The sequence below is a fragment of the Balaenoptera ricei genome, chromosome 7 (assembly GCF_028023285.1).
Source record: "Balaenoptera ricei isolate mBalRic1 chromosome 7, mBalRic1.hap2, whole genome shotgun sequence".
NCBI lineage: Eukaryota > Metazoa > Chordata > Mammalia > Artiodactyla > Balaenopteridae > Balaenoptera > Balaenoptera ricei.
This window is the reverse complement of record NC_082645.1, coordinates 86,545,371-86,807,793: the sequence shown is the minus strand read 5'-3', so window position 1 is coordinate 86,807,793 and position 262,423 is coordinate 86,545,371. Positions and strand designations below refer to the sequence as shown.

The following is a 262,423-nucleotide window of genomic DNA, read 5'->3' as shown; positions in this document are numbered from 1 at the left end:
TGAATCATACAAAAGCCATGTGAAATCTGTGAAAGGTTCTCTTACTCAGTGACTTAACATTGTTCATATCCCTACCAATTGCTGCATATGAGGTAAAGGAACACATTTTTCCCTGAAAGCCAAATAGATAACTCTACATAACCATACAATACAGTTTTTTTTAAATAAGATTAATTAACGAACTGCAGCACTTTTAAAGTTGCACACATTATAATAGGGCAAATACAATAGTGCTGTTTTAGATTGCAGCTGTTTTTCCAGCTCTCTGTAATAGGTGAACATTGTTAAAACTCCAGTATTAAGCAGAAGGCCTCCTTAAGATTCAGTATCAGAGGAAACCCATGTCGCTGGTACCCACTGAGGCTCCTCCTGAGCCTTCTGAACTGCAGACAACAACTGGGCACATGCATCTTGCAAGCTGTCATTCACAATCACGTGATCAAAAAACTGGCCAAACTGAGTCTCCATTTTTTGGGCTAAATCCTCCATCTCTTGTAGATCTTCATCCTTTAGGAGAAATAGAAAAATATGCATAGCAAACTTAATGAGACAAATAGAAATAATATGCAGTTTGTTATTGCTGTTACATTCAGTTGTGTAGCTGTTTATAAACACAGTTATGTCATATAAATGTCCTCCATTCTAAACCACAAAACTTATGTTTCTATCTTTAGTCTTACTTAATGTCTCCCAGGTCAGGTTTTCACAAAATTGAGTAACAATTTGTAGACAGACCAATCCTCTCAACTTCCTATTTGGACTTAAATTATCTTACTCTATTATCTAAACACTTGAAGCTCTCAAACCATATACAACATAAAAGCAAAGAAGTTTTACCAGTTAAAAATAAATAAAACTTAAAACATAAATTTCAAATGAACATTAATCTGATAAGAATGACATTATTTCGAAGACCTGGTTCTTCGAAATGAGGCATACCTTTATTACTCTTTGCTTCATGATGACTGAATTCACCTATAATATTGTCTATTTCTACTATTGTGAAATGTTCATTTAGTCAAGGTCATTTGGCCTTCACTTGGCACTAATGCATTAAATTCATTGCTACTATTTTCTTATTTGTCCACAATAATTAAAATAGTACAACTTATTGCTAATGCAATCATAAACACAAACATAAATACAGGCACTGAGATCTTGTGGCAGTACTCCTTTATAAGATGACCAGAAGCAATTTTGTTAATTTTTTAGATTGCCATAAAAATGAGAACTGAATTTGAAATGCCCATAAGACTCAGAGAATATATCCACAGACTCCACTGTTTGAAATGCAAACTGGAGAATCAAACTTTCATACGGTAGCCATTGAAAAAATAATGAAGATAAAAATAGAGAGATAAAGGATAATATAATGATACCTCATGCTCCCATCAGTAACACATATACTAAAATTGGAATGATGTAGAGATTAGCATGGCCCCTATTCAAGGATGACATGCAAATTCGTGGAGCAGTCCATATGTTTAATTTGAGCTTTGCAAGATGAAAAAGTTCTGGAGATCTGCTTCACAATATGAATAGACTTAACACTACTTAACTGTACACTTAAAATGGTTACGATGGTAAGTTTTGTGTTTTATGTTATATGTTTTTTACCACACACACTTACATGCACGCACAAACAAGTGGATGTAATATCTTGATCTAGGTGATGGTTACCTGGGTGCATACACATGTAAAAAGTCATTGAGCTGTACACTTAAGATTTACACACCTTGATGAATGTATGTTATGATTTAAAATATTTAAAGTATATTTAACGAAAAAATATATATGTATATCTGGGAAAAAGAATCACTTGATTAATCCCACCTGGCTTGGCCCCTCTATTATTGCTATAATCATTAATAAACATCCTTTGTGTTTTAATATATATTTATAAAGGTATCTCATATTACAGATGAGATAATTGACTAGAGCATTTTAAAGTAAATTCAAATGCTTTTGTAAAATAAATAATCTATTTAAAATACACACACCCAATTTCTGTGTGACTGCAAATTGTGGCTTGAGGGCCTTTTTTTTAAAAGCTAAACCCAAAAAGAGGAGAAAAAAAAATGAGTAGCCTTATAGTAGTTATTAAACTTTATTTTAATATCTATAAATGATGTCCAGTAAAAAGGATAAATGAAACAAAAGTCATAAATTTTTGTTTCATTAGAAACAAAAATTATATTACTTAACATAGGGACACTCTGGAAACAATACAGTAATTTTTTGACTAGGAAAAAACCTCCACAATACACTCATCTATTTCCTCTGTATCTTACCTTGAACTTCATGTCCACAAAGTAGTTTGTAATGATCTTGGCATTTTTCCGAGATTGCTTCATACAACTCATGCTAGATGGCTTTATAAATATGACATAGGGCTTCAGTTCATGGGTTCGAGCCACTTGAATACCCTACACAGAAAAATTAAATGCACATTTAAAAACAGAAGTCCTAGCAACCAAAATATCTCAGTTGGGAGAGCATTAGATTGAAGATCTAAAAACAGAAGGCCTAATTTCCTAGAATCAACATGAATGTTCTCAAAATTTCTAAGAACAGAAATTAGCAGTTATTTTTAACCAGAGTATATTCTCATGTGCTCCCAAGTCCTCAACTCTAAAAAACATTTTAATAATTAAGAGATGGAGTTCTGGAATCAAAATTAAGATCAAATACTGGTTCTTCCTCTTGCTAGCTATGACATCCTTATTGAAATCTGAGAATAGGATTCTATGCATGATCTCGTGGGGAAAAGACAAGGACAGACTCTCAAGACCAATCAGCTCTGTTTCACCCTCACTTCCCTTTCCTCTTGCCATTGTCTCAAACCAGATAAAACTGACATCTTCACACTGACCACCAGTTTGACCACCAAGTGAGAACAAATCTCATATCCCCTGATTTTCTTTAGCACACAAGGTATATTTTTACATGACTACAGAAAAATGCAAAGAAAATACAGGATTATAAAAATTTGGACTACACGTTGTATGTTTTTTATCTTACCTTAACTCGCTTATTCCTGCTCTATTCCACATATGGTCTCAGGGAGACAGCTATCGATATGATAACATAGGAACCTCACCTCCTTGTGTAAAGCAACATGTTATTCCCTCCACAAGAAGTTACCTTGATGCCTTTGTGATCAAGGTCAAAGTAAGATTCTTAGTTTTCTTTATGGCTACCTGCTCAGTTCTTTTTTTTTTTTTTTTTGTCTGAGAAACTAGATTTTTTTCCCCAGCTAAGACAAGATAATGGCAATTGATCCTTCAAGTAAGATCCTGGTCCTTAGATATGGGAAGTGGTCTTATCCTAACAGAATAAAGTGTCTCACTACAACCTAAAGCATGTGCATAAAATGGATGACACGCATTCAGTACTTTGGGGAGATGGGAAATAGTCCACCACAGACCCACCTGAGGCTCTAAGTCCATGACACAAATCTTTCCTTCACCAAGGACTGCTTGAACAGCATCCACACTAGTGCCATACAGGTGGCCTTTGTACTCACCATACTCGAGCATCCTGCAAGGGTGGGACAAAGAAAACAAGAACTGTTTCTACAGGTAAAATATTATTAGTAATAACATAAACTCCAACAGAATAGAATAAAATATGTGGATCTTGATGGCACAAAATGAATTAGTGGATATTTGACAGGAGAAAAAAAATATGTTAGGAGATCTAGGACTTAACTACTTCTTCAAATTCTCTAAAATCTGCAGCTCAGTTCTGCTCCTTCTCCAAACTCAATGATTTGGTGTACTAGTAAATCAATATACATTTCCTTACTCAATTTTCCAGATGCAAAAAAAAATTACCCCAGGAGTTTTGGACAATGCATAAAACTAGGGGTTCTATTTTGAATGTTAAACAACCAGAGGGGAGAATCGGATTCTGGACGTCTAGCTTACCTGTGACTATACATGAGGCTTTCAAATGTTTCCTTTGACACATAGTGATACTCACGGCCATCCATTTCATAATTCTTTTTGGAACGAGTAGTATCTGACAAAAAAGGGAATTTTAAAAAAGATTTTAGAATCTTCAAAATGTTTTGTTACCCATATGCGTTTGGATAAAGATGTCTGATCAAAATAAATAAATTAATACATAAACGGATAGATAAATTTAATGCTAGAACCAAAAAAGGGAGCCAGACTGGTGATAAGAAAGTAGAAGTTCTCATATCAAAATCAGCTAATCATAAGCCTTTGTGAAGTGTTCGTGGTATAAACTAGACCAGAGTGTATTATGTATTAAGCCAAGATAAGAAGGCCCTAAGGGACTCTTGCTGTTACTTCAGAACAGAAACTAGTGAAGTATATGTGAGCCCTTAGGTGGCTAAGGCCCCCCGGGTAGCAAAACCAGCAATATCTTAGGTTTAGATAATGCATTTCCCAAGATCTCATTTCATCCTTCACATTCGTAGCTAGGTAAAAGGTTATTATCCGTAGTTTACTGATAAGTAACTGAAGATTTTAGAGAGTAACTAACTTGCTCACATGAATAAAACAAATGAAAAACAAAGTTGGAAACAAGCACCTAGGTGTCCTGACTCCTCCCAGACTAAAGTCTCCTATTATGCCAGACTGTCTCAGATTTGAAATGGAGAAAGCTCATGACAGTCTGCAGTTTTGCCCAGATGCATTAATATCCAAGTGAGATGGTGATTAGTTTTAGCGATCTCCAGAAAGGAAAGATTGGTGGAGTCTGGATTCAGTCTGATTCTTTGATATCACCACTTTGATTATAGATTCTTCAACCTAAATAGTACCTGGTTGTAGAACATAGGAGTTCATTGAATACCTAAAAGTGATTCATTGTCTGCTCATCCAGTTATTCAACTAACATATACTGAGTGCCTATGTTCCCACTATCATGTTAGGTTCTTAGAACACAAAGATGAATAAGACACGGTTCCAACTCTGTGACCTGTATCTACTGCAAAGCTGCTAGTCCCTTAACCTGTATTACAAAAAATTCTCCTTATTCATAAAAAAATGTGTATTTGTATTTGATAAAGTTTAATGATGAAAAAGATCAACATCTGATGATATCAACACATGGAAACGACCAAGTAGGAATTTGAAACAGGCCCTAGATGATAAAAGGAGTTCCGGACATTTCAAGAAGCTCAGAAAGCAAAGGTCACCTGGGGATCATTTTTGTTTTTTCTTTATTCAAGCCTCTCTTTATATCTTTGTAGTTCCTACAGTTATGCCACTTCTCCTATAGCATTTTTGTTTTTGTCTTTTGGTCGTGCTGCGCAGCACGCGGGATCTTAGTGACCCAGCGAGGGATTGGACCTGCGCCCCCTGCAGTGGAAGCGCAGAGTCTTAACCACTGGACCGCCAGGGAAGTCCCTCTTCTAAAGCTTTGTACTGAAAAAAATTCTAGTTCTCAGGTGATAGTAAATTATGTAAATATAAGCCTAAGAGGACCCTTTCTCCTTGTCTTCTACTGGACTATATTTTATATGGTAGGTTAAAGTCTGTGAATTGGTGCATAATTCATTTTAAGGCATTCATTTTAAGCTTAAAACTGTTCACTCAATTTAAAAAGCAAAATATGGGCGACATATTCCCACTTTGAATGATGGTTATCCAGACAACTTACAATTCTTCTGTGTTCTGTGGGCATTTTATTTTTATCCAGATTATTGAAAATGGTGATTTCTTTATTAATTTTTGTTTTTGAGATTAGTGTCCATACTTACATATGTAAACTGTACTTGGAAAGCACAACCTATGGAATGTGGTCATAAAACAACTTTGTTTTCCCTGGCCCTGGATGAAATTCCCATGACTCTCCTGATTGCTCTTAGGTTTTAAAAAAAAGTTCATTATCATTCATGCCAAGAACTCAGCCTCAATTTAATGATTAAAATTCCATTCCCATGTAATAATCGAAATTATGAACTTCATTTATATTTTAGGCTTCTTCTCCCCACAACTGGCTCAGACTGGCCTCACCCAGGGAAGCCTGCCATCAGAGAAGTCAGAAGTCAGGAAACTGAGTGTGATTCAGTTCTTCTCTTCCCTTTCATTGCATTTCTACTGCTCCTCCCCCAATTTTATAACTATGCAAGGCTAGCGTGCAGAGAGAGAGAGGAGAGGTGAGCAGCGCAGGAAAATTATTACTTAATTGATGCGGATGCTGGTTGCTCTTGGCTCCTTTGAGACCTGGCAGATGTTTAAATCTGGCTCTTTATCTCCCAGAGGATGTAGTGGGTTATTTTGCAGAGGCTACCACCACCACCAGCACTGCTGCATATCTCAAATCCATCTCTATTCCACCTAGCCATCTGTGATTTCTTCCACACCATCGGGTATCTGGGGATTCACTTTTGGCCTCCTTTTACAGAGGCTTCCTCTTGGGCAAGAACCAAGACAACCCCAGGCTGACTTTCTTCCACGTTATCCACCCAGATCTGGTCCTTGGGGAAAATCACAACTCTTTTGCTGTGACAGAGTCTAAAAGGGCAGCTACCTCCCAAAATACAGCCTTTGGCCACTTCGTCTAAGCTCTTATCCTTTAGATTTTTCAGATATAATTCTGACACCAGTCTTCTGTGTCTCCCAAACAGCAGGGAACACATATTAAGCTCTTTAACTGGTTTTCCTAACTTCTTCTCTCTTGCCTTGAGATGAAGCGGAAGCACCCACACCCACATGCTCCTCCAGCTTGGATGGTATAATACTTATAGTTTATATAAAATTATATGTGCATATATTAAAATTAAAAATATGATAAAGCATTTAAAGAGCCAAGCACACCGCCAGGAAGATAGTAAGTACTGAATGAATGTTAGCCATTATTGCTAAATATTTAGTTTTCCTGAAAGGTTATCTATATGATTGCTAAAAAATGAAAAGAAGAGTCACCTTTTAAAAGCCTAGCTAGGCTACATGCTAGTAAATCAATTTCCTCTATTAAAATATATATAGTTAGAAATCTTGAGGACTATCTCTTGTGTCTTATATTCTTACAACAAGGATGGTATAACATAGTTAAGTGAGATGAGTACATCTGCAGAGGCAAAGAAAGTTCTACCAAAACATGAACCCCTATGAAAGAAAAAGTAAACGTACGTGGCACAGCACTTTGAAAACGGTTCGGATCAAGTTCAATGAGTTGTCTCCTCAGTTCATTTACTCCAACACCAGAAGGTCCTAAACACAAAACACCACACATGGAAATTATTAGAGGTGGATAAGTAGAGTTACGTGATGAAATCATCACTTCAGTCTTCCTGTTGAAGACACTTGAGAGCACATGGTATTGGGGAAATAACATAGTTTCCATTCTCACGAATTGAAATAACCCCAGAAAACTCTTGGGAATTTTCTTGGTGACCCATGGTGTAACCCACACTTCTCCAACATTCAGAAATGAGGTAGGGAATTGCAGGAACCTGTCACCCCAGCAAACTTCGTCTAATGTTGGATATTCAGAATTCTCTGGCCTCGAGTCAGATCATTTGAGACAAGCTGCCTTTTCTCTTCCCATGAAGTTCCTATCACATCACAACCAGCTTCCACAATTACAGAATTCAGGGACACATCTCCTGACAGATGGTGGAGTCAGCACCCCCATGTGCAACTGGAGATAGGGCTGGCTTCATGAGCAGAGAACTGCGTGGTCCACAAGCCCATGCTTAGGCTACTGCGCTTGGCTTAATGCTTTCTGCTCCCACATTGAAATTCTTAATCATTTTTGAATAAAGGGCTTTTGCATTTTTATTTTGCCCAGCATCTTAAAAATTCTGTAGCTGGTCCTGGCTGTAAGGTATGTTGTTCTGCTCCAAAGGGGCCTGCCTTGATCACAACTGGAATACACAGAGAAGATGGCAGTAAGAGGTAAGTTCCTACTGCAGCAGTGGCCAGCTTTGCAGAGATCTTGGTCACAAAGCAGATCATCTCAGGGCTCCCCAGCTCCCCTGGTGGCGCAATGGTTAAGAATCCGCCTGCCAATGCAGGGGACACAGGTTCGAGCCCTGGTCCGGGAAGATCCCACATGCCGTAGAGCAACTAAGCCCATGCACCACAACTACTGAGCCTGCGCTCTAGAGCCCAGAAGCCACAACTACTGAGCCTACGTGCCACAGCTACTGAAGCCTGTGCGCCTAGAGTCCATGCTCTGCAACAAGAGAAGCCACTGCAATGAGAAGCCTGTGCACCGCAAGGAAGAGTAGCTCCAGCTCTCTGCAACTAGAGAAAGACAGCGTGCAGCAAGGAAGACCCAATGCAGCCAAAAAATAAATAAAATAAATTTTTTAAAAAAGTAGATCATCCCAGCACTATATTTGCCCTGTTCTTCAGCACCAAAGATACAGTCCAGAAGACTTTTAGGCACTCTTCTAAAGGAGGTGGTTACAAATTTCTTAAGGGAATGAATCTTAAGCATTTTAATTTCTAATAGAGACTAATGATCCAGTCTGGGGGGAAACATTCATCTATGCTTATAGAACAAATTCTAAACCAGATATTAAAAAAAATCTCGCTTATAACCTAATCATACTACATCTTGTTATTACACAGGTTCATATACACCATGGCATACCGCATTCAATTGTAGACAATAAAAGCACGATCCATAACGTTTTATTTATAAACACACATAAAAAGCAGGCTTTATTTGTTTTTAAGGTGTTTATATGCAGGTCCATAAAGACTCTTACTTTTACCACTACTCCCAATGCAAGACTACTGAATCCAGGAGAGCCTCGCCATGGATGAGGAGACACTGCCTTCGGGGACATACCCACGAGCACGACGAGGCGGTGCTTGTCTGCAGGGCGTCGCTGGTACCGCACCACCTCCTCGTACGGGGCGCCCGCTGCGCCCGAGCAGGTGCTGGCGCCGCACACCTTGGCTCGCAGCTGGCTGAGGTGGGACCAGCGGCGGCAGAGGCGCATGCTGCGACGGAAACCGGCTGCGAGGGAAGAAACGCACAGGACGTGAGACCCAGGGCGGGAGAGATCGCTTCGTGCCTCACACCTGACGGAGCATGCGGTGACTGTGATCCGGAAGAGTTAATTCACACACATCTGTCTGAAGGTAGAAGATAGGAAGTAATACAAAGGAAAACAGCAAAATGCCCCCACGTGACCTCTAAGCTGCATCCAGCGCCTGCTATGTGCCGGGCATCGGTGCTGGGGATACAGTGGTCAACTAAACCAAGCCCATTTCCTCATGGAATTTACATTTTATGCAGGAGGAGAGAGAAAAATAAACTGCAACAAAAATAAGTGCTTAGAAGAAGGGTAAGTGGATGGTGACCGGGACGCTTTTTCAGGTTGGCGGTTCATTTAAGCGTCTCTGAAGAGTCGGCATTGAGCAGGGCTCTGAATGATGTAACGCAGCCAGGTGAGGAGGCGTCTGTGGGGAAGAGCAGTCCAGGCTGAGGGAACAGCATTGCAAAGGTGCAGAGAAAGGATCTTGCTTGGAGTGCTTGCGGAAGATAAGGAGGCCTGTGTAGCTGAGGGGCAGTGAGCAGTAGGGAGAGGGTAGGAAATGGGGTTGCAAAGGAAGCCAGGAGGCCACACAGAGACTTGGTCAAGTGTTGGATTGTGGTCAAAGTGGGATGGGAAGCCGCTGGACGGTGGAGAGTTGGGTGTGACATGATTTGATTTACGTTTCAGGTGGATACACTTAGACACAGGCAGGTTAGGTGGTTGCCCACCACTGTGTACTCAGTGGCAGAGTTGGACATCTTAGTGGTGATTTCCGAACTCCTAGAATCCCACATAATCTGCCTACTGAATGACAGGGCTTTCTGGTATTTTCAGAGCCATTCCCAGGTCCTGTCAGAAGATAGAGCTAGGGACTATATGTGAATATATAAATACACACACATTTACATTACTTGTATCTATATGTGTTGAACACCATGAGTTCACACCAATGCCTACAATGCCAATTCGACACTACAGTTTTCATTCTAGCCTTCCTCCTTTCCATATGGGTAACTCCTTTCTCTAAGAGTGGGAAATCTAGCTCTTATTAGCCTCAATACATTTACTTATTGTATCAATTAACAGCACCTGGGCAGGATGGGGGACGCATAGTATCCAGCAGCCTGGCAGGAAGTGCCAAGCCCAAACTAGGTAAGGGGGGCATACTTATAGAGGCTGTGAGGTGTCGGGGCCCAAGTGATGGCAGCTGCCCCACTCACTTTGGCTCCAACGACCTGCTCCAGGCCGCCATCATCCCTGCAGTGATGCCCTCCCCACCCTGCTCAAGCTCTGATGCCCCACTCTAGGCTGCTTCTTCTCCACATGTGTGTAGATGCCTACCCTACTCAGCCTGCCTAATGGTTTTTGGGCTGAATTATTCTGGAAGGGATGCAGAAAAGTGGCCCCATGTTTTTTAAAGCTCCCCAATGATTCCAATGTGCATCCAGACCTGGGGACCAACATTCTGCTTTACAGACCCTGCAGCCCTGCTGTTTTCCCACTGTCTCACATAAGGAGGAAGCCCAGCATGGTTTTAAATGAATAGTGAAGGTGCCTGGTCTTTCAGAAAGCTCTGCTCAGTTCATGGAAACGTGAACATAAAAAATAAGTTTAGTGGTCAGAGAATTGGTCTCTTTAGAATAAGGTGAATACATTATGGAACAGACTGGAAGAAAACAAAAGATTTGTGTTTGATGATTAATTAGGAGATATCCAGTATGAATCAGATGAATTACGATAAATGATCAACACATCAGAATACTGATTATTTTTTTAAAAAAGGATAGAGAGAAACCAGAACAAGGAACAAGTTTGGGAACATCCATCAGCAAAAGAAGCTTTCAGAAGAGTCAGGCTCATTCATAATTCATATACTAAGTTATATTCATATGAATATAACTCAGCAAGTGACAAAGACCCACCTTTTATTAATCATTACCTACCAATATAGAACTTCTGACCATGGCCAACGAATTCCTCCTTGTCTGTAACACAGCAAATGGCAGGAACAGAATATGGCAGAGGAGAACGAGAACTTTACTTAGAATGGATGCATGAAATTATCTTCAAATCTTCAAGAGACACTATTTCAGTAGATGGCAGCACAGCTGACTTTATCCTTGAGTGCCTTATTGAAAAATGTCCTAAGCACTTTCCATCCTATCACATGCACCAAACTATATAGAGACACTATCCAGAAATTTAGCAATACACTGAATATATTCTGTCTAATATGGTTGGAACAAAAACCTATCATAGTCTTCTTTAAAGTTATAAGAAAGATATTGAGTCATAGTAAAAACATAAATTTGGGTATACATTTTTAAATGTACCCAAAGAAAACTGATTTTAAAAAAAGGAAACATATAAACTGGTCTTGGCTTTAACTCATAGATATGGTGTTCTGTAGGTCCTATAATTAATCTCTTTGTTAGAAATGGGTTTTTATTTTTTTCCCTTATGAAGTGGTTCATTCTGTATGAAATTAGTATTTGTTTTATGGCTGCAAATTGTTTCTGACTGTCCAGGACTCTGAGAGACAAAAGTTAGGAAAACTGTGCCCAGCAGTAACATCTAGAGCTTGTTTAAACTTCTGTCTCTGCTTCCACTGGGGTCTCAGAAAAATTGTCCAAAACTCTGGGAAAAAATATTATAAAAGTATCATTTTCAAATTACTTTTTACTAACATGTATTCTTTTTCACTTATACAACTCTGTTCTGATCATTGAAATAATATAGAAAGAGCTTTTGTTCATAGAATGAACGGACATATACCTTTCTTTCTTAACCTTCGTGTTTAAACACCCATTTTAAACTATAAAGAAAACACACCAATATCAATTCCATCTTCTGGTAAGTAAGCATATTTTTCTAACTGAAAATTGGAAATAAGTTTAAAAGGAAATGTTTACTTAGGGTTACAGTGATACAGCTTAATTACTTTCATTGTTCATTTAAAAATATTTTCTATGACATTGTATATCTCATCACTGATTTCACCCTTAAAATATCATGTCTTATCTTAAAATATATCCAGTCAAGTATTCATGTTGAGGCACTGAAAGATCTCAAACATAGCTCTATTTGGCTTATCAAGGACATAAAAATGAATAGTCACCTTCTGAAAGTTCCTCTGGATATTTGGATAAGTGAAGAAACAGACATGAAAAAGTTAAGCCTTTGAGAAGATCAAGTTGGCAAAATAAAGACAAATAGCAATAAAGACAAATGACACAAGTGAGGCATTCATGTCACCCTTAGAGAAAGTTGTAACCTGGGCAAGACCTGCCAAGGCAAATGAACAACACACAACTGGAAACTCAGAAACTCGCTGGACCTGCTTCTGCTGCCCAGCAGACAGTAACCTTTCCTGCAAGTTGCTTATCTAGACTCTCCTTGAAGGCTTTCTATCCATGCAGACTCCTCTCTACTTGGTTGGCAAAGAATGGGGCTTGAAAGAGAAATTTTCAAGGCAATCGATTTGAGCCTCTTCTTCCCTTCTCTCCCAGAGGCCATCTAGCTGCAGCCCTGTGAAGGCGAGGAAGTGGTGGAAGGGCCACTGGGGAAACTCTGCAACAGCCTCTGGCCCGAGTGTCCTCATTCCTTACCTGTTTGGGTCCAGTCACACATTTCCATCTCCAGCTGGTCCCTTGAAGACAGGTGCAACTGAACACAGAGTGTACTGTTTTCTTTTTCTAGACATCTTGAGACATCCATCACCCCTGTTTTTGTTTGTTTGGTTTTTGTTGGGGGGTGTGTGTTTTTATGTCTTTTAAAATGGCATTCCTAATTAGACTATACCATCCAGAGAAATTCAAAGAGGTCACATGATACTTCATTCAGAGAAGAGTTGGGACCCAAACTTAAGAAACTTAACTGCCCATTAAATGCTCTAAGTAACAGAATTAAGCATCATGAATGACTGTCGTTATTTCTTTAGAAAAAATGCCAGCTGGGTGCCAATTGTTCCTTAACTGAGCTCCCAAGTGAGCTGGGTTCAGAATAAGGTACTTGAGAGTTCTCACTCTTTCGACTAAAAGGAGTCCAGAAGGAGTGCTTTGCAGTAACTAAGGGCAGCTGCACACTTTCCTCTGCAGTGCTGTTATTAAAGAACTAGCTGCTGATTGCCCCTATTACTTCTTCATTAAAATGCTGGCTAACACTCATGCACTTACATTCTAAGCACTTTACTTATATAAATTATTTTTCCCACTTTAGACATGGGCACCTGAAGGGCAGAGAGGTTAAGTGACAGAGGACCCCCAGCTAGCTGGACCAGGATTCATGCTTGGACAATCCGGCTCCAGTCCATGGCATTGACCACTGCAACACTGCCTCTCCTTTCACAGACATCACAATACCTCTAAGCCTCAGCCACAAGTTTGGCATGTAGAGTGTCTCCCAACAAAATGATGCGTTGAACAGAGCAAAGAAGAATGACTATAATCCAGAGGAATTAAAAATTAAACCAATCCCAAACATTGAACCAAGTGTAGATCATTAAATTACCCCTAACAGGAAATTCCCTGGCGGTCCAGTGGTTAGGACTTGGCGCTTTCACTGCCGTGGCTCGGGTTCAGTCCCTGGTCTGGGAAGTAAGAAACTAAAATCCCACAAGCTGGGCAGCAGTGTGGAGGGGGAGAAAAAAAAGGTTGCCCCTAACAAGCCAACTATCTAATTGAAAACAGGAAATTTAGAAGCAACATAAATGGTATATAAATAATTTAGGTGAGTAGTTCCCAACTCCATGTGTCTCAATACATTTTTTTTAAGATTTTTTTTTTTTGATGTGGACCATTTTTAAAGTCTTTATTGAATTTGTTACAATATTGCTTCTGTTTCATGTTTTTGGTTTTTTGGTCGTGAGGCATGTGGGATCTTAGCTTCCCGACCAGGGATTGAACCCACACCCCCTGCATTGGAAGGCGAAGTCTTAACCACTGGACCGCTAGGGATGTCCCAATGCTATCTTCTTTTATAACTAATATTTATAACAATCTCTCTAAGTTTAAAAAATGAAATTCATAAATATATTCTAACACATCATTTAAAAACAGCAACGTAATGCTCTAACTGTAATGTAAAGGAAAATTAAAAGGAAGTAATTTATGTTTTAAAAGTACGTGTTTCAAAAAGTATATATTTCAAAATATAAATCTTTGGGCATGGCTTCTCTAGAAGACATAAACTATTAGATGCTTATACCTACTTATACTGAAGAAGCATGGATTTAAAGGAAGTGAGAAAATCAGAAAATGGTCCTTATATGAAGTATAGAAAAATAGAAGAGCAAAGTAACAAGTGGACACTAGAACAAAGAGTGTTCTGATAACAGACCAGATATATTGGCATATATGGGAAAGAGGGAAATTGCCTTAACTGAGGTAGGTGTAATATGCCATAGCACTGACAAAATGGAGAAAATGAGGAAACATCATATACTTGGAAGCAAGTTAGTAATGTTAACATGCTCCAAAATGTTGCCAGTTTTTCAAAATACTCCATGGGGCTTATTTTGTTACTAATAACGTCAACATTACTTTGAGGAACAGACACTTGATGATACCATGTGTCATCAATAATGGCAATAACATATTAAAGAAAAAGAAAATAATTGGTTTGGTATAGGTACCTCACTTTCCAGTTGATTTAATATCAGTATGGATTAGAATGTGTGGAATAAATTATTCAGTAATTTCAAGGCAATGTCTTTATTCTGTTTAAATGTCTCTCTCCATAATGACTGTCTTCTAAACCAATGAGCTTTTCATGTTACATCTTGTGAAAACTTACATCACTGTTGTGTACTAAAGAACTACTTACTCAGATTCCTAATGAGTTTTGCCCAGCAGGACATTCAGGAGATCATGCAGGATGGTCTCACACACAGCAGGTCATCTAGCATCCCTGATTCCCACCAATTAAAGGCCAGTAGTGTCCCCAATCAATGTGACAACCAAAAAATGCCCCCATAGGGTTCCAAAATGTCCCGAATGAGAAGCACTGCTTATGGTGAAGTTTACAATATCTCATGACGATACTGTTTATGTCTTTAAGCAATTATTGTATCATTAAAAGTGTTTGTTATACCAAAATTTGGAATATACATTTAAAAATCAGTATCAAATATTCATGTTTTATTTACCAGATTCAAATGTTTCTTCATCTATGGTTTTCCATGGAGGCAAAAAACCAAAAGTATAGTTACATTACTATCCATACTGAGTCTATAGTTCAACAGTCTAATTCCCTGACCCTACGATTCTGCACACACAGCACTTTTAAAATGTTTTTCCTAAATCAAGGCCAACTCAGTGGTGTGTCTGTGGCATACAAAGCCTTAAATGAGTATATATAAGCAGTTGGGCTGTGATGACAAGAAGGGGTACAGCAGGAGCTTAAAATAAATAAATAAAATCATAAAATAGAAGAGAATAAATAAAATTAAATTAAAAAGAGGCTCAGAGGGAAGGAAAAGGAGGAATGTCATGGTAAACACCAATAGATGGTTGGATACTATATGGTTTTGCTGCTAGAGGTTTGCTTGAAGCTTTGGGGGGTCCATAAGCAAGGGGAGTGTGGCTAGGAGAAGGAGCATATGAATGGCTTGGTTGGGTTAAGGTTGTTTAGGTGACTGAGAAATACCTGAGATAAACCAAGTCCCTCATCAGTTAAAACGATTCTCGTTAGTGTTTTAAAGAGACATTAAGCATAAAAAAACTAGAATGTATATGGAGAGCAATTAGAAATATATAGCAATGTTACCAACACACACATCCCTACATCAGGCAATGCTGCATCTAAGGTATACACACATTTGTGAAACGATATATTTATCATTGTTTATAATAGAAAAGATTGGACATAATTCAAATGTCTACCAATAAGTGATTATATAAATGCACAATTACTTATTTAACCAATAAGCCGTTTAAAATATATGAGGAGGCTCTTTATGTACTACGATGGAATCATCTCCAAGATATGTAATGTTAAGTAAAAAAGCCAGGAACAGAACAGCGTATATAGCATACCATCAAAGAGTACATGCATTTGTGTTTTAAAAAGAGGTGAGAATGAGGGTGTGGGAGAGGAGAAAAAAACATACATCGTTGCACAGAATGCGTCTGGAGGGATGCCCAAGAAACTGAGAGCATTTGCTGCCTCAAGAAAGAAAACTGAGCAGGGGAACAGAAAGAGAGAGGGAATCTTACTGAATATACTTTTGTATATTTTAAACCAATATGTGAATTTTAAATATGTGAATGTGTTACCTAATAAAAAGTTTTAATTAAAATTACAGAAAGGAAATGAATAGTACTACAAGTTAAAAAAAAAAACAAGAAAAAAAAAAAACCCAGGATGTGTACTTGGTAAAATAAATATAATGTCAGCATTATTCTGTAGTTGTTCTGGGAAATATATGTAAATCTTTTAAATACTCAGTGTTTAAACATTTCATATCATTACTTAATGTCTAAAAACTAGATTAACCCATAAAGCCAAGACAAAATCACCTATCCGACTAAAGACTCTCCAACTAGTCTTCCAATAAAATCCTAGTGATTCTTGAACCAATCTTAGTTCTGCCACTAAATTTGAAAAATCTTTTCCCAATTTCCGAAAAAAATCTAAGAATAGAAATGTGAAGTATTTATATATTTCTCAGAAATTTGGAACCCATGACTATTGATCTATACTAGAATCTACCAGAAAATGGTATCAAACAATAATCAAATAGATATTTTGCTTTTAAAAAATCTGATATCTCATAGGGAGGGTGGGAGGGAGACACAAGAAGGAGGAGATATGGGGATGTATGTATATGTATAGATGATTTACTTTGTTATACAGCAGAAACTAACACACCATTGTAAAGCAATTATACTCCAATAAAGATGTTTTAAAAATAAATAAATAAAAATTTAAAAAATTTAAAAATTAAAAAATAAAAATCTGATATCTCAATATTTTATAGTATTTCACCAAGAGCACGTGGTTTCCAGGAGTTCCTCCTGAATGTTACTGAATGTAACACCTGAGTGTTACTGTGTGTTCCTGTGATCATTTCCAGAATACTGCTTTCTAGAACACTTTCTAAAAGGTTGGTCTGAAGCACGGAGACATTCCTGCAGCCGTGCTTCCCTTCCAAGTGTCAGAACCACAGAAAAAGGCTGCGGTGGGGGATTTATTTTACACATTTCTTCCAGAAAGTAAGCCTGTGGCCCCTTTGACTGACTGCTTCAGGAAATCTATAGCTGAGCTGCTTCATATTTCTCCTGGTGGTAAATCTATCAAGAGGAAATGCTACCTGCTTCCACACATTTCTCGTCAATCTTCATGTCATCTTCTATAAAAGAGCATAGAAAGGGAAAAATTGAAGTTAAAATGTTAGTATCACAAATGAAATTCCCTATGTATAGGCTTATGGCAATGAAACTCAGACCACCCTATAATCATGTTATTCTTACAACTATCGCTCACTCTGAGAGATAAAAAGGGCTCTACTGTACTAAATGAAAATGTAGGCTATGGGAGGCCACAGGACATCGAATGGTTAAAATTCTAAAAGCACAGGCTTTTGAATGCTGGACAAATTAGTTTACCTCTAAGCTTCAGTCTTCTGTCTATAAATGGGGGTAGTAATAATACCTACCACATAGGATAGGATTGAGATAATGCAGGAAAAACTCAGACTCATGGTAAGTGCTCAATAATGTTAATTATTTTTACCTTTAGCTGGGATATATGTATGAGAATAAAAGAATATAACTTTTAAAACTGTTCATCCTAATACTCAAAGCTCTTTACAGTGTGACCCAAACCCAGCTTTGAAAACTGCTGTCTCTTTCTTGTATCTTACACTCCTGTTAGAGAAGACTCCATTGATTCTTCCTCTGTGCCTTTGCTTAGGCTGTTCCCTTAGCCTGTAATACTTCAAAGTCCATCTCAACACTAATCAAAATGAATATCCTTGCCATGAACTGCACAGCGTTTTCTTCCTACTACCTTGAGTTCTCTGCTATTGCACATCTACTCTGCCTCGTAATATAATCATTTGGGTGTTTGCCTTATTCGCCCTCCTAGACAGCTCCTTGAAAAGTGGAAATCATCTTAACTAATTTTTACGTATTTTATAGAGCTTAGTGTCTTCCACATAGTAGGCACATGACTAATTATCTATTAAATTGAATTTTACTTTTACTATCAGAATAGTTGATTTGAACATATGTTCTGAAAAAGAATTTTTTGTTCTTTCAGCACTGTATATCTTGAGCCTAGCACAATACCCACAATTCCCAAGTGATCAATAAATACTATTTTAATAAATGTCTTATATATTCTAAAAGTGCAAATTATAGTTTGTATAATAAGCTATACTATTATAAAGTAATACAATAAATTTATCATCACTTCCTTAAAGATCATATCATTGATTGTTTTTAAGTAAAATATGCAATATGAAAATGTTATGAAATAATACTCTTTTATAGAGATAGGAGCACAGATGAACAAGTCACATAGCTGAGATTTTTAACACTGTTGTTCAATTCCTTATATTCATTTAGAAATTATTTTCCAGATCAGTAATTTATAATGGTGAATTCATTAGTTCCTAGCACATAACTAGAGGGTTTTGATTTAAAGGCAAACAAAAACTACAGTTGTCATTCCTGTTTTACAGAGGCCAGGAGAGAATCTCTAATAACAGCACAAGTAGTCCTGGTTTTTCTAATATGTAACTCTGGGGTCTAAAAGAGCCACGGATTTTGCGCTCTCAAAATTAACAATTCCAGGGACTTCCCTGGTGGTCCAGTGGTAAAGAATCCACCTTACAATGCAGGGGATGCGGGTTCAATCCTTGGTGGGGGACCTAAGATCCCACATGCTGCGGGGCAACAAAGCCTGCGTGCCACATCTACTGAGTTCGGGCAACTCAATGAGAGAACCCATGTGCTGCAAACTGCAGAGCCCACGTGCTCTGGAGCCCGCGCGCCACAGCTAGAGAGAATTCCGCGTGCTGCAGCGAAAGATCCCGCATGCCTCAACAAAGATCCCACGCGCCACAACTAAGACCCAACGCAGCCTAAAATAAATAAATAAATAATAAATAAATCTTTTTAAAAAAATGAACAATTCCACACTATGGGCTAGAGTGAGTGTTATGGACTGATTTGTACCCTCCCAAAATGCATACATATGTTGAAATCCTAGCCTCCAGTTGACTGTATTTGGAGATGGGGCCTTTAAGGAGATAATGAAGATTAAATGAGGTCATAAAGTTGGGGCCCTAATCCAAAAGGACTGGTGGCCTTATAAGAAGAGGAAAAGAAACCATACTGATCTCTCTCTCTCTCTCTCTTTCTCTCTCTTCTCCCTGTCTCCCCACACACTTCTCCCACCCCGCATTCACAGAGGAAAGGCCATGTGAGCACACAGAGAGAAGGCAGCCATCTGCGAGCCAGGAAGAAAAGTCTCCTCAGAAACCAACCCTGTCAGAACCTTGATCTTGGACTTAGAGTCCCCAGAACTGTGAGAAATAAATGTCTGTGGTTAAAGTCACCCAGTCTGTGTGATCTTGCTATGGCAGCCTGAGCTGACAAAGACAGTGGGCTTGTCACCCACCAAGACCACAGAGACCCAAAGGCCCGTCCATGCTCCTCCCCCTCCCCTTTCCAATTTCAGAGATGAAATGTGGATGGTGGCAAAGGGGACTGCTCTTCTCTCTTCTTTTCCCTTCTCCACAAGCAGACAGCATCTTGCTTTCTTGCTTGTGTGTGTGTGTGTGTGTGTGTGTGTTTGGCATCATAATGAGTCATCTTGGTGTCTGAGCATGAAGAAAGGGAGAGGTAATAACTGGAGGCCCCATTTGCCCCTGATGTAGTGCCCTTCAGACAGAGAGCAACTTTAATCCAGACCAGGCTGTTTGCAACTTCTGACAATGTTCTTACCTTATCAATCTTTTCATCCATACAATGGGAACAATAACAATTTCATTACAGGGTTATTTTTAGACATTGTGTACAAAGCAGTTGAAACAAAACAGAGGAACAGTTTCACAACTTTCATTGAATTCTTACCATGTGCTGTGTTAGATTCTGGGGCTGCCTATAAATGTTGGTTCTCTTTTCTTTTATTCCTCTCAGTGTTAAGAACAATTACACAGTGTGTGTTCTTTTGACTGACATCTTTTTATAAATTAGGGTATTAGTGATTAGCATACTATGAGGCACACAGGAAGAGCTTAATAAATAGCTGAATTGAAATTGAAGTGAATTAAGAAAACGATAGGAAATTTCTAGGAGGTTTTGGAGATGAGTTTTTTTTCCCCCACAAATACTATTTCTTACCTTCTTCCATAGAAATCGCTGGGTACAGAAAAATGAATGAAGCAGGGGAAAAAAGAGAGAGCGAGCACAATAGTTTATGCTATAGTTTATCAGATTAACTTACCTACAGTAAGAAAAGCAAAGTGCCAAAATTATTCTCTAAAAATTCAATGGAGACTTAGTAACAAAATGATAAGTGAATATCCTATAGAAACCAATAAATTTATGAGCCTTGTTGGAAATGGGATCTATTTGCTTCTGGCAAATCCTATTCCCTTCTATCCCAATAAGCTCTGTAAGAGTTGCATTCTATTCATTTCTGAATTAATGCACTTATTATTTATTCATTATATTTTAGGAACTCAAATCTTGAACGGAAAGAAGGAAAGAAAGAGAGAGAGAAAGGGAGGAAGAAAAGAAGGAAGGAGGAGAGAGAGGAAAGAGAGAGAGAGTGGAGGGAGGGAAAGAAAGAGGGATGACAATTACAAGTGCATCTTCAGTAAATAACTTTTTAATAACATCTGTAAACTAACATACGCCTGGAATTTTTCAATAACTCTTGAGTAATAAAGTTGCCTATACATCCTGAGTAGTAACCCTTTCCTGAGATTTTTTTCCCCATGGTAACATTCAGGCAGAACAGTAAGATACAAAATAATATTTATTTGCAATATCATCTACAACAGTTAAAAAGAAATGACCTGATAGTTTAGAAAATGATGTGCTCCATCAGAAACATCCCTGGGGCTTCCCTGGTGGCGCAGTGGTTAAGAATCCACCTGCCAATGCAGGGGACACGGGTTCGAGCCCTGGTCCAGGAAGATCGTACATGCCGCGGAGCAGCTAAGTCCGTGCACCACAACTACTGAGCCTGAGCTCTAGAGCCCGTGAGCCACAACTACTGAGCCCGTGTGGCACGACTACTGAAGCTCGTGAGCCCTAGAGCCTGTGCTCCACAACAAGAGAAGCCACCACAATGAGAAGCCCGCGCACTGCAACGAAGAGTAGTCCCCGCTCACCACAACTAGAGAAAGTCTGCGTACAGCAACAAAGACCCAACGCAGCCAAAAATAAATAAACTAAATAAATAAATTTTTTTTAAGAAAAGAAAGAAACATCCCTGTGAGAGGTGACCCTTTAACTCAGTGGCTCCATACTTGGGGTTCCTGGACTCAAGAGATTTGTAAGGATAATAATATGCGGCTGCAAACTCTTTTCAGGATGGACTTTGCAAAATTCTAATAGAAATGGCACATAGGCCTTGCAAGCAAGTTAGATGTCAACCCGTGGCCCTACTAGTTATCAGATATTGGTTAGAAGCTTAGTTAGCACTTTCACATGCCTTTGATAAATGAAATAGGAAAATGGGTTAAAGAAGTACTTCAATCTGGTTTGGTAAACAAACTTTTTCAAAGCACAGGGGAAATAACTAAAATATCACTATGAAGATTATACCATGACAAATGTTTCTGATAAAATGTCAAGTTAAAGAAAAAAGATAAAAAGTAGTATTGCAACTGTTACTGTAACCATGTAAAATATGGTTCTATAACTGGAAGACAGTAGGAAAATATGGTCAGTGTAAAGGAATTTTAAGAGTGTTTTCTTTCAAAAATGTCTCTATAGTTGTCATCATATCTTTTCAAGGGAAAAAAATAATAATTTTTGGCTTAGAGAATTGAGAAGTAAAGTGGATGAGGACTCTCATGTGTAAATCTATGTTTACTTTAGTGCCCTCCCAGCCTCCTGTCCGTGCCCCTCTCCCTCTCCCTCCTCCGGGCACCTCTTCCCCTTCTGTAACTCCTGCCAGAGAGCATTTCAGATGGTCCTTGATCAGCAGGTTCTAGCTGGGCTCTATGAGCTACGACACCCTTCACTAAGGCAGTAAGTCGTTGACAAGCATTCGCCACCATGAATCCCTTTGCTGACCATTCCTCCACCGCCATCTAAAATACTGTGAAGTGAACAAACTACACTCATTAAATAATAATTCAGTCCCGTGTTTACTCATCAAAGGCACACACACCGTGCCGCTCTGCAGCCTTTCTTGCCAGTAGGTGTATAACGTATGGACTAGCTGTAGACACCTCAGGGGACTTCAAGCCGGGGAGTGATCACGAGAACATTTGCATTCTCACAAACTGAAAACTCTTCTAAATCCAAAGGAATGAATGTCTATGGTAGGATTTCAGATGGCTGCCAGGGGGCTATCTGGGGTATGGGGACATTTAAAGATCCTCTGTTGGGCGGGGGGCCAGCCCTGGGAGAGAGGGAGCTGGCTTTCCCGTGATGCACAGCCTGGGTTTGAGGTGTCAGCACACTCACATATGGTGGATTTGAGGTGGTTGTGAGGCTGGTATGGCTGAGACCACCAGAACTCCCGTTGCTTCCTATGCAAAAAGAAATACACTGTGAGAAGGAAAAAAAAAAAAAAAATTAATCCAGGTTAACCCAGGTGAAATAGATCCAGGACAGAATGTTTCCGAGAATTCTGTTGCTTCCAACCAAGTGAACAAGGAGATTTCACCTCCAAACACACTGTCAAATACATTCTCCAAATGCATGGCCTTTCTTATCATTCTTTCCTGCCTCACAGCAGCTCTTCAGAGTCACACTGACTTAGGGTGAAAATCTGGCCTGCGACCACTAGTGCACACGCCACAGAGCTTCACAGCGTGAGCCATGGCACCTGCCTCTCCGGCATGTTAGCCCGCTCCAGCTGGTCTCAGGATTTTCACCGCATGCTCTGGTTTCCCTCCCAGGCTGTGATGCTCTCTACGGTCCCTTCAGAGCCACATGAATTTCAGTTCCTTCCGTTGTCCTTTATTTGTGCGCTCATCTAGTAAACCTGCCATTTCTGTGTGCTCCTTGCAAGACCCCCACTGGAATCTCCTTGCCACTTTCTGCTCTGAGACCGTGAGGACTAATCTCATGAGGGCTTTATCCCTGTGTGTGTCCTCAGGTCATCCCTTATCCTCTGCACTTTAATCCCTGTAAGGCTCCATCCACCACCTGCCGCTCGCTGAAGCCCTTTCACACACCCTCTGGAACTGGCAGTAAATCTCCAGCAAAATCTCTCAAACCTCCTCCTGCACTTGGAGTGAGCCCTTCACCTTCTTGTTCTAACTAAACCCAGGTCCCCCTGAGGTCACTGCTCCCCTGCCCCTTTTGAGAGGTGGCTCTTTCCTCTCCCACTCCCAGTGGTGTGTGGGCAAACCAGCCCGGGGGGATGAGTTCCCATGTGCAGCTTTGCAGATTTTTCTAGTGCCAATATTCCCATTGTGGCTGATTTCAAGCTGCCACCCCGACGTCACCGACCATGGGTGTGAGAAGGGTGCACACAGACTCTGTGAGCTGGTTCCAGCACACCACTGCATGAGGCTCTCACTCCGTGGGGCCTGGAGGTGGGGTCTGTGTCCTGCTTCTCCTGGCCATCTCTGGACCATTATCCCTCTTCCCTAGATGCCCTCACTTTGAAAGCCATTTCCCCGACTCTTCTGGAAGCCATTCTCAGATTATTCCTGCTAACTCCCATGCTCTTAACACCGCTCTGTCATAATGCATGATGATTTTATTAGGCACAAAGATGCCCCTTCCAACACCCAGGCCTCTTGGTTCCTTGATCTCCTCTCTTCCAAGACCTTCCAATGACCTCAGCCACTGCATCCCACTGTCATACCCTAGGCCTTTCAGTACCCAAAACTACAATCTCTATATAATTTCCATTTCCAGCATCCGTTTCTTCTACCAGCACCTCCTATCTTCCCAACCCCAATAATCTATCAACCCCATAGGGACCTATAATCCATTGATCTGACTTCCTTTCCACTGACCCTACCCTGTCATCTCCCTCCTTAACAAGCTTAAATGTCATGGTCTTTCATTAAAATCACTCCCTTGTCCCTCTCTTGATTTAGTGTTAAATCTGACTCCCTGTCTAATCTGGCCCTGCCCCCCAGGAAGCTGACCAGAATCACTATAAATTTATGGCCTTTAACCTTAAGTGAGCCCTTAATGCTGATGATACTGTATTTATCTAACCAATTTGCTCTCCAGTTCTCACAGAAACTTTTCAAGCTTTCTCCTCTTTCCTTCCCAATATCTCCTACCCACCCTTACTCTCAGCTTCTGACATTGCTTATTCCCCTGAGAAAATAAGAGCAGGTTTGAGAGCCCTTCCATAAACTCCCACCATATCCCTCACCCTCAGCTGTGCCCACACACTCTGGATTCCCTACTGCTACTATTACTGTGGGTGAACTGTTCATGATCCTGTAAAAGGCCAACGCCTCTATTTATAGGCTCCATCACATCTCCTCCTGCTTCCCCAAGGACAAGAAGAGCAGCAATGTTCTCTTCTTTCTCCTGTATCATAAAATTTTCCCTCTCACTGGATTTTTCCCATTAGTATTATCGACCCTATCTAAAAAAGTTCTCTCATACCACTCCACTTCCCCCTCTAGCTATTTGTCCATTGTTCTGCTCTACTTTATACAAAATGTCTCAAGGAATTTTCCATGCTCTTTGTTGTCAATGTCTTCAAATCCCCTTTTACTAAGATTTTGGTCCCACCTCATCCACTGAAATTGCTTTTATCAAGATCACCAATGACTTCTGTTGTTAAATCCAGTGGTCAATTCTCAGTCCCCTCAGCAGTGGTTGACATAGTTGATCAGGACACTCTATCATCTTGATTTTGGTCTGCCTCATCAGCCATTCCTTCTCAGTGTCCTTTGCTAGTTCCTTTTCTTCTTCGTGATCTCTTAACATTGGCTGAGTCTTGGACCTCTTATTCTATTTTCTTTCTATCCTTAATCCCTTCCTTGGACCTCAATAGCACCAAGGTGATGGTGGTAAGTTGAGACTCAGTAACTGGGCTTTCAACTCAGCCTTGAAAGATTATAGAGGGAGTCAGAACTACCTTTAAAAGTTTAATTTAGCTTCCCAAGTACTTTTCTCTCTTTTCTAATTGATACGATTATTCTGTTCCCTCTGGTGTTTAAGATGTTTAGAGCATATTGACAAGTTGACATTTGGATTTATAGACCAGTGTGTGTTCATCTACCTGCTTGTCTCTCTTTCTCTCATCTTAACTGCAATAACAGAAGCCTGAGAAAATGTTTTGTTTCCTGATGGCTCGGTCTTGAGTCCAGGAGTGATGACTTTTCTTACCTCTTCAGAAGATGGTTAGAAGGGATTAGGCCAGCACAGGTACCAAGGTCTGAGATTTTCCGGGCTTGCCACCAGAGGGCATCATTCTGGTCCACAATCTGGAGGATGTCCCCCTTCTGGAAAGGCAAGCCGGCGTCCATGCAGGGGATGGCGGGATCCTCCTGGGGCCAGTACTCAGTCATGGCACGAACATAGACCTGACAGTAGGTGCATAAGGACACCTCAGAAGAATCCTTATCCCCGGGTTGTTAAGACTTAAAACCATCTCTCCCACTCTTCCACCTACTGGTGCTATCTTTCCTCTCCATCCTCACCAAAAAGAACTTCCTTCTTGAACTGAGTCTAAGAGCCATGAAAAAAAAAAAAAAAAGTGAGTTTGGGAATAGAATCTTTTAGCTCCGAGAAGTTTTTGCTCAAATGCTTACCATGCTTGATGTTACTTCTTAACTTCTTGGTACCCCATCTCCTGTTATTGTATTCATTTACTGATTTGCCTCTCATGTCATCAGTATCAAAAAATATGCAATACAGTATTGAACAAATCTTCAACACATTATAGAGGATAGTAATAAGATACAAAGTACATCATGGTTGTTATTGTTATTGGAGGATTTACTGTGTGTAGGTATGAAGGCTCAGTAAATTCTTACCATCTTTTGGCTATTAACAGGAGGGTCAGAAACTGGAACCACCTTGAATATGATTGTGCCACGAGACATGGCCTAGAAAAGGTCAGAGGAAAGAATGACAAATTGCAGAGTTCACTGGGTTACTGGGGTTTGGCAGACAGAAGTTACAATTCAACGTGTGCAGGTCAAATGGTGACATCTCCCACAGGGGCTTTTACAAGGGCTCAACAGCTAAATATCACCACCCAGAAATGGACATTAGGAAGAAATTTAGCTTCACTTCTGTCCTGCTGTGGACTTCCAGGATCACTGGTCTGTTAAAACCCACACTGAGGCCTGGCTTCTCGCAGGGACCTTCCATCTCGCTGCTGCCAGGACACCACACTCAGCAAGGTCTTCTTCCCACAGGCACTAAGGAAGGAGAGGAGCGCTTGGTCTGACTTTCCCTCCTCATATCTTAGTCAGTAATTATTTCCTGAATACTGATTTCTGCATCAGGCAGCCTAGTCTTATGGGGAAGAAGATAAAGTGCCCCCAAGTCTTCTGGGGGGAACTGACACCTCCAAACTAACAGTGGAGGAAACAGAGAGCCTCTTAGTTGGATGGGGGAGGTAAGAATCCCCCTGTCACACACTGTGATGGGCACTGGAGATCCTAGAGATCAGCAAGAAAGATCTCGGTCTCACTTGGGAATTTCACAACCCCACTGTCCTGGCAACTCCACAGCTGGAGCCGAAAGGGCTAAGGTGGAGGCATGTGTGTCTGTGACAGTCCTTTAAGCTCCTTGTGCAGTGTCTTTTATACCACACAGAATCTTGCGTAGTGGTTTGCAAAATATTTCGGTGCTTGGTATACTCCTTATAATACCACTCCTCCTCTCAGTCCCTAAGGCACGTCTATGAAAATCTAGAGTTCCCCCAAGAACCCAGTTTGAGAACCACTAGTCTATGTAATATATAATAATTGACCTCAGGCCCCACCCTGGGGGTGAACATGGGGGCAGGTGGGCGGGGAAAGTTGCTACGGCTACTGACAGCTGGACGGTGACTCGGGCAATGGTTTGAAGGATGGGAATGGGAACCGGAAAGAGTTACCAAAAGCGCATATAATCAGGTCACACCGCCATTCCAACCACAAGGACAGTGGCAGGGCCAGCAAGGATGTCCCCCTCCCCATATGCTGCCCTCTGGCGACTTCTTTTCTACCCCAAAGCTGCCTCAAGGAAACTGCATACAAATATAAGGGGAGCAAGGGGCGGTTTGCTCAGGTTCAGACACTCCTCCACAGTCTCGCTCCGCCCACCCCGGGCTCCGTTTCCAATGGAGCAACCCAGGTGACGAGGGACCTGGGCTGGGCGGTCTGGCAGTCTTCCTGAGGCTGAAAGAGCAGCTTGTGAAGGGAAGTATCCAGAAGGGGCCAGATCACCTGAGGAGGCGGATGGGGGAAGGCGGACGAGCTGCATAGAAACAGACAGGTTCTGGGGCCTAGAGAGAAGAAGCTGCCTAGAGGGACCCGAATCCCCCTCCGGTTACAGCGCACACGCCATGGGCTGGATGCAACGCGGCACTGAGTCATGGAGAAGGCGAGGAGGAGATTGTTACCAGGATATGGATCACTTGCTCAGGGTCCAGTCCTTCAACCGAAACTCCATTCACTTCCACCAGTTTGTCTCCAGCATATAACAGCCCTAGGCAAACAGGAACACAAAACAAAGAGGGGTACAAAAAAACTCTCAAAAATGGCGGTAGCCATCCCAAAGCTCCTTAACAAACTCGCTAGCCCAAGCAGGGTCTGACATCTTAAATTTCATTGTGAAATAATAATAATAAAGCAAACTGGCTATTCCAACTTACACCACCACCAAAGTGCATGAGAATGGCATTTTTCTACTTTTCCACCAACAGTGGGTATTAACTGGTGGTGCTATTTTTATTTTCACTAATCTGATGTTGTAAAATGGAACTGGAACTCTGGTAAGAAGATAACACGAAAAATAAAGCTGTCGGGGTCATGAGAAAATGTCAAATGAAAAGGAAATGGGGGGTATTCTTCAAAAGAGAAAATGTGGAGAAACTTGAGGGTTAAGATTGAGGCTTGAGAAATATGAGGTAAGACAGTGCAGATAAGACGCAGGATGACATCGGAACAGAAACCAAGATGATGAACATTTTAAGAAAGGTATTGTCAACAACATCAAATGTGCTGCAGAAGTAAAAATAAAACTGAGGCTGACAGAAGGGCCAGTGGACTTAGCAACTAGGAAGTCCCTGGGTAATTTCTCTAAGAACGTTGGGGTATGAACCCTGCACCAGGTTTCCAGGGTCATGGGCAGTGAGGACACAGACAGCAGGTACAGAACAGCTCGTTTCAGAAGCACAGTGATGAAAAGAAGGAAATTTGGTTCTCTAGTAGAAAAGGCAAGCAACAGGTGTTTGAAGACGGGGAAGAGCGATGCCTTTTTGAACACAGAAGGACCAAGTGAGAGTGAAAGTTGGGAATATAGAATGAGGCAGACCTGGACTTGAATCCTGACTCACACTGTGAAACCTCGAGCAAGTTAGGTGGTTAATCTCTTTGAGCCTCAGTTTCCTCATCTATACGATAGCATGATAATACTTACCTTGTTAGGTTTACATGGGAATGTAAAGTAAGGGAACATTAATTTAGTGCCTAGAATGGAGGGACTCAGTGAGGAAGGGCAATGGGACTTCTCTGGAATATTCCTTTCTTCCTTCTTAGTAACCAAGCAGTAGAACTTATTAAAGCTCAACCTCAGTTAGGAAAGAGGGGCTTCCCTGGGAAGATTAAACAATCATTCCCTGTTTTCCTGGTCATGCTTGCACCCTGCTGCTCCAGCTTACCACTCCTCTCTGCCAGCCCACCATGGATGACTCTGGCCACCAGGATGTCCCCTGTCATCTCGTGGCGCTTGATGGTAGCTCCCTGGGGAGAGAGTACAGTAGAACCCCTTTTTACCTAACATGATCACTTTCCTGGGGGCTTCCCTCAATGTCGCTCTGGTCTTTCAGACAAGGGTATTCATACCAACTAGGGCCATACATACTGTGCCATGAAAAAGGAAAGGTCATTCAACCTTGGTCTACCAAAGTCTATATCCAACCACATAGACATCAAAGAATATTCAGATCCTTCCAAAGGTAAAGAAAACTCCCACAATTACAACCTAATCAGAGGGATTATGCTTAGAAAATCAAATTAATGCCTTACTTAGCTTCCCCTTTATAGAGGAAAAAAACTTAGGCAAATACATTAGAACAGAGTAAAATATATGTACATGTCACAGAGCCAAATAATATAATAAAATAATTTCTTATCTCTCACAGCTCTTAGAAAACAAAAACACTAAGCAGAAATCTTCCCTGCTGAAAACATTACAACCTGTAATGTGTTTGAAATCACAGGCAAAATTCATTAAGATACAGTTTAGCCATTATTATCATGGATTCCCTCACATTTTCTGATTGTCACACACTACATCTGTGACTACAGACAAGAATATTGCCCAAGTAATTACTAGAGATAACTTAGTTCATAATTAACCCTGGTGTAATCCTAAATGAATAGGTAAAATGATTTCCTTACCAGGGGCTGCTGGTTTTTCACCAGGCAAACAATCCTCATTGCTTCCTCGCTCTCAGGGATGTTGTCTGGCAGGGGAGGGAGAAGCGGTTCAAAGTCTTTCTGAGCCACGGTGTCATGGGCGCTGAGCAAGGCCTGGGAACAGAGAAGGAAAAGGGGAACAAACATCACACATAGGACACACCCACCTAGAAGACACTGACTCAATACTATGTGAGATACAACAACAACCAACACATACGGGCCAGGTATAGTTCTAAGTGTTTTATGTGGATTAACTCAATCTTCACGATAACCCTGAGGCAGGTATATATTTTTAAAAATTTTTTTAATTTATTTTTATACAACTTGTAAAGGTTACTTTCCATTTACTGTTATTACAAAATTGTGGCTATTCCCCATGTTGTACAATACACCCTTGTAGTCTATCTTTCACCCAATAGTTTATACCTACCACTCCTCCACTCCCATATTGCCCGCCCCGCTCCACTGGTAACTACTAATTTGTTCTCTATATCTGTGAGTTTGCTCCTTTTTTGTTATATTCATTAGATTGTTGTATTTTTTAGATTCCACATGTAAGTGACATCATACAGTATTTGTCTTTCTCTGTTTGACTTATTTCACTAAGCATAATGCCCTCCAAATCCATCCATGTTGCTGCAAATGGCAAAATTTCATTCTTTTTTATGGCTGAGTAGTATTCCATTGTGTATATATACCACATCTTCTTTATCCATTCATCTGTTCATGGACACTTAGATTGCTTCCATACCTTGGCAATTGTAAATAATGCTGCTATGAACATTGGGGTGCATGTATCTTTTCAGATTTGTGTTTTTGGTGTTTTTTGACATATACCCAGGAATGGAATTGCTAAGTCATATGGTAGTTCTATTTTTAGTTTTTTGAGAAAACTCCACACTGTTTTCCACAGTGGCTGCATCAACTTATTGATACAAGTGTTCCCTTTTCTCCACATCCTTGAGAGGCAAGTATATTTATTTTCCCCATTTTACAGATAAGGAAACAAGGCAGAGAGAGGGTAAGCAACACATAATATATTCTTTCATTTCTGATAAAATGTATTCTGTCACATTCTCATTTCCTGGAAACCCATGTAATCCATGGTGCTCCTATAAACTTGAACTACAAAACAACTATTGTAATAGTTTCCCCAATTAAGGTAGAATGAGGAGCAGTAATCAAAACACCTTGCTGGTTTAATTATCAATGACACTTAAGGGCCCATGTGAAACAGAATGAGAAAAAGTCGTCCTCTACTTTTAGGGTATGATCAAAGAGTTCCTTCTCATGGCCCAGTATGTTAAATTTTCATTTCACGAGTTGGGGAAGTAGTCATTCTACAGCCCTGCCAGAGACTGGTGGACAGAACTTCGTTGGATCTCAGAGAAAATTCTCTAGGTTTATTTTGTGAAATAAAACTTTTTGACTGATAAATTCCATTGCTCCAAATGCAGACATCCTCTTAAATTCTAATTTGTTGATAAATTGATCTCAAAATCTGTAAGTACTATGAGATAGGTTTCTATTCTGCAATCAAATGTTCTTCATATACCCCCTCATGAGCTAATCATTATTATACTGTATTTTCCAAACACCTTCACACACTTTATTTGAAACTTAAAATAACTTAAGATGTATGCTACCTCGATTGCCCCCCCAGAATTTTAGAGGAACAATGGCTTTCCCGGGGGGAAAAAGACACCATGGGAATTTATGGATGCATCCTTATAAATAAGGCAGGCTTGTCTCCATGACCAATGAGATTAAGCCAGTCACGTCCAAGTCCCACATCTTTAGGTACAGTCTGTTGGCCACCCACATACGGTAATAGAACATCTATTCAGAGAGCACATTTATTTCTCCTTCTCAACTTTGTCTATGTGCCCGATGGTTATATCTTGTTCATTTTAGCAAGCACTTGCCTTTAAGTGTGGAGCCTGGAGGATTTGTCTCAGCTCTTGGATCTCAGGGGACTTGGGGGTTTCACGTAATATCTTCACTACCTGGTTGGTGGAAAAACATACATTGTGAATTTTTAAACAATCTTTATCACCTAGTTAACATCACCCAGGTTGGATAACAGGTATACTGACATGATATTGACCTAAGAAAAGCTGTTACTGAAGCCTTCTTTTTCATCTTTAAAGTCAGGGCTTAGAGTCTTTCCTTTTCATTAAACTTCATTACAGCTGGTAGAATCCAAGATTTGGGGTAGATCTAAACCACAGTGCCCCAGTCCTGGCACATTGCAGGCTTGGAGGAAGAACAAACATAGTTTTGTAATGTCATATGTGCCAAGGCAATATCCCTCTAGTGGCTCTAAGATAGCTGTTTGCTAACGTGAATGCTTTACAGGCAGGTTAAGGTATCTGAGTTCTCCAGGTATAGGCTCAATTACCTGGAGAACCCAGGTAGCTTAATCCCATGGGATGTTCCATTCTTCAGTTGCAAAATGAAATAGTAATTTGTATTTTAGGGCTTATTATTTGATTAGCAATTTTTTTTTTTTAATTATTTATTTATTTATTTTTGGCTGTGTTGGGTCTTCGTTTCTGTGCAAGGGCCTCCTCTAGTTGCGGCAAGCGGGAGCCACTCTTCATCACGGTGCGCGGGCCTCTCACTATCGCGGCCTCTCTTGTTGCGGAGCACAGGCTCCAGACACGCAGGCTCAGCAGTTGTGGCTCACGGGCCCAGTTGCTCCGCGGCATGTGGGATCTTCCCAGACCAGGGCTCGAACCCGTGTCCCCTGCATCGGCAGGCAGATTCTCAACCACTGCGCCACCAGGGAAGCCCTTGATTAGCAATTTTAACGTTTGTTGTAACAAAAAAGTGCTAGACAGAATAAAGTCTGACCTCTTTGCTTTGGTTTAGGCACAGACCTGCGTCTGACAGGACATAAGCCCTTTCAAGACTTTAACCAGCTCCACGGATCTTCAGCAGTCAAGCACCATCACATATTGTCAAATGAAAACAAGCAGTTTAGCAAGCTGCACCCCCACTCACTGGGGTTACAACTGAATAAAATATCACGTGTGTGTTTCCCTATGGACAGCTGAGAACCATTCAAGTTGTTGATTACTGGAGCTGAGGTTAGAAGTTTTTTTTTTTAATTTCCTTTAATATGGACAATAAATAAAAACAAAACAGATTATATTTATGCATCCATTCAGCAAATATGCATTGAACATCTACTGTGTGCTAGGCAGTGTTTTGAGTGATGCAAATAGAGCACTGAATAGGCAGACAAAAATCCCCAGTCTCATGGAGTTTACATTCTAGTGAGGAGCCACAGACAATAAATAAAATATGTAAGTAAAAGAGTTTTATTTGATGATGTAAAGAGTTAAGAAGAAAAATGAAATAGGGAAGGTGGGTAGGGAATGCTATGAGAGGATTGCAGTTTTAGATGGGGTGACCAGGGAAAGCCTCCGTGAGGTGACAATTGAGTGGGGACTGGAGGGAGATGAGAAAGCAAATCGTGTGGCTATACGGGCAAGGGCGTTACTGACATAAGGAATAGCAAGTGCAAAGGGCCTGCGGCAGGAGCGTGTCTGGTTCAAACAACCACCAGGGGTTCAACTGGCTGGAGCAGAGTGAATAAGGGAGAGAGTGGTGAGTATGACATCAAAGAGGTAACAGAGGCCACCTTATGTTTGACTATGCAAGAATTCTGATGTTTACTCGGAGATGAGAAGTTGTTGTAGGAAGAGTTTGAGCAGGGAAGTGACATGATTTGACTCATCTTTAATCAGAATCTCTTTGGCTGCCATGATGGGAATAGACCACAGGGAAGCAAGAGTAGAAGTGGGCGACCAGGTAGGAGGCTACATCGCAATTATCCATGTGAGAGACGACGATGCCGTATATTAGGTGGCACAGCAGAGATGGGGAGGTTCTCGATATATTTTGAAACTAGAGCTGACAGGACTGGGTGTGGGTGTGAGAGAAAGGAAAAGTCAAAGATGATCCCAGAGGTTTCAGCTGGGGTACTGCAAGAACAAAGACGTCCTTAGTGAGATGGAAAAGGCTGGGGTAAGAGCGGCTTTGGGGATGGGATGGCCAGGAGCTCCGTTGGGGACATGTAAAGTTTGAGGTCCATTAGACATCTCAGTAGGATGGGAGGGGGCAGAGGACATCAGAGCCTGCCGTCCAGGAGCCCAGAATAAGGATGTAAATTGGGTATCATTAGCAGGGTTACATCACCCTCTTTCCATGGGGTAATTAGGTCCACGGTTTAGGGAAAAAGAGGGAAATGCACACAAGCTAAGAATGTGTCTTGTTGGTTTTAATTTGGGAAGACAGCAGGCATTCTATTAAAGCTCAATTAGAAACAGTTATCAGATGCATAATCACCAACTGAACTTTTCCATTAGAGCATTTAAACTAGCACTATGAGTAAAATGGTATCACGTTAAAGCTCTACTATTCTCTGGATGAAAAATCACCTCACCTCGTAGGATAACGCCTGGGCATGGGGTGTGGCAGGAATGAGCTTCTTTCCTTTAAATTCCTGGAGGCAGTCATAAACCTGCCGAGGGGCAACGAGGAGAGAATGACATATCGAGGGAAGGCTCGCCCAGGGGAGACTCAGCCTGAGCGATGGTACAAGTGGCTGGGTAGCATGTGTGTTGGCCTTTAATAAGGTGTCTCTAGTTGTCCAAGCGAAATGAACTCAAGACTGGTGGCTCTAACGCTCCAAAGGCTTAATTATTGGCTGCCACTGGAAACTGTTCTTCCCCAAACAATATCATTGATAAAAAGAAACATGAACTTTTACTCTTGTTAAATTAAGTAAGCCTGGGTTTTCCAGGCTTGAGGCCAATAAGGATTTGAAGCCAGAGACCTGTGGGAACTTCCAGGCTGGGTAGCTGTGTAGGGCATGGGTTAGGGGCTCAGGTTCGCCAGGGCATCTGAATGAGAGGCCGGGCACACTATACATGCTTATTTGTACTCTGTGCTCATCTTTTGTTTCCTTTCCTCCCTTAATTCTCCAGTAAAAGTTTGTTTATAAAAATTCCAACTTTGTTGATCCTTAGGAATTGTTTTCCATACCAGGATCTAGGGTTGGGCTGAGAACACCAAGGTCTGACTAGCTCTGCAGTGCAGACCTTAGTCTTATTTTAGAAATCTAGTTTCTCTTACAGTTGGAGAAATGAGGTCCAGGAGGTCAGCTCAGCCCTGCTTTCTCCATCCGGATCTGGGATGGTGGGGCTTCCTTGCTCTACCTCAGTGCCCAAGCTCAAGTTTACCTGGAAGTGATTAAGGCTGGTGGATTGATGCAGGGAGCACAAAGCCTAAGCAGCCTGCCAGTGGTAGCAAAGGCAATGCCTTTAGTGGCATTCATACCCCTGTATTAGCTTCCCAGGAGGAAAAAGTCCCTGGTAGAAATCAAGTAGTTTCCCCCAAAGTTTTATTCAGATATAATTGAGATAGAACATTGTGTAAATTTAACAGGTATGACATGTTGATTTGATACACATATATGTTGCAAAATGATAACCACGATAAGGTTAGTTAACACCGCCATCACTTCACATAATTACCACTTTGTCTGTGTGTCATGATAACGTGTAAGATCTATTCTCTCAGCAAATTTCAATTATGTAATACAATATTGTTAAATATAGTCACCATGCTGTACATTTGCTCCCCAGAACTTATTCATCTTATAACTGGAAATTTGTACCCTTTGACCAACATCTCCCTATTTCCCCTCCCCCTAGTCCCTGGCAACCACTATTCTCTCTGCTTCTATGAGCTCCACCTTTTTAGATTCCACACACAAGCGAGATCACACAATATTTGTCTTTCTCTGACTTATTTCATTTAGCATAATGTCCTGAGGTCCATCCATGCTGTTGCAAAAGGGAGGATTTCCTTCCTTTTTATGGCTGAATAATATTCCATTGGACATCCCACTTCTGAGTATATAGTGATAGTGAAATGAAATCACTACCTAAAAAGATATCTGCACCCCATGTTCATTGAAGCTTTATATTCACAATAACCAAGGCATGGAAAAAAACGCTGTGTCCAACAATGGATGAATGGATTAAGAAATCAGGTGTTTTAAAACGAGTGCTGTGAGGAGTACCTCTTTGCTCATGCTAAGTATGTTGACACTTCTTTCTTATCTTAAAGAATATAATATTAACATGCATCATAAGGCTGACCACATTTCACTTAAGTGAAGGAAACACATCCTCCAAAAAATAACTTCAAAAGGATCTTTCTTAATAGTAATATTTGTTCAGAAGAACAAAATTATAGTCAGATGCTATTGTATAGTGCATGAAATTTTAGCCAAATTTAAAAAAAGAAGAGATCTTCAGAGTAAGAAAAACTTAAGATACCTAAACAGAGCTGTAGACATTTCATGTCCTAATTTATGAAAACAAAGAGGAATGATTGTTTAAAGCATTTTTATTTGTCCTGAGTTGGCCTCAAGGACAAAGGGCTGTAGACAGCTGCTAAGGGTGCTGCCTATGGCCATTTGTGGTGGCCGCTGTGTGACCCCAGGGGCTTCTGGAAGAAAGGGAGTTGGGGGCAGAAAAGAGAGGAGCTGCCATATTCTTTTCCAGCCAAGTAAATTCCTTCCTAAACTAAGAGGTTGTGTAGCTGTCTCTGAACTTTTTCCCAGTTGAAATTTCCTGCCAACTGACAAGCAACACTGTTGGACGAGTAAGTTCTGCTCTCAAGGCTAAGGCTTCTGGGCAATGGAACGCTCACCTTGAGCAGAGCCTGCAGCCACGGGGAGTGAAGGAGGTCATACAGGAGACACACTCCATTCACGTCTCGGCTGTAGAACAGATTCAGCTGTTGTAGCACAAGCCTCAGGATTTGGGAGATACCTACAAACGGGAGAGGGCAGAGATGGGTGGAAAGGCAGGTGTAAATGTGAAGGACAATTCAGACTGCTGGGAGGTGCCAGGGGCTCGTGAGGAGAGGAGAGGACACTGGATTTAAGGCCAAAAAAAATCTGCCTTCTAGCCCTGTTCTATCACTTACTGTGTGAACTTCAGAAAGCCATCCAACTATCCGGAACCTACTTTCCTTGTGGCAAAATTAGAGTATGTTAGCTTCCCCACAGGGTTGTTGCCAACATTAGATGAAATAATAGATCATAGTATAGAAATGGAAGATTTTATGAGAGCAATATTGCTTTCCCCTCCCCAATCTTAACAGCCTCTGGTTTATTCCAAAATTATCTAGTTGTTTTCTGGATCCTCCTTCTCTAATTCAAACATGCAACCATGTGTATTTACCCTTTATGAAAATTCTTATTGAAAAACTCTCCTAATAGGCCTTTAGTACATATCTCAGGATTCCACTATTAAAGGGACTGAACAGAATTTAGTAAATGCTTGGTTGCTTTTACAAGTATTTTCATAGAAATCCTATTTGTTGCAGTGATATTTTGAATGTGAACAAGTTGTGAAGTTCTAAGGCAAAGTGAAACATCGCGGGTAGGAAAAAAAGAGATTCTGAATCTACTGTGTCAATTTCTTTCCTTCCTGCCTTGAAAATCGCTTAGACTTATCACTAATAGATGCAATAGGACACTTCAAACTGTATGACAAATTCCTTATAGGAATCACAAAAAATCTATCAGAATTTCTGCACCTAAATTGGATCAGATATTTAGAGGGATATTAAAAGAACTTTCTGGTCTAGAAAAGGAATCTGGCACCACATACCATTCTCTGGATTGGTCACCGTAGAAAGCTTGTCGTCCTTCTTGTCCTTGCTGTCTGGCAGGTCTGCTCCTTTGTCTGACTGTATCATGCTCCCTTCCCAAGCTTTCAGAAGGAATTCAGAGCTAGGGAGCAGATCAACAAACAGCACACAGCTCACTCAATCACACTGGCCCCGCAGCTCTTAGTACATATATAGACACATATTTTCAACAGCATTTATTGAGCAAGTCAGGCACTGTGCTACATACACACCAGGATCCACGTGGAATAAAACAGTCTTGCCCTGTGGCGTTTCCTCTCTAAATTAACCATCATCAGCTGTGTGAACGAGAAAACTACTATTTCATGAAACATTCCTTCTACTCCCCTTTCTTAAAACAAGTGACAAATAATGTCATGTTTGTTTATTTTTTGCCTAGTTGATTTCACCATCATTCAGAGATCAGAAGAGCCTTCCCTGGCCTGACTCCATTCAGGTGCCCTCTTCCCTCTCATTGCCCGTATAGTTCTTCATGGCACTGATCACAGTTGCAAAAGTTATGCGTTACTGCTGAGGATACTCTTAGGGTTTACTTTATATATTGCTTTAAGTAGGTTTAGTTTCAAGAAACAGAAACCCCAAATAATAGTGGCTTAACAGAGTAGAAGTTTATATCTTGCTTATGGAAAAGTCCAGAGGCAGAGCAGCCCTACTCCATGAAATTCTCAGAGAATAGGCTCCTTCCAGGTCACTGCTTTGTCCCTTTGGGGTGTGGTGGTGTTATTATCTTCCTGTTCCAAGATGGTGGCTGGAGCACCAGCCATCACCTCTACATTTCAGCCAGCAGGATGGGGAATAAGAAAACAAGGGCAAAGGGGACATGCTCACTGCTCTTTGAGAAAGTTTGACAGAAGTTGCCCTACACAATGAGAAATCACCTCAGGCCCTGCAAATTTTCAAATGTCCCACTGAACTTTCATGTTGCTGGAAAAACAACAACAACAACAACAAAAAACACCTTATAATTATCTGACCCCAGAACTCAACTTCTCTTTACATATGAACACAAAGTATTTTTGCACAGTTTTAACATACACTGAATTTTCTGGAATGCTACTACCTTAATTGAGGAATGAATTTACTTCATTTTGCTTGGACTTTATCAAGTTCCCCATTTCAGAAAATCAGGTCATTAATGGTTAAGCTGCTCAAAGTATAACATGTCACTACAACACACTGCCATCAAGCCGTGACTGTACCTCTGTCTGCATTCGAAGCTGCTGCGTCCCTGGTGGGGTCTCTTATAGGTGCAAACATGTGTTACTTCATTATATCTTTTGGTATAGTGATATCCCATATTTACAAATCGAAATTTAGACATCTTATCAACTACATTTGTTTAATTTCTCTTTTTTATTATTACTAGGGTATAATATATATGGATTTTTTTTTTTTTTTTGAAGTTTTGTGTGTCTTAGTCTGGGTTCCTCCAGAATCAGACACAGAGCAAGGATTCTAGTGAGGTGATTTGCTTGGAAAGTGATCTAGAACACTAGTAGTGGAGTGAGGTATTAAGGCAGGGCAAGGGAAAAAAGCCAGTAAAAAGTACATCAAGCAAGTAACTGCTCTGGGCCCTGTGGAGCTTCGTCCCATGGAGGAACAAGGGACAAGGGAGTGGGGATATTTATACAGCAACACTGCCAGACATGGGTTGAGGGCTTTCCCCAGAGAGCATTACTTCTGGTCCTTCCAGCCTGCTACATGCGTACTTTCAGATAGAGAGTGTAGGTATAGAATGCACCAAAAGGGATATGGGTAGGGCACCGACAGCATTTGTTACAGGAGAATAATAAAGGATAAATCAGGATTTTTTTAAAAGGAGCATTTCATATTAGTTGTTAAAGACGGGTATGGTTTTTTGAATCTGATACGGTTGAGAACCACTGTCTAGAATCTAGACAGATTGTGGGGTTGAGTCAGGGAGGCTATCTAGAAAAAGACAGATTCTTATGTTGTCTCTAAATTCTATGGCAGTGAGAAGAGCAACACAGAAAGCTGTTATGAAATCTTAGACAACCTTCCCATACATTCTTTTCCCATCGCACTGAAGTATTCTAGTTTGCCAGATTCTGCCTAAACTTGACATCATAAGCTTCTGCCTTGCGCACCACCACCCACCCCACCCAGCCCCAAATGAGTCAGTTTACACCCTGCCTTTTTCCTGCATTCCAGTTTCTGAGACTCTATTGAATCATTTAGCACAGCAGTTGCATGTATGACTCATCTTCCTCCCTGGAGGGGAGCACTTCCAAGGTAGGGTTTGAAAAGGGAGATGGAGTGTCTGCCAGACAAAAGCCAGAGCAAACAGGTGAGTCTGACACCAAACCATCATATTCAGGCAACTTCTTAAAATGCTTCTCACAAACCATATGTTCTTGGTGAGGCAGTACGAATTAAACAATGATGCTATGTGTGCATCGTAGGTGGACCACAATTCTTCCGTATTTAATGCCCAGATGACAGTGTGCCCAACCAGGCCTATCCATGCAGCAGGTGGGGGCACTAGAGACTGTACGTTACTGAGATGAAATTGTGAGAGAAATTTACAGACAGACTGGTTTCTATAACGAAGTCTAATTATTAAAGTAACTTCTAATCAATCTATAGCCAACCCAGAGCTACAAGATAACTCATTCATATACTCTACAAGGCTCATTTTGGCTAAAAGTTTCTCAGCCACTGAAGCATAAACAGTAATGTTCATCTCCACAACTTAGCTGAATTCTGAAAACAGTCGTCCTCAGCTTCCTGTGACAAATTTGCTATGAGCTGAATTGTGTTCCCTCCAAATTCAGGTGTTGAAGCCCTAACCCCTCAATGTGATGGTATTTGGAGATGCGGCCTTTGGGAGGTAATTAGGTTTAGATGAGGTCATGATGGTGGGGCCTTCATGATGGCATTCGTGCCCTTATAAGAAGAGACACCATAGAGCTTCTTCTCTTAATCTCTCTGCCACATGAGGACACAGCCAGAAGGAGGCTATCTTCAAGCCAGGAAGAGGGACCTCACCAGAACCCAACCAGGCTGGTACTGTGATCTCAGACTTCCAACCTCCAGAACTGTGAGAAATAAATTTCTGTTGTTTTTAAGCTGCCCAGTCCCTGGTATTGGGCCCAAGGTAAGCCAAAATTTCAGAGAAGGAAACCTCGGAAAATGGTTTTCCCTCCTTCCGGGTGGCAAAGAAAACTGTTGCAACTTATCGTCCTCATAGTACTTATGCTTATCCTTCACGATTCCCTTATGCATTCACCTGTTCAGTATCCGGCTCCCGTGTGGGTCAGGTCTGGAGAGCGGACACTTTGCTTGTCTGTTCACTGCTGAATCCTCAGAAGTAAAAGACTGACACCTCCCCAGGGAGCCCAAGGACAGCTGGGACATCAGTCCTGAGACAGGAGCAGCTGGACTCGGGAGGCCTGTGCCTTCCTCTCCTCCTCAGCCTGGTTATATCGACTTCAACCTCCTTCCCCATCAGACTTGGAAATCGGGGCTGACAGATCTTGGAGGCAATCAAATGCAACCTTCATTTTACAGATAAGGAATTTGACACTCAATGGGGTATTCAGTAGATTTCACAAGCAGTAAAATCAAAAGTTTTCCTCTTTTGTTTCCATATTTAGTCCTGAAACATGCTAGTCCCTGGCAAAAGTCTGTGGTGTCCCTTCCTTGCCTGCCTTTTCATGACTGTCAGTTGAGACTTGGCTATTTCTGCTGTCTTGAGAGAGAGAGTTCTTGATTGAGACTGTAAATAATAGTCAACCATATGCAATTCCGAACTGATTAAGTAACACAGGAAGTATGGCCAGTTCTTATCATTAACTAAGAAGCTGCATTAGTGTTACTGATACCTAAGGAATTTCTCCTAAGCGTTACTTGAAAAATCAATATTTCTAGAAGACTGCTAAAAAGCAGTATATATGCACAGAGTGATTCCAATTTGTAAGCATTTTTTATGTTTATGATAGAATATTATACTTAAAAGGTGAGAGTGGTATGACAAAATGGTCAATAATCTCTGGTTTCCAAAAAAAATCAATATTTCTATAAACTTAAAAATATAGTGATTACTATTAAATGCCACACTCCTTACCCGTATTATGCTCATTTTTCAAAACAATGCTTTCTACTAGACAAAGCCTGAAAAAGCACTTGAAAACTTGATGAGAAATGGCCTGTACAAAAATGGCTAGCTTCCTCTGGGTCAAAATGCTATTGATCAGGACTAAGACAAATGCTCAGTTTTACTCAGTCTCCATGGCAACTTATTATTCCATACTTAAGAAATGGTTTCTCACAGCAAAACCTGCTCTTTCGAAATCACAGAATTCTCCATATAATTTGAGATACGATGAAACTAAAGCATTCAAATTTACCCATAATTTTATTTTTAGCTCTTAAAAATTGACAGAAGGGCAGACATTTATAGACCTTTCTGGTAACTCGGGATCATTTGGCAGCGTCTCTTACCTGCAAGACTGCAAACATGCAATGCTGCTCCTATCCAGAGAAAAGCTTCAGCAGAAAATACCAGTGGGCTATTTGGTGCCAAAGTCACCTCACTGTTCTAGATAAGATCTCTGCACATCCTCTTTGATTTAATCCACAGAAGCCTAATCCAGCCTAACCACTAAATTACTCTTAAACCTCCCGTCACAAATCTTCCTAAGGATTCCTTGCACTGAAAAGTCCAATTTATATCATTTCAAACCTTCACTTCAGTATTTTCTGATTGCCAGCACATAGTTAACACCAAAAAAGATATTTTTGTTGACTATTTCAGAATAAGACACCCCAAAATAGACAATAACATTTTTATTTTCATCTAATGAAAAACTGATAACCTGAGAGTAAGCCGATCTTATTAACCTTATTTTCTCACATTATGATGAGGAAACAAGGGAAGACTCTTCAGCCAGTAATAATGAGACTTATAAAAGATCTCCTTCTGGAAGGTCCCCTACCAAGTTACTATTATGAACCTAATAGCCCATTCTCTATCTCAGATGGGAGCCACTTCCTTTTTGAAAATTTTATATTGCAGGGAGGTGTCTGTGGGAAGAACATTTGGAAGTAGAACGAGAGAAAGGGTACAGCTGACAGCAAGGCAAAGGGTAAAGACCAAAAGGCAACTGTTAAAGGTTTATCAGCCCTTTTATCCTAAATTAGACATATGGCATTCCTTTGTTCTCTGTTGTAGATGAAAACACAAGCTGGGAATGTGATACACTTGTGACTGTTTTGAGCACAGTGTATTTTATCAAAAGCACTTAGTTTTATTAAAAATTTTCATTTTCAACTCGCTTTTTACTTTACGAACTTTTAATGCATAACCCAGCTATGAAATGACATCTCTGGCAGCTGTAGTAGGAAAGAGCACTGAAGTTAGACTAGGAAGTTCTGGAGTCCCAACTCTGACAGCGAGCCAATCACCTCCTCTCCTTGTCTGCAAAATCAGTGGAGTTAATACCTTCCCCCACAGGGCTGTGGGCACTCACCATGCATGTGTAAGACCTAGTAGGCTGCTGGCATGAGTGCTAGGTATTTTTATTTGCAGGCATTGGCCTGGTAACTTACAGGTTTTCCCCCCAAGCGAATTAAAATTTTATAGTTTTAATATGCTTTCTGAAAAGTATAAATACAGTATGAAGAGTCAAGTATTGGGACAGCTGCTTCAAGATTCCAATAAAAGGATGAATTATAACATGTTTCTCTTAGAATTGAGATAGCTTACTATCACTTGAGAACTTTTCAGTGGGTTTCACGTTTTTCTCTGTCAGTTTCCACAATTACCCCTGTCTCTTCCTCTAAAGGGATCAAAGACATTCAGTAAATTTGCCTTTAGAAGCCAAATGTGGAACTTGTGTGTTTATTCCAAAATCAAAACAATTCCTAATGGAAATGTAAAGTGTTTAACATAAACTAATCTTTAAGAGTTGGTCCCTTTCCAATAATGGGCAGGCACATTCTAGTAAACACTCCTTGAGAAGACATTACAACTGGTATATAATTAACTAATGCCTACCATTTCTAGCCAAAATTTTAAATCCTCCATTTTCCCTTCCTTGAATCTGTTTAGGAGGAAAAAAATTTAACCTGTAACTATCAAAATATGTCTTTTATTCAAAGAAATAATAGTACCATTTCTTTTAAGACCCTTGACCTCAGTTTATTAGGGTCAGAAAGTTAATTTGTTCTTTGTCAGCAAAGGTGCTATAAGTTTATGTTTATTTTAAAGAGAGAGATCTCTAAAACCCCAGTGGGATCTCTGAGGCCATACAAAGAGGCACAGATTACAATGCAGGCAACTCCCCTCCCCCAAAAAACTAAACTTGGACGTCTTTTAAATTTTTAGTTTGCCCTGTGTCATGTCTTTCGCAATCATAAACAACCTCATAAACATGAATATTTTTTATTATGAAAATTGCTGTTACATTACAGCCAACATTCCAAAACAGTATTTTAATAAACACTTGTCTTGATTATAAAGTAGAGCAGAAACCATGATCCTTTTCCAAAATCGATTAACATCTGCAGATGTTAACACAAAGGAGGAGGAGGACACTCCGTATGCTCACCCTGGTGTGTAGGAGATGAGATGGGGAAGAGCACCTATGTAATCCAAAACAGCTACTAGTGTTACTTGTACGGTATAAACCAAACACTTACAATAGGACATTAAAAAAAAAAAAGTGCAAAACACTAAAAGGTTGAGGTGTCACAACACTTTTGAGATGGGAGAAGCCAAAGCGAGTTTCCTTTTCCTTCCCCTCTGTGAGTTCAGTGCAAGGTACAGGGAAGAACCACAACACTAGGTCAAGGATGGATGCAGTTCTTTGCCTCTGTATTTTCCAGTCTCTAGTTCTGCTCCAAAACACAGCCTGCATGCAAAAGCTCTTCAGGCTCTCATTCACAGGCCCCGGAATACAGCGTTTGCACACAGATGAATGAGGTTCTGCAGCAGCTCAGAGTCAGTGTCTGAATTCCAGTGTATTCACTCTGTAGCATTGTAAGGAATCCAAGAACAAAATTCCTATGTTCTTTCTAGTCGGGAGGCAGAAGACTCCTATTTGGATGTGCTCCAGGTCTGGGGTCAGGGTGTGGTAGAAGTAACTGCACAGAACCTCTCCCATCATGAATACCCTGGTGGGAAAGCTTAGAAAAAGTTAAAACTTCAGTTTAAAAGTTCCTCTTTCCCCTCCCTTAGCAAAGAAGCATGGTGCACACACGACTGCGAGGAATTTTGGAAGGCATAGCGTGGCTACTATAGTTTCAAGTACAATCTGCTCCTTGCAAAGGGGTCTGGGGTAACTGCAGGCAAACCAGAAACTCAAAAATATTCATCAACCTCTTTAATGTAAGAAGCTATACTGAGAATTTTTTCTTACAACTTCATGAGCTGGCATACTCTTTACTGTAGGAAGGGGTATCCTCTTTTTTCCAACAGCAGATGTATGACATTTGGGGAATTTAACACAGGCCAGGGACTGGTCTAATCTGATTTCTACCTCCTTTCCAATCCTCCCTTTAAACTATACAGTCTTTTATTCTGGGCTCAGAGCTCCGATCATTAGCAAGGCTCAGAAATAACAACCAAAATGATACAACGTCCTAATTTCAACACTGTTCTTTTTTGCCACTACAGGAAGACGCCAGATGGTGCTAAAACACTTTGAATAGATAATCCAGTTGTCAAGCTGTTATGCAGCCTAGTTAAGCTTCTCACGCTGGATCTGGTAGTAACATGCCTGAAAAAAAGTTCAAAACCATTTAAAATTTACTTTAAAAGAAATTACATAAATATAACAATGCACATGGGACTAAGAAAGGAAATCCTTGATTAATGCTGATAGCTCAACAACAGCAGTTGCTTCCATTTTCCCGTTTTCTTGCAGTCCCCCTACCCTATCCCATGTCGATTTTGCCAAGTTATAATTAGTAGAAATAAAATTTTGTAAAATTCCCTCTGATTCTAAAACAGACAAAAAATTTTTAACAAGCTGTATAATATTCTTCATTAAGCAGAAATACCTTAATTTGTTAAGCCACTATTGACTGGACATGTAGAATATGCTGATGATCAGTATAAGGTACACAAACAACTACAATCAGAATCACCTAGCATGTCTGATAAACATACAGGTGAAGATTAAGCATCATTCCAGACCTAGTGAGTCAGAATTTCCAGGAATGCATCTTTAAGAAGCATCTCCAAGTGATTCTGAAAGTATCCAGGTTTGAGAGTTCCACTACAAAGAACACTTCATCCAAATAATACACAGTGTATTCCATTCTTTAATTTCTTGGGATAAATCACTAGGAGTAGGACTACTCAAACTCTAGAAACATTTTTGACGTTGTTGATATAAATGTTAATAACAATTGTTTTCTAAAAGGGTGATTTATTCTTTATCAGCAATGTGGGACTAATTCTGATTTCACTATAACCCCACCAGCCCTGGGTATAACTTTATAATATTTTTGCTAATTTAGCAGGGACAAAATGGCACTTTCTTTAAATCTGCAGTGAGGTTGAGCGTTTTCTTTAGGAATTTTTTTTTTAATGAATTAATTAATTTATTTATTTTTGGCTGTGTTGGGTCTTCGTTTTCTGTGCGAGGGCTTTCTCTAGTTGCGGCGAGTGGGGGCCACTCTTCATCGCGGTGGACGGGCCTCACTGTCGCGGCCTCTCTTGTTGCAGAGCACAGGCTCCAGACACGCAGGCTCAGTAGTTGTGGCTCACGGGCCTAGTTGCTCCGCGGCATGTGCGACCTTCCCAGACCAGGGCTCGAACCCGTGTCCCCTGCATTGGCAGGCAAATTCTCAACCACTGCGCCACCAGGGAAGCCCTGAGTGTTTTCTTTTATATAAATATATTAATTCATTTCCTCCTTGGTGATATGTTTAGAGATGATCTTCATATAACATAAATACTAATAATGTAAGTCATTGGTAGCCAATATTTTCCCCAGTTGCCCCCTCTCTTTTCAGTTTATTTATTATAAATGTTAATGATATTTAAGTTGAAAAGTTTAAACAATTAGCCCAAGCCAGAAACCTGATATTAAATTCTAGTTTTTTCTCATTTTAATTTGCCTGTCTTTTCTTCTGTCTCCCTTTTTGTATATTTAAACCTTACTAAGGCATCTGTAATTCTCTACGTGAGTGATTCCACCCTGATGCCACCCTCCCTCCAAAACTGCTAATAAGCTCTTCAAATACTTTGACCATTTATATAATTCTCTTTTCCATTTTTGTTTGATGTTTCCATTTTCATATGTGAAATTTTTATTATAATACTGCCTATATGGGAGCTATCCCTTCCACTAAGGTATTTGTCTATTCCTATGACAGCAACATCCTACCTTAATTATTGTAATTTCATAACACTTCATTAACTGACACAGTGGATCTGTTCGGCCTCTCTTTTTTTCAGAAGTATTTTTGCCATTTTCTATTTGTTATTCTTCCAATAAACTTCACAATGATCGTATCAAATTCCAAGAAAAATCAAGGCAGGGGAACTGAAATGACTTCCAACAATCCCTACAGAGCACCCAGATCAGAGAACCTCATTTGTAAACTACTGGTTACAATAAATGGGAAAGAAAGAAGATGCGATTCATATTCATTACATACCTACTGCCTTCTGTGTTTTACCTTAATTCCATTAAATAGTTCTAATGTTGAATGTTTTTTTGGACACTAAGAATTCTTTCTGTTTCCTTTTTTAAAGTTACATTTACATAGATGGTCTACATTTATAAGGATTTGTAACGATTTGAATGATCAATTTACAGGGAAGATTGGGTAATGAATAATTTGCTTTAGTATTTTGAGAATGATTCTACTTTAATATGTTATCATATTTTAAAATATTAACAGTATGTGCTCTAAAGGCACTTAATGTTTGCATTAAGGTTTTATATAAAAGAAAGGTTAATGACAGATTCATAATATGGTAAATGAAGGAGAGATTTTAACATAAAAAAATATTAAATAATAGCTATCCTTTACCTTCAAAGTGGTGAACATTATACCCTGTTCCCCATGCTGAAGATATGGGTCCATCAGATCCTCGATGAGGTGTACTTCAGAGCCTAAATTCCTAATCCTGCCCAACAAGAAAAAGATATAGAGTTATTTCCATTTATATGTACATCCTACTTCTGAATCTATTTGAAAGGAAAAGAAAGAGCAGCTCAACAAAAAGGTAACACCATTGTGAAAAGGGTTAACAGAAATGGATTGTTTTTCCAGTGGGGGAGCATGTTCCTGTCATCAGCTCAGAAAAGCAAGGGGCAGACTTGTTAAAATAACGTCACTGATATTAAAGTCAGAAGAGATTGGTCACCTGGCCCGTAGCACCACATATAAGAAAACAGGAAACAAATCATCCATGGACCACAAGAAGTCTTCCTGAAGTGATGCCAGGACACTCTGAGAGATCTCTTCAAAAGTCTGCTGGATGACTTTAAGTTTGTCTGATGGGGTAAATGTTGTGCTGTTGTTAAAAAAAAAATTAAAAAATAAAAATAAATGACGAAAAGACATCCTATGGTTTTCTTAATAGAGCCATTTGATACTAATTGTTTGATACAAATATACCCTCTTAGGGCTCACGTGCCTTAAGTTGGATACATCAGGCAAAAGGAGTCACTGGAAGGGATGATCTCTGTAATCCTATGGTCCTTTGAGGAAAGAAGCCTCCAACTATCAATGGTTCACATGAAAGAATTCACTAAGTCATAGATCATCTCCTTTTACCCATGTGGAATCTTATTTTCCTAATACATGCTCTTCTCTGAGTAAGAAGTTTGGTTAATTTCCATTTGGCTAAAGATACGATTATGTAGATAAATTGCTGGGTAGGTTCTCCACCACTTTTGAAAATGCAAGGGCCTTGTAAGCGCAAAAGTTAACCCAAATGTCTCAGAGTCTTTCTGATCTTCAGGCTGAGTTTGACACCATCTTGGGGGTTGGGGGGTGGGGTTAGAGCTTAGGTAAAGATAAGATCTCATCAGTATCTTAATAGACTAACTGCTCCTTTGATTTATGTAATTTTCAACAAATTAGAGATTACCTGATCTGCTGCAGACATTCTACAGCTGAGGCAAAACAAGCATCTTTTGTGGTTGGCAAAACCTGCAAAAAAAGAATTTATAAAGGTCAAAGAGGAAAGCTGTCTTATGCAGCAACAAGAAACATAAATGATACCAATGGCAGAATGCAGGTCTTCAGTGAATAACTCATGCTTGGGTATTATATTACCGAAGTAAAATAGAAACTGTTTTGCTATCTCGAATCCCCGCACACCAAATAAAAGCATATTTGCTGAGGAAACTAAAATCCACTATACCTTTTTACTCTCTCCAAGGATTGACAAGGTCACTGGCCAAAATTTCCTAAAACGAAATCCATACATTGTTAATACAAGTTGTTCCTTATGGTAAATTAGTCCCCATAAAAACAGTTAATGACTAGATTGACTTCCCTGTCCCCATTTAAAGTAACTATTCCACAGTTCCTTCATTTTTACTATTAAACCATTCCACTGAAAAAATTTACTTTCCAATTAAGGCTCATTCATTTTTTTCTGATAGCACAAATATATAATTATTGGGTGCTGGGGTGATCAGTTTTATCCTAACACTTCTAGAAAGTACAATCACTTAGTATTTCCTTGGACTAACAAGAAACAATGTCCTACAACAAAAAAAGGGCACTTCTAAACTTTTAAATGAGAAATTGTAGATGGGGAGGGAGGGAAGAGAAGAGAAAAGAAGGGAAAGAAGAACGCCAAAGATTGAATGCAATTAACTTTCTGAAAATGTGAATATATGTATTTTGCTTTGAAGAACTGCAAAATATCAGGCAGGATAACTCAAATTATTTACTTATATTCAGAATAATACTCATATTTCAAACTCGTGTCTAAAAACTCTCAGAAATAGAGATTTTAAAACATCACTATTTTGCTGAAGACAGATATGCGATAGGTAAATAAACTGCAAATCATATATACAATTAGATATCAAAGTACCAAATTCCCGATAATGCTGTTTGCACACGTTGAGTTAAAACAATTAGGTTCCATTCATAATTACTGTACTGACCTCTGCACTCCGAGGAAGCCCAAAAGAGCAACGTCTGGCTGCTTATTTAGTCGGAGAACACATTCCCAGTAAACATCCTCCTCCCGATCATTATCCAGGGCATAAAGCATGAACAGCGGAGGGTAGAGCCGAGGTAGAAGCACAGGAAGCAGTAACCCAGAACCTGTTACCACGTAACTACAAAATATTGGAGGGAGAGGGAGGAGCATTAACCTTAAAATTGAAAACAGAATCAAACATGGAGTTTTATTTTCTAGAACTTGAAAGTAAAGATGGGAATTTTTGAGTAAGGAAGCAGTTATATTCCTTCTTTTATGTAAGGAGTTAACATGAGAAGTCTACCTATGGCCCCAGAGTTTTGTCTTGGGCCAACTGTGAATTCTTATCATAAACTCAAAATCTAACTGAAAGCCCACTCTGTTTCCATTTTAAGGCTGATTTCTCTGTTGTCCTAGGGCAGAATGATTTACTTCGCTCAGTGGCCTTTGTGCCCAGTCATTTGTAGTTACAGTTTCATGGGGTTTGGCTAACAGAACTTGAGACCTAAAAGGAACCTCAGAGATCACAAAGTCCAGCGATATTATTTTATTTATTTTTAAAAAATTTTTTATATTTTAAATAAATTTATTTATTTATTTATTTTTGGCCGTGTTGGGTCTTCACTGCTGCGCACGGGCTTTCTCTAGTTGCAGCAAGCGGGGGCTACTCTTTGTTGCGGTGCACTGGCTTCTCATTGCAGTGGCTTCCCTTGCTGTGGAGCACAGGCTCTAGGTGCGCGGGCTTCAGTAGTTGTGGCTTGCGGGCTCTAGAGCGCAGGCTCAGTAGTTGTGGCGCACGGACTTAGTTGCTTTGCGGCATGTGGGATCTTCCCGGACCAGGGCTCGAACCTGTGTCCCCTGCATTGGCAGGTGGATTCTTAACCACTGTGCCACCAGGGAAGCGCCCAACCGTATCATTTTAAAAAGAAGGAAACAGATCCAGAGAAAACTTTTCCTGGGATTCTTTGCATAAGATCACTTGGTGCCCCCCACCCTTTTCTTCACCATCTCCACGCAGCTCCACTCACCCTGGCTCTGGTGATTCAGATCTGGAATCTGACTTCCCAGTGCAAAAGGATTTTCTTTCAGTTGGCAGAGGAGCAGAGAGAGGAATTGTGGTGCCCTCTTCAGGAAGCTCAGGAAATAAGAACCTAAGGAAGAATAAAGAATATCATTACACAATTACAACTCTAGAGTGGATAAAAAGAGTAAAAACACATTTCCATTATTTAATCTTTTAAGGACCAATAAAACCAAACTTTCTATCAACTAAATAAGTCAGTTTCCTTAGAGTCTTAACTGATGCTTCTTACAGGATAAAATTAAGAATCTAGCTAATGAATAACACCACTAAAAAATCTATTTGTTCTGGTTTTTTCTGTCTAGTTACTAAAGAATGAACAATTCTGATCTATATTATATATGTTTTTCTTACTGGCAAATCTCAGCTGAGGTCAATGTGTATTGACTCTTCAAGAAGAGATCATTGTTTTCAGAATATAAACAATTAAATGTCCAACATTAAGAAAAAATGAAAACTCAATTCATGCAAAAATTTAAAAATTTTTTTAAAAAGCCAAGCTGTTGAAAAACTTTTCCAAATGATTGAGCTGCTAAATTGTTGAGGATTTTTCCCTAGGTGTTGAATTCTCCCTGGATTTTATTTCCCACCTCTTGTATGCAAATGGTAGATTCTAACCATAAACAAGATTATTGTCCTCTTTATTTTTACAGACTTAAACCTTAACTCTTTACAGGCAGTTTGCAATCTTCTGTATTTTTGTAGACTTTTACCATGCCCCTGCCTCGATTTTAGAGTAAACTATAAAGTTCAGGAAACTTAACCTTCATTTCACCCATCTAGCTAATGTCAGAGCTGAAACAATCCTAGCCCAGCGATCTCTTTAGTAGATAACACTGCCCCCTCCAAACTGAAACATTTCCAAATGCATTTATCAGTTTTGAGGCTAAATAATATAAGGAGGTTTTTCTGGGACAAATTCATAAACTTTTGTATAACTATCTCAATACACTATTTACTTGTTGGCTTAAACCCAGTAAAATATCTTGAATTTCGTAAGTTCCAAACTTGCTTGCTGCCTGAAACTCTCCTTTGAAAAGATGCTTGCTTGCTTTCTCACCTTCTTCAAAGTCTCTGCTCAGATATTACCTTATTAGTCATGTCTCCTTGACCTTCCGTTTAAAATAGTAGCATCTCACCTCCAGCTCCATTCTCTTCCCCTCCATCACATGAATCATCATCTCACATATTACATATTGTTTACCCTGTCCCCAGTAGAATGGAAGCCCCATGAGAGTGCAGATTTTCTCTCTCTCTCTTTTTTTGGGGGGGGTTGGTTTACTGATAAATTCCTCCAAGGGCCAGAATGGTGGCTAACACATAGATGCACTCAAACATTTGTTGAATAAAGTGAACAAACAGGCTGTTGTCAAGGAATAGGACATAAATACTCAGGGCTAAAACTTCACATTAGACTTTATCTTCTCTGTGGCTAGGCTTTAGAGACATGATTTTGCCTAGAGATTAAATCCAAATAAGACTACTATATTTCATACCAACATTGGTATTAAAAAATTTTATTTTAGCCTTCTATTATCCCCAATGAGTAAGAAAGACATAAAGGAAGTAAGTTACAAGGGCTAACGTCCATCTTTTTTTATAGTTATAGCATAAACACAAAGTAAAAACATGCTTTCATTCTTTAATCTATTGAAGGATCTGCGGCATAAAACCATTTTCTTGATGACTTCAGTGAAAAGATCTCTCACCTCACCAGCTGGAAAATTCGCTTCAGGTAGGACGTAATCTCCTTCACAGCCTCCTGCAGCAGCCGGCGGTTGGCTCCCACACCCACATATGTCATTCTATACACTGCAACCAGTGTCTCCACGAGCCTGCCCAGTGGGTGCAGAGGAGTGTCGCAGGCCTGAGCAGCAAGAGAATCGACGCAGCCAGTCAGTGTGCATTAACAGCAGAAACAATTGATCGATCAAAAAAAGAAACACTTTCATAAATGATGAGCAGTTTTCAAACTGTCAAGAGTCTACCTTTGGACGAGGAAAATTTAAATACTTCAACTTTTCTGAAAGTGTTGAGTCTACCCAAATTATATGGAGTCCCTATTCTTAAAGAATCCTTTTAACATTTTGGGAAGGTAGCTTTGGATATACTGATAAAGAATATTAAAAGAAAGGTTCTAAGGGAATTCCCTGGAGGTCCACTGGTTAGGACTCCACGCTTCCGCTGCAGGGGGCACGGGTTCGATCCCTGGTCGGGGAACTAGGATCCCAAATGCTACATGGCACGGCCGAAGGAAAAAAAAAAAAAGAAAGGTTCTAACATACCTTAAACGTCATGAAAAATATATGAAATATTACTTTCCAGAAAACTGAATAATGACAGTTGATTATGCTCTGAAACAATCACTGTTCAGTTCCCTTGATTTCTCCTAATACTCCTTCCTGCACCCCCATGTCAATACATGTCATTCTTTAAATTGTGGGCTGATCTCACAGGGTTTGAGAAGCAAGCAAAGACAGCATAACCATGGGGTGAGGGCAGCATGCTTTATTTATACAATCTCTAGTTTGCTAACGTTACAAACAAAAAGCCATCGTAAACTCTGACCCCAGATGTCCAGAACCCCCTTGAACACTTTACAAAACTTATAAAGTTCTATCACAATAGGTCAATCTTTAGGGAGAAATGTGCTTTTACTAGTCAGAGAACTAACGAAAGACATACCTCAAAAGCAAAAACAGGATATGAGTAACAATAAACTGTGAGTACATTTGAATGATATATCATGTCAGTTGTATCATTAATTCACAAGACTGGTATGGTTTTGACTCTTGTTTACCTTTATTAAATATTTCTTGATGTCATCATATTTCTCCACAGAGAAGGCACCAACATGCTGAGGAATGAATTCCAAACTCTCTAGTGTCTGAGTCTGTGAACGACTTAATATCTCTGGACTATAAAAAGAGAAAAGAAAGCCTATCATATATTTCAAGAAAGCAAGATAATTGTGAGTGCACGTGAAGCGCAGTCACCAACTCAGGATGAAATGGAGCATCCAGCACAGTGTTCAGCCCAAATGTGTGCATAATTGGTAACTGACCTGCTGTTAGGTTTATGTAACAGTCATTCAAAGTAGCATTTAATGTTACTCCACACCAACCACAATAAATTAATGAAGATGTTGCACCAACAGAAACCATGGTGTTGGAAAATACTACAATGTTAGCTTGAAGAGAAAACTGGCGATAGACTTGTTAGTGATAATAAAAATGGAATAAAGGGGAGAGGGAGAGCTAAGGATTAAGGAAAATAAATCAAATGGCAAAGGCTGAAGTGGAAATGAGCTCAAGAAGTAAGGAGATAATGTGGATGCCACAACAGTGGTGCGGTAAGCACACAATGGGTAAAAGGGAAGCTCTGGATGAAGAGGATAAGATAAAACACATACTAGTCATCAACTGAAATTTTTGGTAATGGCACTCTACAAGACTACAATCAATGAGAAATTAGAAACAGTGCACAATTATCATTATGATACTGGTTTAGATAAACAAATAAGACCTTTGTGGCAGCAAGGTGGTTTTATACAAAAGTTCTTTCATTCTTACTTATTGGAAACACCCAACAAGAGTTAACCAAGGTTAACTGTAGGGCTCAAGTCTCAATGTCTATGCACATGGGCTCTATCAGAGAAGGGTGACCAACTGCATCCCACACAAGGGCAGGTCCACAGCTTTAATCAATCCTGAGAGTTTCCATTTTTTCTACTGATAGAAAGAGTAGGAGGTAAAAATTATAAACTTCATGAATGAAACACTATAATCAATTCCCATTTATCCCAAACACAGGAAAAAACAAAACAAAACCTGCTTCCTATACTGTAGGGATTAGCAAGTTCTTTAGATATGAATGCTAGTCAATGCCTGCAGAAGTGACTGGCCAAGTTAAATAAGGAAATATGAAGAATGGCAGATGGAGAAAAACAAAAGCAGGAAAAAGGAAAAGGAGAAAAGGGAAGAAAATAAGAAAAAAGTAGAAAAAGAGAAATGAAGAGTACGTCTGTAATTTTTCTTTCAGCACTTCAAAATTGTTGTGCGACTTCCTTTTGACCACCAAGGTTTCTGACGACAAATATGCAGCCATTTGAATTGATGTTTTCATATACGTAATGCAAAATTTTTCTCTATCTGCTTTCAAGATTTTTTCCTTCCAATTTGAATGTAACGTGTCTGTACATGGATATTTGGTTTTTTCTAGGATGCCGTTTCTTCAGTTCTTGAATGTGTAGGTTTATGTCTTTCACCAAACTTGGGAACCTTTCAACCACTATTTATTCAAATATTTTTTCAGCCCCACAATCTTTCTCCTTTCCTTCTGGGATTCCAAGGACACAAATATTAGACTCTCAGGTCCTTAGAGCTCTATTCACTTTTTTTTCACGTTCTGTTGTTCATTTTAAATAATTTCTACCAATCTATTTTCACATTTACTGACTCTTCTGCTGTAATCTCTAATCTGCTACTGACCCCACCCAGTGATTTTTAAAATTTTGGTTACTGTATTTTTCAATTCAAAAATTTTGATTTGGTTCATCTTTATATCTTCTATTTCTTTGCTGATACTTTCAATTTTAATACTTGTTTCAAGGATGTTTGCAATTGCTCATTTGAGCATTTTTATAATAGCTGCTTTAAAGTTCTTGTCAGATAATTCCAAAATCTATGGTAGGGGGTTGTTGATGTCTATTGATTGTCTTTCCCCAAATGAGTTGAGGTTTTCATGGTTCTTTGATTGCCATGTAATTTTGGTTTATTTCCTGGACATTTTGAGTATTATGTTACGAGATTTTGGGTCTTGTTTATATCCTAATGGAGAATGTTGCCATCCATAACATAGTAAACATAGTAGAACTGAAACTGTTATCTTTACAAGGACCTGCTTATAAAGTTGGCCCTTGGCTGGTACCTGGGAACTAAGCTTTCTAAAAGTTCCCTATACTAATATGAAACATTTCCTAACTGATAAGGATATTTTGCTGTCCATAGACTGTACTAACAAAGTCATTTGTGGTGAACATCTGCTTCCTTCTGGGACTATGGAATTTTGGTAGTTGCTAAGCACAAGATGCCTATGTGACTAGTCCCCAGTAAAAATCTGGGGCACTGCATCTCTGATGGGCTTCCCTGAGCAGAAACATTGTATACGTGTGGCTGCACTTTACTGCTCTGGGAGAGAGTGTGCTCTGTGTGACCCCTCACAGAAAGGACAGAGCATGGGAAGCTTGCACATGGCTTCCTCCAGACTCTGCCTGTGTCTTCTTCCCTTATGATTGGGCTGTGGAGCCTTACTGTGTTGCTGTAATAACTCTTAGCTGTGAGTACGACTATATGTTGAGTCTTATGAGTCTGTCTAGTGAATCACTGAACGTGTAGGTGATCTTGGGAATCTCTGAAACAGCTGATACTTTTGTTTCAGCCATCTGTGGGCTGTGGTTCCAATGTTAGCTCACTTCTCAAGGGCTTTGCAGTCCTATCTGGGTCTGTTCTGTGAGTACCACTGAGATGTTAGTCTGGGACCTAGGTGGAAGTCAACTTAGTAGCTGAGTTCTCAAAGTGTTTGGCTGATTCGGATCAAATCCACACATGCAGGTCTGGGGTGAATCCAGGAGTTCATAACCAACTTTACAGGGTTGCTTTCCAGAGCTCCTCTCTTTCCATGACCTCCCCAGCATTTTCTGATTCCCCTTGTAGGTCCTCCAGCCAGAAACTGCCCACTTCCATGAAGTGGTAGGAGGATAGAGAGAGAGGCCAAAGAGCAATGAGGTTTGGCCGGGACTCTTGGACCTGATGATCCATCAAGGGAGAAGAAGGGTCTACTCCTGCAAGAGTGCTGGCTCCTGCACACATCCTGTTTCATGGCTGCTCCAGCTGCAGCCATCACTGCCCCTGCCACAGAAGTGCCTGCAGACTGAGGCATGAGAAAGGGGAGAAGGAGGAGAGAGAGAAAACCCAGTGTACCTCCTCCACTCTTTCTGAGCTTTAGGAAGTCTCTTTTCTGCATCTTGAGCCAGAAACAGAGGGGTTTTTCTGGATCTCTGTCTGTCTGCACCACAGTGCTTGTTTCTAGTTTCAGGTTATACTGGGTTTAGGATGAGGAATATTGAAGTTAAGAAACCCAGTAAACTCACCACTGGTTGGGTGGTACTCTAAATTCAGCTGCTCTTCCCCAAAACACCTGCTGATATTTACTTTTCAGAGTTTCAAATAAATGTCCATGCATTCTGCCTAGGTTTTATAGTTGAGTTCAGTAGCAAATACAAGGAGGTGTGTTTTATCCATCCTTACCCAGAAGTACATAATTGACTTTTAAGTTATATTTAAAAACTAAATGTGGGAAGCCTTGACAACTTACTGGTTTTAAGTTTCGTCTTCCTACCAGGCTCTGCCCTATGCTGGGCAGGCATTCACGCACCTGTCTCTGTGTTGGCGCCGACTGGTAGTCAAGGCCACAGCAATATTGTCCCACGCTTTCCAAACTTCCCCTTGGCCTGGGTTCTCACAGCCGAGCTGATGCCAACATTCATCAAACACTGCTTTCCACTTCTCATCAGCCGGCACTGCCAGGTTTCCAAGCTTCCTGCTAATAAGGTCACGTCAGCCTCTCATTAATCACTTATTTTGTGCAAAAACCCTGAAGAACAGAAACTTTCTAATATACAACTGCAAATATTTCTGTGACAAAAACTGCCTAAACTGATGGTGGTTCCACTGTTTAAAAACTGAATAAAAATTTAAATGGATGGTTTTTAGCTACTTAGTGTTTATTAGATACTAAAGTATATGAATTAAGTAGGAAGCACATCAGAACTGACTCCTTTGCTTTCTACATTTCCACAGAATTGATGTTGCAAAATTGATCCCTGCTAAAATGAGGACTTTCTGTGCCTTGCACATCTCATACTGAGAACTGTGAAATGCATTACATACTGGGTTCTAAAAATACTAAGAATAAACATGGTACAGAAAATATATGAAGCTCCCATGAAAACAAAGAATCTGAGATGCTATCAAAATACAAAAACAAAGCTAAAGCTGGAAACAATAAAGGGAAATAAACATATGCCAAAAACTTGGAGGAAAAACATCATACACTTAAAAGACTTTGACTTTTCCCAATATATGCAGCGTATTAGTGTATATATAGGATTGACCTTTACTTTTCAAAATCAAGTTGTGCAGGGCTTCCATTTAAAATCTCTCTTTCAATGAACTTGGATACCTGCACCATTAACAGTAAGATTATTCCCACACACAGAACTTTCATCATTTTAAACATTTAAGCTCTACAGCTATAAACTAAGCCAAGAATACAGATTTAGCTATCTATAGCAGTTTCAGTTTACAATTCAAGGTTATACATTGTTTAAAGAAAAAAAGAATTAAAAAACTTGTCCTGCATTTGAAATATTAACCAGCTTTGATAAAAGCAAGACAACTCAAAACATTCAATAATTAATCCATAATTAACACTAGTTACTCACAAAACTTTAGGTCTGTCTTTATCACTCTCATACAGACTAGGCTTAAAGTACGTTCCAGTGATTTTTATCCCAGATCCCCATTCTCCACTAAAATAACCTTCAATGTAGTCTCCATTTGGCAAAGTCAATGTTCCCTAGGTAAAGTCAGAAAAAATGTGGAATTAGAGGAAATATTTTCAATCTTAAAAATCAAGAAAAAAAAGCACTAAATGGTTAACATTTTCATTTTTAACTAGTCCCTAATTCTTTTTAAAAAGGTGTATGTACATGCGTGTGCAAAAAGTATATGAAAACAATCCATGGATTAAAGAAAAATCACAGGAAAAATTGGTAAAATATTTTTACCTGAATGAAATGAATACACAACTTATGTAAATTGATGCGATGCTACTAAAGCAGTACTTAGAGGCAAATTTAAAGCTGTAAACATTTATATTATAAAATAAGGAAGATCTCAAATCAGTAATCTAAAACTCCACCTCACAAAGTTAGAAAAAGCAAACTAAACCCAAAGCAAGGAGATAATAAAAATTAGGGCAAAAATCAATGAGATAGAAAACAGACAAAAATGAATGAAGCCAAAAGTTGCTTCTTTGAAAAGATATACAAACTTGACAAACACTTAATAAGACTGATCAAGAAAAAAAGACAATTAACTAGATCAAGAAAAAAAAAAGAGAAGACATAAAATTACAAAATCAAAAAATGGGACATTACACCAACCTTACAAAAATTATAAAGGTTAGAAGGGAATACTAAGAGAACAACTTTATGCCAATAAATTAGGTAACTTAGATGAAATAGAAAAATTCCTTAAGAGGAACAAATTACCAAAAGTGCCTCAAGAAGAAATGAAAAGTCTGAATAGACTAATTAGAAGTAAGGAAATTAAATTAGAAATTAAAAATCTTCTCACAAATTAATGCTCAGGCCAAGATGATTTCACTGGTGAATTCTCTAAAACATTCGAAGAAGCAATAATAACACTAAGGCTTTACAAATTCTTTCCGAAAATGGAGAAGGAGGGAACCCTTCCCAATTCATTCTATGAGGCCAGTATTACCTCAGTACCAAAGACAAACATCATGAAAAAAGAAAACTATAAACATAAATATAATAAATACCTAATAAATATAAATGTAAAAATCTTCACCAAAATATTAGCATTAATTCTAGCAATATATAAAAAGGATTATATGCCATGACTAGGTATGATTTATCCCAGGAAAACAAGGTTACTTTAACATCAGAAAAGCAGCCAATATAATATGCTGTATTAATAGCATAAAGAACAAAAACCACATAATCATCTCAGTAGACACAGAAAAAGCCCTTTGACATAATCTAAAACCTGTTCATAATAAAAACTCTCAACAAACTAGGAATAGAAAGGAACTATCTCAATCTGATGAATCTATGAAAAACCTTTAGCTACATTATACTTGATGGTGGAAGATTTAATGCTTTTCCCCTAAAACAGGGAAAAAGGCAAGGATGTCCACCCTTACCACTTCTATTCAACATCTACTGGAGAGTCTAGCCAGTGCAGTCAGACAAGAAAAAAAAATCCTTCCAGATGGCAAAAGAAGAAGTAAAACTGTCTTTATTTGCAGACAACATGATCCTGTATGCAAGAAATCCATTAAAAAAATCCTACTAGAATTAATACATGAATTCAGCAAGGTTTCAGGATATAAGAACAAAATACAAAAATCAATTGTATTTTTATATAATAGCAGTGAACAATCCAAAAATAAAATTAAGCAAATAATTCTCTCTATAATAGCATCAAAAAGAATGCTTAGGAATAAATTTAACCAAAGATATGCAAGAGATGCACATTGAAAACCACAAAACATTGCTGATAGAAATTAAAGAAGATCTAAATAAATGGAGAGACATTCCACATTCATGGATTGGAAGATTCAATATTATTAAGATGGTAATTCTTCCCAATGATCTGTAGAGTAGATTTGATCTGTAGAGTAAAAATAATCCCTATAAAAATCTCAGCAGGCTTTACTGCAGATTTTAACAAGCCAGTCCTAAAATTTATATAGAAAGGCAAAGGATCCAGAATAGCCACAATTATTATTAAAAAGAACAAAGTTGGAAAACTTACACTTCCTGATTTCACAACTTACTAGAAATCTATAGTAATCAAGACAGCATGGTACTGGCATAAGGAGAGACATGTAGATCAATGGAATATAATTCAGAGTCCAAAAATAAACACATTTTATAGTGAATTAACTTCAACAAAGGTGTCAAGAAAAGTCAATGGGAAAACTTGCTGAAGCAATTGGATACCCACATGCAAAAAGATCAATTTAGACTTTTAATTCATATCATACACAAATTACCTCAAAATGAATCATAGACATAGAACATAAGAGCTAAAACTATAAAACTTTTCAAAGAAAACACGGAAGAAAATCTTAGTAACCTTGAGTTAGGCAAAGATTTCTTAGATATGAAATCAAAAGCATAATTCATCATAAAGTTTTTTTGATAAATTGGACTTCATTAAAATTAAAAACTTTTGTACTTCAAAAGGCACTATTAAGAAAACAAAAAGACAAGACAGACTACAAGAAAATATTTGTGAACCTTGTATCTGATAAAGAACTTGTATCCAGACTATATAAAGAAATCCTTAAAATTCAATAAGACTATAAACAAGCAAATTCTTAAAATATCAAAATATTTGAATATACATTTCATCAAAGAAGACAGATGAATTGCTAGTAAGTACATGAAGATATGCTCTATAATGAGTCTATTAGTCATTTAGGGAAAGTCAATTAAAACCATATCACTTCACACCCACTAGAATGACAAAGAGGAAAAAAAAAAATACTGGCAAAGATGTGAATAAATTAGAATCCTCATACACTGACGATGGGAATGTAAAATGATGCAGCCACTTTGGAAAACAGTTTGGCAGTTTCTTAATATGTTAAACATCAATTTTCCATACAACCCAGCAATTGCACTCCTAGGTATCCACCCAAGAGAAATGAAAACACATGTTCACACAAGAAGTTTTAAATGTAAATGGAACAGAAACAGACTCTCACATACAGAAAACAAACCTGTGGTTACCAAAGGGGAGTGGATGGTATAAGGACAAATTAGGGGTATGGGATTAACAGATACAAACAACTATATATGAAATAGATAAGCAATAAGGATATACTGTATAGCACAAGAAATTATCCCCATTACCTTGTAATAACCTATAATGTAGTATAATCTGCAAAAATACTGAGTCATTATGCTGTACACCTGAAACTAACACAATATTGTAAATCAACCATATTTCAACTATAAAAAGAAGAAGTTGCAGTCAACTTCAGTATTCATAGTAGCCCAAAGTTGGAAACAGTCTAAAGTTGGAAATAATCCAATGCCCATCAAGTGGTGAAGGGATAAACAAAATGTGGTTTTTATTCAGTAATAAAAAGGAATAAAGCACTGCATATGCCACAATATAGAAAAACCTCAAAAACATACTAAATGTGAGAAGCCACAGGGAAGAGAATACTTGCTGTATGATTCCAATTATATGAAAGGACCTGAAAGGGCAAATCTATAAAGTCCATCAGAGGTTGTCTGGGACTGGAGGTGGAACCAGGGAGTGACTGCAAATGGGCAGGAGATGGTGAAGGAAATCTTTTTGGGTGATGGAAATGATCTCAAACTGGATGGTGGTAATGGTTGCACAACTCTGCGTATTTACTAAAAATCATTGAAATGTATGCTTAAAACAGGTGAATTTTATTATAGGTTAGCTTTTTTAAAGGTCAGGAAAAAATTAGTAAAAGATTATCAGAGAAAGAAAGAAGTTTCCAACCTTTCCACTCAGGGTCCAATCATCTGAAAATTCTCCCTCATAGATAGTATCATCTTCAGAAAGTAAAACTCCATTTCCCTATGTGAAGAAACAAAACAAAAATCACAACACATAAAACACACAGTAACTTAGGATACCCACAGTCACATCCCCCAGAGCCTTACATAATCTTAAGACAAGAAAAACAGTACTAGGAAAGGTAGAACACTAATAAAAAGATGAGTTAAAAAGTTAAGGACATAGGAGTTTCAAAAAGTCAACAGTAACTATATGTAAAATATTCCACTCACCATCATTTTATTAAGGTGGAAGTTGCCTTCATAGTATAATCCAAACTGGGTAACTACCACACCATTCCCTTGACACACATCATCTTGCCACATTCCCATGTACTTCTCCCCTCTGCAAAGAAATAGGAGAAAAAAAAGAAATGAAATAAAAAATCAATGATGACAAAGATGAGGTGGGAGAAAAACAATTATCACATGGGAGGTACCAAGCATCACCCCTAGGTTGGTATCTGTTCCATTTCTCTAGTCAAAGTGGTCAACTCTGTCTCCTCAAACATGGGACAATGTGATTGTAAAATATATCCCACTCAGAGCAATGTTCTCTCAGGAATTTAACATTATAGTCTAACAGACATAGATCTGTATATACTTCCAGTACTTCCTTGATAACCTTAAAATATTTAATTAATGCCAAGAATTCAACTCTAAATAATGTCATCAAAATGAGTCACTCAAAAGGTAGGCTCAAACCTATGCACAATATTTTCTCACCCAAAAGTTTACTAACTTAAAAGAAATGGGATTTATCATAAAAGAAGGTTCATTCTTCACCAACTGAAACGTCGAGAAATCTTACTAATCTCCACTAAAAAAATTAAAATTAGTACAAACTGCATGTTAAACAATCATGGATTTTAGTGATAACAGCAAAAATTTTTAAATCACACATTATGACAATAATATGAGAAGAAGAGTATATATTTAGTCCAAAAGCAAATCAGGCCAAACCAAATACAGAGGCAAAAGAACTATATTCCTCCCCAAGTTAATTGAATTTAACCAAGCTTGATTCCTGGGTTGCTGGCATGGTTACAAGTCTCTAACCTGATAGGAAGACCTAGGCAGAAAGGTGTTTAGATACTATTCTATGACCCCAAAAGGGAATTTCCATTGATCCTCCTAACCTTTTACTCCTGTTACCTACTGACTGCATTAAAGGTTTGTCTCTGTATAACAGTCAAAGGTTTGGTAGCCTCTTTGAGACACTAAAAGCTTTTTATGTGTGAAGCTTTAAGGAAAATGGTACCAATGTTAATTTTGAATGATCTTGATCTTGTAAAGAAGTAACCTGTTGTTTGGTTCACAAACAAATGCATAAAATGACACCTGACAACTCTGTCTTATTAAAAATGTTTGAAGTACTGTCAAATTAAGGTGCTCAGCCTTCATAAAAACATCAGTTTTTGAAGAAGTAGAGGAACCTTATCCTCTCACACTAAACTGTGAGATTAGAAGCAGGGTACTGTACCTAGTGATATCATCAAAGACACCGTATCCTGCTTTCTTATCCATTACCCACTGGCCAATGAACATACTGGGAGAAGATGAAGTCAACTTTCCACTTCGTAGGAGACCATGACCATGACGCATGTTATCTTGAAAACAGCCTTCAAAAACTTCACCAGAGGCGTAACTGTGGTTAGAAAGAATGAATAAAGATCACAAGCACACTGAGTTCTGATGCTCATTTTTACAAAGTTTAGGAAATTCAAAATTATACTCATGTCTCACTGGTAGCTGTAATTATTTGTTTATACGACTATTTTTCACCAATCAAAAAATCTCATTTTTGTTTTTTTTTTTCTCATGGCTTTTTTTTTTTTAAAACATCTTTATTGGAGTATAACTGCTTTACAATGGTGTGTTAGTTTCTGCTTTATAACAAAGTGAATCAGCTATACATATACATCTATCCCCATATCTCCTCTCTCTTGCATTTCTCTCCCACCCTCCCTATCCCACCCCTCTAGGTGGTCACAAAGCACCGAGCTGATCTCCCTGTGCTATGCAGCTGCTTCCCACTAGCTAGCAATTTTACATTTCGTAGTGTATATATATCCATGCCACTCTCTCACTTCGTCCCAGCTTACCCTTCCCCCTCCCCGTGTCCTCAAGTCCATCCACTATGTCTGCGTCTTTATTCCTGTCCTGCCCCTAGGTTCTTCAGAACCTTTTTTTTTTTTTAGATTCCATATGTATGTGTTAGCATATGGTATTTGTTTTTCTCTTTCTTAGTTCACGCTGTATGACAGACTCTAGGTTCATCCACCTCACTACAAATAACTCAATTTCGTTTCTTTTTATGGCTGAGTAATATTCCATTGTATATATGTGCCACATCTTCTTTATCCATTCATCTGTCGATGGATGATTAGGTTGCTTCCATGTCCTGGCTACTGTAAATAGAGCTGCAATGAACATTTTGGTACATGACTCTTTTTGAATTATGGTTTTCTCAGGGTATATGCCCAGTAGTGGGATTGCTGGGTCAAAGGGTAGTTCTATTTTTAGTTTTTTGAGGAACCTCCATATTGTTCTCCACAGTGGCTGTTATCAATTTACATTCTCACCAACAGAGCAAGAGGGTTCCCTTTTCTCCACACCCTCTCCAGCATTTATTGTTTGTAGATTTTGTGATGATGGCCATTCTGACTGCTGTGAGGTGATACCTCATTGTAGTTTTGATTTGCATTTCTCTAATGATTAGTGATGTTGAGCATCCTTTCATATGTTTGTTGGCAATCTGTATATCTTCTTTGGAGGAATATCTATTTAGGTCTTCTGCCCATTTTTGGATTGGGTTGTTTATTTTTTTGATATTGAGCTGCATGAGCTGCTTGTAGATTTTGGAGATTAATCCTTTGTCAGCTGCTTCATTTGCAAATATTTTCTCCCATTCTGAGGGTTGTCTTTTCGTCTTGTTTATAGTTTCCTTTGCTGTGCAAAAGCTTTTAAGTTTCATTAGGTCCCATTTGTTTATTTATGTTTTTATTTCCATTTCTCTAGGAGGTGGGTCAAAAAGGATCTTGCTGTGATTTATGTCACAGAGTGTTCTGCCTATGTTTTCCTCTAAGAGTTTGATAGTGTCTGGCCTTACATTTAGGTCTTTAATCCATTTTGAGTTTATGTTTGTGTATGGTGTTAGGGAGTGTTCTAATTTCATTCTTTTACGTGTAGCTGTCCAGTTTTCCCAGCACCACTTATTGAAGAGGCTGTCGTTTCTCCATTGTATGTTCTTGCCTCCTTTGTCATAGATTAGGTGACCATATGTGCATGGGTTTGTCTCTGGGCTTTCCATCCTGTACCATTGATCTATGTTTCTGTTTTTGTGCCAGTACCATACTGTCTTGATTACTGTAGCTTTGTAATATAGTCTGAAGTCCAGGAGCCTGATTCCTCCAGCTCCGTTTTTCTTTCTCAAGATTGCTTTGGCTATAAAAATCTCATTTTTGAATGACTGAGTCTAAGAAGTTGAAGATGTTGTGGGTGGTATTTTGTGTTAACATGGGGAAAAATGTGTATTTAGTCCCTTATGGGAAAATGAAATAATGAGTCATCTCTGAAAGAATGACAGGCTTTGTCCATATCAGAATCATGCAGTAAATATAAGATAAATTTACAAGCAAGGTATTTAGGAAATTCTATGAGAAAGTTATGGTTTACAAGGCTTACACAGTTTTGTGAAGAACTAAATAATAACCTAATATTTTCATCTTGTGATAGATGAGAGGTTGTTCTTTTAAAAAAGACTCTATATAGTTCTATATAGTTTCAGTCATAAGAAGAATAAACAAAACTTACTGCTTGGAAAATTTGGCTACACAAACATTTAGGTTTAAATGATTCTTTGAAAAAGCAACACCAACCAGTCCAGCAACATTTCTAATGCTATTACCTATAGACTCCTTGACCACACATTTTTCCTTCTTTCCAATGGCCCACATAATGGTCTTCTTTGTTCAGTGCTTTGTTTGGGATTCTGTATTCTCCATACCTGCCAAGGGGAATAAAAACATCTTAAGATGCATTATGCCATATTCACCTTTTATGTGTATACACTGGCAAATATAACAAGAACAGAGAAAAGATCTGTTGATACCTAGAGGAGGAAAGGGGTAAATGGCGTCTTGGTTTAAGCTGTTATCTATTACCTAAGCTATGTGGCAAGTCTTAGAGGAGTGGGACATCAACACCACTACACAGAGCAATTAGGTGTTTTATCCCAAGTCCAATGAAAAACAGAAAACCTGTGGTTTAGGCCTATTTCCGCCACTAATTAGCTGCATCACCTTGGGTAAGTCCAGGTACCCAGCTCCCTCATCTGTGTAATAAGGGGGGTAAATCAGATTATCTCAAGTCTCTTCTCATTCTGAAATTCTATTAAATGGAGATTAAAAGACATCATAAAACTTTATATTATCACACACAAAAAAAATCACCTATACAATTTATATAATAATCTTTTGATATAGTAAAATATATCAGTTCTCTAACATGATACAAAATACTTCACTGCCATATATTTACAGTGTTAGAAAACATAAGTTTATATAAAAATAGTGTCATTTGAGTACCATTAGGATACAATATCATTTAGAAGATTTCCCCCTCAACAGATCACAGAAATTAAAGATGAATTAAAACTACTGAAAGGAAAATTTCTCTATGTCCTTTGTGTAAAGGGGGCACTTCTATATCAACAATCTCAACATCAACATTACCCAAGGTCCTCAGTCTTTACAACTAAGAAATGGATAGAAAACACAGTTCCACGTCAACAGATGTAAGCTGTGTAACTTGAGGTAACACAGCTGTCAAGGTAAGTGATTCATTCTAGACAAATCAAGGCTGCACCCTGGATTCCTAGCTCTCTTCATGTTCATACATGTGCATTATAAGTCCTAATCCACTTCCAAAAGCACAAAACAAAATTCTACTAACTGTCTTGAAGATAACTCTAAACACAAAATAACATAATTTAAGTCTGTAGTTGAATTTACACTCATGTTCACGAAGTTCTTACCCATCTTCCAAGCCATTCCTGAACATGCCAGAATACATCTTTCCATCTGGCCACTTCAAAACCCCTCTGCAATGCATAAGTAAAGAATAATACATGTCAATTAATGTTTCTGATAATCAGTACTTTTGCAGTAATTAGACTACCATCCTGACTCCAGGCATAAATCCAACTGTAAACATTCTCACCTGCCATGAGGTTTCCCTGAAAGCCAGCGTCCATCATAGGTTGCATCCTTTAGGCGAGGATCCTTGTAAAAAGTATATTTGGCACTGCGTGAAATGGGTGGTTCCTGCCTTTGAATACTGCTGCCACTTCCATAAGGTGGAAAATCAGACGTCCCCCTCAAAGCCTGATCCACAGCTTGGCTTATAGCCCGGAGCCACTTTGTCTAGGAGCAAAAAGTAAATTTCAGTAAGCTTAAGGCAACAACTCAACAAGCACCGCTTTAAATCCTGCTAGCTTTCCTTGGTGTGAAAAAACTTCTGACTCCTAATACTCTCCTTATTGAGTAATACTGATTGGCTCTTGAAATAAACTGCTTTATGTTTTAAATTGCTGCACTAAAACAAGAGAGAAGCAAGAAGAACTACAATCCTGCAGCCTATGGAACAAAAACCACATTCACAGAAAGATAGACAAAATAAAAAGGCAGAGGACTATGTACCAGATGAAGGAACAAGATAAAACCCCAGAAAAACAACTAAATAAAGTGGAGATAGGCAACCTTCAAGAAAAGAATTCAGAATAATGATAGGATAATCCAGGACCTTGGAAAAAGAATGGAGGCAAAGATCGAGAAGATGCAAGAAATGTTTAACAAAGACCTAGAAGAATTAAAGAACAAACACCTAGAAGAATTAAAGAACAAACAAACAGGGATGAACAACACAATAACTGAAATGAAACATACACTAGAAGGAATCAATAGCAGAATAACTGAGGCAGAACAATGGATAAGTGACCTGGAAGACAGAATGGTGGAATTCACTGCCACGGAAGAAATAAAGAAAAAAGAATGAAAACAAATGAAGACAGTCTAAGAGACCTCTGGGACAACATTAAACACACGAACATTTGCATTATAGGGGTCCCAGAAGGAGGAGAGAGAGAGAAAGGACCCGAGAAAATATTTGAAGAGATTATAGTCAAAAATTTCCCTATCATGGGAAAGGAAATAGCCACCCAAGTCCAGGAAGCACAGAGAGTCCCAGGCAGGATAAACCCAAGAAGAAACAGGCTGAGACACATAGTAATCAAATTCACAAAAATTAAAGACAAAGAAAAATAATTAAAACCCACAAGGGAAAAATGACAAATAACATACAAGGGAACTCCCATAAGGTTAACAGCTGATTTCTCAGCAGAAACCCTACAAGCCAGAAGGGAGTGGCACGATATATTTAAAGTGGTGAAAGGGAAGAAACTACAACCAAGATTATTCTACCCGGCAAGGATCTCATTCAGATTCGATGGAGAAATCAAAAGCTTTACAGACAAGAAAAGCTAAGAGAATTCAGCACCACCAAACCAGCTCTACAACAAATGCTAAAGGAACTTCTCTAAGTGGGAAACACAAGAGAAGAAAAGGACCTACAGGGCTTCCCTGGTGGCGCAGTGGTTAAGAATCTGCCTGCCAATGCAGGGGACACAAGTTCAAGCCCTGGTCTGGGAAGATGCCACATGTCGCGGAGCAACTAAGCCATTGCGCTACAACTACTGAGCCTGCGCTCTGGAGCCCATGAGCCACAACTACTGAGCCCACGTGCCACAACTACTGAAGCCCACGTGCCTAGAGCCCATGCTCTGCAACAAGAGAAGCCACTGCAATGAGAAGCCCGCGCACCACAAGGAAGAGTAGCCCCCGCTCGCCACAACTACAGAAAGCCCGCGTGCAGCAACAAAGACCCAATGCAGCCTAAAATAAATAAATTAAATAAATTAATTTAAAAAAAAGGACCTAGAAAAACAAAACAATTAAGAAAATGGTAATAGGAACATATGTATCGATAAATACCTTAAATGTGAATGGATTAAATGCTCCAACCAAAAGACACAGGCTTGCTGAATGGATACAAAAACAAGACCCATATATATGCTGTCTACAAGAGACCCACTTCAGACCTAGGGACACATATAGACTGAAAGTGAGGGGATGGAAAAAGATACTGCATGCAAATGGAAATCAAAGGAAAGCTGGAGTAGTAATACTCATATCAGATAAAATAGACTTTAAATCAAAGAATGTTACAAGAGACAAGGAAAGACACTACATAATGATCAAGGGGTCAATCCAAGAGAAAGATATAACAATTATAAATGTATATGCACCCAACATAGGAGCACCTCAATACATAAGGCAACTGCTAACAGCTATAAAAGAGGAAATTGACAGTAACACAATAATAGTGGGGGACTTTAACAGGTCACTTACCGCAATGGACAGATCTTCCAGACAGAAAATTAATAAGGAAAAACAAGCTTTAAATGACAAAATAGACCAGATAGACTTAATTGATATTTATAGGGCATTCCATCCAAAAACAGCATATTACACTTTCTTCTCAAGTGCACACAGAACATTCTCCAGGATAGATCACATCTTGGGTCACAAATCAAGCCTTAGTAAATTTAAGAAAACTGAAATCATATCAAGCATCTTTTCCGACCACAATGCTATGAGATTAGAAATCAATTACAGGGAAAAAAAAGTAAAAAACACAAACAGATGGAGGCTAAACAATACGTTACTAAATAACCAAGAGATCACTGAAGAAATCAAAGAGGAAATCAAAAAATACTTAGAGACAAACGACAATGAAAACACGACAATCCAAAACCTAGGCGATGCAGCAAAAGCAGTTCTAAGAGAGAAGTTTATAGCATTACAATCCTACCTCAAGAAACAAGAAAAATCTCAAATAAACAATCTAACCAAACAAACTAGTGGTTACCAGTGGGGAGAGGGAAGGGGGAAGTGGCAAGGTAAGGGTAGGGGATTAAGAGGTACAAACTACTATGTATAAAATAAATAAACTACAAGTATATGCTGTAGAGCTCAGGGAATATAACCAATATTTTATAATAACTTTAAATAAAAAAATTTGAATTGCCAAAAAAAAAAATCTAACCTTACACCTAAAGGAACTAGAGAAACAAGAACAAACAAAACCCAAAGTTAGGTAGAAGGAAAGAAATCATAAAGATCAGAGCACAAATAAATGAAACAGAAACAAAGAAAACAATAGCAAAGATAAATAAAACTAAAAGCTGGTTCTTTGAGAAGATAAACAAAATTGATAAACCAAGAAAAAGAGGGAGAGGACTCAAATCAATAAAATTAGAAATGAAAAAGGAGAAGTTACAACAGACACCGCAGAAGTACAAAGCATCATAAGAGAGTACTACAAGCAACTTTATGCCAATAAAATGGACAACATGGAAGAAAAGGACAAATTCTTAGAAAGGTATAACCTTCCAAGACTGAACCAGGAAGAAATAGAAAATATGAACAGACCAATCACAAGTAATGAAATTGAAACTGTGATTAAAAATCTTTCAACAGGGCTTCCCTGGCGGCACAGTGGTTGAGAATCTGCCTGCCAATGCAGGGGACATGGTTTCGAGCCCTGGTCTGGGAAGATCCCACATACCACGGAGCAACTAGGCCTGTGAGCCACAACTACTGAGCCTGTGCGCCTGGAGCCTGTGCTCTGCAACAAGAGAGGCCGTGATAGTGAGAGGCCCGCGCACCGTGATGAAGAGTGGCCCCCACTTGCCGCAACTAGAGAAAGCCCTTGCACAGAAACGAAGACCCAACACAGTCATAAATAAATAAATAATTTTTTTAAAAAAGCAAAAAAAAAAACAAACAAAAAAACCCACAGCACCTCTTCAAGATCCCAGAAAGAATCAACTCTCAAAAAAAAAAAAAAAAAAATCTTGCAACAAACAAAAGTCCAGGACCAGATGGCTTCACAGGTGAATTCTATCAAACATTCAGAGAAGAGCTAACACCCATCCTTCTTAAACTCTTCCAAAAAATTGTAGAGGAAGGAACAATCCCAAACTCATTCTACAAGGCCACCATCACCCTGATACCAAAACCAAAGATGCTACAAAAAAAGAAAATTACAGACCAATATCACTGATGAATATAGATGCAAAAATCCTCAACAAAATACTAGCAAACAGAATCCAACAACACATTAAAAGGATCATACACCACGATCAAGTGGGATTTATCCCAGGGATGCAAGGATTCTTCACTATACGCAAATCAATCAGTGTGATACACCATATTAACAAATTGAAGAATAAAAACCATATGATCATCTCAATAGATGCAGAAAAAGCTTTTGACAAAATTCAACACCCATTTATGATAAAAACTCTCCAGAAAGTGGGCATAGAGGGAACCTACCTCAACATAATAAAGGCCATATATGACAAACCCACAGCAAACATCATTCTCAATGGTGAAAAATTGAAAGCATTTCCTCTAAGATCAGGAATGAGACAAGGACGTCCACTCTCACCACTATTATTCAACATAGTTCTGGAAGTCCTAGCCATGGCAATCAGAGAAGAAAAAGAAATTAAAGGAATACAAATTGGAAAAGAAGAAGTAAAACTGTCACTGTTTGCGGATGACATGATACTATACATAGAAAATCCTAAAACTGCCACCAGAAAACTGCTAGAGCTAATTAATGAATATAGTAGTGTTGCAGGATACAAAATTAATGCACAGAAATCTCTTGCATTCCTATACACTAATGATGAAAAATCTGAAAGAGAAATTATGGAAACACTCCCATTTACCATTGCAACAAAAAGAATAAAATACCTAGGAATAAACCTACCTAGGGAGACAAAAGACCTGTATGCAGAAAACTATAAGACACTGATGAAAGAAATTAAAGATGATACCAACAGATGGAGAGATATACCATGTTCTTGGATTGGAAGAATCAACATTGTGAAAATGAGTATACTACCCAAAGCAATCTACAGATTCAATGGAATCCCTATCAAATTACCAATGGCATTTTTTACAGAGCTAGAACAAATCATCTTAAAATCTGTATGGAGACACAAAAGACCCCGAATAGCCAAAGCAGTCTTGAGGGAAAAAAATGGAGCTGGAGGAATCAGATTCCCTGACTTCAGACTATACTACAAAGCTACAGTAATCAAGACAATATGGTACTGGCACAAAAACAGAAACATAGATCAATGGAACAAGATAGAAAGCCCAGAGATAAACCCACGCACCTATGGTCAACTAATCTATGATAAAGGAGGCAAAGATATACAATGGAGAAAAGACAGTCTCTTCAATAAGTGGTGCTGGGAAAACTGGACAGCTACAAGTAAAAGAATGAGATTAGAACACTTCCTAACACCATACACAAAAATAAACTCAAAATGGATTCGAGACCTAAATGTAAGACCGGACACTGTAAAACTCTTAGAGGAAAACATAGGCAGAACACTCTTTGACATAAATCACAGCAAGATCTTTTTTGATCCACCTCCTAGAGTAATGGAAATAAAAACAAAAATAAACAAATGGGACCTAATGAAACTTCAAAGCTTTTGCACAGCAAAGGAAACCATAAACAAGACGAAAAGACAACCCTCAGAATGGGAGAAAATATTTGCAAACGAATCAACGGACAAAGGATTAATCTCCAAAATATATAAACAGCTCATTCAGCTCAATATTAAAGAAACAAACACCCCAATCCAAAAATGGGCAGAAGACCTAAATAGACATTTCTCCAAAGAAGACATACAGACGGCCACGAAGCACATGAAAAGATGCTCAACATCACTAATTATTAGAGAAATGCAAATCAAAACTACAATGAGGTATCACCTCACTCCTGTTAGAATGGGCATCATCAGAAAATCTACAATCAACAAATGCTGGAGAGGGTGTGGAGAAAAGGGAACCCTCTTGCACTGTTGGTGGGAATGTAAATTGATACAGCCACTATGGAGAACAATATGGAGGTTCCTTAAAAAACTAAAAATAGAATTACCATATGACCCAGCAATCCCACTACTGGGCATATACCCTGAGAAAACCATAATTCAAAAGGACACATGCACCCGAATGTTCACTGCAGCACTATTTACAATAGCCAGGTCATGGAAGCAACCTAAATGCCCATCAATAGACGAATGGATAAAGAAGTTGTGGTACATATATACAATGGAATATTACTCAGCCATAAAAAGGAACGAAATTGAGTCATTTGTTGAGAAGTGGATGGCTCTAGAGACTGTCATACAGAGTGAAGTAAGTCAGAAAGAGAAAAACAAATATCGTATATTAACGCATGTATGTGGAACCTAGAAAAATGGTACAGATGAGCCGGTTTGCAGGGCAGAAGTTGAGACACAGATGTAGAGAATGGACATATGGACACCAAGGGGGGAAAACTGTGGTGGGGTGGGGATGGTGGTGTGCTGAATTGGGCGATTGGGACTGACATGTATACACTGATGTGTATAAAATTGATGCCTAATAAGAACCTGCAGTATAAAAAAACAAACAAACAAACAAAAAGTAAAAGTACCATTTCCCCCCTGAAAAAAAAAAAAAATTGTAGAGGAAGGAACAATCCCAAACTCATTCTACAAGGCCACCATCACCCTGATACCAAAACCAAAGATACTACAAAAAAAGAAAATTACAGACCAGTATCACTGATGAATATAGATGCAAAAATCCTCAACAAAATACTAGCAAACAGAATCCAACAACATATTAAAAAGATCATACACCATGATCAAGTGGGATTTATCCCAGGGATGCAAGGATTCTTCAACGTACACAAATCAATCAATGTGATACACCATAGTAACATATTGAAGAAAAAACATATGATCATCTCAATAGATTCAGAAAAAGCTTTTGACAAAATTCAACACACATTTATGATAAAAACTCTCCAGAAAGTGGGCACAGAGGGAACCTACCTCAACAAAATAAAGGCCATATACGACAAACCCACAGCAAACATCTTTCTCAATGGTGAAAAACTGAAAGCATTTCCTCTAAGATCAGGAACAAGACAAGGATGTCCACTCTCGCCACTCTTATTCACCATAGTTTTAGAAGTCCTAGCCACAGCAATCAGAGAAGCAAAAGAAATAAAAGGAATACAAATTGGAAAAAGAAAAAGTAAAACTGTCACTGTTTGCAGATGACATACCATACATACAGAATGCTAAAGATGCCACCAGAAAACTACTAGAGCTAATCAATGAATTTGGTAAAGTGGCAGGATACAAAATTAATGCACAGAAATCTTTTCTATTCCTATACACTAACAACGAAAGATCAGAAAGAGAAATTAAGGCAACAATCCCATTCACCACTGCAACAAAAAGAATGAAATACCTAGGAATAAACCTACCTAGGGAGACAAAAGACCTGTACGCAGATAACTATAAGACACTGTTGAAAGAAATCAAAGATGACACAAACAGATGGAGAGATATACCATGGTCTTGGATTGGAAGAATCAATATTGTGAAAATGACTGTACTACCCAAAGGAATCTAAAGATTCAATGCAATCCCTATCAAATTACCAATGGCATTTTTTACAGAATTAGAACAAAAAATTTTTAAATTTGTATGGAGACCCAAAAGACCTGGAATAGCCAAAGCAATCTTGAGAAAGAAAAATGGAGCTGGAGGAATCAGGCTCCCTGACTTCAAATTATGCTACAAAGCTACAGTAATCAAGACAATATGGTACTTGCACAAAAACAGAAATATAGATCAATGGAACAGGATAGAAAGCCCAGAGATAAACCCACACACCTATGATCAACTAATCTATGACAAAGGAGGCAAGGACATACAATGGAGAAAAGACAGTCTCTTCAATAAGTGGACAGCTACATGTAAAAGAATGAACTTAGAACACTCCCTAACACCATACACAAAAATAAACTCCAAATGGATTAAAGACCTAAGTGTAAGACCGGACACTATAAAACTCTTAGAGGAAAACATAGGAAGAACACTCTTTAACATAAATCACAGCAAGATCTTTTTTGACCCACCTCCTAGAGTAATGGAAATAAAAACAAAATAAACAAATGGGACTTAATGAAACTTAAAAGCTTTTGCAAAGCAAAGGAAACTATAAACAAGATGAAAAGACAACCCTCAGAATGGGAGAAAATATTTGCAAATGAATCAATGGACAAAGGATTAATCTCCAAAATAGAAATGCAAATCAAAACTACAATGAGGTATCACCTCACACTGGTCAGAATGCCCATCATCAAAAAATCTACAAACAAATGCTGGAGAGGGTGTGGAGAAAAGGGAACCCTCTTGCACTGTTGGTGGGAATGTAAATTGATACAGCCACCATGGAGAACAGTATGGAGGTTCCTTAGAAAACTAAAAATAGAATTACTGTATGACCCAGCAATCACACTACTGCGCATATACCCAGAGAAAACCATAACTCAAAAAGACAGATGCACCCCAATGTTCATTGAAGGACTATTTACAATAGCCAGGACATGGAAGCAACCTAAATGCCCATCGACAGACGCATGGATAAAGAAGATGTGGTACATACATACAATGGAATATTACTCAGCCATAAAAAGGAAAGAAATTGGGTCATTCGTAGAGATGTGGATGGACTCAGAGACTGTCATACAGAGTGAACTAAGTCAGAAAGAGAAAAACAAATATCATATATAAATGCATATATGTGGAATCTAGAAAAATGGTACAGATGAACCAGTTTGCAAGGCAGAAATAGAGACACAGATGTAGAGAACAAACGTATGGACACCAAGGGGGGAAAGTGGTGGTGGTGGTGTGATGAAATGGGAGACTCGGATTGACATGTATACACCAATATGTATAAAATAGATAACTAATAAGAAACTGCTGTATAAAAAAATAAAATAAAATAAAGAACAACAACAGCAACAACGAAATTCTACAGTCTTGGTTTAATGACGATTTATCAGGCATAATTATGGATCATTAGGCAAGACAGAAAGAGCCAGGCCAAAGATGGAAAGAAAATACCATGATGGACTAACCTTTTCCTGGGGTGTTGATGAAATGAGAGTGAACTGCTCCTCAGGTGTAGTTATCTTTAGGCCATTCCTAAAACGTTCACAATGATAAAGATCAGTAAGTATGACAACCTGTCATTACAACATCAATCCTCAAATATGAAAAGCAACTTGTTTATTTCAAAGGGATCAGAAGTCAATTAAATTTAAATATATTCAATGCCCTGGGTGTGGTTCCCACGGTGGGAAAAGGACACAGTTATTTCTCTGGGTTAAACAATGGGGATGAGAACAATGGAGAAGCCCTTCCACCACTTGTCATGATTTGTCATGTTCTTCACAGCAGGGCACTTACTACCTACGTGCTGGGAGGGTAAGCCTTCTTGTGCAGAATGGGGAGGCCTCCTGAGCCTCCCCGTTTTATTCATGTCTAAGGAAACAAACTGGGTAAGTAACAGAGGAAGGGAATGAGGCTGGGGGGACACTTACACACCACCAGCTTCTTCAGAAAGTGGCTCTGCCCACAGTGTGGCCAAAGGGAAAACATGGTGTGTGGAGAACTGAAACAAAGAACATGGAGACACATCTGAGAAAGCCCATGTGGGCCCTGGGGTCACTGCTGCAGAACCCCTTTCAAACGGTTAAGTCCACCTCAGCCACATAGTCCCCATAACATAACTAACCCCAATGGTCTCGCCATGTCTGCTGCAAGGACCCCTTCAGATGGCTGACACTCATTTTCAAGTTGGAAACTAAAAAAGCTCCCTGAAATCTGGCCAGTACCACAAAAGCAAGCTAAACAGTCTCTTTTACTCAAGAGTTTCAGTAAAATCACAATAGTTTGTAAAATAAACTGATACTACGATTAATTAAATACTCATAGTACTGCACCTTCCAGGGCCTCTTTTAAGGTTAGGAATCCAGCCTACCTGGGCATGGACTAGGGCATCATTAAAGAGAATGAACCAATTCACAGAAAACCTCCCAGCATGCTGCAGAGACAGGGCCCGGTTACTGCTCTCACACAGCAGTCGACGCTCTGGCTTCCTCAAGGAATCCTGGGATTAAAAACAAATACAAAATTGAAGTATCAAAATTATTTTCTGCAAAGAGAAGATGAAAAAGATACAAATCACATTTAGGAGAATTTGTTGGTCATAGCTTAGTTTGGTGTTAAACCTAAATTCAGACGGGATCCAAACATTTCACAAAATCAGTGCTCAAAGGAAAATAAAAAGATAGGAACAAACAAAAGAGGGAGAGACATATTCAGAAAGGATTCCTAGCCATGAGGGAAGGTGTTGATATTTAAAGCCCCCACTGCTGTGGTCCTTAGCTGCCCTTGGAAAAGGGGTCATTGAAGCATTATTACCATAAATAAGTGAGAAACCGAGAAAATTATGGCAGCTGTTATGGATAAGCCTGCTGTTTTCTGGGATATCAACAATTGGCATGGTTTACCGTCATTTTTCCAGGAAAGGTCTTCCAGAAACCCAGTGTGTATTCTGCTTCCTTCCTTTTCCTGCCGAGATGGAGAGCAAGAGACTCATAACAAGAACTGGAATCCTGCAGTTTCTGGTATTCTGGAGATGTCTAGAGGCCAATAATTAAGGAGGGAAAAAAGAATATAAAACAATTGTCCAGAATTTGTAGCCTCAGTGTGCTTTAGATATGTAGTAATAATTTAGGGAGGGAAGCCAGCCTAAGAACAGATATGGTACACTAAAGGGAGCTGAGGAAAAAGAAGACTGGTTCCAGAAAATCCTACCACATACAGGTACATATGAAATAGGGGAAGAACTCAAGGGGAAAAGAAATATACACTGACAGTTATCAGTGAGGACAGCAGCAGAGAACTCAGGACAGGACAGGAATTCTCAGGGGTTTTGGTCTCGGGATCCCTCTGTTTTGCTTATGTGGGTTATTATCTCCTGATATTTACCATATCAGAAAATAAAGTTTAAAAAACTTTAAATCTTTATTAACTCACTTCAAATACAGTAACACTTTTAATGAAAAATAACTAAAATTTCCAAAACAAAAAAATGTTTCATGAGAAAAGTGACATTGTTCTACATCTTTTCCAATCTCTTTAATATCTGACTTAAAAGATGACGGCTGGATTTTCATATCTGCCACTGCATTTAATCTGTTAAGATTCTTTATTTGAAATAAATGAAGAAAATCTTGCTTTTTAAAGATATATAGTCAGAAAAGGGAGGAGGATTTTAATAGCCATTTCATATAATTGTGGATATTCTCCTTTGAAACTATACCAAAACTTGTTAAGTGGTAGTTTCTTAAAGAGTAGCTAAAATGTGGAATCTGAAACTACATCAAAGTCTTTGTATCCCGTTACATTAAAATTCACTGGTCTTTCCTACACTTTGAATAGATTTTTTTTAAACCTATGCATGATTTTATAACGTGTGAATTGGACATATGAAAAATACTGGTTCAGTGAATTATGCAGATCTTCCAAATGTTGATACATTTTATTGTATCAAAAAGCACATTAAATCATCACCAATCTCATCAGAAAGTCTTTAAATATTGGAAAAATGCCAAGGTTGCAGTGATAGACACGTTTTCCACATTTTAATTTTTGCTTAAAAATTCAGATTTTATCACTGGCAACAAATACTGTCAGTTGTTCTCCTTGAAGTGACAGGCTCATTTAACCCCCTTTTTGAGAAAGTATCTGTCAAATACCCAAGTCTGAATAACCATAGTTTATCTGTCAATTGTTCTTTCAAGTTAAAAAAAAAAAAAGTGCTGCTTCAGCAGCATATATACTAAAATTGGAACGATACACAGAAGATTAGCATGGCCCCTGAGCAAGAATGGCATGCAAATTCGTGAAGCATTCCACATTTAAAAGAAAAAGGCAGCTTTCAACTCAAACGATCTCAATCTTGTGCTTTTCCTTGAAAAACATTCATACTTTGGGATGCAGCAGAGCTGCTTTCTGTGTACTCCCCATTTCATCATGCAGAATATTAAAAAGACGTTATATTTCTGTATGTGGTGATAAATGTTAACTAGACTTACTGTGGTCATTTCATAATATGTACATATATTGAATCACTATGTTGTATACCTGAAACTAATAAAATGTTATATGTCAATTATATCTCTTTTTTTTTTTTAAAGATATATACTCAGTGGTTGATGCTAAAAAGAATTAATAATTTTTACCACTTTACCAAGAATGTTTTTTAAGTGAAACTGGCAATTTTTTGTTTGTTTATTTTGTTTTTTAACTGCAAGTACATGCCAGCAAAGAACACAATGACTGAGTATAGTTTGGTGCCACTGCCTTGATTTGTGCTAAGGAGCCAGCAGTTTGACCCATCTTTATCTCTGCACCATCAGTGCAAACGACAACACAGTGTAATCAGCAAATGTCTTAGTACTGTCCTGAAAACAGTTTGATCCTGCCATCTCCTGAAAGGGTCTCTAGAACCCCCAGGTGTCTGTGGACCAAGCTTTGAGAATCAACCACGGGATAGGGTATAATTGCGGTGTCTTGTGGAGAGTGAGCAGAAAGTAAGATGAAAAGATGATTCCTCACATTCGTAATTACTTTACATTCCACAGTTCTCAGTCATGCATATCCATTTTTTCCATTCATTTAAGGAACATTTAATGGTATCTACTACATATGGAATATTCTGTTGAGTGCTAGGGATAAAAAAATAAGTAAGGCACAATCTTTGTCTTCTGGGAGCTTATAACTAGGCAGAGAAGACAGAAAAACATGTAACATACCAGAATAATACAGTGGTTTTGTTAATAGGTTATTGGAAAAGACAATATAGTAAAATAGTCAAAGGAACAGACTCTGGAGCCAGAATGCTCTGATATGAATTCTAGCTCTACCAATTCTCAGCTATGCCTCAATTCTCTCATCTGAAAAAGGGGGATGATAATAATAATATCTATTTCACAGGGTCGATGTGGGGATTAAATGAATATATATAACATGCTTAGAACAGTACCTGGCACATGGAGTGCATTTAATAAATATTAGGTATTATTTTTATTTAAAGAATTTTATACACATATAATGTCTCAGCTATACCTTACACTTACTAAATAACAATTCGCAGTGATGGAACATAGCCACATGTTTTGAAAAACACAGATGATTTTGATCCCCAACCCTGGTTGAGGATCACCGACATAATGTGATAAGAAAATAATGGGGACATAAAGTAGTAGCAAAACACAGAGAAGGGAATAACTAATTCTTAAGAGATGGGCAGGGAAAGGAGTGGAGTATGGTCAGAGAGGGCTTCATTTTCATGAGAAAAAGATTTTTGACTCAAGCCTTGAAGGTTTCCCATAATGAGGATAGAGGTAGGGTGTTTCAGGAAGGAAACATAAAGCATATGAGAACTATATCCAGGGAATCTGAACTAACATGTAGGACACAGGGTAGACTATAAGGCTAGAAACAAAAGAGAGTATCAGACTGTGAAGGGCCTTTAATGCCAAACTAAAAGAGCATGGATTTTTTACACAGAATTAGGACTCTTCAGACTGGAAATAGTACAGTATCAGACTCTGAACAATTCCAAGCTGATCTAGCTGATTTTTGATTAATTAAGGACATACTGAGTGAAATCTGTATCTCATTGGGATATTTGTGTAGCTCAAACCTTCATAGCTGAAATTAGATCAGTGTGGGGTAACACTGAAACGAGACAAAAGAACAGACTCACAAGACCAAAGACCACAGTAGGGTCAAATGTAGAAAGGCCACATCAATTCCTAGATCACTCTGGAGACAATATCTGTCCAGAGAAGGAGATAGATTCCAAGATTTGAAAAATCTTGAACTATAAGAAACCCTAGAATCATTATGGTTTCTCTAGAGCCCTTCAGAATGGAAACAAAATAAAACAACACGTTTCAGTACAATTTCAAAGGTGACTGCCTTAGGACCAGCTTTAACATACACCCATATCCTAGAGCAGTGCTAATTTTCTAGGACTCCACCTAACTAATTTTATACAGAAAGTGAACTCGTTAACGTTTGAGAAAATCCTGTAACACTGTGATTTCTCATAGCATATGCCAAGGTGACCTAAATACCTGGCATAAGTCTATCATGAGTCCAGGCTAGGTGCTAATGCCACTGCTGTACAAGTGTGTGTCATTATATAGGAAGCCAGGGTTTTAAACAGCTCTGTGTAATTGTACTCAGTATGTACTCAAACTTGGACAACTATTGAATGAGTAGCACAACTGGGTCTCAACTTTAGACTTTCATAAAATGAATAAAATTAATCTTGTTAAGGTCCTGAGAGGAAACTGAATCTACAGCAAAGAACACTAGATATACCTACAGTCATACTTTCTTCTTTCATTTCCCTGAAGAAAAATAAATTTAGACACATTATAAATATTAAATTAGTGTAGTTCCAGATCTTGGGGTAGCATAATTCAAACAAACAAACAAATAAACAAACAATGATCCTTGACTTCCCAAGTGTCCAAAGGAGGTATACATGAGAGCTTACCACTTCAAAACAAGTAGCAAGCTTTAGCAAAACTTTGGCATAATTATGAAGTCGTCTGATTGGCAAGAAAAACAGGGTATTCAATATTTCCATCAACTGGGTGTTTTCATCATTCACTTCTGATAAATCTTGCAATAGTTCCTGGTTTTCATTTAGGAAATCACTGAAGGTAGAGAAAAAAAGGGATTCAGTTATCATTTTGGTACTGACAACACGCATGATATTGAGTAGAAATATTTCACTTGATACTACCTTTTTCAAAATGTACATTTTTAGGTGCTATGAAAGAAAAGTACCAGAAGATTAATACAATGAAATAAACCAGATGTAGTTAAAAGAACTTCCCTGCCTATAAAATGGGATGTGGGGGTATAAAAAGTAGCAAATGGTAGCAATAGTAACTCTGTAATAGAAATGGTTAATCACAGGCTTGTGCCTGAAGTTCTTGGAAATGAATCATACATCCCACAGTTTCAGGGACTAATTGGAGACCAGCTGACACATTTACCTGTTAATTTCCAAGCCAGAAGTTACAGCAATAAATGGCAAGACTAACTGCTCTAATCAGTTGTGCTACACAGAAATACTGGAGGAAAAACAAAGCTCTTTGCTCTAACAGAACTGGCGTGGAATATTAAAATACTTCTAATTTCTTCTTTTTTTTTCAATTGTTTATCATCTAATAAGAGTTTATTACAGGACAGTAATAAAAAGCTGTAGATACCAGTACTACAATTAACAGGAAACAGTAAAGCAAATTACATGTGCAGATTTTAATGCTGAGATCGTCAAAAGCATTTCAAACTGAAGCCAACATTTAGTTTTTATATTCAATTATATATAAGTTCATAATTAAAATTTTACTGCAAATTTTAAGGCTGATCAGTAACCCATTGAGACTATGCTCACCAGACTAAAACACTTAAAAGATCTGTAAAGTAGTAAGAGTTGGTGGAACAGAGTAATAATCATTATCTGCCACTTAATGAACAATAATTATGTGCCAGGTACTACCCTGACTGCTTTACAAGCACTATATTACAATTCTCAGCTACAAGGCTTCAAACAAAACAATGTCACACAAGACTATAAAGCAAAAATGAATAATTTTATAATCCCTTAGAGAACTATGGAATAAAGAGATGTTTAACTCAGAAATTATAAAATATTATCTTAGAAAGATGGAAAAATATGTAATAATTTCCAGGAACCCATAAGTTCAATGGCACAAAGTGGACTGTTCTATAATGCAATTAAGAGAGCGTGCCCCAAGGAACATTGCCCAGATTTTTGTTTATATTGGCTTGTTGGATGTTCCTACTTCCTCCACCACATTCTATTGCTGAGATCAGCTGGGGAAACTTATTTAACCCTACAGAAGTATTCTGCTTTGACCCGCTCCTGAGAGATGGAGGTGGTACATGGTGAACACATACTCCCTCTGACCACATTTCTTCTGGATGCTCAGTACTAGACCAGAAATGTTCCAACTCTTGTAAATCCCTATTACCTTTCTGGACTCACTCAAGTCCTTGCCTATAGACTTTCCCAAAAGGGGCCCTAGTATGCTCTCAGAAAACCTGAACTACTCTGTTTAGCTTATCTTCTCTTGGGAGTTTTGAATCCAATAGTGGCAATATTGCTCTTTCCTTATATGGCTAGGTTTGCACTTGTTACTCAAAAAATAAATATATTAAGGTAAAAATAACCCAAGTGTCCATTGACAGATGAATGGATAATCAAAATGTGGTATATACATACAATGGAATATTATTCAGACATATAATGAAATGAAATTTTGGTATATGCTACCACATGGATGGACCTTGAAAACATTATACTTAGGGAAATAAGCCAGACACAGAAGGACAACTACTATATGATTCCACTTATATGGTACCTAGAGCAGGCAAATTCATAGAGACAGGGAGTAGAGGTTACCAGGGGCTGGGGTGGGGGGAGTCTCTGTTTAACTGGTACAGAATTTTTGTTGGGGATGATAAAAAGTTTTGTGCAGAGACAGTGGTTTACACAACATCTGAATGTGCTTGATGCCACAGAACTGTACACTTAGGAATGGTTAAAATGATAAATGCTATGTATATTTTACCACAATATTAAAAATATATATATCTGATGATCAAACCACCAGGCTAGCCTGAGGTGAATGGCTAAGTGATAAACCAGCTAAGTGATGAAAGCTTAGGCAGATTCACTAACTGCCCATGGGCTCACTAGCTATACTCTAGAGATCCTCAAAGTGTTCTCTTTTTAAATGAATACCTTAAAGTAACTTAAATTACTGATTTTGTAAATAGAAGTTAAAAAAATGTTATTACTGCCTTTAACTATGTAAAACCCTGGGGTTCATGAACCACTGCTTAGGAAATGCTGTCCAAATCCAAACTTAATATCTGCTTCCAAAGCTCAGAGTCACCCAGAGTTCATTAATTGCTTTCCACCTGTCCAGGCTCTCGCAAGAGGCTTTCACTTATGTCATTTGCTTTAGCTGTTCTAACAAGGAATCAGGTCAACCCTTGAGAACTCGACTCTGAAATACTAGAGGAAGGTTACATTACAGAAGGGCTAAAAAGTAAAAGAATAGAAAGCGGTGTCAAAATATTAATATTAAACAAAATAGCAAGATCAAGGATTTAAAAATTACTACATAAGTTTAAAATATAACACTCTTTAACCTGTCATTAAAAAAATGAAGGCCAAACCCCTATATTTTGGAAATGAATGAGCACGTGACATGAGTCAAATCATGATGGAAATCAGAGAAATATTTAGAACTGAATGACTACAAAAACAAAATGGATCAAAACTTTTTACATACAGCTAAAGCAACACTTAGAGGGAAATTTATAGCCTTAGATGAGTACTTTAGAAAAATTAAAAGATTGAAAAATTAATGAACTAAATGCTAAACTCATGAAGTTGGAAGACATGAACAGGTGAACATGAAGAAAGTAGAAGGAAATAAAAAACAGAAATTAGTGAAACAGAAAACAAAGAAAGGAAAGGATTAATTACAGCTTAATCTTTGAAAAGAATAACAAAAAAGGGTAAACTGCTGATAAGACTGACCAAGATAAAAAAATAAAAGGCTCAAATAAATAATAATAGGGATGAAAAATAGGAGCTACAACAAATTATAGAGGTGAACACATCTAAAGACAATGATAAAAATATTATGCCAATAAATTTGAAACAATTTTCCAGAAAAGTATAAACAATTAAAGCTGAAAGAAGAAATAAAGACTTGAACAGACCTATTCATTAAAAAAACTAAATAGTAGCTTAAAAACTCCCTACAGTAAATGCTCCCATGAAGACCATGCTTTTTAACAGATGATTTCTACCAAATCTTCAAAGTACAGATAATCCTGATCTGTACTTTGACAGAAAAAGATAGAAAAAGAGAGGAAGCTCCCTAACTCATTTTATAATTACTACTACAATCCTCTTACCAAAACTGGGCAAGTTCAGAAGAGAAGGAAAACATCATATTCACATAAATGCAAACATCTTAAATATTAGCAAATTGAATCCAGAAATGTATTAAAAAACTAATACATAAAGAGCACTGAATTTACCTTGGGAACCCAAGGATATTTAACATTTTTAAAAAATCAATTGCTCTTCAAGTTTTAGAAGGGTGCTGTTTAACCCTATAAATAATATTTACCAAAAACCTAAGGCAATCATGTTGAATGGTGAAATATTAAAAGCATTCCCTTTAAAACCAGAAATGAGACACGGTCATTACTATTCTTTCTATTAAGATATAAGATCAAAAGCAAACATGGCAAAAAACTGACATCTGGGTTTAAACTTAAATCTTGGTTGTGAGTATATATTTGAAATGTTTACTATTAAAATATAACTGATTTTTTAAACATGCCTTTCTTGCTAGGTCAACACTTGTTGAGAAACTACACAGTTCAGAATGACCGGCTCATGCAAGGGGCTTTTATATTTATTACTTATCCAGAGACCAAATGCGAAAACTTTGCATTTGTGCAACACTCTGCACTTTTCTCTGTACCATCACATAAATATTTGTTCCTCACAACTGGGGCGAGAACATTCCCATTTTTCAGAGAAAAAAAGTTAGGCTCAGTTTGGTGAGGAGAGCTGTCCAAAGTCTTGGGGATAATCAGTGGTAGCAGTAAAGAAGGACCCAGATCTTGCGGCTTTTTCAATACCATGCTACTTCCAATGATAATAAGGAGCTAATAACACCTATCTTTTGTAAGATTTAGTGAAAGTCTACATTTTGATTTGTTTGGCAAAAGGACCAAGTCAAAGCTTTTCCTGGGCACTCAAAAACACAGAATGCTATAAAACATGATCTTTGGTTGTTAGAATAATAACTGTAAAGTATGTATTTGCTTACATGGCAGGCTTAGCAAGAAGCTGGAATCCTCCCATAACCAGGAAATTTGTAATAGATGTGCAATACCTTGAGCAAAAAAGAAAACACATGTATATTAGTGTTAAAAAGTAAGTTTGCTCTTCAGAGTTTTTGAACATGCGTCTGGAATAGATACTTCTTGGAATCTCATCAGCGAGTTTCAGAAATTTTGTGATGCTAACATTCATGAACTGTAAAGGACTGAAGAGAAGGGCAGGTTACATAATCACAAGTCAGGAGAAAAAAGCCATTTCAGTAAAGATGTTAATAGGAATTTTTTTAAAACGCCTAAAGTTATGCAGAAGATGCTAGAATTTACTTGGAAGATTTTACTTTGGTAACTTAACAAACATGAGAAAAAATGACTAAAATTGTTGGATTTTTAATAAAAATGTTCTCTAATCTTCTCTTTAGGTTTCCCAATTAAGTCTTCAGAAATAAACAATAGAGAAGGTAAGAAAATATGTTAAAAGAGCTTAAGTGAAAAAGGGTTAGAAAATGTTGGTTAAGTATTGATGTACAGTTAAAGAATAAGTCTTGAAATACTGCTTTGCACCATGTACATTTCTTTCACATTCCTGGGTCGGCAAATGGAATCATTTGACTTTGAGAGAGAAGGCGAATTCCTACTAAAACCAGCCCAAGGTACTGAACACTTAAAAATGGTTACAGTGGTAAATTTTATGTTATGTGTATTTTACCACAACTAAAAATAATTTTAAAAAATTCATAAACAAATCAAGATTTTTTTACTTGCCTGATCTATATGAATACATTATTACATTTAAAAAAAAAAGCCCAAGGTATCAAAATAAAAGCATTTCCAAGCATAAGTCCCGACGTATCAGAGCAGAAAAAGAAGAAATACATTATGAGATCTGTACAAGTCAAAAAAGAAAAATTAGTACTAGTAAAAGCTGAAACTTTCACACACACAAAAATCTAGTTTAAAAAAGTAAATTCGCATCAAACTATGCTACTTTTTTTATATCTGAAATATGATGACTTAAAAGACTCTAATCAGGGTATTTCCTCACAGACCATAGCTTCAAATATATTCAATTTTGCTTAGAGCTAAAATCACATACATCTATCTGCACATATATGCCTAAGTCTGAAAGGAGATACACTAAGATTATTAACAATGGTTATTTCTGGTGGTAGGATTATGGGTGACTTTAAAATCTACACTTCAGATCAACAGCAGGACCTAATATACATTAAAATAACACTTAAATTATGCCTCACATAAGAAAAAGTGAGAAATACTTAAAATTTCAAATACAGTTGGGATATTTTACTTGAAAAACATGAAAAGAACCTTGGATCACTATCTTAGGTTTTATTACAAAAATATCTTTATTTTAAAGATAGTTTGGTCTTTAAACTCTCCATGTACACAACAGTGAAAAGCAGGCACTGGAAGAGCTCCATATTTACAATCAACAGTTGGTCTTAAAATAATTGTTTAGTTACCTAGTTCCTCAAATTTTAGTATAATTTACTTCAGGAAACAAAACTGTTCTCTAAAGAACCATATTTATTATAATACTTTTATGTAAACTAAGTACACTGTCAATCATTCTGCTAGAATACAGAAGGAAATCTGAGAATGCATTATATTGAAATCTTTTTTCCCCTCTTAGAGCAAACTAAAATTTTAGCAATGCAGAACTATAGTTGTCTTAAGATTAAAACGCTGCTCTGCAATTTCTATTACCTTATAGCACTCTCCCTAATCTAGTCTCTTCTGATTAAGGAGCTGTTCTCCTTGGCAGAATAACCCTGCAGAGACTGAACATGACACGAGACTGGATACTTGCTCTGTATAACTATCCAAGAAGAGATTTGCATGCTTCAGGATTACCAAACTCCTGGCTTCCTTTATCCCCTGAAGGAAGCTGCTCAGTGAGGTTCCATGTTGACCAATTAGGTAACACAGCTTGCTGAACCGGCTTGCCACCTCCTGCAACAGCTGGACTGCACTTGCAGTGCCCAAATTTTCTGGAACAAAATGATGATGATGATGATGATAACATAACTTAAAGATTCATTATCTGAATACATTTTTATGACCAAGATTATGAATTTCCCTCTTCTAAAAATACTTAACAGGTTGAGATGTACTCTCAACTATGGAACCTAAATTATCAGTGTTTAAAAAAAAAAAAAAAGCAATTTCAGAGATCACAGTATCCAGTCATTTGAGGAACCTGTTAAAAACATTCACAGGACCCTACAGATTCTGACTCAGTAGGTCAGAGTTAAGATCCCCCAATTGGATTTTTTTTTTTTTTTAAAGTGCCTTCTAGTAATTCTGAAGACCAGCCAAATTTGAGAACCACTGTGCTAATCCAACTCTCCTCTCATTTTGAAGATAAGTCATCTAAGGCCAAGAGAAAGGAAGTGAATTATCTAATTTCACACAACTGGTTAGTGACAGCCAGGAATTAAACTCACTTCCATAGCTATATCTTGGTTAACATTTTCAACTTTTGTACTGACTTCTGCTCTACTTGTCCCTTGGACAAGCCCAACCCTTCACTGCAGACAGAGCAATCCAAAAATCAGACTGCCTTGGTCACTCTTAACTTTATAGAGAGCATCAGGAGATTATTGCTTTTCCCAGTCCAAAGCTCCCAATTTGTAGGACTTTTCTCCAAGCAGTGAGGCTGATGAGCAGACCAGCTAAAACCAACAAAGAAATCAGGAATCAGAACAGGAAAAGGGCAAGTTTCACTTTCCTTTCAGAGCAATCCAGGAAGCTTCCAGCTTGGATTGATTGCTTCCTATCCCTTGCCAAAGTCCTGGGGTGTTGAGCCCACCCACTGGAGGGGAATTTATAGAACAGGAACTCTACAACATTTAAAAAAGCAAAACATATTAAAAACAAAGACAAATGCAGATAGTCCCCAACTTACAAAGGGATTGAATTTGGAAAGACTATAAGTTAGGTGTTTGAAAAATAGAAAAGCAACTATACTCCAATTAAAAAAAAATAAATGAGTAAAAGAAGCAACTATACTCCAATAAAAAATAAAAATAAAAAAAAAGAAAAGTAGACGTTTTCCCATTAAAAATAATGGGCTGACCTACACAAGCCAACGTCACCTTAAAGTGGAAAAATGATGTACGAACAAGGCAGAATTTAAGTACTACAGTATTGGTCTGAATTCTGTGTCCACACAGGGGGTCAAGGAGTTCAGGAGAAAGAAAGAGGAAAAAAAAAACATCCTGTCCATCTTCTGAGCGTAGGGCCAAACCTTGAAAAATTTTTGAACAACGGGAAGTTAACCTTTAACAGCCCACCCCCATCTCCATTTTGCATTCCTTTCTAACCTCCTCGATACCCCAAGAGGGGTCTATATACTATACCCTAGTATATCTGGACAGTAGCACCCCATCTAGGACTATTGCAATCTATTTTCCCCATATTATCTCCTTACCTTCAATCTCTCTTGTAACTGATTACAGCTAAGAAAAGGGATCAGATTTAATCAATTCCTGCTAATGTTGGGTAAGACCCTTAACACTCTTACAGTTATCCACATTTTTAGAGACTACTTGTAAATCCAAATGAAGTTCTACTTGATAACATTCTAAGAACCAGAACGAAGAAAATGAAAAATCTGGGTAGCATATAACGGAAGGTATCTTAGGACTAGCGGGTCTAGAAGTGTTGTTTAGAAGTCTGACTCCTAGGATCAACTTTCCCAAAGTTGTTCTGCTTCTTTGCCATGAATCTTCTGAAAGCTCCATTTTTCTACTTCCACAAGTGAAAGGAGCTCTGGGGGTGGAAGGATAGGGGCAGCTGGGCTACTGGCAAAGTGGAAATAGTTTGTAAGTTGTTGACTACCTGTGCACAAAAGAAGAGACTGGAAAGAAAGGAGAAGAGTACAACTCAAACAAAAAGTTTTCTTTATTTGTGATATAGAAAAAACAGATAAAACAAGAGTCCTGATAATTGAGTGGGTGGAAAGAGGAGAGGGGGGAGGTTCTACTTACCTAAACTGAGAAGAGGCCTCAGAATCTGAGACTTGATATCACTTAGTTTTGAATAGAACCGTCTTTCTGTAGTAGCCAACTCATGGAGACTGGCAATATATCCCATAATGTTTTTGTCCACCAAGGCTAGATAGCTGTCTTTTCCTGCTGTCACTCTGCTTATATATCCAAGCTAAAACAGGAAAAGAAAAAGATTAAAGATAAAATATAATTTATTAGTAGCAATTTGGGCACTGAAGTTGGCTCATATCAGCTGGTGAGAGCCAATGCAGGAATTCTGCAGCAAGTTTCTTATTAAATTGTTAGAAGTTTGAAAGTGGCAATAGGGAAATTACCAGAAAAAATTGGAAAACACTATAAATGAGAGCTTTTGGTTTTATTTTGATTTTTAGGGCTGGTTTACCAGTACATTGTTGTTATATACCTATATCATGATCTCTATATAACTATATACATCTATACTATTATTTATTATCACAATACCTTTTATTTCATTTTACATGTGGTTAGAACCACAGACCCTCTAAATATACAAAGATCCAAATGATATAGACACATGTCTCAGGACCCCTTTTTGCATGAAATAGGTGAGAGCAGAGAGGATCTCTATGCTGTATGCCAAAATATCAAGGATCTAGGTGCTATCTTTTAAAAGTACAACAGAAAGGGGTTTTCTTTAAAAGGGGATTTTGTCACTTATTCATGACACCACTGAACAAAAACATTTGATGCCTTTTGTCACATATCCCTATTAAACTAGGCAACCAAGCTGCAGGCCAATAGACTATTAACAGCCCATGGTAACTAAAGACACATATTGAGCCTCATCCCTTTCATCAGCCTATTTCATCCTTTATCTGGACTGTGGAATCTTTAATGAGGAATGTGGAGTCAGGGCCAAGAACTACAGAGAGTCAATTAGTATGTGTGGAATAACACTCTAATATAGGTCAAGAGCCAAATCTTGGCCAGTGTTACCTTTAGCAAGAAAGATCTCACCCCTATGTACATTCAGAGCTTACATATTTAGCCAGAAAAACAAACACAAAGGATAAAAAACAATCCATAGGATATATTAGTCAGTAAGAATAAAAAATCCAGAATGTACTAGCTTTGAGGGTTAATTTCCTTGCAGTGTATCACTTTGAGGGTGTGAGTTACTGAAGTGGGGAAAAAGAAAACCAGAAACAGACCAATGGTTTTATGTTTATGAAAAAGAGGTAAGAAGTAGGAAAGCAAAGAAATTCAGATCAACGAAGGAAAAATGAGTAAACAGTAGTAAACAAAATGAAAAGCTAAGAAAAGAGGGGAGGTGATGGGAAACAGAGCACTGTTGTGGCCTGTCAGATCTGCCACGAGCCCACCTCAGGTCCCTGCAATTTTTACTTCCCACTTAGCGTTAAAAACTCATCTATTCAATTTCTATTCTGATTCATCTCTGAGGACTCCATGAACACAGTCAGAAGACTTCGCTGTGAAATATGTATTTTAATATCCCTATGTGAGGCTGTTAATTCAACAAATATTTATAGAAATATTTACTATGAGGATCCAACAGTAAATGAGAGAGCCTAAAATCCCTACTCTTACAAATCTTACAGTAAGGGAAGACAGACAATAGACAAAATAAGTAAACTATACAGTGTGTGAGATGATGATATGCACTGTGGAGAGAAATAAGGCAGGAAAAGGAGATAAGGAGAGAAGGGGGATGGCAAGTTGGTTTGCAATTTTAAATACATCAGTCAGAGACACTTAATAATAGGCATACCATACAAAAGCAACAGAAACAAAAGACTTCTCATGTGTTATAGAATGTGGGCCTTAGGATCCAATTCCTGTTCACCTTACTACAGGAGAGAAGTATTGGAGTCTTAGTACCACTGTGATTCTCTGGAAGGTTGTCACCTTCTGTCGGGTCCTGCCGGCCACTGTAACATAATCCAGGCTGGAAGTCTTCGGTATCCACTAAAAACAGGGAATAATCCTGGCCTGCAGCTACACTCCAGACTCCATTTTCACTGTTCATCTGCAACGACAGGAGGACATTGTCTGTCCGAGAAGAAGGAATCTGACGGAACTCCAAATCCACGGGAAATGGAATGTTAAGTTACTTGAACAGGTGCAGTACAAAGTCAGTCACATCTCAAGACGGCAAAACTCACCCAGCAATGTACCTGATTAACTGCAGAACAGATGCAGGAGTGAGAAGGAACCCTTGTTCAGCCTGTAAATTTAGAACTGGATTGTTTTATAAAAAACTGAAAAATTGAAATTTAAAAAGATAAAACCATAGATTTGATTTTTTCATTGTTATTTTTGGAAGTTGCCACAGACTCAGCTTATATTACAAAGGCCCAGAAACTTCTAGAGCCCTATTCTGACAGCTAGGACACACCTTTGTCCACACATATTCTGCTATGTGCACAAAAATCAAGGTGAAAAGAAAATCTAACAAGGCTAAATTCCATCCTGGCCAACTAAACCCGTGGGTGCTAAAGTTGTTTTCCCACTTGGAACTCACTACCTCTCTGATGTGACTTCACTGTGTCCCAGGATGTTGAAACAGGCAGGACCCCTTAGAAGCCCATCTACATGGATCCCCTAGACCAGTGGTGCTCAACGAGTAGTCTCTGCAGCAGCAGCAGCAGCAATCATCTAGGAACATGTGAGAAATGCACACTCAGGCCACATTGCTACTTGGGGGGTCCGACTGGGCAACCTGCTGTGACAAGCTCTCCAGGTGATTCTGATGTCTGCAAAAGTTTGAGAACCACTGCCTTAAATCAATGGTTTTCAAACCTTAGGAATCCACGCAGTGATTCAGGAGCCACCATGGAAAGGCAGGTGCCAGGGTTTTGCCCCCACCCACCTCCATCCTTCAACTAAAATAGTTCCACAGTTATCTGTTTTATGTAGGGGATTCTGCCTAAGGTTTCATTTGAAGGAAGTGTTCTGCTAATGAAAACTACTGCCCCAACCTGCAGACCCAGCTTCAGCCATGACTCGTAAAACAATAAGCAAAAAACTTCGAATCTGTTAGATTCTCTGTGTCTAGATAGGGTTCAAATCCTAGGTGATTGGGTGAATGTGTGTGTGTGTGTGTGTGTGTGTGAGCGCGCACACACACGTCTCCACTACTTTATAGTTATCCTCTTCCAGCATGACATTATCTTCTCAAATTCAGGCTATCCAAATAACTGACTTCCTGTTGGTTTTGCAAAGAATGAATTAAAATTTTTGGAGGAGGAAAGAGTTACCTTCTTTTTTTTTTTTTTTTAAAGGAACTCCTTTATTTATTTATTTATTTATTTATTTATTTATTTATTTATTTATTTATTTATTTATTTATTTATGGCTGTGTTGAGTCTTCGTTTCTGTGCGAGGGCTTTCTCTAGTTGCGGCGAGCGGGGGCCACTCTTCATCGTGGTGCGCGGGCCTCTCACTATCGCGGCCTCTCTTGTTGCGGAGCACAGGCTCCAGACATGCAGGCTCAGTAGTTGTGGCTCACGGGCCTAGTTGCTCCACGGCATGTGGGATCTTCCCAGACCAGGGCTCGAACCTGTGTCCCCTGCATTGGCAGGCAGATTCTCAACCACTGTGCCACCAGGGAAGCCCAAGAGTCGTCTTCTTAGTCTCTAATCAAAACTAATTCAGATCTCACTCTGCCTTGACTTTAATTCACATATTAATTAAAATGACTTCAAAATGTTTTTCTCACCCTTCCCCCAAATAAAAACCAAAATAATGATGTTGTATTTTCATACGCACAGTTAAAGAGTAATGAAACTAAAACCTTATAACAAATTCTATTCTCTCTTGTCTGACTCTAAAATTTTAAATAAAAATTGTATTTCCAGCGTCTCCATGCTATATTACAAAACTTTCCTTAGTATGAATAGATGTATATTCTACTTTATTAAAATAACAGAAAACAAGGAACAGTGAGTTACCATATTTTTATTTGTGATAAAATATCAGAAATTGAATAGCTTACCACTAAAATGTTTTATGCTGAAAATATTTAAGCTTGGAGCTAGAATTAACAACTGTTCCCTAATGTTTTATTTAAGTCTTTTCTTCCCAGTAAAATTAAGTTCACTGGAAGGAAAGGCAGCATGTAAAGGTCTTATATAGTGATGGACGCATAGTTTACACTGAATACATGAATCAGCAGAATATGTATTAACTGTAGGTTATGTGTGAATGATGTTCCTGAAACTGAAGTAACTATCCTTTTTTAGTCTCTATTACTCTCAGTGGAGAGAGCATGTGTTGGGATAGGGGAGATATCAGAATCAAACTATGAATACATGAGCTCCTCGTTCCATTCTGTTAGCCTACCAGGCTATCAGCATGCCTACTCCCTGCCAACAACATTCCCCCAAACAAACAAATCTTATATAAGGAGTCAATACTATTGATGAATTTTGTATTTCTGCAGGATATTGTGGCAGAAAAAAAGGCTGAGAAACAGTCCTCTAAAACTGAATAAAAGGGACTAGAAGTTACCAATCTCTGAATAGCATTACATAAACTAAAACCAGTTCACACAGCAGTGAAGAAATTATCCATGCTTTTAGCTTCCCTACAGAAAATTAAAGGGGTTACAAAAAGGTTTTACTACTATGTATGTAAAAACAAAACGAACAAAACAAAACAAACCATCAAGTAATGTTATATAAAAGTCACACTGTGGGGCTTCCCTGGTGGCGCAGTGGTTGAGAATCTGCCTGCCAATGCAGGGGACACGGGTTCGAGCCCTGGTCTGGGAAGATCCCACATGCCGCAGAGCAGCTGGGCCCGTGAGCCACAATTACTGAGCCTGCGCGTCTGGAGCCTGTGCTCCCCAACAGGAGAGGCCGCGATAGTGAGAGGCCCGCGCACCGCGATGAAGAGGGGCCCCCACTTGCCGCAACTGGAGAAAGCCCTCACACAGAAACGAAGAAAGACCCAACACAGCCATAAATAAATAAATAAATAAATAAATAATTTTAAAAAAAAAAGCAACAGTCTAAAAAAAAAAAAAAAAAAGTCACACTTAAAAAAAAAGTCAAACTTAGGTGAGAGGTCAAAGAGTAGCATTATTTGGTAGTATAAAGCTCAAAAGCCAACATCACAGTGCTAGAAACATTTGCTTTAAAAGAATGAACTTGTTCATTCTTACTTAAAAAAAAAAACAAACTATGAATACTCAATGAAGCCAAGCAGAAAAGAAATATAAACTAACACATCAAAAAAAAGGAAACATTTAGCCTGAAAACAAGTGGCTTCACTTTTTTTTTTAATTTTAATGTACATCATAACAAACTTAGGTTACAAGTATACAATTCTCCTAATTTTATAAAACAAGAAATAGAGAAATATAAAGTGTTCTAACTTAGAATTCTGGAATAAGTTGCTATAAAAGTTATCAAATTCACTAAAGTACCTTTGCAAGACGAGGAACTGTTGTTGGAAAATCGGAATGCCCAAGTTGACCAAAGGTATTGCTACCCCATGAGTAAACCTATTAGAAAACCACAGGAAAGTAGGTAAGAGATGTGACTCTGAGTTTGCATGTCAATTCTGAACTTTTATAATAACATATATATACCAACAGTTACACACAGATTACTTATACTAGTCTTCCCACTCTTTAGAATAACAAATATTAAGAAAATTCATTTTAAAACAAGACTGAGATAATGGGGAGATAGAGTACATAGGTAAGACACAGTCCAAGGATTAATAATAACAGTAACTAATATTTTGGGGGGGTTTATTACCTGCCAGGCATTGTTCTGAATATATTTTCTGTGTATTAATCAATGTTTCATTATCACAAGAAACCTTTTTTTAATACGGAAATTGGCCCAGGGAGGTCACAAATTTGTAAGCGGCAGGGCCAGGATTTAATCCCAGGAACTATCCTATACTGCCTCTTACAAAGAAAGAGATTTTTTTAAAAAAAGGTAAGGACCATGACGAAAAAGTAATCATGATTCTTTACTCTGTGGATAGGAGTACTATGGAATGACTAGAGAGCCTTTTTATACATGAAGAGTTGCTGTAGGAGACACACAAATACCTATGCTCCACTCCAGACAAAAAACAACCAGATTACAATGGCTATGTTTAATGAAAATGGTTTTGTTTATTCTGATTATAAAAGCAATTCATGATCACTGTACAAGACTGTGACAGTACAAAGAAATAAAAAGAAAGTGAAAACCACTGATGAATCAACCACTTAGAGATAACTACTGATACTACCTTGTTTTAGGAACATACACATATATCAGTATAATTCCAGAAATTTTAATATCTACTAGATATAATGAATATACACAATGGGACTCTACTATCAATGCTGTTTTGTGACCTGATGTTTTTTATGTAATGCTCTGCATTGACATTCTCTAGGTCAACAAGTATAGAGCTACAATATCATTTATAATAACTACATAAAACTCCACTGTGGGTGTAGTTTAATCAATTATCTAATGAAGTAAGTACATTTATTAATAATTTCTTTCCAATTATTTAATATAAAAATTACATTAAAAATCCTTGGATATATATATTAGTGTATATATTTCCTTAGGATAAGTTCCTAGGCAAAGAACTCTGGGTCAATGAACACACACATTCTGATTTTTGATACATACTGACAAACCGTCTTCCAGCAAAGTCCAGTGTACATTCTATTCCCACCAGCACTGTGTGTACCTTTTCCCCACACTCTCACCAACACTTAGTAATAAGTGCAATCCTCACTAACATGATAGGTGAGAAAATTTTGTTTTAATTTAAATTTGCTTACTGAGTAGTTGACCATCTTTTCATTTGTTGCTGGCCATTTCTGTTTTTTCTTCTATGAATGACATACAAATGTCCTTCCACAATTTTTCTTTATGGATCAGGTAATAACACAGTCATATGTGCTACAAATTTTTTTTCCCATATGTTATGTATCTTAATTTAGTTTGTGGGGTTTTTTTGGTTTGTGTTCTGGTTTTTGCTGTGTGGGACTGCTGAATTATTACATACACAAACATATCACCTTCACTTTCTAATTTCTGGTTTTGATGTCATGTCTTTTTCTACTCCTAAGATTACTGAAAAAAAAATCACCTGTGTTCTTACACCTGTAAGGTTTTATTTCTTAACATCTACATCTTTACTCCATCTGGAATTAGAATACGTAAAGTTATCTTAATTTTCTTCTGCAAATAAGAAGCTAGTGGTTCTAACAGTACTTACTGAACACTCAGTCTTGTTTTTCCACCTGATTTGAAATGCCCACTTTTTATCATAGACTAAATTCTCATACACACTTGGGTCTATTTCAATTCTACAGGTATGTTTCTGCTATAATAATCTGTTAGTAGTTTTATAATATATTTTATAAGGCTAATTCTTACTCTTCCTTTCTGTTCTTTTTCAGAATTTATGTGGCTCACCTCCTATGTTTATTCTCCTAGAATAATTTTGGGAATCATTTTATTAAGTTGTAAATATTCTATTGGAATATTTGGGGATTGTACTGAATTTACACTCTACTGGTTTAATAATCTAGGAGAAATGGCATTTTTGCAATGTTGATTCTTCTCACCTAAAAATAAAATTTCTTGACTACAATCCTGCAGCCTGTGGAACAAACACCACATTCACAGAAAGACAGACAAGATGAAAAGGCAGAGGGCTATGTACCAGATGAAGGAACAAGATAAAACCCCAGAAAAACAACTAAATGGAGATAGGCAACCTTCTAGAAAAAGAATTCAGAATAATGATAGTGAAGATGATCCAGGACCTTGGAAAAAGAATGGAGGCAAAGATTGAGAAGATGCAAGAAATGTTTAACAAAGACCTAGAAGAATTAAAGAACAAAAAAACAGAGATGAACAATACAATAACTGAAATGAAAACTACACTCGAAGGAATCAATAGCAGAATAACTGAGGCAGAAGAACGGATAAGTGACCTGGAAGACAGAATGGTGGAATTCACTGCTACGGAACAGAATAAAGAAAAAAGAATGAAAAGAAATGAAGACAGCCTAAGAGACCTCTGGGACAACATTAAATGCAACAACATTCGCATTATAGGGGTCCCAGAAGGAGAAAAGAGAGAGAAAGGACCAGAGAAAATATTTGAAGAGATTATAGTCGAAAACTTCCCTATCATGGGAAAGGAAATAGCCACCCAAGTCCACCCAAGTCCAGGAAGCGCACAGAGTCTCATACAGGATAAACCCAAGGAGAAACACGCCGAGGCACATAGTAATCAAATTGGCAAAAATTAAAGACAAAGAAAAATTATTAAAAGCAGCAAGGGAGAAACGACAAATAACATACAAGGGAACTCCAATAAGGGTAACAGCTGATTTCTCAGCAGAAACTCTACAAGCCAGAAGGGAGTGGCATGATATACTGAAAGTGATGAAAGGGAAGAACCTACAACCAAGGTTACTCTACCCAGCAAGGATCTCATTCTGATTCGATGGAGAAATCAAAAAATTTACAGACAAGCAAAAGCTAAGAGAATTCAGCACCACCAAACCAGCTCTACAACAAATGCTAAAGGAACTTCTCTAAGTGGGAAACACAAGAGAAGAAAAGGACCTACAAAAACAAACCCAAAGCAATTAAGAAAATGGTCATAGGAACATACATATCGATAATTACCCTAAACAGGAATGGATTAAATCCTCCAACCAAAAGACAAAGGCTTGCTGAATGGATACAAAAACAAGACCCATATATATGCTGTCTACAAGAGACCCACTTCAGACCTAGGGACACATTCAGACTGAAAGTGAGGGGATAGAAAGATATTCCATACAAATGGAAATCAAAAGAAAGCTGGAGTAGCAATACTTATATCAGATAAAATAGACTTTAAAATAAAGAATGTTACAAGAGACAAGGAAGGAAACTACATAAAGATCAGGGGATCAATCCAAGAAGGAGATATAACAATTATAAATATATATGCACCCAACATAGGAGCACCTCAATACATAAGGCAACTGCTCACAGCTATAAAAGAGGAAATCGACAATAACACAATAATAGTGGGGGACTTTAACACCTCACTTACACCAATGGACAGATCATCCAGACAGAAAATTAATAAGGAAACACAAGCTTTAAATGACAAAATAGACCAGATAGATTTAATTGATATTTATAGGACATTCCATCCAAAAACAGCAGATTACACTTTCTTCTCAACTGTGCACGGAACATTCTTCAGGATAGATCACATCTTGGGTCACAAATCAAGCCTCAGTAAATTTAAGAAAATTGAAATCATATCAAGCATCTTTTCTGACCACAATGCTACGAGATTAGAAATCAATTACAGGGAAAAAAATGTAAAAAACACAAACACATGGAGGCTAAACAATACGTTACTAAATAACCAAGAGATCACTGAAGATATCAAAGAGGAAATCAAAAAATACCTAGAGACACATGACAATGAAAACAGGATAATCCAAAACCTATGGGATGCAGCAAAAGCAGTTCTAAGAGGGAGGTTTATAGCTATACAAGCCTACCTCAAGAAACAAGAAAAATATCATATAAACAACCTAACCTTACACCTAAAGGAACTAGAGAAACAAGAACAAACAAAACCCAAAGTTAGAAGGAAAGAAATCATAAAGATCAGAGCAGAAATAAATGAAATAGAAACAAAGAAAACAATAGCAAAGATCAAAAAAACTAAAAGCTGGTTCTTTGAGAAGATAAACAAAATTGATAAACCACTGGCCAGACTCATCAAGAAAAAGAAGGAGAGGACTCAAATCAATAAAATTAGAAATGAAAAAAGAGAAGTTATAACAGACACCGCAGAAATACAAAGCATCCTAAGAGACTACTACAAGCAACTCTATGCCAATAAAATGGACAACCTGGAAAAAATGGACAAATTCTTAGAAAGGTATAACCTTCCAAGACTGAACCAGGAAGAAATAGAAAATATGAACAGAACAATCACAAGTAATGAAATTGAAACTGTGATTAAAAATCTTCCAACAAACAAAAGTCCAGGACCAGATGGCTTCACAGGTGAATTCTATCAAACATTTAGAGAAGAGCTAACACCCATCCTTCTCAAACCCTTCCAAAAAGTTGCAGAGGAAGGAACACTCCCAAACTCATTGTATGAGGCCACCATCACCCCGATACCAAAACCAGACAAAGATACTACAAAAAAAAGAAAATTACAGACCAAAATCACTGATGAATATAGATGCAAAAATCCTCAACAAAATACTAGCAAACAGAATCCAACAACACGCTAAAAGGATCATATACCATGATCAAGTGGGATTTATCCCAGGGATGCAAGGATTCTTCAATATATGCAAATCAATCAATGTGATACACCATATTAACAAGTTGAAGAATAAAAACCATACGGTCATCTCAATAGATGCAGAAAAAGCTTTTGACAAAACTCAACACCTATCTATGATAAAAACTCTACAGAAAGTGGGCATAGAGGGAACCTACCTCAACATAATAAAGGCCATGTATGACAAACCCACAGCAAACATCATTCTCAATGGTGAAAAACTGAAAGAATTTCCTCTAAGATCAGGAACAAGACAAGGATGTCCACTCTCACCACTATGATTCAACATAGTTTTGGAAGTCCTAGCCACGGCAATCAGAGAAGAAAAAGAAATTAAAGGAATACAAATTGGAAAAGAAGAAGTAAAACTGTCATTGTTTGCAGACGACATGATACTATACATAGAGAATCCCAAAGATGCCAGCAGAAAACTACTAGAGCTAATCAATGAATCTGGTAAAGTTGCAGGATACAAAATTAATGGACAGAAATCTCTTGCATTCCTATACACTAATGATGAAAAATCTGAAAGAGAAATTATGGAAACACTCCTGTTTACCATTGCAACCAAAATTAAAATACCTAGGAATAAACCTACCTAGGGAGACAAAAGACCTGTATGCAGAAAACTATAAGACACTGATGAAAGAAATTAAAGATGATACCAACAGATGGAGAGATATACCATGTTCTTGGACTGGAAGAATCAATATTGTGAAAATGACTATACTACCCAAAGCAATCTACAGATTCAATGCAATCCCTATCAAATTACCAATGGCATTTTTTACGGAACTAGAACAAATCGCCTCAAAATTTGTATGGAGACACAAAAGACCCCGAATAGCCAAAGCAGTCTTGAGGGAAAAAAACGGAGCTGGAGGAATCAGACTCCCTGACTTCTGACTATACTACAAAGCTACAGTAATCAAGACAATATGGTATTGGCACAAAAACAGCAACATAGATCAATGGAACAAGATAGAAAGCCCAGAGATAAGCCGACGCACCTATGGTCAACTAATCTTTGACAAAGGAGGCAAAGATATACAATGGAGAAAAGACAGTCTCTTCAGTAAGTGGTGCTGGGAAAACCGGACAGCTACATGTAAAAGAATGAAATTAGAACACTCCCTAACACCATACACAAAAATAAACTCAGAATGGATTCAAGACCTAGATGTAAGACCAGACACTATAAAACTCTTAGAGGAAAACATAGGAAGAACACTCTTTGATATAAATCACAGCAAGATCTTTTTTGATCCTCCTCCTAGAGTAATGGAAATAAAAACAAAGATAAACAAATGGAACCTAATGAAACTTTAAAGCTTTTGCACCAGAAAGGAAACCATAAACAAGACGAGAAGACAGCCCTCAGAATGGGAGAAAATATTTGCAAACGAATCAATGGAGAAAGGATTAATCTCCAAAATATATAAACAGCTCATGCAGCTCAATATTGAAAAAACAAACAACCCAATCCAAAAATGGGCAGAAGACCTAAATAGACATTTCTCCAAAGAAGATATACAGATGGCCAAGAAGCACATGAAAAGCTGCTCAACATCACTAATTATTAGAGAAATGCAAATCAAAACTACAATGAGGTATCACCTCACACCAGTTAGAATGGGCATCATCAGAAAATCTACAAACAACAAATGTTGGAGGAGGTGTGGAGAAAAGGGAACCCTCTTGCACTGTTGGTGGGAATGTAAATTGATACAGCCACTGTGGAGAACAGTATGGAGGTTCCTTACAAAACTAAAAATAGAATTACCATATGATCCAGCAATCCCACTACTGGGCATATACCCAGAGAAAACCATAATTCAAAAAGACACATGCACCCCAATGTTCATTGCAGCACTGTTTACAATAGCCAGGTCATGGGAGCAACCTAAATGCCCATCGACAGACAAATGGATAAAGAAGTTGTGGTACATATATACAATGGAATATTATTCAGCCATAAAAAGGAACGAAACTGAGTCATTTGTTGAGACCTGGATGGATCTAGAGACTGTCATACAGAGTGAAGTAAGTCAGAAAGAGAAAAACAAATATCGTATATTAACGCATGTATGTGGAACCTAGAAAAATGGTACAGATGAACTGGTTTGCAGGGCAGAAGTTGAGACACAGATGTAGAGAACAAACGTATGGACACCAAGGGGGGGATAACCGCGGTGGGGTGAGGATGGTGGTGTGCTGAATTGGGCGATTGGGATTGACATGTATACACTGATGTGTATAAAATGGATGACTAATAAGAACCTGCTGTATAAAAAAATAAATAAAATAAAATTCAAAAATTCAAAAAAAAATAAAAATAAAATTTCTCCCTTTACTCCTATTTACTTTTATAACTTAGAAGAGTTCTTGAATTTGTGTCATGTGGCTCTACACTTTTCCTATTAACGATGTTCCTATTTCCTTGATACTTTTGTTGTGACTGTGAACAGCTTCTTTTTCCCTAAGTATGCTTTCTGCTTTACCTTATGTATAAAAGAAAGCTAGCAATTTTTATCCTTATTTTGTAACTTGCCACCTTCCTAATTTCTTATTTTTAAGCCTTTTTGATGATTCATCACGTTAATAATAATAAAATCATCCTTTTCTTTTCTAATATTTATATTTATTTAAATGAGCTATAATAGCTTTTTGGCTATCCTACTATGTGATAGTTAAAATAAAGCACTTAAAGGGTTTAGAATCTTTTATTGACTTTTCCAAAAAAGATAAAGGGACTGATGAAGCATCATTATATGAATATATTTAAGAATAAGTTTGAAAAACTACTTTCCTTAGGAGGGTTTATGCATACAGGCATGGTTTTAAATGATTCTGGAGGTCACTTTCAGGTCCCACAATTTTAAAAGAGAAATGTGTTTTGGTTTCTTAGTGTCTTATTTATGGATTTTCTTCATCAGAAAACAGAAATTCACCAATACCCTAGAAAACTCAGTTCTGTTTTTCCATAAAAGCACGTTATAGAAACCTTCTTTGTCAAGTAGGCCAATGTTGAATCCAAAGTCTACAGTCACATGTGTGACTTTAGCCAAGTTACATAATTTCTCTAAACCTCTCTTTCCTCACCTGTAAAATGGAAATAATACAGTGCAATGTAAAACACTGAAAAGATCAAATGAGATACGGGATTGTTGCCTGACACACAGCATATACTCAATAAATGATGGTCCAATCTCATCAGGTTGGCCTTCCATGAAATTAAGATCAGCTTTTAATAGTTTGCCTCCTACCTGGGATTTCGCAGTAAGTGCAAGAGAATGGTAACCACCTGCCTCCAGATGAATTACTTCTTTACCATCCAGACATTTTACACACAACGGTTGAAGCCTTAAAGAAAAACATACACACACACATACAAATTCAAAGTAAGAAGTATTCTCAGCAAGAATCATGGCCTTTCTCAAATTATGGAGTAAGTGCTTTCAAGTAAAAGTAAATATTTCAAAAGAAAACATTAAAATAAAAATACTGGATGTATGTTCAATCTACTCCTAAATATAAATAATTTTGAATGGTTTTAACCTAATTTTTGTCTATTAATCACTAATTAACCACCATAGTTCAGAATCTGTTAAGAATCATAAAACAACTGAATGATTCATATGGCAGAGAATATACTTAGGACAATGAAATATAACCAAAGAGGGGAGTTGTCGTTTTTTTTAACGCATTAGTTGCTTTCACTCTGCTAGGAATAAAAGAGACATTTATATTAACTGGCTGTTTTAGATAATCATTCTATTTACACACTTCCACAAATATCTATTGTTAATATCATAAGAGTTTCTCTTAAACAAAACAGTTTTTCCGTGATGTACATGAATAGACATGGTTTATTACTGTGGTTACAGTTATTCTGGCAGCAGCAGATAGACCTCTTTCAGATAAAAAAAAAATTGTTGGTTGTTTTCTATAAGTTAAAAATTTGAACCATTCACGTGTTCCAATGAAATACAATCTTATCCCAAACACCCCTTTCTGTATTCTAAGATGAATATACATCAAAGAAGAGACAGAAAGAGATATCATAGATACTTAAGTCCTTTACTGCTAGAAACAAATTCAAGACTAAGACTGATTGGGGGTGGGAGGTATTTGTTTGGCTTTTTATCAGAGTTAATGGTGTATAATAATCTAGAGCTAGAAGAAACCAGATTTCCTCTATGACGAAATGGAGATTTGGAGACCTTCACAGGAGAGAGGTTATTTGTTTAAGCTAATTTCTAACAGTGAACACTGGCAGCACTCACCTAGGCAGAACATCACCATGCCCCAGCTGTCCTTCCTTCCCTTTCCCCCAGGTCCACACCTCTGTTCTCAGAGAAGGCAGCAGCGCATCCGCTTCTCCACTGTATGTAGGGGTCAGAACCACTGTCCGCGTTTTCACGCGTGCAGCTTTTCTCAAGAGCCTGGGGGAGACTGAAAACAAACCAGCGATACCATGAGGGAGTAGATGGGTGAGAAAAAAGGGACCACTTTAATGAACTGTTGATTTTTCAAAGAAATACACTAACATGGTATTTGTGAAGCATATTCTACAGGTTCTCTGCAAAACTGGGGATTAAGTAGTCAAATGAGTTTGGTAAACACTGCCTACTGCATTCTTTCCTCCCCTCTACCTGCCCTGTAGAGATTCACACACATGCATTAGCATGCTAAAGGTGCTGAAAAGTCCTGCAATTAAAAGCCCTGTTTAAATCTGTTTAACCTTGCCCCACTTCCAAACATTTAGCCACAAAATCCTTTTCTGTATAACATTTGTTATATAGAATGTCTACGTGACATCCTATGGAACTGGTATTCTAAAGAATAAGCTTAACAAAATACTACACTAAGGCTAACAAATATTTTTCCCATTTCAAAGCAGAGTTAAAAGTTAAGCCTTTCCAAATTAAGGTCTAAGTTCAAGCATACTATAAATATTGTAACAAAAGATTTATTTTGGACATAAAACTTAAAAGTTTCTACAGTGAGGAAATGGTTATGAATGGGAAGTACTAAAAAGATTTTGTATTTTGCTGCCTACTTTAAATTACTTTATAGAGAACTTAATATTTTAAAAAAGAATGCTGACATCTTTTAGAGTGTCCAAAATTGTAACAAAGGCATACAACGCTGTGTAAATCTTGTACACCAATCTGGTGACAGGATATGTTTTGAAGAAAATGTCACTAGGTATAAACTTAGTCACTTGGTCATTAAGTTATGGGCCACAAAGAAAGTGATCATCCCCGGCTAAGATCACAATCTTTTCTGGTGAGTGTATCATCCACTTGTACATACAAAGACTCAAATATACCTACTTGAGGTTTCCTCAAAGATGTATTCTAGATCATTTTAAAAGAGAGAGAAAAAGAGTACATGGAAAATTTTTCTAAAGATACTTTTAAGTTTACTAAGTAAAATTTAACCTAAGGAAATAAGTCTGTTAGTAGAATTGCATATTTCACATGGTCTAATGGCATGACAAAAATCACAATATCCCACATTTGTGGTTCAAGGAGATCTCAAATATTATATTTATACTGAAAATGCTAAAGGACACTTCAGAATAAGAACATTTTGGCCCAAGATTATCCTTCAGACTTAGCAGAATTCATGGGATACACACACACACACATACAATCAGGACTAGGGTTTTATTTGCACAGATGAATCTAGTGGCAATGAGAATCAGGAGGCAGGATAGCAAAAGTGCTCAGTGGCACAAGAGAGAGCAGTAAGTAGAACAAGGGTAGGGAATAGGGACATAGCAGAAAAGGTAAGTTTTAGTCTAGTCTAGGATTCCTGACTTCCTAACCACTGGTTTATACCATTTTGTGCAAAGCTCTAAACTATAGCCCATGGGTCAAATATAGTCCACTGCCTGTTTTTGTAAATAAAGATTTATTGGAATATAGCTCATTTATTTATGTATTGTTTATGACTGCTTTTAAGCAAAGTCAAATAGTTGTAACAGAGACTGTATGGCCTACAAATCACAAAATATTTCTCTTTAGCTCTTTATAGAGAAAGTTTCCCAGGAACTCCCTGGCGGTCCAGTAGTTAGGACTCCGCACTTTCACTGCCAAGGGCACAGGTTCAATCGCTGGTCAGGGCAAAAAAAAAAAAAAGAGAAAGTTTGCCAACCCCTGGTTGATCTAATCCAATACTTCTCGAACTTTAATGTGCATGCTCATCACCTTGGGATCTTGTTATAATGTAAATTCTGATTCACTAAGTTTGGTATGGAGCCTGAAATCCTGCATTTCTAACCAACTCCCAGATGCTGCTGATGTTGCTGGTCTGCAGGCCACCTTGAGAAGCAGAAGTCCAGATGACTGAGACTCCTGAACTGAGTGAGAAATGTAGAAGAAACAACTGTGCAATAGTCTCAATATTCTAAGAAGTTGATTGCTAATGGTTTCAGAAAATGAAGCTTTCTCTTACTGAAGCTTAAAATCATCTTCACTTTCAGGGCAAGTACATTAACTCCTCATTTACCCAATGATCACATCTGCAACTTCATCGATCTGGAGTCCAGGCCCACCCAGGAAATAAGGAGGCTACTGCTACATTCCAGAACAATCAAATAAGACTCAAAACAAGGTTCATAAGCAGAAGCAGGTATTATGAAAAAGTGAGCGTCTAAAGTTATTTCTAAAGCAGAGAAACATGTAGCTTTTAAAAAGCTATTTAATTAAATAAATTTTGACATTTGAATACGTTAGGAAAGCGAATTTATTATAACACAGCATGTGATGTCAGGAGCATCTTGGATTCACCAAAAGTCAACTCACAAAAGCTGGTTATTTCCTTACCTTGTGACAACAATCCAGGGAGAGAGAGTCTTCGGCTGCCTCCCTCTGATTCTTCTTCTCTGATATCCACAAGACTTGAACTCTTCTTTCCTTGCATGGACTCCTGTTTAACCTGTTCTTCTCTGCTATCTTTCAGACCTTCTGGGCCTATGGGACTACTGCCTGCCTGAGCTCCAGGTTCACAAGGGGCTGTACTATAAAAGTTCATAACTTTCTTAAGAGACAAGGTCCCAGCTTCATATGTAGCAGCCACTCTCACACCAACAGCAGATGCACAAGAGACCACTAGGCTGTTCAGGGCTGAAGTGCTTGTGGTTGCCGGGCTGTGAAGATTAGGAATCGCTTCTGCTACAAGAGGCTAAAATATACACACATAAAAAAGTATATAAAAATATAATCCCGTATATAACAAGCAATCAATAAAAAGAAAGTGTAACATCTATCACTATTTGCAAATATAAGAATCTAAAACAACAAGAGGTCTCTTCATCTCCAACCTAAAGGTATCCCTTCTTGATCACAGATTTAACACATTAGATGGAAATGAGTACTTAAAATACAGTTCCTTATCAAAAGTACTTCCTTTTGTTTGAGTGGTGTTTTATCATGGTATTTAAAAATAGGTCCCAGCTGCTTTTATAAAATAAACACAGTAGAAGGGAGAGGGGAGGGAAGGTATGGAAAACATTGCCTTCAATATGAGGTAATAGCCCTGGATACAAGGTTCAAAAAATGCAAGTTTTATTACTGATCACTACTAGGAAAAATTACACAGATTTTTACTAAGAAATAATGAGAAAAAATTACATTTTAAGAAGAAAAGGCTTTTCCTAAAATGTTTTATGAACACAAATTTATATATGGCATACACAGGCAGAAAAATAAGTTATACCTCTAAACTATCCGCCCCCAAACTATGTTCTGAAATTTTTGTCCTTCTACTGTCTCATCAAGAGTTATTTTCCATGACCCAGGGGCAAGGTAAACTGAAAGATTACCTTTGCTCTCGCTACCATCGAGCAATGTGGTAGGTTAATCATTAAACATTTGGATCCAAGGTTCTTAGTGTTATTCACAGCTGTATTAGAAAGCCAACTAAAGTTTTCTGATATCTTAGTGAAAAATCAGTTAAAACGTACTCTGAGCTGTCAAGCACCACTGTTTATTAAAAAAGAAAATCACTAGATGTACCTACTAACACACGAAAAAGCTTTTGGGTCATGAGCATAGGTCACAATGAAAATTTTGTTTCCTATGCTACCCAAAGATCCCAAGGGGTGGGAGGGTGTGTATGTGTATCTTAATTTGTCCTGAATTGCAAACCAAACCAAAAAAATTTTTTAACACTGGCTTCTGATTTTCTTAAAGGAAATAATTCCTGTTCCCTGCACAGTGCCTGACATGTAGTAGGCACTCAATACATTTTGTTCAATTAAATACTAAATTCAACAAAATGTGAGTCTTTAATTAAAATATCCAACAAAATAAACAAATATACCATGTTAAAAAAGATAAATACAAAGCCTATTACTTCCTTGGTGACACAGTTCTCATAACTTGTTCAGAAAAACTGGTGTCACTATTTCCACCATCTATTTACAAAAGCTCATAACAGAAGCAGTGATGGTATTTCGGGGTGACTAATTTAGGGAGTTCTTACCATTAGGTGGAGGAAAGTCAAAAAAACTCTACCTTATATAAACTTTAAACTATTGTTCTAACTGGCTCCTCTACTTAATTATATTTAACAATTCATAAAATAAGTAAATAAATAAAACAAAAACACGTGCCCAGCAATTTTGATGGAAGACATAATTTCAGGAGTTCCAATCAACCAATAGCAAAATGCAAAAATGAAATATATGCTTCATTGCCAAATACTTTGGTTTATTTCACAAGCGTGAGATATTCTTTCAATTACATCTGGCCAGAAGAAAAAAACTTGTCCTAAGCCACATAAATTCCTAATGGTTAGCTGTATGATTGAGACACTATTTACAAAGATGGAATTACACTTAAACACACACTGCCAAAACTAGCCTAGGTAACCAAAACTTCAAATGTTTAACCAAACAGGTCCAAAGGACAGTGCAATTTCAATGATGATAATCTATTATTCAAATAAACAGTATACAGTAAACTTTTAACTACAACGTTAATAAATCAGAGAAATGACTTCTGGAAAGTCAAAATCTAACTTTTTTATAAGCATGTACGAGTCCTGTTAAATTATTACTTTTGCTTTGTTTAGATTTTTCTTTCTCCAAACAGCTTCTTAATAAAAAAAAAAAAAAAAAAATCAAACATCTACAAGGTTCGGTGAGTAGACTGTGAAATAAAAACTGTTTCTAAAAACACCTCTAAGCCACGTTCCCATTCTGAACCAGTAAACAACAATGATGAAGAATCCAGAAGCTATGTGGTTTCAAAAACCTGAAAACAACGCCACAAGGCAGCTCTTTTATGATTAGTTTTTTGGGTTTTTTTTGAGACTTAACCACTGGACCACCAAGGAAGTCCCTAGGATTATATGTTTTTGTTTAGATTTGTTTTCTTAGAGTTTTGGAAAAGCAAAAGCAAAAGGCTTCCACTAAGAGTAAAAAAACAAGTATCCTTTAGAACAATTTGTTTTAAGTAGGGAGACACAGCTTACTACATGCCCCTGGTAAATAGCTTTTCTCCACTTACTACAAGTTTTCAAAGTGAAAGTAGTTTAAACGAGATGAAGAGAATACTAAACCCTCTGCCCAGTGATGCCCAGTAAGGACCACTGGCATAACTGAAAAGAATTCGAACAATATGTAATGCCAGTCAGTTTCAAGTCTGCCTATAATCAAGGGATCCGCCACACAGCAACCTTCTCTGATAAAGAAGGAAAGGACTTTTCTCAATAGTATCTGAAGAGTGCTACAAATACAGATAAGAGAATTCTTTGTGAATATATAGTCATGTTATATTAAACTCTTCAGGGGCCCACCTTAGCCATGGGGGGAAAAGTACTTGGAAAAAAAAAATGGGATTTTTCTACTTACAAAACAAGCCCAGAATAACATCTTTCAACATCATAAATAAAGGGCCAGAATTTGAACATAAAGAGTAATTTTGAATTAATCCAGGGTTTTCCTTATCTAGGCTTGCATGATAAGACAGATTAATAGTCAAACTCAAAAAATAAAAAAAGGTACCAACCCTTAGGTATTTTAAAGTTTCTCAAGAAAACTCATATGGTTCGACCTTATATTATAAAATTTAGCAGGTACCTGAGGTGGCACTGGCTTTTCACCACTCTCTGAGTTCTCTCTTACTGCATGATCTGACAGTTTCTGCACGTATTCATTTACTGCCTGAGTGTCAGGGTACGATGGTACACTTCTTGCAGAAGAAATTTCAGTTGTTCCCATGACATCTTGTGGGGAGGAAATGGTCTCAACACTTGCGGTCTGAACATTTCCAACATTCAGTTCGGTAGCAGCAGGCAGCTCATTTTGTACGAAGGTGTTCTCAAACACTTCTCCCTGGCCGTCAAGGGTTTCAGTGGAGGGGCTGATGGCAGTGCTGGCCTGGTTTTCTGACTGGGATTCTGACAGTGTCACACCTAATGGACAGCAATGGCTGTCTGATATAATCACATGGTCTTCTTTGTCAGTCATTGTAATTAACAGCTGGCTGCACTGGTTACATCTTTCTGGCACCGGCTTCAGATCCTGGGAAGGGAGGCACTGCACCAGGGCTAAGCTGTGGAACGCACCACAGGCAACTTGGAGCACTACTCGCCCAGCAAGATGTTCCACCTTTTGTGGCTTTGTCACTGGGAAGGTAGTGGTAATGAGACCCAACTGACAACCGGTACCCCATGCCCAAATCTCTCTGCTTAGGGACAATGCCAGAGTGTGCTCCTCGCCACATGCCAACTGCAAGACCCTGACCGCTAACAAAGGACTGGTCTCGGAATCAGAAATGCTGACAGGATTTGGTTCCGGCACATACTGCTGGTTAGCGACCGCACACTGGCCAGCAGAGTTCTCCCCCCACATGTACACTACGCCGCTTTCTGTCACTGCTCCGCTGTGGAAACTCCCTGTTGCCACAGTAACGACATACTGCCCAACCAGCACCTCTTCTAGAACGGGGCTACTCGGACAAATCTCTGCTGGTTCACTTCTCCAGGGGAGAGTCCCAAAGCTGTAGACCTCACCATCTGAAGGTTTTAAAAAAAAAGAAAAAAAAAAAAAGGGAGGGAGTTAGTGAATTAACTAGAAATTTTATCAGCTAACTTTTAGTCCCCTCTAGGTTTAACAAAATAGAATTTTTTTTTCTTTTTTTAATTTTCAAAAGCACAGTTGTAGAAATTTGGTTGAAGCAGATGGCATTCCACACTTATTAATCTTTTAACAAATAACATCTTTTAACATTCTGAAATATAGTGACAATTTCTACAAATTGCAGGAGACTACTTCAAATGAAGGGTATTGCTCCTCTCCTTCAGCCTTATCCTACAAACTCCTAGCATCGATCCGTTACTGATGGCTACCATTGCAGGCTATTACAGAAGCAGATTCCAAGAGTTCAAAGACAAAATAATGATCATGACATGATCAGATAAAATAAGCAGAAGATAAAACAGACACATTCGCTAATATCTACAACATTCACTACTACTGAATAAGTCAGAGCAGCAAAAAATTATGCAATGACATAAAAATATTAGAGATTCACTTTGGCCAAAACTATGAAATTAGCTTTATACCTCCACGTTGAACTGAGAGCACCAAGGTTAACATGACGTGTGTACCATACTATGTATAATTTTTAAATGTTATTTATAATATATATTGTGTACTAGATAGCCTTCCTGAGGTGTCATTTGTTTAAAAAGCAAATCACAACAAAACAAAGAAAAAAAACAAATGAAGCCATGACTGGCTAGCTTTAGAATTAAAAGGGAAGGCACCAGTGAGTTGGGTACATGAATGATGATAACCTATTTGTGTTCACGTGTGCTACCAAGTCATAGTTTTACTGCAGGTATTGGGGAAATATGGGGGTATGTGCAAATGATTTATGCTAGCTAAAACACTCAAATGGAACAAAGACTTGCCCATGGGTTTTGAAAAATATTAAACAAAGCCCACCATCCTTTCTTTCCTATGTGACCAGAGGGTCACCCATTTTTTTTAAATTAATGAAAATAGGTACTATTTTTCCTCCACAAAGCAGCAATTGAGTTGCTGATGAAAAAAAGGCATACTTTATCTTTGGCCTATTACACATGGCAGATACAGTTATATACTCAAATTAACTCACTACAACATCTATGTAAGGAAAAACACAATAGTGGCTAGAGGGAAGATCAGCTTTTATTAGGGAATTTCTAATTTGGATAGAGTACTGAGAAAATAAGCTCACTGGTTAAGATCTTTTAAACTTTTCTTCCCAAGTGATATAACACACTTGCAACAGTTCACCAACACTTTCAATTGGTATTATATTCCATTAGAATAACAGTCTCTCCAGAGCAAATTGCAGAGAAGTGAATACTTAGACATCATTTTTTTAACCTGGAATACCTCAAAAATAGTGAGTCAATGAGGTGTCCTCATTGAATTATGAGCTAATGGTTAAATTGAATAGAGACAAAGCTTGAAAATTTCTAGTATTCAATCAGTACCATTTCCTCACTTAGAAAAGAAAGTACCTGAGATCTTGTGCCATTTCAAGCTACACATTTGTGTGAGCTGAGATTTTTTGTTACTTTGACACTTAAACCAGAACACTGCTTAAACATGAACATAGGTTATTTACATTTTTTTTTTAAGTTTTCCCTCAGTTTTCCCAGGCTTTTAGGTTTGATTCTATATATTTAAAGAGATCATGCTCATTAAGGATTACTAAATATCTTACTGAGGGGCTAATAAAACGACAGTAACAGAATTCTACTTATATAAGCTTGAGAATTATAGATTTTGAAGCCCATAGGGCAGGTACTGGATATAGTTCACATTTGAAAAGTAAGGCTTTCTCCAAATTCTGGCCTAATACAATAATAATAATAGTATTATGTATTATTATAATAAAAGTGACATAATAATAAAGAAATTAGAAAGAAATCCATGTTTGTCCCAAAAAGCCACCATGGTCAGATTTAAGCTTTGTTTCCTAGAATCTGTCTTCCCTTAGTTCCTACAAGGAAAATACCAAAGCATTGTTAAATACTTAGTAAATACTTACAGAGTAGAAATTTATAAATTAGTGAAGCTGATGGCAGTCCTGACCCAAATCAAATTTGCCAAGACTTAGTTGGTAAAGTGCCATCAAAATTAAAGGCAGCTCTCTATATAAATTATAGCCTATGTTTCTGATATAGATTTGTAGATTTTATTATATGTCCTTATGAGCTGCTATTTATGCCTGATAAAAATGGTACTGAGACAGTACAGCCAAGAGATTTAAAAAGCAAATTTTGAAATTAGACTCTCTGGGTTCCCATCCTAACTCTGACCCTTTAAATAGTCGTGTGTGCTTGGGAAAACAATTTAACCTCCCTGACCTTCAGCTTCCTCATCTGTGAAGTGGGCATAATAACAGCAGATACCTCATAAGGTGGTTGTGAGGACTCAATGAGATAATACATATAAAGTGCTTAGTGCAGTGCCTGGCACATATAATTGTTTAATAAACATTAGCTATTATTAGCATTATTATTCTGATACATTTAATGAACAAAGGTATAGTAAAAGGGTCTCTGAATACATAATCTTTTAAAAAATCTAATTTTTCATGTACTTATCAGTACTAAAATTTTTAAACTATAATTCTCCCTTTTATTCTAGTTATGGTACATCTTAAATATAAGAACTAACCTGATTTCTGATAAAGGGAGTAAGAACATATTTTGAAAACAAAAAAAGCATAAGTTCCAGCAAAGTTCACTCAGAATCCCTCGTACCCAGTAACTCTCAGCTGCTCCTACACGCTCCGACACTGGTCAGAGTCTCAGTTAGTGTTGGCTAAGCCGTTCTTTTCAATACCTTCAGTCAGAAGAACTCCATGTTTCACTCCAAGGGCCGCATGAAGAACAGTCTTTCCTCCCCAGCCTGGCAATCTCTCTGGTGTTACAGAACGGGAGCCTGCCTGCCACACATGGACCAGGCCTCTTTCTTTGGATCCTTCAGTTTCTGTTGAGCTACAAACATCAAGAAAAATAGCTTAAAAATAGCTTGTTCCTCCAGTTCAGAACTGTATCTTTTGTCCTTCATACTGTCATGAGATTTATACCTTTTACCAGTACATGGGTGACTGAGTCAGATAGTTTAGCACCTATTTTATGGCGTGGTTATGACACAGGAGCAGAGGTAAAATTACAATTTATATAAACGACTAGAGGATAAACCCACAAATTACTTATCTCTATCTAAGAAGCAAACAAAACCTGGGCTATTTTTTGAAGTTTTCTGATTTAAAATTTCAAGATTCTTACTTCTCAGTACATTAACTCCTTGTTTAGATGTTAAAGTTATAACATGCCCCAAGTTGGAGTCTTATTTTAAATTTTTAGTTTTTAATTTGGTATTTTAAAAAAAAGTATTTGATGAGAAAGACAGAAGGAATAGGGATCCATGTTTCCCTTTATACCGAGTTTAAGCTCTATAATTCCTATTTAAATTTTTAAGAATTAAATTTATAACAGGTACCAGTAAAATCCTTCATGCTTTACTCACGTTCTAGCCAAAGAATTCTATCCATCTGATAACCCTAGTTCAAAGAACATAAAACACACAGCTGCATAACAAGACCGTATCCCAACTGCCTCCCTTTCCAAGAAAAGGCCACATTAACATACTCTGGGTTTCCCTTTATATAAAATTTTCCTTTGTGTTGCCATTGATGGGCCATTTATTTTCATATTCTTTTTTCTAGAACACTGATGCCAATATTTTGATGAGGCACAGAAACTTTTTTTGGTTTTCTTTATTTTCTAATACCTAGGATTTTCTCTACTTTTGTTAAATAATATTCATCTAAACTGTAATTAGGCATAACCATGTTTTTATGAAAGGAAAGCCACAAACCTAACCCTCCTTTCAAAATATCATTCATGGTGCCGAGTTCTCTAAGGATAGAATTACAATTAATAAGGCTACTTTTGAAAACCTGAAATTATGTGTGACAAAAAAAAATGGCTTCAAAAGCTTTAAAATGGTGAAGACATTTTGTGCCTTTTATAAGCATAAGAAAGGAACTAGCAACAAAGTGTACCGCTAACAAGCTTTATTGTAATTATCTTACTCTCTTTACCAATCAACACAAATGTCACTATTCCTACTTAATAGCCATCAACAAGAAAATTAAACTGAAGAGAAGCTACACATAAGTGGAACTGTCTGTTGTGTTTTCCTAGAAGGGTAGGGGAAAAGGAAAAAATGATTTTACCTTTTCGTCTTTGAGTCCATCGGTCAGTGGGAGCACTCCATCACCAAATCATTCCCTCCTTGCAAAAGGTATATAAAACCCTAAATGGCAAAACACAGGTAAGCACAAAGAGCAGTGAAAGAGCACGTTGCTATTTTATCTGTCAGATTTTAAAAAAAAGAAGAAAAAAGGCAGCTCTCCAACAAGTGCACATTCACTGGGCAATAAATATGCAGCAAAACTATTTAAACTATTTCATATCCTGCCTGCCAAAGTCGAATCTCTAGACTGAGCCTGCCCACTGAGCTTATAAAAATGCCTGTTGATCGTCAAATGTAATGTCAAAGTGAGAAAAGACTACCCACAACCTAGCTGTACTTTGTCAGGCAACAGATTTTTTTCATTTGTTTTTTATTATAAATAAGTTCAAGCTGAAAACTCAATGTGTTAAGTATTCATTACACACAAATTAAGGCTACTTTTTAAATGCTGCTGGGACATATGAACACTTAAATACCAATTAAGTAAACAAGAATTTCTTGGGGCTTCCCTGATGGCGCAGTGGTTAAGAATCCGCCTGCCAATGCAGGGGACACGGGTTCGAGCCCTGGTCCCAGAAGATCCCACATGCTGTGGAACAACTAAGCCCGTGCACCACAACTACTGAGCCTGTGATCTAGAGCCCGTGAGCCACAACTACTGAAGCCCGCGCGCCTAGAGCCTGTGCTCCAAAACCAGAGATGCCACCGTAACGGGAAGCCTGCACACCGCAATGAAGAGGAATCCCCTCTCACCTCAACTAGAGAAAGCCCACGTGCAGCAGCGAAGATCCAACGCAGCCAAAAATAAATAAATAAAATAAATAAATTAAAAAAAAAAAAGAATTTCTGTAATCTCTCCAGTAATGTATCAGATTCAAACAGTTTTAATTTCATTTTCCAGTAATGCACACACACAAAATTACATCATTAAAACAAAGTCTTCCATGTATTGGAACTATCAATGTTTACCCCAAATCAACCTCAATTCAAAACCATAATCCAAAGGGCTGGAAGAAAGAAGTCTGAATTTAAAATATCTATTTTTAAATCTACCATTTAATAGAAAAGAGCTATATGAAAATAACAGTACAAATATCATGACCCATCATTTCAGAAACTCAATGTTTAATAAAGTAAGAGCTAGAAATATTGACAGGCAGACAGAAACGCTCAATGCATTTCAACTAAGAAATTCACATTTTTAAGGGCACCAAAACTCATGAAAATAAGAGCAACGGGGTTTTAGATGTGTGAATGATAAAAATACTGGGGCCAAATTCATTATTTTTCTGCAAAAGGGTATGGCATCGTCACTGTGCTTTGAAAAGAGCCCACACCAGCAGGAGTGATGTAAGACCATCTGTTTACTCCAGGTTGCCTGTGAATTCTTACAGTTTCCCATCTGTATATCTGGAGGAAATTACTCTCTACCTAATGCTTATTTTAGAAAGATTTTGACTCATTCAAAGTTGGATGAAGGGTACATGTAAATGAAAGAGATATCTGAACAGATTTAATAAATGCTATTCATTTAATAAATATGATTACTAAGTGATACTATGCTTTGTGTGTGATAGTAATTAACTTTTAATAAAATGTACAGTTCACAGCATACAGAAAAGTTCTGAGGCCAGGTCTAACCTATGCTTATCTATGAGAGATCAGGGAGTAACTGGTCCCTTGATAAAAGTTAAACAATGCCCAGGGGGAAACCAGAGAACTGCTCTGGGAGGGTGTGGGAGTGCACAAGCACACTTCATGCAACTGATTCACTGTTTGTAAACCAAATTGTTTCCTACTGCCTGTCAATCAAAACTGTTGAGAATCGGTAAAATGAATAAAGCAGCTGACCTTCTCTTTTGGTGTCATATTTTTGAATACACTGTTTTCTTAAAGTGGATTACTCCTTATGCCACATGATTTCTAACCAACATTCATTTTTTCAAATCCAAATGGAATTAAAACTCTACAAACTGTCTTGCAACTTTGTTACTTACTATATACTGTAGGAAGGATAATGATTCCCAAGATACCCATGTCCTAATGCCCAGAAACTGTGAATATGTTAGGTTACATGGCAAAGGGGAAGTAAAGCTCCTAATCAGCTTGTTTTAAATTGGGGAGATTATCCTAGTTATCCAGATGGACTCAGCATAATCACAGAGTCCTTAAAAGTGGAAAAGACAACAAGCCTCTTAGATAGCCACATCCACCACAGGGCAGACAGCAGAAGCAAGAAGAACTACAGTCCTGCAGCCTGTGGAACAATAACCACATTCACAGAAAGATAGACAAGATGAAAAGGCAGAGGGCTATGTACCAGATGAAGGAACAAGATAAAACCCCAGAAAAACAACTAAATGAAGTGGAGATAGGCAACCTTCCAGAAAAAGAATTCAGAATAATGATGGTGAAGATGATCCAGGACCTCGGAAAAAGAATGGAGGCAAAGATCAAAAAGATGCAAGAAATGTTTAACAAAGACCTAGAAGAATTAAAGAACAAACAGAGATGAACAATACAATAATTGAAATGAAAACTATGCTAGAAGGAATCAATAGCAGAATAACTGAGGCAGAAGAACGGATAAGTGACCTGGAAGACAGAATGGTGGAATTCACTGCTACGGAACAGAATAAAGAAAAAAGAATGAAAAGAAATGAAGACAGCCTAAGAGACCTCTGGGACAACATTAAACACAACAACATTCACATTATAGGGGTCCCAGAAGTAGAAGAGAGAGAGAAAGGACCGGAGAAAATATCTGAAGAGATTATAGTCGAAAACTTCCCTAACACGGGAAAGGAAATAGCCACCCAAGTCCAGGAAGCACAGAGAGTCCCATACAGGATAAACCCAAGGAGAAACAAGCTGAGGCACATAGTAATCAAATTGGCAAAAATTAAAGACAAAGAAAAATTATTGAAAGCAGCAAGGGAAAAATGACAAAAAACATGCAAGGGAACTCCCATAAGGTTAACAGCTGATTTCTCAGCAGAAGCTCTACAAGCCAGATGGGAGTGGCATGATACACTTAAAGTGATGAAAGGGAAGAAACTACAACCAAGATTACTCTACCCGGCAAGGATCTCATTCAGATTCAATGGAGAAATCAAAAGCTTTACAGACAAGCAAAAGTTAAGAGAATTCAGCACCACCAAACTAGCCCTACAACAATGCTAAAGGAACTTCTCTAAGTGAGAAACACAAGAGAAGAAAAGGACCTACAAAAACAAACCCAAAGCAATTAAGAAAATGGTTATAGGAACATACATATCGATAACTACCTTAAACGTGAATGGATTAAATGCTCCAACCAAAAGACAAAGGCTTGCTGAATGGATACAAAAACAAGACCCATATATATGCTGTCTACAAGAGACTCACTTCAGACCTAGGGACACATATAGACTGAAAGTGAGGGGATAGAAAAAGATATTCCATACAAATGGAAATCAAAAGAAAGCTGGAGTAGCAATACTCATATCAGATAAAATAGACTTTAAATCAAAGAATGTTACAAGAGACAAGGAAAGACACTATGTAATGATCAAGGGATCAATCCAAGAAGAAGATATAACAATTATAAATATATATGCACCCAACATAGGAGCACCTCAATACATAAGGCAACTGCTCACAGCTATAAAAGAGGAAATCGACAGTAACACAATAATAGTGGGGGACTTTAACACCTCACTTACACCAATGGACAGATCATCCAGACAGAAAATTAATAAGGAAACACAAGCTTTAAATGACACAATAGACCAGATAGATTCAATGGATATTTATAGGACATTCCATCCAAAAACAGCAGATTACACTTCCTTCGCAAGTGCACATGGAACGGAACATTCTCCAGGAGAGATCACATCTTGGGTCACAAATCAAGCCTCAGTAAATTTAAGAAAATTGAAATCATATCAAGCATCTTTTCTGACCACAATGCTATGAAATTAGAAATCAATTACAGGGAAAAGAACGTAAAAAACAAACACATGGAGGCTAAACAATACGTTACTAAATAACCAAGAAGTCACTGAAAAAATCAAAGAGGAAATAAAAAATTACCTAGAGACAAATGACAATGAAAACATGACGATCCAAAACCTATGGGATGCAGCAAAAGCAGTTCTAAGAGGAAAGTTTACAGCTATAAAAGCCTACCTCAAGAAACAAGAAAAATCTCAAATAAACAATCTAAACTTACACCTGAAGGAACTAGAGAAAGAAGAACAAACAAAACCCAAAGTTAGCAGAAGGAAAGAAATCATAAAGATCAGAGCAGAAATAAATGAAATAGAAACAAAGAAAACAATAGCAAAGATCAATAAAACTAAAAGCTGGTTCTTTGAGAAGATAAACAAAATTGATAAACCACTGACCAGACTCATCAAGAAAAAGAAGGAGAGGACTCAAATCAATAAAATGAGAAATGAAAAAGGAAAAGTTACAACAGACACCGCAGAAATACAAAGCATCCTAAGAGACTACTACAAGCAACCCTATGCCAAAAAAATGGACAATCTGGAAAAAATAGACAAATTCTTAGAAAGGTATAACCTTCCAAGACTGAACCAGGAAGAAATAGAAAATATGAACAGAACAATCACAAGTAATGAAATTGAAACTGTGATTAAAAATCTTCCAACAAACAAAAGTCCAGGACCAGATGGCTTCACAGGTGAATTCTATCAAACATTTAGAGAAGAGCTAACACCCATCCTTCTCAAACCCTTCCAAAAAGTTGCAGAGGAAGGAACACTCCCAAACTCATTGTATGAGGCCACCATCACCCCAATACCAAAAACAGACAAAGATACTACAAAAAAAGAAAATTATAGACCAATATCACTGATGAATATAGATGCGAAAATCCTCAACAAAATACTAGCAAACAGAATCCAACAACACATTAAAAGGATCATACACGACGATCAAGTGGGATTTATCCCAGGGATGCAAGGATTCTTCAATACACACAAATCAATCAAGAAGAAAAACCATGTGATCATCTCAATAGCAGCAGAAAAAGCTTTGGACAAAATTCAACACCCATTTATAATAAAAACTCTCCAGAAAGTGGGCATAGAGGGAACCTACCTCAACATAATAGAGGCCATATACAACAAACCCACAGCAAACATCATTCTCAATGGTGAAAAACTGAAAGCATTTCCTCTAAGATCAGGAACAAGACAAGGATGTTCACTCTCACCACTATTATTCAACATAGTTTTGGAAGTTCTAGCCACGGCAATCAGAGAAGAAAAAGAAATAAAAGGAATACAAATTGGAAAAGAAGAAGTAAAAGTGTCACTGTTTGCAGATGACATGATACTATACATAGAGAATCCTAAAGATGCCACCAGAAAACTACTAGAGCTAATCAATGAATTTGGTAAAGCTGCAGGATACAAAATTAATGCACAGAAATCTCTTGCATTCCTATACACTAATGATGAAAAATCTGAAAGAGAAATTATGGAAACACTCCTATTTACCATTGCAACAAAAAGAATAAAATACCTAGCTATAAACCTACCTAGGGAGACAAAAGACCTGTATGCAGAAAACTATAAGACATTAATGAAGGAAATTAAAGATGATACCAACAGATGGAGAGATATACCATGTTCTTGGATTGGAAGAATCAATATTGTGAAAATGACTATACTACCCAAAGCAATCTACAAATTCAATGCAATCCCTATCAAATTACCAATGGCATTTTTTACAGAACTAGAACAAATCATCTCAAAATTTGTATGGAGACACAAAAGACCCCGAATAGCAAAAGCAGTCTTGAGGGAAAAAAAAAGGAGCTGGAGGAATCAGACTCCCTGACTTCAGACTATACTACAAAGCTACAGTAATCAAGACAATATGGTACTGGCACAAAAACAGAAACATAGATCAATGGAACAAGATAGAAAGCCCAGAGATAAACCCACGCACCTATGGTCAACTAATCTATGACAAAGGAGGCAAGGATATACAATGGAGAAAAGACAGTCTCTTCAATAAGTGGTGCTGAGAAAACTGGACAGCTACATGTAAAAGAATGAAATTAGAACACTCCCTAATACCATACACAAAAATAAACTCAAAATGGATTTGAGACCTAAATGTAAGACCGGACACTATAAAACTCTTAGAGGAAAACGTAGGAAGAACACTCTTTGACATAAATCATAGCAAGATCTTTTTTGATGCACCTCTTAGTATAATGGAAAGAAAAACAAAAATAAACAAATGGGACCTAATGAAACTTCAAAGCTTTTGCACAGCAAAGGAAACCATAAACAAGACGAAAAGACAACCCTCAGAATGGGAGAAAATTTTTGCAAATGAATCAACGGACAAAGGATTAATCTCCAAAATATAAAAACAGCTCATGCAGCTCAATATTAAAGAAACAAACAACCCAATCCAAAAATGGGCAGAAGACCTAAATAGACATTTCTCCAAAGAAGACATACAGATGGCCAAGAAGCACATGAAAAGCTGCTCAACATCACTAATTATTAGAGAAATGCAAATCAAAACTACAATGAGGTATCACCTCACACCAGTTAGAATGGGCATCCTCAGAAAATCTACAAACAACAAATGCTGGAGGGGGTGTGGAGAAAAGGGAACCCTCTGGCACTGTTGGTGGGAATGTAAATTGATATAGCCAATATGGAGAACAGTATGGAGGTTCTTTAGAAAACTAAAAGTAGAATTACCATACAACCCAGCAATCCCACTACTGGGCATATACCCAGAGAAAACCATAATTCAAAAAGGCACATGCACCCCAATGTTCATTGCAGCACTATTTACAATAGCCAGGACATGGAAGCAACCTAAATGCCCATCCACAGACGAATGGATAAAGAAGATGTGGTACATATATACAGTGGAATATTACTCTGCCATAAAAAGGAACAAAATTGGGTCATTTGTTGAGACGTGGATGGATCTAGAGACTGTCATACAGAGTGAAGTTAAGTCAGAAAGAGAAAAACAAATATCGTATATTAACGCACATATGTGGAACCTAGAAAAATGGTACAGATGAACTGGTTTGCAGGGCAGAAATAGAGACACAGATGTAGAGAAACAAACGTATGGACTCCAAGGGGGGAAGTGTCAGGGGGGTGGTGGTGGTGGTGTGATGAATTGGGAGACCGGGATTGACATGTATACACTGATGTGTATAAAACTGACGAGTAATAACAACCTGCTGTATAAAATAAATAAATAAATAAAGTGGAAGAGAGAGGCAGAGGAGAGCTCGAGAAAGAGAGGTGATGATAACAAGCCGTGTCAGAGAGCTCCTAAATTGCTGGCTTTGAAGATGGGAGGGGGCAGCCATAAGCCAAAGAATGTAGGTGGCCTCTAGAAGCTGGAAGAGGCAAGGAAACAAATTCTCTCCTAGAGCCTCCAGAAAAAAACGCAGCCCTGCTGACACCTTGACTTTAACCCAGCGAGATTGTGTCCGACTTTTAACCTAAAGAACTCTAAGATAATAAATTCGTGTTATTTTAGGCACTGAGTTTGCAGCAATGCTACAAGCAGCAACAGAAAGCTAGTACGCTATTTCACACACATCTTTCTTTATCGATATTTATAGGTCGAATTTTGTTTTAATGGTGTTTAATATACTTGACTTCTCCTAAGAAGACACGTGTGCCTGAAATTCAGATACGGCAATGAGAAAAAAGGAAATGACTGCTAAGGAAACATAACTAAAAAGGAATATTGCACCTAAATGTGGGAAGCTTATATTATAAAGTTTTACCTCACATACTTAAAATATGCAGCATTTACCGAATCCAGTTAATCTAACATTCTTCCTCAATTATGTATCCAAACAGAAAAAGTAAACCAAAAAATTTGTTTCCCTAGTATTTTTATAAACCCCTCTCTAAGAAATCTATAAGACTTGCCTCAACCATTCAAAAAGCATTTAAACTTGCTTATGTTCTTTCACCGCTAACAGTTTTAACTGTTATAAAATTGCCTAATCATGGGGCTTCCTCTGGGGATATTTCTCCCCAGATGAGCTTTGGGGGTCAGGATCCCTGTACTCTGCTTCTTTTCTTCTGTTATAGTAACTTTCCCTCATAGCCTTTATTACATTAACTAGCTCTGATACAGAAGCTGTGTGATATTTACAGAGTCAGAAAATGTGGGGTCCTCTTTTACTGCACATGGCCTTTCCAGAGATCAATGGCATCCGTAAAAGGAGCAAACTAGACTGTAGCATCCCCTCCAACTATTAAGTACTATGAGCCACAGAGCAAAGATGCATTTATTTTAAAGTATACCACTCTACGCTTCAAATTATCTCCTTCACAGTGAAATGTAATTAAACTCTCAGATGACCCTTTAAAACAAAAAGCTTGGTTCTTAATGAGTTGATTCCACTTTTAGATCCCGGTGGATACACACCCTCCTGCTACATTTAACAGAGAAATAAGCTATCTTGTACATGCGGAGAATATGGTTTTAATTCCATGATCTGGGAGTGCCCTAAAAAAAAAAATCTGGTCTAGATGTTCTAATTATTGCTAGAAAGAAAAGCTACTACTATGGGTCCATGATACCGTAACCAGAAATCTAAACTCCAAAAAACTCTGAAAACCAGAAGTTTTTTCATTTAAGTCTTTTGGTGGCAAAATCTAATCTGACCTGAACTCATCCAAGAGCAAAACCAACATGAACTAATGTGATGCTATTTAGTTTTTACCCCTTTAGTGTACATCTTCATATATTTTGTCATAGAAATATTAATATGATTGTAGGGTGGTACCAAAGGTCCCACGAGAAGTGTTATATAATATATGGTTTATGCACCTTATTCCAAAGATCAGAAAAACTCTGAATTCCAAAACGTGCCTTGCCCCAAGGGTTTCAAGTAAGGGACTGGGAACCTGTATTCTAAAACAACTATCATTTTCGGTAGGGGTCCTCAACTTTTTAATGGCAGTGATTTACATCACTTGTTTTAAAAGTTTTAAGTCCATTTTATAGTGAACATACTCACACAGAGTGCCCAAATGAATTCTGTAAGAAATATCCTCCCTGCAAATACTCACTTGGCTCATCTTAGTGGAGGAAGGAAGCCTGGGCTCTTTAATTTCATACAAGACTACCAATTTGGTGGAAAGATGTAAATAATGAGAGAGGTGCTGTGTCCTAGAACAACTAGGACTTAGTGATGTATTAGACATAAGTGGGGGGTAAAGGAGAAGGAGGTATCGAAAATGACCTCTAATTTCTCCCTTGAACAACTGTGTAGTGGTACCATTTACTGAAATGAGGAAGAGTGAGAGGGTAGGATTCTGAAGTGGAAGGTAAGATTCTCGTAAGACAAGATTTTTTTTATAAGTTCAAGATGCCTGTGAGAAATCCAAGAATACATATCAAGTGAGCAGCTGAATATGTGAATATGGAGTTCAGAAGAAAGGTCTCAACCATTGATATAAACTTGGGAAGGCATATGGATAATATCTGAAATCAAGGCAATGGATAGTATCACTGGAGTGTGTATTAAGAGAAAAGGGAGGCACAGAATCAAGCTGTTAAGTTACTTGGATAGGATGAGCAACAAGCAAAGACTGAGGTGAGAAGTGGCCTGAGAGGTAGAACAAACAAGAGTCTGATGTGGGCACACAAAGCAAAGCAGCGAGTGTTTCCAGCAGGAATGACTGGTCAACACGGCTGGGGTCTCAGCTGGGGACTGAAAACCAGATTGCAGCAGGCTGACTATAAATGGCAGGTGAGGACATGAAAATAAAGTTGGTGTAAATAATTCTTTTAAAAAATATTGAAATGGCAAACAGAAATGGAGAAGTAGCTGGAGAGAAACATGAAGATCAAGGGTGTAATTTTGGGGGATGGGGGAAGATGACAGATAGCTGAATATGTCTGTAGGACAATGACATTGATCCTAGATGCAAGAGAGACAAGGACAGAGGGCAGAACCAAAATCCTGGACAAAAGTGGAAGAGGATAGCGTCCGGAACACGCATGCAGTGGGACTGGTCTTTCACAAGAGGAAGGGTCTACATTTTAAAAAGAAACAAAACAACAGGTACAGATACAGGCAGGATTATAGATTTTGTGGTGGGAGGATAAGAGTCCCACATGATAGCACCTGTAAGTAACTAGGACTTCACAGTATGTGTGCTATGTTTTCTAATCTCACACCTGGTTCCATTCATTCTGTCTCTCTATTTTGCCACATTTACACATTTCTGTAAACTGCCTTTTAGGAACAAGGCAGAATATAAATAAAAATTTTAAAATATGGAACAGAAATGTGTTAATGGACTATTATCCCAAATGCAAAAAGAAAATCAAATCATGTAGGATTCTATGTTTCCACATCTAGTAAACTTTATTCTCTGGACAAAGTCCTTTTGCCTTAATAATTTAGTAAAAGTTAGTATATTAACTTTAATTAAATTTCAACAACTAAAACCACATGTAGTTTTCTTACCTACTATACTCCAGGTGTGGAACTAATATAAAACTTCCACGGAAGCCAAAAACATCTTATGCTCTATTATATCCCAGCTGCTTAATATAGTTCTGACATACAACAAGTACTCAATAAATACCTGTAGACAGACTAGGCCTATATAAGCCAACAAGTTCCTACCCTTAAGGAGTTTATATACGAGTATGTTCTATCTTTCTGACTAGAATGATGGCTCTAAGTAGACAGTGCCCTCAAGGCATAAGAAAGCTAACTTAACACTAGCAAAGCTGGGCCCTTCTAGTCTTAGTCTCCTGTCTCATTTATTGATTTAAAATAAGTGTATGGATTAAAATAGTGAAATAATAGCAATAATTATAGTTACAAGAGTAATGATATTACTGTTTAGAATGACAAGACATTAAGATAGGAAGACAATAAAAATAATAATAAAGGAGCAAACTGTATCATAATGCCTTGAAAAGAATTTGGACATAGAGTGAATCTGACATAAAATTACTACAGATTTCATGCAGTCATTTACACTTTCTCTTTAAAGTTTGAGTTACTTGTGTTTTATTACAATGTAGTAAACCAGGGGCTTCCCTGGTGGCGCAGTGGTTGAGAATCTGCCTGCCAATGCAGGGCACATGGGTTCGAGCCCTGGTCTAGGAAGATCCCACATGCCGCGGAGCAACTAGGCCCGTGAGCCACAACTACTGAGCCTGCGCGTCTGGAGCCTGTGCTCCGCAACAAGAGAGGCTGCGATGGTGAGAGGCCCGCGCACCGCGATGAAGAGTGGCCCCCGCTTGCCACAACTAGAGAAAGCCCTCGCACAGAAACGAAGACTGAACACAGCCAAAAATAAATAAATAAATAAATAAACAATGTAGTAAACCAGAGTTTATACTGTGAATGCAGTAAACAATCATTGAAGACCCTATGGAATTTTATACATGGTAAATGCTTAATAAATATTTGCTTTAAGAGGCTCAGTCTATGTTTACACATGGATTAAGGCAACTTTTGACTCAAACACCTGATTAACAACTAATCTGTACACCAACAACTGCTACTTCCTGGATATCCTGCCACTCTAGCCTTTACCCACCACCACCGAAGGGTGAGGAACACTCACCTTGCACCTAAGGCTTGACAAACAAACCACCTTCAAAGGTGGAGGCCACTTCAAATCCATCCCTCTCAGACTGAAATACTGCACCGGAGGCACTGCCTAATACCACTATGGGAGCTGACCAACCCCTTAAATCCTGACCCAGAGTTCAGGAGTTCAGTAAATTAATGCATTAAATAAAGTCAGTAGGCTGGCCTAGAGAGTACTTATTATTTATAATGTTGTTACTAATGGGATAATGCACTTAAGTCATTGATTCAAAATATATTATAAACTCCTGGAGGTCAGAAACCATGACTTATTCATCGGTACATTCTTGTACCCATGGTAACCACTAGGTATAAGCTGGCTGCGCATAAGTGAGTCCTCAGTGGAAGACAACCCTCGATCTTAAGTTCCAGTCCACGGACTTCCAAATGATTAGAAGGTTTCCATGCCTGTTATAAAAGTCAATGTCTGACATGAAAGGAAAGTGTCTTCTCATAATAGAAACTCTCATACATAATTTGCTAATGGTACTTCCTAACAAGGAAGATACTTTTATTTCATGTCACTTCACAGATGTTAGACAACCTAGAAAAGAACAGTCCCTTTCTCCTTAGTACAAGGAGACTGTTTCTGGGCAATCAGGGACACTAAGGCTTCATAGTCTCTTTCTCTTTTTACTTATTTTTATTTTTTTTATGGCCTGCTAATTTCACCTTGAAACCTACTAAAACGACACTCTTCTGATTGTTGAGAATCTTCTAAAATGGATATTACTCATGGGAGAGGGGGATAAACATGGTAAAATAAACACCCAGCAAATACCCATTTAGCTCCTTTTTGCACCCACTGCCTATCTCTTTAAAATGCATTTTCTGTAAATACTAAATTCCCATGAAACACTCTGATAAATATTATAATACCAGCAACTGAATTTCAAATTCCCAGGTACTGCAACCATTTATGCCTATTATTACTTGATAGCATATAATTTCTGATATAAATTATTCCTTTAATATTTTGCTACTATTCTTTTACTAAAATGGCCACTTTTTTTAAAAAGGCAATATTACAGAAATACAGTTCAAAGTATGTTGGCTTATTTTACCAATCAATAATATCCAGTGCTTAAGGTCAACAAGGGGCCACATAACCGAACAGGGAGTACACATGTCAAAATATACTGCTCTGGAGATATAAGCTTCACTTAGATTATTTTGAAAGTGCTAATAACAGGTATTCTTGATTAGGAATGAAAATATGGTTTTTAAATGTGTGAGTCATATTAGAGATCAGCTATTAAATTCACTATTTGTTATTCAACCATTTAACGCATTGTCGTCATGTTTACTTATCAATACCTGTAGAAAGAGCATTATTTTGTTTGAGCAATAACTAGGACACTTGCATTCACAGTATAAAACTCAGGTTTACTACACTGTAATAAAATTTAACCAATGAAAACTTTTAAAAAGTGTTAATGACTACATGATATCTGCAGTAATTTTGGGTTTTTTTAAATATTTAAATATTTATTTATTTATTTGGCTGCGCTGGGTCTTAGTTGCGGCGTGCGGGATCTAGTTTTCTGACCAGAGATCGAACCCGGGCCCCCTGCATTGGGAGTGCGGAGTCTTAACGCTGGACCACCAGGGAAGTCCCTCTGCAGTAATTTTGTATGTGAGTCACTCTGTCAAATTCCTTGCAGGGCTTTATGATACAATGCACTCCCCTATACTTTGAGAGTTCATGATCAGTACATGCCTGCACTTCTCAAGAGTCTCTAGAATTTAAATTCCCCTGCAGCCTTTCAAGAAGGATCATTCCTCATATCCTAAGGCAAGCATCTTCCCAGGAGCACAAGTCAAATGAAAAGTCTGTCTCCTCTCTTTAGAAAAGCTTTACATAGTGGAGCTGCACTGGCACATTCTTTTCACTGCGGGGAGAGAAGCTACAAAGTAAAAAAAGAAAGCATATCGGGAGAGAGCCCCGATTATATATATAAAAATTCTAAGGTGCTAGTTTCACAAACTATCTTAACCATTCACAAATCTGTAAAAAAATTAATAGTAATAATGTACAAATCCATGTACCCATCATTGAGTTTTAACAAATATTAACATATTTTCATATTTGCTTAAGCTCCCTTTAAAATAGAAGAAAAAGTTATACATAGATTTGAAGGAGCTCTACCCAAACCTTCCTTCTCCAGAGTTACCCACTATTCCTAAAGTTAATGTGTCTTATTTCCATGTACATTCTTATACTTTTATGTACTCTCACTAGATACATACATATCAATAAACAGTAATATGCTATATTGTTTCAAAACTCTCCATAAATGCATAATACAGTAATCATATATCCTTTGGCAACTTGCTTTTTTTACTCAATATTATGTACTTGAAATGTATCCATGTTATAAACAAAGATCTAGTTTATTCATTTTTACCAAGGGATAGTATTCCATTGCATGAATAAACCATAGTTTATCCATTTCCTTACTAAAGTACAGCTGGATTGTTCTACTTTATCACTATTTTAAGAGCTGCTATAATCATCTTTGTTAGATGTTTGCTTGGGCAATTGCCCCAATTTTAGTTAAGAATTCGGCTCAACAAAAATTTAGGTTGCGGAAGAAAAGAACCCTTAGAATGAAAGTAAATTCACCCAGATCCCACTGACCCAGTCTATTTTTCATAGGAGTTGAGAAAATACATTTTTCTTCAAAACCAAACTCTATGAACTGTACAATAAAAGAGTAAGTCTACAAGAGCCCCCAAAAGTACTCAATACATCTCTGACTTGAATATTTCTGCTCTATTCACGTGGATCAATTAATTCACCTACTTCACCAATTGTTCAGCTCTTTTGTCACTTGTGTGATGCTGGCAAACATCAAGACAGAATGTAAAGACGGCACCATTACATCTATAGACGAACGGGAAATGGGGATAGGAAAATAAACGTAATGCTAAAAAGAACCATGTCATAATTGGTTGCTCTTTTATTTGTGGTTACCGCGCATTTCTTAAGGACTGATATCCTTAAGAAATCTACTTTCTTATAACTGATGACTGAATTAATTGGTCATTAATGAAAAGTTAAAAGAAAAAAAAAGTTAAAAAAAAACTCTACCAGAAATATCTATATCCCTAATACAGTTAGAGTATGCGGTAGGTTTAATTCCACAAGGTTATTAAAATCCTCACAGCATTCCTCTGAGTGTCGGAGAAAAGGGCTCAACCTCACACTACATCAAAGCAAGCCTTCTTTTACACCAGCTCAAAAATCACCACTCTCTACCTTCCTTCCTAGTTTTTCAACTCATACCTTACCTAGTCTCATATTAATAAAGAATTATAAAAGGTTTTTACAAGTCAGTCATATTCTTTGGAAATACCTTTAGAATGGACCCAGCAATACTGCATTTAACCCATGTTTTTCATGAAAATGTGTAAGATTGATAGTACTCTTCCCATCTAATCATATGAAAACTAAAATCAGTTCTCAGTGAGGTTGTTACCATACCTTTTGCTTCTTTGACAGTCAAAATGCCCAAAGTAAGTCAATGACAACCTAAATTCTGAAAGGCTGAAATTTGGAGAAAAGGGATTCCAGTTCACATTGTATAAATCAACTTAAAAAATAAGGGGCTCACATAATGCCACTCAAATCCCTCCCCCCCAAATTACATGTTTGGTTCTTTATGTTCTGCATCATCTTTTCAAATTTTAATATTGTGAAACAGCTTTTAACATTTCTTGCTATAGCTATGAATCTTAAGTCTGCCAATACTAGTCATAGTTTGGAAACTAAGTAATAAATTTAAACTAGGTATAGATTCCATCAGCATTTTCCACATTAAAAGGTTCTAATGGAACACCAAAGTTACTACAGACCAACATGAAATCATATTTTCTCTAAATATACCTCTATATCATAAAACTATCTGGAAACTATCCCTTGATTTTAAAAAGTAAACTATAGTTCTTTTCTAAAAAAATATTCAGTTCTCTTTCACATCATTTAGAAAACAGTGAGTCAGTGGATCATGATGTAGTGGAAAAGGAAATGACTTATAAAAATGGCTAATATGTATTGAATATCTACATACAGTGCCAAGCACTGTAAAAAAAAATATATGATACATGAACCATTACATGTAAAGGTACCATTATGAGAAAGGTACTTTTATACCCGATTCAGAGATAAGGAAATGGAGGCAGATACATAACTTGCCCAAACTCAAAGATGTAAGTGTATGTGACTCCAGTTATGCTCAGGTCTAAAGCACTTCACCACTATGCTTGTATTATCAACATTAAAATACTGTAACCTACTGCAAAAGCAAATTTTTCACTCCTTAAATTCTTAAATTTATTCTTTACAGCCTTTTAAAGAACATTTACAGCCACCAACAAATCCAAAAGGCAACAGACTAAGGATCTGCGTTTGTGTTCAACAGTGATTTCCTTTTCCATTCTAAACCAAAAAGAGAATACTCTACTTGGATAAGCCACTTCAGCCCGTGTGCTTTTCCTCTTCCCTCATCAACAAAGACCTAAGCAGTACAACACTTCGGCGAACCTACACTTGTCTGTCTCCAAAGTAGTCCTATTACACAGAGGACCAACCCCACCGCCAGGACCATTTCCTTACGACAGCCCCTATGTTATTCTGTTCCTATCTTCACTTCTCAAAAGAACTTAACCAACCTCTGCTGGATAACTTGACACGACAAAGGACTAAGGCTAAACTACTAATGCTTAATATCAAAGTCATTTTCTTTTTCCACAACCGCCTTTTCAAGCCAGCAAAACCCTCGGTTCACTCTCCACCGCGATCTGCATCTAGGAACAAACCCACCTGGGACACTCACCAAGGTTCGCCGCCAGGGAACCCGCTTTATCTGGTCGGCGCCTAGAGTGGGCATTCAATAAATCCTCCTGAATGAATGGGTGGAAGGCAGCGTGGGGGGAGGCGGGAAGGGGGGCGCGAAGGAATTTCACGACCCTGAGATCTCTGCAGTGGCGCCCGGTCTGGGGAGGAGGAACCGGGGCGACTGGGAGAACCTGGAGCCGTTGGGTGCTCCTCGACAGGCAGGTCTGTTGGTCGGACGCTGACTTGGGAAGACGCGGGCGCCGTCTCCGTGGGTCTCCGCAGCGCGCTCCCGGGCCTCGGCCTGCGCCTCCGCCTTTCTCCCGGACCCCGGCCTCCCGCACGCTGGAGGCCCAGGCCGATCAGCCCTCCGAAGCCACGGGCCAACCCAGGACCCGCGCTCGCTCACCTGCCGCTCCCCCTGCAACACTCCGGTCTGCATCCGGCGCGAGCCTGGCAGTCCCGCGGGCCCGTGAGATCAGCTGATTCACGGGGGGCGGGGCTTCTGGGCAGGGGCTGGGCGGCGAGCGAGTGTGAAGGCCGGAGATCACTCCCGACGTAGGTGGGGTTAGATGCCAACGGCGTCTGGTAGGGATCAAAATTACTAAAGGGGCGTTAGACACCGCGGGCAACGTTCCCGAGGTACTGCCTTTCCCTTAGGACCAGGCAGAGCCACGACTCCTGAGATGCACTTGGGCAATGACGTAACGTGGCGTCGCGAGGGCCTAACTACCGGAGCGGTTCCATGGTAACGGTGAGGAGAGTGGTTGGGAGCTGCAGTCATTTTGCTGCTACCTCGGACTGCTGTAGTCCGAAGGGTAAGTTCGCTACTCTTGACAGTGAAAAGGCTAAAATGTCTTCAGGCTGCTTCGATGGACTGTACCCTAATGGTAGTCACTTCCTCCCCCGAGAATGACGTCATCGCCAGGCGGCGGGGATTGGCGCTAGAATCCGCACTTTTTACTACTTCATTGCAACCCTGAAGGGTGGAGTGTTGTAGGAGGGAATGAGTTGGCCTCTCCTGTGATCCCCACTGAGCTCTCCCGTATACAGTCTGAGTAACGCCAGTTTGTTTGCTCAGCACACAGTTTCACGGCTGTCTGCTTGTTGCAGTCACAGCCCCACCACGACTCAGCTCGCGCCCCCTAAGTCCCCTCGTGAAGATTTTCCCGAGCCGCCACTCATGACACACAGTGGGTGCAAACTCTACTGCTGGGCAGTGTGCCATCGCTGGACCTGCAAACCTGTATTCAGACCATCAGCGAAAGATGTGCAGTCAGGGTCTGAAGCTCCTGTGCATAAATGGTCTATTAAGTTCACCAACATCCTCAACTCGATTGCCTCCTTGATCCTCCATCACCTGCAAAACCGTTAGTCTGCAACAGTTCAACCAACCTTGTACACTCTTGCACCAGTGCTGGAAAAAACATAACCCTGAGGATTGGTACCACTGCAGACCAAGGGTGTCCAACTTCAGTCAGGACTACCATGTGGCCAGGCAATCTTGTTAAGCCCCAAATTGTCCTTTGTCACATTGCTATTCAGAATTTCTTCTATCCCTATCCCCTGCTCTTCCCAACCCGTACACTCTCCTAACTTCTTATTGAACTCTACCCACCCACCCTCTTTGGTAAAAATTTTAAAAAATAAACTTTGCCTCCTACATTTCTGAGGAAAATGAGACCCCCAGGGATGAATTTCCTTAACTCCCAGCAGCCGCTATCACAAAGCCTACCTGCAGCCCCAGCCTTCCTTTCCTTCGCCCTCTTTCTCCTTGGAAGTGTTCTGGCCTCTCAAGGTTAATCCCTTCCAATCCACTTAGAGGCTTGCTCCATTACTTATCGCTTCTCTTTTGTGTATTTTCAACCTCCCTGTCTCTTGTTACTCTTACTGCTAAGGATATAAGCTGTTCCTGCATATCCATCTTTAATTTCTTTTTCCTTTGTCCTCCTTTCTTTTACTTTCTGACCTCCCAATCTGCAGTCTCTGCTTTTTCAGCTCTACTGAAACCAGTAATCACCTTCTAATTTTGAAAGCTAATGATACATTCTAAGAATGGAACCATTCTATGCAACCATTTAAAAGAAGGAGAATGCTCTGTATGTATTGATGTGGAATGATCTGGAAGTTAGGTTAAGAGAAAAAATGCTAGATGCTGAATCATATGAAGTGTATTCTACCAGTTACATGTTATGTATGTCTTTTCACAGGAAGAGAAAGAGAGAGGATATATATCCTTGTCTTTGTATATTCATATCTTGGCTCTGACAGGATGTATTAAAGTGACTGACACTGGGGAGGAAAATTGGGAACAAAGGTAGGAAAAAAACTCACTTTTCACTCTATGCCATATTGCACTGTTTGAACTTGTAACTTTACAAATATAGTTTGAATATGCTTTTTTAAACTTATTTTTAAAACTTTTAAATCTAAAAAATAGGTACAATTTTCATTCTTATCTTCCTTTCCCTCTTTTCTTCCTTGTTTTCTGGGATGCATTCCTTCTGGGTTTTCTCCTACTCCTCAGACCTTTCCTTTACCTTTTCAGACTCTTTCTTTCACTTGTCCCTTACATACATGGACTAAATAAATATTTATTGCACACTTATTATGTGCCAGGCACTGTTCTAAGCACTAGAGAGACACAACAATGAGCAAAACAGATAAGAGTGCCTCCTCTCATGGAACCTGCACTCTGGTGGTGTGGAAGATAGTCTCCAGCGATGGCTACCATCAGTTCCCCCTTCATGTATACAAATGCCACTCTTGACATCAAGAGATGGAGTCTATATCCTTTTCCCCTGAATATGGGCTAGCCTATGGTTGTTTTCCCAACTAATAAAACATGACAGAAATGAAGTTCTGATACTTCTGAATCAAGGCCTTAGAACTGGCGGCTTCCACATCCCCGTCTGAGAAGCCAGCTGCCTGCCATGCTCTAAAGAAACTCCAACTATACTATAGATTGATAAAAGACAATATGAAGAGATAGGCCACATGGAAGAGCATTAAGGTGCCAGTCTTCTGTGACCTTCCAGGCCAGCCCAGTTACTGGCTGAATGCAGCTGAGTGAGTGACACCAGCCGACATCAAGGTGAGTGTAACAGCCTAGTTAAGCCCTGCCTGAATTCCTGACCCACATTCCCAAGAAACAATAACTTGTTGCTTTGAGCCACTAAGTTTGGGGGATGGTTGGTTATGCAGCAATAACTGAAACAAGTGGGAAGAGTGAGAGGTAAACAAATAGACAGCAGTGACTAGGGCTACAAAGAAGCAAAATAGTATAGTAGCTAAAAGCACAGCCTGGGTTCAAATCTCAGCTCTAGCACTTACTAGCTTAATGACCTTGGCACAAGTTATTTAACCTCTATGTACTGCTGGTTCTTCATCCATAAAGCAGGGATCGTAAAGTCAGCTACTTTATAGGGTGATATGAGGATTAAATATAAAGTGCTTAGAATGCTACCCGGCATATAAGTGCTATATAAATGTTGTTGTTGTTTTGTATGAACAATAAAGAAATGTAAGGGAATAGACAGGGAAGAGTGCAATTTCATGTAAGGTGTGCAGAGCAAGCCCCTTTTCCAAGAAGACATCTGAACAGAGATCTAAAAGGAAGTGAGGGCACAAGCCATGTGAATATCTGACACTCCAGGCAAAGGGAGTAAGTAACTGTGAAGGCTAGGAGGGCAGTGTGGCTAGAGCTGAATGAGAAGAGATTGAAAGAGGCTGAATGAGGCTAGAGTTAAATGAGAAGAGGTTGACAGTTAAGAGATAAGATCAGGTAGACAATGATCTGGTAGTAGGAGCAGATCCTCTGGGCCATGCAAAGGATGGAAAGGACTTTAGGTTTATCTGAATGATAAGAGCAATCATTGGGGCTTTGAGCAGAGGGTGTTGTAATCTGGCTTCTGTTTTAAAGGGATGATTCTTCTGCTCTGTGGAGAGTGATCGTAGTGTAGGAGTTTAAGAGCGGAAGCAGGGAGAGCTGAAAGAGGCTATTGCAGTGCAGTCGTCCCTCAGTACCCATGGGGGATTGGTTGCAGGACCCCTGTGGATACCAAAATCTGCAGACACTCAAGTCCCTTATAGAAAATGGTGTAGTATTTGCATATAACCTATGCACATCCTCCTGTATACTTTATAAATTTATTTATTTATTTTTGGCTGTGTTGGGTCTTCGTTTCTGTGCGAGGGCTTTCTGCAGTTGCGGTGAGCGGGGGCCACTCTTCATCGCGGTGCGCGGGCCTCTCACTGTCGCGGCCTCTCCCGTTGCGGAGCACAGGCTCCAGACGCGCAGGCTCAGTAATTGTGGCTCACGGGCCTACTTGCTCCGTGGCATGTGGGATCCTCCCGGACCGGGGCACGAACCCGTGTCCCCTGCACTGGCAGGCGGATTCTCAACCACTGCGCCACCAGGGAAGCCCATCCTGTATACTTTAAATCACCTCTAGATTACTTATAATACCTCATACAATGTAAATGTTATATAAGTAGTTGCCTGGAACAGCCAATTCAAGTTTTTCTTCTTGAAACTTTCTGGAATTTTTTTTTTCCAAATATTTTCAATTTGTTGTTGGTTGAATCAGTGGATGCAGAACCCACAGACACAGGAGGGCCAAGGCAAACAGTTACAATGGCTTGGCCTAGGATGGCAGTGGAGGAGAAGGTGAAAAGGAGTTGGATTCCTGATGTATTTTGAAAGTGGAGCCTACAGTATTTGCTCATGGATTAGAAATGAGCAACTGAGAGAAAGAGAAGAATTAAGGCCTGAGTTATCGGTAAAAATGCACTGTTGTTTACTGAGATGGAAAAGACTGGGAAAAAGAGTATGTCTGGGGATACAGGGAGGAAGTATCAAGTATTCATATTTGAACGTGTTATAGATTATATTGCTAGTAAGCATCTGAATGGAAATGCCAAGTAGACAATTGCATATATAAGTCTTGTGTTAAGAAGAAAGATCAGGGCTAGAGATAAAATTTAGGAAGTTGTCCACGGAAAAGATAAGCAGCCTGAGGCCCAAACTCTATTTAGAGATTAAGAAGATAGGGAGGATCTAGCCCAGAATCCTGCTAGGTTCTTTGAGAGGACAATTAACTTGTGTTTGAGAAATAGAAAGAAGGCAAAAGTATCTAGCACAGAGGGAAGAGTGGTAGAAAGTGAAGTTGTAGTGATCACGTGAGGGTTGGCAGGCCAGGATATGAGTTTGTTTTTGATTGTAAATGCAAGGGGAATCATCAGAAAGTTTTAAGTGGGGAAGTGACCTGATTTTATTTATATGTTTGAAAGTTCATTCTGTCTAGTACTTTATGTATACCTCCAACTTCATTACACAGAATATTAAAAAGAAGTTTACTCAAGGGTTGAGATTTAGTAATATTAATATTTTAAAATTTCATTCTGACTGAATAGATTACAGGAGAGTAAGAATTGAAGCAGGGAGACCAAGGAGAAGGTATTTCATTAGGCCAAATGAGCGATGATAATGACTTGGACTAGGGTGATAGCAGTACAAATTGAGAATTAGGTAGATTTGAGAGTAGAATTGTCATGATTTAGTGATGAATTAGACATAATTTTGATTCGTATCCTGCCTGGGTTTTTTCTTGAGCAAGTGATTCATGGGCATTCTGTTTTCTAAACTGGAGAAGACTAAGGAGAAGCATTTGGCATGGTTCAAGAGGTCTGTTTTTGGCATATTGACTTTGGGATACCTTTTTGGCATCCAAGTGGAAATATCAAGTTGGAAGTTGGGGTTCTGGGGAGAAGTCAGGTCTGGAGATAGACATTTGAGTCGTTTGCACATAGGTGCCATTCAGAGCTAAAGGGACTAGATGAACTTAACCTGGGAAGAAAGTGTTGATAGGAAGGTGTAGATAAGGCTGGGACTAAGTACTGGGTTGCCCAAGCTTGGAAGTTGAGCAGAGGAGGAGGAGCCAGGAAGGATGATTGCAAAGGAGTCCCAGAGAGGTAGGGGGAAAGCTAGGAAAGTGCCCACTTCACAGAAATCAAAGAGACTTTCAAGAAGGATGGCATGATAAACGGTGTTGAATGCTGCTAAATGGTAAAGTAAGATAAGGTATGGGAAGTGATTTGATAATATGGAATCTCTGGTGACTTGGTGTGAAGAAAAAAAATGTTGCCTGCCATTCCAATTCTACAGGAATCAAGCCATTAGCCACTGCAGTTGCCCACTGACAGTGCACCCTGAGGGGAATTCAGGATGGAGAAAAACAGGAAACATTCTGTGCCTTGGATATACTGGCCCTTAGATAATTAAGATGCATATCTAAGGAAAATTTTCAAATTACCCCAGATTCTTGCTTATTCCCATACACAGAAAAGCACTAAAATCATTAACTTCAGTTATCTGTTCTTTGTGATTAGCAGTAATCTTTTGATGCTTGACTACACATTTTTCCCAGTTAAAGAAGTTCATATGTATACCCTGGCTCCTCCTTTACCTCTTCAGAGCAGTTCCTCAGAGCTCTCTGAGAGGCTGTCTCCCAGGCTATTGTCCTCAGTAAGGTCCCTGAATAAAACTTAACTCACAACTTTTACGTTGTGTATTTTTCTTTCAGTAGACATTGACAAGAGCAGGTTCAGTGGAGCAATAGACAAAGAGGCTTTACTGGGGGTGAGTTTAAGAAAGAATAGGAGGTGAGGTAGCAGGGACATCCCCTTCAAGAAGTTTTGCTGTGAAGGGAATAGAAAACTGGGGTAGTAGATGGAGGGGAATGTGATGTCAAGGTATAGAATAGATACCCAAAACCCAAGCATTAAAAAAACAGATAGTTGATATGAGAGCAAACCCAGATTTCCCATTGGAAAGAAACTGACCTTGCAAGGAAAACAAGAAAAGATATCCAAACATGTCTTTCTAGATATTGTCATAGACTCAATACTGTCAGCACACAACCTGAGTTGAATTTAGTTATAAATATAAGCTCTTTTAGCATGGCAGGTATTACACTAATTTGCAAACCTATATGCCTCTCTTGTTAGATTCTAAGGTCCCAGACAGTATTTTTCTTATTTTTTAATTCTCTAGAGACTAGCAGCAGTGCCTTAAACTTAATAATTATTCAATAAATTGTTTATTGAGATCTAGCAATTTAACAATTTGTTGCAATGCAGTTCATTGAAATAGACATAAGTGCTTGCCTCTTCTGCCAGCTACCCTGACTGACATAGGATCTTGTTCCTATTCTCTGATTGATTGCCCCCTGGGAGGAATTGAGGCATGATTCTCCCATTTTCCTGTCTTTAAAAGTGATGAAATAAAATTCATATTTAATGGCAAGATGAGGAAAATTAAAACATAAAATTTTTCTTTGCCCATTTGGGCCTCCTCACTTCCCTTTAGTGTGTATTTTGCATCTATATTAACCAGACCTCCTTAGGAGGTACCATTCCTTCTTAATCTCATCAAAGTTCACAACTCCTTAGGAGATAACCTTCCTTCTAAATCTTGTAAGGGGTCATGACGATCCACGACCCACTACTCACTTTGTACATGTAGATCTGTATTGTGTAAACTGTCAACAATATGTCATTTGACATATGTCATTTGACGTATAATATAACCCTTTGTCTCAAAAACTTGTAAAGCTGTACTTTGCCCTCTAATGGGTGGAACAGTCCTCAGAGCTTTCTGGAAGACTGTCTCCCAGGTTATAATCCTCAGATTGGCTTGAATAAAATTTTCTATTTCTTTCTTAGATTGGCTGTTGACTAACGTTTCTGTTGGCGAAAGTCCTACAAGAATCCTTCTGGGCTCAAAGGGCAAAAGGATTGAAGGTGATGGTTTACCTGCCCTGAGGCAATCCATGGGTGAGTGTGTGAATGTGTGTGAGGGGTGGTTAGTGGTGATGCACCCTCTGAAGGTAATGATAGTTGGACTAATTTTAATAATATTGCAATATAATATATTTTATAATGTACAATTTGCAAAATGCTTCATATGTGTGCTTTATCCTCAAAACAACCCCATGACAGGTAATTATTCCTAAAATACAGGTGAAGAAACTGAGGCCCACTGACTTGTCCAAGTTAATCTAACTACTCTTAAGTGGCAGAGGGATTCAAACCCAACTCTCCAAATCTGGATCTCCAAACTTTAAGTTCTCTGTTTTGTCCTCTGCTTCAACTCCTACTGGATCGATGTGTTGAATATAGAGTTCAGGACTGAGATTAAAAAGTAGGGTTCCAAAAGAGGATGATAGAGGATGACAGAAAAGAAGTAACAGAGCCAGTGAAGGCCAGTATTAGAACCTGAGAATAAGACTCATGGGAGGGCAGGGTTCAGGGATATGCCTGAGAGTAGGATCAGAATGAACAATAAGTGAACGCTGATTTTAGGCTCCCATCCTCTATATGAATGTGAATATGTGTGGGAGTAGGGGTGCATTCATACACATATGTACATGCTGTTATTTAATTTAACAGCCATTTAATAGGAATCTGAAAGGAGTATAAGATATAGTTCATACCCTCAAAGAATGTTTTTCTCAGCTTGTTAGGAAAACATTAAAAGTAGTTATTAGAGTGTTCAGACAATCAGTGATCCAGGAGCTCATCCTTGGAAGAGATGGGGGTGTGGAGTGGGGAGAATCAAAGAAGCAAGGAAAGGTTTCGAGCAGAGATAGAACCTCAGCCAGGACTTGAAGGATGGATGGGTACAGGGGAGGGAAGAACGTGTCAGAGGAGAGACACATGAAGGTTGAGTCAGAACAGCAGGGAAGGTCTGTTGGACAGTGAAGCTGCTGGTGTGACTACAGTGACGAGTAGGGGGATGAGTGGGGAATAGTGGTGAGTGAGGCAGGATAGAGTCAGGTTGTCTGAAGCCAAGCTGAGGAATTTAGACTTGATTTCATAGGTAACTAAGGGTCTGTGAGGATGTTTAATCAGAAATGATCAAAGAGGAATTTTAAAAGTATACCACAGAAACATCTTCTGGGCTTTCAAAGTAAAGTTGTAGCCTGTGTTTTTTATTCTACTTAACCATTAAAACAGAGGCTGTGTGTGTGTGTGTGTTACACTTTTTATTCTTACTGAATTAGATTACATTTCTCTCCCAAGTTAAATAGGTAGTTTAAAACAACTTACACCTGTGTTTTTAAAAATGGATGCTGAGATTCTAAGTGGCTGAGATTTTAGAAAAGGGGCACCCAAATCTCATTGACATCTGGGAGCATTTTACTCTGTGGCTGAACTTCATGTAAGAAGATAATGACCAAGATGAAGAGCAAAGACCTGCTGACGACATATTGTAATTTGGGGGAATGGTTTAAAAAGAAATGCTTTTACTCACCTCATACCAAAAATAGTGGATTAAATGACTAACCACCAGATGTAGGTAAGCAGATGCTAACTTGTTATTTTTAAAATGGAAGCACATAGCTGTATGAGACATGTTGAGACATATATTAATAAATCCTATATTATGACATAGAAGTAACCATTAGAGCAAACGTATTTTAATAAAAAAGTAAATATCTATATTTAAATGAAATAAAACCTTGCCTGAATTTCTTTAAAAAAAAATTCTTCTGGATCTGAGTTATTGTTATGTAATATGTGCTTAATAATGTTACACTTCTCTCTCTTATTCTTTCCTTACCTTAGTTTTTTGACGAAACCCATTCTACTGACGTAGCTTAGCTTTCTGATCTCAAGCTGGGCATTACAAGTCACTGTTTTTCCTAAAAGTAAAGAGCAGTAGTTTGGGCTAAAGGGCCTCCTTCCTTGGTGTGTATTACACATATAACATGTAAATTGTTATAAATATTTAAAGAAAGCATTTAGCCCCCAGCCTACAAAAAATAGCATCTCAAATATTTATTTGCAGGTGAGTTTTTTGAAACTTAGAACATGCTTTCCCATAGTAACAGTGAGGTAAATAATGGATTAGTTCCTGGACTAATCTACAAATGTTATTTGATTTATGATGTCATTCAAATAATGTGCATTTGCAATTAAAAATATAACTGAGGTGGGACTTCCCTGGTGGCGCAGTGGTTAAGAGTCCGCCTGCCAATGCAGAGGACACAGGTTCGAGCCCTGGCCCGGGAGGATCCCACATGCCACGGAGCAACTAAGCCCGTGCGTCACAACTACTGAGCCTGCACTCTAGAGCCGTGTGCCACAGCTACTGAAGCCTGTGCGCCTAGAGCCTGTGCTCCACAACAAGAGAAGCCACCACAATGAGAAGCCTGCTCGCTGCAACTGGAGAAAGCCCACACGCAGCAACGAGGATCCAACGCAGCCAAAAATTAATTAATTAATTAATTAATTAAAACAAATATATATATATATATGTATTTATATAACTGAGAGACTTCCCTGGTGGTCCAGTGGTTAAGACTCTGTGCTTCCAATGCAGGGGGTGTGGATTGGATCCCTGGTGGGGAACTAAGGTCCCACATGCCATGCCATGGGGCCTATGTATATATATATATAAATATACCTGAAATCAATACTTCTGCAATATTTTACAATTTAAAAAACAAGAAGGAAAACCCCTTGGTATTGAATGAATAACTTTTCATGAATGCTGGTAGTTAAAGAAAGGCAGGTTTTAAGGGTCAAGGAGAAAAGTTGGATGAAAGTTTTGGAGTTCCAGAGTGGGAAGCAGCGCCCCATATTGGAACCCGAGCAACAGGAAAAACCTGCGCCCTTATACCTACATGGATCTAAATATCCTCCCATATTTTTTAATCAATCAGAAAAAGTTAATAAAAGCCCTATAATTTGGAAAAACATAGATAGATAGATAGATAATAGATTAGATAGATAGATAGATAGATAGGGATAAAATCCCACATTGCCAATCTGCTTGCACACCCCTGTCAATCAGCCCTCATAAACTGTCACAGCCGGTTGGGGTGTGGGAGGAAGGGCGGGGGTCAGCAGCCACGCTGTAGGGGCCAGGGGTTGATTGGAAATGACTGCTCTGTGTGTGCAGAGATGAGAGGTCGTAAATAAACAAGCAACAGCTTGTCTTTGTTTAAAATGTTAATACTGTATTCTGTTCATCATGGATTTTTTGCATTAATTTTTATTTTAATGAAAAAAAATTTATATTTAAAAATATTGCATCAAAAAATATTGCATCAAGATTATTTATCATTTTAATTTGTTTTGATTACTGAGGGTTTGTTTGTTTGCTCATTTTTGGTGCCCCCCTTCTTCCCCACTTATGCCTCATCCCAATCGGGCACTGGCTGGTGGGAAGCAATGAGAAAGGAAACTACGCAAGAGTCTCCCCAGGTTAAACTTTTCTTCCTTTCTTTCTTTTTCTCTCTCTGTCTCTGTGTCTCCCTCTCCCCCCTTTTTGTCCTTCTTCCCTCTCTCCCTCTCCCCACCCCCACCTTTCCCTCCCTACCTTTCTTTTTAATTTTTTTAAATACTTTTCTTACTCTGCGTCTCCAGCCCATCAGCTTTCCCCTAGCTGTTACTGAAGGCTCTGCCCTGGCCAGGAGCTAACTGGCTTCTGGGGGACTGGGAGCTGGGGAGGGCTCAGTATTTCTGAGGGGAAGAGGCCTAATCGATTTGCACAGGTTTAAAAACACTTAATTTTTTAAAAATGTGGTTAAATCCTCTAAATTTCAGAGCCTTGGAGTCAAGTTTGGTTTGCCCAGCCCTAATAACTGCTAGGCTTATGTATATGATAAGGGCAGTTGGAAGATTAAGAAAAACTTATGAAGTAACTGGGTGAGGAGAAGGAAAAAAAAGATTTTTTAAAACGGATACGTGTACATTGGAGAAAGATTGCCTGAAGTGGAATCACCGTGGCTGTGAGTGGCAACGTCCAAAGAAAATTGAGGTGAGTGTGTGGTGGAGGAGGTTGGGGCATTCTCTTGAGGAAAAAAGACGTTTGGAGGGAGGAAAAGTCGAGTTGGCCAGTTCTCCATCCTGGCCACCTAGTGGTGCTGTCGATACAAGGCCGGCTGCTTTCCGGAATGAAAGACTAGATGGGGATCAGGCATCCTGGGACAGAGATGGGGAGAGGGAGTCTCAGAGTGGGCCACACAGTTTGTGGGTATAAGAAATTTACAAGTCAGGTTTTGTAAGTTGTGTTTATTTGTATTTACAGAAACACAATATACACAAATTTTAAAGTAATAGTAAATTGCAGGAGATGGTTTCAACCAGTTCTAAAACTACTATAATACTTTTAGTACTCTGGAGAGTGCTACGCTTCAGCATGGAAAAGGATGGGTTTTCGGGCTAGACCATTTTACTCTGACAGAGCAAGAAACCTTAGGGCAATGTTAAAGAAGATTATGGGAGCATTTTAATCCATTTCACAGAAATTAACAATGGCAAGTTGTACAGCAGTAGCATTATTTTTAGTCACCGGCCTGAGCACTTCTTTTTTTTTTTTTTTTTATAAATTTATTTATTTTATTTATTTTTATTTTTGGCTGCATTGGGTCTTCATTGTTGCGTGCGGGCTTTCTCTAGTTGTGGTGAGCGGGGGCTACTCTTGGTTGCCGTGCAAGGGCTTCTCATTGCGGTGGCTTCTCTTGTTGCGGAGCATGGGCTCTAAGAGTGCGGGCTTCAGTAGTTGTGGCCCATGGGCTTAGTTGCTCCGCGGCATGTGGGATCTTCCCAGACCAGGGCTCAAACCTGTGTCCCCTGCATTAGCAGGCAGGTTCTTAACCACTGTGCCACCAGGGAAGCCCCTGAGCACTTCTTTAGTGGACTAATTGTTCTCATTGTAAACTGACTTGAGGGGCTACTGGGAAGAGATGCAGATTGTGTTGAAGACCACAGGAGGAAGACACTCACTTCAGCCTCTGCTTTCAGGGATGCATGTTTCCTGTCAGAGAGGAAGTTCTTTCACGTGGCTTAGAGTACCATTCTGGGTACCAAGAAACAAAATTCCTGTCCATGTACAAGAGAACACTGTGCTGAGTTAATGGACCCACTGTGTGTCAGGGAAAAGGGTGCTCATAGCACCTGGTGCTCATTGTGTGGAGACATGGTTAAGAGCACAGATCCTAGAATCAATACCAGTGGGTTTAAATTCTAATTGTGACACTTATACTCTAAAAAATGTTGGGCAATCCTCAGTTTTCTCATCTAAAATTGGGGGAATAAATATCTATGTCACAGAATTAAATGAGACAATATATATGAAGTGCTTGGTTAGAACAGATCAAAAAATGGTAGCCGTATTAGGTGGCAATGCCTAATGAAAGAACAGAGGACCAAGAACAGGCGTGGTAAGTCTTTGGTATGACATTATCTCCCAACTCTTAATTTATATCAAGAAGGAAAATGGTCAAGTAGGTTTAAAGTATAGACATCAGAGCTTTTCTGCTTTGGTTTAAATCCTGGTTCCACCACTTTTTTTCTTGTGTGGCCTTGGGCAAATTGTTTAATGCTTCTGACTACAGAACTGTTATGAGTAAATACAAGTAAACCATGTGTTTGCCTTATTATTATTGTCATTTGTTTTCTACCTTTAGCCAGAACACTTGGACTAAATATGTGACTAGTTGCCTCACCATGGAACCTGTTTATGCTATAAATACAAATCTATTCTTTATGAAAAGAATGTGAAATCACTTTTTAAAAATCATATTATTATTTCATAATATATTAAAAATCAAAAATAAAATATAAAATTGGTGTCCCCCATTTTATTGGGCACCAAATCATCACTTCAAGTCATTTCTGGAATTTTCCCTTAATACATTCAGACTCAAGAAATTAAAACAAACAAACAATCATACAAATGCAAATAACAACAGAGAAAACATCTAGTCTGTAGAAGCATAATTTTATTTTTTGCTTATACGGGAAACAGTGTCTTTCTGTTTTCCCTGCGTCTACAGATATCCCAAGGATTCCTACAGTTTTAGACAAAGGGTCCTCTTTAGGTATAGCATTCAGTGTAATTTTATACTTTCATAGGCTAAGCCATTCTGTCACAGGAACACCTTGCAGTTAGATTTCTTTACCTGCTTGTGAAATGTCTCTTTTAACCTGTCATTGCTTTCCAGTGGTTTTAAGATATGGACCTATACAGATGGAATCACTCAGCATTCCTCAGCGTTCTATCTGTAGTTCACAGTTTTGATTCACAGCACGTAAGGCCAGGATGCGAGGAGTCTAGTATCAGAGTCAGGGGCACAGAATTTAAGTCTAGAAAATTGTGACTGGGGCATTTGGCATTTCTGAGCAGAAATTCCCGGGGCTCCAAAATTGTCTTCTTTTTTTTTTTATTTTTTATTTATTTATTTAATATTTATTTTTGGCTGTGTTAGGTCTTAGTTTCTGTGCGAGGGCTTTCTCTAGTTGCGGCAAGTGGGGGCCACTCTTCATCGCGGTGCGCGGGCCTCTTCACTATCGCGGCCTCTCTTGTTGCGGAGCACAGGCTCCAGACGCGCAGGCTCAGTCATTGTGGCTCACGGGCCTAGTTGCTCCGCGGCATGTGGGATCTTCCCAGACCAGGGCTCGAACCCATGTCCCCTGCATTAGCAGGCAGACTCTCAACCACTGCGCCACCAGGGAAGCCCCAAAATTGTCTTCTTAAATCAATGAGAACTTGTGAAATTTGGAAATATGGCCACCTTGCTCCACATACTTCCTAATTAACTCATCAGTTTTGAATTTTACTCTTTCTTGAAGGAAATAGAAATAAAATATAACACTAGGATTTACACCATCAGCTTCATTGTGAAAACTGAGTACAAGTAAACAAATAGCACACTAATAGGCAATAATAGTATGATGTAAATAAAGACCACAGATGCATGTAAAGGTGCAAAGGAGACCCAGATGCCATGTGCTTGCAGTTCTGCTTACTGTCAGCAGACAGCCCTCTCAGCATGTGGAAGTGTCAAGTTAAAGAACTCCAGGAAGAAGGAAGGCATGGGATTTCAGAATCGTACTCTAGCTTTTATTTGGACCGAAGATGATGTCACATGCCTGGTGATTAACAAACTAGAGTCACTTACCTATTACTGATTTATACTAAATATAATAACTAATTTAAATGTAAGCCTAATAATTAATAAAGAATGAGACCAAACAGACAGATTTTATGCTCTTTATGCAGATACAATTATCAGTGTGTCCTCATTAAATAAAATCTGGGGAATTTAGTAGTCTTTGAGCCGCTTTATTATCTTCTACTATTTGCTAGTTTAGTAATCTTGGGAAAGTTACTTAAACTCTCTAAGATTCAGTTCCCTCGTGATTAAGTGGGGATAATAACGGTACCTTCTCATTGTCATGGAGTTGGAGGATCAGCATGGAGTCTGGCACAGAGCAGGCACTGACGTGGTAGCTGTTGCTGTTACTATTACTACTGTACTTTTATCTAAAGCCTCCCCTGCCCCCGCCTTGTTGGAAATAGGCAGGGAAATAAAGAAATAAATAAATAATCAAAATACATGGATTTCATGTGAATGTATTTTCAAAACTATTATTCTTATTCTACTTTCTTGTTTAGAAAATTCTTAAACAAAAATGAACCTCCGTATAGCCATCACTCAGCTTAACCAATTATCAACATTTTTACCAATTTTGGTTTTTTTTATCGCCAACGTTATTTTTCTGGAATATTTTAAAGCAAGGAAATTAAATCATTCCACCTGCAAATACTTTAGCATTCACCTTTTTTTTTTTTAAAGGTAGATTTTTTTTTTAATTCATTCACTTATTTATTTATTTATTTTTGCTGCATTGGGTCTTTGTTGCTGTGCTGAGCAGGGGCTACTCTTCTTTTTTATTTATTTATTTTTTTTTCTTTGGCTGCATTGGGTCTTCGTTGCTGCATGCGGGCTTTTCTCTAGTTGCGGCGAATGGGGGCTACTCTTCGTTGCGGTGTGCAGGCTTCTCATTGCGGCGGCTTCTCCTGTTGTGGATCATGGGCTCTAGGCGCGCGGGCTGCGGTAGTTGTGGCGCACGGGCTTAGTTGCTCGTGGCATGTGGGATCTTCCCGGACCAGGGCTCGAACACGTGTCCCCTGCATTGGCAGGCGGATTCTTAACCACTGCGCCTCCAGGGAAGTCCGAGGGCTACTCTTCTTTGCGGTGGTTTCTCTTGTTATGGAGCATGGGCTCTAGGTGCGTGGGCTTCAGTAGTTGTGGCTCGTGGGCTCTAGAGCACAGGCTCAGTAGTTGTTGGTGCATGGGCTTAGTTGCTCTGTGGCATGTGGGATCTTCCGGGACCAGGGCTCGAACCCATGTCCTCTGCATTGGCAGGCGGATTCTTAACCACTGCGCCACCAGGGAAGCCCTGTAGTATTCATCTTTAACCATAAGATTGTTTTAAAAACATAATCATCATGCAAAATTGAAAATGAATTCTTAAGGTCATCTAATACAATATTTAAATGTCCATACTTGTCTAAGAAATGTCATTTTACAGTTGTTACCAGGGGTTGGGGAGTGAGGGAAATGGGGAAATGTTGGTCAGAGGGTACAAAGTTTCAGGTGTGCAGGATGAATAAATTCTGGAGCTCTAATGTGCAGCAGGGTGACTATAGTTAACAATATTGTATTGTATACTTGAAATTTGCTGAGTAGATCTTAATTGTTCTCACACACAAAAGTTAACTATGTGAAGGGATTGATATGTTAATTAGCTTGCTTGTGGTAGACATTTCACAATGTATACCTATATCAAAACATCACCATGTACATCTTAATTACATGCAAACTTTTTTGTCAATTATACCTCAGTAAAGCTGGGGGGAAAAAAAGAAACATTGTTTTACAGTTAGTTTATTCAAATCAGGATCCAAGCAAGGTCTACATATTGCATTTGTTTGTCATGTCTCTTGACTGTTTCTTTTTTTTTTTTTTTGCCATCAATATTTTAAGAGAAATCAGGTTATTTGTCCTTTCTGATTTAGCTGTTTGCTTCCTTGTGGTATTATTTAACTTTTCTGTCCTCTGTATTTCTCGTAATTTGGTTTTAGATGTAGATATTTAATTAGATTCGGGTTAAACATTTTTCCTTAGTCAGAAATACTTCTCAGGTGTAAGTCAGACAGAGAAAGAGAAATATCACATGATATCCCTTATATGCGGAATCTAAAAAGAAATGATACGAATGAACCTATTTACAAAACAGAAACAGACTCACAGACTTAGAGAACGAACTTACGGTTACCCGGGGGAAGGATGGGGGGAAGGGATAGTCAGGGAGCTTGGGATCAACATGTACACACTGCTATATTTAAAATGGATAACCAACAAGGACCTACTGTATAGCACAGGGAACTCTGCTCAATGTCATGTGGCAGCCTGGATGGGAGGGGAGTTTGGGGGAGAATGGATACATGCATATGTATGGTTGAGTCCCTTTGCTGTGCACCTGAAACTATCCAACATTGTTAACCGGCTATACTCCAATATAAATTTAAAAGTTTAAAAAAAATACTTCACAGGTGATGCTGTGCAATTTTTGTTGTATCACATCAGGAGGCACATACTGTCTGGATGTCCCAAATTTAGTGAGGCTAAAATTGATCACAGGACTCAGATGGTGTCAACCTGACCCTTCATTGCAGAATTCCTTATCAATCTTTCACCTAATCATTTTAGCATCCATTGATGATTGTTGCTTAGAACTATTATTGCATTAGGGATTGCATAATAGTGAATTTTCTACTTCTGTCGTTTCTTCTGCACTTATTAGCTGGAATTCTTCCATGAAGAAGAATTTCCCCCTCATTAGCTATTTGATAATCCTGGAAAAATAATTTGTATAGAAAAGACAAACACTTGATTTTTCCCCTTTATTTATCAATATTCTGAGTAATGAATTGCTGCACTAGAAACCTCCAAGTGGTCATTTTTATTTAGAATCACTATGAAGTTATGGATTTTATGTATTTGGTGTGTTTCAATCCATTGCAGTCATTATTCTTTTTGGTGTTCAAATTGTCCCATGTTAAGGCAAATGGGAGTCCTTTCAAGTTGGTTCCCGTGTCCTTTTTGACGTGACTCCACTGATTTAAGATGAGCCTTGGACAAATTCTTGATAACTTTCTAGATTTCATCCTCCACACATTCAGCCACCACTTCTCCATGGATCCTTGATTCTTTTTAACGGAAAATGGTATTTAGAGATCACACATTGAGCACCAGGATTGCTCATTGCTGTTGAGTTGTCATTGTTTTTTATATATCTTTTTGGTTGACAGAGTTTGTTTGTTTGTTTCTTTTTTTTTTTAGGGAAAAAATCATAATCAAAATCAAAATATGTATATCAATATTTCCAAATCAAATTTAAGATCATATAATTTTTACTTGATTTCTTCAATCTGATATTTATGTTTATTTTCTCCTAAGCTGAAAAGTTTGGTTTCTAATGACATTAGCATAATTACTTACTTGTCTAATCCTAAAATACACCAATAACAGTTTCAAAATAGTAATAGTAATATTGCTACTATCAGTAAAACTAATGACTGCACTTTATTTCCCCACATTTCTTTGCCACAAAAGGTAACACACAAAAGCATTTTGCTTTTTTCACTTAACAATATATTTTGGGGCTTCTCTGGTGGCACAGTGGTTAAGAATCCACCTGCCAATGCAGGAGACATGGGTTCGAGCCCTGGTCTGGGAAGATCCCACATGCTGTGGAGCAACTGGGCCCATGCACCACAACTACTGAGCCTGTGCTCTAGAGCCCGCGAGCCACAACTACTGAAGCCCGTGTGCCTAGAGCCCATGCTCCGCAACAAGAGAAGCCACCACAATGAGAGGCCCACACACCGCAACGAAGAGCCCCCGCTCTCTGCAACTAGAGAAAGCCCGCATGCAACAACAAAGACCCAGCGCAGCCAAAAATTATTTAATTAATTAATTTTAAAAAAGAGAAAAGAATCAAAATAAAATAAAAATTTTTTAAAAAGCAAAAAAATATATTTTGATGACCACTGCATGTCATTATATAGTTTTTTTTTCAACTTTTTATACTACTTTGGACTTTTTAAAAAAAATTTTTATTGGAGTATAGTTGCTTTACAATGTTGTGTTAGTTTCTTCTCTACAAAGAAGTGAATCAGCTATATGTATACATATATCCCCTCCCTCTTGGACCTCCCTCCCACCCTCCCTCAAACCTCCCCCCCCCAAGCCCACCCATCTAGGTCATCACAGAGCACCGAGCTGAGCTCCCTGTGCTATACAGCAGGTTCCCACTAGCTATCTATTTTACATATGGTAGTGTATATATGTCAGTCCTAATCTCCCAATTCGTCCCACTCTCCCCTTCCCCCCCTCCATGTCCACACATCCATTCTCTACGTCTGCATCTCTATTCCTGTCCTGCACATAGGTTCATCTGTACCATTTTTCTAGATTCCACATATCTGTGTTAATATACGATATTTGTTTTTTTCTTTCTGACTTATTTCACTTTGTATGACAGACTCTAGGTCCATCCACATCTCTACAAATGACCTAATTTCATTCCTTTTTATGACTGAGTAACATTCCATAGTATATTTACACCACATCTTCTTTATCCATTCCTCTATCAACATTTAGTTTGCTTCCATGTCCTGGCTATTGTAAATAGAGCTGCAATGAATATTGGGGTACATGACTCTTTTTGAATTATGGTTTTCTCAGGGTATATGCCCAATAGTGGGATTGCTGGGTCATATGGTAGTTCTATTTTTAGTTTTTTAAGGAAGCTCCATACTGTTCTCCATTGTGGCTCTATCAATTTACATTCCCACCAACAGAGCAAGAGGTTTCCCTATTCTTCACACCCTCTCCAGCATTTATTGTTTGTAGATTTTTTGATGATGGCCATTCTGACTGGTGTGAGGTAATACCTCATTGCAGTTTTGATTTGCATTTCTCTAATAATTAGTGACATTAAGCATCTTTTCATGTGCCTCTTGGCCATCTGTATGTCTTCTTTGGTGAAATGTCTATTTAGGTCTTCTGCCCATTTTTGGATTGGGTTGTTTGTTTTTCTGATATTGAGCTCCATGAGCTGTTTGTATATTTTGGAGATTAATCCTTTTTCAGTTGCTTCATTTGCAAATATTTTCTCCCATTCTGAGGGTTGTCCTTTCATCTTGTTTATGGTTTCCTTTGCTGTGCAAAAGCTTTTAAGTTTCATTAGGTACCATTTGTTTATTTTTGTTTTTATTTTCATTACTCTAGGAGGTGAGTTAAAAAGATCTTGCTGTGATTTGTGTCAGAGTGTTTTTCCTATGTTTTCCTCTAAGAGTTTTACAGTGTCCGGTCATACATTTAGGTCTTTAATCCATTTTGAGTTTATTTTTGTGTATGGTGTTAGGGAGTGTTCTAATTTCATTCTTTTACATGTAGTTGCCCAGTTTTCCCAACACCACTTATTGAAGAGACTGTCTTTTCCCCATTGTATATTCTTGCCTCCTTTATCATAGATTAGGTGACCATATGTGCGTGGGTTTATCTCTGGGCTTTCTATCCTGTACCATTGATTTATATTTCTGTCTTTGTGCCAGTACCATATTGTCTTGATTACTGTAGCTTTGTAGTATAATTTGAAGTTGGGGAGCCTGATTCCTCCAGCTCTGTTTTTTTTTCCTCAAGATTGCTTTTGCTATTCGTGGTCTTTTGTGTCTCCATACAAATTGTAAAATTTTTGTTCTAATTCTGTGAAAAATGCCATTGGTAATTTGATAGGGATTGCATTGAATCTGTAGATTGCTTTGGGTAGTATAGTCATTTTCACAATATTGTTTCTTCCAATCCAAGACTATGGTATATCTCTCCATCTGTTTGTATCATCTTTGATTCCTATCATCAGTGTCTTATAGTTTTCTGAGTACAGGTCTTTTAACTCCTTAGGTAGGTTTATTCCTAGGTATTTTATTCTTTTTCTTGCAATGGTGAATGGGATTGTTTCCTTAATTTCTCTTTCTGATCTTTCAGTGTTAATGTATATGAATGCAAGGGATTTCTGTGCATGAATTTTGTATCCTGCAACTTTACCAAATTCATTGATTAGCTCTAATAGTTTTCTGGTGGCATCTTTAGGATTTTCTATGTATAGTATCATATCATCTGCAAATAGTGACAGTTTTACTTCTTCTTTGCCAGTTTGTATTCCTTTTATTTCTTTTTCTTCTCTGATTGCCATGGCTAGGACTTCCAAAACTATGTTGATTAAGAGTGGCAAGAGTGGACATCCTTGTCTTGTTCCTGATCTTAGAGGAAACGCTTTCAGTTTTTCACCATTGAGAATGATGTTTTCTGTGGGTTTGTCATATATGACCTTTATTATGTTGAGGTAGGTTCCCTCTATGCCCACTTTTTGGAGAGTTTTTTTAATCATAAATGGGTGTTGAATTTTGTCAAAAGCTTTTTCTGCATCTATTGAGATGATCATATTGTTTTATTCTTCAATTTGTTAATATGGTATATCACATTGATCAATTTGTGTATATTGAAGAATCCTTGCATTCCTGGGATAAATCCCACTTGATCATGGTGTATGATCCTTTTTATGTGTTGTTGGATTCTGTTTGCTAGAATTTTGTTGAGGATTTTTTGCATCTATGTTCATCATTGGTATTAGTCTGTAATTTTCTTTTTTGTGATATCTTTGTTTTTCACTTAAAAGTATATTTTGATGATCACTGCATGTCATTATATAGAGTTTTTTTTTTTTTTACAGCTGCACTCCATTGGATGTATGTGGATTATTTTTAATGTTTCTGACACAGACTTCACATTATTTCTCATGTTAATATCTGTTGAATGTTTATGATAATCTACGTATTCTAGAAAGGTTATAATTAGACCAAAATTCCTAATAATCTGGCTAAATCAAATAAAGACAGAATGCAAGATTAGAAAAAGTGCAAACTCTCAACTAAACATAGCTATTTGAATACACACCAATTGAGAGAGGAAAAAAGACTCCATAATTGTAGGGTGGGTGAATCTAGCCTGAAATTATTAATAACCTATAATTTTACTGCTAATTTAAAAAAAAAAATGGCTACCATTTGTCAACACAGATTCCCTGGAAACAGAACCTCAAGCAAAAGCTTACCTGCAAACACTTCATTTTGAGGGGGAGGGGTCATTGCAATCCCAGGGAAGTAGAAATGAGAGGGAAAGGGAAGTAAAGGAGGGAAGAAAGGAGAGCATAAATGGAGCATGTTTCTGAGCTGGCTTCAGCTCCACAACAAACATCGCTGGTTTCATAGTGGAAGTCCTTCCATGGGACTTCCTGCATTCCTCGATTGTGTCACCTGGCCCTTGCAGGTAGTTGCTAGAGAAGCCAGAGTCTCTGTTGGTCCATTCAGACTGGTGGCCAGACACAGGGGTCTCTCCTTGTCAGCTTCTGGTGTGAGGGATCTTTGGTCTATGAGTAAGAGTGGCCATACTTCAAGACAGCATAGTGGGTTTCTCCCACTAAGAAACCAACCAGGCCCTGAGGTAGGTCCGGCCAACCTGGAGTGGCACGTGAACTGGGTCCAATTCACAATTCAAAATGAAATCATCGAAGTCTTCTGTCCTTATTCAGAAATCTTTGGTAACAAAAATTGTTTATCACATAGAGCTAGAAAATATCTTAAGTCATCTAATATTTTTCCTTGACTTTAAACAAGACCATAAATTATTTTATTTTTGAAAATTCTGAAGGGTATTTCACAATTTCCCTCAGTAGCCCATTCTAGTAGCTAAATATACCGTTTTAAACTTTAAAAAAATCAAACTATTCTATTTTAGCAACTTGAGACTTAGGTCAATTACCCCTAGGCTAATAAAAATGCTAATCTTTTAAAAATTCTGAAACTTACAATAATTAGAGGGTGATAAAGAATAACTGTCTCGGGCTTCCCTGGTGGCGCAGCGGTTGAGAATCTGCCTGCCAATGCAGGGGACACGGGTTCGAGCCCTGGTCTGGGAAGATCCCACATGCCGTGGGGCAGCTGGGCCCATGAGCCACAATTACTGAGCCTGCACATCTGGAGCCTGTGCTCCGCAACAAGAGAGGCCGCGATAGTGAGAGGCCCATGCACCGCGATGAAGAGTGGCCCCCGCTTGCCACAACTAGAGAAAGCCCTCACACAGAAATGAAAACCCAACACAGCCTTAAATAAATAAATAAATAAATAAAAATAAAATGACTAAAAAACAAAAAAATTTAAAAAAAAAAAAAAAAAAGAATAACTGTCTCAAATCTGGTCTGGGATATAACTTTTGTATAACAAAATTCACAGTCTTTTAGGAAGAAATCAGCATTTCTGATAAAATGTATTGTAATCAAATTATGTTCAATTCTAATGGAATTAAACATTTTGAGAAACTAGCTTCTCTCACTCTCTGTTGATTATCAGGCAAAAGTTTAATCGTTTAACAAAATATTCTTTTTTTGTATTAGTGTAACTAGTCTGTTTGTTGTTGCTGTTGTATTTACTAAATGTCTCTAATTGGAATGAATCTTTGAATTGACTTGTTTTAGGTCTCTTGTGGCAATTTTGAAATGAAACTTCATACATGCTCATAATTAAATTATCTGAAAGGCTTTTCTTGTAAGGTTCAAATATCAAATATATATAAATATTGTTGTGATAATAGACATGACTTATTTTTTCCTTAATGATTGTGTGTGTGTGTGTTTATGTGTGTCTTATTTTCCGTCTCACTCTAATTAGCACATTATAGTGACAATGACCTTAGAAGTCTATGAGAGAGAAAAGTTCCGTTCAAAAACTGCAAACTAGCTTGAGGTAGTTCCTTGACATGTCATGGTATTAATATAGTAAACGTTAATTACATTTATGTGGAAGGAAGGAGGCAGGGAGAGGGGAGGAGAGAGGGAGAGAAGGAGCTATTTCATGCAAACTTCTCTCCACCATTGTGTAACATTGTTACCTGTTTAGTAATAAGAACAACACAGGTGCTCACTAGATAGTTTTTGAATTGGTCAATGAATGAGTACCCCTTGGGACTCTTAGTTACACTATTGCTTAAAGGCAAAGAGATGGAGTAGATATCTCCAGCTTTCTTCCTGTTTTAGGGTTCTGTGGTTTCTTTGACTACTAAAAGTTGGCTAGGTTGCAAATTTATTTTGAAGTCTTAAAAACAAAATACTTTCAGATGAAGGGCAGGGAGAGAATACTCCTCAACATATCTGCTTTAGCACCAGGAAAGCCTAATAAATATTATCAATAATATGGATAAGCAATGTAAATTCATAAAAACTGTGTATACCAGTAGCACTAACTTGTGACTGGAATAAGAACTTTAATTGTGCCAAATTTTATTCTTTCCAATACTAGCTGTCCTGGTTTCAGTTGTGCACATATGAATGCAGGCGGCCGCCTTTCTGATGTGTAGTTTCTTGCACTGATGAAGAAAAAACTGCTGAAGTCATGAGGCTGCTCCAAGCAGAGCCCTCATGTGAGTCATATGAAAGCTCCAGCATTGCTGACCTCTGGCAAAAAGGGAGTGAACAAGGACAGGAGAGGCAGAGGGAGGGAGGTTCAAGTGCCGGGTTTTCTCCTTGAACCTGGAAGATCATGGGTCAAGAGCTGTGTGCAAAGACTCTGCAGCCTGGATGCAGCTGCCGTTGCCGTTGGGAGGGAGGCGATGCACACAGCCGTCAGAGGAGCGCTCCGGTGATGATGGAGGCTGCGATCAAGGTACTTGTATTCCAGGAGCAGCGTCCTCCTCTATCCATAAACCGAGGAGTTCAGAGGCTCCCTTTCTGTAGCAGGGTCTGGTTTTCCTGCGCTAGGTCTAAAGCAATAAAAAGAAAATTCTATTAAAGTCACAGAGAATTTGTGACTGTTGTTATCAAATTTGGAGATTTTCTTTTAAGCCAAAAGGGAAAAATAATCCTATGCTTTGGGCTGCATGAAACTCACTTGACTTGAAGTCGAGAAAGTTGTTCTCTTGAAATAGCTGAAGTACTAAATTAGAGAGCTGAAGCTCAAAAAGCAAGCTGCAGTATCGGTACCCTACGGATTAAAAATTTCAGTAATTAGTTCATGTTTATTAGCAATGTTATACTAGAAAATTTTTCCCCTAAAAAGAGAAATTAAGGGGACATGGAAAAAAAAAAGTCTAGGTTTAACAGAGAAAAATTAGAAACCATCCATCAAAGAAATTTAGGTTAACCTAAGTGTTTAAAGATATATTTTTAGGTGAAGAGAAAATGTTGTGTTTCAGCAGTTGATATCATTATTTTATTTATTTATTTTTTTAAGGAACTGACGTTCAGGAAAGGTGCCTTTTGGGCGTGTAGGACGCTTGGAAAACATTTGAAGAGTTAACATCAGGCAAATAAAGAAAAAGTGGTTTATGCTAGCCATTGAGTCTTGACTTTGCATAAATTTTATTCCTGCACTTTCCTTTTTCTCTAGCTAACAGACCTAAAAGAAGCATCATGTTCCATGACTTCATTTCACCCCAGGGGACTTCAGGCTGTCCGTGCCCGGAAGTTCAAGAGTAAAAGGCCACGGAGTAACAGCGATTCTTTTCAGGAAGAGGATCTGAGTCAGGGTTTTCAGTGGGTGAGTGAGCAGCTGATGTTGATCAAGAATTTCATGTGTGCTTGTCTAGAGAGGCTGGGCCTTATTTCCAGGGCAATTACTGAGCAGACCTTCCCAAGTACATTCTGCAATGCTGTCTAATTTCTCTGGGAGAAAAAAAAGGCAACACTAAAAAAATGCTCTTTTCTTCCCCCCCCCCCCCTCACTCCTCCTCATTCCCCTTATGCAGAGGAAGAGCCTCCCCTTTGGGGCAGCCTCATCTTACTTGAACTTAGAGAAGCTGGGTGAAGGTTCTTACGCTACAGTTTACAAGAGGATTAGCCGGTGAGTGACTCATTAGCTGGGAGAGACTAGAGATGAGGATCTCACCCCCAGGATTTGACATTATGAAGCCAGCTGACACAGGACAGAAGTTCAGGACCTATGCAAGACCCCACAGTCAATAGGGAAAGACATGATTATTGAAGTAGCCTTGAAAGAAAACAAACTTCCCCTGCCCCAGTTAAAATCAGCCCACTAATTTATCAGCTTTTCCTTTTTTTGATTCAATTCAAATTAAACTTTCTCAACTACTGACCCAAAGAACAACTACTGCTCTTCACCTGGTGGGAAGTACAGTTGATAAGGTGTCTCTACAGATATTTTCATATTCCCCCCCATTCAGCCCAAAACACAATGACAGAGGTTTGCAATGGCAGCCTTGAGTTTTCTCCTTCCTTCTTCCACTTGGCCTTTGTAGAAGAAACTGAATTTGGTTTCTACAAAGTATGACATAGTACGCAAAGAATGATTAATCCTGGGTATTCTACACTTGCAAACTACACAAAATGGCTGGAGAATAAAAAGATTGTTAATCCAGAAAGCAAGTGCCCATTTTGGCTAATAAAAACTTTGTTAAACGTATTTGAAAGATTCATGAACTCCACAGCTTTTAGTCAAGGTGGGATAGTCAGAAGGTCTGATTTCTTTAATTTATGGTACTCCAATGGAGAAAAATAATGGCTCAAAGTAGTTAAATGTTAATTTTAAAAATTTAATATAAATACTACAAGACTATTATTTATCTTAGGACTTGTGTTATAATTTTTACTTGTTAAAGAGGATTTTGGAGGAGATACCATTTTAAATATATTATGTAGAAAAAGGATTTAATTCACTTCCATAAACTATCTTAGGTACTAAGAATATAAAAGATTTCCTTCAAGGGATTCAGCCTAGTAATAGAATGAAAAATACATTACAAATATATACCCTGTCCAAGTGCACAGAGATATATGTAACAGTGTATTAATTGCAGCAAGATTTATAATAGAAAAAGTAAAAACCTGGTTACAAATATCCGTTAATGGAGGACTGGCTAAATTATCACTATATAATGAAATAGTATGCAACCATCTAGAGTATAAGATGTATGAAAAGATGCCCAATATTTTATGAGAAACAAGCAAGTTACAGAACAATATATGATCTCATTTAGAAAAAAAGCACTGTTCATGTATAAATTTGTATGTGCCTAGAGGAATCTGGAAAAATACACAAGGGATTATTAAAAGTAGCTAGTTCTAGTGGTTGAAACTGGAATGGAGAAAGGTCACTCAAACTTTTCACTTTGTTCCTTACCACAAAAGCATTACATTTATAATTTTAAAACATATAGAGATAGATGTCAAAAAGGCATTTGATAAATTCAACATCAATTTCTAGTTTTTAAAACTCTGAGCAAAATAGGATTAGAATGATAATTACTTATTATGTTGTAGAATAATTTCAAATCAATAGCCTACATACTTTTTCTTTGTTAAATACTAGAGACATCACCATTAAGTTAGAGGTAGGGCAAGACTGCCCACTATTCTCTATTGTTAAAGATTATCATAAGCATTCTAGCCAATGCAACGAGGAGAAAAAGACTGAAAATAATTTTTGTGGATTATAGAATTGTCTACCTAAAAAACCCAAGAGAATCATCTAAGAAACTATTAGAAGTAGTGAGATAGATAGAACAATAAGGTGATCAGTTACAAAATCAAAATATACTTATCAGGGGCTTCCATGGTGGCGCAGTGGTTGAGAGTCTGCCTGCCAATGCAGGGGACACGGGTTCGAGCCCTGGTCTGGGAAGATCCCACATGCCGCGGAGCAACTGGGCCCGTGAGCCACAACTACTGAGCCTGCGCGTCTGGAGCCTGTGCTCCGCAACAAGAGAGGCCACGATAGTGAGAGGCCTGCGCACCGCGATGAGGAGTGGCCCCCGCTTGCTGCAACTAGAGAGAGCCCTCGCACAGAAACGAAGACCCAGCACAGCCATAAATAAATAAATAAATAAACAAATAATTAAAAAAATATATATATATACTTATCAAAAGTTGTCTTATGTATTAGCAATAACCATTTAATAGAAAATATTGTAGGGGAAATTATTCTCAAAAAGCAACAACCAAAAAATCATTACAATCAAAAATGGGCAGAATTGGGACTTCCCTGGTGGCGCAGTAGTTGGGAATCCACCTGCCAATGCAGGAGACATGGGTTCGATCCCTGGTCCGGGAGTATCCCACATGCTGTGGAGCAAGTAAGTTTGTGTGCCACAGCTGCTAAGCCTGCGCTCTGGAGCCCGCGAGCCACAGCCACTGAGCCCGTGTGCCACAACTACTGAAGCACACGCGCCTAGAGCCCGTGCTCCGCAACAAGAGAAGCCATCGCAATGAGAAGCCCGTGCACCGCAGCTAAGAGTGGCCCCCGCTCAACGCAACTGGAGAAAGCCCACACGCAGCAGCGAAGACCCAACGCAGCCAAAAACTTAAAAAAAAAAAAAAAAAGGGCAGGATTTATATAAAGATTTAGTAAGGGACATAAAAGACTTGAAGAAAAAGCCAGCCAGAAAGGCATTCATTCATTCTACTCATATTTATGAAGCACCTATTCTGTGCCAGGCACTATTTTAGCCAATAAGGACTCATTGGAAAACAAAAGAGACAAAAATCCCTGCTCTTATGGAGTGTATGTTCTAGTGGGGGTGAGAGAGGCAATAAACAAATGAACTCTTTGACTGAGTTTGTCAAAGAGTAAAAATGCTTTGGAAAAGAATAAAACAGGGAAGAGGAATAGGGACTGCCAGAGTGGGGTGGTGAATTACTATTTTAAACAGTGAGAGAGGAGGCCTCACTGAGAAAGAAACACTTGAACAGAGACTGACAAAGGTGAGGCGTGAGCTGTGTGAGTGTATAGTGGAAGAGAGCTTCAGGCAGAGGGAACAGCAAGTAGCAAATCCCTGAGGCAGGAGCAGGCCTGGCACTGGACTGGGAGAATGGAAGGATGTGAGGACAGGGAGGAGGTGCAGATGCAGTAGGGCCTTATATAGGGTCTCGTAGATCATTTCAGGGACCCTTGTAAGGATATTTGGATTAGAATATCTAGTAGTACAAAGATGTCAATGATTCTGTAATTTAGAGTTTTAATGTATTCTAAATATGTTCAAAAGCTACAATAATTAAAATAGTGTAGCACAAGCATAAGACAGATTGAAGAAATATGATTTGTAAAAGTCTAGAACAGTCACAAATCCAAGTATTAGTAACATCTAATATACAATCATGGTGGCATGTCGAATCAGCAGGGAAAATAATTAAATAAATAAGCAGTCCAATAGATGGAGTTGGGACGATTGTTAGCAATTTGGAAAAGGTAAATATACAATATAAATTCCCAGTGGATTAAAGAGTTAAATGAAAAAGGAAACATACAAGAGCTAGAAGAATAAACAGGGGAAGTCTGTGTAACTTTTGGACTGGAAAGGTTTGTCTATATGTAACACTTAAGTCAGAACCTGTAAGGGAAGATTGGACATGTCCATGGTGCCCCATCTATCCAAGTATGTTCTAGGGACCCCCCCAATTCTGAGACACCTTAATAGAAGTTTCACTGAAACCATTACCATTGTCCATTTGACACGGGTAACCCTAGGACAAAATAAAATGTGATCCTTTATTATAGGTGCTCTCAGCATCTTTAAAATGTTGATGTATACCATGACTCTCTAAAAAAGATGAAGAAAAATTTTAAAGTATAAAGCATTTTCTAAACATATTTGAACAGAAAAATTTAGGGTAGGGGATAGGGAGAATTTCACAGAGCTATGTTCTGGGTAAAACATTTTGGAAAATACTGAGCATCATAAAAATTTTTAAGTTTAAAATTTCAAAGACATGATAAGGCAAACAAAAGAAATTGGTGAAAAGTATATGCAAAATATTTCAATAAAAAATGGGCAAACAGGTAAACCAAAAAAGAACAGAGAAGACCAATAACCTTATGAAAATTCAGTTCCACAGTTATTTAAAGGAATAGAAATTAAAATGTGATAATCCTTTTTACCTATTAAATAGGCCAAAAAAATGAAGATAAAAACATGCCCCCCAAAAAGAAGCCCCACATTTATGGGAATATGTCAAAGATACCTAGGAGCCAACTGAAAAAGCTCCCAAAGAGCAAAGGTGGAAAAATTTGAGCAACAAAATAAATAAAATAGTATTTATTGGGTTGTAACCCAAAGTATAAAGTGACTATGAGTCCATAGCGCTGTAAATAAGTGGTTCAGTTAATTAATAAATGGGAGAGAAGAGACAAATTTCCAGATAATTTATGCAGATAACCCACCCTCAAGGTGGTGGAGTGTAACTTTCCAGTGCTTAAGTGTGGGCTACTCATAGTGACGTTCTCCCAAAGTTCAGTATGGAAAGGGGTGGGGGGAGAATAACTTTACAGTGAAGAAACCTGACAAGTATTACCTGAGCCAGGTGATTAAGACCACATCAAAAGCCATAAATTTTGATGACAGTATGTACCTTTAATATGATGTGATGAAACCAAAACCCATAACTGTGGTCTAATCATAAGAAAAACATCAGAAAAATTGCAATAGAGAGGTATCCTACAAAATACTTGACCAGTACTCCTCGGAACCTTTAATGTCATCAAAAACAAGGAATGTCTGGGAAACTGTCACAGCCAAGAGGAGCCTAAAGAGACATGACAACTAAATGCAATGTGGTGTCCTAGAAGAGATCCTGGAATAGAAAAGGGACATCAGGTAAAAACTAAAGAAATCCTGGTAATCATATTGCAATATGTAAATGTATCAAATCAGTTTTTTCTCTAATGTTGAATATTTCAGCTATTTCTATTTTTTTCTATTGTAACTAACACAGTGAATGATATCTTTCATGCATTTGGAATTATTAAAATCTTTGCTAAGTAACTATTGAGAAAAATTCCTGAGTGTGGTAGTTTTATGGTTTTTCACACATATGATCATGTTGCATTCCCCCAAATTTTACCAATTTACAATGCAACCCACAACAAGCAATACAATTTTACTGCCAAAAAAAAAAAAAACCTAAGGAATTCCTAATAAACTAAGGGCTTTGGCTAATAATAATGTATCAATGTTGGCTCATTAATTTTAACAAATGTATCATACTGATATAAGATATTAACAACAGAGGAAACTGGATGTGAGGTATATGAGAATTTTCCGTACTATCTTCTCAACTTTTCTGTAAATCTAAAACTGTTCTAAAATATGAAATCTTACAGCAACAACAACAACGAAAAACAAACAACGCTGCCCGCTGTTGGCGAGGGGGTGCTGAATGGCCAGGCTCATGACCAGTTAGTGGTGTGATCACTCTGCGGCACAATTTGGGAACATGTGTTCAAAACAATAAAAATTTGTACACTGCATACTCTTTGATTTAGCAATTCCACCACGACCCTAAGAAAATAACAGAGGCTGTATGAAAAGATTTATCTACAAATATGAACAAATGTGATCATCCAGGTATTTTTATAATAGCCAAAAGTTAGAAACAATGTTAAAATATTTGGAATTGGCAAAATACATTGTACATATTTATATGATGAAATGTTACTATTAAATGTCAAATAATACAAGAATGACTAACAGAAAAAGTTAAATGGAGGAAAAACAGGTTCCTAATAATACGATGTGAATCCCACTGTATTAAAAACAATATAGTTATACTTACATTAAAATCTTCTCTGTTCTCTGGCATTTAGCTTACATCAGCAAACAGAACAATGAATAAGGGGAGAGTAAGAGATGAAGAGAGAGAGAATGGTGGGACTGGGCAGGTCAGGTAGCACCTAGGAGGCAATTGTAAGAATCTGGCTTTTATTCAGAATGAAATGTGGAGATGACGGTGGGTTTTGAGCACAGAAGTAACTTGTTTTGACTTTCACTTTAAAAAAGATGCCCTGGGCTACTGTTGGAAGTAGAGGGTAGGGGTACAAACATATAAGCAGAAAGACTGTTAGGAGGTCATTACAATAATTCAGATGAAAAATAAGAATGGCTCAAATAAGTGCACAAAGGGAAATAAAAGAAACAATATATATCAAAATATGAAGCTGGCTTTGTTGGGTTATTTTTTTCTGTGCTTTCCCATAGTCTCCATATTTTCTGTAATAAATATATATCACTTGGGTAAAGAGAAAACGATGGCTTGATATATACATATGACTTTTAAAACTTTTTTATTCTGAGAAAATTGTACATTTCATATACTGGAATAAATTTTGAAGGAAAGCTACTTTTGTTAAACCATCCTTAGTATAAATTGCTGCTATGGGCCATGTCAACAAATGTGTGCCCTTTCCCCCGACTCTTCTAGGATAAATGGACAACTAGTGGCTTTAAAAGTCATCAGCATGAATGCAGAGGAAGGAGTCCCATTTACAGCCATCCGGGAAGGTAAGAACAGTAGAGTGGACCCAAGAGATATTTTAAGTTTTTGATTTGATAAAAATGCATTGAGCCTATCCATTTAGCATCTAGCTTTTTATATTTATAGAAGTAATGTTATAATTGCAATTTTATTCTTCACACCGGTTTTCCAAATCATTTTATTACTTATTCCTGAGGAAATTAGAATTCAAAACTATTATATTAGTTGATCCAAACTATGAACTCAGTGAGTATTTACTAAATATCTTCTGTGAGTTTGGTCCCATGCTAAGTGCTAAGGCTGTATCTATATAACCCTAGAAAAAGCCATACAAAAGAGAAAGTAAATAATATATTCACACAAATTCTCAGTAAGCAGTTTGCCTGAAAATAAGTTGTTGAGATAGCATTTGAAAAACTCCTTGGGAAAACGTGTGATTTTAGTGTTATGCCTGTATTTTCTCTGAATCCTGGACAGTAGAGCAAGTGGGTGAGAAGTCTGGTGGCATCAGATAGACTTGAGCTTGAATCTTAGATATACCAATTACTAGTGGTGTGACTGTGGGTAGATTACTTTTCCTATTTAAGACTCAGTTTATTGCAGAAAGAGGATAATAGTACCCATTTCATTGAGTTGTTATGAGGCTTAAATGAGAATATACATATAAAACACTAGTCACAGAGTTTATCTTCAGAGTTCAACAAATGTTGGCTATTATTATTATTCCATTTTTGTTACTTTCCCTTAGTGATGTCTTGTTCACTATCAAGATAACTAACAATTTATAATTTAAAAATCAAGAAGCCAGTATAGTGAAAATAAATCATTAAAATGCAATTTATTAACCTTTTTACATAAGCCATTTGAAATAAAATGATGACAGAATTGCTATTCATTTCATCAAAAACCCAGAGAAATGGCTTCTCCCTGGTCTTTCTTTCTTCCCTTTTAACTACTTCATCTTCCCTTCTTTATGGAGCACATCCTATATGCAAAGCATGCTGCTGGGTGTTGTGAAGAATGAGAAGAAAAAGCCTGATCTTTGCTCTCTATCTTTTCAGTTGTAACAGAGCAGATGATTCAAGTTGCAACCAGTGTTATGATGGAGGTAACAAAGACCTTGTAAACTGAGATGAGAACAAGTCAGTCTCAATGTGGCTAATAGAGTCAATAGATTTTGAACTGAGCTTGGAGGATGGGTCATGCAAATAGGCATGGAAAAAGGAATTCAGAAAATGAGTTTATAACTGAATTTGATGCCATTTTCAAAAGTCTTCCAGAGCCCCTGGGAAATACATCATTTTGAATTTCAGCAGAAGGGCCAAATGGCTATCAGGTTAGGCGGGGATTCAGCCTGGTAGGATCAGGTGCATTCTGGAGGAAAGTGTGGCCTTAAGTGTTTAATATAATGGAAGCTGTACTTACTGATGTATGTATTAGTGGTCCCCCTGAAAGGATGATCAGATTTAGAAAGAGATGTGTGGATAGGCTAAAGAGTATTTCTGAGCATAATAGACATCCCCAGGTCACCAGCATAAGGGGAGGGTCTCTAGGCCCAGGTTCACCCTGTTCTCATGGTGTTTCCTTTGTGAGCTGAGCTTGCCCGTTGCTTCAGGCCTGCCTCGCTCAGATTTTGCCCACAGCCAACTTTTTCGGGATGACATTTGACTTTAACAGTGAAAACGTTTGCCGGTTTTGCTAACAGATGGTTCTTAGCATGGTTCAGAAAAGCTGGATGTGTATTGCTCTGTGTGCTAAATGTTTCTTTTATTGCATATTTACCGAGGAATTGCCTCTCCATCACAGGTGTTTGCAATTACATTTAGTATTCAACTGTGGACTTTCTTGGTTTGTTTTATGGACTTACCTTACTGAATGCTTTGCTTGTTTAATATGAAAAACCACAAAAGGATTTTTTTGACGCATTGGAAGTTGTTAGGCATCCAGTTTCCAACAATGGATGTTTCTTTTTCCACCAGTGTAAAAGCTGGGAGCCCTTCATAGAGGAGCCCTCTCCCCTCAAGAAGACATGAGGCCTCATTTGAAAACTTTGGCACTGTCCCATTTTTCCTGTAAGAACTTTAAGGATGTGAGACCAGGGAGACAGGAGGTTAAATGAGAAGGGCTGAAAGGCAAAATAAGAACAGCTGGAGTTCATTAGTTAAAATCCAGGGTCACTAGCTAAAGAGGCAACTGAAAGCCATGTGCGGAAAAACTAAATGAGCAATACAGACTTCTCTAAAAAACCTTGAAGTAGGAAATACTTTTCCTGAACAGTTTGGCTGCTCTAATGGTATATCAGCCAAGGATTTATTGAGTAGGATTTTACTACACGTACAGTCTCTCTACATATAGGTAGAAAACGTGCAGCAGTTTATTAATCTGGTCATTTGGAATACTATTTGACTGTAACATGTAATGTTATGAAATTGGCAAAAGTATGAACAGCACTAAGGATATTTTTCATGTGTTACCTCTTTCAATCTTCTTAATAACCTTTGGAGATAGAGATTATTACGATTCCAGTACAGAGCTATGATTCAAACCAAATCTCTCTGATTCAAAAATCCATACAATCTCTTAGCATTCAGTCCATGAGTATTTACTGAGCACCTATTTTGGCCAGGTACTCTGATGGCTGCTAGATACACAGCAGCAGACACAATAGGCGTGTTCCCTACCCTTATTCCTCTGCTAATTAAAAAGATTAGCCACCTTCATAGCAACTTAGAGAATCTTTCATAACTAGCTCTATAATTATATATATTTTTTCAAGTTTGCAAACATTTTCTTTTTTTTTTATACATCTTTATTGGAGTATAATTGCTTCACAATGCTGTGTTAGTTTCTGTTGTACAACAAAGTGAATCAGCCATATACATACATATACCCCCATATTCCCTCCCTCTTGAGCCTCCCTCCCACCCTCCCTATCCCACCCCTCTAGGTGGTCACAAAGCACAGAGCTGATCTCCCTGTGTTATGCAACTGCTTCCCACTAGCTACCTATTTTACATTTGGTAGTGTATATATGTCAGATGCTACTCTCACTTCGCCCCAGCTTCCACCTCCCACCAACACCCCACATGTCCTCAAGTCCATTCTCTATGTTTACATCTTTATTCCTGCCTTGCCACTAGGTTTATCAGTACCATTTTGTTTAGATTCCATATATGTGTGTTAGCATACAGTATTTGTTTCTCTCTTTGTGACTTACTTCACTCTGTATGACAGACTCTAGGTCCACCCACCTCACTATAAATAACTCAATTTCGTTTCTTTTTATGGCTAATATTCCATTGTATATATGTGCCACATCACATATACCTAAACGTTTCGATGGCCATTTAGGTTGCTTCTACGTCCTGGCTATTGTAAATAGTGCTGCAATGAACATTGTGGTACATGTCTCTTTTTGAATTATGGTTTTCTCAGGGTATATGTCCAGCAGCGGGATTGCTGGGTCATATGGTAGTTCTATTTTTAGTTTTTTAATGAATGACCATACTGTTCTCCCTACTGACTGAATACATTTACATTCCCACCAACAGTGCAAGAGGGTTCCCTTTTCACCAAACCCTCTCCAGCATTTTTTGTTTGTAGATTTTTTGATGATGGCCATTCTGACCGGTGTCAGGTGATACCTCATTGCAATTTTGATTTGCATTTCTCTAATAATTAGTGACATTGAGCATCTTTTCATGTGCCTCTTGGCCATCTGTATGTCTTCTTTGGTGAAATGTCTATTTAGGTCTTCTGCCCATTTTTTAATTGGGTTGTTTGTTTTTTTGATATTGAGCTCCATGAGCTGTTTGTATATTTTGGAGATTAATCCTTTGTCAGTTGCTTCATTTGCAAGTATTTTCTCCCATTCTGAGGGTTGTCCTTTCATCCTGTTTATGGTATCCTTTGCTGTGCAAAAGCTTTTAAGCTTAATTAGGTCCCATTTGTTTATTTTTGGTTTTATTTTCATTAGTCTAGGAGGTGGGTCAAAGAAGATCTTGCTGTGGTTTATGTCAAAGAGTGTTTTTCATATGTTTTCCTCTAAGAGTTTTATAGTGTCTGGTCTTACATTTAGGTCTTTAATCCATTTTGAGTTTATTTTTGTGTATGGTGTTAGGGAGTGTTCTAATTTCATTCTTTTACATGTAACTGTCCAGTTTTCCCAGCACCACTTACTGAAGAGGCTGTCTTTTCTCCATTGTCTGTTCTTGCCTCCTTTGTCTTAAATTAAGTGACCGTATGTGCGTGGGTTTATCTCTGGGCTTTCTATCCTGTACCATTGATCTATATTTCTGTCTTTGTGCCAGTACCATAGTATCTTGATTACTGTAGCTTTGTAGTATAATTTGAAGTTGGTGAGCCTGATTCCTCCAGCTCCGTTTTTTTCCCTCAAGACTGCTTTGGCTATTCGGGGTCTTTTGTGTCTCCATACAAATTTTAAGATGATTTGTTCTAGTTCCGTAAAAAATGCCATTGGTAATTTGATAGGGATTGCATTGAATCTGTAGATTGCTTTGGGTAGTATAGTCATTTTCACAATATTGATTCTTCCAATCCAAGAACACTGTATATTTCTCCAACTGTTTATATCATCTTTGATAGTTTTCTGAGTACAAGTCTTTCGCCCCTTAGTTAGTGTTTTATAGTTTTCTGAGTACAAGTCTTTCGCCTCCTTAGTTAGGTTTATTCCTAGGTATTTTATTCTTTTTGTTGTGATGGTAAATGGGATTGTTTCCTTAATTTCTCTTTCTGATTTTTCGTTGTTAGTGTATAGGAATGCCAGAGATTTCTGTGCATTAATTTTGTATCCTGCAATGTTACCAAATTCATTGATTAGTTCTAGTAGTTTTCTGGTGGCATCTTTAGGATTTTCTATGTATAGTTTCATGTCATCTGCAAACAGTGACAGTTTTACTTCTTCTTTTCCAATTTGCATTCCTTTTATTTCTTTTTCTTCTCTGATTGCCATGGCTAGGACTTCCAAAACTATGTTGAATAATAGTGGCGAGAGTGGACATTCTTGTCTTGTTCCTGATCTTAGGGGAAATGCTTTCAGTTTTTCACCATTGAGAATGATGTTTTCTGTGGGTTTGTCATATATGGCCTTTATTATGTTGAGGTAGTTTCCCTCTATGCCCACTTTCTGGAGAGTTTTTATCATAAATTGGTGTAGAATTTTGTCAAAAGCTTTTTCTGCATCTATTGAGATGATCATATGGTTTTTATTCCTTAATTTGCTAATATGGTGTATCACATTGATTTGCGTATATTGAAGAATCCTTGCATTCCTGGGATAAATCCCACTTGATCATGGTGTATGATCATTTTAATATGTTGTTGGATTCTGTTTGCTAGTATTTTGTTCAGGATTTTTGCATCTATGTTCATCAGTGATATTGGTCTATAATTTTCTTTTTTTTGTGATATCTTTTTCTGGTTTTGGTATCAGGGTGATGGTGGCTTCATAGAACGAATTTGGGAGTGTTCCTCCATCTGGAATTTTTTGGAAGAGTTTGAGAAGGATCGGGGTTAGCTCTTCTCTAAATGTCTGATAGAATTTGCCTGTGAAGCCATCTGGTCCTGGACTTTTGTTTGTTGGAAGATTTTTAATTACAGTTTCAATTTCATTATTTGCGATAGGTCTGTTTATATTTTATAATTCTTCCTGGTTCAGTCTTGGAAAATTGTACCTTTCCAAGAATTTGTCCATTTCTTTGTGGTTGTCCATTTTATTGGCATATAGTTGTTTGTAGTAGTCTCTTATAATCCTTTTTATTTCTGTGGTGTCAGTTGTGATTTCTCCTGTTTCATTTCTAATTTTATTGATATGCGTCATCTCCCGTTTTTTCTTGATGAGTCTGGCTAAGGGTTTATCAATTTTGTTTGTCTTCTCAACCAACTTTTAGTTTAATTGATCTTTGCTATTGTTTTCTTTGTTTCTATTTCATTTATTTCTGCTCTGATATTTATGATTTCTTTCCTTCTACTGACTTTGGGTTTTCTTTGTTCTTCTTTCTTTAGTTGCTTTAGGTGTAGGGTTAGATTGTTTATTTGAGATTTTTCTTGTTTCTAAGGTAGGATTGAATTGCTATAAACTTCCCTCTTAGCACTGCTTTTGCTGCGTCCCATAGGTTTTGGGTTGTTGTGTTTTCATTGCCATTTGTTTCTACGTATTTTTTAATTTCTTCTTTTATTTCCTCAGTGATCTCTGGTTATTTAGTAGTGCACTGTTTAGCCTCCATGTATTTGTGTTTTTTACAGTTTTTTTCCTGTAATTGATTTCCAACCTCATAGCATTGTGGTCAGAAAAGGTGCTTGATATGATTTCAGTTTTCTTAAATTTTCCATGGCTTGATTTGTGACCCAAGATGTGATCTCTCCTGGAAAATATTCCATGTGCACTTGAGAAGAAAGTGTGTTCTGCCACTTTCAGGTGGAATGTTCTATAAATATCAATTAAATCTATCTGGTCTATTGTGTCATTTGAAGCTTGTGTTTCCTTATTTATTTTCTGGTTTGATGACCTGTCCACTGGTGTAAGTGGGGTGTTAAAGTCCTCTACTATTATTGTGTTTCCCCTTTCATGGTTGTTAGCATTTGCCTTATTTATTGAGGTGCTCCTATGTTGGGTGAATAAACATTTATATTTATTATATTTTCTTCTTGGATTGATCCCTTGATTGTTATGTAGAGTCCTTATCTCTTGTAACAGTCTTTATTTTAAAGTCTATTTTATCTGATATGAGTATTGCTGCTCCAGCTTTCTTTTGATTTCCATTTGCATGGAATATATTTTTCCGTCCCTTCACTTTCAGTCTGTATGTGTCCCTAGGTCTGAAGTGGGTCTCTTGTAGACAGCGTATATATGGGTCTTGTTTTTGTATCCATTCAGCCAGCCTGTGTCTTTTGGTTGGGGCATTTAATCCATTTACATTCAACGTCATTATTGATATGTGTGTTCCTATTGCCATTTTCTTAATTGTTTTGGGTTTGTTTTTGTGGGTCTTTTTCTTCTCTTGTGTTTCCCCCCTAGAGAAGTTCCTTTAGCATTTGTTGTAAAGCTGGTTTGGTGGTGCTGAATTCTCTGAGCTTTTGCTTGTCTGAAAAGCTTTTGATTTCTCCTTCGAATCTGAATGAGATCCTTGCTGGGTAGAGTAATCTTGATTGTTCATTTTTCTCTTTCATCACTTTAAGTATATCCTGCCACGCCCTTCTGGCCTGCAGAGTTTCTGCTGAAAAATCGGCTGATAACTTTATGGGGATTCCTTTGTATGTTATTTGTTGTTTTACCCTTGCTTCTTTTAATATTTTTTTGTTGCATTTAATTTTTGATAGTTTGATTAATATGTGTCTTGGTGTGTTTCTCCTAGGGTTTATCCTGTATGGGACTGTATGTGCTTCCTGGACTTGGGTGACTATTTCCTTTCCCATGTTAGGGAACTTTTCCATAATCTCTTCAAATATTTTCTCAGATCCTTTATTTTTCTCTGGGACCCCTATAATTTGAATGTTGGTGCATTTAGTGTTTTCCCAGAGGTCTCTGGGATTGTCTTCAATTCTTTTCATTCTTTTTTCTTTATCCTGCTCCTCGGCAGTTGTTTCCACCATTCTGTCTTCCAGCTCACTTATTCGTTCTTCTGCCTCAGTTATTCTGTTATTGATTCCTTCTAGTGTATTTTTCATTTCAGTTATTGTATTGTTCATCTCTGTTTGTTTGTTCTTTAGTTCTTCTAGATCTTTGTTAAACATTTCTTGTATTTTCTCAATCTGTGACTCCATTCTATTCCCAAGATTCTGGATCATCTTTACTATCATTACTCTGGATTCTTTTTCAGGTAGATTGCCTATTTCCTCTTCATTTATTTGGTCTTGTAGGTTTTTACCTTGCTCCTTCATCTGTGACATATTTTTTTTCTGTCTTTTTGTTGTTGTTGTTGTTGGGTGGGATTGTGTTCCTGTCTTACTGGTTGTTTGGCCTGAGGCTTCCAACACTGGAGTTTGTAGGCTGTTGGGTAGAGCTGGGTCTTGGTGCTGAGATGAGGACCTCCAGGAGACCTCACTCCGATGAATATTCCCTGGGGTCTGAGGTTCTCTGTTAGTCTAGTAGTTTGGACTTGGAGCTCCTCGGAGCTCTGCAGGAGCTTTGGCCTGACTGAAGCTTGTGAACCAAGACCCCGCAAGCCGCATGGGGTGACAAAAAAAAAAAAGAAAAAAGAAAAGAAAAAACAGAAAAAAGGAAAACAATAACAAAGAGTAAAGAATAAACTTAGACTAGGAAACTAACAGATATGTTAGAAAGAGTATAAAAATAAAAATATAGATGAAGGTAAAACAGAACCACAATTGTAAAAAAGAGGAGAAGGAAAAAAGAAAAAAAAAAAGGTGGAAAAGGCCTCGGCTGTGGAGGATGAGGCCTAGGCAGGGGCGGGGTTTGGGCAGTGGGCAGGGCCTATGCTTAGGACCCAAAGGGCTGGAAAAGGCCCTGCGGGGCAGGGGCAGAGGTGAGGCTTAGGCTCAACAGAAGGGGCCCAGGCGTGCCTCTGGTCTCAGAGTGTGGGGGACCCGGCCTGGGAGCCCAGCAGGCCTCCTGGGCCCGAGTGGATGGGGCAAGCACCCTCTGCTCCTCTCCTGCTCCTCTGGTCCTGGAGGGCCCCTCCCACCTGCCTCTCCTGTTCTCCCCTGCCCTCCCTCCTATGACCCCAGGACCACTGTGGCCTGGAGGGGGCCTCTGAGAGCATAGGACCTGGCCTGAGAGCCAGGCAGGCTCCCAGGCCTTTTGGGCAGGGGAAATGCTCATCACACTCCCCACCCTGATCCAAGATCCCGAGGGTCCCTCCAGGCGTGGGAACCCCTCCCTGCTTCCAGCCACCCATCAGGGGCGCCAGTCCTGTCTGGCCCCCACTTCTCCTCCCTTCTCAGTTCCCCCATGTCCTACCAGTTTGCTTGAGGGTTCCTCCCATCTCCTTGGGCATTGAGGTCCCCCACCAGCATCTGGCAGGCTCCCTAGTTGTGGGGAGACACGAACTCCGTGTCTTCCCATGCTGCCATCCTGACTCTGCCCCCCATAATTATATTTTAAATGTTTATTTTTGCAACTAGGAGATAACACTTTCATTTGAATAGACAAATATTAGAAGTTTTTATATAAGAACAAGTTCCCTAGTTTTATTAACTTATGTATAAATGTCTTAATAATGTGCATTATTTTAAATATGTTTCTATAAAAATAGAAACTTGGTTTAAAAAGAACTTCCAGGACTTTCAGCCTGTTAGCAGCATTAGTGAGGAAGCAATCATAGAACTAATCTTTTCTGAAGGCTAGGCACATGACATAATCTTCCCCCCAACTCAATCTTTTTTTGAAACTTTACATCAACTCTAGTTGGTAAAGTGTTATTTTTGTCATAGTGATGAAGGAATATGAACTTCAGAGAGGTTAGGTAACACATCTGAGGTCACAGAGCTAGTAATCAGAGTCATTACTTATTCAAATCCATTCTATTATATTCAAAATATCCTTTCTACTTTATTATGATAAATTTAGAAATCCTTAACTCAAGCATTTTTCCTTTTGCAACAGTTAAAATAAAAATAGAAATCTATTTTTATGATACATTTTGTATAAGTGTTAAGCAAAATACAGGAGAGACATTTTAAAGAAAATAACATACAATATTGTATATTTGTCAATTCTGATTCTTTCATCCACTCTACAGCACTGTAATTGCAAGTCTTTAAGTTAGAAAACTGTTTCAGCTGAGAATCTTTTAAGATCATTCTCTAGTAGAAAACATTACAAAGTAATTATTCCCAGTCCATATATGAGAAAACTGAGCCAAAAATAGAAAGAGGCACCTCTGTGAGGTCATACAGTGAGGTCGAGGATAGCAATTAGAAGCACTGAGTTGCTGGTTACCACATATAGATTACGATAGGCCTGTTTGTCAAGAAGTCCTCCGTTAAATGCAATCAAATCACGTCAGGGACATAACACATTTATATGTGCATAGTTGTTTGTTTGTTTTTTTTTTTGGCTGTGTTGGGTCTTCGTTTCTGTGCGAGGGCTCTCTCCAGCTGTGGCAAGCGGGGGCCACTCTTCATCGCGGTGCGCAGGCCTCTCACCATCGCGGCCTCTCCTGTTGCGAAGCACAGGCTCCAGACGTGCAGGCTCAGCAATTGTGGCTCACGGGCCTAGCCGCTCCGCGGCACGTGGGATCCTCCCAGACCAGGGCTCGAACCCGCGCCCCCTGCACCGGCAGGCAGACTCTCAACCACTGCGCCACCAGGGAAGCCCCCATAGTTGTATTTTTATAAAACAAAATAATGCCGTGTGATTGGGATAACAATTCCAAAGAAGTCAGATGATAACTATTGTCTAACATTCGTCTTCATATTTTTCTAAATTTATGTAGGTGATTTCTTGGAATGCATGATTCAGCTCATTGACTTGATTTGTGACACTCAGGCCAGAGAAAACATGGCATCAGGAACTACAAATTCTTTTCAATTCAATGCCCAATGTGGGTTGGGCCTGAGAATTGGCTCCATTATTGACTCCTACATAAACTCATGACAACTGTCTGGTCTTCATTAATTCACAAGCACTTACTGAGCACCACATGCCAGGCGTATGCTAGGTGCTCAAGGAGTTCAGAGCCTAGGAGGGCTTTGACTACCAGGCACTCACTCTATATAGCTGTGCCCCAGGACTTTGAGAATCAGCCTTGTTCTTTGTCATTGTCATCTTTACATTTTCTTCTAAAGTAGAACAGAGAGTAACATCAAACATCCTGACCCATTTCACTTGCAAAGCTTCAATTTTTCTAAAACTTCACTAAACCACAAACCCCAGTGAAATTAACAAAACAAAGAAATTAAATATTCTTATATCATTGCAAGATGAAAATGATAATTTTTTTCTAAATTATTTCTCTCTTACATATGTGAGAATCAGGTTAAATTTCATTAGCTGGAATTTCATTGGTATTTAGTTGGTCATATTAAACACCTTTTGGGACACTTAAAGAAAGAAATACTTTACATTTTCTAAATGAGCTGACTAACGTTTCATCATGGGTCATTTTTTCTGATTTTGGGATTATGTTGTTTTCTTCAGGTTTTCTCTTTGGCTTTCTTTTTTTTTTTAAAGGAATTCCTTTATTTTTATTATTTATTTATTTATTTATTTATTTTTGGCTGTGTTGGGTCTTCGTTTCTGTGCAAGGGCTTTCTCTAGTTGCGGCAAGCGGGGGCCACTCTTCATCGCGGTGCGCGGGCCTCTCACTGTCGCGGCCTCTCTTGTTGCGGAGCACAAGCTCCGGATGCACAGGCTCAGTAGTTGTGGCTCACGGGCCTAGTTGCTCCGTGGCATGTGGGATCTTCCCAGACCAGGGCTCGAACCCATGTCCCCTGCATTGGCAGGCAGATTCTCAACCACTGCGCCACCAGGGAAGCCCCTCTTTGGCTTTCTGAGTGTTCTCATGATCATACCAAGTTAGTATATGTAAAATTCTTAGACCAGTGCCTGGCATGTGGTAAATGCTCAATGAGTGTTAGCCATCATCACCATTATAAAATTATTTTAGAAGCACTTAAAGTAATTCTATTGTGATTCCATTTTTCTGGAGCTTTAAAGACTCCCTTGTTTATCTTTGTGTCTTTACTTTGAAGAAGAACAAAAATAAGTATATCTAGACTATGTGAATTATAAAAACAATAATTTTACAGGAATCAGAATGCTCTGATTTTAGTATTTTTCCTCTTCTCAGCTGGCTTTTGCATCCCTCAGCTAATTATCCTGTAGAACACACCATATTCTGCTGTGAAGTTTACGAGGTAGCCTTGAAATTAGAAGAAAAGACCTTTCCTTCCTGGGTTTAAGACCCACACATCTGAGGTGGTAGGCATCTTAGATATCTCTGGTGGATGGACCAAACAATATACCCATATCATGAGAAAACTGCTTTAAACATCATCTACTCTTTCACGTAAATTCCCTATTATTACTCATCAAAAGTCACAGTTTCTGTATAAGTATTTCAGTGGTTCTGGGGTGTTAAAAAAAAAAAAAAGCAGTAGTAGACATGCCATAACACACACGACATTTATAACTAAAATAAACATGGAATAAAAGCATCTTCAACAGAAATACTCTATGCCAACCAATAGTATGTATAGAAATATTAGGTAATTAGTGACCACTAATTCAATAGCAAATATTTACCGAGTGCTTATAATATCCCAGACGTTGTTGTAGCCACTGCCAATACAGCAATAAGCAAAATAGACAAAAGTGCCTGCTCTCATTGGAGTTTATATTCTGAAAGGTGGAGACAGACAACAAACATATAATATGTCAGGGGTGATAAGTGCTCTGGAGAAGGATACAGCAGGGCACAGGGATAGAGGATACCTGAGGGTGGGTCAGGGGCGGGGGCTCGGACTTATATATATAATATGAGCGGAGACCTGAAGGAAGCGAGGAAAGAAGCATGCTGAGCTGAGACAAGAAGGTTACTGGCAGGTACAAGGGCAAGTGTAAGACCTGGGGTGTAAATGTGTTTGGAAGCATCCAAGGAACAGCCTTGGATGTCCACAGTGGCCAGAGCCAAGTGAATGAGGATGGAGTGAGGAGAGGAGGGCAGGGCAGTACCGAGGGTGGACAGACATTGTATGTCCCTTCCATCTCACTCTGAGTGAGATGAGACACCACAGGAGGGTTTGGAGCCAGGAGGACATGTCCTGACTTCCATTTGAGAAGGGTCACAGTGGCTGGGTTCTGTGGAGAAGAGACTGTCAGAAGGAAGGGAGGAAGCAGGGAGACTAGTTAGGAGACACATGCAGTAATTCAGGCACCATATGATGGTGGCCTGGCCCTGGATGGGAGCAGAGGAGACGGTAAGAAGGGAGGAACTCTGGACATGTTTTGAAGGTATTGCCAGAAGATTTGCTGATGTTTTGGATGAGGGTGTGAGAAAGTGTTGAGAGGAGTACTTACTAGAGTGGGGAATCCTCATCATGTGGATTAATGGCTTCAAAAGATTTCTGAAAAATTGTGAAGATAAGACTAATAATGCAAATGTAAGAGAACAACAGAGAAATGGCAAAAGTGACACTTTTCCTACTCCTATAAAACAAATGATCGAGAAAACTATATGAAGTAAAGATTTATACCCAATGTTGTCATTAGCAGTGAGCCTCATCCTAAGTAGATATTGTTCCTTGAGTTTTTTACCAAATGACAGTGTGAGGCCATTGTGATTAACAAAACATACCATCATGGTTAAAAATAAGCATCAGGAGTTTTAATAATATCATATTTAAGCAAGACTAAAATTGTATTAAAATAAAATTAAAATGTCAATAATATTCTTAGCAATTTCAGCTTTACCATATCCTTTTAAAATCTAATTTTGTTATATGCTTTGTAGTGTGTGTGTGTGTGTGTGTGTGGAGAGAGATGAGAGAGAGGGAGGGAGGGAGGGGGAGAGAGAGAAAGAAAGAGAGAGAGAAGTTCATGAACATAATTTATAAATAAAAATATACATAAAATACAAGCATTCTCAACTGATTGTCCGAAGTCAGTGTTGTAAATATGGATGGTGTTGAAAACTCTAGCAGAAACATGACATAAGCAAAATTTTAAGATGTTAATCTGGGAGTGGAGGTTTAGAGGGGTTCAAAGTGATAGGGAGGCTTAGAAGCTGATGGCTGGGATATTCTAATTTGCAGCAGGAGTGATGCTTTATATTAATGCATGGGATCTGATTCCATCCACATGTCAACCCTGTGAAGTCAGGTCAGGAAATGCATTATCTCCTTTTCACAAGGAGTGAATGGAGACTTGGGTTGGGATTCTTTCCTGAGCTCGCTCGGGTAGAAAGTGACAAGGCCAGGATTCGCATTAGTCCTGTGGCTCTACAGTCAGTTCTCCATTAAGACACCCAGTAAATATATTTGAAAAAATCAAGTGCTTACTCTTGGCTGAGCATTGTACTAGGTAATGTGGCAGCATCCGAAAGAGAGGGAAAGTTGTTCCATTTCCTTGTAGTCTTTGGTCTGGGACTAGGGACAGTAAACAGATGCCTGTGAAACAATTTACTACGTTTACAAAGCAATGTACTTGTAAAAGTGAAATAATAAATTTAGCACATAAGAATTCAGGGGGGAAAAACTATAAGTTAGAACATTAGTCATTCAAGCAGAGTAGGGTTAGCAGGTGCAGTAGGGCTCCTATGATGGTAAGGTTCCCAGCTCAAACTGAGATAAAGAAGGAAATTCACTGGCTCACAGATCTGATAACTACAGGCTTGCAGGGTGCAAAGGACGTCACCAGGAATCTGTCCATCACCCAACACTGTTTTTCTCTGCCTTAGGTTTAGTCCCAGGCGTTGGTAATCTGGCCACAGCAGCTCCCAGTTAAATCCTACAAACTCAGCCCTTACAGTGGAAAAGAAAGCATGTCTTTCCTAATGGCACAAGCAAAGTTAGAGCTCTCTTAAGGCTTGGATTTTGTGCCTGTCTCTGAACCAATCCCTGTGGCTGGGGGATGTTGTGCTCTGATTGGCCAGACCTAGGTCACATGCCCAATCTTAGGTAGGGGTGGTATCAGCCCCATCAGAATAGCATGGGCTGAGTAAGGAGAGGGTTGGTTCCCCAGAGTAAAATAGAGGTGTCCCCACTAGAAAGGAGAATGGCTGCCAGGACGTAAAACAACAGGATCATTACAACAGGATAAGATTCCTGAAGGAAGTAATTGTAAAAATTTGAGTATTTGAGTTAGTTTGTTTTTAATCTTATGGAATTCTGGGAGAGAGTAGGCGGAAGAGATTCATGATATGCAGGCAGACCCTGCAGAACATTGATTTGAGTTTTTACACTTCACTTTTCCTTTCCTTTAAGTCTTAAAGACACTATTTCTTCATGCAGGGATCCCTGAGCTGAGACTCACCATCTCCTTATTGTGCCTTTTCTGGTCTCCACCCTCCTGAAGGTCTTCCTATCTCTGGAGCCCCCAGAGTCATCCTTTCAAACCCTCTCCCAGCCACTCTCTGGCCTTTTATGATGACTTCTCCCCTTTAGAGCTGCCTTTAGTGACCTAATAATAACCTGTTATTGAAGATGCAAGAGACAGTCCTCAGCCCTTCCCACTCATCCAGGCTCCCCAAGTTTGGCCCTCTCCTCTTTTTAAGTGTGAATTTCCTCCTTTCCACAGGTTTTCAATTCTCCCATTAAGAAATCCCATCCACTCTCTATATTATGATTCAGCAATCCTTCATCCCATGTTCTTATCCCTGCCTTCCATCAGTCATATCTACAGGCCCTGCTGACCCCCTGTGGGACTTTGAATTTTAAAGAATGGTCACATGTTGTAAAGTCCTGCTCTAGAAGGCACAGCACTCCTTTTCCTGCTCCTCCAATGGCCTTTATCTCTCCAGGCTTCCTCTCCTGTAGCTCTGAAGCAGAGATGATAAGCTTCCCAGAGGAAGGCATTTGCAAAGTGCTCTGAGTGCTTTGATGAAATTGATTGGGTAAATGGAAACATATTTTTTGCAACTGCTTTAGCCTGTAAGAAAAATAAGTTATGTAAATGCAATGATTCACCATTTAATAAATAATGAAGATTGTTTTATAGCTTTAAATATTATTTCACAACAAGAGATTTTTTTTCCAACATTAAAAAACCAGAATGGTTGATTTGAAATGTTTAAAAAATAAATAGTGCTTGACATTTTTAAAGCAGTACTTTCATGATCAGTGATTGAATTAAAATTTTGTTTAATTTTTCTAGCTTCTCTCCTGAAGGGTTTGAAACATGCCAATATTGTGCTGCTCCATGACATTATCCACACCAAAGAGACACTGACATTCGTTTTTGAATACATGGTGAGTTGCCCCAGCATTTTAAGGAAAAAGCCTGGTGCTTGTATAATGAATCTGTTAATATTTTATGGCATGATAAAACTTTCATTACAATGTGGAAAGTGTCATGGAAATTTTCATTATTGTGATTAGTGGAGCCTATTGTTCTTATGCTCATTCTTTAGTCCTGCTCCTTTACCCGCTATATTTGCTGCCTTTTTCCCCCCTCACCAGCAATAATAAACACTTTGAGTCTGCCTCCTAAATAAAACTTTTGCACTTATTTTTTTAATCTATTTTTAATCACTATCTGAGCAGAACCCAACATTTTTTCATTGACAATAAAGACATAAACCACAAGGTTTTAAAAAATTGTATACAAGTTTACTAAAGAATATATCATTTTGTATTTCTGAAAGAAAAAACTCTTCAAATATTAGCAGAAAGGAATCATAAGGCATGTGTACCTGACTTGCCTCCAAGGACACTGAAGAGTACAAAATCCCCATGTCATCGTGTTCAGGGGCAGTCATTTAAAATGAGCCTCTCTTGTGCCGAGAAACAGGCTTCCTTCTAAGAGCAGCCAGTTAGGAAGGCACACTGTGTTTGACTTTAACAGTGGTGTCTCAGAAAACCTGGTTGTGTACCTTTTGCACCTTATTCTCAAAAATTCTGAACTTTGTAATACCTTTGAGAGTCAAGTCTGTGGTCTGCTTTGTGAGACTGACCAAGCACTGCTAATGTCACTCTCTCCACCATTTTGTGTAGCACACAGACCTGGCTCAGTATATGTCTCAGCATCCAGGAGGGCTTCATCCTCACAATGTCAGGGTGAGTACTTTGAGGGTCGGGACTCTCCTCTGGCTTGCCCACAGCAGAAGAATCTTGAAACAGACTGCCATCACAAACTGAAGTTCCATGATACTAATAAGAAGATGGATATCATTGCTATTCTAGGGGAAAGTAAAAAAAAGATTTGCCTCAAGATATGGAGCAATGTCTGGCTATTTTCTGGGCAGCCTAACCCTGTCAGTCATTGTCATCATGCAAATGTGTCTTTAGAAGTACAAACCAATGAAAAAGAATTGCATTACAAGAAAAAATGTGAAGTTAGGCCATCATAAAATAAATACTTTCTTCATAGCAGACTACTGTGGTCTGTGATAAAGTTTGTGTTGTACCTATAGTTCCCCACTACAACTAGCAAACAAACTACCTTTGTTGGATCTTTATCAGTTATCCTTTTGCCTGTTCTATCAGATCCGATTATATGTGGGACCAACTTCCATTTTTCCAGTCATTGGAATAGAAATGATAATAAACTCTTAACTAGCTGTAATTCTACATCTGTTATAAATTTTAGAAAGCATTTGTATTTCATACTTTTCATTCCCTAAGGTTTTATTGGCATTAATTAATTGATTGGCCCTTAACATAACCATATGAGATTTGTATATGATGTACTCATTCATTTAACTAATATTTATGTGTTTATTAATTCATTCATTCAGGAAATATTTATTGACTACTTAGTGCCATGTTAAATCCTGAGGTTTCAATAATGAATAAGTTGTGTTTCTTATTTTCAATGAGCTAAAGCCCAGTAGGATATATGGACTTAAATAGGTAGTGAGAAGCAAAGTTATAAGGGCTATGACCATGTTAACTAGGAATACTATGAGGACTCATAGTAAGGGAACCTAATCCCGTCGTGGAGGCAAGGGGGAAAGGAAGGTTTGAAGACAGGGGTTTGAAAGGAGTGAAAACCTTTTAAAATAGTTAGAGGAAAATGAAATAGAAAACTAACTCCGGAAACCAAGAAGGAATGTCTAGTAGTGTGTTAAAGACTCTGGTGAGGATGAAATCCATTAAATTATCTGCATGATCATGAGATTTCTTTCTTTCTTTCTTTCTTTCTTTCTTTCTTTCTTTCTTTCTTTCTTTCTTTCTGGCAGTGCTTAGCAGTTCAAATAGAGGAGCAGAGAAAGTAGATAGTTGGACTGATTGAGAATTGGGGATTTGCCAGACATGTGAGAGGAAAAGGCAAGTGGGCAAGATATTTGGCAATGTCAAGAGAGAGGTTAAAGGGATGGTCAGAGGCTTCTAAACTGAGTCCAATCTGAGGGAAGGAAGTGAAGATAGGCAGGTTGCTGATAGCTAGGGAGAGGGCAGAAGAGTCAAGGAACTAGAGGTTTGATTAAATAGAAGAACAGTTGGAGAAAGAGTAACGGTGAGAAAGATAGAACATTTTCAGGCTTGAGTGACTCTCATTCCAAGCACTGTGCTAAGTGCTTAGCAAAATAGAAAGACATAGAAAACATAATTCCTCAAGGAACATAGAACCAAAAACAGGAGATAAGACATACACACCAATACTATTACAGGACATTTGTGAATAACACCAAGTAAGAAATAAGACCTAACGTTGTAGACATGCAAAGAAGTAAAAGATATCTTCTCATTTTAAGAGGTTTTAATAAGCCAGACCTTTAAAGTTGCAATGCATTTCAAGAGGCTGGAATAGGGGAAGACGTTAGAGGAAGAAGGAATGTTTTCAGCAAAGGTACAGAGCAGGGAAGTAAAGGGTGCGTTCAAGTAAGAGGAGCCCAGACCCACAGGCTGTTAGTGTTGAAGGGACCACAGTGTTTTTCACTCTTCAAGTTCTGACCCACTAGAGGGCTGTGAAATCAGTTGGTGATTAGCAACCAGCATTTAAAAAAATGAAATGGAATGGATGAGAAAAGAATAGAAAATATTACAGTAATTACATTTAGTAAGAATAAGTATTATTTTGTGCAACTTTTTTTCCATTTGAAGCTGTGCGTCTATCTATGTATAAGTGTGAAAACGGGAAATATATATATTTCTTACTGGGGGATGCAATAAAAAAAAAAAAAGCCCTTGCTGAATGGATACAAAAACAAGACCCATATATATGCTGTCTCCAAGAGACCCACTTCAGACCTAGGGACACATACAGACTGAAAGTGAGGGGATGGAAAAAGATATTCCATGCAAATGGAAATCAAAAGAAAGCTGGAGTAGCTATACTCATATCAGATAAAATAGACTTTAAAATAAAGAATGTTACAAGAGACAAGGAAGGACACTAAATAATGATCAAGGGATCAATGCAAGAAGAAGATACAACAATTATAAATATATATGCACCCAACATAGGAGCACCTCAATACATAAGGCAACTGCTAACAGCTATAAAAGAGGAAATCGACAGTAACACAATAATAGTGGGGGACCTTAACACCTCACTTACACCAATGGACAGATCATCCAAAATGAAAATAAATAAGGAAACAGAAGCTTTAAATGACACAATAGACCAGATAGATTTGATTGATATTTATAGGTCATTCCGTCCAAAAACAGCAGATTACACGTTCTTCTCAAGTGCGCACGGAACATTCTCCAGGATAGATCACATCTTGGGTCACAAATCAAGCCTCAGTAAATTTAAGAAAATTGAAATCATATCAAGCATCTTTTCTGACCACAACGCTATGAGATTAGAAATGAATTACAGGGAAAAAAACGTGAAAAGCACAAACACATGGAGGCTAAACAATACGTTACTAAATAACCAAGAGATCACTGAAGAAATCAAAGAGGAAATAAAAAATACCTAGAGACAAATGACAATGAAAACACGACGATCCAAAACCTATGGGATGCAGCAAAAGCAGTTCTAAGAGGGAAGTTTATAGCTATACAAGCCTACCTAAAGAAACAAGAAAAATCTCAAGTAAACAATCTAACATTGCACCTAAAGGAACTAGAGAAAGAAGAACAAACGAAACCCAAAGTTAGCAGAAGGAAAGAAATCATAAAGATCAGAGCAGAAATAAATGAAATAGAAACAAAGAAAACAATAGCAAAGGTCAATAAAACTAAAATCTGGTTCTTTGAGAAGATAAACAAAATTGATAAGCCATTAGCCAGACTCATCAAGAAAAAGAGGGAGAGGACTCAAATCAATAAAATTAGAAATGAAAAAGGAGAAGTTACAACAGACACTGCAGAAATACAAAACATCCTAAGAGACTACTGTAAGCAACTCTGCCAATAAAATGGGCAACCTGGAAGAAATGGACAAATTCTTAGGAAGGTATAACCTTCCAAGACTGAACCAGGAAGAAACAGAAAATATGAACAGACCAATCACAAGTAGTGAAATGGAAACTGTGATTAAAAATCTTCCAACAGGGCTTCCCTGGTGGCGCAGTGGTTGAGAGTCTGCCTGCCGGTGCAGGGGACATGGGTTCGAGCCCTGGTCTGGGAGGATCCCACATGCCGCAGAGCAACTAGGCCCGTGAGCCACAATTACTGAGCCTGCGCGTCTGGAGCCTGTGCTCCACAACAAGAGAGGCCGCGATAGTGAGAGGCCTGCGCACCGCGATGAAGAGTGGTCCCCACTTGCCACAACTAGAGAAAGCCCTCGCACAGAAACGAAGACCCAACACAGCCATAAATAAATAAAAAATAAATAAATAAATAAAAATTAAAAAAAAAAAAAATCTTCCAACAAACAAAAATCCAGGACCAGATGGCTTCACAGGTGAATTCTATCAAACATTTAGAGAAGAGCTAACACCCATCCTTCTCAAACCCTTCCAAAAAATTGCAGAGGAAGGAACACTCCCAAACTCATTCTATGAGGCCACCATCACCCTGATACAAAAGCAGACAAAGATACTACAAAAAAAGAAAATCACAGACCAATATCACTGATGAATATAGACGCAAAAATCCCCAACAAAATACTAGCAAACAGAATCCAACAACACATTAAACGGATCATACACGACGATCAAGTGGGATTTATCCCAGGGATGCAAGGATTCTTCAATATACGCAAATCAATCAATGTGATACACCATATTAATAAATTGAAGAATAAAAACCATATGATCATCTCAATAGATGCAGAAAAAGCTTTTGACAAAATTCAACACCCATTTACGATAAAAACTCTCCAGAAAGTGGGCATAGGAGGAACCTACCTCAGCATAATAAAGGCCATATATGACAAACCCACAGCAAACATCACTGTCAACAGTGAAAAACTGAAAGCATTTCCTCTAAGATCAGGAACAAGACAAGGATGTCCACTCTCACCGCTATTATTCAACATAGTTTTGGAAGTCCTAGTCACGGCAATCAGAGAAGAAAAAGAAATAAAAGGAATACAAATTGGAAAAGAAGAAGTAAAACTGTCACTGTTTGCAGATGACATGATACTATACATAGAAAATCCTAAAAATGCCACCAGAAAACTACTAGAGCTGATCAATGAATTTGGTAAAGTTTCAGGATCCAAAATTAATGTACAGAAATCTCTTGCATTCCTATACACTAATGATGAAAAATCTGAAAGAGAAATTATGGAAATACTCCCATTTACCACTGCAACAAAAAGAATAAAATACCTAGGAATAAACCTACCTAGGGAGACAAAAGACCTGTATGCAGAAAACTATAAGACACTGATGAAAGAAATTAAAGATGATACCAACAGATGGAGAGATATACCATGTTCTTGGATTGGAAGAGTCAATATTGTGAAAATGACTATACTACCCAAAGCAACCTACAGATTCAGTGCGATCCCTATCAAATTACCAATGGCATTTTTTATGGAACTAGAACAAATCATCTTAAAATTTGTATGGAGACACAAAAGACCCCGAATAGCAAAAGCAGTCTTGAGGGAAAAAAACGGAGCTGGAGGAATCAGACTCCCTGACTTCAGACTATACTACAAAGCTACAGTAATCAAGACAATATGGTACTGGCACAAAAACAGAAACATAGATCAATGGAACAAGATAGAAAGCCCAGAGATAAACCCACGCACCTATGGTCAACTAATCTATGACAAAGGAGGCAAAGATATACAATGGAGAAAAGACAGTCTCTTCAATAAGTGGTGCTGGGAAAACTGGACAGCTACATGTAAAAGAAGGAGATTAGAACACTCCCTAACACCATACACAAAAATAAACTCAAAATGGATTCGAGACCTAAATGTAAGACCGGACACTGTAAAACTCTTAGAGGAAAACATAGGCAGAACACTCTTTGACATAAATCACAGCAAGATCTTTTTTGATCCACCTCCTAGAGTAATGGAAATAAAAACAAAAATAAACAAATGGGACCTAATGAAACTTAAAAGCTTTTGCACAGCAAAGGAAACCATAAACAAGATGAAAAGACAACCCTCAGGATGGGAGAGAATATTTGCATATGAATCAACGGACAAAGGATTAATCTCCAAAATATATAAACAGCTCATGCAGCTCAATATTAAAGAAACAAACAACCCAATCCAAAACTGGGCAGAAGTCCTAAATAGACATTTCTCCAAAGAAGACATACAGATGGCCAAGAAGCACATGAAAAGATGCTCAGCATCACTAATTATTAGAGAAATGCAAATCAAAACTACAATGAGGCATCACCTCACACCAGTTAGAATGGGCATCATCAGAAAACCTACAAACAACAAATGCTGGAGAGGCTGTGGAGAAAAGGGAACCCTCTTGCACTGTTGGTGGGAATGTAAATTGATACAGCCACTATGGAGAACAATATGGAGGTTCCTTAAAAAACTAAAAATAGAATTACCATATGATCCAGCAATCCCACTACTGGGCATATACCCAGAGAAAACCGTAATTCAAAAAGACACATGCACCCCAATGTTCATTGCAGCACTATTTACAATAGCCAGGTCATGGAAGCAACCTAAATGCCCATCGACAGACAAATGGATAAAGAAGTTGTGGTACATATATACAATGGAATATTACTCAGCCATAAAAAGGAACGAAATTGGGTCATTTGTTGAGACCTGGATGGATCTAGAGACTGTCATACAGAGTGAAGTAAGTCAGAAAGAGGAAAACAAATATCGTATATTAACGCATGTATGTGGAACCTAGAAAAATGGTACAGATGAACTGGTTTGCAGGGCAGAAGTTGAGACACAGATGTAGAGAACAAACATATGGACACCAAGGGGGGAAAACCGTGGTGGGGTGGGGATGGTGGTGTGCTGAATTGAGAGATTGGGATTGACATGTATACAATGATGTGTATAAAATTGATGACTGATTATAAAAAAAAAGAAAAGAAAAGAAGAAAAAAAAGCCTTAGAAACACTGGGTTGGTCTAACTTTCTTTTTCTGCAGAATTAGAATTCAAGGTTTGAAAGAACAAATGTTTTGCCTGAAGTTATAGAACCAGCTTTTGCCATTGCTAAAAAGGATTATTGGTTAAGATTCTTTTCTACCAGTGCCATACTGCATCTCTGGTCCTGTTGGCCTGAAATAGAGACTATCTTAGTGAAATGGAGTATATTAGTCCGGGGAAATAGATTGGGTAGGTGGCTGAGAGCCTTAGTTTCTAAGATGTGGACTTTATTCCTTAGACAGTAGAGTCATTAAAGGGGTTTGATTGAAAAAGAATGACATGATCAGAAGGAAATTTATGTAATTGTGGTCTGTGGGATGGATTAAAGAGAGGAGACTGGAGTCAGGGATTCCAGTTAGGAGTTTATTGATGTGGGCTAGCTTAGTGCTTCTCAAGCTTCAGTGAGCAGATGAATGACCTGGGGATCTGATGCAGTTAGTCTAGGGTGAAGCCTGAGCTTTGCATTTCTAGCATACTCCAAGGTGATACAGATGCTGCTGGCTGAGGACCAAACTCTGAGTAGCAAGTTTCTAGGTAAGAAGTGATAAACTATGATAGTGAAGGTACAAATAGAAAGGAAAGTGAAAAACAAAAACAAGAGTTCAGCCAGGACATGGTGACTAACTGGGCTTGTGGAGGGAAAGGATGAGGTCAAACATGACTGATTTGGGGTGTGATTGACCTGGAGAATTATAGCTCTATTAACAGAAATAAAAGAAGTCGACTTAGAGAGAAGGCAGAAGAGTCCTATTTTAGACATGATGAGCTTCTCGTTGAGGTGGGATAGCCAAAGGAAATGAGCGGCAGGCAGCTGAAGAGGAGATTGGTTCTCAGGAGGAAGGTGTATGCTCGAGATGTAGATTTGAGGGTAATTGATACATGGAGTTTGTAGTTAAAGACGAGAGAGTGGATAATCAAAAGAGCAAACACAAAGGTGAAAGAACTAATGATAGAACTTTTGCTTTTAGGGGGTGAGAAGAGGAACAGCACAGCAAGGGGCAGAGGGAAGCAGCTTTTAGGAATACAGAAGATCCAGAAAAATGCATTTTTGTGGAAGTCAAGGCAAGAGACAGTTTCAAGGAGGGCATGGTTGAGAGTGTCACAAAGTTGAAAATCATATTTGATAGCAAGGACTTTGTGGGTTTGTGAGGGATACACTAATAAATAGAGGAATTTATTAGGGGTATATGGAAGCACAAAGGAAGAAGTTATCCAATCAAAGCAGATAGGACTAGGGATGAGTTCCCCACAGTAGAGGCAGCAGTGAAAATGCTGGGATGCCAGGGAGGGTATGGTATATTCCAAGAACTGAAGATAACTCAGGAGTTAAGGCTGGATTAGAATGAACAGAGTTGAGGTTGGTTAGAGCTGAGACTTGAAAGGTAAGTAGGAGCCAGAGCATGAAGGGCCCAGCTATGCCATGCTATTCCATATGAGGGGCCATTAAATCATTTTAATAGGAGGTGATAAATTCAGATTTCCTTTTTGTAGAGCTCACTCTGATGACACTGTGGTGAATAGATTGGAAGGTGAGCAATACTTTTTTTTTTGAAATGTTAGAGTCCCCTGACCTCACTCTTCCCTTGTTTTTTCTCTACTCCCACCCCATACTCTCATTTCCTCCAGTCATTCTCTAAATGCTTGTGTCCATTAGGGTTCCAACCTTGACAGTGAGGCTAATGAGGACAACAGTGGTGCAGATGTGAATTGATGGTGGAGGAAACTGGATATATGTGCAATTAATTACTTAGCCAGAATTAATGGGAGATGGAAGAGTCAGCAATGCTTTTTCTAACTTTTATACTTAAAAGTATAAATGATAGTGATGATAGTGCCATTCACTGAAACAGAGAAATGGGAAAATAGATTTTAGAGGGATATAGTGAGTTAAGTTTTGGCATACTGAGCTTGAGGTGATTATGGGATGTCCAGGTGAACTTCAGACTATATGGGTCTAACAGTTCAGGAAAGAGATCTGAGGTGGAGCTAAAGACTTTTAAATAATCAGAATACAGTTGTTAATTGAAGCAATGTTAGTGGATAAGATGGCTAAGGGAGCATGTAAGGTGATAATAGAAGGTCAAGGATGGAACCCTAAGGAATATCAATATATTAGACATCAGTAGAGAAAGTGGAACCTATAAAAAGAACAGTCAGAGAAGTAGGAGAAAAATTAAGAGATTGTGGTACCAAAGTGGGGAGAGAGCTTCAGGAAGGAAGACGGTCAACAAAGCCAGATGCTGCAAAGAGAAGAAGTGAAAGGTATCCATTGGATTTTCGTAGCAAAAGACATTGGTGACCACAGTAAAAACATTATGAATTAAGTGATCCTAGCAGAAGCCATTTTGTAGGGGGATGAATTTCACATTTCAGAGGAAAAACAATTCCATATGATGGCAAGGCCCAGTGTGTGACCATGGAGAGTGAGGGGCTAAAGTGGGTCGGAGAAGCAGATCGTTGGAGTGTGGAGGGTGGCTGGACATGTTCACATGGGCACTGATGTTAGGGAAGCAACATCTGGGATCCGGGTGCCCAAGTCTTGAGTGAATGATGGAGAATGGTGGGGAGTCATGTGGATGACAGTGAGAAGAGGGATAGAGGAAGATGTGGCTCAATGGCATGAAAGTCCAAACAACAAGGGCTTTTACTTGAGGGTGGAGAAGCAATGGTTTTGAAGGAGTATTGGGAAGTCACCCAGTACCCCACCTCGCCGTGATCAAAGGTATGAGCAAGTTGTAGAAGAACTAGCATCCACTTGAGAATGCTGTAGGGAAGCAGTGGACTCAAGGTCTAATTTAAGCCAAAGGAGACAGAAGGAAATTCATCAGAGGGTGGGTTTTAGGAAGTTTTAAAACCAGGATTGAGGAGTGAAAAGTGAACAATGAAAAGGTTTGGGGGAGAGAGGGACGATGGATGCTGGGTTAAATGAGAGGAAGCAGAGAGCAGTATGGAGATGAGCTTTAGGGAGGAAAAAGGAATAGTCAGAGAGGCTTATATTTTTAGTGACCACAGAAGACAGGATGGGAATCATAGTGAGATTAGCCTGTGTCAGATTTCTAATAGAACAAATCCCAGGAATTCCCTCGTGAGTGGAAGGACTTGGGCTTCCCTGAAAGAGTTGGCTGACTGATCTGATTGTGTTTTTGTGGGACTCCTAGCCCAGATGGTACTAGCCCAATGGAATTATTTTGTTCCCAAGAGCCTCATTGTGTTGGAAACAGGACTAACCCCTGGGCTATGGGAAACCCCTCTGGAAAGAGTCACGATCTGGATGGTGACTGAGAAAACACCATCAGATTGGGTCGTATTACTGGTGAAGTTTCGGCAGTGGGAAAGGAGGAATACAGGTTGCAAGGGATTAAAGAGTAAGTGGGTGGTGAGGTTTCTCAGCACACACTGCAGTTTTGACAAGTGTGGCTATGAAATCCCATACCTTAAGACTGCAGTGTTTTGCCATTTACAAATGCTTGTAGACATGCGGAGCCAGGGAGGAAAGGAGCTACAGAGCAAGAAGGTGAGTGGTGGGTGGGTGTGACTAATCAGTGAGAACAGTCTATGCTTGGGACATGAAAGGGATTTCAGGCTGGCCCACTATGAAGCTCTGTCTCTGACTCAGCTAGCCAACTCTCTCCTTCCCTGTCAGGTTTTAATTTTCTAACTTTTCTCTGGTTTCTCAGGATAGTGTCATGGTGTCAGGCAGGTCTGAATTTGAGACCTGGCCCTGACTCTTTCTAGACATGTTTCTAATGTTTCCTTGAGCCCCGTTTTTCTCATCTATAAATCGAGGACGAGCATATCTTCCTCACAGGGTTGTTTTGAGGATTACAAAAGGTCCTGGGTATTCAGTACATGTTCCTTTCCCTCCCTTCCTTCTGTCCCTGTCCCTTGCTGGTCACCATCTCTCTGTCTTCTGTCTCTCACCTGTCTTCATCTCCCTCTTTCCTGACTACTATCACATTGAAAAACATATTTTTAAGCACCTACTATGGCATCTTATCTTTTACCTGGAATTTAAGTTGGTCCTTTATATTGTCTTTTCCATGAATATTTATGTTTATAACCGATCGGAGGGTTGAAATGTTGCTATGGGACTTCTGTGCTTTGGCAGCTGAGTGATGGGATGAACGGTAAAATGAATAATACAGTGTGTGTGTTTGAAGCACCAGGAAGAGAAAGAATTGGGATGAGAAAGACTCATTGAACCAGCGAACATTTGAAGTAGGAGCCTCAAGAAAATGTTAACATTCTTAAACGGCTTGGGGACCCTGATGTGGGAACTGCATGAAGCCTATGCAGCCACAGCTGTGCAGTGGGAGGTAAACTCCCCAGGATCCTGCTTTGGTCAGACCATGGCACTCATCAACTTGATTCCGATGTGTCCAAGTCATTGTTAGGTCGTTGCAGGTTCGAGCATCTCTGAAGTTCCTAGTTTCCAAGATGTGATGGAAAAAGTGGATTTATCCGCATGGCTCTGCATCTACTATTTTGCTCGTGTCCCAGGAACGCTGGGGCTGGCCTTTTCTTTTCAAAACTGCCAGCACATGTTCTCAGTTGGCATAGGTCTTTGTAAACACTAATGTTGGTGTTTGAATTCTCAGTTGCCAGTGGCACTGGAAAATAGCAAAAGACACTTGGAATACTAGCATTCTTTTTTTTTTTTTTTCCTTAAGCTTGTGTTTTGGTGGGAACCTAATAATGTCTTTGGTTTCTGTGCCTTGTAACCACAAGCAACATTTTAAAATTTAGGCCTAGAATGTATTTTTCCTTTTGTTTCCCCCGCCCCCTTTTTTTCTTCTCTATACTATTTATTCCTTATTCTCTTTTGATTTTTTTTTTTTTTGGTCTAATTTATTTTGGTATCTTTTCCCTCTGAATCTATACTGTATATTTCCCTTGTTTTCACTTTGAACTTAATACTTTTAAAATTCGTTTAAAAAGATAATGGTTCCTTTATTTCCTAATACCATCTAAGGATATATTTCCCAGTCTGGTCTCCCTGTGTTCTGTTTTTAAAAGGGTTTTATATCAGAGAGCCTGGAAAACTTAAGCAGTTGTAAATGTTAGAATATCATTTCCAGGTCAACTTTGATCTTATATGCCAAGTTCATCAGTGGGAAAAAAATTAAATCTTTCACATCTAAATCAATAACTAGTGTTCCAAAGGAAACTTCAAAGTTTCACTTTAGATTTTTAAAGAAGGGTAATTCCTTCAGTATCAAAGAAATGAGATGTCAGGAAAAGCCAGAATCCCTTTGTTTAGGACATGGTCTACTTACTTGACTTTCCTTGTCCTTTTTTTCCTGTTCGAATGCAAAATCTTCATTTTTTTTTCGTCTCTCAAGAGACCCTTTTACTATATTCTTTCAGATGACTGTTTTTGACTTAGAGGAGAAATCAACACATAGTGGCTCGAATCTGCTTAGATAAGGTGTTCATTCCTTCCAGCTTTTCATGTTTCAACTTTTGCGGGGCCTGGCATACATCCACCACCAACACGTTCTCCACAGGGACCTGAAACCTCAGAACCTACTCATCAGTCACCTGGGAGAGCTCAAACTGGCTGATTTTGGTAAGTCGCCCCCCGAGTCTCTTCCTGGGCTATGAACAATGATGCTTTTGTGTGCACATGTTTAAAGCATCAACTAGGGCTGGCTTTTGAAAAGTGGGAACCGGGGAACATGATGCTTTGTCAGGATTTCAAACAACCATATAGGAAGATTGAGGCAAGAAATAGGGCGAGACTGGTAACTTCTTAGGGTTCCATCAAGCCTCAGTCTAATCAGATCCTAAAACTTGGTTACCCCTACTACCTCACTGCCATTTTTGATGTAAAGACTTTTGTAGAGTGAACATACTTGGTAGGTTTCCCTAAATCTAGGTAGATGTACAAATTCCATCAGACTAGATCAAAGTTATCCCAGGGTGACAGGATAAAGAGGTTAAGCCCAGATTGTAGGATGGACTCCTGCTGGAATGGAGGCTCCAGGACACCTGTTTCTGCTCACCTATGTATCTATATAGGTGGGACTGTATGGGTACCTGAGGCTTTTATTCTCATCAAAGTGATTCAGATTTCCTCTGAGTATCACTGTGTCTTTCCACTTTAGCACGTATCACAGTTTATAATTATACATATATACTTCTGCAATGATTTTGTCTCCTCCACTAAACTATAAGCATTATGAGGGCAGCCTGGATCCGTTTTTGCTTATCATTATATCCCTAGTGCCTGGCACCATAGCAGGTGCTCAATAAATTTTTGTTGAAAAACTGGTTCCGTATAAGCTGAGGAACCACTCTTCTCCGTTTGGCAGATGTCAAATGATGCTACTATAGCGGCAGTAAGCCTTTAACAGACATTCATTTATCAAATTGCCCACAACAGTGAACTCATCTATTCAGGTTTTTTTCTAGCTATAGATCATGTGATCCAGTGAGATAAATAGCTAACTGATGAAAGTACTCTCATTTTGTAGAGGAGCATTTGAGAATGATCCAGCTAAGGGCCTGCCAAATAACTAATGTGGATCAACAGCCCTCACCCTGTATCTACTAAACTGGGGATTCCTGGACTGCAGAAATGGAGGGTTGCCCTTTTAGTCGTGAATCGATTTTCCATTGCTGTTACAGAAAACCCAAATTACAGAGGTGTATACATGCTCAAAGCTTCACGTTCTCTCATGTAACAGTCTGACCTAAGCAGTCAGAGCTCTGTGGTGGCCCCATGGTGTATTGGTCCACTCTTCTTCTGTCATGAGGCCCCACCACCCCTAGGCATTGCCCCACGGCCTATTTCAAGATGGCAGCCACTTCCGCCTCACTACAGCCTGGAGGAAGGAGAAAAGAGACCAACACTTAACCCCTCCATGAAGTTCACACATCACTTCTATTCATATCAAATAGGCAAAAATTTAGTTGCCTTGCTACACTTAGCTGCCAGGAAGCCCACATCTAGCTGGAAAGTAGGCCAAATTTTGAGAAATTCACTTGATGAAGAGGTACGCAAGAGTCAAGATAGTTGAGTAGCTCTATTAACAGCACCAAAGTTTGTGTATTATTTTTTAAATGTTGTTTACTCTGCCAATTATACTCTCCTTGGCAGACTGTATCACTGTGGCTCTCCAGAAAGTCTCAGGACAGTGAGTTCTGTGCTTTCCCCCTTCGGTCAGGTCTTGCTCGGGCCAAGTCCATTCCCAGCCAGACATACTCTTCAGAAGTTGTGACTCTCTGGTACCGCCCTCCTGATGCCTTGCTGGGAGCCACTGAATATTCCTCTGAACTGGACATATGGTAAGAGCTAGTGCCAAGAAAATGTGAGTCATCCTACCCGTGAAGGTTGTTTTATTACCTGTATTACATTTTAGATAATCATTCTAATAATGACAATCACATTTGTATACAGAAATATAAAGTACTTTCAAATACATATCTCATTTGATTTTTTACAATGCCCCTCCTTCTAGCTCTTCTCTTCAATCCTTTGTCTTCTCCCTTGTCCTCAGGGAAACATACATACACTCCCAAACCATAGATACACACACACAACTGTCTGCACATGCCCAAACACCATTCAGAACCTGGTGAAAAAAACATAAATACCAGGACTCTGTAGACCTGATTTTCATGCCAGTATTTCTAATCAGTTACTCTGGATTACGTTATCTTCAAAAAAGCCATGTATCCTCTTTGTGTCTATGCTTCTTTGTTTTTAAAATAAGGGTAATAAACTCTCCACATGAGGGGTTAAGGGGGACTGTAGTGCAAATGTAAGAACCAGATAGATGCTATCAAGTAGAGCCACACTGTTGGAGAGGCTGTTGGATTAACTGGGTGCAGTGGTGAGAATGCGCTCTCAGCCACGCATCATCCTAGAGCAGTGGTGTTATGTAATCTAGCTCTGATCCCTGGAAATATCCCAGTCATTTGTGTGGTAAATTTGCAGTCACGGCCACCTCCTCAAAGGTAACAAAATGTATGGGCTTCCTTCAACTCCTTAGATGGTCTTATATAAACAGAAGGCCCTGTTTAAAAAAGAAAAACACTAAAAGACTAAACTAAGCTTTTGAATTTCCCAAAGAATTGAGAAAAGTTGAAGAGAATTTCCTCCAGTGTATCTGGAGTCACTGATTTCCTGATACCCAGTCGCACTTCTGGAAATATCACCTGCTAGTCAAAACCCCCCTGAAACTGTCAGCTCTCACTGCTCTGCACTGTCACTTCAAAGGCCTTCAGCAGGCTCTGGCTTTCTCAGCTCTTAATGATCACTTCCTAGTTGTGCTTCGCAGACAGTGAAGCTTCTTCTCATCACTTTTAAACTTTGTTTTATTATGGAACATTTAAAACATTCAAAATATATAAATATGTACATCAGTGATTCTTAACCAGGATCAATTTTGCTTCCCAGGGACCCTTGCGGTGTTTGGAGACATTTATTGTCACAGCTGGGTGGTGGTGGGGTGCTCCTGGCATCTAGTGGGTAGAGGCCAAGGATGCTACTAAATATCTTATAATGCACAGGGCAGCCCCCTACGACAAAGATGTATCCAGCCCAGAATGTCAATTGTGTCAAGATTGAGAAAACTGATGTAGATTAAAAGCATAGTAAAGTGAACTCCATGAGCCCACTACCCGATGTAACAACCAGAAACATCATCAGTACTGTCACATCCACTCGTGTCCCCTTCCCATCAGCCTGCCCCCCCACCAGAGGAGCTTCTACCCTGAATTTTTTTTTCTTGTCATCATTCCCTTACCCTTTTTAAAAATAATATTTCTACATTTTTATGTACTTTTAAAATATTATTTATTTTACTTGCTTTTGAGTTTTTATAAAAATGATATTCCATTGTTTTTAGTCTTCTGTGACTTGGTTTTTTTTAACTCAGTGTGTTTCTAAGATTCATCCATGTTGATCTATGTGGCTACACTTTATTTTCTGTTGATGAACATTTCAGTTATTTAGTTTGCCTTTTGTTTTATTTCTTTTTGCTATTTTGAATATACTTGGTACTTATATTTAAGGATATGCCTAGAGTACTTACTTAAGAGTAGATTTGCTGTGTCACAGGGTATATGAATGTTCAACTTCATGAAATAGTGTCAAATTGTTCTCCAAGTGGTTGTAACAATTTATGCACCAGCAGTGTATCATAGTCCTTTATCCACATCCACACTAACTTCATAAAATCAGATTTCTTAATTTTTGCTAAGTTAGTGGGTAGAATGGTAGCATGTTGTGATAAAATTTGCATTTCCCTAATTACTAATGAGGTTGGATGTCTTTTCATGGATTATTTGACATTTGTGTTTTTTCTCCTATGAAATACCTCTGTGTGTCTTTTGTTTTCTTTTGGTCTCTATGTCTCTGTCTCTCCTTTTCTCTCCCTTCCTCCCTTTCTTTCTTTATTGATTTATAGGAGTTCTTATACTCTGGATACTAATCTTTTATCAGTTATGAGTGCTACAAGCAGGCTCCCCAGTTCATGGCTTATGTTTTCATATCTTTATGTTGTCTTTTTAAACAAAAGTTCTTAATTTTAATACTGCTGACTTTATCAGTCTTTTCCTTTATGGTTAGCCCTTTTATTTCTTGTTTAAAAAATCCTTCCCTCCTTGAGGTCAAAATGATATCCAATACATTCTTTTAAAAGTTGTAAAATTTTTCCTTTCACTTTAAATCCTTAATACATTGGAAATTGACTTTTTCTATGCTAACCCAGTGGTCTCACTCTAATTTCTTCAGCAATCTGCATGCCAAATCTCTCATATATCAGGTTTCTATAAATGCATAGGTCTGTTTTGAACTCTCTACTCTGTTCTACTGGGGTCAGTTTATCTGTCCCTGTACCAACATCCTACTGTATTAATTTCTATAGCATTATAGTAATACTTGATATCTGCTAGGACAAGTCGCACCACTTACTTCATCTTCTTCCTCAGCAGTATCTTGCCTATTTTTCCTCTTTGATTCTCCATATAAATTTTACACTCAGTCTTTCAAGTTTCATGAAAAACCCTAGTGGAATTTTCATTGGAATTGCATTGAAATTATAGAACACTTTGAGGATAATTAACACCTTTGTAATATCCTCTTCCAATTTTTAAACACGGTATAATTCTCCATCTGTTTAGCTCATTTTTAATGCCGTTTTGTAAAGTTTTATAATTTCCTCTCTAAGCTCTTACATATCTAGAGCAAAGGTCCTTCCTTGTAAGTCTGTTTCTGTTGTTTATTGTTTCTTTTGGTTCTTGCATATGGTATCTTTTTTCCATGCGTGTTTTGTTGTTTTTGACAATGATATGCTAATTATCCTTGGAATTTTGTTTGTGGGATTTTTTTTTTTTTTTGAGGGCTCGGATGAAGTGTGGTCTCTCAGAGAGGATTTGCATTTGATTCTGCTAGGTACATTTTTTTTTTTTTTTAAACATCTTTATTGAAGTATAATTGCCTTACAATGGTGTGTTAGCTTCTGCTTTATAACAAAGTGAATCAGTTATACATATACAATATGTTCCCATTTCTCTTCCCTCTTGCATCTCCCTCCCTCCCACCCTCCCCATCCCACCCCTCTAGGTGGTCACAAAGCACCGAGCTGATATCCCTGTGCTATGCGGCTGCTTCCCACTAGCTATCTATTTTACATTTGGTAGTGGATATATGTCCATGACACTCTCTTACCCTGTCACATCTCACCCCACCCCCTCCCCATATCCTCAAGTCCATTCTCTAGTAGGTCTGTGTCTTTATTCCCGTCTTGCCACTAGGTTCTTCATGGCCTTTTTTTTTTTTTTCTTAGATTCCGTATATATGTGTTAGCATACTGTATTTGTTTTTCTCTTTCTGACTTACTTCACTCTGTATGACAGACTCTAACTCCATCCACCTCATTACAAATACCTCCATTTCATTTCTTTTTATGGCTGAGTAATATTCCATTGTATATATGTGCCACATCTTCTTTATCCATTCATCTGTCGATGGACATTTAGGTTGCTTCCATGTCCTGGCTATTGTAAATAGAGCTGCAATGAACATTTTGGTACATGACTCTTTTTGACCTATGGTTTTCTCAGGTTATATGCCCAGTAGTGGGATTGCTGGGTCGTATGGTAGTTCTATTTGTAGTTTTTTAAGGAACCTCCATACTGTTCTCCATAGTGGCTGTATCAATTTACATTCCCACCAACAGTGCAAGAGTGTTCCCTTTCCTCCACACCCTCTCCAGCATTTATTGTTTCTAGATTTTTTGATGATGGCCATTCTGACCGGTGTGAGATGATATCTCATTGTAGTTTTGATTTGCATTTCTCTAATGATTAATGATGTTGAGCATTCTTTCATGTGTCTGTAGGCCATCTGTATATCTTCTTTGGAGAAATGTCTATTTAGGTCTTCTGCCCATTTTTGGATTGGGTTGTTCGTTTTTTGGTTATTGAGCTGCATGAGCTGCTTGTAAATCTTGGAGATTAATCCTTTGTCAGTTGCTTCATTTGCAAATATTTTCTCCCATTCTGATGGTTGTCTTTTGGTCTTGTTTATGGTTTCCTTTGCTGTGCAAAAGCTTTTAAGTTTCATTAGGTCCCATTTGTTTATTTGTGTTCTTATTTCCATTTCTCTGGGAGCTGGGTCAAAAAGAATCTTGCTGTGATGTATGTCATAGAGTGTTCTGCCTATGTTTTCCTCTAAGAGTTTGATAGTGTCTGCCCTTACACTTAGGTCTTTAATCCATTTTGAGTTTATTTTTGTGCATGGTGTCAGGGAGTGTTCTAATTTCATACTTTTACATGTAGCTGTCCAATTTTCCCAGCACCACTTATTGAAGAGGCTGTCTTTTCTCCACTGTATATGCTTGCCTCCTTTATCAAAGATAAGGTGACCATATGTGTGTGGGTTTATCTCTGGGCTTTCTATCCTGTTCCATTGATCTATATTTCTGTTTTTGTGCCAGTACCAAACTGTCTTGATTACTGAAGCTTTGTAATATAGTCTGAAGTCAGGGAGCCTGATTCCCCCAGCTCCATTTTTCATTCTCAAGATTGCTTTGGCTATTCGGGGTCTTTTGTGTTTCCATACAAATTGTGAAATTTTTTGTTCTAGTTCTGTGAAAAATGCCAGTGGTAGTTTGATAGGGATTGCACTGAATCTGTAGATTGCTTTGGGTAGTAGAGTCACTTTCACAATGTTGATTCTTCCAATCCAGGAACATGGTATATCTCTCCATCTATTTGTATCATCTTTAATTTCTTTCATCAGTGTCTTATAATTTTCTGCATACAGGTCTTTTGTCTCCTTAGGTAGGTTTATTCCTAGATATTTTATTCTTTTTGTTGCAATGGTAAACGGGAGTGTTTTCTTAATTTCACTTTCAGATTTTTCGTCATTAGTGTATAGAAATGCAAGAGATTTCTGTGCATTAATTTTGTATCCTGCTACTTTACCAAATTCATTGATTAGCTCTAGGAGTTTTCTGGTAGCATCTTTAGGATTCTCTATGTATAGTATCATGTCATCTGCAAATAGTGACAACTTTACTTCTTCTTTTCCGATTTGGATTCCTTTTATTACTTTGTCTTCTCTGATTGCTGTGGCTAACACTTCCAAAACTATGTCAAATAATAGTGGTGAGAGTGGGCAACCTTGTCTTGTTCCTGATCTTAGTGGAAATGCTTTCAGTTTTTCACCATTGAGAATGATGTTTGCTGTGGGTTTGTCATATATGGACTTTATTATGTTGAGGTAGGTTCCCTCTATGCCTACTTTCTGCAGGGCTTTTATCATAAATGGGTGTTGAATTTTGTCGAAAGCTTTCTCTGCATCTATTGAGATGATCATATGGTTTTTCTCCTTCAATTTGTTAATATGGTGTATCACATTGATTGATTTGCGTATATTGAAGAATCCTTGCATTCCTGGGATAAACCCCACTTGATCACGGTGTATGATCCTTTTAATGTGCTGTTGGATTCTGTTTGCTAGTATTTTGTTGAGGATTTTTGCATCTATGTTCATCAGTGATATTGGCCTGTAGTTTTCTTTCTTTGTGACATCTTTGTCTGGTTTTGGTATCAGGGTGATGGTGGCCTCGTAGAATGAGTTTGGGAGTGTTCCTCCCTCTGCAATATTTTGGAAGAGTTTGAGAAGGATAGGTGTTAGCTCTTCTCTAAATGTTTGATAGAATTCACCTGTGAAGCCATCTGGTCCTGGGCTTTTGTTTGTTGGAAGGTTTTTAATCACAGTTTCAATTTCAGTGCTTGTGATTGGTCTGTTCATATATTCTATTTCTTCCTGGTTCAGTCTCGGCAGTTTGTGCATTTCTAAGAATCTGTCCATTTCTTCCAGGTTGTCCATTTTATTGGCATAGAGTTGCTTGTAGTAATCTCTCATTATCTTTTGTATTTCTGCAGTGTCAGTGGTTACTTCTCCTTTTTCATTTCTAATTCTGTTGATTTGAGTCTTCTCCCTTTTTCTCTTGATGAGTCTGGCTAATGGTTTATCAATTTTGTTTATCTTCTCAAAGAACCAGCTTTTAGTTTCATTGATTTTTGCTATTGTTTCCTTTATTTCTTTTTCATTTATTTCTGACCTGATCTTTATAATTTCTTTCCTTCTGCTAGCTTTGGGGTTTTTTTGTTCTTCTTTCTCTAATTGCTTTAGGTGCAAGGTTAGGTTGTTTATTCGAGATGTTTCCTGTTTCTTGAGGTAGGCTTGTATTGCTATAAACTTCCCTCTTAGCACTGCTTTTGCTGCGTCCCATAGGTTTTGGGTCGTCGTATCTCCATTGTCATTTGTTTCTAGGTATTTTTTGATTTCCCCTTTGATTTCTTCAGTGATCACTTTGTTATTAAGTATTATTAAGTATTAAGTATTGTGTAGCCTCCATGTGTTTGTATTTTTTACAGATCTTTTCCTGTAATTGACATCTAGTCTCATAGCGTTGTGGTCGGAAAAGATACTTGATACTATTTCAATTTTCTTAAATTTACCAAGGCTTGATTTGTGACCCAAGATATGATCTATCCTGGAGAATGTTCCATGAGCACTTGAGAAAAATGTGTATTCTGTTGTTTTTGGGTGGAATGTCCTATAAATATCAATTAAGTCCATCTTGTTTAATGTATCATTTAAAGCTTGTGTTTCCTTATTTATTTTCATTTTGGATGATCTGTCCATTGGTGAAAGTGGGGTGTTAAAGTCCTCTACTATGATTGTGTTGCTGTCGATTTCCCCTTTTATGGCTGTTAGTATTTGCCTTATGTATTGAGGTGCTCCTATGTTGGGTGCATAAATATTTACAATTGTTATACCTTCCTCTTGGATCGATCCCTTGATCATTATATAGTGTCCTTCTTTGTCTCTTGTAATAGTCTTTATTTTAAAGTCTATTTTGTCTGATATGAGAATTGCTACTCCAGCTTTCTTCTGATTTCCATTTGCATGGAATATCTTTTTCCATCCCCTCACTTTCAGTCTGTATGTGTCCCTAGGTCTGAAGTGGGTCTCTTGTAGACAGCATATATATGGGTCTTGTTTTTGTATCCATTCAGCCAGCCTGTGTCTTTTGGTGGGAGCATTTAATCCATTTACATTCAAGGTAATTATCGATATGTATGTTCCTATTCCCATTTTCTTAAATGTTTTGGGTTTGTTATTGTAGGTGTTTTCCTTCTCTTGTGTTTCTTGCCTAGAGAAGTTCCTTTAGCATTTGTTGTAAAGCTGGTTTGGTGGTGCTGAACTCTCTCAGCTTTTGCTTGTCTGTAAAGGTTTTAATTTCTCCATCACATCTGAATGAGATCCTTGCTGGGTAGAGTAATCTTGGTTGTAGGTTTTTCTCCTTCATCACTTTAAGTATATCCTGCCACTCCCTTCTGGCTTGCAGAGTTTCTGCTGAAAGATCAGATGTTAACCTTATGGGGATTCCCTTGTGTGTTATTTGTTTTTTTTCCCTTGCTGCCTTTAATATGTTTTCCTTATATTTAATTTTTGACAGTTTGATTAATATGTGTCTTGGCGTGTTTCTCCTTGGGTTTATCCTGTATGGGACTCTCTGTGCTTCCAGGACTTGATTAACTATTTCCTTTCCCATATTAGGGAAGTTTTCAACTATAATCTCTTCAAATATTTTCTCAGTCCCTTTCTTTTTCTCTTCTTCTTCTGGGACCCCTATAATTCGAATGTTGGTGCGTTTAATATTGTCCCAGAGGTCTCTGAGACTGTCCTCAGTTCTTTTCATTCTTTTTTCTTTATCCTGCTCTGCAGTAGTTATTTCCACCATTTTATCTTCCAGGTCACTTATCCTTTCTTCTGCCTCAGTTATTCTGCTATTGATCCCATCTAGAGTATTTTTAATTTCATTTATTGTGTTTTTCATCATTGCTTGGTTCCTCTTTAGTTCTTCTACGTCCTTGTTAAATGTTTCTTGCATTTTGTCTATTCTATTTCCAAGATTTTGGATCAACCTTACTATCATTATTCTGAATTCTTTTTCAGGTAGACTACCTATTTCCTCTTCATTTGTTAAGTCTAGTGTGTTTTGACCCTGCTCCTTCATCTGCTGTGTGTTTTTCTGTCGTCTCATTTTGCTTATCTTACTGTGTTTGGGGTCTCCTTATCACAGGTTGCAGGTTCGTAGTTCCCGTTGTTTTTGGTATCTGTCCCCAGTGGCTAAGGTTGGTTCAGTGGGTTGTGTAGGCTTCCTGGTGGAGGGAACTAGTGCCTGAGCTCTGGTGGATGAGGCTGGATCTTGTCTTTCTGGTGGGCACGTCCACGTCTGGTGGTGTATTTTGGGGTGTCTGTGGCCTTATTATGATTTTAGGCAGCCTCTCTGCTAATGGATGGGGCTGTGTTCCTGTCTTGCTAGTTGTTTGGCATAGGGTGTTCAGCACTGTAGCTTGCTGGTCATTGAGTGATGCTGGGTCTTGATGTTGAGATGGAGATCTCTGAGAGATTTTTGCCGTTTGGTATTACGTGGAGCTGGGAGGTCTCTTGTGGATCAGTGTCCTGAAGTTGGCTCTCCCACCTCCGAGGTACGGCCCTGATGCCTGGCTGAAGCACCAAGAGCCTTTCGTCCACACGGCTCAGAGTAAAAGGGAGAAAAAATAGAAAGAAAGAAAGAAAGAGGCTATAATATAGTGAAGTAAAATAAAGCTATTATAAAGCAAAGCTATACAGACAAAATCTCCCCCAGAAGCATATACATATACACTCACAAAAAAAAAGGAAAAGGGGAAAAATTAATATATCCTGCTCCCAAAGTCCACCTCCTGAATTTGGGATGATTCGTTGTCTATTCAGGTATTCAACAGATGCAGGCACATCAAGTTGTTTGTGAAGTTTTAAACCGCTGCTTCTGAGGCTGCTGGGAGAGATTTCCCCTCCTCGTCTCTGTTCGCACAGCTCCTGGGGATCAGCTTTGGATTTGGACCCGCCTCTGCGTGTAGGTCGCCTGAGGGCGTCTGTTCCCCGCCCAGACAGGACGGGGTTAAAGGAGCAGCTGCTTCGGGGGCTCTGGCTCACCCAGGCCGCAGGGAGGGAGGGGTACAGAGGAGGCGGGGCGAGCCTGCGGCGTCAGAGGCCGGCGTGACGTTGCACCAGCCTGAGGTGCGCAGTGCGTTCTCCCAGGGAAGTTGTCCCTGGATCACGGGACGCTGGCAGTGGCGGGCTGCACAGGCTCCCGGGAGGGGCGGTGTGGAGAGTGACCTGTGCTCGAACACAGGCTTTTTGGAGGCGGCAGCAGCCGCCCCAGCGTCTCACGCCCGTCTCTGGGGTCCGCGCTGATCTCCGTGGCTCGCGCCAGTCTCTGGAGTTCGTTTAGGCGGCGCTCTGAATCCCCTCTCCTCGTGCACCAGGAAACAGGGAAGAAAAAGTCTCTTGCCTCTTCGGCAGCTGCAGACTTTTTCCCGGACTCCCTCCCGGCTAGCTGTGATGCACTAACCCCTTCAGGCTGTGTTCACGCCACCAGCCCCAGTCCTCTCCCTGCGATCCGACCGAAGCCCGAGCCTCAGCTCCCAGCCCCCGCCCGCCCCGGCGGCTGAGCAGACAAGCCTCTCGGGCTGGTGAGTGCTGGTCAGCGCCGAGCCTCCGTGCGGGAAGTGCGGGAATCTCTCCGCTTTGCCCTCCACACCCCTGTGGCTGTGCTCTCCTCCGTGGCTCCGAAGCTTCCCCCCTCTGCCACCCGCAGTCTCTGCCCGAGAAGGGGCTTCCTAGTGCGTGGAAATCTTTCCTCCTTCACAGCTCCCTCCCACTGGTGCAGGTGCCGTCCCTATTCTTTTGTCTCTGTTATTTCTTTTTTCTTTTGCCCTACCCAAGTACGGGGGGAGTTTCTTGCCTTTTGGGAGGTCTGACGTTTTCTGCCAGCGTTCAGTGGGTGTTCTGTAGGAACAGTTCCACGTGTAGATGTATTTCTACTGTATCTGTGGGAAGGAAGGTGATCTCCGCGTCTTACTCTTCCGCCATCTTCTCTCCTCCCCCCGGAAAGCTCCGGTACATTTTTTAAAAAGAAATATATTATTGTATTTTCCATAAGTGTTGGTCTGCTACTCAGATATTGCTTTCTTAATACCATTCCCTACTGAAAAGAACTAGGCCTTTTTGGAGAAGTAGCCAATACTGAGGCTGGGTCAGGGAAAGTATAAGATGAGCTGGGAACATCTTGTTAAGCCAGAACATTTTTTAACAAAGTGATCAAAAAATGATGGGAATATGTAAAAAGATGTGGGAAGCAGCTTGAAGAGACTCCCACTGGCCAAAGCTGGTACCTTCTGAGCATCCTAATAGTGAGAGTAATGTAATGTATTATACCACTGAATAACATAAGAATACATAAGTCCAGGGCTTCCCTCGTGGCGCAGTGGTTGAGAGTCTGCCTGCTGATGCAGGGGACACGGGTTCCAGCCCTGGTCCGGGAAGATCCCACATGCTGTGGAGCAGCTAAGCCCGTGCACCACAACTACTGAGCCTGTGCGTCTGGAGCCGTGCTCCGCAACGAGAGGCCGTGACAGTGAGAGGCCCGCACACCGTGATGAAGAGTGGCCGCCGCTCGCCACAACTGGAGAAAGCCCTCGCACAGAAACGAAGACCCAACACAGCCAAAAATAAATAAATAAATAAATAAATTTATAAAAAAAAAAAAAGAATACATAAGTCCATACTGAAGGTAGATGGATGGATGGATGGATGGATCAATAGATAGATAGGAAGGGAAGCTCCTTTATACAGTAGAATGCCAACTAATAACTGGAAAAAAAAATGATGGAATTAGAAAATCACTATTTTGCAATATAGTAGTAATTGGTTCAAACAAGAAGCATCTCAGGAAGCTTAATAAACGTACTTTTTGTCAAATATACCTCAATAAAGCTGGAAAATAATAGACTGATTAAAAAAAAAGCATCATAGCTAAACTAGAGGGGAAGGTTTTATGAGGAATAAAATATTTATTTACATAGTTTCAAAGTACCTCTCTACAAATTACTTATTAATTACAAAAGAAAAATATAGTAACTATAGTAGAGAGGCTTGGCAGACATCACCTTAATCAAGTGATTAGAGTTAGTGTTGTTGATAACGGCACTGACTGACATCGTGTGCCCCCTAATAGGACACACTGGAGAGACAGTATCGTATACGTGGTTTTCCTGCAGAAAAAGAGCATAAACTGAGTCACATCATGAGGCAGCATCAGATCAACTCAGTCTGAGGAACATTCTACGACGTAACTAGACTGTACGCTTTAAAAGCGTTGTAGGGAAAGAAGAAGTTTCCTTGTCCTCTGAGGTTCAATGGATGGGTCTGTGAAATAAACTGACAAAAGACAGATTAACAGGAGAAAAGCACACACATTTTATTTTATGTTAAGAGTTTTATGTGACACAGGGGAAGTGACTTCATGGAAAGAAGAGAAAATCCCCAGAGAAACAGCTAGCCTTGGAGGCTTTTATACCATTCTTACAAAGGACGATACACTTGTAGAGAAGTAACAAGACAAAGGAAAGGGGTGTCTTTTATTATTATTATTATTCTATTTATTTGGCTGCGTCAGGTCTTAGTTGCAGCACACGGGATCTTCATTGCGGCATGAGGGCTCTTCGTTGCGGTGCACGGGCTTCTCTCTAGTTGCAGCGCACGGGCTCCAGAGCGCATGGGCTCAGTAGTTGTGGTGTGCGGGCTCTCTAGTTGTGGCGCGTGGGCTCTAGAGTGTGTGGGCTCAGTAGTTGCAGTGTGCGGGCTTAGTTGCCCCCTGGCATGTGGGATCTTAATTTCCTGACCAGGGCTCGAACCCATGTCCTCTGCTTTGGAAGGCAGATTCTTAACCACTGGACCACCAGGGAAGTCCCGGAAAGGGGTTTCTGGACTCTTTAGGGGTGATAATTGTGGAAGGTGAATATGTATATGGGGCACCCTGGTGGTAGATAAGTGTTACTTAGCAAGGTTTGTTTACATAGATTCTTCTTGGTGCCATCTCTACATATGGTGATAAGGTTGTTCTCCCCTCCTGGGATGGGAATGGGGGACATCTTCATAAGGGGATTTTATGCCCTCCTTTCAGGCAGCTAGGGAGAGGCAAAGAGCTCATCCGGTGTTTGCTTTTTCTCAGTTTCCTTCAGCTCATAACAATTCTTATGGCAGGGTGGCATATTTTAGGGTGACATTTTCCGTTCCCCTACAGAGTCAAGGTTTTAAAAGCCAAAGAAAAGCTGAGGAAATGTTCCAGATTAAAAGAGACTAAAAAGAGATATGCCAACTAAGCACAATGCATGGTCCTAGATAGAATGCTGGGGGAGATGGAGCTAAAGAACACTACTGGGACAATCAGTGGGATTTAAATACGGACTGTAGATTAGATAGTACTATTGGGATTGATGTTAAATTTCCTGATTTTGATAATTGCACTGTTGTTATGTAAGAGAATGCTTTTGTACTTAGAAAATACATGTGGAAGTATTTAAGGGTGAAGAGTCATTGTATCTGCAATTTACTCTCCACTGCTTCAGAAAAAATAGATGATAAAAAAAATAGATGATAGATAGATAGATAAAATGATAAAACCAAAGAGGCAAAATGTTGGCAATTGGTGAATCTGTTTGAAGGATATAAAAGAGTTCTTTCTACTGTTCTTGCAACTTTAAATTTTAAATTATTTCAAAATTAAAGGTTAGCAAAAAATTGAGAAAAACCTGGTGTTTCACCAAAGATAGTGAAGTAGCACTGGCTTTGTTAGAAGCACTGGCCCAGTACGTGATCAGTGTTTTCAGTTATTTCCTGTGTGTTCGAGAAGGGTGTGTATTCCTGAATTGTTGGGTACAGGTTTTTACATATGTTCAAAACTTCAAGGTTGTTAATTGTGTTATTCACATTGTCTTTATATAATTTTTGTCTGCTTAAGCTATCAGGGAAAGATGTATTGAAGTTGTTTGATATATTGTTGATTTGTCAACAATGAACAATTCTATTCATTTTTGCTTTATATACTTTGAAGCTATTTTCATTAAGTGCAAATAAATTTAAAACTGTTCATCATTCCTTCATGCACTTTAAGTCTTACTTTTGGAATAATTTTCCTTTCTTTTGCTATAAATCTTTTAGAACTTTCTTTAGTGTCGGCCTATTGGTGGCAAACTCTGCTTTTGTTTCTTAAGGTAAACTCTCATTGTTGAAAGGTAGTCATGCTAAGGTTTTAATTGTAGATTGACAGTTATTTTCTCTCAGAACTTTGGAGATACCATTTCCCCAGCTTTGTCTTCCATTGCTGCTCTTGTGAAGATTGCTCTCAGCCTAATTGTAGAGAAGTTTACTTTTGGCCTTATTGTCTTTCCCTTTTTTCAGGTGCTCTCCCATTTTCTCTGGATGTTTTAAAGAATTTTTTCTTTGCCTTTGTTACTATGCAGTTTTCACTATAAGGTGTCTAGCGTGGATTTTTTTTTTTTACTTACCCTGCTTGTTGCATATTGTGCTTCTTCCAATTATGAATTCATGTTTTTCACCAGCCATTTTCTTTTTGAGTGTTGCCTCTATTCCATTCTCTCTTTCTGGAGCTCCAATGAAAGATTATTAGACTATGTCTTTCTATCATCCATGGTTCTTATCCTCTCTTTCATATTTTCAGTCTCCTTGACTTTCTGTGCTACATTTGGATAATTTCTTCAGCTCATGTACCAATTCTTTAAATCTCTTTTAAACTATGTATCCCTTACTTTTTACTGCATATACAAAAACGTATGTTATTCCATTGATGAATAATGATGACACTTACAGAATAAAAATACAGTTGTAAGTTAAAGTTATTGTCATTACACTTTTTGATTTCATTATTGTTGTTTGTCCAGTAAAAGTCAAAAAGTAATGTAGAGATAGAATAATAGGCATTTTCCACTGTTTACTATATTTGTTCACTCTCTATGTAACTGTTAGATATTGGGTGTTTACCCTGGGATTCCTCTTCCCCGTTTTTTTTTTTTTCTTTTCAGAGTGATAAGAGGGAAATGGGCAGGGAAAAGATTACAACAGAAGAAAAGGGAAAAAAATCCTATTTTGCCAGGCATGCAACCCTGTAGGGTACAAACTGAATGCCTTTGTAGGAGGCAGGTGACAGTGGGTGAGCATTAGAGCCTTTGTCTTAATGAAACTAATTATAACATGTAGTGCAAGAGCCTCTCATTCACAGTAAACCCTGGGGAACAGCAGAGTCCGTGGGAAGCCCAGAGCAAACAGTTAGATTATGGAAAATATACAAGTAAGACATATTGGCTATTCCCAACACTTACAACCAGCATCCTCTAATCTCCCAACATCTTTTCTTCTTTTTCTGCTACTTTTTCAGACCTTAAAAGATTGCATTAGCAACTTCAGTGAAGAGAAAAACTCAGTGTTTTAGGATGACTACACTGTTTTTGGTTTTGTTTTTACTTTTTTGTATTGTGTTAATATATATATACCATAAAAATTACTATTTCAACTATTTTCAAATGTACATTTCAGTGGCATCGAGTACAGCCATCACCACTATCCATCTCCAGAACTTTTCATAATCCCAAAGTGAATCCTGTACCCATTAAACAATCACTCCCTGTTACTCCCTCCCCTCAGTCCCTAGCAACCACTATTCTACTTCCTGTCTCTATGAATTTGACCACGCTAGAACCTCACATAAGTGGAATCATACAATATTTATCCTTCCATGTCTGGCTTATTTCACTTAGCATAATGTTTTCAAGGTTCATCCATGTTGTAGTAAACTGGGTTGTTTTTTTTTTAACATCTTTATTGGAGTATAATTGCTTTACAATGGTGTGTTAGTTTCTGCTTTATAACAAAGTGAAGCAGCCATACATATACATATATCCCAAAATCTCCTCCCTCTTGCGTCTCCTTCCCACCCTCCCTATCCCACCCCTCTAGGTGGTCACAAAGCACAGAGCTGATCTCCCTGTGCTATGTGGCTGCTTCCCACTAGCTACCTATTTTACATTTGGTGGTGTATATATGTCCTTGCCACTCTCTCACTTCATCCCAGTTTACCCTTCCCCCTCCCCATGTCCTCAAGTCCATTCTCTACGTCTGCGTCTTTATTCCTGTCCTGCCCCTAGGTTCTTCAGAACCATGTAAACTGGGTTTTAAAGAAGGATTTATTTTGGTAGACAAGTCCTCTATCCAAAACTAACTGCAGGCAGCTGCTGGATTTAGGACTATGGAAAGTTGTCACTGCCTGAGAGATTCTTTATGGTCAGATTTCTTGCTGCAAACTTCCAAATATAAAGAGTGGCCCAGGGAAAGCAAATGGAAATATCGTGTCACTGCCATATGTCATGCTGTTCTGAATTAATGTCAATAGTGAAAAATGAAATACTGATTCACTTCTCCCAACAATGTTCTTATGTACTCCTTGCACCTCCCAAAACCTAAAACTCCTGAGATGGTTTATTTCTCCAGAGATTGCCTAAGGAATTTGAGGAATCTTTTTCTTTCTTATGGAAGAATTTGTTCATGCTCAGAATAGAGAAAAGACTAGGAAGAGAGCCAGAAAAAGCAGAAAATATGTAAGCTGTCTCGTCTAACTTGACTGAAGAACCACAGTTGGAGCAATAAAATGACCCATTGCATCTCTCCCTTCTGGAAGGATTCACTCTTTGATATCACCAGGTCTTTTTTTCTCCTGCATGTGAAGTTCCGCTTCATCTACATGAGCTGCCCCAAAGGTATCTCCACAGAGCAGAAATCCTCTGAGAAGCCTAAAGATATGTAGGGTAAGAGGAGCCACAGGAATGAAGATTTAAGAAGAAAACAGAGGAATAAAAGGAAATAGGAGCTGGTTCCCTATCTAGACCTGAATGTTCAGATTATTTAAAATGTTTGCTTTAAGGCTAGTCTGGGGTGGGCAAAATAGATGATGGCCACACAACTTGTTTAAGAAGCAAATAAAAAATATGAAAGCCATACTACTTGTTTACAAAGCAAATGAAAAAAAACAGTTCTGAAGAATAAATGAAAAAAATAGGAAGATGAATCATATAGTTTTTAAAGAACAGTGCTTACCTGAAAAATATCTTTCCTTTTCAAACTTAAGGTGTACAGCCTTATTTTCTTACCAGTGCACTGATATTTATGATACGGGTATTCTAGGTCCTGAAATACAATTGATTTAGGAATTTTGTTTGTCTTGTAAGTGTTCTAAGTGCATTGCACATGTGCACACACACACACACACACACACACTATATATATATATATATATATATATATATATATATATATATATATATATATATATATATATATATATAAAACCTTAGACTCCAGATTGTTAGGTGAGAAAGGTTTTAACCTGTCCCTAAGTGAAGCTTAAAAAGAAAGACTCAAGAGAATGCCTATATGGCACCAACCATACAAATGCACATACAAATGGGAATTTCAACCAAATATTAGCATTTTATTTCTTTGTGCAAATATCTTGTGTTAGACTGCAGTACTTGCATAATGGCCTTAAAGTCCAGCTTTCTCCAATATGTTTACACAATTGTGTACACTGTCCTAGTGGTGCAGAAGATAAAGGGCACTAAGAAACTGTGTAACGAAAAGGGCTTCCTTCTTGGCTCCCCACAGCCACCAGTATGAAAGGACATGAAAAGGCAACAAGCTTTTTCTAAGCCATGAAAGCCTTTTGAGGTGAGGGAAAAAAGTGGACTACAGGTTTAAACCTAGCAATGACTATGGTTTGAACCTTGTTTAAAATGCCCGCAGGCCTTCTGGTGATTTGTGAGCCCCTGGGTTTCTAGAAGGTGGTAGGGTACTGGATGGAGGGTTGGTTCAAGTTTTCAAAAGCTGTTACATTTCCATTTCTATTTTGTGTCAGTTAATAAACAATTACATGTGTTCTATACATACAGTTACATAAATATATGTGTGTGTGTGTGTGTGTGTGTTTTACTTCAAAATGAAATGATTTGAGACCTTTCAAGTATGCAAAGACAAGTCATGAGGGGAGGTGGATGGAGACCATTTGATGGTATTCACCACCTCAGTTTTTCAGCTGGCTTATCTCACTGTTGACCATTACTAGCAACCAGGATGTTTTTTAACCATTTGGCAGTTTCCTATTACTTTTATTATTCTCCATGTATTGTTTAATTTTTACCTTTTATATCTGTTGCTTTAAAGGCAAGAAGCAAAAAGACCATGGATATTTAAAAACAAGCTAGTAAGCAATCTTAAAATGATAATAATTCTAAAAATTCACCCCAAGATACTGTGCACCAGATTCTTAAGCTATATTTGCCAGATCAAAATTCTTTTCTTTTTTCTTTTTTTGGCCGTGCTGCGTGGCTTATGGGATCTTAGTTCCCCCACCAGGGTTGAAGCCGGGCCCCAGCAGTGGAAGCGCCGAGTCCTAACCACTGGACCGCCAGGGAATTCCCAAAATTCTTGTGTCACATATCAAGATGTCTCTTGTACATGAAAAATCAGTAAAAAGAAAATATGGTGGCCATTTAATCTAAATTAGCTTTTTAACAACTAGGGATAAAGACAACCTGTTGTTTGAGGAAAAAAAACAAAAAACTACCTGCAAAACTTAGTCTGATACCTCTTATTTATAAGTATACAAAATTCTAAGAATAAGCTAATTGATTATTTTACATGCAAACCAAATATTAGGTCATGAAAATAGTTTTTGTGTCTTTTGAGGTGATAAGATACAGTTAAATGTCAGTCTTTCCTTTAATATATATTCTCTCCCCAAACTAGACACAAGATCAAAATTATTCTTAAACTTGTTTATCAAGAAATCTGCTTTCTCCTACACAAAGTAAGTTAAATAGCATGTGTTTACAGTCAGATTGAAAAAGTAAAAATTTATCATATGTAATAAATACGTATGAATAATATTAAAGACCATTTTAAAATAAACTTCATAATAAATCTTTAATAATATGATGATCTATAATAAAATGTTTTACTGAAATTTTCTTCTTTATCATGCCACAGCAAAACTTCTCGACAATTAAGGGAGTTTGCAAGATTATGTGTTATGGTGAAAGGGATTTGGCATCAAAACTGGGGAAGTATTAGACCATGGGGATAATCTCTGTAATCAGTCACCTGAACCATTCTCAAAAGATTTGTAAGAGTTGGGACTTCCCTGGTGGCACAGTGGTTAAGAATCTGCCTGCCAATGCAGGGGACAGGGGTTCGAGACCTGGTCCGGAAAGATCCCACATGCCGTGGAGCAACTAAGCTCATGCGTCACAGCTACTGAGCTGCGCTCTAGAGCCCACGAGCCACAACTACTGAGCCCATGTGCCACAACTACTGAAGCCCCCATGCCTAGAGCCCGTGCTCCGAAACAAAAGAAGCCACCGCAGTGAGAAGCATGTGTACCGCAACGAAGAGTAGCCACCGCTCGCCACAACTAGAGAAAGCCCGCGTGCAGCAACGAAGACCCAATGCAGCCATAAATAAATAAATAAATAAAGATTTGTAAGAGTAAAAATGTGTTGGGCTTCCCTGGTGGCGCAGTGGTTGAGAGTCTGCCTGCCGATGCAGGGGACACAGGTTCGAGCCCTGGTCTGGGAGGATCCCACATGCCGCGGAGCAGCTGGGCCCGTGAGCCACAATTACTGAGCCTACGCGTCTGGAGCCTGTGCTCCGCAACAAGAGAGGCCGCGATGGTGAGAGGCCCGCGCACCGCGATGAGGAGTGGCCCCCGCTTGCTACAACTAGAGAAAGCCCTCTCACAGAAACGAAGACACAACACAGCCAAAAATAAATAAATAAATAAATAAAAATTTTTTAAAAGAGTAAAAATGTGCATTATTAGCAAAATAAATCTTACTTCTTACTGTTCCTGAGGAATTATTCTCCAGTTTGACTAAGTAGGAAAGAAAATTTATATTTCTCCCTATTTAATCTATTTTAAGATGCACATTCTCTGTTAAATCAGGATGCGTCTTAAAATCAGTAGCATCTTACAGTAGCCGTCAGCCATACTTCAGTTATGACTGTAGCTACCATTGTACATGTGTGGACATCCAACATGGCAGCATCAAAACTTGCAGAATGGGTGTCAGTAACTTGGAAGACAGGAGACCTCTTTTTTTTTTTTTTTCTTTTTAACCCCTAGGAACCAAATGGTTGTGGAGAAGGCATGAATCAGACATGTTTAGCAACATTCTTTAAGCTGGAGTCAAAAGTGGGCTAACACGTAACTGCAAGGTCAGCTTAGGAGCCCCAGCACCAATGACTCTTGGTTGTTTTATGGATTATTTTACAAAATGCTGTATCATCAAACTCCTGACGATACCGTCAAAGGACGATACCATGGATAAACACAGACATCAAAGAGTCCGAGTCAAATGCTGAATGTCAAAAAGTTTGATGAGTAGCTAAACCAATTTCTTCCACTTAATATTCCATTTTTTTTTTGGATGTACAAGTATGATATATGGTGAAATAATCTGTCTAATTAAATTTGTAACAGCCCTTTCAATGAATATGAAAGAAACATTCTGATCATCACAGTTTAACTTGTGGGAGTTTTTTTTTGTTTGTTTCTTAAAAGTACATACAATAATGATGCTTCTTACAATGATAGCATCTTAGTTTCAGTGAAAGAGGGTATTCAGTTTGGAGATTCAGTACTTTCCCCGCCTCTCATAAAATAGATTGTTAATGAGCTTGAATGAACTCAAATGTTTGCTTTCTATACTGTGTTCCTAAATGCCCATTGTGTCCCATTTTAACAAAAAGCTGCAGGCTGTTTTTATTTTTGTTTAACATAGGGACTTTTTCTGCCAAGACTTTTCATAGTATGTGGCCCCTATCTAATTGTCCTCAAAGTATTTCTTGGGAGGTGAAATGCTAGTAGTTCAGTTTTGCATGTATGGGTTCCTTGAAAGTATTGGGTTGACTCTTATTTCTTTGTTAGGGGTGCAGGCTGCATCTTTATTGAAATGTTCCAGGGTCAACCTTTGTTTCCTGGGGTTTCCAACATCCTTGAACAGCTGGAGAAGATCTGGAAGGTAAGAGAAGAATTCCTCTTAGGAAGAAAAAAATATATGCATTACAAACTTTGAACCAAATTTTCCTTAGAGACAAACGAAGCAGTCCATCTGCTTTGAGAGAGTGAGCCGTATTTTAAGGGTTGTGGAAACTGTGGTATTTGCCAGGGGCATAAGCACCTTGGGAACGAGTGGTCAGGAACTCCCCGTTGTCCCGTGGCAGCCCATGAATTCACTTGCTCCCGGTGATTATTGTCTCAACCTCCCAGGGCAATTTCTGCCATTACTAATTAAACACAACCCTGCCCTGCCACTCCCAGCTCTAAGTCTACCATATATTTGGCCCCGGATCTTTGTCAACTGAAGACAAGGCACTGAATTTTCATAGAACCCTGATAAAACAAAGGCTTCCCGTGTTAGTGTGAGAGAAGTATACTGTGTATCATGCTTCTCCAAAACCAGATTCCTAAGGTAACAGGGTGCTTTTGTGTGTGGGCTTCCATTTCTTTATTCATTATTTATCCCTCCCTCATTTGCACCATTATGTACTTCATTTTTATGTCCCTGGTAGCTTATATGCCATGTACTATAGTCATTTATATATTGCTGTCTTTTTTTTTGATGATTTTTAAATTGTGGTTAAATATATATAGCATAAAATTTACCATTCTAACCATTTTTAAGAGTACAGTTCATAGCATTAAATGCATTCACATTGCCGTGCAACCATCACCACCATCCATTTCCAAAACTTTTTCATCATCCCAAACAGAAGCTCTGTATCCACTCAACCAGCTCCCCATTTTCCCTGCTCCCAGCCCCTGGTAACCTCTCATTGACCTTCTGTCTCCATGAATTTGCCCATTCTAGGTTTTCATATAAGTAGAATCTTTTTTTTTTTTTTAATTAATTTATTTATTTATTTTTGGCTGTGTTGGGTCTTCGTTTCTGTGCGAGGGCTTTCTCTAGTTGTGGCAAGCGGGGGCCACTCTTCATCGCGGTGCACGGGCCTCTCACCATCGCGGCCTCTCTTGTTGCGGAGCACAGGCTCCACTCGCGCAGGCTCAGTAGTTGTGGCTCACGGGCCTAGTTGCTCCGCGGCATGTGGGATCTTCCCAGACCAGGGCTCGAACCCGTGTCCCCTGCATTGGCAGGCAGATTCTCAACCACTGCGCCACCAGGGAAGCCCTATAAGTAGAATCTTAACAGGATTTGTTCTTTGTGTTTGGCTTATTTCACTTAGTGTAATGTTTTCAAGATCCATCCATATTGTAGCATGTGTCAAGTGCTTTAAACTGGGGTGGGGGGAGGGTATCGCTTGTATCCTGGATTCTGCTCCCTTTCAAGTTTGCTTGCTTCAAGCAGGCATCTAGAGCATACTTGCTAACAGCTTCCCAATCAGGTATCTTGGGAAATATTGCAGAGTGGGATTTTTGTGTGCAGGTGAGGAAACTTGGCTTTTCTCAAACTTCTTTATGATTTTGATTCAGTGGCCCCAAATATTTTGCCTTTCCAGGAATGGTATAAAAGCCTCATTTTCGAATTGTGTCTCCACTGTGGAGTCCTTCATTTATTTAAAAAAGAAAGCTGAGTTTATCTTTAATACACACATGAAGGTGAGGAAAATCCTCAGGGAACATTTAGGAAAAGGGAAGAGTTAGTTGCTAGTGTCTGGAGGGTCAATGGCTCACCTTTATGAAGATATTCTGTGCAAACCAGTCTAGTGCTACAGATTCATGACCCAGAAAACATTGTGCTTTGTGAATGTCAAAATAAAATAAAATGTCCTTTGTGAAATTAAGACATTTTATAGAGATTAATCACTGCCATTAAGCTTTCTTTTGGAAACATTGGGGATATTATGGAGGAACATAGGAGAAACTGGGACGCATTCACAAACTAAAAATAAAAACATTTTTCGGGCTTCTCTGGTGGCGCAGTGGTTGAGAGTCTGCCTGCCAGTGCGGGGGACACGGGTTCGGGCCCTGGTCTGGGAGGATCCCGCGTGCCGCGGAGCAACTGGTCCCGTGAGCCACAACTGCTGAGCCTGTGCTCCGCAACAAGAGAGGCCGCGATAGTGAGAGGCCCGCGCATCGCGGTGAGGAGTGGCCCCCGCTTGCCGCGGCTGGGGAGAGCCCTCGCACAGAAGCGAGGACCCAACACAGCCAAAAATAAATATAAAAAATAAAAATAAAAAAACATTTTTCAAGCCAAAAGTTTTTTTTTCTCAAAACTCCCCTGCAAGACCAAGAACTGCTACCTTCAAAAAGTATCACTGGATGATATCATCATCTAAACTGGAGGCAGCCTAATGTAATTAATGGCTTTAGAGTCGAAGACCAGCATTTGAATTCTAGCCACTTTTTAGCGAGACGAACGTGTGCAAATTATGTAGTCCCTCTGAACTTCAGTCTCCTCATTTGTTAAATGGGGCTAGCGATAATGACTTTCTAACCTTGCTGTGAGAATTTCATAAGATCAAATGCATAACAAGCCCCATGTGCCATAAGTGCTCGATAAATGTTTGCTGTCTTTCTCTCTCATAGAAATTATTTTCATAGAGATGTTTCAATGACCAAACTGTTAACAGGCATTTCCTAATAGTTCACCTAATTGTTCTGTTCTCCCACTTAATATTACTTCTTGTCCACATTAGAGGAAGCTCAGCTAGCACTGCCTAGACCAGACCCTGCAGTGATCTTTTACACATTTGAAAAGTTTTTCCTAGCCATTAAATCAGGACACAATATTTATTGGACACTCATTATCTTATAAGATGTTACAAGGCATGGAAAAATGGAAAGAATAGGAAAAATGCATGATCTATGCTTTCACCTGTTGTTCAGTCTAGGTGGGGTGATGGGTGTAATATAAGTAAATATATGTAAAACAAACATAAACTATGTATAGATGCAAAAAGATGTATGTATATATAGATAGTTAATAAAAATTATAATACTGAGATAAGGTATGCTGTTAGGATATTTGAAGAGTTATATATAAACTGATTTTTTTACATTACTTCCTATTTTTAAATGATCGTGTTCTTAAAAACAATCATTTTACAGTTCTTTGCATTTAGCATAGCACTTAGAAATCATAGGACAGAAAGAATGAGTTAGACGTTTCCCAGGACCTGACGGCTCTCTAGTTATTGGTTCAAGTTTCCGGGACTGGTCTTAGTGGCTGACACTGGCCATCTGAAGATGTTTTAGGTAATTCAGTAAGTGAAAATTTTGGACTTGTATCTGGACATAAAGTACCAAAGCATGAGTGATGCAGCCAAAACAAATGTGTCTTAACAAATGAGTCCAACACGTCCTGCCCAGGAAGCCATGTTCACGTCTACCATTATTCTTATCACACTGCAATAAATCAGAAGGACTTTGACATTTATGACAACTCATTACGAATATAAAACAAGTAAACACACTAGAAATAACACTGGCTTGGTGTTAGTAGACATGAGTTCTGAACCCAGCCCTAGCTTCAAGTTAGGTGGTAACGCAAGTCTCATAATTTATCTCCCTGGGTCTCTAGCATCTTAAAGTATATTTGATTTTCTGACTCCATGAACTTGTGACCTCTTTGAACAAAGTGTTAAGAGAATATTGTAGCTTCTATCATTTTTAATCATAATATTCTTCTCTGTTTATTGTCCCCTCCCCACAAGCCCCGTGGTTATTTCTCAGGTTTATTGACTTGTATAGCTCATTGTTGATTTTCAGTCATCTGTGCTGATCAGGAGATAGTTCCATATTGCTTAGTTCTCCTTTATGGGCACCAAGAGGTCAGATTCATTACATCTCTTTTCCCGCCTGGTTCTGTCCAAGCAGGTAGAGGCCACAGTTTTGTTACCACATCTGTAGTTCCGTGCTCTGAGGACAAAGAGAGAACCACATTCAGCGGTGTGTTATCTCTTACACTACTACATCCCAAGCAGCTTGGAAATTCAAACATTACAAATGGCTCCTGAGCTGTGTTTTACTAAAGGTGGTCTATTTCGGGTTCTATGATACTTGATGTAGGAATTGCTTCTTTGAAAACAATGGTCTAGTCTACATCTCCCAACCTCTAATCACAACTTTTCTTTACATTTATTCTGCGATCTCACACTTAGGAATAAAGGCATAATAATAAGTCCTGAATTTTTATTTTACCATCTTTCTGAAATGCCTCCGTGTGTGTGTGTGTATTTACATCTGAATGGCTGTCATCGATTTTTAATCAATTTTTTAGAAATCTAATTCTTTCAATAAGTATTTTTAGCAAATAATACCAGATGTGGTTCTAAAATCAGAATAAAATAAACGATGCAGACTTTAAAGCCATTAATCAAAATGCCTTCAGTTTCCATTCCAGCAAAGGCAGAAAACAGCCCTTGCAGCCCACTGTGGTTTCAAACACAGCACTCACTAGCTGCCTTTTAAGAGCCTTCAGGGAGGGAGTAAATCAACAATTTTTGGTTTTCAGTTTCCCAGTCAGTGAAGCGGAGATTTAGTAATTTTCTCAGGTGAAAATGAATTCAGTAACTTTCAAATAAAAACTGAGCATCAAATTTCCAAATAAAGGATATTGAATTTTTGTTTAAACTTTTAAAATCTCAGGCTTAAAGCTTTTGGCACAATATTCCAAAATTGTTGGTACCCATTTTGCTGGCTTTAATTACACAATAATACAAGGTAACCAACAATTCTGGTAACTTTCACCTTAGTGAAAAGGTGAAAGGTCATACTGTGGAGGAAAAAAAATACATTGTAATAACTGATTTTTATCATATCAGGCCTGAAGACATTTTTAAAAAGGGGTTAGCAAGGAGGGAAGACCTTCCAGAGGCCCAGTGGCCCCGAAATCCTTGAATTCAGAACAGTACCACATGGGTTCTTTCCCCCTTGTTTTAGGTTCTTCAGCTTTTAGCAAAATTAGGAGACCCAAAATGCTAGATATGCTGTTAGAAGGCATGTTTTGGTTGATTATTATAATATATAAATTATTACATATTTCCCCTGTCATTTGTCCTTCTACCCACAAAACCTTCTGTCCTGTACAAGTTATATCTATCTATACACATGCTTAAATTTAAGCCATATAGTAGTTTGTGTGTGGGGGGGTGTGTGTGTGTGTGGTTTTTTTGTTAGCCCCTGCATTTCAGTTGATTTAGTTCGCTATCCACCTACCCATCCGTTTTCCATTATTTCCCTAAAAGTAAATAATAAAAGTGCTCTATACCAAAATGATTTAAAATCACTTTTACATAATTATTAGAAAATTTAATAGCAAAATTTTATAGCCACAAAACTGATGATAGGTCTAGCTATCCTGAAATAAGCAGTGCTAATAATACAGCATAATACTACACAGTATACTATTAATGACAGGTATTTCCAAATTATTTTAAATAAAGTATTAACGAACAGATAGATACAAGTCCTTAGGTAGTCTTTTTTAAGTTACTATATTCCTAAGTTATTCACAGCTGTTGTATATTAGGCAACAAAGGGGTTCTCTGGTTAAGTTATATGCTCCCCTTTGTTCTCAGTGTCTAAAATGAAACTCAAAACAATTGAGGGAAGGCAAATCTGAATTTTATAATAGGTCTATAGAATCTTAGCACTTGTATAAAGGCCTGTAACACCGTTAGCATCAAAGATGGATACTTCTATAGTGCTTCAAAGTTTCATCTTCAAATTGATTTTAAAATCACAGCATTAGAAGTTTTATGATGGAAAGGACCACTGAACCGTAGATGACATTTAATTAAACAACCCATTTTACAGAGAAGGGAACCAAGGCTTAAAACTGACTTACCTAAGGTCCCACTAATTATCAGAAGCAGTTCTCTTTCTCCTGCCCTCTAACCAAATAGTGGCTCCCAAGCTCAGCTGCACACTGGGATCATCTGAGAAGCTTTAAAAACTGCCTAGCTTCTGCTTCAAGATGTTCTGATTTAACCGGCACTGGGTATGACTTGGGCATCAGGACTGTTTTTAAAGATCCCCAGATGACTGCAGCGTGCAGCAAAGTTTAGGGATGAATGAGTTAGGGTTAAGATCGGAGAATCACTCGGGATGCTTTTGTCCATATAATCATGCTTCACATCATTCCCCATCTTGTCAAAAGGTGTGTGTGCGTGGGTGAGAGACAGACAGACAGACAGACACACAGACACTGTGTCTTGGAGGCGGGGGCAGGCGGGTGGACTTTGTGCATCCAGAAACATATATCTTGAAAAGTTGCATAAGTGATTCTAATAAGGCTCACCTACCCCACTGAGAACAACTACCCCACTGAAAACTAACCCCATGATAAACATTTTCAAAATCATTCCTAAAAGCCAATTGGCCCTATTAATTTTCTCAGTAAACCTTTATTTCACCAATAATGAATGTGATGAATGATCATTTTTAAAACTTCATGAGAGCAAATTAAAATTTACTGTACTTCCAAAAATTAGACTAGGTCGGGAAAAAAAAGGATGAAACCTACTTGTCTGAGCAAGGTTAATCTTTTTTTTTTTTTTTTTAATTTTATTTAATTTTACTTATTTTTGGCTGCATGGGGTCTTTGTTACTGCGTGCGGGCTTTCTCTAGTTGCCAAGAGCGGGGGCTGCTCTTTGTCGTGGTGCGCGGCCTTCTCACTGTGGTGGCTTCTCTTGTTGCACAGCACGGGCTCTAGGTGCGTGGGCTTCAGTAGTTGTGGCACACGGGCTCAGTAGCTGTGGCTCGCGGGCTCTACGGCACAGGCTCAGTAGTTGTGGCGCACGGGTTTAATTGCTCTGCGGCATGTGGGATCTTCCCAGACCAGGGCTCGAACCTGTGTCCCCTGCGTTGGCAGGCAGATTCTTAACCACTACACCACCAGGGAAGTCCCTGAGCAAGGTTAACCTTCAAAGTACTTTTGAATTATATACTGGACATCAGACTCTTTTGAATTCAAAAGAAGCTGCGACTCTAGCCAAAGTAGAGTGGTTTTTGTACCCACAGATTCAGTGTCTTGGCTGAATAAAAACATTCAGTGATGATGTGATAAGTGCCCAAACTCAGGACTTTAGAGATGGGGCTCAGTTTTTGCTGAAACATGATTTGACTGCAACTATTATTGTAAGCAAGAGAGGAAAGTTACATTATTATGACTGTGAACTTGCTGTCTTTAATTAAAGTAGAAGTTACTGATAATTTAAAGAGCTAAAAAAAAAGCTGGCACATTAAAAACCAATTAAAAATATAATTAGCTTATAAAATTAAGACAACAAATAAAATTAAGGATAAGGACATTAATATTTTCAAATAGCATTTCCCAAACTGTGTTCTGGAAAATCAACATTCATATCCTAAGGAGATGTTAATGTTTCGTGGACAACCGCGAGGGAGGAGGCAAGAAGCTCTGCATCCCGTTTGGTTTTTCTCTCTTAAATAAGCTTGAAAGGTTCATTATTAGGGTGTTTTGAAAGTGCATCTCCAATTGTGGACTATGAGGTGCTCCCAGAAATTAAAGAATAGTTTCCATCATCATGACACTGTTCGTGTCTCCTTAAGTATAAGCCTGACCACAGCCACGTTTCCGAAACCTCACCTCTTTTATTGTTCTCTGCTGTGATTGATACAGTGTGTTGGAGATATATTTATATATATAAACAAAAATTAAATGTGTCTATTAAGTTAAAACCTCAGTTGAACAAATTTCATCTACAAAGAAATTAAGCTTGAGTGTGTATTTCTTAAGACTGGTTTGATATATTCTCCCCCTCTTTGGGGGACAGGAAGGAGAAGTAAAATTTCATACAGAAATAGTGCAGGAAAAAAAAAAATGCACAGTGGGATAAATCTGGCAAAATCCAATTAAATTTAAATGCAGATTCGCTTTGGTGCCAGTAGGGGACAAGCTGTTCCTTCTTCTAAGAGTAGCTTCCAAAGTAGTATACATTGTTTGAGGACTACAACTCATAAAGAAATAATTTTTTCTAGAAATAGCCAATAAAAAGTGCCTCTCTTTCTCATTATGTTCAACAATGGCTTAACAACAGAAATGCGTCAAATAAAGATTTATACTTTTTCTGGGATTTCTTATTTGCTAACTGGCTTTCCCTTCTATCAAGCGCTCTAAGATTAAAATGGAAACTGAAAATTCATATTTAGGTTCTTGAAATCAATCTATAGTTGACACCAGTTTTTTAACCTGATCACTGAAAAGGACAATTCAAATGAATGAAATTATGTATGGCTAGGATGCTTTTAGCGATAAGGGGGTCTGTCACTCAGCCCTTGGCAACCTACTTGTACTCACCTTTTTACTGTGGTTCTAAGATTAGGCTGGCTGACTGTGCTGTCATCTAGAAATATTGTTGAGCATGAGCTATACTTTTTAGTAAGCTGCCCTGGAGATACCTGAAGGGGAAGGGAAATAGAAGAAAATGTCACAGTAAGTTAAACCTATAAAGTGTGTTTTTTTCCTTGGTTAAAATGTCAAACGATAAAGCATTAAGATTTTTCTTACACTCCATGAACTGCCTGAGTGTGATATCATGTGCAGCTCTATGGGAAACCTCTATACTCTGACTTCCACAGACGAGCTTTGAGAAATGGGTTATAAAATGCTGCCTTGATATAGTACCTATAATCAAACCTGGCAAGCGCCTATTATAAATTACCTTTATAATAATGTAAAAAGTTTAGAATAGGATTTCAGGGTTTTTTCCTTAAGCAATGAAATGCAGCTGAGATTTCCCATTTCTATTCATTTACTACACTAAAAGGTAATGCCTTCTGTAACACCGACGCCGGAGCATCTCACTGCAGTCAATGCACCCCAGTAACAAATGTACTCGTTCAGGAGACGGTGCGACGAGACAAGCGTTTGCGAATCAGAGGCTGGGCGTGCCAGGGCTGCTCTATCGCTAAAAAGCTGGGGGCCGTAAGTCCCTCTGGGCCTCAACTTCCTTATCTGGAGGACAAAAAGGTACTGCTTAAAGATTCTCTCGCATCCAAAAAAAACGGATAAAACAACTCTGAGAATTTAACTTCTCACTTCATGTTTAAGTAAGACTGCCATGACATTACTCAAGTGAGAACCTCAGAGAATACTTGCCATTCATTTCAAAATTGTACTAATTCTGTTCTACGTGTTATTTGACACTCCTGCCTCACCCATGCTGCTCTCTGCCTGCAGTGCCTTTTTCTTCCTCCTGTCCCAGCAAGCTTGACCCCATCTTCCTCTAGGATCCCTTTGCCAGCAGGCACACCACAAAACTTCTCACTTTCTGCACACTCACACATCTAATTTACCAACTGTTCCATGGTCTCAGCTGCTTGCATAGTACCACCCTCTTAAGTAAACAAGCTTCTCCAGGTTAGGAAGATTCTTCTCCTACCTCCAGCTACTGAGCACAGAATCTGGGACAAATTAGGATTCAACAAGTGTTTGAGAAATTATTTAAGATCAGTTACAACTGGAGGTAAATCTTACTAAAGATACAAATTCGTGAGAATTTATCTACAGTGGTGTTGGATAGGTGACAAAGAACTTTTTGAGACCCTCTAGAGAATGAACTATCTTTAAAACACTTTAGAAGTATCCATTTATTTGTGAAGAGCCCATGAACATGGCAACAGTCAAATACCAAAATGGCCTAAACTATGTTAGGACAACTCTCTTCCTTAAAGTAAGGCCAATAACCAAATCCCAATCACTGAAAGCCACTGGAAGGAAGAGTAGCATTCTTTAATACCACAGAATACAAACAATTTTAAAGCTGGGTTTTGTTTTTGGTTTTTGTTTGCTTACTAATTCAGATGAGCCTTCCTTCCTCCTTCCTCCTATTAATATAAAATAGTTTTCACCATGCTGTCACACTCTCCCATCAATGTCCTCCACAAATACATGAAAGGTGAGGCAGGGAGAAAATCTAGTTGATGCTTTTTAAAATACAGAGCATTTAAATAAAAATTGCCAGTATCCAATAATCAGAAATATCCAAATGGCATATATAAAACACCATTTTGCTTGTTTCAGATGCTTTATGCAAAGCCACTTATTCCTTATTAACAAAAAGTTCTAGATGTAACATATTTGAAACAGTATCACTATTTGGAAGACTAATTTCTCCTTCAAGCTAGAAATGTTTTAAACTAAAACTATAGCTATTTGGTTAATGTGTAATTTTAGAATCTCAAAAAACAGATACAGCATGAAAAATGAAAATTCACTCATTCAAATACTTTGATTCTAAACGAAGCAGGTTATCTTTTAAGGTCACTACTATTAGGGTATAATATGACATACACTACACGTAAGAAAAGTCAATTCTGACCAAAAATCTATATATATGAGGGGAATAAAAATAGTAAGGAAATGTACCAAAATATAGACTAGTTGGTAGAGCTCTGGGTGCTATTTATCCTGTTTTCCTCTATTAAAAACTTTTTTTTCTATTATGAATGTATATTGATTTGTCTTTGGAAATATTACTGCTAAAACATTTAAAATTTTTAATTAGATGTGGTCTATAGTCCTATGGGGGCTCATTTAATGTATCAGCAACTTACAGTCTACTGGCTCGATCCTACAAAAGAAACACTTCCACAGGCCTACTCCTGAAACTATTCAAACTTTCCGGCATCTAGTGTTCACTAAAGGATGGCAGAATTGAAGCCTCTGAGCAAAGCCTAGATATGTTAGCTGCCAGCAGATTACTTTCCTCTCATCTTGCTTGAAAATTTAAGATAACTGTCCTTTATGATTAAAGCCTTACCATTGCTGGCTCACAACCTCAATAAACTGCACTGACACACATAAGGGTATAAAATGCAAATACAAAAAAAAAAACAAGTAGCAAAAAACACTACTGACAGTTTAATGTTCATAGGTATTATTTCAATTGGTCACTGAAGAAGAGTATTTATCTTCATTCAGCACTAAGGACAAAATACATGGACTTTTACAATCTTTATAAGGGGAAAGGTTGCTTAGTAGACTTCAGGTTTAATGGTGAAGACTAGAAAATAATCATACCTAGGAGGCTAGTAAGTAACAACCCTCAAAGCTTATCATTAAAGGTCAAGTACCTGTTGAAATCCTGCCCCCACCCAATGACTCTTCCCATTGTGCCTACTGCCTCTGATTTTAACCCATTAAAAGAATAAAGCTGGAGAGAGCGAGAGTACGAAGGGCGGCAACCCGAGTCATGGCAGGACAGGCATTTAGAAAGTTTCTTCCCCTCTTTGACAGAGTATTAGTTGAAAGAAGTGCACCCGAAGTTGTAACCAAAGGAGGCATTATGCTTCCAGAAAAATCGCAAGGAAAAGTATTGCAAGCAATGGTAGTAGCTGTTGGATCAGGCTCTAAAGGAAAGGGTGGAGAGATTCAACCAGTTAGTGTGAAAGTTGGAGATAAAGTTCTTCTCCCAGAATATGGAGGCACCAAAGTAGTTCTAGATGACAAGGATTATTTCTTATTTAGAGATGGTGACATTCTTGGAAAATATGTCGACTAAAATAAGTCACTATTGAAATGGCAGCACGTGAAGCTGCCCGTTCCCCCAATGGCATCACGTGAAGCTGCCACTGAAGTTCTGAAATCTTTCATCCTGTAAATAATTTCCGTGTTTCTTTTATAATAAAGTAATGATATCCAAACTAATGATATTCAGTGTCTCTGAAATTTAGTTTTCTCTGTATTGATTTAAACATTCCCAAATAAAAGTATATAAATGAAAAAAAAAAAAAAAGAGAATAAAGCTGAAGTTCACTTTTTTCTTCCCCCTTCTCACAAGTTTTGGATACGTTTATTAAGAATCAATGACTTTAACTGAAAAGTCTGTAATACTCCATCTATGTTGCACATTAATGGACAATATGGTAGGGTGAGTGGTTTGAATAGAATTCATACTCCAGGCCTTAGTAGAAAAGTATAATATTCTAATTATAGGTATAATCAAAAATATTGTCTGAATTAATATCGTTAATTAGATTGAATTAAACTTCAAACTCAGAACCTATATTCAAAGAATAAATCTAAGTTTGAGTAGACTGACCACAAATCTATTTCCTCTCCCCCTTCTTTCAGATATCATCTCATTAGAATTAAAGGCATTTTTTTAAAAAGCTATACATAAGACAGGATAAACAGCAGATGATTTTTAATGTTTGAAAGGTGAAAAGACTAGATAAAGGAGTGGTAACTGACATGGCAGAACAGAGGAAGCACAACCTTGGTACCTACAGAGAGTGACTAGGACAGGAACAAGAAAACCAGTTTGTCTTACAGAACCCAAGGCAGGCTCAGAGTTCAGAGGCATGGTCCCCAAATCCTTGCAGTGAGGCCCATCAGTTAACGAGTTGTCCAAGTGATGCTTCCAATTAGATCTTAACAGACAGCCAAGGACCATCACACGTTTGAGGGAAGCCCCCAACAAGTAAGAGATCAAAACAGGAAGAAGGAATGGGACTTCCCTGGTGGCGCAGTGGTTAAGAATCCGCCTGCCAATGCAGGGGACACGGGTTCGAGCCCTGGCCCAGAAAGATCCCACATACCACAGAGCAACTGAGCCCATGCGCCACAACTACTGAGCCTGCGCTCTAGAGCCCATGAGCCACAACTACTGAAGCCCACACGCCCTAGAGCCTGTGCTCCGCAACAAGAGAAGCCACTGCAATGAGAAGCCCACGCACCCAACAAAGAGTAGGCCCAGCTCACCGCAACCAGAGAAAGCCCACGTGCAGAAACCAAGACCCAATGCAGCCAAAAAATAAATAAATAAAATAAAATATAAGGATGCTTTAAAAAAAAAAACAAAACCAAACAGGAAGAAGGAATTGATGGGAGTGATAAAAACTCAGGAGCAAATGAGAACTTGAAATTGCATCAGTGAAAAAAAGAATGACAGGATATAAGAGAACTCTATAAATTGAAAATAAGGTAGACAAAACAATATATTCAATAGAAGGATTAGAGCACAGTCAAGGAAATCTCCAGGAAGCAGGACAAAAAGACAAAATGCAAAGCAGGAGGGGAAAAAAGTTAGCCATCTGGTAAGTCTAAGACTTCCAACATCTGAATAATAGGAACCTGGAAGGAAAAAACAGAATATCAAAGAAACACACAAAAAAGGTCTATACCAAACCAAATTATGAAATTTCAAAATCCCAGGGAGAGGGAAGGTACTAAAAGGTTCCCGAGAAGGAAGGGATGGGGGAAAATGACTAAAATCGGTAATGTACAATGTACCATACAATGTCAACAGGTTTAAGAGCAACAGTGTAAATGAGAAGATGAGAGGGAAGTGTCTTTAGAACGGCAAAAATTAGTTTCAACTGAGAATTCTATACTTTATCAAATAGAAGGAGTTTCAGACAGGCTAGATCTCTATAAACTTTCTGCCCATGTGCCCTTTTCCCAGGAAAATGTGCTCCAGTAAAACAAGGAAGTATAACAAGACAAGAGGGAAACAGAATCTAGGACATAGGGGATCCAACATAAGAGAGCAGAGTTATGTGAGATCCCAGATGACTTCACACAGATATCCCAGGAAAAGAGGCATAGAGCAGGCCTAGGGGAACACTAGTCTATATGGGAGTAGGAAGACAAAAGATTGGGGAAAAGTGTCTCCAAGAAAAAAATGGAACAGATGTGGCTTAGTAGACGGAAAATGTTTTTGATAGGCATGTGACAAATGTTAAAACATTTGGGGAAAAAAATAGCTGTTAGAAAACAGGCAAGTGAATATAGTCAGGAAATTAATTCCACAGAAAAAATGAAGAATGTGAAAGCAGGGAGACCGGGCAGGGAGCTACTTACTGCATTTGGCTGTGTGAGATCACGTTGGCTAGGAAAAGGGGGGTTGGGTTATCCTAGAGAAGTGCAGAAGTGCTCCAATTTCATTAATATTTAAGAAAAAGAATGAAGGGTGTACAAGGAGGAGGCACAGTCAGAGAACTATATGGCTCAGCAATGCACAATATTTGCAGAGTCGTAGTAATGTAAACATTGATTCTGATTTAATAAAAACTGATACATGTTGAGGGAACACAGGGAGGGAAATAACGTCATGGTGGACCGAAGAAGCTAAGCTGTCACCTGCTATGACAAGAAGTCAATGGACAGTGCTAAAAATTAACTTACCTGTTATACTTTTATTACTTTGGTTAAAAAATAAGATCAAAAAAATAAGGCAAAAGAATTTAAGGCAGATCTTTATACTACAACCATATTAGTGAAATTTAACTTAAATGTCAGAACCCTTAAAAAATGGGCACTACTAAGTCAAAGACTTTCCTGAATACATTTGATAATTAGGAAAACAGAGATTTAGAAAATCTACCAAAAAGAGGTCCATGCTAACAGTATTGGATCCATCATATTTTTAGGAATCATGGCAGACATATTTTTAATTCAAACTATTAATTTCTTAACTTTTCAACTGTTTACTTACATGGTTTAAATGGTTGCTCTTCCTCTCTTCCCGCACTAAGAATAAAAAAAATTAACTGATGAATTCTGATACAAATGCCATAGAAAAATAAAAGTAGTCACTAATTATTTGATGGATTACCAATAACACAATGAGATAAAATTCCATTCTATTTTTTAAAATAATTTCCAACAAAATATATAATTTAAATCACCCAGCAAGATGAGTCCTAGAAATAAAATCTAAAAACTTAGTTTCACTTTTTTGACCTAATAGATATTCTGTATTAGGTACAAATGAAAGACTCCCCATTTACAAAAGAAAAGGACAAAGCAAATTAGGCCAGGTGAGAAACTTAGCTAATAAAAAAATTTACCTGCTGCATAGCTGAACTACTAGCCAGGAGTATTTTCTAATTCTTCATTTACACACAGCTTACTTTAATTACCACAATCTACAGATGACAACTCTAAGAACCAGTTTCTGGCCAGGCACTCATCTCCGAACGCACCAGTATCTCTGGAAGCATCCTGAACCACTTAATGGTAACCTACTCAAATACCTTACTGAAAAAATACACAACTGGAAAGTAACCTACGTTAAACGTAAATTTTAAAATGAGTGTGCTGACCTAAATGAACATATCTACAGCACACAAAACTGTTTTGCTCCAACAAAGGCCAGAAGAATAAAAGCCTGAAGAGGGTCTTAGGCCACACTCTTGCTCACATTGCCTCCTTTAACTCCAGACAGGCATCACAGGCACAGATTCCTTAAGGCTGAAGAGAGAGACAGGCATGGGACAGCTTTTCTTTTACTGTCTCCAGAGCCCCTCTACATGTGAGCAGCTCATGGCTCTGGAAGAAACTGAGAAATAGAGCAATCCTAACCAGAAATGAGTGGCTCAAGTACACACACTAGAAAAATGCAAGTTAGAAACCCCAGGAGCTTCCAGGTTGGTGAACACGTAGTACCCTTGCAGAGGGCATCAAAGCTCTGTGCCCTGTCCCCATGCCTGGCCCTATGCATCTCTTCCATCTGGCTGTTCCTGAGTTATATCCTTTTATAAAAACCAGTGATCTAACGGAAAAAAACAAAAAGCAAAACAACAACAACAAAAAACCAAACCTCCGTTTTTTATTGTGCTGCTTCACTTTAAATATTATGGAATGTTCACTTCTTGTATTCCTGCTCTCGTAATCAACTGAACAACTTGGTCACGTATGGCTTTTTAGCAAATAAACTAGGATTTAACATAACATTAAGGAAGACAAGCAGGCAAGCAGGAGTGCAAAAAATTCTACGGTTCTGATTCTCATCTTAAAACAAGGAGGACACAGGAGATTTATATGAGTTTCACATGCTGAGGATAATCTTCTGGAAAACCCCATATGGCATGTTGCTCTTATTACCCTGGCACAGCACTACATTAGGATGAGAAAGTTTTGAATAGCTTAAAAGTTCTGAGTAGCATAAATCTGGATGTGAGATAGGCTCGTCTGGTTGAACACTGTGTAAAACAGGGCCAAAATCACAAGGCTCAATTCCCATATATAACAACTGATTTTTCTGATTTGATCAAATGAAAACCTAACTGTGACCTAAACCCTATCATTTGTCTTTAACATATGTGCTCTTCGGAGCAAGGGGAAAAGGACAAAGTAGCATGGAGAAATAGACCACATCTAAATCATGTGGCCAGTTGACTATGTTGATAAAGAGGTGGCAAAATGTATAAACAGATAGTCTAAGTGTTCTCCTCCCTAAAACACTGACAACTAAAGGAAACTGTATCATCAACATATTAAAATAAGACAAGTGAATACATAAAAAAAGTGAAACATTTAAACCACTCTAAGAGTTTTTCTAAATACCTCCTATAATACACAAAACAAAAACAGTTTTCACTCTTTTTCTCAGGGAAAAAAAAGCATTGCCTTACCATCTGTTTGAGGTTTGCTCAGAAAAATTGTGCTTGCCCTTGGGTGGTCAGAAGGGTTTGGTTCCAAAGCTAAGTCTGTATAGGAAGAAGAGAAAAAGGTGTGGTGATTTAGTTGAGTAGAAAAATACATGATTTTAAAGATAGCTACACATTGATTGAAACCACTTTTAATAGTCTTGAGAAGAGCTTTTAGTAATGACAAAAAGGCAATTTTAGTAAAGGCACAATATAAAAATTCTATTGGGAAACAGCAAAATTGTAGAAACTCTCCATACATGTGGAATAAAACCATGGCTATGTCTTAGACTTCTTTAACTTGCACCTAAATAATCTATGCCAGTTTTAGGTGAATCATATATGCGACTCCCCTCCTATTTATCAATTAAAAATTCAGTCACCCTCTTTTAAAGCTGATATTACTAGCACACTCCAGGAACAGTCTCAAGAAGCAAGTTATGCTGTGGCCAACTACTGTCAGATACCAGCTCAATATATCAAATATGCCAAAACGAAGTGAGTTGCTTTTGGCAAATGTTCTTCAGACAATCAAATGGCTAATTCTAACTCCATTCAACAAATGAACTCATTTAATTGGCTGTGGTTTATCTGGGGGCTATTCATCATGGCAGATTTAAGAGGACTACATAAAAGTTCAATGTTCTAATCTAGAGGAACACTTCCATGATAGTGATTTTTAACTTTGCCCTCTATTTCCAAAGCTAAACTCACTTCTTCATTCCACGCTGCATGATTAATTTGGGGCTTCAATAAGAGTACTTTCTGGAGCAGATCATAGGGCTACTAGAAAAAAATTTTGGCCATACCTACACGAAAAGGTGGGTCTGCCTGTAGCCCACCTTGCACCAATCTTTTAAGAAACTGGACCAAGATTCAGATAAAGAGTAATGGTTAAGGCAATTATTTCCCAAACCACATCATAACTGATCTGTTTTTGAAAGATGGCTTTGATGGTCAAAGTGAAATACAAATATATCCCTGCCTCTTAGAGAATCCAAAGAATACACACATTGATATATTAAAAACTAATTAGTCTAGTAGTGAATTCTGTCTAACCCAGCATTTCACAAATGTATCTACCTAGAATCCCCTTTTCCCACCCAGAAAGAATTTTGCACGAACAGTAATTTGGGACTTCCCGTTTTAACAGGAATCTGAGCCATCCATTTGAATGTCATTGCCAGCACTAGTAATTTACAGAGCTAAACCAACTGCTTTGTTCTTCATGAAAATTCCTTCACTGAATTTGAAGTTTATCAAGCTGCTTTTGGAGAAAATATTCTATTCAACATTTTTATGTAAAAGACCCATATAATTATTTTAAAGTTTTTTTCTCCTACATATTTGAAAAACTAAGACAATGGGAAAATAAATTATTTCAGCTGTACACAAAATGGCAGGCAGAGACTTTCACAGCTGCCTCTAACCTATAGCTTCCGAAAGAATTCATGACTACTTACCTATACCAAAAAGAAAGTAAATAGACTACATTTGAATCTAAAAAATAAGCAGAAATGTTTGCAAAGTAGCTGTATTATTTATCAGTGTCTATGGCATGGTAAAACTTAACAATTTTCAATGGAAGTCCAGGAAAATTAAGTGCCAGAATCAAAGAGAAGCAAGCTTTAACACACACACACACACACACCCGCCAAACCAAGATGTGCTACTACACATCTAAATACAAAAATCAAGAAGGCTGGGATAAAAGAAATGACAACATGCAAAAAAAAAAAAGTAAACTTAGCCCAAGTGACCAGAAAAAAGCTGGCACTCTCCCTACTCTATCCTAGGGGGTTCAAAGGTAGGCACAGGACCCAGGACCGGCCAATCAATCACAGCTGTCCTGGGACTTCCCAAGAAAAGAGAAAGGCAGAACTGTACTCTAGGATCCTTAGCTAGTCTTGAGCTGCTGGACACTCCCCTTGCTATCATGAGGGGAAAGGCTTTTCAGGAGACATCAACAGAGGAGAGCAGAACTGAGGAGATCATTTCACTCCTGGGTCAAGTAGTGCTTAACTCTGTGATGTTCTTTTAACTTGCAACTGAAGGAGACCTGGTTAATCAGCAGTACTGATGATCACACTAAAGGTGGGGAAAGGTAAAAGTCACTTGCTCATTCCTTTAACAAATATCATGAACAAAAATCTGCATGAGACAAAACGATGCTCTGTTTAAAAATTACACACAACCATTCACAATCATTAACACACAATGATTCACAACCGTTACTTTTAGTTGCTTTTCTTATACATTAAAAAAAGCTCTAATTAGTGTACTATTTATGTCTTCTTGTTACCAACAAGCGCTCTCCACCCCACTGTTGCATATTTATTGTCTAATGAATACACACTGGCCCATCAAGTGTTATTCCTATACTGGACTTAGCCAATCCCCTATTGCTGGGGATTGGTGCTTACAAAGTTCTATTCTTAAAATATTATGAGGAAAATCTTCATGTACATAGTTTTTAAAATAATGGTTTTATCTCCTTAGCAAAGATCTTCGGAAGTGGAATGACTAAGCCAAAAGGTTAGATCACTTTCATGGCTCCATGTACAATGCTAAATTGCTTCCTAAAGAAGGTGGGGGGCACATTAGGGTATAATGCTACCAATCATGACATTTTGAGTTCCTACCCTTGCTTTGGATACTTGAAAAAAAAAAAAAAATTCCTACTGATATGAATGAGGAACCTCACTGTAGATCTAATTTGTATTTCTTTTGATTACACAGTTTGACCATTTTCCCACAGTTATCAGTGTTATTTCCACTTTGGTGAGTTGGCCTATCATTTGAATGTACTGTAAACACCAGGGCCCTACTGCTGTCAGTTTGCATGAGGTTTTCAGAAAATATTAATCTTTTGTTTATAGCCTATATAACTAACAATTTTCTATATAACTTGCACTTTTTGCTAATGAAAAATACCACATCACTACCTTATAGAATGCACATGTGAGCCATTAGACAGTAAACTCATACATACACACAATATTTCTGCACTTCCCATTAACTATCTTCCCAAGAGCCTAAGGAGACTGTGATAAAACCTACCACACTCTTCACTATCACAAAGGTAAGACTGCCAACTATTAAGCAAAGCTTTACCACCCACCATCCCTCTCATCCCTCTCCCCACCACATGCACACACAGTAATTTAGAGACTTCAGGAAATTACTGTGCATTCAGGAAATTACATGGATTCTTCCGAAAGTTATTTCTTTAGAAACCTCTAAGAATGTTTTACCCAGGAGAAATATTCTTGAGCTCATGATTAGGGGTTATGATTAAAACTGTATTTTAAGACCCATCATTTTTGTATTATCAATTTAAATTGCAACTTATTTGACAGCATGATAGGTCGATGTAGAAAAAGTATGATTAAAAAAAAATTAAACTCGGTCTTAATGTAAACATTCCTCAGAGGAAACCTGTAAAACACCACCGACACTGAATACTGTTTTTCCTCCAATCTAAGATTCTACCAGTTGTTAAGATCCATCTCAATTGCAGTTGTTAAAAGTGTGAAAACATAGGCAACTTAGAACAAATGAAATGCATTACTGAAGGCTAAAAGTGTTAAAACTATGCTATCAAACTGTCGATAAATGATTTTTCCTTGTTAAAATATTAGAGGGAGAGGGAAGTGACCAAGAAAGCATCTGACAGAAGCAGCATATTTCAGAAAGCGATTAATATCAACATATTGATTTCAATATATTCCAAATAAACAGGAGATGTCAGCAGTTTCTGGGCCAACTGCTGAGCACCAGTTCACTTAACGGTGACCACTGCGTTTACTGAACTGCCCTAGCGTCCCTGTACCGCACAGTGTATTAGTTTTATGGCTCATAAGACAAACATTACAACCCTTACAATTACCATGGAAACTGATGATCTCATCTCTCTGAGTCCACACTTGCCACCGCAGTCAGGGAGGTCCCGCCAGCCGGCCCTGAGCTGGGCGGCCTCACCAGCGGGGACACAGCAGGCTCCTGCACCTGCCAGGCTACTGCTCACCCACGCCTTGATCCTGCTTTCCTAGCTTCTGACCATCCTGGCTTCCAAACTTCCCAGCTCTGGTTTCCAACTGCTTCTGTACCTGCCTCTACCCTGGTTCTCAGTTTTGCCTTATTTTAATCCTCAATCAGTGTTACAGTGATCATGACTGAGAGGTGACACATAGGTAAGTACACCTGGCTTTATATATTTCTAAAGAGTACTTTACTCAGTTTCTTGGACTTTTAAGAACCTTTCTGGGTTGCAAGTTACTTTCATTTCATTTCACATTACGCAGTGTTACTGTTTTAACTCTTAAGTTTTATTACTTTAATACACTAAACCAACAACAACAAAAAAGGGTGAGAAAAAAGGTAGTATTCCAAAGAAGCTCACATAATGTCAACAATAAATTCTGTTCCTATATGCCATGCATTTGGAATTTACAGTCCTACTCTCTATCAATACTCATTTTTAAAACCTTGGACAACTCAATTTATACCTAAGAGAAGAATTCCTACACTACCTAACTCAGAACATGGTGAGAATCAAATGAAATGCAAGAGCAATCTATATACTACAGCCTATTTTAGACCCTTATTAATATCGCTTTTTTGTTCAAGCCACTGTTGGCTCTCACCTGAGCTACCGCACCAGCCTCCTAACTGGTCTCCCTCTCTGCTTCCTTCCACCCTTACAGTCTATTCTCACACAGTAGCTGGTCTGATCTCCCTCCACCCTCTCTACCCCCCTTCCCTTTTTCTAAGAATTAACATCATTCCCCTGCATATAATCCTTCAATGGTTTCCCATTACAATTAGACTAAAATTCATATTTTTTGGTCAAGGCCCACTAGGCATACAAGGTCCTAATCCCCCATATTCCTCCTGGCATTCATTCACTCAGCTGCAGCCACCCATCTTTCTGTCCTTGGCACGCATCAAGCATATTCCCTTCTTAGGAACTGCACAGAAGCCTCTTCTCCCACAGCCTCACATGGCTCTCTTAGGACTGCTCATGGGTCGCTTAAGGAGAGAAGCTGTCTTTAACCACCCCTTGTAAAACTGTCCTCCTCCCCAGCCCATTACCTTCATTTTCTTTCTTAGTGTTCTCACTACCTGATGTTATTCTTGTGTCGTCAGCCCCCAGGCACCTCTAGAAAGGAAGGACCTGAGTTAGGATACGGGTTTTGTCTTGTCTAACCACTGTTTGTCCTGCCTCTGGAATGGTGCCTAATAATCAGGTTTCAGTGTACCCAAAACCAGTTAAGTTTCTCCCAATTTTCCCACATCATCTAAGATTTCTTCTAATGCTGTCTTTTGATGTGTCTGTCACCTAAGACCAGAGTTAATTTCAGATCTCTTAGAGTAGTAGTTTAGTTACTCAGAATCAAAGACACAAGACAGGTTACCAAGAACCACGAAAACCTAAAAGAGGAAATCTAATGTTCAGTGAAAAATCAATGGTAACTTTAATTTGGGAAAAGAACATTTAATGTTAAAATACCTTTACTACAAAATGACTCACCCTATGAATTTAATGAAGTCGTAAGACAAAGTGTACAATCAGAATGCTATAGGGAAGTATCAATACAATGCATCAGTTTTTACCTGTGTCCCCTGAATAAAGCATTATAATGGGATTATAAAAGATGCTCAACCATAAAGGCTGGGTAAATGAATTATGCTCCAACCATTCGATGGCACAGTAAACAGCTGGTAAAAGGCAGGCTGTAGAGCTATGCGCAGTTGCATGGAAATACATCACCCTGGAGCACTCTCTAGGTGCCAGCACGGTTCCAGGAGCTTCATGCCGTTACTTTTCTTTATAACAAAAAGTGACAAAGTGGCACATAAAGAACAATCCCATCTTTGTAAAATAAACACAATGTTATGTTTATATGCATACAAAAGGTTCAGGAAGAATCAACACCAAAATATTAATAAAGATTCTGGATATTCTGAGTGTGAGTGAAGGACTTTTCTGTGTTTTCTAAATCTTTTACATCAAATGTTTATTAATACTGTCACCAAAAAAAGGAAAGATCTGTTGCTCAGAGGTTTTTCCACATCATATTGCCAATTCCTTCCCTACCCACTCTTCAGGGGGATGGGAGGTAGGGGTCACTTGAGAGAGCACCTTTCACCAGAAAATTAGCAAAGCTCCTAAGGTCAGAACATAAAGGCTGTATGAAAAGTTGATGAATAAAAATAAAATCAGATAATAGGACCGTAGCATCTTATTTTCTATTATGACACTACCATCAGTTATATTAGATATACTGTTAAAGACAAAGTAGTAAAAAATTCTTTTGAGTCTATCTGAAATCTATACTACGTTCTTAGGAGTTACTTTTTTGAGATGGCTTGAAGAAATCATGTTCTTCTCCAATGTTTCTGAAGAACAAGACAGAGCATCATTTATGGACGATTTTCTCTAAGTAACCAAATAATTCTTCACTGTAGAAAAGCCAAAATGTTTTATATCTGAGTAGGTATTTCTCAGTTTCCAGGGAAACTGATACAAAATTGTCTGAAATAAAGACATAAAGAGCAAACTTCCAATGTGCCTGTGCTTTATATTTGGTGTTCTGACCTTGTTTCTATGGAAACTTCATTAATAGGCAAATGCTGAAATTGAGGTTTCTCTTATCACTTTATTGAATGCCCCCCCAAAAAAGACAAATTGAAATGAAATTTTAACAATCCTGTTAAACATAAAAAGGTAAATTCTGTACTCATGAACTCTATTTTTCCAGTTCCTGATTTAGCACTCCTTCCTTATCATACATAGTCGTATGCTAAATGCTTAGTACCTTACCTGCCCGCTTACCAGCTTCCCCTAATGTCCCTCTGTCCAGGGCATTCTCGGCTTCAATTGGATTTCACCAGAACAAATTCTTTAAATTATATCAACGTGTTTACCTGACTGATAAATTTAGGCTATTTCATGACTTCTACTTTTATTCATATCCATTGCAATGTATGTACAGACAGAGAATGGAGAGGTAAATGTTGCTTCTGAGTTGTGTACAATCAACTGGAATGGCAATAATCAAAACTGGAGTATGCTGAGATAGGCCTAACTTATGGATAAATTATAAAATATAAGGTGCACTCTAAACAGTTTCTTAAGCATCCCAAGAACTGAATTTGGCATATCTACCACCTCCCAAGTCTGTCTCTTTTGTTCAGTAGCTGTGTTACACAGTCATTTCAGATCTCTAAGTCTTGGCTTCTTCATCGGCAACAGAGGGAGAATATATACGGGCCTTATTTGTAGATGGAAGGGCCAAGTGAAATACACAAGAAAATGCATTGTACATCTTAAAAGAATTCTATAAAGGTCCAATTTTCGTCTCTCATCCTACACTAGCCAACTACTAACTGTTTTTAAAAATCATTTAGAGGCTTACCTTATAGCAACAAGCAGAGCAGTTTTCACAAGTACTTACGTGCTTTGTGTTTAAAGCTACAATTAATTCACATAATTTGTTCATTCTTTCACAATATCTAACTATTCTGAAAAGGGAGTACTTTCCACTTACAAAGCCACGTCCATCATAAGGGTGAATCCACAGGCTTAATTATTCTAACTTTTAAAGAAATTAAATAAACCCAACTAAAATTTAAATAGAAGAGCTGTAAGACATTTCGTCTATGAAATAATGAAATAATCTCTGGCATTTAAATGAAACAAATGGGCCAGTGGGGCTTTAACATCTTTATGATACAATGTTTTATACTTCAAAGAACAGTCTTTATTAAAGTGCCACTATGCTACCCAGAAATTTTTTTTTTTAACCTAGAGCCATCCCTTTCCAAAATTCTAGAGGCAAAAATCAAACATTTCCTCTCTTCTCTCTCTCCTCTCCTCCCCGACAACACCCACCCCCAGCCACTTAGTCTTCAGAACTTTTACCTGAACATTCCTAAAGTTAAATAGTATTCTACTGGGTGGGGGGGGGGGTGGAGGAGGGAGCCATGGAGACATTTTTCTGCAGGATGGATGTGGTATGTTAACTCCCAAACCTTTATATTACAAATTACAATCTGAATTTGTTTTTTCTCCTTTGAAACTTCTGTCCAGCAGTCTCAGGAACCACCTCACCCCTCCCTTAGAACAGGCAACGTGCAAAAGAAGTCGGTTAAGGCTGTGCAGCTGAAGACATACTTGTGTCAAAGTGGGAATTTAAAAGTAATCAGAACTCCATGGGGTCTCCTTTGGTAAAGAAAAAAAACCCAACAACTATTCTCTGCAGCCGTGGCAGTAACGTTTCACACCGTTCACAGTTATTTTAAGCCCCTCTCCCACCATTTTCTTTCCTATCGTGTTCAAATTATAGTTAGAAGGGATAAAGTAGCTTCTATCAGGGCGACTGAAAACATTAAAATCCAAAGAATTTTAGTTAAGAACACCACACTGACTCTGTCCATCTCTATTTTGAATTTAAATGACAAATCCTCTAATGTTTGTCTTAATTGTCTCGAGTATCAACTACCTTAACGAATAGAAGTCTATCATCAGGCCCTTACCTAGTTCCTTCGCTTAGGTACCATCTGGATAGGGAGACGGGATGGATACGCCGAAGTTAGAGTATTTAAGTTTTCATTAAGAAAAGAGAGAATACACCAGAAAGTCTCTGCTAAGTCCCACGAGATGTTAAACAAATAGAACCACCAACAGGAAGGGCCGCGGATTGGAGGGTCTCAGGCCGGGCTGGGAAATGGGAACGGGGGAAAGAATTGGGCATTCGGGTAGGGAAGAGGGAAGGAGACTGGCCGGACGCGACTGGTAAAGAATAAGGGGTGGGGACGCCAAGCAGAGCCAGCCTTCGTCCCCGGTGCCCAGCCCTGGGAGAGCCAACTCCGGGCAAGAGGGAGCCCTAGGCGGCGTCTCCCTCCCGGGGGACCCTGGGGGCGGCGGAGGCCAGAGGTAAGCCCGAGAGCAGACGGCGCCGACCCCGCGAGGGGCGAGGCGCGCCCGCCGCTTCTTACCTTCGGGCATCTCCCGGTCGCTGACGTGCTGCAGGTGGTGGCCTTCGCCACCTGCGAAATCCAACTCGGCGGGTTCCACGGTAGCCGCCGCCGGAGCTACTGCCACCGCGTTCCCGGCCGCCGCCTTGTAGACCTCAGACTCGCAGTCCGGCTCCGCTGACCCCCTGCGCCGGCCCAACTTGCGGCAGGCATTGGGGGACAGGCAACAAGACAGCGAGTTCCCCATGGGGCGCCTTCACTCCTCGCCGCCGCCGCCGCCGCCTCCGCTCGTCCCCCGACTCCGCCGAGCTCAGAAGCCGCCCCCTCCCCCAACAATGGCGCGGCGGGCACTGGCAGCCCCGGGCTATGCCGGGGCTGTGCCGCACATGCAGACGCGACTTCGCCCGCCGCTCTCCTGTCCGCCCAGCCGCCGGGCCCCGGGCAGGGGCCCGGCCCCGGCCGCACCCCCGCCGCCGCCGCCGCCGCCTCCCCGGAACCAACTAGTCTGTGAGGGCGGTGACCAGACCGGCTTATTTAAAAGGGGTGGGAACCAGACAAGCGCTCAGACGCGCAGCCACTGCAGGGAGAGAGCGCAGCCGGAGCTCCTCCTCCTTCCGCCGCCGCCTCCTGACTGAAAGTAGCTAGCCCGGCCGGCCCTTGCCTACCGGAATGTGTCCTTCGGTCACCTGGTTACGACGGACCAATCACGACCAGAGTTCCCTCCACGCGCCCTCCTCAGAGCGCAGGCATGTAACTCACAATGCCCCGCCCCCGCCCGCGGCTGCCCCGCCCCCCGAGCGGCGCGCCCCGGACTCTGCTTTCCATTCATCTCTCGCACTCCGAGCTTTCCGGTCCTGCGGGAAGCGCCGCGGGAGTTTGTTAATGGAAGCCGTCCTGAGTCAGTGGGCTCTGTAGAAAGCCCCTGTTCGTAAAATGCCAGTTCAGTTAGCAACTCGGTTTCACCGGGTCGACAGTTGACTCATTTGATGTATTGCTCAACGAACTTAGTTTCACCCCAATTTTTGACCGTTTTTTATAACTGAATGCTCCTCCTGTCTTGCCTTCCAAAGAGTGTTAGTTTCCGCCTACAGTTTAACCATAGCAACCCCCGGGGTCCTGGTCCTACTCTCAATAAAGAGCTGTGGCTGTGTCTTGAATGAGACTCGAGGACACGTCACCCCTCCACTTCCTCATCAGTAAATTAGGTACCGAACTCCTCCCTCCCACCTCTGAGGCGCTGGGATTCAGCAACTCGCTTTTCTCGCCTGTTTCTCTCTTCCACGGCAGGAGTTTCCAGGTTTCCCTACTTTAGCCAACAACAACGCATAAAGTACGATTTTCTCATACCAACTTGAGAGTCACAAAGTGAAGTACCACGGTCTTGATTTGATGAAGATGATAACGATAGTTAACATTTGGCAAACACTATGCGCCCGCCCCCGTTCCAAGTGAGGTACTCATTTAACCCTCGGGAACAAAATCCTCAGAAACCTTCATTTTACAGATTTTACAGAAGCTAAGTAACGTTCCCAAGGTCACATGATTGCTCAGGGGTGTGGCCAGGATTTGATCCCTGATTGTGTGGATCCCCAAAGGCACCTTATTGTGATCATCAGAAAATAAAGGTAGAAGTCAAATTTGGTTGGAAGTGACATAGTGTATCAGGAACAGTTTTTTGATGTGGATTTTAAAATACTTTCCCTTCATTCAACATTGATTAGTCCCTCCTACATGCCAGGCACCCGTGTGTGAAAAATGGTCCTGCCCTCAGTGACCTCAGGCACGGTGAGAAAACAAAGGCTTAGAGACCCCAATAGTCTGAGGTCACACTGCTGCAAAGTACTTAAACCTGAAATTCAAACCTAGATCTATTAACCCCAAGTAGATGCTGGGGTAAAGAGCTTGGTTTTCTTCCCAGAAACAGGAGAGCCATTGAATGTTGTGAAGTTAAGGAGTCACTATCAGGTGGTTTGTAGTGAGGTCACGCTTGAGAATAAGTAGGACTGATGGAAGCAACAAAACCCATTAAGAGACTTTATATTCATCTAAGCGAGGAGTGAGGGTTCAAACTAAAGGCAGTGGCAGAGATTGGAGTGGAGGGAAAGGATCTGAGGTCATTTGGGAGGTAGAATAGAAGTGCTCAGTGACTAGATATGGAGCGGGAAGGGGAAAAGAGAAGCAAAAATGGCTGCTAGGGTTCTGGCTTAGGGAACTATGTAGAGTGTGGTTACTTTTTCTTAGATAGTGCAGGAAAAGGAAGAGGTTTGGGAAGGAAGATCATTTTGGGTTCTGTTAAGCGGAACATGGAAATGGAGCTCTCTGGTTGAAAGTAAGCCTCTGCAGGCTAAGTCCATTTTGTGATATCCCAACTTATGTTTTCAAAAAAAACACATTAAATCAATTTAAAAATGTGATTGGGGAAATTCCCTAATGTTGACAGCTAAGAATATCACATTTTTCATGGAGCAACTTGGAATCTATGGTTTTAGTAAATGAGGCATTCTATGTAAAATAAAACTGGTAAATGAGAGCTCTACCCACCACCAGAGCCTCCCATCAAGCCTCTTAGATAGCCTCAACCACCAGAGGGCAGACAGCAGAAGCAAGAAAAACTACAATCCTGCAGCCTGTGGACCAAAAACCACAGTTACAGAAAGATAGACAAGATGAAAAGGCAGAGGGCTATGTACCAGATGAAGGAACAAGAAAAAACCCCAGAAAAACAACTAAATGAAGTGGAGATAGGCAACCTTCCAGAGAAAGAATTCAGAATAATGAGAGTGAAGATGATCCAGGACCTCGGAATAAGAATGGAGGCAAAGATGGAGAAGATGCAAGAAATGATTAACAAAGACCTAGAAGAATTAAAGAACAAACAAACAGAGATGACCAATACAATAACTGAAATGAAAACTACACTAGAAGGAATCAATAGCAGAATAACTGAGGCAGAAGAACGGATAAGTGACCTGGAAGACAGAATGGTGGAATTCACTGCTGCGGAACAGACTAAAGAAAAAAGAATGAAAAGAAATGAAGACAGCCTAAGAGACCTCTGGGACAACATTAAACGCAACAACATTCACATAATAGGGGTCCCAGAAGGAGAAGAGAGAGAGAAAGGACCCGAGAAAATATTTGAAGAGATTATAGTCGAAAACTTCCCTAACATGGGAAAGGAAATAGCCACCCAAGTCCAGGAAGCGCAGAGAGTCCCATACAGGATAAACCCAAGGAGAAACACGCCGAGACACATAGTAATCAAAGTGGCAAAAATTAAAGACAAAGAAGAATTATTGAAAGCAGCGAGGGAAAAACGACACATAACATACAAGGGAACTCCCATAAGGTTAACAGCTGATTTCTCAGCAGAAACTCTGCAAGCCAGAAGGGAGTGGCATGATATACTTAAAGTGATGAAAGGGAAGAACCTACAACCAAGATTACTCTACCCGGCAAGGATCTCATTTAGATTTGATGGAGAAATCAAAAGCTTTAGAGACAAGCAAAAGCTAAGAGAATTCAGCACCACCAAACGAGCTCTACAACAAATGCTAAAGGGACTTCTCTAAGTGGGAAACACAAGAGAAGAAAAGGACCTACAAAAACAAACCCAAAACAATTAAGAAAATGGTCATAGGAACATCCATATCGATAATTACCTTAAACGTGAATGGATTAAATGCCCCAACCAAAAGACATAGACTGGCTGAATGGATACAAAAACAAGACCCATATATATGCTGTCTACAAGAGACCCACTTTAGACCTAGGGACACATACAGACTGAAAGTGAGGGGATGGAAAAAGATATTCCATGCAAATGGAAATCAAAAGAAAGCTGGAGTAGCTATACTCATATCAGATAAAATGGACTTTAAAATAAAGAATGTTACAAGAGACAAGGAAGGACACTACATAATGATAAAGGGATCAATCCAAGAAGAAGATATAACAATTATAAATATATATGCACCCAACACAGGAGCACCTCAATACATAAGGCAACTGCTAACAGCTATAAAAGAGGAAATTGACAGTAACACAATCATAGTGGGGGACTTTAACACCTCACTTACGCCAATGGACAAATCATCCAAAATGAAAATAAATAAGGAAACAGAAGCTTTAAATGACACAATAGACCAGATAGATTTAATTGATATATATAGGACATTCCATCCAAAAACAGCAGATTACACGTTCTTCTCAAGTGCGCACGGAACATTCTCCAGGATAGATCACAATTTGGGTCACAAATCAAGCCTCAGTAAATTTAAAAAAATTGAAATCATATCAAGCATCTTTTCTGACCACAACGCTATGAGATTAGAAATGAATTACAGGGAAAAAAACGTAAAAAAGACAAACACATGGAGGCTAAACAATACGTTACTAAATAACCAAGAGATCACTGAAGAAATCAAAGAGGAAATAAAAAAATACCTAGAGACAAATGACAATAAAAACACGACGACCCAAAGCCTATGGGATGCAGCGAAAGCAGTTCTAAGAGGGAAGTTTATAGCTATGCAAGCCTACCTAAAGAAACAAGAAAAATCTCAAGTAAACAATCTAACCTTACACCTAAAGAAACTAGAGAAAGAAGAACAAACAAAACCCAAAGTTAGCAGAAGGAAAGAAATCATAAAGATCAGAGCAGAAATAAATGAAATAGAAACAAAGAAAACAATAGCAAAGATCAATAAAACTAAAAGCTGGTTCTTTGAGAAGATAAACAAAATTGATAAGCCATTAGCCAGACTCATCAAGAAAAAGAGGGAGAGGACTCAAATCAATAAAATCAGAAATGAAAAAGGAGAAGTTACAACAGACACCGCAGAAATACAAAGCATCCTAAGAGACTACTACAAGCAACTTTATGCCAATAAAATGGACAACTTGGAAGAAATGGACAAATTTTTAGAAAGGTATAACCTTCCAAGACTGAACCAGGAAGAAACAGAAAATATGAACAGACCAATCACAAGTAATGAAGTTGAAACTGTGATTAAAAATCGTCCAACAAACAAAAGTCCAGGACCAGATGGCTTCACAGGTGAATTCTATCAAACATTTAGAGAAGAGCTAACACCTATCCTTCTCAAACTCTTCCAAAAAATTGCAGAGGAAGGAACACTCCCAAACTCGTTCTATGAGGCCACCATCACCCTGATACCAAAACCAGACAAAGACACTACAAAAAAAGAAAATTACAGACCAATATCACTGATGAATATAGATGCAAAAATCCTCAACAAAATACTAGCAAACAGAATCCAACAACACATTAAAAGGATCATACACCACGATCAAGTGGGATTTATCCCAGGGATGCAAGGATTCTTCACTATACGCAAATCAATCAATGTGATACACCATATTAACAAATTGAAGAATAAAAACCATATGATCATCTCAATAGATGCAGAAAAAGCTTTTGACAAAATTCAACACCCATTTATGATAAAAACTCTCCAGAAAGTGGGCATAGAGGGAACCTACCTCAACATAATAAAGGCCATATATGACAAACCCACAGCAAACATCATTCTCAATGGTGAAACACTGAAAGCATTTCCTCTAAGATCAGGAATGAGACAAGGATGTCCACTCTCACCACTGTTATTCAACATAGTTCTGGAAGTCCTAGCCACGGTAATCAGAGAAGAAAAAGAAATAAAAGGAATACAAATTGGAAAAGAAGAAGTAAAACCGTCACTGTTTGCGGAAGACATGATGCTATACATAGAGAATCCTAAAACTGCCACCAGAAAACTGCTAGAGCTAATTAATGAATATGGTAACGTTGCAGGATACAAAATGAATGCACAGAAATCTCTTGCATTCCTATACACTAATGATGAAAAATCTGAAAGAGAAATTATGGAAACACTCCCATTTACCATTGCAACAAAAAGAATAAAATACCTAGGAATAAACCAAAAAAAAAAAAAAACTGGTAAATGAAAACAACATTTAAAATTGTGTTGTCATTAGAGTATACACAAAGTAATTGAAGCTGTAGGTATAGAAGTGGTTGCCTTGAGAAGACATGTATAATAAGGAAAGGAAGAAAGGAAGGAAGGAAAGAAGGAAGGAAGCAGGGGAAGAAGGAAAGCAAGAAGGAAGGAAGAGAAGGAAGGGAAGGAAAGAAGAGGTCTTCAAAAATAGGGAGATTTAAGTGGCATTTAAGTAAACCTGCCAAAGGGAGCAGTGGCAATCAACGGACCTGAGTATTAATTAGGAATGACTGATCACGTGAGTCCCATGAGGGTAGGGATCACATCTGCTTCTCATTTCTGGAGCAGAGCACCTAGCACAGTACCTGGCCAGTAGATGCTCCATTCGCAATTGTCCAGTGTTGTCCGTGGGGCAGGAAAGCTACAAATACCATTGGCTGCGGCAACTGGGTGACTGGGGATGTGTGCAAGCTGGATGGCAGGCAGTGAGTAAAGAAATGAATAGGGAACAGAAGTGCCCTTGACCGGTGGGGAGGGCCGCGCTGTGCACCCCTCTGCTCTCGCTGCAGGGAGATGGCTTAGCGACTTCTCCTGGGGAGGTTCCTGGCCTCCATAATCTGCAGGAAGCCCTCTCAGAGTCAGTGGGCGCCCCTTGCCTCCAGGGCCCTGCAGACCCCACAGCACAGTCCTAATAACCTGACAGTAACACCCAGCCAAGCCCAGTCAATATACACCACCAGTCTGTACAATGACCTTTAACATCCAGGATGGACCAGACTTTCAAGACTGAGTTGTCAACAGTGAGACACCAGTGGTTGTGGATTTCCATGCACAGTGATGTGGTCCCTGCAAGATCCTGGGGCCAAGGTTAGAGAAGGTGGTGGCCAAGCAGCATGGAAAGGTGGTGATGGCCAAGGCGGATATTGATGACCACACAGACCTCGCCATAGAGTATGAGGTATCAGCTGTGCCCACCGTGCTGGCCATCAAGAATGGGGATGTGGTGGACAGGTTTGTGGGCATCAAGGATGAGGACCAGCTGGAGGCCTTCCTGAAGAAGCTGATTGTCTGACAAGCAGGGAAGCGTCCTGACTGCCCCTGCCCACCTGGGCCCCGTGGTCCCGGGGGACCCAGATAGAACTCATAGCCCTTCTGTGCCGGCCCTTCCTACCTCCTCCCTCTGCCTGGCCCCTGTGGGTCCGTGCTTTGGAGACCAGGCCTCCAAACACAGGAGCCTCAAGTGCTCCCAAGCTGGCTGACCGCCAGGGTGGCCGCCCAAGGAGCGGTGCCGCCACCGAGCTGGGACAGCCGTCTCCTCACCCACTCTCTGCTCCTTCTAGGGCTTGTTGCCGTGCTCCCAGGATGCTGGGACAGAGTCCCGGGGCCAGCCTGCAGTAACAGCTTGGTCTCCCTTCTCCCTTCTGATCTGAACCCCGGTGCCTGGCTCATCTGCCTCCTGCATTTTTCTTTCCTGCTGCTGTTTTGTAAAAAAAAAAAAAAAAAAAAAAAACAGAAGAAGCAAAAAAGAAACCCAGGGCTTCCCTGGTGGCGCAGTGGTTGAGAATCTGCCTGCTAATGCAGGGGACACGGGTTTGAGCCCTGGTCTGGGAAGATCCCACATGCCGCGGAGCAACTGGGCCCGTGAGCCACAATTACTGAGCCTGCGCGTCTGGAGCCTGTGCTCCGCAACAAGAGAGGCCGCGATAGTGAGAGGCCCGCGCACCGCGATGAAGAGTGGCCCCCGCTTGCCACAACTAGAGAAAGCCCTCGCACAGAAACGAAGACCCAACACAGCCATAAATAAATTAATTAATTAATTACCAAAAAAAACAACCCATAGAATACAGTACCAACAGCGGACCCTAATACAATCCAGGTCGTTGGTGATAACGATGTGTCAATGTAGGTCCATTTATTGTAACAAATGTACCACTCTGGTGTGGGATGTTGATGATGGGGAAGGCTGTGCATGTGTGAGGGCAGGGGGAGTATATGAGAAGTCGCTGTACTTTCTACTCATTTTGCTAATGTTTTGTTATTTGTAATTTCTTCTTCTAAAAAAAAGAGGATATTAAAAAAAAAAAAGAAATGAGTTATCAAGCCATGAAAAGACACGAAGGAACCTTAAGTGCATATTGCTAAATAAAAGAAGCCAATCTGAAAAGGCTGCATACTGAATGACTCCAACTATATGACATTCTGGGAAAGAAAGTAAAAAGATGTGATAGTCAGGGGTCAAGGGTCAAGGCGGGGTGAGGAAGTGATGATTAGGTGAAACACAGGAGATATTTAAGGCAGTGAAACTATTCTGTAGGATACCGTATTGATGGATACATGACATTATTTGTCAAAACCTACGGAACTGTATAACACAAAGAGCGAATCCTAATGCAAACTATGGACTTTAGTTAGTAATGCTATATGAATATTGGTTCATCAATTGTAATAAATTGTAACTGCACTAAGGCAAGAGAACTAAGAGAGAACTAAGAACCGCACTAAGGAGAAACTGTGAGTGGGAAAAGGAGAGGATATATGGAAACTCTCTGTACTAGCTGCTCAATTTTCTTTTTTTTAATTTTATTTTACTTTATTTCTTTATTTTTGGCTGTGTTGGGTCTTCGTTGCTGCACGCGGGCTTTCTCTAGTTGTGGTGAGCGGGGCCACTCTTTGTTATGGTGCACAGGCTTCTCATTGTGGTGGCTTCTCTTGTTGTGGAGCACAGGCTGTAGGCGCACAGGCTTCAGTAGTTGTGGCACGCGGGCTCAGTAGTTGTGGCTCACGGGCTCTAGAGCGCAAGCTCAGTAGTTGTGGCACATGGGCTTAGTTGCTCTGTGGCATGTGGGATCTTCCCAGACCAGGGATCAAACCCGTGTCCCCTGCATTGGCAGGAGGATTGTTAACCACTGCACCACCAGGGAAGCCCTATCTGCTCAATTTTCTGTAAACCTAAAACTGCTTTAAAAAATTGTTTATTAATTTTGTAAAAAGTGCAACCCATGGCTTGACCAGTTCTGTATATACCACTTTCTTAGGCAGTAAATTATCTTTGCAGAGCGCCTTTGGGCAACAAGCAATGATGCAGCATAGCCACATAGACAGAAGGGTTTTGAAGACAACAAGCCTTCAAACTCATCCCCCCACTAGAGTGTGAGCAGGAATGACAGAAGGGGGAACAGAATGTGGTGTGTGGAACCCTGGGTCCCCCTTTTAGCTACAATCAAGGAGTCACTGAGCACATGAAGGCAGCCTCGCAGGGGTAGCACCGCTCTAAGAAACAAGCGACAACTTCTGACTTGTTTTACCCAAATAACTTAAACAAGCAGATAATAACCAAGTGATTCATCCTACATGATCTTCAGTTTTCCCATTGATACAACTGACAGTATTATGCATTATAGATGCTGCTGTGTTGTTTTCAAGCCTTCCTTGAAAGCCTTAACAAAAACGTCAAAACATCCTCGCATGTGATACTGATGATAAGGAAGTGGATATGTGTGATCACATATGAGATATCTTATTAAGGAAAGTGTGGGAGGGTTCTTCTTTAGAATATTTTCAAAAAGCTCTTCTAAACATTAGATATATTTTTTATTACTTTTACTGCTGTTATTCTCCTACTTGTTACCTGAAGTTTTGTCTAAGGACCGCAGGGGTTTTCTTAACCTTACAAGTAAGTTTCTGTTGAGTAGAACCTCGTCATGCTACTTGTTGCTATTGATAGAGTTTGTTAAGCCAACAGTGAAAACAATCTGTCCTCTCAATGCATGGTAGCACTTCAATACTGGAGATTCTGTAATGAATTTTAAAATCAGAGATGAGAAGCATTTCCCCCACCCACCTGGGATTGGAAAGAGAAAATTCAGTAAGACAAAACAGGATGCAGAGCTTAAGAAGTGGGTTAGAGCCCACGAAGTTCTAAGAATCACAACTGTTGAAGAAATATTAAGCAGACCAGAAAATTAGTGAAATGAGTCCAGGTTGAGTGAGACTGAATGCTTTCCCCAAGTCCCACATGGTAACTGCCTTTTTTCTTCTGTAGGGAGAGAAAGAATTGGGAAGAGATTTCAGGTTTCTAGAGATTCACTTGAATAGTTCCTACTGCACTGCTCACTGGGACAATATTCTTTTTCCTCCCCAAGGTGGCCATATGCAGCAGCAGTTCACCCCATCCATTCACTCTCATCACTTAGAATGGAGTTGTCCCCATGCAAACATCGAGCAATGGCACCGTGAGAATTGAGAGGCTCATGAAAGCAAGGCTGATGGGAGCCCTGGGGTGCACCCCCAAACTAAAAGGACTCAGGTTGCAAGACCTGTCACTTAACAGTCACAGCAGGATATATTTTTGGTAATTGAAGCCTAATTTGGATTGTGTTTTTGGAAAATGATGACATTAGTTTTCTAAAAACTAGAAAATTTTTTAGGGGGGAGTGGTGGTTCTCTCCAACTCCACTTTGAAGCTAAAATGGCAAACTGTTTAGAATACAAACTTTTCCTTCCCGTGGATTTATGTAGTAGATGTTTCAAAATGACTGGCAAATACATAGAATTCATACAAAGTTAGAGGCAAAAGGGTGCTCCAGAACCCTCTGGTTGAATCTCTTCACTCTATAGTTGAGGAGAATGAGGTCCAGAGAGGCTAAGTGTTATGCCCAAGGGCACACAGCTGGCTCACAAGATGAGACTTGAATCCGGATTGCCTATGTACTGGCCACTGCTCTTCCCTCTCTACTGTGCTCTACTTCCCAGCACCACAAGAGGACACCTACTGTGTCTTGCAGAATCTAGACTATTTTTTGAAAGCTTGGAACTAAACTTGTGACTAATTAGAATACAGTGTTCCACCACCTTTAAGTCACCAGCTAAAATCCACTGCTCCCCGTCGCAGCACGCCCGAGGCTTTCTGGGTAACCAAAGAAAGATTATTGTCTCAACTCAGTTCTCTGTGTCTATGTACCCACAAAATGGAAATCACTTTACTTGGGGAAGAGCAAGAGGACAAGATGAGATGAAAAGGAAGCATGTTTAAAATGGATAAAAGGAGGCACTTTTTCCCCACTACACACAATTGAACTGGGGAACTCACTGCAGCAGGATATTAAGATCAATGGTGAAGATTTGTGTTTTAAAAGATTAGACATTTCACATGCATATCATCAACAGCGACACTCAATGGGATGAAAGTAAGATGGATGAAAGTTCTCAAGCTTCAGTGCATAAGGTGATCACCAACTGGGTCAGGTGAAAAGAAAAAAAGTTGTCTACTGGATTAAAATTTCACAGAAAGGCAGATCTGGGGGGTTCCAGTCATTGCTGCTGTGTAACAAACCACTCCAAAGTACTGGTGTGAACCAACAGGCATTTTATTATGCACATGGATACGGTGGATCAGGAATTTGGAGAGGGCACAGCAGGGATGGCTTGTCTCTGATTCATGACATCTGGGGCCTCAGTTGGGAAGACTTGAACAACTAGGAATGACTTGAGGTTGGGGGCTGGAATCATCTGGAAGCTTCTTCACCTAACCTGGGATGACTTGAAGGCTCACTCAGCTGGGACTGTCAAGTGGAGCATCTATATGTAGGTGTCAAGAGGGAGTGTCCCAAGAAAAAGCACTTCCAAAAAACAAGTGTCCCAAGAGACCCAGGTAGAAACTACACGGCCTTTTATGACCTATCCATGGAAGTTTTAGAGCATCACTTCCAACACAGTCCATGGGTCAAAACCGTCACAAGCCCACTGAGATTCAAGAGGAGGAGACTTAGGACCTCCTACATCCCTCCCCTATGGGGAATGGCAAGATCACATTGCAGAAAAACCTGTGGGATGGGAGAGGTTTTCGCAGCCATCTTTGGAAAATGCAATCCCCCAGGGAAGTGGTGGGTGATGTGAGGTTACAAGAACACACAATCTAGTGGAAAACACTGACATATGAACAGAGAATCACAGTACAATAAAATAAATTTCAAGGTAGTTATTTCCCCCTCTTTTACAAGAATTCTTTTTTTTTCCCCTTTGATAAGAGTCATCACATTAAAATTTTTTCATTCATTGTCTGTCTTCTACTAGATTGGAATCTCCATGCATTTAGTTTCCTACTGTAACCTCTGTGCCTAAAACACTACCAAGCCCAAAATAGGCACTCAATAAATATTTGCTGAAAGAGTATATGAGTAAAGTGCTGTAATAGAGAAGTAGTGGGAGGGCTGTGGGAGTACAGGCAATAACAAAGCACTCAGCTTGACAGAAATGACATTTGAGTGGGTCTTGAATGCTCTTGAAGGATAAACAACAATTTTTCTGGTGGAAACAAAAGGGAATAAATTTTTCTCCTTAAATCTCCTCCAGAGACTTCATTAGCCAAGTTTAAGTGGGCAGATCTCATCCTAAGTGTACAGACTGCATGTAGTAGTTACAATGTTCTTGGTTGCAAGTGAAAGAAAACAGGGACTCAAATGTATTAAAAAATAAGCAGCGTATCGTACCACATAACAACAAGTCTGGAGGCCAACAGTTCAGGCAGCCTCAATGCCATCCTTCTTCACTGGGTCAACTTAGCTCCTTTGTGGTTGCAAGATGGTGCCCACAGTGGTAGGCATCACAGGCAGACAAAACAATACCCAGCAGGGGAGAGGACTACTTCTCCTTTGGAGTAAGATCTTTCCCGTAAGCCCCTGACAGACTTACCTCACACTGGACCCCACACCACGCCTTATTGGCTAGAACTGTGTCCCATGCATGTATGTAACCTAAACGCTGATAAGAAGAAGGGGAGAAACACGAGCAGTTAGACTAATCACGTGTTACTCCTTGGGGCTTGACCTGAAGCTCCTGCCTCTCCTGAAGCACAGGGCTATGCAGAAAAGGGTGGATTCCCCAACAAAACAGAACAAAACAAATAACGGGGGTTTTGTTAGGAAGGAAAAAGGGGAGATGACTCCTCGGCACATAATCAACAGTGTTTGCAACATTAGGCTTGGGGAAGGTTAATGTTCTGTTTTCTTTGTGGATGACTATTACCTAACAATTTTATTTATTCTTTTTCATGCTTTTTGCTCCTTTCCTTTCTCCTCTGCACTAGTAGTCAGTTGAATAAATCAAGCGCTGTATCAACAGGAAAGAGTGTCATGTGTACAGTGTACATACGAATCTAATTAATCAAAAATATGTTGATTAGACGTGAGTGCACTTTCAGGTAAAAACCTTGATTCAGATGCTTCTGATAGCATAGCCATGCCCAGCTGTTCACCACTTGAATCGTGCTCTTTCATGGCCTTGTGCCCATTACTTGTGCTGATTCCTCTGTCTAGGAAGTCCTTCTCAGTTTCCTGACCTATAGTGGATACTAGTGATTGCCTCTCCAGCGTCCATTCTATCCTTCTAGTAATTTGCTTGAAGAGATGGCGAACTGCCAAACTACTTTTTTCAGACTCCCTTGCAGCTAGGGTCTTGATCTGAAATAAGTTCAGTCAATCAGGTGCACTTGTGTAAGATTTGGAGGCAGATGCAAGGAGAAGGCATCATTCTGTTGCTGTTGCTGTTGGCCAGCAAGGTTTGAGCAATAATGTTAAGAGGCATTTAATGCTGTTGGACTCAATGTCCTGTTTCAGTGTCTAGTCACCAGTTTCATGGGTGTGAAGAGCCCTTGCTGCAGCACCATCCCAACTTCTGGAACATAGCTACTGTGGTAGGCCCGTGAACTCAATAGCCCAGGGGTACCCCCCTGACTTCTGCCCCTCTAGCTCATCAATTTTGTAAGCCTCTGTTTGATTCTCAGTATTAAATATTTCTCTGTTTGAAACACCTAGAGTGGTGTCTTCCTGTACTAAACCCTGACTCATAGATCACCCAATTCATATTCAGCCTTCCAGGCACAGCCTGGGTCTTCCCTGAGCCACCAGGTTGGGCCAGGTGCTTCCTCTGTGCTCCCACCACGTCCTGCCTGGTAAGCCCATGCCTCTTCATCTTTGCACCCCTGGCACCAGTGTTTGGCTCACAGCATGTGCAGCAATCAATATTTACCGAACTGAAGCTCCCTCTGCCAAGATACCAGACAGGTCCTGAAATCTAGTCTAAAGGGTGCCCCACCTCATGCCTGGTCTGCAAAGCCCAAAGAACAAGTGGCTCTAGACTTATACTGGATTCTAGATGAATCCAGAGCCCTCAGCTTTTCCGTACTTTAGTCCCCCACACAAGAGGCCACACCAGAATGGAAAATTTGACCTGGTCCCCAGGAAAAGGATGATAAGGAACAAGGGAAGTTGCTTATCTCAAGAGTTACCATCTGGTGGTTTTCAGGACCCTCTACTGCTGGGCCTACAACGAGGCCTGCAGTCAATGGCAGCATAGTCTTTGGAGCGAGGAAAACCCAAGTTGGAAGGTGTGTGCCGTTGTGTAGCAAGTTACTTTCTGAACCTCAGACTCTTAATCTATAAAATGGGGTTGATAATATCAACCTCACAGGATTCTTGGGGGTAAAAGAGATTATATATGTAAAATGCTTAGCACAGTGCATGCACATGGGAAATGCCCAATACCCATCAGTTACTGTTACGGCCACCATTGTTGTCGACTGTGCCATCACTGTACCACAATTCTGTTACATATTTTTTACTTCATATACATACACTTTCCTTCAGCCCAAACAGACTCACATGCAGTTAGACTAGAACGTACTTCTCTATAGTTTCTCCCGAGGTGTTCCATTTTACATCATGATGTGATTAACCCTTCTCTGCAGAAGATCCAGCTAGGCCCAAGTTTGGGGCTGTGCTGAGGAAATAACAAAACCATCTATGTCAGTGGCTCTCGACCCTAGCTGAAAATCAGGATCACCTGGAGAGCTAAAAACAAAACGGCAACAAAAATAAACAAATAAAACGAAACCAAGAAACAATGTCTGGGTCCGTCAACCAGAGATTCTGATTCAGTAGGGCCCAAGCATCAGTATATCTTAAGGCTCCCCAGGTGATTGTAATGTGCAGCTGAGAGCCATGGCTGAGAGTGGGAAAGATTAGCGCTTCCATCGCCTCTGGGAAAGAAGAAAGAAGCTCTTACTTTTCTAGAATCGCCACCACAGTGGAGGAGGGGAGAGGACTAAAGATTACAGTTGAATGATTCCACTTATAATGTGAACAAGGCATTCTTATTATGAACCTGGATAAATGACTCATCATGTTAATCCTCTGATTAGTGTCTGGGTTTCTCATCTAGAGGTGTCTGATCTGATGAGAAGAGGAGTTATCAGAAATGCTCTAGGACATGGAAAAAGCTAGTCTGGAAATACCTGTGAGGGATTTCAAGTTGGCTTGTGGGTGTCTGTCCTGTGCCAGCCCTGTGCACACTCGCACACTTGCGGGCTGGTTGCTGATGTCAGGTGTACGCGCTTTGATCCAGGGCAAGTGAAATGATCCCTGCTTTGGCATAAAATCTAGCTAATATCTAAATGCTAGAGATAGCTGGTGACAGCTGGGAGTGTGCTCAGACGTAAAGTACAGGCATACCTCATTTGATTGCGCTTTGCAGACTTTGCTTTTTCACAAATTGAAGGTTTGTGACAACCCTGAGTTGTCAGATGATGGTTAGCATTTTTTAGAAATAAAGTATTTTTAAATTAAAATATGTACTTTTTTTAAAGACAGAATGCTCTTGCACACTTAATAGACTGAAGAATAGTGTAAACATAAGTTTTATAGACATTACTGGAAAACCAGAAAATCCATGTGACTCACTTTATTGTGATATTTCCTTTATTGCAGTGGTCTGGAAGCAAACCCACAATATCTCTGAGGTATGCCTGTACATCTAAAAAATGTAACTTTTTTCCCATTATTAAAGTGATACACAAAAGAAAATAGAGTGAGAAAACAGAAAAATAGCATGAACCCAGTAGAAACGAATAACAGACTTACATAGAGTTACGAGGTGCTAGACATGGTTTTAAGCTCTTCACCATATAAATTCATTTACCCCTCACTACAACTCTATGAGGGGTAACTCCACTTTACAGATGAGGAAAGAGGACCTGGAGCTGTTGTGTGACTTGTCCAAAGTAGCAGCTAGTAAAGGAAGAGCCAAGGTTTGGACTCATGCTGCATTTAACAGGGTAGGGTCAACCTCAGAGATATATATAGCTCATAAGGTAAGCTTTATCCAAGGATTCAATGCCACTTGCTAAAGTTTAAAAAGTTAATCTCAGTTGCCATTTATTCATCCATTTATTTCACAAATATTTACCAAAGGCATCTATGGGCAGCACACTGTTCCAGGCTTGATTATCAAGATACTGAAGAGTATACAGAGGCTACCTGTCCAGTCATTCCTATAGCATTGAACTCTCAAGTGTCTCAATATGTATAATCAATACAAGTATAGTAAGATTCGAAATGCAATAACTATTCTCTGATTACAAAATCCAAAACCAATACTTCAAAACTTTCAAAATGTCACAGTCTTACTAGATGGAATGTTTGGCACGATCCTCCGTATTTTCATCAATTAATAAGTACACCTTGGACAATAATTTAAGTTGAACCTCATGAATTCCACTTTGTAGCAACACGTTTAATATAACAGTAGTGTCTTCAAGTCAGAAATTTGGTGTTTTTGGATGGATGGATGGATGGATGGATGGCTAGATGGAAGGATAGATGAGTGAATTAATAGCTAAGAATGCCTGGCAATGTTCTAGTTGCTTAAAAATTGCATCTTTAAAAATAATTCAGTGTTTTCCAGTTTGTTAAACAGTAACTATGACTCAGAAGAAAATTGTGATTTCTGTCCTTTCCATGGACTAAATATGTAACTTCAAGGAAGCCATTATGATGCCAGTTCCATCTGATTGTTGTGAGGATCAAATGAGCTAACTGAAATGAATTATGTAGCACCCTGCCTAATACATGTTAAACAGCATATTTTAAACTGCCTTTAAAGTGAAATACTATATGCAGAAAAGCAAAAATTCAAATGATACAAAAAGCTATACAATGCAAAATACGTTTCTTTTGGCCAAGTTTTCCCGCTATTATTACTACTATTATTAGAGATCTCCAAGCAAAAATAACATCTCCCTGTTGATTAAGAAGGGAGAGGTTTACAGACTAGGAGATAACATCCTTTGAGTCAGAACCAAGTGAAATAACACATGTATTCTGGTTAAATTCCAGCATGAGTGATTAACATTCTCCAACTTCAAATAATTTTTATTATTAGCCAACACTTGTCCATCCCCAATAATACACATGTTGCATACAGGCCACAGAATGAGGCAGCCTCTCTTGGCATGGTCACAATCTGTGCATACTTTCCACTGAGGGTTTCCCTTTCTTTTTGATTGCTATTCCATAGCTTTTCAACTCCCACTACTTTCAACCCTGGGATGTTTGCCGACACTGAGTGCCAAGTAGCTCCAAAAAAACCAAAAAAATATAAGCACCTGTAGAATCCCAGGGAATGAAAGAGGTAAAGTACATTTTAAACATATTTATTAACGGTGTTAATGTTTGTGAAGAGATTTATATTTATTTCTTTTAACTTTGAGGCTGGGATTAATACATGTATTCCTCATTATTTCTCACAAAGTCTTGTTGATAAGCAGGAGGAAGAGGGCTATTCTGCAATTTTGTCTCCCAGTCTGTGGAAGTGGGATCCAGGACACAAGAACGACTCAGCCCTAAAGTGCAGTCCTGAGTCCCTCAAGAACTCAGGCCCTCCTGCCTTTTTCCCGCCTTCTTCCAGTAGAAGGAAGGGGTGGGGGGAGCGGGAAACAATTCAAACCCTCTTTGTAAGCGTGTGAATGAATTTCAAGAATGTTAAACACCTCAGTCTTCCAACCTAATTAGAACATGTAGAAAAGAGGCATTTTTAGGACATTTAAAACTTGCAGCATAATAACCCATCTGGAGAGCGCCACAGTGCGTCCCAGTGGTCGAGGCGCCCAGCAGGTCTTCGCGCGGGCTCCCGCAGCTCCGTGCGCCCCGGATCCCCGGCGGCGCGCGGGTGCGCAGCTAAGCAGCGGGTAGCCCCCGGGGCGGGGGGGGGGGCGGCCCCTGCCCATCACAGAGCCCGGAGCCAGTGTTGCTTTTCTCTGTGGGCGACTTCGAACTGCCTGGATTTTTAACCCGATAAACTGATAAAGGACTAACATGTCTGGAGTCTTCCAAAGACAGAAAGAAAATCACTTTCTTGTCGCAACAGTAAGATTTTGTTACGAAATGCAAAAGTAAAGGTTAAAGCCTGGGAGATAACCGGTCGCATATGGGGGGAGGGGGGAGGAGGTGGTAAAAACTGTGGCTGTCGCGTCCCAACTATCTCGGTTCGAATCCCGGGTTTGCCATTTGAGAGCCTACTCTGTGCTAGGCGGTCGGAATACCGCGCTGAACAAGATTATCTAGGTTGTGGCTTTCTTGGGGGAACTATCATTAGCTCGGTTCCCTTGGTATGCTTCTAAACTCTGTTTCTTCACCTATAAGAATTGTTGTAAGGATCTGAGACATCCTGTATTAAGATGAGAACGATCAACGCGCCGTCTGACACACAGTAGGGGCTCAGTAAGCATTTGTACTTCTCTCAATTTGAGCTCACCTGGTGAGGGCAGCGCAGAGAGGAGACAGGTGCCACGGTTAAGAATGATTCTTTGAGCAGTTCTTTTAAACAAGCGCTGGACTCTAAGGATGCTTAGCTGCAGATAGGAGAGCTGGTAGGTGCCCTGGAAGCTAGGGTTCATAAGCTAGAACATTACGGGAAAGTGAGCCCCGCACCAGTGGACGCCAGCAGAGAACTCAGGAGGGACTTCTAGCTAGGGTTTCCCGCTCCGGGTCTCAAGAAGGCGTGATTAGCATTCGCCCCGCCCCCCATAGCTTCCCGGCCGGCGATTGGCCCACGCTCCTCGGCTGCCAGCTCCAGGCGGGGCCGGAGGGCGCCTGGGGAGAGGCTGAGCCCGCGGGGCAGTGGGCGGGGACGCGCGGAGAGCGTGGCGGGGCGGCCCACCAACCGAGCCCCAGCGCGAAGGGGCGGGGCCGGGGCGGAGCCTCCCGGCGGGCATTAGAAGCAGGTGAACCAGGCTGGGCGGGAGAGGTCAGTCAGCCCGAGGCCGTGACTCCACTGCGGCCAGCGCCGCCGCCGCCGCGCGCAGTTCAATACCCGCCGGAGGTGGGCCAAAGGGTGCTAGAGCGCGGGGGAGGAGCGGAGCCCGGCGCGTCCCGGGAGAACCGCCACCGCCCCCAGGAGTCCGCTGGAGCGCGGATCCCCCTGCAGGGGAGGAGAAGAGCGGCGGGCGGGACGCGGCGGCGGGCGCGCACCATGCAGTCCTGTGAACAAACACTGGCAGCGATGGGGGAAAATAAGTGTCCCTGGACTTTGGACTAGATTACAGCCAGATATTCCAAAAGCATCGAGACACTGCTCTCTGCGGCCTCTGAAAACAAATGAGACCCATAACACCCTTGCATAAGCTTTTAAAACATGGATCAGTGTAGCAAAAGGAAAGCTGTTCCCCCCCCCCCCCCCACCTCAATATATTTTTCTCTTCCTCCTCTTCTGAGAAAGCCTATATAGTGATGAGCACACACTTTACTGTTAGAGAATTCTGTTTGCTTTTCTAATCTGTTGAACCATCCCTCATTTATATATGAAAGCCTATGTATTGATGAATACACACGTACACACACCACGCATACATACTTTACTGTTAAAAATTCTGTTTGCTTTCCTAATCTATTTAACCATTCATTCAAGAAGAGTGTGAGGCCATTACTGGGGAAGGAGGTGACAGTGCATTGGCCAGCAGAATACCAGTGACCAGGACTGAGTGGGGACTAAATTTAAGAAGCTAAAATGGCAAAAACAATTAAAATTTGAGGATGTCTCCCTAGAAAAACAGCAAGTGTAGGGATTTGCGCTTCATTTATACCAAAGTTGGAAAAGTCAGATTTAAGCCCAGGTCAGTTTTTACATTATGGATATTAAGTAAACAAGTGTATAGTTTCCATAGTGTATTTAAGCACTTTGCTGGTGGAAAGAAGCCTGGTGTTATAGTTTTCATGGACTTTCAGAAGCTATTCACGTTTATAAAAATGCACTGCTCTTACACACTCATCCTCTGAATCAAAATTTCAGTATATTCGACAAAACCTTGTACACAGAGCTACAGAACTTTTTGCACATCTAATTCCTCTACTTGTTCAGAAGCTTCTTAGAACCTTGAAATAGATCCCCTGCCTGAGGGCCAGTTCCTCTCTTGTTTTTCAAATGAGGAACTTTTCTGATCACCTTGACCTCTTCCCTCAGTTAACATGTCTTCCCAGAAAGTACATAGATTATTCTGCTGCCTTAGGTCATTGTGCCTAATTTGGGTTTTTCCTCTTCCTTTTTTTTTTTTTTTTTTTGTGGAGGAGTGTAAAGATGATGCAGAATGTATCTAAAAGTCGTGGGATGATGTGGTTGAAGTGATTTAATTCTTCCTGTTAAAACAACTATTTTTCATTTTGGCAACCTACCAAACCTAAAAAGAACAACCAATTTACTTTAAAAAAAAAAAAAAGACAGTTAAGACAAAGGATACTAAGCCAAGGAGAGGCAATACAGGTAATGCATTTGGAGGTCTAGGTCCAGGCCAACTCTCAGAGCTGCCTCTGTTTTCAGCCTCTGTTCTCACCGCTGCTCTCCCCCTCCCTTCCCTCAAAGATGAAGCCCACCTGCTTCCCTCAAGTCTTACCTCAGCCACCCCTCCCGCTACCCAGGGCAGAGAAGCCCATCTATTTATGGTCGCCCCCTATTTCCATCTCATATGCTGTTTTCTTCTGATTTTTATTTTTATTAGGCAAACAATCCACACTCATGAAAACAATTATAAAATGGAAGGTTGTGGGGTGGTTTAGCAGCTTCTTCACAGCCAGCTCTGTGATTTTAGTGAGGATTTAAGGCCCAGTTTAGTTTCACATGTACAGCTTTTGGGCTGTCCCTTTCATGGTTCAATTGTAAGCAACGTCTCCCATCACAGATTAGGGGGTAAAGATTTAGAAGGAACTAATATGTGACCTCTCAGTAAATCAGTTGATAAGACTTAGGAAGTCATTTTAATTTCTATTATTAACCTCACACTTTGAAGTTGTCTAAATTGGCTGAAAATAAGTATTCTTGGTGCCTTATTGGTTTATCCTTGCAAACCTTTGTCTTGTTTTCTCATAGTCATTTCCAGTGATAAGCCTGTGTGTGTGTTGTGTGTAATTGTGAGCAATGTACAAGCTTAAGTAACGTGCTGACACCACTGTTTCCAAGTTGGTATTCATTAGGCCGTTTCCTCCTGGGCTAGGGCTGCACTAATCCTGACACCGGCTGCCAGGAGAAAACCTCATGGATCCCACACCGCACCTTAATAACAGCATCCGTGACCTGCAGTCTCAAGTACAGAATGGGAACCCCAGAGCTAGGAAATGTAGTTGTATATTTTAATGAACTGCTACCCCTGCTAAAGAGGCTTCTTTCACTTTTGTGCTCTACAGAAAGACCAAGGGGGGTAGGAGGGACAAAGCTTTGAATAACTGCTTTCTAACACCGAATGTGGCCAACAGGACAGAGAACATCACAAATCTAGGCAGGTGTGAGGTACAGTGGCTGAGGATTTCCTGCTCCCCCTGCATGCCCTTTCTTGCCTCCAAAGTCCGATCAAGTGATCCTGGGAAAGAAATACGCCTGGGTTGAGGAGGGTGGTTTTGAAAGAAAAAGCTACCAAGACATTAAAGCAGGGTGAATGAAGGGTAGGCAGGATGAAAGTAACTAAGTAACCTGGCTCAGAACTCTCAAAAGCTTCTAGCAGCTTGATGACAGTTACAGGATTTATTTCAGTCTGTGGTACATCATTTGAAGACAATATTACTTCATGTTGTTACAAACTGTATGTATAGTGTGTATGTGTTGTGGGTGTGTATATAAATAATATATATTATCTATATGAGAGATTTAGTGACTTTTGATTCGGGTCTGGTGCAGGTGAATTTATTACTGAGCCAAGTGAGGCAC

General features: G+C 39.0%; 5 protein-coding genes, 1 long non-coding RNA gene, 2 other non-coding genes and 1 pseudogene across 15 annotated transcripts; 6 read left to right on the top strand and 3 right to left on the bottom strand.

Moving 5' to 3' along the window:
• Window positions 1-315: 315 nt before the first annotated feature.
• On the bottom strand, window positions 316-37,517 carry MPP4 (MAGUK p55 scaffold protein 4). The gene is made up of 21 exons (XM_059927347.1): window positions 37,430-37,517; window positions 36,462-36,583; window positions 34,183-34,260; window positions 31,655-31,735; window positions 29,709-29,840; window positions 28,967-29,048; window positions 27,707-27,792; window positions 26,127-26,198; window positions 25,477-25,673; window positions 22,630-22,694; window positions 20,326-20,343; window positions 17,286-17,324; window positions 15,120-15,140; window positions 12,093-12,107; window positions 10,918-10,959; window positions 8,782-8,952; window positions 7,110-7,190; window positions 3,930-4,023; window positions 3,432-3,540; window positions 2,292-2,426; window positions 316-507 (listed from the first exon to the last, which is right to left on the bottom strand). Exons 1-21 carry the CDS (start codon window positions 37,515-37,517, stop codon window positions 316-318), a joined length of 1,920 nt encoding a protein of 639 aa, XP_059783330.1.
• LOC132369459 (U6 spliceosomal RNA) lies at window positions 1,383-1,486 on the top strand. The gene has a single exon (XR_009504432.1). It is a non-coding gene; the product is annotated as a U6 spliceosomal RNA (small nuclear RNA).
• A 6,342-nt stretch (window positions 37,518-43,859) lies between the features above and the next one.
• On the bottom strand, window positions 43,860-132,786 carry ALS2 (alsin Rho guanine nucleotide exchange factor ALS2). 8 transcript variants are annotated; one of them, XM_059928433.1, is made up of 34 exons: window positions 132,703-132,786; window positions 115,796-115,875; window positions 114,394-114,548; window positions 110,626-111,563; window positions 107,366-107,723; window positions 104,816-104,984; window positions 103,796-103,892; window positions 95,608-95,685; window positions 92,023-92,205; window positions 90,177-90,348; window positions 87,995-88,175; window positions 86,154-86,219; window positions 81,752-81,914; window positions 77,685-77,816; window positions 77,153-77,281; window positions 76,713-76,783; window positions 76,248-76,314; window positions 67,338-67,540; window positions 67,153-67,218; window positions 66,025-66,123; window positions 63,598-63,762; window positions 62,349-62,460; window positions 62,059-62,136; window positions 58,203-58,336; window positions 57,134-57,301; window positions 53,499-53,616; window positions 52,408-52,565; window positions 50,646-50,768; window positions 49,580-49,756; window positions 48,823-48,868; window positions 48,547-48,608; window positions 47,818-47,967; window positions 47,481-47,577; window positions 43,860-44,618 (listed from the first exon to the last, which is right to left on the bottom strand). In XM_059928433.1, exons 2-34 carry the CDS (start codon window positions 115,813-115,815, stop codon window positions 44,508-44,510), a joined length of 5,046 nt encoding a protein of 1,681 aa, XP_059784416.1. In that variant the 5' UTR covers window positions 115,816-115,875; window positions 132,703-132,786; the 3' UTR covers window positions 43,860-44,507. The 8 variants fall into 8 exon arrangements, with proteins under 8 accessions (XP_059784416.1, XP_059784415.1, XP_059784417.1 ...); XM_059928432.1 differs by having other exon boundaries at window positions 132,295-132,703; XM_059928434.1 differs by having other exon boundaries at window positions 57,134-57,298; window positions 132,295-132,703.
• On the top strand, window positions 78,996-79,101 carry LOC132369436 (U6 spliceosomal RNA). Its single transcript, XR_009504411.1, has one exon. It is a non-coding gene; the product is annotated as a U6 spliceosomal RNA (small nuclear RNA).
• A 200-nt stretch (window positions 132,787-132,986) lies between the features above and the next one.
• Window positions 132,987-140,261, top strand: LOC132368628 (uncharacterized). Its single transcript, XR_009504140.1, has 3 exons — window positions 132,987-133,111; window positions 134,504-134,610; window positions 140,019-140,261. It is a non-coding gene; the product is annotated as an uncharacterized LOC132368628 (long non-coding RNA).
• A 3,728-nt stretch (window positions 140,262-143,989) lies between these two features.
• CDK15 (cyclin dependent kinase 15) lies at window positions 143,990-223,959 on the top strand. The gene is made up of 11 exons (XM_059928482.1): window positions 143,990-144,123; window positions 156,574-156,936; window positions 157,660-157,809; window positions 158,018-158,112; window positions 164,481-164,560; window positions 180,328-180,422; window positions 181,167-181,229; window positions 193,056-193,179; window positions 194,780-194,900; window positions 215,024-215,117; window positions 223,850-223,959. The coding sequence occupies exons 2-11, from the start codon at window positions 156,814-156,816 to the stop codon at window positions 223,907-223,909; spliced, it is 1,005 nt and encodes a 334-aa protein (XP_059784465.1). The 5' UTR covers window positions 143,990-144,123; window positions 156,574-156,813; the 3' UTR covers window positions 223,910-223,959.
• LOC132369143 (cyclin-Y-like protein 1) lies at window positions 218,719-240,885 on the bottom strand. The gene is made up of 5 exons (XM_059928477.1): window positions 240,462-240,885; window positions 231,444-231,518; window positions 229,523-229,557; window positions 223,381-223,481; window positions 218,719-218,974 (listed from the first exon to the last, which is right to left on the bottom strand). The coding sequence occupies exons 1-5, from the start codon at window positions 240,685-240,687 to the stop codon at window positions 218,860-218,862; spliced, it is 552 nt and encodes a 183-aa protein (XP_059784460.1). The 5' UTR covers window positions 240,688-240,885; the 3' UTR covers window positions 218,719-218,859.
• On the top strand, window positions 226,262-226,798 carry LOC132368627 (10 kDa heat shock protein, mitochondrial-like). The gene has a single exon (XM_059927346.1). The coding sequence runs from the start codon at window positions 226,277-226,279 to the stop codon at window positions 226,583-226,585; it is 309 nt and encodes a 102-aa protein (XP_059783329.1). The 5' UTR covers window positions 226,262-226,276; the 3' UTR covers window positions 226,586-226,798.
• Window positions 240,886-246,961: 6,076 nt separating the features above from the next.
• LOC132368626 (thioredoxin, mitochondrial-like) lies at window positions 246,962-247,511 on the top strand (annotated as a pseudogene).
• The last annotated feature ends 14,912 nt before the right edge of the window (window positions 247,512-262,423 follow it).

Bases quoted from the DNA above. Each gene is read 5' to 3' on its own strand.
- LOC132368627 (XM_059927346.1), top strand. From the start codon at position 226,277: ATGGCAGGACAGGCATTTAGAAAGTTTCTTCCCCTCTTTGACAGAGTA.
- ALS2 (XM_059928433.1), bottom strand. From the start codon at position 115,815: ATGGACTCAAAGACGAAAAG. The intron at 114,549-115,795 runs GTAAAATCATTT...TGATGTTTGTAG, and splicing joins ATGGACTCAAAGACGAAAAG to CTCAACAGAAACTGAAGGAT. The intron at 86,220-87,994 runs GCAAGTATCCAG...TTTTTGCTCAAG, and splicing joins TTCTTGGATAGTTATACAGA to GTATTGCACATCTATTACAA.
- CDK15 (XM_059928482.1), top strand. From the start codon at position 156,814: ATGGGTCAAGAGCTGTGTGCAAAGACTCTGCAGCCTGGATGCAGCTGC. The intron at 158,113-164,480 runs GTGAGTGACTCA...CGACTCTTCTAG, and splicing joins GTTTACAAGAGGATTAGCCG to GATAAATGGACAACTAGTGG. The intron at 181,230-193,055 runs GTGAGTACTTTG...CATTCCTTCCAG, and splicing joins TTCATCCTCACAATGTCAGG to CTTTTCATGTTTCAACTTTT.
- LOC132369143 (XM_059928477.1), bottom strand. From the start codon at position 240,687: ATGGGGAACTCGCTGTCTTGTTGCCTGTCCCCCAATGCCTGCCGCAAG. The intron at 229,558-231,443 runs GTAAGGCAATGC...TTTTATTCTTAG, and splicing joins GAGCAAACCTCAAACAGATG to TGCGGGAAGAGAGGAAGAGC. The intron at 223,482-229,522 runs GTAAGTAAACAG...CTTCCCCTTCAG, and splicing joins AGAGCAACCATTTAAACCAT to GTATCTCCAGGGCAGCTTAC.
- MPP4 (XM_059927347.1), bottom strand. From the start codon at position 37,517: ATGATACAGTCAGACAAAGGAGCAGACCTGCCAGACAGCAAGGACAAG. The intron at 29,049-29,708 runs GTAAGGAAATCA...CTCTCTCCCCAG, and splicing joins TGAAAAACCAGCAGCCCCTG to GGAGCTACCATCAAGCGCCA. The intron at 25,674-26,126 runs GTAAGAATTTAC...ACCTACTGTCAG, and splicing joins CTGTTAATAGCCAAAAGATG to GTCTATGTTCGTGCCATGAC.